The sequence below is a fragment of the Prionailurus bengalensis genome, chromosome B1 (assembly GCF_016509475.1).
Source record: "Prionailurus bengalensis isolate Pbe53 chromosome B1, Fcat_Pben_1.1_paternal_pri, whole genome shotgun sequence".
Lineage (NCBI taxonomy): Eukaryota > Metazoa > Chordata > Mammalia > Carnivora > Felidae > Prionailurus > Prionailurus bengalensis.
The window spans coordinates 71,052,495-71,340,852 of NC_057344.1; the positions used below are offsets into that span (position 1 = coordinate 71,052,495).

A 288,358-nucleotide genomic window follows, 5' to 3' on the forward strand; every position below is an offset into this window, starting at 1 on the left:
GTATTCACTCTGGCTCAAATATTTTACTTAGGCTGTTCTAGAAAGATAGCTGTCTAGTGTTACATTAGTGTTCTCAAACACATGGGAAAATTCATCTACAGATCCCATAGTACACCTCAAGTTAAACATAGGGGAAGACCGCCATTGTGGAGAACACCTAGAGGGGAAAGGTAAGACAGCTTCAATCAGAATGTTTTCGCCCCCAGTCCAGGGCCTAAGTGGGTGAAAAGCCCTGGAGTAGAAAGGGGAAGACCTGAATCAAATGGTGACTGTACCTGTCATTGATAGTGTCACCCTGGGAAAAGTCATCATCCTCAGAGCTTGAGTTTCTTTACAGTAAAATGGCAAAGCTGTGATCATCCTGGAAGGATTGGTGGGCAGATTGAATGAGAAAATGTATCTGAAGGTGTCAAACAGTTCCTGGGACATGATAGGTGCTTCAAAAAGTAAATTTGAATCTGAAGAATTCTTTCCTCATTTTTATTTTCTTGGTTGGCTTTTTTTGAACTATAAATCTTTTGAGCTGCCTGTGAGAGGGAAACCTGTTTTTTTTTTTTTTAATCCTCCATGGAGGACAGGTGAAAGAAGATTCAGACAAAGAGAAAGGAGACAAGGTGGTCCAGGAAGATGAGGAAAATGTCAAAGCAAAATGTGCTGATAAAACAAAATTTGGGAATATAAAATGATGCCTTAACATGTTGCAAGGTTTTAGGATATAAGAGGACAAGTATCTTTCTTACTGTAAAGATCACAAAGAGCAAATGGTAATACTGAGAAACGAGTAAGAATATCTTTTGAACCATCTTGAGCTTTAGAAGCAATGATATTTCTAAAATGTTCGTTAAGTAGTGCACTGAGACTATCCACCTCCTCTGTCAAGGCTGTTAGCCAAGGAAAGGTCTCTATGTGAAACAATGATCACAAAGTGAAAGGGTTCTTCTCCCATGACCTTTGAAATAAGAGGGTCGCTATCTGAGAAAGGAGGATCTGTAACTGGGCCATGACCTCTTTCCTATGATTTGTCACAATGCGGACAGCAGCCTTCATATCCTATACATGATTCCAGGGAGAGAAGAATGACATCTTATTGAGTGGAGGATATGACCAAACACAGTGTTAGGTTTGCTGCCCACATGTTTAGGGGATGCCCCTTGCTCTCAGGATTGTTTCACATTCTCACCGACTCTACAGAACAGTAGGAGATCGGCCATCTGTTCTTGGCGAATACCAATATTATTTCCTGATTATTTACAACTCACTCATGTGCTATCACTATTCTTCTTTACTTTGAAACCACACTCTGCCTCTTTTCATATTGTTATCATCATACCAAGCAAATATTAAAAATTGAAACGCGGATACCTATACATAATTTATTTAGGTTTCTTGAAATCAATAAAATTCCTGATACTCGCATTAGTCGTTGATTTCCAAACTCTTTTTTACTCCTTCTCTTTTTGTTTATCAGTAGAACCTGTCTTTCCAAACTCTACTCGTAACAGATGAAAGAGGTCTACCTTGATTGGCCAAGTTTAGGGAGAAGAACCCCTTTCATCATCTCTTGCCAGCCACCAAGACACCTTTGGAGTTGAGGCTAAGAAACCATTGTTTTAGCCATGTATTACCACAGAAGCACAATTAAGTTTAAAAAAAATAAGTTTTGCTATCATTATCTCTAATAGCTCTGAGAATCAGAGAATTCTAGAACAGTAAGAGGATTGAGACAGAATCTGGTGTAAATTTCTTATGTAAAGAAAAGGGAAAGAGAGGATTTCTAGATCGAGGTTGTACTGTCTGGTAGTGGTAAAGCCAGACTAAGTCCCTGGTGTCCCATCTCTCGGTAAAATGATCTTCTGTTGTGGTGGTTCAAAGGTCACCAGGCCTCTCCTTTCTTTGGGGCTGTTTCTGGCTACGTACTCCCTCTGAATTCTGTGTCAGACAAGCACTTCTGAGATTTTGAAAAATATCTTTGCGTACTCAACCATGATTTCAAAAAGGAAACTGCAGCTTTACTTCAATGGGAAAAGCCACAGAGGGTCACCCAAAGGCCAGTTCTTGTCACCCGTTTCCTTGGCCACATACTTCTAACTTCCTACCTCCCAACTCCCTTCCCCAGAAAAGTAAAAATCAAAAAGTGCAGGGCCTTAGCTCAACCCTCTACCATTTGCCACAGTGAGCAGGTCTTTCTCAGATTAACACTTGTTACACGGGCAGGTAAAGGGTGATTGATCTAAAAGTAAAATTTAATCAATAGTGTGTTTTACAATTTTTAGGTTAGAAAAACAGAGTATTAATATATCCTAGATATCTAGAGCAAAGTCATGCATTTCTCAAGATGGGGGTAGTTGGAGAAAATAGAGAAAAGGGTGACTCTAGGAGGGACTACTATATATTTTTTTCTAGAACACTCTTGGAGCACCTGGGTGGCTCAGGCAGTTGAGCGTCCAACTCTTGATTTTGGCTCAGATCATAATCCCAGGGTTATGGGATCAAGTGTTGCATCGGGCTTTGTGCTAAGCATAGAGCCTGCTTTTAAGATTCTCTCTCTCTCTCTCTCTCTGCCCCTTTCCCCTTCTGCTGCACTCTCTCTCTCTCTCTCTCTCAAAAAGGAAAAAAAAAACATCATATGACAATCTTTATTTCTGCTATGATCTATGGGCATTTACTTCCTTACTAATAATACCTCCAGCCCCAGGCCTCATTTAAATGCAGATGTAAGTGTTGCTTGTCATTCTGGAAACACAGTGGGCATTTAGGTAGATCAGAAATTTCCGAACTTCAGAAACTCACGCTCAACTATCTGCCACTAAAATGCTGAAAAGTTAGAGTTCTGGGAAAAATTGTAAAATAATTTTGTATATATACCTATGTGTGTGTATGTGTGTGTGTGTGTGTGTGTGTGTGTGTGTGTGTGTGTTTGGATCAAATCAGAAGAAGACAGAGCAAGAAAACCTGTAATATTTGATTTTCTGAGGCAAAAATATATCCCTATGGTTCTTGCCCTCCTGGGTGTCACATGACTAGCTACATGAGTAATTTGCTTTAGATCTTATTTCACTTAAAAAAAATTAATAGTGACACCCATTCTCCCTCCCCCAAATTACTATTGTTAATAACCAAGTACATTCTACCATGTTCTTCAATAGGAATTTGTAGGTAACAGTGTTCATGCATTCAGCCTGAATGGGCACTCCTTCCTAAGGTTTAAGAAAACATGAAAACCACAAAGAATGTTTGCAATTATTTTCTCTTGGTTGGCGGAACAGATGCCTTTCCTCAAGGAAAATGCCTTAGGCCAAAACAAAGCCATATTCATTCAAAATATATTGTTCAGTAATTGTGCAGACTCTGGATTACATAAAATTGACTTTCAATGCAAGGGCCCCACTTTTCTAGGAAAGGTTTATAAGCAAAATGGAGCAGGAAGACAGGCAGAGGATAAAGTGTTAAAAGAATCAACTATGCCAAGGGCAAGGGCAGTACAAGGAACAACAATGCAAGTACATTGAAAGGAAACCAGTTGATGTGAATGTGATTTTGTCTAGGGGTCATGCAGGAGCACCTGGCTGGCTTTATTTATAAGGTGATTGTCAAATCAATCTGTAGAATATGGATGAGGTGAAATGCAGAGGTAGAGTATTATTCTAGATCATCTGTAACTTTTCAAATACAACCTTCATGCTGAAATTCCAAGCAGAATGTAAGTGACTCCAATAAAGAAAACTGTCAGTCAGTCAAGAGTGTTTATTTATTATCCCCCTGAGCCAGGCACTGTTCTAGCCAATATGAAATGATACAAAATAAAGAGTAGTCATCACCCTTATAATCTCATGAGAGCAAGTGGATTAAATCTGCAGACACACACACACACACACACACACACACACACACACACTCTATGTGGGTGGTCAAGAAATGTCAACTATAGGGACATTTAACAGCCTCATTTAGAAAAATCCTGATTAGAAAATTAACTTACAAAGTTAGAAGGCTTAATTACAAATTAGTAATTAGTTTTATTACAAATAGATGAAAACACACTCATAAAGCATGTCTTTTATATAACAAGTCTCATTATGTTATTAAAATTGGGAACACCCCTCCCCCTCAAATCTACAAAGTAGTTTTGGAACATATTTATCATGCAAATATGGATTCACTGTCATGTTGGGGAGCTGCTGAAGTGCATAAAGTAACAAGCCTTGTGTCTGCTAACCTGTAAATTCTTTAAAGTCAGAGAATGGGCCTTGTATATTTGCCTTGATATCTTGTACTGTGAAGACAGAAGTGGTAAAGAAATAAGAATGAATGAATGAATGAATGAATGAATGAATGGGATAGGTGAGTAAAGAGGAATTGAGCTTATTTGAATTTTAAGAAGCAAAAAAAAAAAAAAAAAAAAAGTGGACCAGGATATTGCACAGAGGTCAAGTTGGTGGGTCTCAGTGGGTGTCCAAATACAGGGAGAGGGCTTGGCCTTTTCAGCATGACTGAGGAAGGTCAGCTCCTTGTTTGGTCCTATCCGTGAACGTGCCTTTCTCAAGCATCCCTGGATCTTTTTAAAGGGCAGCTCTCCTCCACCCTCAGTAGATGGCCTTGCAAGGCCAGAAAGGGTCTCCTGAAAAAGAGCCATTTGAGACTCCACGCATATTTCAGCATGTACCTTAAGGCTATATCCTTTCTTCCAGCCCCCCCCCGTGGAACACCATACCTGGCCAAATTGTTTGCATGGACTTAATTTAGCAAGAGGCAGGGTGCCATTTGTGATGATTTGCTTGCCACGGGACTCTCTTGATATTAATTTAATGAAGTTCAACTAGTATGCAAGCTTCCGGAGAACAGAAACTTTCTTGTGTTTTCACTACCGCCGCCCCAGCTCCTAGAACAGTGCCTGACACAGTAGGCGGTCAACAAATAACAGTGTTTGCGAAATGAATGAATGTTGCTGTTAATGTGCTGGCTGTTTGTCTTTACTTTTCTTCTCTCCATCTCGCTTCAGAGAGCTGGCAACTGAAGGGAAATCTTTGAAATCTAATTTCCCTTCTTCCTCCGGTCCAGAAACTCTGGCCAAGCCTTTGGTTACGGGGATCCCCTCGGAAATTAATGACGAGTCACGACCACGGGGGGCGGGGGACGAGGGAGAGTTGCAGGAAGTTCTTCTGCACTCAGTTTTGCGTCTGCAGTACCCTTCGCCACCCATCTTGCTCTTTATTTGGGGCTAGGGGTGTCCCGGGGGAAGGAAACCAGGGGCCGCTCCGGCTGCATTCCTCGCCTGGGCCGTTTAGGTCCTGTCTGCAGCGAGCCCCGCAGCACCCCCTGTCTGTGCCAGCACCTGTTGGACCGCCAGTTGGCGGCCCGAGTCGGCGCGAGCGGACGCGGCCCGGGGCTGCCCCTCCCGGAGGCGCCGACCCTCGCCCGCCCCTGCGGCCGCCCGCGGGAGAGCGGCTCAGCCTCCCCCGCTCGCCAGCCGCGCGCTCCGCCCGGGCTCTGCCCACGGCCCCCTCCTCCCGACTGCCGCCGGCTGGGGGAAGGTAGAGAAGGGGAGGGGACAAGCCGGAGCCTTGGGCCGCCGGCCTTCTCTCTCTCTCCCCGGTGCCGAGACGCCGCGCGGAGCCCCGAGGTTTGCGCGGAGCCCGAGGCGTGGGGGGAGGGGACCGGGTACGACTGGAGCCCCGCGGTGACCCCGAGCTGCCGAATTTCCCTTGGCTTCGAGGAGCGGGGGACGCACCCAAACAAGGTGAACTTTGGTCGCGGAAAACTCCAGCCAGGTGCCGGGATCCGTGCTGCTGCGGCGGTCGGGACCGGGCGCAGGCTGCGCGCCGGGCTGGGGAGCGGGAGCCCAGCGGCCTCCCTCCGCCGGCGCCCGGGGCGGCCTCGGCCCGGAGCCCCCCGGCCTCGCTCCGGCTCCGCGGCCCCGGGGACCCGCCGCGGCGCCCTAGCCTTGTTTCTTCCCCCTCCCCCTTCGGGGGTGGGGGTGGGGCGGGGGAGAGGGGCGCCCGGAGAGCGCATCTATTGGCAGCTTTGTTATTGATCAGAAACTGCTCGCCGCCGACTTGGCTTCGGGCTGGCTTCGCTCGACCCTTGAGTTTTCGCCTCTGTCCTGTCCCCCGAACTGACAGGTGCTCCCAGCAACTTGCTGGTGACTTCTCGCCGCTCCCCCGGCTCCCCCGCGTCCCCACCCCCTCTTTCCTCCCTCGCCTTCACCCCCACCCCCACCACTTCGGCACAGCTCAGGATTTGTTTAAACCTTGGGAAACTGGTTCAGGTCCAGGTTTTGCTTTGATCCTTTTCAAAAACTGGAGACACAGAAGAGGACTCTAGGAAAAAGTTTTGGATGGGATTATGTGGAAACTACCCTGCGATTCCTTGCTGCCAGAGCAGGCTCGGCGCTTCCACCCCAGTGCAGCCTTCCCCTGGCGGTGGTGAAAGAGACTCAGGAGTAGCTGCTTCCAAAGTGCCCGCCGTGAGTGAGTTCTCGCCCCAGTCAGCCAAATGCTCCTCTTCGGGCTTCTCCTGCTGACATCTGCCCTGGCCGGCCAGAGACACGGGACTCAGGCTGAGTCCAACCTGAGTAGTAAATTCCAGTACTCCAGCAACAAGGAACAGAACGGTGAGTCTTTCCCCCCCTTCTCCCCCTTCTTGTTTCTCGCTGTATGTGTTACGTTGGCATTGTGCGTTAGTGTGTGATGTACACCAGCCTGCGAGGGTATTATCGTCTCTCCATGCAAACACGCGCTGCGTTCATTGGCATGGGCTTGAGGAGGTTACGTGCAGTTTGCAGCTTCGGGAGCTGCCACAAAGCTGTAACAGGGCAACGTGAGTGCCACTGCTGGCTCAGTTAGAGAGGACATTCTGGGAGCGATTGTGAACGTCAGTTCAAACGCACATTGCAGAACCTTTCATTGCCAGAGTTATAAGTTCAAGAACTGCCTCTAAAAATGAGTCCAAAATGAATGGGTCTTGGCATGTTTGACTTTTCTCAGCTTTTCTTTTTCATGGGGAGGGGGATGTTTGAGGAAATCTATCAGCTGCATTAATTGAAGCACTCAAAGTGGAAAGACATCAGTTAATCAGTACGTAGATACGAAATACACAGGTCAAGAGGCCGTGTGGACGTTTTTGGGGAGAGTTAAATATGTATTTCTCTTGCGCTCTGTTTTTTTTTTTTTTTTTTAAATGTGCCTTTGTACTCTGAAGTCCTTACCTTTCTGGTGTGTGTTTTTATATGTGTCGGTGAATGACTGCTATTTTGTGTGTGCTGGAAACGACTTAATCCTGCATAGGAAATGAGAATTACTTTCAGCTTTCAAGTGTACCTGAAATGTTTAGAAAACTCTCAGATGCAAGTTCCCTTGGGCTGGGATTGCACAGAGCTGGAGAAAGGCTCCTTTCATAAAGCCAGGGCAGCGTCAGGGTGTGTAATTTGCTTAGCCTCTGAACCCCATATGATTTACATCATTCAATTTCTAAACTCTTTTTCTCTTGATCTACCATTATGAAGTCATTTTTGAGAATACTTTGTAAATAGAAATTTTATACTGCCCATGAAACCACAATGTTAATGTAGGCTGTCTAAAATTAGAATATTAAATACCCTGTTTACAAGTGGTGGCTCTTTACTTGAAAAGAAATGTGCATGTTTTTACTGCTTTGGATGCCATCTATTCAGAATGCAAGGATGCTGTCACTTTATTAACCAGGCGAAAAGAACACAAGCAGCGTACCTAGAAAATCAGAATGGTGTGTGCTCTGTTTTTAAGTCACAGCAACTTTTTCTTTATGTATTGGGGTGTTTTAAAACTTCAACTTTGCATTTAAACTCTCTGAAAGTGTTCATCTTTAAGAAAGCACAGAAAGTTTTAGAGTACAGAGATAGATTAAATAAGCATTCCTGGGATTTTTGTAGACATTGTTTGGTATTTGCTGTATGTGCAGTAAATATACATTATCACATTTATCAGTCACTATTAATGTAGTTGCTTCTTACAACTTGCTAATGTGATGGCTCATGGCACCTGCAGGCTGCTTGAGCTGCTGATCAAAGGGCAGCCTAGGGATCTATCTCTAATCACAGGAGCTGCAGAGGACTGGGGGAAAGTGATCAAAGGAGCCCCAGCACCAGCTGTACCCTGGCAGGAAACAGATCAGACCAACCTTTGTTCTTTTTCATGTAAAATAAATGTCCAATTCAAAATATTGTTTCTTACTAGACAAGCTTCTCTAAAATGACAGTGCACAATATTCCTGGCTTCTGTCTTCTATTTTTTTATTGTTCCTGTGCCATTATCATTTCTCCTTCTGCTTCCGTTTTTATCAAGCCTGGCATCTGTCATCTTCCTGATTCCCTTTGCTACTTGTGCCTCTGATTGTCATTCTTTCTTGTGATCCGCCTACCATCACCTCTTTGTAATGGGCCCTAGACCTCTCCTGTGGTCTTTGGCCACTTTACTGAGTAGGTTCACACTCTCAGGAGAGGTGAGTTCATTAAGCCAGGCAGGCCACACACATTCTGTTGCCATCAGAGGCTGGGCCATTTCCATTCCTAAGTTGCATGATGCTAAAAATAGCCTGGCTGTTTCCTAATCTGTGGGTAGAGGATTGGGCTATGTTTAGCTCCTGGGAGGGTTGGCAGCAGGAAGTAACTAGAGGTAAGGGAACTACTCACCTTGTAGTTTTCAGCCTGAGAAGTGGGACTATCCAGCACTAGGGGGCAATATAGAGCTATTTTCCTGCACATGCTCAGGTTGATTTTATGCTTCGAGGTTCCAAGATTTGAGGATGACAGGTTGGTGCCAAAGAAGCTCCACCTGGAATGTGAACACATTTGCTGGAACTTCTTCTTTCTTCTTCTTTCTTCTTCTTCTTCTTCTTCTTCTTCTTCTTCTTCTTCTTCTTCTTCCTTTTTTTTATGGGGGGGGGGGTGTTCCAATTTTCAATTCCCTTATGTGGGTATTTTTTGCCCTAATAGTGATTTATGATTGATTTTTGATTGCCTTCTTGCTATTCTCAATTTTGATGATTGCCCAGTTCTGGAAGTACAGACCCTTCTGGAGATGCCACATAGAAATGTCATTGGTCCATTGTGTGCATTGCATCATTTTGTGAAAGGTCTTCTAAGTGCCCAGTGTCCAAATCGAGCTATTTATTATGACTATAGTAACTCATTCTTGCTTTCAAAGACCTTTCCCCAATGATACTATCTTTTCTTCAGTATTCTGAAGTCTCAAATGTTGACACAATCAGATCCCCAGGACTGCGTCATTTCAGTATTGACTTAGTGTCCCAAGAGGTGTTGTAAATAAATGGAAATTGATTGCTGTAGCCAATGCTAGATATTTGGATTTAGAGTGAATCATATGCAGGTGCTTCAAAATTCGTTTTGAGGGATCGGTGTCATTTACCCTGTTATTATGACTTACCTGGCTTTTGACTTAACGCTATTTGCAATTCTTGCCACTTTGCTGTGAGAATAGTTTTATCCTCCAATATTATGAGTTACCTTTGTGTCCTTCATCTTGAACCTGACTTCTAACTGTGAAGTCTCACATATAAACCAAGGGTCTCCAGATATAACGTAAAGGACATAAAAGATAAGAACACTGACTTATATAGGGTTCCTGGCCTATACTTCTTGAATGACCACAGGAAAAATTACTAATATCTGTGTGCACTCACTTAGAAGAGAATACCTACTCTGAAATTGACAAGTTCTGGGCTGGTTCTCCTGAGTTGTAGCAGAAGGGATCATATACATCAAAAAACGAAAAGAACCAAAGCTTACTTTATCTATAGCATGTAGCCCAAATAGACGCCAATCACAAAGTTGTTGATGGAGTAAGGCCTCACCCACTTTGTGTCATTGGTAAGTGATTTTAATTCATCCATAGACCTGAAATGTGCTTATTGTTCTCATTTCCTTTAACCATTTTGAGTATAGATTTGGAATATGCCCCTATTAGGGTTATCCCTGTGAAAATCATTTATTGTATGTGCTCTTTTCCACAAGAACTTTTGTGGCCTGTCGGGCCATTTACTCTGCAGACAGGTGGTTATCTAGTGATGCCTATCTGAGTACATGTATCTTATGCTTGTGGCTTCTCTGTCTCTGTCTCTGTCTCTGTCTCTGTCTCTGTCTCTTTTTTAATGCCAACTTGCTCCTCCTCTTCCTGCCATGTGCCTGTGTCTAACAAAGTTGTGTCCATTCCCCCTACCCTTTTAAGGGTACCCTTCAAAGCTCAATTTTACTGAACATAGGTGATCACCATCCCTAGAATGGTGTCCAAGAGTAAATAGTGTCTGACTGAGTGCTAAAGGCACTTCCTGTGAGTTGGTCTATAAGTTGTAGTGCATGACCTTTGTGACATTTATTTTTGTTGTTTAGAGGCTTTTTTTTTTAAAAGAACTTCCTCCTTGTTCTCTGCTCTGTTTGAGATTGTTGAGGAAGTGGAAGAAGTAAAGTGTCATTATGTAATGATGAATATTGTTTTTCACAATAGATGACCAAAAAAGGCCCATTCTATTTTTTGGGTAACGTTTCCCTCCTACCAACTGTTATCTTTTACACTTAATGTGATATATTTTATATTTACCTCCAAAAGGTGACCAAGTCTGTAGTAGGCTTTACATAGTTGTGAATAGACACCAGGATCTGACCCTAAATATTCCCCAGTGGTGGCGTTTTAGAGAGCTCCATCTTGGACACCAAAATCTTAGCTTTGTCCATTTTTATTTCGTCCTTCCTGACACTTATTTTTTTACAGATCTTCTTTATATTCTTGCACATTTGTTGTAGAAATAGAATTCTAATCATAATGTGATGAGTGTTAAGTAAATAGTAATTGAATCAGTGCATTCATCATGTCCATACTCCCCCACCCCCATAAAAAAATGTTTCCAGAATTGCGAAAAGTTTCCTCATGGGTTTCTATTGGTGTTAGCTCAAGTGGTAGAAGTCATAAAAGTCCCTTTATTTACTAGGTCTAGTTTTGATGTTTCTGGGTTTTATTTGGAAGTACCACACGTAGCCAGAGTATCTCTATGCAATGCTGTATTATCTCTGTGTAACTCATATATGAAACAGTCTGTCTGTGATATTTTTCTCTACCACCTCTGCCAACTGTGTGTGTGTGTGTGTGTGTGTGTGTGTGTGTGTGTGTGTGTGTGAATCTCTCTTATTTCATTTCCTAAGGACACCTCTGGTGGTTGATTTTTATTTGGGATGCACCAGCACCACCCCACAGATTGTTAAAATCTTGAAATATTCCTAACGGGCTGGGATGGAGCCAGTGCTCCTCTTTTAGGACAAACTGACCATCTGTGAATCAGAAACGACAAGGTTAGTGTTTGATAGTTCAGGAATTCTAGGGTACTATTTCCACCCCGCTGGCCTCCTTCCTGATTGGTCGGTGTGCCTGCCCCGTTGATTATTATCCATTTTTACACTTTTAGCTACTCACAATTTCAGTCATATTGGAGTTCCAACACCTCTCTCTTCTGCTCTCTGCCTGGCAGCAGAGGCCAAGCTGAGGCGTGAAGGACCTTGAGTGAAGAAAGGAGATGGCCTTTTTAAAGCCTCTTTCTTGCAGCTTCTTTTGTTGTGCTGCCTCAAGGGTTGGGGGCTGGGAAGTGAGATGAGGCATAGGGTTGTGGCCTATGATGGCACGGGATTGTAGTCCTCAGTTGGTTGTACTTGTTTCTGTGGGCAGCACTGGTCAGGTGCATGTGCGTGGGTAGCCCCTTACTGGCATCTGAATTAAATGGATCACTTTCTCAGTGAGGTCTTTTCCTGTCCACCTTATCTGAATTAGCCAGCCCTCACAATCACATCAAGGCTAACTAACTGCATAGTGCTTATTGTCACGTTTGGATATTCTTCTTGTTATTAATGAGTTAAGTCATCGTCAGCGTACCCCGACCACCACCCCCAGAGTACACGAGTTCCTTGAGGGTATGGACCTTGTCTGACTTGCTCTCTTCAGGAGCTTGGAGCTTTAGCATCTGGAACAGGGGGTTGTATACAGTATGTGCTCAATAAATATTTGTTGCATGGTTCTGGATGTAGTGCCTTATTAGAGTAAGACTGTGGTGTTGGCTATAATATTAGGCCATCTTTGAAGATGTCTTTTTGGTCTTGGAACTTGTACTTTGTTTTAGATTTTTCGTAGGAAGCTAAACTTGTTTATTTATTGGTTGTGATGGGATATGCCAATCAGAGTACTACTTTATAATCTTGGTAAATATACCATGTTACCTGGTGAGCATGTACCAAGCAAGTGGGTAAGTTTCCTAGAACTGGTGCTAGTAACTTTCTTAAAAGTGCCATTGGTGTGCATACCTCTCTCTGTGTTTTCCAAAGATGGGGTGTTGTGTGATATGGACCAAGGATCTGAATAATGGTAAATTTTACATGGCTAGACGTGCCTCAAAAAAGCAGTGTGCTTTCCATCCTCTGCTTGTGGCTCAAAGATAACTTGTGCGGGATGGACGTCAGCAATAAATATGGCGTGTGGAATGTTAGGACTAGAAGGATCCTGAGAGGCTATCCTCACCTATGTGTAAAGCGAGACTTGGAGAGCTGAAATGACGTCATCAAGGTCACTGTTGAGTGCAACAGTATTAAACTGCTAATGTGGTGATATATTTTTGCTTATGTAAGAACCAACTAGGCAAATGGGATTCTCATTTTAACATTCTGATGCATTGTGTAAAAGCCATTCTTTATTACTTGAGGGGGTTGCATGCTTTGTGGGTTGTGAAGGAAGATGGGACACCCGTGGTCCTGCAACACAGCTTATAAGAACACTACGGAAAACAATGTGAAAGTAATCACATTGATTACATATGACAGATACTCTGGCTAATATCTATTACAGTATTTCTGTTGGGGTAGCAATCTGACAGTTTGGCAAATAACTTGAAATGCTATGTTTAGAATTGTTACTATTACATGTCGAGACTTTATTTTAAGCAGGTGTACCCGATCCATGGATGTTTATTTCAGTATTTTGGTTTATGAATTGATGATGAAGAGGATGGTTGACATTTGAATACTTGATTCCACAGGGAGGTTTTTTTTTAAAAACAATAAGTTTGAGCATTTCGTTTAGGAGGATGTCTCCCTGGTACAAGTTCCATGGGAATGACTAAATAAGCATGGCTTAGTGAGCTCTAGAAAGCACAACCTGTTATTCTTTCGAATGGATTTAATGAGTGGCCTTCATTTTTATTTACATTATAATATATAGGATATTCTATTCCAAGGTTCAAATTTCTCTTGAATGTCAACAACACCAGGAAATAAATTCATAGGTGCGGACTTGAATGGCCTGCCAAAAACAGGATTAAATGACCAAAATTCTGTTTGTAAATTTTCCAAATCTGAGAACAAAAGGAACTACAAATGGTAAAGAGGCGTCATACTAACGACATTTTTCGTTAAAGTCAAGTTACTCAGAGTGATTTTGGGAGTAGCATTAGCTCGGTTCGTCTTTGACTTCACCAGAATGCATTTTAAATCGAGCCGAGCCGATCCTGTTATCTGACTTCACATTAGGTTTCCTTTGCCATCTTCAAGAAGTTACTGCCCGTCCTCTGGTGACTGAACGGTTTCTTCCCTGGATATTTGACTTTTGTCTAAGCCAAACCATCTTTGCCAGGCCGGCTTCGCTAATTTTGCTTTCTTGGTGTTAGGCTTTATTATTCTTTTACTTTCAAACTATGATTTTTTTTGTACTGGGCTTTTACCCTATCGGATAGTAGTTGAGCCATTTTTCAATCAAATGAGGTGTGTATTAGGTTGTTGCAGGGAGTGGAGAATGGAGGGCCTCTTTTTTCTGAGGGAAACCAACATCCCCAAACAGCATGAGGCACATTGATGGTAAAGGCAAGGATATAGATTTGTACTATTACCGGTCACTGCGTCCTGGTAAGACTGCCGTGAGAGCTCTCAGGAGAGACACAGGGAGCACAGTATTTGGATGTGTTTTTTGTGGGTCGGTAGATGGGACTAAAGATCTCCCAGTGGGTCTCTGGTTTTGTAATGCTTAATAATGACACCCGAAGAGTGCCTGTTAGTTGCCACACTTGGGCTCAATGTCTGTAGACAGTAGACAGCTTATCTTTATAACCTCCCCGTGGGGTATGAATGGGAAAAACACCAAGGCTTCGCTAGCTAAGTAGCTTAGCCAAGGGCTCAGAGCTGGTAAATGTTTGGACCTAGGTCTGACTCCAAGCCAGGACGGAGTCACGTGCTTCTTCCTTCCTGAGTTAAATGGTCTAACGTTTTATTAGAACATTGTTTTTATTCAGCACGTATTCATAAGCATCTGCTCTTGGCGAAGCTCTGCACTAGGTGCTGGACACACAAAGAAGAAGATGCGGTTCTGCCCTTGAGGAGCTCTGTCCAAGAAGGATGACCGGTCCTTCCTTTGTCTCACGGTCTGGGGCGCTGTGCTCGACGTGCTATGGGAACACAGAGTGCTTTATTTCACTTCAAAAATCCTCCTTTGATGGATGAAGCGATTGATTGTGCCTGGAAGAGAAGTGCAGGGAGAGAAGTTCCCACAGGGGACGTGACATATTTTGAAGTGGGTTTGAGAGAGGAAAAGAGGAAAACGTTCTAGGTGGAGGGAATAGCGTCCGCGAAAGAATACAGACCTGAGAAGGCATATCATGTGTGGGAGGCAGGAAGAATCTAGTGTTGTAAATATGAGTAGAGGCAAGAAAAAAGTGGAAAGGTGTCCTGGATGGCTGCATTCAAAGGCCCTGAGGCTGTTTGCAGTGTGCTTCCCGCAGAGTTTGCACTGAACAAACCACGTAAAAGAAAAAGGTGGTCTCGCTGTTTCAGGGTTAGTTATTTTCTGTCACTTTCTGAGCAGACAGTGGAGTAGCAGCGTTCTACGTTGGCGTGCGTAGTTGACTGCTTCTTGGTGGAACTTTCTCCCAGTCATTAGACACGTTCGGATGTTCAGACTTGGATAGAAGGGCAGCCTGTATAGCCTCCGTTACACTCAAATAAAGTAAGCCTGTGCCCACACTACTCTCTATTGCCTTCCTTCTGTAAACAAAGAGCTATTTTCATACTCCATTCACAAAATGGATGGCATGCGGAATGAGGCTGGGTGAGGGATGAGGAGATTGTGGTAAAAGGTAGACAGCTTCCAGCCCACCGAATTAGTGTAATGAAGCTATTATGTTGCAGGAAGCAAAGAAAACAGCCTTAACGCTTTTCAGGGAAAGGCTCTCAAGTTTTGTGGAAAATTAATTCCCGTGAGTGTCCTCTACCTTGAGAAGCTGCAACATTTCTCTAGTGAGGTTCCTTCTGGTCTCTTGTGTATACATGGGTTCTAGAAATATTTTGTGGGACTTAAGGACTTGACGAGAATGAGTTTTCTTGATGGATGTGCTTTCTAGATGCCATGCCATTTTTTTGAAGCTATGCTATTTGCATTCTAGGAAAGCCTCATTTGTGAGTGGATACTATTTTGGGCTTTCCAGTGTTTGCAAGATGGAGATAGGCTTCTGCGCTTAAATATGCCCAGCTGGCCATTGCACCTGTCTTTTGAGTAACTACAGAGATCAGGAACCATTAACAACAGAAGTTGGACTTTCGTGGTACTTATCTCATGTTGTTTCTGGCAGTTATTTTTGCTGGGTATTTATAAGGACATCTGTCTTTTAAGGAGTCGTATTACTTATCCTTTTTTTCCACTAAGGAATAAATCACAGCTTGTTTCCCATACTGCCACTCTCATTCATAGTCTGAGGTGATTAGAAATGCAAATTGGGAGTCATTAAAACATTATAATTTCTTTTTCTATGGCATCAGGCGATATTTAAAATCAGTGTGCTAAGAAGGAACATGTGCTTAAAATGTGATTAAGATGTGAACAAATGAGTAGAATGAAATATTCACTTCCTTCCTGGAAATCTCTTACTGGGTCTGGAAATAAGGGGGACCTGTAGTGTTCATCATTTCTGATTTATCATACTTGAAGCCTGAGACGTAAGCCTGAGATGTGCACGTTGTTTAAGAACACGGGAAAACACAGTAGCTTCTAATGTTTTCAAATTGCTCTGTGGAAATATATACTAAAGACTCCTTCTTGCAAGAGTGTGATTTACAGTCGGATTACCCGCTCAAAGGACAGATCAGATTCAGCTGTATTTCTCGTAGTGACTCTTGGATATGTAAACACTATAAAAACAAGAAGGAAAAATGGGATAGTTTAAGTATGAAAAGTATTGATCTGTACATTCAGAGCCAGAGATGGGATGTGCTGGAGGCAGATTTCCTCCACTGGAAATGTGTTTATGTTGTAGGTGATAAAAAGTACTGGGGGATGCTTCCTATTCAGTAAGTAGCAGTGTCTCTGTAAGTATGCATTTTGTTCCTGACTTTAATTTATAAACAGAAGTACATTGTCTTTCTGGAGGTCTACATGAAAATGAATTGCCTTTACAAAACAAGGGACCAGACCTCCTAGTGTTTTTATAATTTCACATGCAGTTTTACGTATATTGGAGATGTATATGATGGGCTCGGCTCTGTCTTTACTTTGTGTTAGTCACTGCAGTCAAAACATTTTACTATTTCTAGAAAAATCAACAGTCTAAAAATAGCAGGTGTTTCCCAGGTCAAAACCTGTCTCAGATATTGAGAGATGTTGACAGTCTAGACACCTAAATGATGAATGCTAAACCCTGAAAAAGTCATTTTAATCTGTTTTCTTGTGAATATTAGCAGGCTTGAGGTTTATAAGCAAGAATAAGAATGTAAAATTAGGAATCAAATGATCTCTATGTTGAATTTTTTCAAAAAAGCATGCTATAAAATTTATCTTTAATCTGTGCTGATAACTTTTTTTTTTTAATTTTTTTAATTTTTTTTATTTTTTTTAAAATTTTTTTTTCAACGTTTATTTATTTTTGGGACAGAGAGAGACAGAGCATGAACGGGGGAGGGGCAGAGAGAGAGGGAGACACAGAATCGGAAACTGGCTCCAGGCTCCGAGCCATCAGCCCAGAGCCCGACGCGGGGCTCGAACTCCCGGACCGCGAGATCGTGACCTGGCTGAAGTCGGACGCTTAACCGACTGCGCCACCCAGGCGCCCCAGTGCTGATAACTTTTAATAGGCATCAGTTGGGTACCCCATTACACTAACTGCTTTAAAATGGTTTCCTTTTAGAACTCACATTTACATTCTAGGAAATCAATTAGAGTGTATGGATTTTACATTTCCCTTGCAATCTTCCTTTACAGTCATTTCTGAATGACCAGCCTACCAGAGCAAAACACTCAGAGGTGCAAATCTTCTGGAAGAAGTGCAAATGCCACACTTTTACTTGGAAAACTGAAAAAAAAAAATTGGACTTATTTAATATATCTGCCGAACATTTAAAACTGCGGAAAGCACGGGAAATACTTTTGGTGTATGGGAATGTGTGGTGTTTCCAAATTACAAACATTGTTTTGAAAATTTCCCCGGTAGTGGTGAATTATATGAGACCACGTCCATCCAAGAAGAGCTTGTTTAACTGGCTTGTGGTTCTGGGGCTCATTCAAACACTCTTAAACAAAATAAAGGGAATGGATGTAATAACCTCTTTATGGAAAGGCCGTAAAAAGGTACAGGGCCATGTAAACAAATTGGGTCATTTACTAGATGTTTTAAGTGATAGATTTGCAATCCAAATTCAGGGGGGTGTATTAGGTTTCATAGGATCGTGACCATGTTCTGTTCTGAAAATGAAGGTTCCGAGCTTATTTTTTGTTTGTTTGTTTGTTTTTCTTTAGTGCCTGGAATCCTATTTTACATATCCTGTAGTACATGCTGTTTTATACTGTAGTTTGAACTCGCACTCATGATCTTGAGCATTTTCACTTACAAGTTTGTTCAACTTTGGAAAATGGTTAGAAACCCACGTGTGAACAGTTGAATTGACCTGATTTTTTGGTAGCACTGGGTTCTGTTCAAGGAAAATAAGATGATTGAAATTGAAATTTTCCTCCTGGGCTCAGACATGTCTAAACTAATTGTAAAATAATTGTTCTGGCTTACAAGAGCAGACTCATAACTACGACTATGTAAAGTAGAAATCCAACAACAGTTATGATTTACAATTACTGTAACTCTGCCAATCTTGTAATAAAACCGCTATTATAACCCACCTACCGTGACATTCATTTGCCTTCCTTGAGACATAGGTTAAAAAAAAAAAGCCTCTCCCAAGTTGTCTCGCTTTAGAGAGCCATTCCATTCCATTAGGGTATTCATTTATCTTCTCTGAAGTGGGTACAAGGGTTGTGCCAGAGCAGCCCGACACGGGGAGGAGGGTGGGCGGGCATACAAGAATGTGTGGTGCTGTGCTCTGGTGGTGATGCCTAGTGGCAGTGGAAGCCAGAAATAAATTTGGAAGGTGAAGTGAGGAAAGGAAACGAAGTCATTTCTCTGTTGATACCATAACATTTATTCATTCCGCAGCTTCTCTCAATCAGGGTTGGCTCACTTGGCCTTAAAGGAAGTAGATTGTGTAAGAAACCTCAGTAAAAATCAATGAGCCTTTCTAAGTTTTAAACACTGATGGCATCATACCATACTGGCAACTTTTAAGTGTTGCTGCTGGAAGTTTGGCAGCGGAAATCACTGCTCCAGGTTCATAAGCCTTAAAAAACAAGGGACAATGGTGGATATTATCGTTTCTGTGTAATTTGTGACTTGCTATTTCCTTTCTTCTTTTCTTTCTTTCTTTCTTTCTTTTATTTCTTTTGTTCTTTCTTCCATTCTTTCTTTTCTTTCATTCTTTCTTTCTTTCATTCTTTTTGTTCTTTCTTTCTTTCATTCTTTCTTTTGTTCTTTCTTTCTTTCGTTCTTTCTTTTCTTTCATTCTTTCTTTTGTTCTTTTGTTCTTTCTTTTGTTCTTTTGTTCTTTCTTTTGTTCTTTTCTTTTGTTCTTTCTTTTGTTCTTTTCTTTCTTTCTTTTGTTCTTTTCTTTCATTTTCTTTCTTTCTTTCTTTCTTTCTTTCTTTCTTTCTTTCTTTCTTTCTTTCTTTTCTAACTTAGAACTAGATGGCCTTAAGTCTATGGAAAACCTAAGCTCTGTCTTTAAATTGGGTTCTGGGTAACCTTAAAAACAACAATTCACATCTTTTTGCCTTAGTTGTGCACTCACCTCTTTTATATAGCACGGAGTCGCGTGTGGTTGTGTACTACATAAATACGCATCAAACTGAGGTGAATACCACAAAGTGACACCACTACCTGCCTGGAACCGTGAGGCGTTGTGAGAGATGCGCTGCTGACTTCGACTTAATCACTGCCTTCAAGTGGTTTATTGTGCAATGGGGAGATAAGACATAGAGCCAGCTGTAATACAGAATAAAATGCAGCATTGGGGGTGGGGATTGAGGGAAAAGCAAACTTATTTACAGCAGAGCCATTAGAAACCACTTAGGAGAGTTGTCAGGGGAGACTTCTATTTTGAGCAAAGGTGCCTGGAAAGATGAGTGGCTGTGTGCATGCGGGATTGGAGGTACAGTGGAATGGATTTTAGGTGATGGGAGCCTACTGGAAATATGAAAAGGAAGGGAGTCCGGGAAATCCATTCAGCCAGTCCAGTGGGGTTTGTTCTGACTGAGACCTCAGAAATGGATTCAGCAGCCAAGTGACTAGAAGAAGCACTAGGGGCGCCCACGTGGCTCAGTCGCTTAAGCTCCCGACTTGGGCTCAGGTCAGGAAGGATCTCACGGTTCATGGGTTCGAGCCCTGCATTGGACTCTGTGCTGACAGCTCAGAGCCTGGACCTGCTTCGGATTCTGGAGAGAAAGAAAGAGGAAAGAAACAGGTTGATTTGACTTGTTTGATGGGTTTGAGAGTCCCCGGAGGAGACCCAAAAGTTTGTATGTGTAACGAGAGATAAGACTTCTGGGCTGGAAATTGCCTGTGCAGTTGCTGAAGGAACATGGGAGAAATGACCGCAGAGCACTGGGCAGCGTGTCAAATCATCGCAGAAAGAACTGAGCATACCTGGCAGAGAAGAAGGAACTAAATTTTGGAGGAAGCGAGCCTTGAGGCAAATTTTGACCAAGTGAGAAAGTGAGAGGAGATGCAGGAGAAATTGTAGTGAAGTTTCCCTGGAGGTGGTGTCAGAAAATTCCATCCCTATGGTGACGTTTTAGTCCTGCCTGGTGTGTAAAGTAGAAGCATCAATGATAGGAGGGACGAGATAACAAAAATGGATGTTTTGGCTTGGTCAGTCCACCTGGAGGATAACGGATTAGTTATCCACAAGTCTGGGGATACGGGGATGGAGGAAGGAGGGGGGGGCTGGTAGGCAGAGATGTATGATTGCAGTGGCCATAGTCAGCATCATATGTAGTAGAAAACGATAGTTACGGGGAAGGGCGTGACATGTGGAAGAACGTATGTTTAAAAGACCCATGCTAAACCAGGGTGAGTCAAGACTTCTAACCAGTTACAGAGCTGCCGAGATGTGAAAAACAATCATGGACATTCAAATCAAAAGGCCACTTTAATGCCCCTTACTTTTTCTTTCTGGTGCTGATGCCCTTAAAAGTGTGCGGTCAAAAATCATAAAAGGATGGGGGGAAGCCACTGCAGGCCTCTGGGATCTCTGCTGTGGAAGCTCTAGCATCTGTTGCAAGCACCACACAGGTTTTTTTTTTTTTTTTAACAGCTATTAAGACTGCAGAAAATTGTTGTTGGGGGTGGGTTCAAGGTACACCTATTGTTTGCTCAAGAGAAGAATATACCTCGGTGTGTGTATTCTGCACTCCCCAGAGAGGCTGTGTCCTGAGGATTGTGTGTGCTTTGATCATGGGGAATCTTTTATGTTCCTATAACCATTGGCAACGTGTACGTGGAACTGGTTTGTTGAATAACCATGACCATTGATTGAGTCTTGATCAAAAATGCAACTTTATTTTTGTTGTTCCTGAGTTTTATTGAACAGGGAAAATCTTCCCCTGTTCCAGTATGGATATTTCTACAAGACATGGTTTTTCATGGGCACCTGAGTGGCTCAGGAGGTTAGCATCCGACTTCGGCTCAGGTCATGATCCCGAGGTTCGTGAGTTCGAGCCCCGCATCAGGCTCTGTGCTGACAGCTTGGAGCCTGGAGCTTGCTTCAGATTCTGTGTCTCCCTCTCTCTCTCTCCACTCTTCCTCTCCTTGTTCTCTTTCTCTCTCTCTCAAAAATAAATAAACATTAAACAAATTAAAGAAAAAAAAAAGACATGGTTTTTCAACTCACCCTTAAGAGATGCTGAGTTTGAGAGTGGTTTCAAATGTAAACACCCTATGATTTAGAAATAAGATTGCCCAGGCCTTTGGCAGTTAAAACTCCAAATGTCTTCGCTACCTACCCAGGTCTGCTGCTGAGTGGATTCTGTCTGGCAAAGCAGCTGGCGGGGAGGAGGCAGGAGTTTTGATGTGTCTGAGGGATTCCACCTTCAGGGAGTAGCTCCTGGCCATTTCCCATGAACATCTTACTATCGCTATGGTGTAACTGTACCCATCCTGCTGGCCCCTCGGTGCCATCCATTCTAGAATTCAGGTACCCATATGTTCTGAGGACTCCCTTTGTCTGGGGCTTGCTTTCAGGATTCCAAATCTGAGAACGCCACTTCAAACAAAGTCTCTGTTCTGCTTAAAGAGGATTCCTTCACAAACATTTAAAATGTGGAATACGGTCCATTAAACACGCACAGACTTATCGTCAGGCTAATGAATGAAAACATTTCTATTTTGAGTAAAGTAATTATGTTGATATTTGTAATTGCTGCATTCTCCCTGTCATCACCCCTGGTCGGGTGCTGGTCACCTAAACTGTTGCATAAATGTCCTTATTCTTCCTTAAGAGGCTCTTTCCATCCCCCCTCCCCCCCGATGGATCATATAAAAGAGGCTGATACAGGATAATCATCCTGTAGTAGAGTTCTGGTTGTGTTTACTCAGTGCTTCTCAATCTTTTTTTTGTTTTTTTGGAAATTTTATTTTTTTTAAGTTTATTTATTTTGAGAGATAGAGGGAGAGACAGAATCCTAAGGAGGCTCTGTGCCATCAGCATAGAGCCTGATGTGGGATTCAAACTCATTTACATACTGTGAGATCATGACCTGAGCTGGAATCAAGAGTCAGACACTTAACTGACTGGGCCACCCAGATACCCTTGTGCTTCTCAAACTTCAACGTGTGTACACATGAGCTGGGGACCTTATTAAAATGCACATTCTGATTTTGTAGGTGGTTGGTGGGGCCAGAGAATTTGCATTGTAGCAAGCTTCCAGATGCTGCTGTTGCTGGGCCCAGGACCAAACGTTGAGTAATGAGGGCCTGCTTGGGTGTTCTCAAGGTCTGCTGTGATCTCACCTCAATCTTTCCAGTGAAAAGATTGCACAGAGCTGATCTCGGCTCACCGCAGAGATGACTCCATGCCTCTGCTCTTGGAACTCTTTTAACCCAGAAGTCAGTTCATTCCAACAAATATCACATGCCTTGTGTTCTAGTTACCATGGCACATCCTGAAAACAGATAACAAAACGCAGGTTTTTGAGTCCTGATGTTGACAACCAAATGTGGCTTTTCTTACACTAGAGACAGGGGATAGGCTTAGTATGCTGAAGGAGCCCAGAGATGTTCCGTATCCTGGTCGCGAACGGCTTCCGGTGGGGCCTTCTCTTAATTGGGTCTTGAAGGATGGTTCCCTAGAAAGTAAGGGGATTCGAAGCAAAAGTCATAGACTTGTAAGAAAGCATGAATGAAGTCTTTTGAAAAATCAGCTCTGTTTTTTGGAAAATAAGATTGAAGAAATTACTCATTGATTGTGAAGAACTCTGTGTGATATACTAAGGAGTGTGTTTAGACATCATGTTCGAGGTCCTAGGGAGAAGGCTGCATGCTTTCTGCACCAGCTTCTAGGGGTAGTGGCCTGTCTTTCCCCCCATTTTCGTATTCTTATATCTGTAACAGACCAGTAACTATTCACTGAATGATCTGATTTAGGTTTGGTTTTGGTTTGTTTTTGTTTTTTTGTTTTTTGTGTTTTTTTTTTGCTTCCACAAAAAGAAAAAATAAAGTATATCAGGATGATTGTAAACTACAGAGAAGTGAGGGACAAGGAGACCAGTTTAAAGGCATTGGCAATAGTCCAGATATCAAATAATGACTAATGGACCAGTTACTGCCCATAGGGAGATGGGAAGGGTGACCATCAGGTAACTATCATCCCTCTTTTACTCTGTATGTTCAAAGCCTACGTGTATTTAAGGTCCAGCCCGATTGCTGCTGCCTCTACAAAGCCTGTGTGTTTCACTAGTCTGACATGTGTGCCTGCCCTAAACTCCCAGGATATTGCAGAACTTACCACTTTCTACCTTAAATTCTAGTTCTGTATGCGCCTTTTCTTCCGTCATTTCCAAGTGTCAGAAAGTAAAATGTTAAATAATCTTTAGCTTAGTGTCTCCTTAGATGGTGGATCTTTTTAAGTGAAGTGAAAACAGCCCACTTGGACCCAACACAGCCGGTTCTGTCGTAGCGTTGACATCTGGTCTCCCAGGTCATCACTGATAGGCTCTAAAGAGGTCATATGCTTTATTTCACAACTGAGGGATGTAACTGATGTCTGGCTTCATTTTGAGGAACTAAAAGGGGACACACTGGAAGGACTCTTAATCTTTCTGCTTAGACTGAGTAAAATGAATGTACAAAGAACATTATTAGCAAAATTATAATGATGACTGTTTAGAATGTTATTTCCTCAACAAGAAGAAGAAATGTATCATTTCCAGGAAACTTATTTTTAAACAGGGAACTTTATGATAGCGTTTATTGCAATCAGTTTAAGAAAAGCATGACTATCAAAAGTCTGTTTTCAAAACTTTAGCTTATTTTTATTTTGAAGTATTTCCTCCTTCTGTTCTTTCTAGTGAATGTGAGATTTATCCTCATGTGCTTGCTTATTTTCAGTTTGCTTTTCCTTTTTTTTGTTTTCGGCTTTTGAGACTGACAACTGTGATTTATCCCCGGGAAAGCAAAAATCTTGCAAAAGTCATTATTTCAAAAAATCATTCAAAGGATGTATTTATTTTTTTCTTGGAAATAAAGTCGATTTTCTCAGCTCTGATCATATGAGATTATGGGCAAGTAGTCCTTAGTTCTGGCATGTGGACAAAACAGAAGCAGCCCCTGGAGAGAGAGAGTTCAAAATTCATGGCAGTAAGCACATGTTCAGTATGCCAATATTTATGGTGTCACAAGCAAATTAAAACCATACCCTCTGTGATTTACATAAGTACGGTACCCAGACTACACAGGGTTATGCCCAAGTTTCTCAGTAGATTTAAGGCAAGACGGTTGTTCAGGACTCTCGGAGACCAGTCTGTTTGTTTTTATATTCATTTTATTCATCTCTGTGAGGGAAAGTGAATTATCTTCACTTGTATTCGTTTCGCAGTCATCCCGAATTAGCAGGGGTGGCAGAAAGCAGGGCTGAAAACTGACTTTGTGCTTCCATATACAGTTTATTCAGGCAGTTGTATCCTAATATTCTCAGTTCCTGTGCTGGGGGAGTTAGATGTATTGGTTACGGAGAGTGAACACAGATAGATGGGTAATTCTCAATCTTTCATTTCTCGTGTCTTACTCATGCTATTAGAAAACCAAGGTTTCACCAATTTGGAAAAAAAAAAAACAACCAGAATACATACTTTTGGCAGGAGGGCATACTTTATGTCTTTTTATGGCAACTTTTAAAGTAATACCATCTGGTAAGATTTTTAAGAACAATAAAGTTTCAGAAGCCCTGTTGAGAATACATCTTATTTCTCTCCTTTGAGCAGACAAAGATATCTAGAAATGTATATTCTAACACATGATGCACTTGTACAGCAATGTAAGTGACAAAGATAATTCAAAAACTACAGTGGGGAGTAGGTTTGGTAGGAGCTAGTGAGTCACATTTGCTGGTGGATATGACATTAGGGTGTTAATGCTTTCTTAATGACCCTTTTGAAAGTCCCAGATTTTTTCCAGATTCCTCCTGATTCCACTGTAGCGGAGATTCTAATCTAGAAAACAGTCTGGACAAGAACCCAGTTCCCGGATGTTTTTAATAGATTGGCTCTTTAGGGTTTTGAGAGACGGTCATATAACCATCATGCTATCAAGCAGAAATTTTTCACAACTGATGACTGCAAGTGGCAATCTTTTGTGAAGGCAGGGAGGTCTTCTCATTTATAGGATGAAATCATTTTTTAAGAGTAAGTCTCATGTGAACAAATGAAGCTTGACTATGTAAATCTTTCTTTTACTATGGGATAGAATCCAAGGTATGTAAGAAGTTATTTTATTTTTTGAGTTCAGTAATTTAAACATTGTGCTTCGGCTCTTTTTTGGTACTCCAAACATTTATTATTAAGGTTTCCTTTGGTGTTTCCTTAAAAAGACAAAGTTCAGCATGTTTTCTTTGCAAACGATTGTCTTATACACAAAACAGAAAACAAACTTTCCTTTACTATTTTTTTCTCAGACCTAATTATTCAGTTGTTTTTATGCCTACAGATTTTTCAATGATCACAGATTTTTCACAGATCTTTTCATGTCTTATATTGGTGCTGGAAAAAAAAAAACCTGCTTGAATCCTGTGCAGATTAATAAGAAAATACCGAGGAAATTTCCTTGGTTGTGTACTAGAAAGTTGAGGAAGATCACTGACTTTTGCAGTTCGTTAGTGGATCAATTTATTGAATGTTTGGTGTTAGGTATCTCGTGTATCAGACGGGTCTTAAGCGCTGGAGAAACCTGGCCTATGCAGTTTCCATTCTCCTCTAGCTGCCAAAATTGATTTTTCCATTTTGTGTATGACTTAGGTCTTTGTACTGCAATAGATGCCAAGCTGAAGAATTGTTTTTGTCTTAAAACATGATTAGATTGAGTCAATGCTGTCAATAATTTTAGTGAATAACAGAAAATACACTTGCACTTAAATGTTCTTGAAGATTTCTATTTGATTTTCTACATAGTGATGAATAATTGCTATCTCCCTCAGTGATAACTGACAATAAATAAATATTACATTTCCTAAGACACTTGGTAGTGTCATCCTAGGTCTGTGTGTACTAACTAACCTATAATTTAGGCTAACTCCATCATTATATTGTGACTTGAGATTCTTTGTTTCTGACTGCTTCATGATTCCTCTTATATTTTATGGAAAATACCTTGTTTATTTAAGTGCAGAGAGGATGTTGGTGAAATGAGATATTTAGTAAATGCTCTAGGAAAAAAAGAAGTTTTGATTATTTGAAAACCCCGCATTTAAAAGCCAACAGATTCATGCTTTTGCCTAAATGTATAATGCCTCATGTTATAAACAGGACATTTTTTTGTTTTGTTTCAGTGGATGTATGAAAACAGGTTACACAGCAAGTCAGCTAATGTGACCAATCGTTGTCATTATACAATTTTTTTGGGGAAGGAAGTCTGAAGCAGAAGAATATTCCTGGGGGAAGGATTTCTTTTTTTTCTACCAATTTAGACCTTCACTGGCAGTCTCTTTCCCCTAAAATTTATGCTTGAAATGGCCCAGAGATTTTAAATGTGGGGCCTGTTAGGGGCCTTAAGTACGTTGGTGGATTTAGGAATGATTTGCTTTGAACCTTCTTGCAGTGAATCTTCAGTAGAAAGCAAGGATTTTAATCTTTCCAACCAGATGGAGTGTGGATCTCCAGGCTCAGATTTTGGCTAAATTGAGAAAGATCTTTCTCTGGCTAGGTTAGTATTACGAAACTAAGGCTGGCTCTGGTACCGGGGCAGGGATTTCCTTCTTTTCATTATTATTTACCATTTGAATTGTATTTGACAGGTTAATATCAAGACCCACAACAAGAAACCACTCAGGAGTCCTGGTTAACTTATGCCCACTTAATGACATATCAGTTGACATTTTTATTCTGAAATCTTGGCCAGTTTTTATCATTGACTGAATTTTGCATTCCATGAATTTGTAAAGCCATTTAGCAATTCAACAGTTCTAAATTTCGAAGATCTATGTATCTGTGAATGTAAGTAGAATGTTTCCAATTGCAGCACTGCTCTTCAAGTTTCCTAGTGAATTGTGGGGGCGGGGGAAAAAGGCAAAAAAAAATCCTTTTTTCTACCCTTTTAGGTTCTGTTGTATGTGAATTTAACTGACAGAAGACAAATTATCAGGAAAAAAAGGCATATAGATTTTGTTAACATTTTTAGTTTTCTGTGGACAAGGGCTTTACAGAAAGGAATGAAGAGCTCAAAGTAGCAGTTAGACTCAGAGGCTTATATACCATTTTAGCAAAGGGCTATAAACTGTGGGAGAATTATTGGCTCCAAAACACATGGGGAAGGGGCACCTGGCTGCCTCAGTTGGTGGAGCATGTGACTCTTGGTTATAAATTCGAGTCCCATGTTGAGCGTAGAGATTAGTTAAAAATAATTTATGCCACCTTCGCAAAGGGAAATTTATGCTCTGCTTTTAGGCAGATAAGGGGAAGACAGAGAACTTTTCCTGCATTTGTTGATTCTCACTCGCTGTAGGCTCAAAATAATCCTTCTGCCAAAGCTGCATATTTTGGGGTGGCATCCCTTCATAACCATCAGATATAACAGTTGGCTTTTTCTAATAACCTGTATGCTCTAGAAAAGGGGCATGGGGGTGCCGGTGGTGTGTGGGGATGGATGCTGGTTGCTGGTGCTTTTGTACCTCTGAGCAAAGCTATTTTTATTTTCTGGTCCACTCCTTCTTCTCCTGTAGGTACAGCTGACAGTTACAAATAATATGTCATCCGGTTTTTAATAGCTTCTGCCAGGACTGGATCTATACCATCTCAGATATTTCCTCAAACAGGGTAGAGAGGAGGGGCAGGGCGAAACAGTCTACATCCTCATTTGTGGCATTCTTGATTTCCGTAGAAAATCCGAGGTCATTCTAGTAATATCCAGTTAGGAAATGTGAAGTGTTATGACTCACTTTATTTTGGCTTTGCACAATATAGAAAATTTCTTGGCTAGGAAGGAATTCCTTTTCAAACTGCCAGTCCTCCCCAACAATTCTGAATAGGTAGTTCTCTCTCTGCACATTCTTTTGGGTTTAACTGCTGTGTAACCTCCTAACCCCTCATTAATAATTTCCTGAGGCTGGTTTGTTATAAAGAAACATCGCAGCACAGACTGTATGTGTGTGTGTGTGTGTGTGTGTGTGTGTGTGTGTGTGTGTGTGTAAGTATGTGAGTGTGTGTGTGTGTGTGTGTGTGTGTGTGTGTGTGTGTGATTACTCCTTAATGACCAACTCAAATGGTATTAATGCTCTGAAGGAAAAAAACAAGTGAACATTAGCTTCTTTCCCATTAGTGCGCATGTTAATCAAGGAGATCACACCCTTAGGCAGAAAGTAATGAATGCTTTTTAACTTCTCTTCATTATTCAAATTAAATGGCCCATTTTCTATATTGTACACACATTTCAATGGCTTGAGCATTTAAAGGAATAATCATGGATCTTTCAAAGCCTTCTTAATATCAGGATTCCAGAGAATAAATTTGTCTCTTTTTGGTTCTTAACAAGGACAAGAACTCGCCAAGGAACTGAACGTGTTTTGAGATGGGCATTTGGGCTTCCATTCTTCTATCCTGTAATCTCTTCTCACCTTTCTCATATTTCAGCTACACATGCCATCGGTGAATTTGACACTGGTCCCGTGTTGGTCAGTAGAGCAATAAACCTCCCACGAGAAATGCTGTGAATTATACACAGTTGTTGTTACTCATGGTTTTTAGGGTGGTGATCAAAATGTGGTGTCCTCTTGGGAAAACCCTCACACTATGCTAAGTGAAAAAGCAGGGTGACAGTAGCATTGTAAATATTTTTATGCGTGCCCACATACATCTTTCCACATAAGTAGAAAGACTAAAATGAAGTATAGTCAAATGTTATTAGAATTTTGTCTGGAGGGGCTGTAGGGGAGCAGTGGGGGTGTTGACTTTTTATTTCCTAAAATACATTTAGGATTTGCTAAATTTTCCATAATAATCTTATACTATTTCTGTCATAGAAACAAGGCTGTGCAGATTCTAAGCCTAATTTAAACAGTGAGGAAGGGGGGCAAATACAAACAATAGCCTTTTCTTCTATTCTAAAGGAAAGCACCTAAAATGCAAGACTTGTTTTTTAGAAGCTTAGGAGATGGCATTCTGAAAGGTGGCCCTTTGGGGTTAAGATTTAAAGTTGACTCTTAATTTTATCCCAGAGGCTAGATGTGGATAAGCAAAGCAGTAAGGCTGTTGCGGCAGCCGGTGAGGAGAGCCATCACAACAATTATCTGTGTTGTTTTTGGCACTTTGCAGGAAATGTTGTTTTCATAAGACCTAAGAGTTTTGTCTGGGAAGAAAGAAGATAGCTGCCAACATTTGGCACCATATGGGATTTTCTTCTTTTTTCTTTTGTTTCTTTCCTTTTTTTAAAAAAAAAAAAAAAGCTTAGCGTGTAGTCTGTACATCCTGCTCTTAAGCCTGAAAGATCAAGAAAATATTATGGGGTGTTTTTTTCCCCCGTACACTTGCTGGAAACATCTGGAACATGCCATTTGTTTGCACACCACAGGCTTTAAGAGTGTGATACAAACCATGATAAAAGCCCAAAATCAAACCCCTGCCTTCCTTTGCAGCTGCGTTCTATAGCGCACTGTGAGCCAGGGTCTGTATTGACCATACAGATGCTCGCCAATCACATTTATTGAGCCTGGTGGATTGAGAAACCGCACGTTACTTGCCTTTCTAAGTACGGTGTATCCTTCAGGCATACCAGCACCTGGTCCCTCATGGAAATCAGGCAGCTTCTGCCTGTACTGCATTAACCCTGGGGCTGCATGCTCACGCGCTTTGCAGCATGTAAGCTCATCTGTTCGGTGAGCCTTTTAGAAATTCAAGAGTAAAAATTATTTCAGACTCCAGGTGTAAAGCAGGTAGGAAATTCTCCTCTAAGGAATAATACTGTTTCGTTTTTGGAAGAAATACTATAGCTGCATTTATGACACTAAACTTTCAGTTAAGGGAAAGGAAAAAAAAAAAAAGACGAGTGGTGAAGACTTTGTTTTTTTATACTTGTGATTGAAATTATACCTCAACCGAGGCTCACATTTTGGGATTTCACCCATGATAGGTTCATCTAACACATAAGAAATGGAATAAGTAACATATAAAAAACCCAAATAAACAAAACCCACAAAGTAACGAAAAACTACATGTTTTGTTTCCTGCATCTCCTTTTTCTCATATTGCTCGTATCCTTCGTCGTCATGCCTTCATTTTGGTGTTTCATTATTATGGTTTCATGTCTCAGGTGAAAACTTCTGTCTGCAGAGTCCAGAACCCCTCAAAGTGCATTGACCTCTGAGACTAGGATCGTCTCAAGGGAGAACTCTACATTAAAAGGGAGTTTTGAGGAGGGAAGTAAATTTGGAGCTTTGAGTAGGGAAGGAAGTGCCAAAGCAACCCTGTGTGTAAACTGTGGAGGGTAGGGAACATCCACGGCAGAGGCCTGGGGGGCCACCGCTGTGTATATATACAGATCCATAATAGGAGATCACTAGTCAGGGCCTTGTGTGTGTTCCTCCTTTATTTCCCCGTTGGTCTTCTGCCCTGTTTACTTCCTGGTGTCAAGAATCCTAAGAGATCCAAGGGCGATTCCTTTTGTTTCATTCTGCTGCCCTCCTTTCCTTATGCAGTTTAAGATTCGTAATGGTGACTCATGACCACTGTGCTGTGAGAGAGTTGGAGCCGGGTGATGCACACGCACGTTCCTGCGTCCAGCCCTTCTCAGCTTTGAAACAGACATTACTCTGGCCCTCTACCCTCTTCACCAAAGTAATTGTAAACATTACTTCAAGCATTCTGAAATGACCCTGAAGATGTCTTTTTAATACTTTTGTTCTGGAAAGTTTCAGGGCTAGCAGAGTCTTTAAAAAAATTGCGAACGTGCCCCCGGGAGCGACTTAGGTATGGTCTCGTGGAGTCTTCCTTGCCTTGTTTTCCCAGAGGTGAAGTCATTTTCTTAGTCATGTAGATCTTGGAAGCAGGACCAGAAGACAAGTGTAGCCCTCGGTGCTGGGCTCTGTCGGGCTCGGCCCAACATGCTCCGTTCAGGTTGTCTTGTTGATAAATAGGTGAACTCTTGAGAGAAGGCAGGAGCTCTTCCCTCAGTGCTTTGGCAATTTTGAGCTCACATGTTGCTCAGAAAACGGATTTGTCCTTTAACAAATACCATGCTCACTAAACGAAGAAATAGTATCAAGGCCTTTTGTCAAAACAGGTAAAAACCTTGCTCTAGCTTACTCAGTTTATAATTTTCATTGTGAAGCAAATGAAATCATCTTCGGTGAAATATTGCATCGTATGCTTCCAAATGGGTTGGTCTCTTTTTCCGATTTATACATCTTGTATTTCCGGGTAGTTTGTTTACCTTATGCGGTGAAACCAGAGCTATTATTTTTGCCTCAACCGGAGAACATGTTCAGTGTTCTAGGTGGCAGATAAGGAGAGACTTCAGCCTTTCACTTCAGATTTCTTGAGTTTTAAAAATTATTTTCTCCATATCTTCTTTGTCAGAGGTGAATAATGTTAAGTAGTACTTTCTGCAGGACTCACTGTACTCCTATCTGCATATTCTGTAGGGTGTTTTTTTTTTAATTTTTTTAATGTTTATTTTCTTGAGACAGAGAGAGAGAGAGAGACAGAGCATGAACAGGGGAGGGTCAGAAAGACGGGGAGACACAGAATCTAAAACAGGCTCCAGGCTCTGAGCTGTCAGCACAGAGCCTGACGTGGGGCTCGAACTCATGGACCGCGAGATCATGACCTCAGCTGAAGTCAGACGCTTAACCGACTGAGCCACCCAGGCACCCCTCTGTAAGCTGTTTTAATAGGTGGGAGGACATAACCTACTTTGTCCAGTTTTTTTCATAAACAAAATGCATGCTCCACAGTTTACAAGAAGATTAAAGCATGATGTTGTTGGAATGATATTAGCAACCAAATATGAGAAGAAGACAGAATGTGAATTCTGATTTCTTAGTGTTCAGCAGTTCGTTTGGGTGAGACGTGGCTAGCTTGTGGCAGCAGAGGGCTGGAATCCTTCTGATAAGGGCCCAGGTGCTTCAAGAGTCATACTGAACTCATGAGCACCTCTGTTATGATAACAGAGGACAGTACTGGATAGTTTTCAGGTTAGAAGTGAAACTAAACTGTTAAGTCTGTGTGGTCATTAAAATTCCCGAGGTGCTTTTTGCAAGATTATGAGTGTTAGCCATCCTCCTGGCCAAATGAGTAATTGCTCTGTCAGTTGGCCCCTGCAATTTCATTCGTACAAGGTCATCACATCCACTCCCCGAGCTGGACTGTCACAGTAAGGGAGAATGGCCTCTTAAGGGAGATGGGACAATCTCTTTAATTAACAAACTCATACATTTATGAAGGTTTTTTTTTTTTGCCCCTGCTTTGAGAAAAGATAGCAATTGTTCAGCTTCTATAAATTGGAGTTTAGTTTTTTTTTTTTTCTTTTAAATCTTTGGTTTTTGATTTAGTTTTTTTTTTAGTAGGAGAAAGCATTTTGCTGTCTTAAGTTTTCCCTGTGGAAGCTATGTATGTGTGTCTTGAAATACTGGAAATGTCTAGACTATTTATTTGTCTAGGGGTGAATAGGATGCCCCCTGCTCGTTTGTTCTTTCAATGAGAACATTGAGCATTTATTACGTATGCAGCAGGATGCTTGACACGGGCGATACAGCTGTGGACAGAACGTACAAAACCTGTGACCTCATTGAGTTTACACTTGAGGGAGGAGAGGAAGATGACAAATAGCATACATAAGTGAACTGTCAGTAGAAGAGAATATGATCAGTGTTGTGTATTGGGAGACCAGGAGTGTGTCTGGTTAGAGAACATTGTGAGGTAATACAAGCAAAGAATATTCAAGTAAGCCCTGGGGGGGGGGGGCACACAGGTGACTTGTTTGAGGTGGTTGACGTCTTCGTTGCTTTGGAGGTGAGGGGCAGGTGCTCAGGAGCTCTTGGTGGGCGGGCCTGCTTCCTCTTCACCATTCCAGGCTGTGGCTGCCAGGGTGGCTCCAGCTCTGAGAATGGCAGCCGAGGGCAGACCTGGGCCCCACTGGTGCCTGATGCTGCTGGGGGTGGCCCCGGCATTCTTGCCCATGGTGGTCTGCACGTAGGAGGTGGCGGGTTTTCGCTGGCCGGATCTCTGCTCCATGACCACCACGGCTTTGTCTTCAGCCGGCCGGCGGCTCCACCCTCACGGGCTCGCGGGGAATCAGCCTGTCGTAGGGGAAGTTGAGAGGTTTCAGGTTATGGGGCTCGGTGCCGTGTGCCCGCTTGGTCCTCTTCATCGGGAAGCAGGAGCAGTTCCGCACCACCATCCGTTGCAGTGGGTGGATGTGGCGGCAGCTAGAATTCCTAGATATTTCCTAGTAGTCCTCTCACTGCTGCGCCTGGAAATGGAAAAAGCCCACGGAGGTGCCTTTCGACCTTGGAGTTGAGGAGATAGATGGGGGAGAAGGCCTTACCGGCAGGGCCCGTGGGGAGTGGCAGGACCCTAAGAGAAGAGTGTGGCTGGCAAGATGGGGCACAGCTGGGGAGCCGGAGTGAGCTGAGCAGACGAGTGATGCATTTTATAGGGATGATTATTTCTCCTGGCATGAGTGGGGGAAGGGAAGAAACGCCATCCTGGTGCCTTAGACCAGCATGAAGTAGCTAAGTGGTCAGGGAGATTTTGGATATATTTTGCAGTTGGAGCTGTTAGAATTGCAGGCGGACTGGAAATCAGGAGATGTGAATGGATTGTAAGGAGCAAGGCCAAAACTCTCACCTGTAGGTCTGGACACGCATCTTGGTCTTTGGCCTGTTGTTTATGTGTTAAAAGTCTTCAGGCTCCCGTTTGTTAACTGTTCTAACTAGGCACCAGTGGACACATGAATTGACTGTGGCAGGGAAAGGCTGTAAAAAATACAAGTAGGTGATGGATTTTATAGTTCACTTGTAATAATGATAAGCAATCAATGTATGTGAGGTTTAGATCAATGAACGAGAAGGAAGCAAATGTCGTATTGATTTGGAACACTATTACCAACTGCTTAGCTAAGTGGAAGGATTTTTTTTTTAATAGAGGCAGGTTATACTACAAGAAGAAACTCCATTGAATAATAAATATAGTTAACACTTATTAAGTGCTTACAGCACACCACACGTGCATTAGTATATGCTTTACATACATTAATTCCTTTAAACCTCACAAAAAAGCCTGTGAGGGCACAATTACTAGTATTATTCCACGTTTAAGGAGAATGTAAGCCATTTGGCCAAGGTCAAGTAGCTGAGCAAGGGTTCCAACGAAGACAGTCTGGTTCCAGGCTGTATGCCCTTAATCATGACATTATCAGCTTCCAAGAGCTGCTTTAATTTGTTAGAACTACAGCTCTAATTTGGTTAGATGCTGAGCAGACTTGCTCAGCTTATGGTCACTTCTTAAATGTAGGGAAGTCAATGAAGGCTCTAAATACCCTGGAGTTTTTGTCTTGCTAATGCCACATATTTATTTTCAGTAGAGGAAGCCTGGATATTTGGGATAAAAAGAATCCATAGAGGAAGAAAAGGCAGAGTGTGAAAATATGACTTACTGAAGTCTGGAACTGAGTTTAAATCCTGGCTTACCCACCTGTTAGTTACATGATCTCAACTTAGTCACTCAACCTTTCTGATCACCTAAGACTCCCAATTTGTAGAATTTTGAAACAGAGTTACCTCACAGAGGTAGAGTTAATGAAACTCCCAGCAAAATGTCCAGTCTACTTAATGAATTTTACTTTCTTCACCCATCTTTCCAGCCACATAGGCCGAAAATGCACATAGGGGTTTCTAAAAATAAATTGGATAGGATGAACAAAAGAAAAAGCTTGATGTAGGGAGGCTAGCAAAATAATCCAATGTGGCTCCACAAGAGAACATTAAAGAAATAATGGGTGTGCATGTACTTAGATCAGTGCTTGTCACACTCGAATGTTTATTTGAACCCTCTGGGATCTTGTTAAAACACAGATTCTGCTTCAGTAGGCTTGGGGTGGGGCCTGATAGTCTGCATTTCTAACATGCTCATGCGATGCTGATGTTGCTAGTCTGTGGATCACACCACGACCAGCCAGATTTATAAAAATAGATTTATGAAGTACGATGGGAAGTTAAAGTGGCTAACATTGAGGTTGACATCAGTGAGACAGTTTGCCCGAGCTTCTCAGAGATGAAGTGAGCTGTGTCACAGGTATATTTCATTCACTGCTGACCTGTACTATTGATACATCCAGTAATCCGGAGGCGGAGCTGGGCTTGCATTTTATCCTATCCACGGGGGCAAGTTAACCTTAACTAGAAGGTGGTAGAACATTTAAGCATTATTGGTTAGATGGGTTCCTGGGCGAAGGGACTGAGTCTCTCTGGACTGCGAGACCACGAAGCACAGATGTTTTAGGTGGAATTCACTCACCGAAGAGATAATCAAATTAGACGATAGCTAATGTTCACTTTGGCCTTGTAATGAGTTTTTATGTCAGACTCTATCTCAGTGTGATAATCTGAGATCTATATGGCGTGTGTCTAACCCATGTTACTAAGCAGAAATATCAGAATTTCCCAAGAGTTTTAAGAGGAAACCATTCACTGTATTCACAGTCATGTTCACTTGTTTGCTCTGTAATCATAATATTGTAATTATTCATACACACACACACACACACACACACACACACACACACACCACCTGCCAGGTATTGTGTACCTGCATTATGCTGTTCCTTTAATGTATTGTTACCAGTATTTTTGGGGACCTGAAACGGTCATGATCATTTGTTCACTTACTATTTCTCAGAAGGTTTCAAACTCTTGCCTTCTAAGTTACTGAGAAATGTCAAGAGATAGGGCATTGTTATTGACCACAAATACATTCTTCCTTATTCCTCAGCTTTCGCACAGCTGTAATGTTGCAAGAAAAAAGTGCCTATTTATGGAAATGTGTTTTCTGTCCTCCTGCTGAAACTTAAAGGCTTATTTTAAAGTATTTCTAGGGCTGCCACCTGTTAAATGATAGCAATCTTAGGCTTTGTAGATATTTTTATCATGAAAGAACATAAGCTAGAAAAATAAAGTACGTTCGATGTTGGAAAATGTCATAGACTTTTTGAATCCTGTTTGCGTCGAGCGTGTGGACCCTCCTCTTCTGGCCAGCCTTCAGGAGTGCCTGTGAGCACAAAGGAATGGCATGTATTTATACTTGTGTAAATAAGATCCTGTATACTTTCCACTGAGAACATGCAGGCAGCCCTTTTATGGTCAACAAGGGGTTTTCCCTCTGGCCTTTAGGCAGACCACAGGGCTAGGCGCCCAGGAGTGTATTTTTGATATCATACAGAATAGTTTCAAAGCTGGCTCCCTTTTATAAAATCTTAGAATGGTTTTGTTATGCTTGCCTTTACTCATTAATAAGTCATTCAGGAACTTATGAAGGGTTTTATATAAAAAAGTCCAAGTTGTATTATTTATTTATTTATTTTTAAATTTATTTATTTATTTATTTATTTATTAATTCAAGTTAGTTAATGTACAGAGTAGTATTGGTTTCAGGAGTGGAACCCAGTGATTCATCTCTTACATATGACCCCCAGTGCTCATCCCAACAAGTGTCCTCCTCAATGCCCATCACCTGTTTAGCACATCCCTCAACCAGTCTCCTGTCCAGCAATTCCCAGTCTGTTCTCTGTGTTTCAGAGTCTCTTGTGGTTTGCCTCCTTCTATGTTTTTATTTTATTTTTCCTTCCCTTCCCCTTTGTTCATCTGTTGTGTTTCTTAAATTCCACATATGAGTGAAATCGAATGTTACTTGTTTTTCTCTGCCTGCCTTATTCTGCTTAGCGTAGTAGCCTCTAGCTCCATCCACGCAGTTGCAAATGGCAAGATTTCATTCTTTTTGATTGCCGAGTAATATTCCATTGTACATATATACCACATCTTTATCCATTCATCAGTTGATGGACATTTGGGCCTTTTCCATAATTTGGCTATTGTTGATACCACTGCCAGAAACATTGGGGTGCATGTACCCCTTCGAATCAGCATTTTTGTATCCTTTGGATAAATGCCTAGTAGTGCAATTGCTTGTTGTAGGGTAGTTCTATTTTTTTTTTAAGTCACCTCTGTTTCTGTTCAATTTGTAGCTTTGTTACTAGGTTTTGCCTGCAAAATGGATAATACTTTATGTGTTTGATTATATCTTATGTTTAGAGTTGCTAGTGTCCCTTTAAGTGATATACAGCATCTTATTTTATCATTTAAGTAACTTCAAAATTTGTCTTTGATGAAGAGTCTTATGCATTCACATATCCAAAAAATTATTAAGCAATCTGAAAGTTGAAAGCAGGATAATGGGTAATTTTAGAAAACATAATTGAGCAAACATGTATTTCATATTTTGTTTTGATTTGACATTATTTTTTTTAATTTTTTTTTTAACGTTTATTTATTTTTGGGACAGAGAGAAACAGAGCATGAACGGGGGAGGGGCAGAGAGAGAGGAAGACACAGAATCGGAAGCAGGCTCCAGGCTCTGAGCCATCAGCCCAGAGCCTGATGTGGGGCTCGAACTCACGGACTGCGAGATCGTGACCTGAGCTGAAGTTGGACGCTTAACCGACTGAGCCACCCAGGCGCCCCGTGATTTGACATTATTTTTAACAGCAGTTAGTATTAATGTTGATTTTTTAAATATTTATTTATTTTTGAGAGAGAGAGAAACAAAGTGCAAGTGGTGGGGGCGGGGGAGAGAGAGGGAGACACAGAATCTGAAGGAGGATCCAGGCTCTGAGCTGTCAGCACAGAGCCTGATGTGGGACATGAGCTCAAAACTGCCAGATCATGACCTGAGCTGAAGTCAGATGCTTAACTGACTGAGCCACCCAGGTGCCCCTATTAATGTTGATCTTAATAACATTTTAAAACATATTAATTCTAGAAAATGACAGAGCTAATGATAAGCCAGTCTCTTTCCCTTGAAAGATGGTTGGATGTCCAGCTTTGAATCCAAGATTTTCTCTAGAACTGCAGAATAGTTTGTGGAGAGGCATTCATTTTTATGACTGGTAGCCCCCCATCTTGTCCATTTTCTCCTTTGTAAGAAAATAACTTCATTTTTAGTCATTTTCTATAAGTTATTCAACTACATGGAAAACGTTTTAAATAGCACTGTTTTTAAACTTAACCTTTCACTCATCTCAAAGACCTCTGTCCATCCCTTCAGATCTTGGCTTAGTAATCACTACATTAGTATAACCCTCCCTGTTAATTCACTAATCAGTACTCATTGACAACCAACTACGTGCTCGGCCATTTGTCCTCAGTCTTCTTGGTCTCAAGATCTTTTTATACTTGTGAAAACTGTTGAAGATGCCAAAGAGCTTTTGTTTGTGTGGATTATGTCTATTAATGATTATCATATTAGAAATTAAGATTGAAAAAGTATAAACATATCGATTTATTCATTTAGAAATAGCAAATTCACTTAAAAAGAGCAGTGATCAACGTATTAACGTTAACATAGCTTATGACGACAATAATTATGTTCTCCAGAATAAAAACACTAGGAAGAGTGGCATCCTTTCACATTTTTTGCAGATCTCTTTAGTGTGTGGCATGCTGGAAGACAGATACATTCTCATATCTGCCTCTGTGCTCACTCTACTGTGATATCACATATTAAGTGATCTCAGTAAAACTTGACTGCACACTTATGGGAAAATAGCTTTGATCTTATAGACCAACACAAGCGTCTTGTGGACAGACTCCCAGAGGTTCCTAGAACATACTTTGAGAACCTCTGGTGTAGGGTGTAGACCAGGGTACAAAGAGATGCCAGTCCTGGCCCTTGTGAACCTGAGGCTTATTCTCATAATACTGAGCAATTTTCCTTCTTAATTTGTACTTCTAACTCTTTTACTAAAGTGAAGTTTCCAAAATGGCAGAGATTCTTTGTTTTTGATTCTTACTCATTGGTCTGTTTTTCTGGTTTACATTATTAAACATTTATTGAGTGAATGGGTAACTCTTCATAATGTTGAGTATATGTTTTCTAATCCTATATTTAGGGTATTCACTTTATTAGCATAGACATGGTGTGATTCCAAAATCTTAAGGAAGACCGGCTTAAGTCTCCCCAGATTACGTGTGTACCTTTTACACTTTTTCAGGGTACCTAGGAATATATACTTAAGTACTTATTTAGGAAGGAATGGCTATCTTCAATGGGACGGTTTCCGTTACAGTTTAGTGACTACAAATCAATGATTTGACTCTTTAAATGTGTATTTTTTACTTTTTAATTATTTTTTAAAAAGTTTATTTATTTATTTTGAGACAAAGAGAGAGGCAGGGAGGGAGAGAAAGAATCCCAAGCATACTCCATGCTGTCAGTGCAGAGCTGGACGCAAGGCTCCATCTCACGAACCGTGATATCTTGACCTGAGCCGAAACCAGGAATGGGACGCGTAACCTACTGAGCCACCCACGTGCCCCTAAATGTGTATTTTAAGTTATTTACATTGTTCATCATTATAAAGGCCTTTCGTATATGAAGTAGCTATCTGAATTGTTGTTAATTATTTTAGACATAATGAGAAAATCCGATCTTTTTTTCCAGGCATGTGATTGTAAGTAAGGAACAGTGCTTCTAGAAAGCAGTATTGCAGACTATCTACAGTTGCTCACAAGTTTCCAGTGAGCCACTTTCTTTCCAGTAAGCCACTAACAGCTTTATATGTTGTAAACCCTAGTAGTGGTTCCATCTTTATTCTGTTTTCTGTCCACATGAAACTGGTATCAGTGTTAACAGTGTTATATCATATGGGTTGTATCTAAGAAGTAATGTTTGTAGAGGAAGGATCAGAGTTAGGAATCAAAATTATTACACAGTAAGTGCTTAGAATTAATATTTGTTAGAAGGATGTGTTAATTCCATTTCTTCTTGAAGATATGTTGATTTTATAACCTACTTTTGAAAGGTATTTTATTTTAAAAAGCCACAATTTAAATATACAGTGATAAAACATTTTTTTTCATATATTTCATTTGGCTCATAAGACAACTCTGAGGTGAATTTCTCATTGCCATTTAAATGAAAAGTATCTTTTCTTATATATGAGATTTGTATAGACTCATCCTCTCAAGCCCTCTTTTATGAGCTTAATTTTATTTTTTAGGTTTATGAGAGAAGATCCAGTAAGTGAGAATAAGACCTTGCTGATTATAGGATTTTCTTTCATGTAGGGTTGAACTTGCTTGTTATTTCTTGTTTCTTTGTATGACTCATTGAGTTATTTTTCTAGTGAATTCACATTGTTCATGATGTCATGATATTACAAGTTTATACACATGTTGTTGTATAATATAATTTAAGACAATATTTGGAACCAGAAAACAAATGTAACTTTAAAGGGGTGATGTAGTAACTACAGTAGAGGTTGGAGTAGCGTGTATGGCTTGGCATATCTTTGAGCCTAAATAACGATAGATGGATTAAATATCAAATGATCTTTAATTAATTATATAGGCCTGGATTTTATTTATCCGAAGGCTGAAACAGAAACCATTATATGGTTTGGATTAATTTGTGGGCAGTACTGAATCTCAAATCCCAGATCCTTAGGGGTTGTATCCTGTACTGGCTTTGACATTTATTTAATAGAAAATCTAATATTTGATAGTAATGCAATCATTACCTCAAATCAAATTTGATTACAAAAACTTCAAACTATTATACCTATTTTAGTATCTGGACTATTTTTCTAAGTAGCAAAATGTATCATCAAATAAACTATAGTTATGTTAATAGTTTACTTATATGAGAACGCATTAAATATACAGATGGTTTATAATTTCCAGATTTTTTCTTTTGATAAGAATGTCTAGAATCTACTTGCAGTAGCTCTTCTTAATACTTTGTTACATGGCTTTTATAACTTTTTATATGTGTGAATATTTATGCATTTCGAATTATCATTTACAAAAATGAGATCTCATAAAAATGTTATTTGCTGATTGAAGTATAGCTGATACACAATGTTACATTGCTTTCAGGTGTACAACATAGTGATTTGACAAGTTTATATGTCATGCTGTGCTCACTGCAAGTGTAGCCACCATCTGTCACTATACAACATGATTGCAATATCATTGACTATATTCCCTGTGCTTTACCTTTTATCCCTGTAACTTATTCATTCCATAAGTGGGAGCCTGTATCTCCCATTCCCCTTCACCTGTATAGCCCATCCCCCCCCCTACCCTCTGGCCATCATCAGTTTGGTCTCTATGTTTATGGGTCTGTTACTGCTTTTTGTTTGTTCACTCATTTTTTTCTTTTCGATTACACATGTAAGTGAAATCATATGGTATCTGTCCTTCTCTGTCTGACTTATTTCACTTGCCCTCTAGGTCCATCTACGTTGTCATAAATAGCAAGACTTCATCCTGAGTAATACTCCATTGTGTGTGTATTATATATCTCCCACATCTTTATTCATCTATTGATGGACACTTATGAGAAGGGGTTAATATCCAAAATATATAAAGAAGTTACATAACTTTACACACCAAAAATAAATATTGCAGTTAAAAAATGGGCAGAAGACCTGAATAGACACTTTTCCAAAGAAGACATCCAGATGGCAAACAGACACATGAAAAGATGCTCATTCTCACTAATCGTCAGAGAAATGCAAATTAAAACCACAATGAAGTATCATCTTACACCTGTCAGAATGGCTGCAATCAAAAAGACAAAAAGTTGGCAAAGACGTGGAGAAAAAGGAACCCCTCTGCACTGTTGGTAGGAATGTGCAGCCACTGTGGAAAACAGTATAGGGATTTCTCAAAAAAAATAAAAATAGAAATACCATATGATCCAGTAAGAATGGATGTTTACCCAAAGAAATAAAAACACCAATTTAAAAATATAATATATTGATTTAAATTCTAACACCCTTATATTTGTTTATTGCAGCATTATTTACAATAGGCAAGATATGGAAGCAACCCAAGTGTCCATCAATAGGTGAAAGGATATGTTATTTTTTAACCTGGTTTTTTCACTTGACAAAATACTGTCAGTGTCTTTCTGTATAAATAGTTGCTTGTAATGTCAGTGATCCTCAAAATCCTTTGTGTTATAACTCCTTTGATATTCTACATAAATCTGTGGAACATCTCTCTCCACCATAAGAATGTATATAGAAGAAAATATTGTATAATGTTGTAGGGGTCTCAGGGCCATGAATCTCTGAATGAGAAACATTGATCATATCATTCTTAATTGCTTCATAGGATTCCTACCAGTGGAATATAGTTTAAGTGGTAACACATGGTTGGGCTTTAAAATTATTTATTTTTTTTAATGTTTAATTGTTATTTATTTTGAGAGAGAGAGAGAGAGAGAGAGACAGAGGGAAAGAGAGAATCCCAAGCAGGCTTCATGCTTAGTGCAGAGCTGGATGCAAGGCTAAATCCCACTATGCTGAGGTCATGACCTGAGATGATATCAAGATTCCACTGCTTAACCCACTGAGCCACCCAGGCGTCCCCTAAGATTATTTTAAATTTGACTCATACCTGCTCTACAGTGAACATTTTGGTTATAAACATATTTTATACATGTATATATATATATATATATTCTATTTCATTATAATGACTTCCAGAAAGTTGAATTATTGGATCAAAATTTTGCTTTATTCAATATGTTTGATACATATTGCCCTATTGCTTTAAAAAAGTTATACTAATGCCTTTTCATAAGAACTATGTAAGAGTACCGTTTGAGTTTATTTGGTATAATGCCTTTAATATTTGTCAACCTGATATGCAAATGTATTATATTACTTTATAGTTAGTAAATGTAACATTAATATTAAGTGTGTTACTAAAATTCAGAAGAATTTTCAGGTCCTGGTTTTGTTAATCAGGTAATGGATTGTAAATCCCCTGGTCGTTGTCTTCTTGAAGGAAAGAATTCAGTTCAGTCCATAGACAGTTAAAGCAGCAAAGGTTTTATTTCTTAAAGCAAAGGTACACTGCAGAGAAGTAAAAGAGGCAGGCTGGCCCGAAGTAGGTAACCGCCCTGCTGAGTTCTGCATTGTGTTTTCTATGGGGGTCTGTTTTGCCTCCTCCTGCCCATCTTGTCATTATTATACCACCCTCTGGATCTGCCCTGGTTTCCTCCCCTCCAACTTTTTGCTTCATGTTAAGCGCCATCTTCCCAGGAGTGCCTAAGGGATACCCAAGGTGCGGGAGGGAGAGAGCAAAACTGCAAAGCAAATGATATCATAACAGCCTTGGAGTTACTAGAGGACAAAGTTTTTTCCTTAAGTGTGCATGCTCCAATGTTGAGAACGTCTCTGTGGCTTGTGTCTTTTGCTTATTGGGCTGTGCTAAACCGCAAAAGGGATTGGTCTAAAGGGGTCGGGTGGTCTCTGGGCAGAGACTGGGTGGTCCCTGGCAGTTTCCCGTCTACTGTCCTCCCCTCTCTCCTGCTCACGTGTACATAACTGCCTACTCCAGATAGATTACCCTGCTGGTGCCTTCATCCTGCACTTCACAGTCTCCAGAACAGTGAGAAATAAATGTTTGTGTAAGCCACCCAGTCTGTGGTACTTTTGTTATAGCAGCCCGAAGGGAGTAAGACATTATAAATTAAAACCCATGATGGATTCTTGTTCTCTAAGAACTTTGTCTTAGGTGACTTTTTTCCCCACCAGGAATAAAACTGCGACAGAAAGAAATTTTGCTTTCGATACATGTTAGAGATGTGGGGGTCATAGAACATTCAGAAACTTATTTAGAGATTTTAGAGACTTTAAAAAATATTTAGTCCACCATGTTCCAATAGATGATTATGTCTTTCTTATTTTAAACTAAGTGATTTTTTGGATTCTTCACTTTAGGTTTTATTGTGGCGATATGCAGAAGAAATCACTCAGATTGGGTTCATGACGGAAAGGCTGTAGCACTTCATCCGGCTCCACGTAGAATCTTAGGAACACTTGTTCTTGAGAAACAAGACTCAAAAGCTTTGAATGATGACGTTTCCAAGAATCCCATCTTAACCTTCTTACTATAGCCTTTTCTTGGGAGATTTCTTCCACGACTGTGGCTTCGATAACCATACATTTATTGATAATTTTCAGATGTGTATTTTTTGCACCTTGCTTTTGTCATTCAGCCCCAACGTATCCAAATGCCTGCTGGTCATAACTACGTGGATGTTCCCTTAATATCCCAATTTCAATATATTGAAAACTGCTGTTAACTCCCATGCTTAATTCTTCCCAAAGAATTCCATTGTAAAGGGATGTCTTAGCCCATTGGGCTGCTATCACAAAAGTAGTATGGACTGTGTGGCTTACACAAACATGTATTTCTCACAGTTCTGGAGGCTGTGAAATGCAAGATCAAAGCACCAGAGAGATTATGTCTCTGCTGAGCGCCTGCTTCCTTGTTCTTGGACAGCAGTCTCTTCACTGTAACTTCACATGGTAGAAGGGGCAAGGGAACTCTCTTAAGGCACTGGTACTATCCATAAGCGCTCCACTCTCATGCCTTAGGTCCCACCTCCTGATAAAATCACACTGGAGGTTAGTTTGCAATATGTGAATTTCGAGGGAAACAAACGTTCAGTCTGTAACAAAGGGGATAGTAACACTTTTCACCAAATTGTTTCAGTCGGAAATCTGAATTCCTCATTCCCATCTCTATCCTCACATTTAAATGTTTTCCAGGATCTATTGTTTCTACTTCCTAGCTCTGTCTTAAATATTCCTTTCCATCACCTCTGTTGCACCTTGAGTTTTAGGCAACATCATAGCCTCCTGGATTATGCAGTGGCTTCCAATTTGCCATTCCCCTGCCATTCGTGTAGCCCATTCCATATGTCTTCTACACTGCTGTCAGAAATATCAGTCTCTTAAAGTTCCTCTGTCGATGGAAGCCCCTTCCGTGCCTCTGTGCCTTACCTCTGTGCCAACCTTAGCTCTTGGGTTTGACCAAGAAACTCTCAAGTAAGTAAGAGTTTAATGGCAGTTAAAGGGAAAGTACACTTGTAAGATGGGAGAGCGCGCAGGCCCAGAGGTACCAAATGCCGTGGGGTTTAGGAGCGTCTTTTCTTTTTATGTTTGCAAAGGTTATGGGTCATAGCTAGGGCGGTCTCCTGCTGAGGTTGTCTCCACTCATTTAAGAGACTCCTCCAACCAGTGAGGAGGGGATGTTTTTGGCTGTGTATGGTGATTGCCAGAACTGTCCTGACAGTTATCGCTGTGTGTGTGTGTGTGTGTGTGTGTGTGTGTGTGTGTGTGTGTGTAATCAGCAATATAAATGTATTATGCTGTAGCTATAGGTTACTGTAGAGCAGCAGTCATAGGGAAAGGTACATGAATGCTCCCCGGGGCTTTTTCTAGCTGTTTGTCTTCCAGGGGTGGTTGGCGGTTTCTCGATTTCTGTCTTTTTAGTGGTCAGAAAGTGCCATTCCCTGCTTATATCTAACTAACTGCCTATTCTGTCACTTCTGACAACTCTCCTTTCCTTTTCAGATAAAATCTGGGTTTCTCAGCGTGGCGTTCAGTCTTTCAGTCTAGTTTTTCCTCTTCTACCCTCCACCCTTCATTTACCTCATGGTCGTAGCGCATGAAACAGAACTGCAGAATTGGAACCTCATGCCTTCTCATAGCTCTGCATATACCCTGCCGTCTTCCTGGTACACCCTTCCTCACCATGATGGCTTTAATTCTGGCCCTCAGTTCTGGGTTTCCTTGTCCACAAAGCCTTCCCTAAATCTTTGGTGCTGTGTTCTATGTTTCTCCTTCCTTTCATGGATCTTGGCCACATGCTTACTCAGGCTACATTTTGGTGTATAACCTCCCATCTTTTTTATTGTGGGTGTATACATTTCTGTCTTCACAAACATGGAATCATGGTGCATCCCCTTTATAATATGATGTTTTCAACAAATAATAAAACACAATGGGTATTAAACAATTTATCCAGAGCATTACTTTATTCACCGTATGCTGCTGTTCTTTTCAATTCATGTTCTGTAATTCCTTCAACCAGTTGTCTGTTGAACACTATGTAAATTTTGACTCAATTTTTTTTTTATGTTTCTTTAAGCAATGATATAATGATTATCCTTTTTACCTAAAACTTAAAGCACTTAAAAGCCATTTCTCATTTTGGTTAGCATGTTTTTAGTACTAGTAGAGGTACACATTTTTCTTTACCAATTTGTGGTCATTTGCTTCTCTCTTTTGGTGAGTTCCTCTTCTCACCCTTGATCTATTTTTCTGTTAGTCAACATCCCTACTGTGCCTGAAAGGGTCCTGGCAGGAAACAGATGGAAACTTAATAATGAAGAAACTTTAATAATATACTCATTATATGGTAACATAACTTTATAAAAATAATCCAGTTTTTCAAAGAAGAACTTTATTGATAATGATGGAATCGTTTTAAATTTTTGGAATTTTCTTAATGTCTGACATCATGGAAGGTAGGTAGATGTTCATTTCTGCTTCTGCATCCAGTCCATTGTGATGCCATGCCATGTTGGCATTGACAGACGTCACTGTACCCTCATGAAACAATGAGTATGCAAAAGGCAAAATGTATGTTAAGATTATCATGAAAATAATTTTGATATAGTGGACCTCTTGAAAGGGCCTTGGAAACACCGGGGGTCCCTGAATCATACTTTGAGAGTCATTAAGGACAGGGTTTTAGAGGAAGAGGTCACCTGACTTGAAAATAAATGCACTCCAGGACTTGAGTGAGACAGGATAGAGAAGTAGATAGCCCAGCCTTTCTTTCCTTTTGCCCTCTGTAGTTCTGCCAGTGCTTTGCTTTGACCAAATCCAGTCAGATGCTGGAGGGCAAGGGAGCCTGGCCTGGGACCGTGTCAAGGTCAGCTCCCTGAAGGCACAGAAGGAGGCAGAGCAGAGTGCAGAATGATGAGGGGATCAGCCAGCTCATTCTCTGCCTTTCTTTGCACTGGAGGACAAAATAAAGAACAAAAAGCTGAGTGCTGGCATGGGTAAGTCCAGGAGAAGGGGTAGAAGCTGTTGCTGTCGTTGTTGTTATTTCAGACACAGCAAGCACAGTAAGCCACTTGTTAGACCAGTTAGGAGTATGAGTTCCTAGGAGCACAGGGTGAATCAAGTAAAAACTCGAAAAAGGAGACAGTGGTAGTTCCTTCCCCCTCTCTTGAATAGGAGTGAGTTGGGGGTGTGTGAGGGAGATTGTGGGGAAGAAGAGGACCTGAAGTTTGGTGGAAATTGCCTTCCAAAGTTTCTCACCCCGCCACCCCCAACTTCTCACTCATTCTTGAGATGCAGTCAAGGCTTGAAGTTCAAATACTCAAGGGAAACAATTCATATCCTGGACAAGCTAAAGACAGATACTTTTGAAACTCAGCCTACAGAGATGATGGGCATGCACAGATTTAGCTAACAGATATATCAGACTGTGATAGGAAGTCATATAGCTAATAAATAAGACAGGCATTTTTGGCATTTACTGCAGCCAAAAAACAAGGAGGTAATTTATATTTTAATATTAATCTCCAATGACCTGACGTTTATGTTTTTCACACAATAGGAAAAGGAAACGTTCTGATTTGTAAATTACACCTTGCCGATCATATTTCCATTCTAGCAGCTGTGAGTTTGTATTCTAAAGTTTACAAAGTGAGTGGCTGACATTTTAATTTCTTTGTGAGTAAAGACCTACATTTTTAAATTGTGTATTACTGTTGTTTAACGTAAAATCCAGCATACACAGTCGGTTTTTGTAACTCATTGTAGTTATGTTCTATAAAGTCATTACAAACATGGAACTTGTGAATACTGAACCATTGCTCCTTGGGGACATATAGGAGGATCAAGTTTCTTTGAGCCCTTTGTCACATTGTCATCAACTGATAAATAGAAAAACTTGTGCTGTGTGTACTTCTGTTTAAAGACACCTTATGTTATATATATTGTTGAATCATTGACACTGAATTCATAGCCAACAGCGCAATAACTCGTGCCTGAATAAAGCTTACCTAGCACACCTGTTTTCTCCGTAAGGACTCAGTATATCCTTCCTGTGCCTAGGAACATTAGATAGCACTTCAGAGGTGTGCTTGGGGCCTTTTTAAACAGTGAAATCACCAACAGAAAGCAGAAAAATGCAAAAAACAGGGCACTACATGCACTGTGAAAGGGACACTTTGTTGTCAGTGAGAGAGCTGAAACCAGATGGCAGAGCATTACCTTGGTCCACATAGGCTGGGAATGTGCACCTTGGATGATTCCAAGTTTTTACAACTGCACATGCACTTGTCCACGAATGACCACAAAAGTGCTGCATGTGGATTTTGGGGTTGCAAGAGACTTTTAGCCAGTAGGCAAATTAGCAAATATGGACTCCATGAAAAATGGGAATCTACTATGGTAGGTTTTAATATTTTATTAAATACATGAACAGCATTCCATTTTATAGAAGGATATGGAGCTAATATCTAGTGCTCTCTACTGTGGACCAGCATTTTGTTAGCTTTCTTTCACTTAGGTCTGTAAGCGAACCCATGAATTAGCAAAGATGAGGCAGCTCAGACTCCAGAGAAGTTATGGAGCTTTCCCAGGGTCTTAACGGTGGGATACAAAGTGACAGACCTGTCTGACTCCACCAGGTGATGATTATGAACAAATATTAACTCATTCCTCACTTTTTTTTTCTTCACTCTTTGACTACAAATACAGTGTGCTGTTTCTGGGTTCACTTCCTTCAACTAGATAAAGTAAATATTATGCTTGCCCGGATATCTGAAAGCTAAACCTGAGTGCATTCATTTATATTTTTTTTCAGTGTTGCCCTTAGAAATGTAAATTGTATGAAATGTGAAGTTCAACTTAACACAGTCAGACTCCTGCTCAGAGCAGACTCTTTGGCATATTAAAAGCTCCTAATAATAGATTAAATTAGCATTACATTAGTAAGTAAATATACCCCTCTCACTTCTTTGACTTATACATTTTCTAAAACTTGGAGCTATTTTTAAACCAAATTATATACTTTAAGTGACATGACTAGGTATTGTAAGTGCTTTTTAAATGTTGCCGTAATATACTTTTTATGAAGAATGTAGGTACTGATTTTCAAGGGAGAGAAGGTTCTTAAAAAAATAATGAAGCACATGGTACCACCTGAGGGTTTTCTGTTCAACAGATATAGTTAAAAAAAACCTCCTATAAATGTAATGTTTAAAATGCATATGAAGATACGTTCCACTGTAAGCATAACCCCTCATTCTGAGTGAATATCTCCACTTTAGTTGAAGAGGATGGTTAGCAAAGTGAATGTCTGGGTGGTCCAAGATTTCATGGGAGCAGAGCAGTCCAGGGCATAAGGGCCAGGAACTTCATTTCTGATATTAACACCCTTACATTCGGCCACTGTCATGCCCTTAATTGTCCCAGCTCTAATAATCAGTTAAGGTGTAATGTGCTTCAAGATTATCCTGGGACACTTTTCCTCAATAGCCGTGGAAGAGAATCACCACTGACCCTCCTCCCCCACTGCCAGCCAACCCTGTGATTGTCAGGCTTTCTAAAGCACATGCACTAACCAAAGAGGTTAATGTGAACCTGGGCAACTTAAGCCTTCGTGGATCTCTGCCTATAGAGAGTGTTCTTCTCACTAGAAATGCAATACTGTTTGTCCTGTAGCTTAGAGGCCCCCTTAACAATCTTTTTATTGTCACTGTGCAGTTATCTTTTCAGAAGCTCTATGTTAACATCTTGGGAAGATAATCCCAAAATGTTTTAATAACAGGAAATATTTGCCATTGTACCCAGAATACAAAAGAGTTCATGTGTATTGGGGAGCTGAGTCATACATCTGGTTTCAAGTTCTAAAGGTCAAAATTCTGGGGCTGTCACATCCTTTGTTTTCACAATTCTTGTCAATTTTGTCTGTTCAGAACGACTTTGCTGCATTCCACACCTCGCCCCCGCCCCCTCCGTCCCACCCCCAATAGGTAGCAGGGAAAAAAAGTTAAAATACAGTTATGGGATTACTGGGCAGGAAAATTAGAACCAATAATAAAGGTGATAAGTAAAAAGAAGTGAGTGTTATGTACAATAAAAATATAAACCCAGATTCTTATTTGTGGTCTTTGTTACAAGGAGCCTGGGCTTTATAATGAGATTACGTTTTTGTTTACAATTATATGACTATTGTGGTAAGGTCTTATTTAAATGAAATTTCTTTTAAGGTAGTGTAAACATTTTACTCTGCACGTTGTGTTCCTCCCACACCCCCCAAATCTAATAGTAGGATTTCCTATTCTACGAATCCTTCATTGATCAAGCTCAAATGTCTTACGGCAACTTCATTCATCCTCTTTAGATACCTTGAGTTGAGCCCTTGAGAAATCTTTTCAGTTTTCCAAATTTGATGATGATTCCACAATTTTGTATATGCTCTTTCTTCCTGATGCCTGAAATTCTTTTTCCACTCGTCTGCCTGAAAAAAAGTCATACAGGAATAAGAGTAAACTATATATTTTTAGTTAAATCCGATGTTGAACAAGATTATTTTTTCGATGCTATTTTTTCTTAAAGTGCAATTTTGAGTAACATGTGCATCCAGTATATATAATAGATTACCCAGTATTCACACAAAGGCATATACTGGTGAGGTAAAAAGTAAACTGTGCTTTTGGGAGGTTGGAGATGTCAGTCTAATGACAGACAAATGAATTCAGTTAGCAAGCCAGTTCATTTAATTTAAATCCAAAATCCAATGACAACTTATTTGGTGTTCTAGCATCTGGTATATTACCATCTGTGAACCCAGATTTTTTTCAACATTTCTACTTGTGTGGGCCTTCTGAACACGGCTGTGCACTTCTCAGGACACTACAAGTTCTAGCCTGTCAACACAGTTATCTTGAAAGGGCCATTTGAAAGTAGGTAACTTGTTGTGAAATCAAGTATTTAAAAATATTATCAGCCATTCCTAATATCTAATAAGTCACTGAAGGATAAATAATCAGGAGATATTTTCTGTTCTACTTTACATTAAGGTTGAGCACTAGCTCCCTTTTTCTTTTCTTCTTTTTTTTTTTAAGTTGACCTGAGTTAACCTTTATTGAATGGTAAATCATTCACTGAAGGAGGAGGAGGGGGAAGAGGAAAGATTGTGTCTCTTTGGATAATTCGTTTGTATTTTTATGCTTTCCAGAAGGCTGGAGGAGTCAGAATTGTATGCGCGGGTGCCCTGGGGCAAAATCAGTTTTATTTTTTTAACTGGAAAGTAGTTTATATTTTATTGATCTTTTTTTTGCTATGAAAAATTGATTTTATGTACTGTAAAATTATTTTTATAAGATACTACTTACTTTTTCCCTTTTATTTCCTTTTTCTTCTCTTTCCTCCCTCGACTGATTATCAAGGTAGCTTAAGACATAGAATGTATAATATTTTCATAATTTCTAAGTTTTGAATAGACAATGATAAATTTTCTTTGGAAGTACATAGATATTTACATGTTGGATTGGGACATTAGTTACATAGTATTTTTACCTTTATTCAGTCATTTTCCAAAGGGTTGATTGACATACATGTTTTATCTTCTTGCTGGTTGGCATTTTGCATATTTACTTATGTATTTATATATGTACATATGTATGTATGTATGTATTTAGAGTGAGCAGGGGAGGGTCTTACAGGGAGAGAGAGAGAATCCCAAGCAGGCTCTGTACTGTCAGCACAGAGCCCGACATGGAGTTTGAACTCACAAGACCTGAGCTGATGTCAAGAGCCAGACGCTTAATTGACTGAGCTGCCCAGGCGGCTTTTTTTTAAACTAAGATTTTCCAAATTTTGAGGGTCTGTAATGTTGTCATGTTCAGTCTGTACAGCAGAGTCACTGCTTTCTTGTCTGTTGTTTCCAGTTGACATCCGTGAGTGTCCCCCTCATGGGCTGATTTATTTGAATTGTTTCTATTCGTTCTTTATTTTTGAAAGAGTTCCTGCACATTTTTGTGTTTAATGTTTCGTTGCCTTGTTGCGTTTTCTTCTTCTTTTGTTTGGCTCTCTTGTGCATGTCATCATATTGTTAGCATGGCGGTCCTCTTGAGAACCTCCATGGAGATAAACACTTGGTCCTTCACTAATGATAAACTTTATTCTTATGACGAGCAATATGAGAAAAAAAAAAGGATTGTCTTGTAAGCAGTGTTTTTCAGAAAGCTCTTTATGGCTAAATTGTGTTTTTTAGGGGCTGTGTATGAAAAAGTCTTTAAAGGCCACCATAAAAGGATGTTTCTCATAGTCTTTTAAAAAATGGCAGAAAGAAACTGAACTTATGGGTTTAAAATGAAGTCTGTCTAATGTGACTTTTGATCACGGGGTCGTGATTTTGAGCCCCACGTTGGGTGTAGATATTACTTAGAAAAATGAAAGCTATCTAAAGGAACGAGTTTAGAGCATGCAACTGGGTGAAATACCTCTTTACAGTCTGTGAATTTGCCCATCCCTTCTGTTGGCCATTTGTGCCTCCGTTGTTCTTCCCACCAGTGTGCCCCCTGGTGCTGTTTACTCCTCTGAGCCCGTGTTTTATCCCCTTACCCAGCCTACGTCTTTTTCTTTTCCTTTATACTGACTAGCTTATAATGCATGAGTTTCCAGCGTTTAAAGATAAAGTTGGATAGATGGAAAAGGTGCTATTAAATGATTAAATGAAGAAAAATATAACCAAAATGGACAGTAGATGTGAGAAGTGAATTTCTAAGTGCAGAATGATTGCTCATGGTACATTAGTACAGTGAATTAAAATGAAATGAACTTATGGCTTAAAATTTTTCCTTAAACCCAATCAAATTTATGTTTGACACCATGGAAAGTGAATTATTTCTTTACATGGAAAACGTTAGAGATGTATTTAATAAATGTGGTATCCTAGAAATGTTCACCATCTATCCCATTCATGTATTTTATCATCTAGCAAATTGAACTATTTAATGAGCTCTAGAATTATCCTCCCTCCAAAGTCTTCTCTCTGTGGTTTTGTTCTTTAAGTCTCTCACTCTTGAAATGCATCCACTTCCTAAGTGTTTAGAGGGCAAGTTTTACAAATTTGAAAGGGCTTTAAGCCCCAGCTTAAATGCTATTTTCCACTCAAAACCTTTTATGATTTTGCCAGGTGGAAATAATCTCTTTCTCCTAAGTTACCATGGTTCTTTCTCTGTATCTCTCTTAGAACAATTACCACAGCCAGTCTTTAATCTGTATGGGTTTAGACCCTGAGCCCTTAAAAATGAGGATTAATATATGATAGATTTTAAATTTCTTACAGTTCTCGGCATAATGCCCTGAGTCTATTTTAAACTCAATAAATGCTGAATGAATGAATGACAGAATGGGTTGGCCGTGACTACTGAGGTATATTTTACCGTGATACAATAAAATGTTATTGGCAGATGTGTTCTTATTATTTGCAGTGTAAAAGTCAGTCTTTGGAGCCCGTTTCTTCTTTATGTATAATACTACCCCTGATCTAATTTCTTGCCTTCCAATGCTATACACATGTAGATGCTACTTTTGTATCTGTCTCTGGTCCTGATGTTTCTCTGGTTCCAAACTTGTGTATTTAACCTTAACTAAAAGAAACTTCACTGTTTTTCACAAATCTACTTCTCACCTCGTCTTCTTCCTTCCTAGGAAAAGGGACCACTGGGCCTACCTTATATAGAGTTGCTAGTGAGGGATGTAGGAGGGATTCTTCACCCCGCCTGCCTCTCCCATACCCTTTATTGCATATCCAGCTCCCTGGCAGGTCTGCTTTCTTCATATCTCCTGCCACCACTGTAACTTCACTGTGGCAGTGTCCCCAATTTCTTGTTTTCACTCATGGTCCGACTATTCATTTGCACCAGAGCCCTCTTTTCTAAACGTAGGTGAGATCCTGCCAAGCCTGTACTTCCCACCTGTGTCTTCCCAGTTTGATTAGAATGAACTCCAGGCATTTTATTCTGGCTTCAGAGCCTTTTGTCATCTGGTCTGTACCTGCTTTTCCGACCTGATTTTCCCGGACTCCCTCTTTGCTCCATGCATTCTGTCCAGCTGACCTTTCATAAGTATACCGAGCTTGATCTTGTTCTGGCAGTTTCTTGTGACCGGAAATCTTGTATCCCAGATCCTCCTGTCCATTTAGATTCCAGCATATATGTATGTCGTCCTGCCATCAGGCTTCGTGCAGGCCCGCCCGTACACTCTGCTTTGCCTCCTTCACAGCACGACGGTGGCACCTGCCTTTGATTGTCCGCATGCTGTCTTTCCCCATGTGGGCCTCCTGTTACTGACCAGAAGGACACAGGCACTGGGGAAGTGGTTCTGTCTCCCCCATCAGCTCTCAACCAGGAACTGTTAGGGTTTGATATATAAATATCCCAGCCCCCCCGCCCCTCAGATGGAAAACTCTGAAGCATGCATATGTTCACTGGGTCCCAGAGTTGACCCATTGGGATTAAATGAAGTTGCTGGCAGTGTAGCTGTCCTGGTAAGGAACCCTGTAATGGCCACTTGGCCTCCTTGTCTTAGTTCCCGCCTTCCCACTGATGTTCCCTCCACCCCCCAACTAAACTTTTTGTCCCTAAATCCTTTCCCAAGGTCTACTTCTCCAGGAATCAAAACTCAGACACCTTCTGAGACCACCAGCAGACTCACCCCACATTTATTAAATACATCTCTAATTTTAATTCTCTGCATAGCACATACCACTATTTGATAGTATTTTTCCTTTTATTTTAGATAAAGTTTATTTAAAAATTGTTTTTCTTCCCGCTGGATTTTAAGAACTAGCAGCTTTTTTTTTTCCCCCATTAGCAACTGTGTGTATGGTTGGGGCAGTGGTCCCTTTTATTAAGAAGGAAAACCAGGGGAGAAGTGTATTTGTGGGAAAAAAAACAATGAAGAGTTTGTTTCATTATGTTAAAATTGAGGTACCTATCAGATGTCTACAGATAGATTAAGTATAAAAGTTTGGAATCAGAGAAACATCAGAACTAGGTATATATACCCACTTCATTATACCCGGCAACTAACGGGATGCCTTGTGTATCATAGGTCCTCAATAAATGATTGGTGAAGAACTGGGTACCGCTCTTACACAGAAAGAAAGAAAGGGCTCGATTTCAGGAATGCACATTGTAAGTTCAAAACTGTTCAGCTGTTCATGAATAGACACTTGACTGCACTCAATGAAGTTTTGAACTTTTACATGGACCAGCTTTGCATAGAGGGGAAAAAATGGCTATTCATTTCGCCAACATTTATTGAGTAGCTCTTCAGTGCATTTTAGGGTAGGCTGCTCGGCTAGGGTAGAATATTAAGCAGATCCTTTTAAGAGTAATATTTCAACTGCTGTAGCCATGGGGATTGCAACTTTTCTTTTTAGGAATAGGCGTCAGCATTTCCCCACAGCACATCTTTCTTTCATTTTCCCTGTCCCACGACCCATCTGTCCGTGTTCCCCATTGGTCTCTCCGCCCCCTCTCCCAACATCCATGTTCACTGCTTTTCTGTCCTGACTCTTTCTCTAGACCTTGAGGGGCAGAATTGCAAGAACTGATTTTTTTCTCAGCTCTTCGTGCTCTGTTTCTTGCATGAGTTAGTAAATGATGAGTAAATATTTGCTGACTGATTAGATGTTATGTCTGTTGGAGTGTGGGTTTATGTCACGTTGTCCTTTTTCCAAGAAACATGGAGGTTACTTTAAAAGAATTAGTGGCAATTGTTTGTCATTCTAATGACATTGAATGGAATTCAGAAAAAGAAGCTCTGCTTTTATGTTTCATTTAAAAAGATGTCTTGGAGAAAATGACTTTTGAATTTTCTTTAGAACTACTTCTTTGTTTACTTACGAATTAATGGCTTTTTGTAGCGTTTCCCTTTAGTGCTGGTAATTAAGAGTATTTAAAAATAATTAACAAGCACATCCAGTCCTGATTTTCAAAGTCTGTTCATTGGATAAAATTGAACAGTGTAGTTTTGTCTTTTTATTGTTTTTCAGCTAGTTTTCCTAGCTGTTTATTTATTTATTTATTTATTTTTGTTGTTATTTAAGGTTCACAGAGCATTGAGTTTGATTCATAGATTTAAAATAGTTCTCATTGAATTCTAGCTATTAACTAGTTCGAGATATTTTTTTTTTTTATTTAAAAAAATTTTTTTTCAACGTTTATTTATTTTTGGGACAGAGAGAGACAGAGCATGAACGGGCGAGGGGCAGAGAGAGAGGGAGACACAGAAACGGAAACAGGCTCCAGGCTCTGAGCCATCAGCCCAGAGCCTGACGCGGGGCTTGAACTCCCGGACCACGAGATCGTGACCTGGCTGAAGTCGGACGCTTAACCGACTACGCCACCCAGGCGCCCCGAGATATTTTTAATAGTGTACTATAATTGTGGGAGAACATGAGCTACAGATAGATATGATGAATCAATAATTATATCTGTTTTATGAGTATATGTTAATTTCCCCCATACTTAACACTTTTTATAAGGAAGAAATTAATTACCCTGTAACTCTTTTAGTCACATAACTTATTTCTAAAAAACAACAAAGTACACATATTTGAGGATATTTTATTTTTTAATTTTTTAACACTTTTGAGAGAGAGAGGGAGAGAGAGAGCGAGCAAGCGCACACTTGCACAAGCAGTGGAGTGGGACAGAGAGAGAGGGAGACAGAACAACAAGCAGTCTTCATGCTCAGCACAGATCTTGACGCAAGGCTCGGTCTCACGACTGCAAGATCACGACCTGAGCTGAAATCAAGAGTTGGTACTTAACCCACTGAGCCACCCAGGCACCCCTGGGACATTTTAAACAAAGATTTTACAAAGCCAAAACGGATAGCAATGGTCTCTGGAATTTCATGTCTAAAGTATAATATTACTACAATCTGTAAGCCACTCTTAGGGAGTTTTGTGTGTAAAAATGTAGGAAATTCAAAACTCTGTTTCACATTTATCATTAGCAAATGCTATTCTTTAGGACTGACTTTAACTTAAACCATTATTAAGAAAAAATAAAATGGGGGCCACTTGGGTGGCTCAGTCAGATGAGCATCCAACTCTTGATTTTGGCTCAGGCCATGATCTCATGGTTCATGAGTTTGAGTCCTGCATCAGGCTGTGTGCTGAGAACACAGAGCCTGCTTGGGGTTCTCTCTCTCCTCTCTCTGCTCCTCCCCTGCTTACTCTCTCTCTTTCTCTCTCTCTCAAACTAAAAAACATTAAAAAAAATAAAATGGGTAGGCCTTGCTATTGGAGACATTTCCAGTTATACTTCTTATATATTTATTGTGCACATTATTTGTTATTTTGTCAAACAGTATTGGCACGGGTTAATATGATTTTTGTGTACTTTTTCATTACGCATACGATCTGATTATAACTTAATACATAGCAATAAATATAACAAACTGATCGATGGTGTTATAATCATTTAGTATTACTCTAGTGAACATTTGTATTTCCTTGATTCTAAGACACTCGGTTTTTATAATTTTCCATTTGCTGAAGGAGTAATATGCCTTCTAGTTGGAATGCATACATAATTAATTAATTAATTTTTTTTTATTTAAAAAAAATTTTTTTTTTAGTTTTTTTTTTTCAACGTTTATTTATTTTTTGGGGGACAGAGAGAGACAGAGCATGAACGGGGGAGGGGCAGAGAGAGAGGGAGACACAGAATCGGAAACAGGCTCCAGGCTCTGAGCATCAGCCCAGAGCCCGACGCGGGGGTCGAACTCACGGACCGCGAGATCGTGACCTGGCTGAAGTCGGACGCTTAACCGACTGCGCCACCCAGGCGCCCCAAACTTTTAAGTTTGTATCTATTTATTTTGAGGGAGAGGGAGAGAGAGAGAGAGAATGAACAAAGGAGGGGCCGAGGGAGAGGGAGAGGGAGAGAAAGAATCCCAAGCAGGCTCCAAGCTCAGCATAGAGCCCAACACAGGGCTTGATCCCATGAACCATGAGATCACGACCTGAGCTGAAATCAAGATTTGGATGCTTAACCGACTGAGCCACCCAGGCGTCCCTGGAATACATTCAATGTCCTCTTGGTTTTTTCTTCAAAGCTGCGATGTGTCTTAAAGCAAGTGACATCTTAGGCATGTTAATTATATATAAACAGTATAACCCTTTTAAAGTGTGACATATGATGATTTAAATCATATGTATTTGAGATTGAAAAGATCTTAAGGTATCAAATGGTTCACTAGAGCACATTTATTTTACTGCTAAGGTAGCTGAGGTCCAGAAAAATTAAAAAGTATTGAAGGCCAGACAGCTAATACATTTATGAGTGGAGTAAGGGGACTTCAGTAATAATGTTTATTATCTGATCCTTTAGAAATGATATGTTATTTTAACTATCCTTCTAGGTTAGTGAGAAAGAAGGAGATCATATTATTTCTTTTATACCAGCTTCCATTAATGAGTGCTAAGACTAGATCTATGGCCTAATTATGTTATTCAAGACAATGGCCACCATGTACATGTGGTTATGTAAATTTAAATGAATTAAACTTAAATAAAATTTAAATTAATTTAAAACATTAATTTCCTCCATGGCTGTACTCACAAGTCTATAATCACAAATGGCTAGTGCCTACAGATATTTCTATATTCGAGAAATTTCTTTTGGATGGTGCTGGCTAACTGATGAGAAATCTACATTGGGGTGGTATCTTTGAAACTTAAAAGCCATCTAGGAGAAGTGAATTTTTATTAAGACTTAATGTGACTGGGAGTGCATGGCTCAGTTGGCAGAGTATGTGACTCTTGATTCCAGAGTCACAAGTTCGAGCCCCAAGTTGGGGATAGAGTTTGCTTAAAAAAAAATAAGGTGAATGAATCTCTATCTATATTCTGAGACATTTGTCTTTGTTTATTAACTTTAACCTTGGTAGCAAAATCTTTTTAACACCTAGAAGAGGTCATTAGAAAGCGTTCTTCATTTATGGGAGATTGTTTCTCTTATATTTTCACTGTCTTATATACTTAACTTCAGAATGCTATATTTACGTAGATGCATGGTTGGGGAGGCCTGTAAGTCTCTACTTGTCCTGAATCTCTTTTCCATGGGCTTGCTCTGTAATGCCTTTCCCTCTGGAAGGAGTACGATTCCCAACATTAAGACCCATCACTACATTAGAAATCAAAGGACACTGTTTCCAGAAGGCTGCTTGTAACATTTGTTCTGAGACTGGAAAGAGGAAGTAGCCTCTGTAGCCATTTCCTAGGAGAGTAAAGTATTAATATAGTATTAACCGTGTCTTCAAAGTTGTGCTTACAGTAGGTGTCCAATAAATGTTTGAAAATGAAAGGGGATTGGAAGAAAGAATGATTAGATGGCTTAGAAAGACTCCTTTAGTGTTGATGTTGTAGGATTCTATAGTTGAGCCACAACTCTTATCATAATGACCTGTTGGTTTGTTAGCCCATTTAATAGGAATTCATTGAACTTTTGTCATGTGCTGGGCACCCTTAGGCAGGAAGGATGTGTTCAGCTACTCAGTTGATGATTCATACATTGCTCAGGCTGATTTCACTGTCCTTGCTAGGAGTAGAGTGCTAGATTAGAGCTATGGCCTAATTATGTTGTTTAGTACACCACCCTAGTCTCAGTCTCTTGGGATGACAGTCTCTTCCTCATTTCTAGAGAGTATCAGTACTGTCCTTGCTTCCTCATGGGCTTTAATTTCGATCTGGGGCTTTAACTTTTTTTCCTCTTGCATTCTAATACTCCACTTGCCCTTTGAGCTTTCACTCCTGTGTTACCTCATGTTTATCTCATATCTCCTGTCATCTCATTGAGTATGTCACTGTTTCAGCAAACCTCTCTACCAGCCTTCCCATTTAGTTGTCCTCTTCTGGGCTTATCCCTTTCTTAGGTCCTCTCACTCATTCTTTAATATCTTTAATTCTTAAATATTATTTTGAGGGTCTACTACGTGCCAGGCATCGTTCTCAGCGCTGGGAATGGAAAGGTAAATGACAGAGGTCAAGTCCCTTCTAGAGTTTACATTGTAGTGCAGGAGAAACAATAAACAAGACACTTCACACCACACACACACACACACACACACACACACACGCACACACACACACACACACACGCACACACACACACGAAAGAAAAAAAAATGTCTTTAGATAGTAGTAGCTGCTTTGAGTAAAATGAAGCAAGACGAAGGGAACAGGGAGGATAGGAGTGCATGGGGGAAGGAGTGTGAGTGCGGGAGAATGGGGCTAGTCATGATGGACAGGAAAGGGCGCCACATCTGGCTGGAGACATGGATGATGAAAAGGAAGCAGCTATACCCAAACCAAAGGCAAGGGTTTCTAGGCAGAAAGAAGAGGAAGTATAGAGACCCTGAATAGGGACCAGCCTGGCCTGTTAAAGGAACAGCTTCCAGCTCTAATAGTTCCTGATCTTTGATCATAAAGATCAAGTTAATTTACATTGTCATTTTAAGTTTAAAAAGTCAGGCATTGCACTGGAAACATCCTTCTGTCCCTTGACTTGATCACCAAGGGGGGAGGGAAACGCTTCTATTTCAGTGGTTGTCTCTTTTTTTTTCTTTTCCTTTCTTCTTTCCTTCCTTCTTTCCTGCCTTCCTGCCTGCTTTCCTTTTTTCTTCTTCTCCTCCTTCTCCTCTTCCTTCTTCTTCCTCTCTCTGTCTCTGTCTCTCTCTCTCCTTCTTTCCTTCCTTCCCCTTTTCTTTTCTTGCTCTTTTTTTCTTTCTTTTTTCCTTCCTCCCCTTTTTCTTCCTTTATTTCCAGCTGCTTCTCCCTTTCCCCTCTTCTTTTTGAAAATTCACGCTTACCCACCAAATTCTCCGGACTTGTGTGATTATATTCCCTTAATACCCAAACACACCCCCATCCCATTTATTAGGGGAAGTTTAGCACTGTTCTTAGTGTTCTTGAGGCTGGGTTTGAGTACTTACTCTCTGAGTACCTGTTGTTCTGAATATATGGTTATAGCTTGGTTGCATTCTTTTTAACAGTGTATTATTTTCTATTTTATTTTTTTTAATTCATTTTTGAGAGACAGAGAGAGGCAGAGCATGAGCAGGAGAGGGGCAGAGAGAGAGCGAGACATAGAATCCGAAGCAGGCTCCAGGCTCCAAGCTGTCAGCACAGAGCCCGACACGGGGCTCAAACTCACAAACCGCGAGATCATAACCAGAGCCAAAGTCAGTCGTTTAACCAACTGAGCCACCCAGGCACCACAGCTTGATTTCATTCTTGATCACTACTCCTTCTGTCCTTGCTGTCATGCATTCTGTAGCTTTGCTGCACATATGGGACAGTTCCTCTCTTCTTTACTAGCACAAAGTTGTTATGTATTACAGACTTTAATTGAAGCCTTGGGGGTAAGCAAGGAAGGCAGACTCATCATGGTAAGAGAAGAAAACAGCCTGAAATTGCTTAGGAATTTTAAAATTTCTGTTCTTCACATGGCAATTATCTTATTGGTTGTCTTGTTCGATAGGCCCAGCTATGTTCTTAGTGTCTGAGGGGCCCTTTCTCTATTTTAACCCATGTTCCATCTCACTTCTGTCTCCCCAGGTTACGCATTTTTGTTATTTTGCTATGGAGAGAGAAATTTAACTTTCAGTCTCTAACCACTAGACTCCAACATACCTTGGCATATACAACTGTTCGTTACGTTTTCCCAAACAAAAGAACCATCTACCAGACCATACACTTTTAGAACCAGGAAAAAAAAAAGTAGGAAAAGGTTTGCAATTACAGTTTCATTTAAGTTGGGCCAGAGCAGATTCTTAGGCAGAACTGTTCCCTACTCACGGGACAAACTATAGTGGTTGTGTGTGTGTGTGTGTGTGTGTGCACGTTGTGTGTCTGTGTTTCCTTTCCTTTTAATCTTTTCGAAAGCAGAATTTATATACACTCAAAATACAACTACTTTCTCAGATCACTTGATTGTTCCTTTAAATGGGGAAGTCTGCTGATTTAAGCTAATTTAAAAATTATCTTGAAACTAAAGACATTTTCCTTGAGCTAGTACAGAAGTTTGAAGAGAGTGTAGAATTTGGAGCCAGACTCTTCTGTATTCAGACTCCCAATTAGCTTTTTTAGTTATTTGATCTATAACCTCAATGTATCCGTCTGTAGAAACTGTGATAGTACTCTCCACTTCACAAAATTGTTATGGGGACTAAATGGGACTAATGGGACCCAGGCCTACTTTCCTATGTAAGGAACGTATTGCTTGGATACATTAAAATTTTAAAACAGAGAAGTTGATCGTAGGTTTATATATGAATAAGAACAGTTATGCTTTTAAAGAGCCAAGATATTTTGAAATTCCAATGACGTTTCATACAGGTGACCGTGTCCAAATTAATGCTGCTGTCTCACTCTTCAAGTGGCTACAGGAAGTCGCGGCTGGACTGTAAAGGGTTTTTGACTTCTGATAATGCTGATAATGCTGACTTCTCTGCATTATCCTTTAAGGGGCTAATGACACATCCTGGGGAGCCTTCTGTCTGGTCCCCAGCTTCTCTCCTCATTATCTGTGCTTCCTCCTAAGGACAGAGCTTAGGCAGACAGCTCCTTGGGGGTGATTTACAGTCTGATAAGCAGGATCCCAGGGAAGTAGGAAATACAAAGAGGAACAGAATAGAATGCATGTGAGGAAATGGAACCAGACTATCACTTGAGTTGTTTCCTTTTTTGGAATTAATCTTCCTCTTCAGTTGGGGGTTTCAGAAAACTTCTACGTAAGCTCTTTGGATTGGTCCATTTTCCATACCAACAATTTCTCTACTCAGAGTAAAATTATGAAATTTGGGGATCGTTTAGGAAAGTTAGCAATTACCTCTGGGTAGAAAGAGGTATGTGTACTTTTCTCTATTGAATTGTTAGCTTTTCTTTTTTAATCTGTAAGGAGATAAGTGAGAAAATATGATTTGTAAAGCAGACCTGCTTTAAAAGATAATGCTTTGCTTTGCTTTTTTCAGATGTCCTGACATAAAAAATAAACTGTATACTTTACTCTTTTAAAAAACTTATATTGTTGGCGCACCTGGGTGGCTCAGTCGGTTGAACATCTGACTTCGGCTCAGGTCATGGTCTCACGGTTTGTGGGTTTAAGCCTCGCGTTGGGCTCTGTGCTGACAGCTCAGAGCCTGGAGCCTGCTTCAGATTCTGTGTCTCCCTCTTTCTCTACCCCTCCCCCAGTCATGCTCTGTCTCTGTCAAAAATAAGCATTAAAATTTTTTTAAAAACTTATATTGTCTATATTGGATTGTATGTATATTTGGAAACAAGTGAACATTTTTGTGGGTCTGAAAGAGGGCGCTTAATATCATTGGAAACATGTTCATACTTGTGAAGTCATTGAAAAATCACTTTACTTTTTGGCCGTACCTTTATTCCCATACAACTTAATTGGTACAGTACCAAAACACATTTTATAATGTTCATTGAAAGAAAATTCTTTTAGGGAATTTGGTAATGTCTGTTTTGATAACTTTATGAATTTTACTTTTCAAGGATCTTCACGATAACAAATGACTTGGGACATAATAACTATCTAAGGGGACATGATCTACAGATATCACTTTTTCAATTCCTGTTTTCTCCTTTATTTTTCCTAAATGGAGCTTATATCTCTTTAACTCCCTATTGAGTGCAGATCCTTAGTGTTAAAACAATTCTACTCTCCTAGAGTAAATTCCTCAAGACCACTTATTTCTGAGGAGAAGCATAACTTTAAGAGTAACCCAATTTTAAAATGCCCCTAGGACAAAAGATAATAAAATATATTAAAATATGATTTAAGGATGACGTAGCAGAAGTGTTTGATTTATTTAGCAATGTCAACTTTGTTAGGTATATCAGTATCAGAAAGTAAATGCCCTGAAGCAGGCATCTAAAATTTGAGAAGTTTTTTCCCCTAATTACTGGACTTTAATTAGATTTGAAACAAATTAAAACTCTTCCAAATGTTGGAACAGACAAGTGTTTTGAAGTTCGGGTCTATTTGAGAACCCAATGAAACAAAAAAAAGTATTATTTATAGTTCATGCAGAATTCTTTTAACATTCTGAAATTTTGAAAAACTAAAACCTCCATCTGCAAGCAAAATATTCTGTTGAGTGTAACTCATGTCAATTAAGTGAGTTAAAGATGGATTAACTTAATTTGGTAAAGATTTCGCAAAATAAACATTTTGAAGTATCGTAAAACCCTAACTTAGGAGATTTTTTATATCTAGTGTTTGTAATATGTAATGGAAAGATCAGACTCAAGGCTTAAAATAGAACCCTTTATGTTTAAGTTTTAGCGTTGCTGTTATACAAGTGTGACAGCATTAGAATGATTCAAAGGTGCTTTTCAAATTGTATTTACTGGAACTTTTTCTGCAGTGCTTATGTTTTACCCTAGGTATGGATGGAGAATTTGACAACTCTCATTTGTGTCTCTAATTGTTTTATTGTGTAAGAAGTGGGGGGGGGGCTTTCTGAGTGCCTGGGTGTTACAGTAGCACGGGGTAGAGGCTTGAGCGCAAGCCTCCTTGAACTTCTCCAGAATGCAGCCCACTGAGTCTCAACCTCCAGGAAGCTCAGATGTTCAAGTTAAATCTTAAAAAATTAGGAGAAAGTAGTTTTTGATATATATAGGCATTGGGTAACCTTTCTTGGAAAGAGCAGTTGAAGTTTATGAATATGATGATGCTCATATATCCAATAGTTTCTGAAATGATGATGAGAATAATTAGTAAATTAAAATGACGGCAACCCCATACTAATGCCGAGTTAGTTAGTTAACATTTATGAAGTTGTGAATATTCGAAAACCATTGAATTATACACTTCATGTGGGTGAATTATATGGTGGCAAATTATATCTTCATAAAACGGTTCCAAAAAAATAAATCATTGACTCACGAGCTCTAGATGGGCTGTGGCTTAGCTGAAGGATGGAAGTAGAAGCTGGAATTGGGAAATGTTTGCTATGTAAGTGCCAGTTGATGTCCAGGGTATCTGTGAAATTGTTCAGGATCTTGTTTACTCTTTGAACAAAAAAGGGTATGAAAGAGACTAGCTTTTAAGAGGCAGATTTTTAAAAACTCAACATTATCTTTGTTGTTGTTGTTGTTAGTGTTTCATGGGAGGCAACTTCTCAGCTGTAAGCCTGCATCTAAAATGTAAGCATGGATGTGGGTTGTGTCTCAAAAGACTATAATCATAAAAGTGAAGGGAAAATACCTCTTGGAGTTTTGTTTTTTTGTTTTTCTGTTTTTCTTCTACTCCTCCAGCTCTTTCAGCAGCATTCTTCTTATTTTAGTTCATAGTTAAAAAAAAAGTTATGTGTAGGCTATGTGGCATCCTACTGTGAAGGACACCCAAAATCTGAATACCTCCCATGTAGACACACATTTAAATATTCATGTAATATTGACAGTTATATACCTCTTGGGTTTGCCTCTTAAGATTATTATTGACTTTGATTAAAATTCCTTTTCCTGTGTAATCTCATTGGAGTAGACAAACGATACCGACTTAGTTCATGGTAGGTTGTTAGAGTGCTTGTGGTTCATTCTCAGAATTTAGGGATGCTTCTGTGGCTTTGCCCTAGACTTCTTAGGGTTCCATACAATTTCCTTACCTACCGGAAAGAAAGGAAGGAAGGAGGGAAGGAGGGAAGAAGAAGGAGGTACGGGACATTAAGGAGAGGCAGAGGGGCATTTTTAAAGGACATGTGCCTCCACTGCAGTAACCACTCCAAACAGTAAAATGCAAATATTAACAAACATTTGAACATTTGAGTGTCTACTATATATAAGGGACTGAGCTCTCAGTTGTAGCAGATTTAATGTTGAAAAACATAGGATGCCTGGCCTTGAAGGAGTTTACCAGTTTATTTCTCAGATGGCAAATGCAGCCAAATGGAATATATGGGTCCAGCTATTTTCAATTTTGATGATATCCTTAGGATTTCCCTTGTTCCATTTGATTTTCATCTAGCTTGCAAAAATTGGAAGCCCGGTTCTTATACTAGAATCCCTTTTTCCTGACTGCCAGGAAAAAAGTCAATTTCCTAGTTCAATACTAAATTCACTCTGTCTCCTTATGTATTTTTCTTGTCTAAATTCTTACAAAACTCTTCTACTCTCTCAAGTCCAGACTCTAATCCATTCTGCTTTTTTTATATTAAAAGTTTGATCCAAAATCATTTAATGTCTGCTGAAGAATACAGGTAATTGCTGCTTGACTGTAATTAGTTAATTCTCCCGTCATCATTCTATCATGTATAAATCATAAACATATCTCTGCATTGGAAATCTAACTTTTACCTACCAATCCATAGTCCATTAACTATGTGGATATATTTTCAAATATCCCATGTCTTACCACTTCACTATTTAGATGGCCATTTAGGATAATTACACCTGTATGATGCTCAAGGAACTAATTCTAGAGTCAGACAAAATTGGATTGATTTCTCATCTCTGTCACTCTGTAGCTGTTGTGGACCGAATGTTTGTGCCCCCCCGCCAAATTCATATGTTGAGGTCCTAACTCCCAATGTGAGGTACTAGGAAGTGTGGTAGTATAGGAGGAAGTGTCAAATGCTATAGCCACTCCGGGAAATAGTTGGGCAGTTTCTTATAAAACTAAACATGTACTTACCATATGACTCAGAAGTTGCACTCTTGGGCACTGATTCCAAGTAAACGAAAGCTATGTTCTCACACACACAAAAAATCTGTAGATGAATTTTCGTAGCAGCTTTATGGATAAGTTGGATGTCCTAAGGGCATCATGCCTAATGAAAAAGCCAGTTTTAAAAGGGTACATGATGTGTAATTTCATTTATATACTCTCCTCTAAATGACCAAACTATAGAGATAGCATCTGATTTGTGGTTGCCAAAGGACAGGCTGGAGGTGCAGGATCTGAAATAAACTCTTCCAATGAGGGAATTCCTTTGTGGCTCTGGAAAACCAGACTGCAGTGGTGGTTAGCAGAATCAGTACATGGGGTCAAGTTAAACAGATTTAACACACACACACACTGATACACACTCGCACACACACATGTGTACATAGATGAGTGCATGTGGAGAACTGATTGAAGGTTGTAGTCCAGTTAACAGTATTGCTCCCATGCAGTTACCTGGTTTTGGTATTTTGCTGTACTTGTATGAGATGTCCCCATTAAGGGCAGGGCAGCGAGTGATAGGTTGAAAGGACAGTAGTTTTACAACTTGATGAGTCTGTGATTCTTTCAAACTATTTAAAAGTCAAAAATTGGGGCGCCTGGGTGGCGCAGTCGGTTAAGCGTCCGACTTCAGCCAGGTCACGATCTCGCGATCCGTGAGTTCGAGCCCCGCGTCCGGCTCTGGGCTGATGGCTCGGAGCCTGTTTCTGATTCTGTGTCTCCCTCTCTCTCTGCCCCTCCCCCGTTCATGCTCTGTCTCTCTCTGTCCCAAAATAAATAAACGTTGAAAAAAAAATTTAAAAGTCAAAAATTACAGGGGTGCCTGGGTGGCTCAGTTGGTTAAGCATCCGACTTCGGCTCAGGTTATGATCTCATCATTTGGGAGTTTGAGTCCCTTGTGGTGATTGTTTGGTGTTGTCTTGTAGTTTCCTCACTCCAGTCTACCTTTGTCTTCAAAGGACTTTCCCCGGTGTCTCTACTCTTTTCTCTTGTGAGGACACCGATCATTGGATTTAGGGACCACCTGCAGGATGGTCTTATTCTGAGATTCATCATCAAAGAATCCATACAGATGTTATTTCCACATGAGATCAAATCTCTCTCTTTTCTCTTGTGAAGACACCAATCATTGGATTTAGGGACCATCTTAAATGCAGGATGGTCTTATCTTGATATTCATCTCCAAAGAATCCATAAAGATGTTATTTCCATATAAGGTCACTTTCATAGGTACATGGATTTAAGATTTAGTCCTAAAGTCCACTTCTATTTTTGTGGGAACACTTTTTAATCCACCACAATGAAGAGCAAGGAAAAGAAAATAACCCATAATTTCATTATCCAAAGATAACCACTGTTTTAATATTGGAATATATTTGTATATTGATAATGTCACGGCACTTGTCTGGTTGTTACCTAAGGCTATTGAAATTATAATTTCAAGCACAGATCCCTTTGAGAGATAACTGGCATGGATAGGGGACTTTAATATATGGTAGGTTCAGGTAGCCAGAAGTCCACACAAAGTTACTAGATGGGAAAGAGGTTGTTCAAAGGATTGGGGTTTGCCGAAACAGAAGTAGGATATCATCACAGTATTACTAAAATTTGTTATTTTGTTTAAGGTTCTTGTGCTGACAGTTTCTCAGTGCCTGGGTTTTATGCTTTTTATGACTTTTAAAATGAGAAAGAATGCCATACTTTTGTGCTTCTAATTAAAAGTGTTTCTGTGGTACCTGGGTGGCTCAGTCGGTTAAGTGTCTGACTCTTGACTTTGACTCAGGTCATGATCTCATGGTTGGTGAGATCAAGCACGAGTTGGGCTCTGCACTGACAGTACAGAGCCTGCTTGGGATTCTCTCTCTCCCTCTCTCTCTCACCCTTCCCCATTCGCTCTCTCTCTCTCTCTCTCTCAAAATAAATAAGTAAACATTAAAAAAACAGAGTATTTCTGTTGCATTGTTTAGCAGCTAGTAACATTCATATAAATATTTTAATTTGAAATTGGCATTTCTAGATTGAAATAAAATCATTATAGTTACATGAATGAAGAGAATTACGAAAGTTAAATTGTTTAGTAAATTGCCATTAATGAGATATTATATGTTTCATCCACTTTCCAGGTAATTAGAATACTATCTTGATGAAAACAGTGTAAATGTGTTATAAATATCAGTATTTTATTATTAATCTGTTAGTATTTTATTATTGCCTTAAAGCTAAGCTTTCTTTTTGTGAAATGAAATATAAGTGAATGAAGTATTCAGACGTTGAGATGAAGCAAAGCAAGAAGAAAACAAAGTTTTCATTTCATCCATTTTGGAGTACAAGATCTCTAAACTTTTATGTTCCGTTTCTCTGGGTATAGATACCTAAAGTAAGCTTTAGACATCCTTGGGTTTTCTTTTGTTTGCAATTTTGACTTGCGTTTAATATTATACAATTTCACTCATAAATAAGTAAATGTGTAGTTTAGAATTAAGGTGTTAGTTTAAGACAATTTGGTCAAAAAATCAAAATGCGTAAAAAGGTATAATGGTTTTATTTTTCACATATGAAAATAAAGACAAGAGCTACTTAAGAAATCATGCATCTTTTTAATCTCTTTAAAATCTCTTTAAAAACGTATTATTAATGTCTTTTTGGTCCATGTGTATTTAAGTCATTGCAGTAGTAAATACTCCTGGTGTAAGAGGGTGGGCTCCAAACGTGCACATGCTCTGAGCAACATAAATACAGCTAATAAACAATAGGATTTGTTTGTTTGTTTGTTTATCAGACGAAAGTACATTTTTTTTCCCTTCAGTACAGACTTAAGTTCTATTGTGACACGTGTTTGACTATATGCACATCAGGTTTTTGATGCATGGTGTCGTGAATGGGACAGAAGCAGTATCCCATCTGTCTTCATCTTCATGCCTTCACACAATCCCATCTTCCTGAGCTGCCATGATACAATACCATAGACTGGGTGGCTTAAACTCCAGGAATTTATTTCTCCCAGGTCTGGAGGCTGGGAATTCCAAGATCAAGGTTCCAAATCAAGTAGATTTGGTTCTCTGGTGAGAACTCTCCGGTTTGCAGACAGCTGCCTTCTCACTGTGTCCTCACATGGCCGAGTAAGAAGGAACTCTGATCTCTCTACCTCTTGTTAAGGGCTCCAATCCCCTCATTATAACAAATGTAGCATAGGAAGGTTAAGATGGTAAACATAGGGAAATAAGGTTTAGAGTTTCTGGGTACTCTGTGCTACCTTCACAGTTTTTCTAGAAATCTAAAGCTTGTCTAAAATAAAAGTTTATTTAAAAATTACATGTAGTTAGGGACAAAAATCCCAGTTGCCAAATTGAATTGATATGCAAGTACAGCTTACTATGTCTTCTCTTCCCTTAAGACTCCCTCAGAACAGTGCAAAGTATCATCAGAAACCCATGTCTGCAAAGAGGAAATTATAACAGCATTATGAATCACAAGTCTATTTCCACTCTAATTATATCCCTAAACTTCAAAGATAAACTTTTGTCCATGCTCAGAATTGTTTTAAAGTATGTCATAAATCTGTTTTAAACTGTCCCCCTAAGCTACCTTCCAAGAATTCATAATTAACAACACAGTGCAAAACCAGGAAGTCAGCTCTCATTATTCATCTGTCTACTCTTAAGATTATAGTTTTACATTCCATTGTATCACATATTCTACAAGTGATTGTAAAAAAATACAGTAAATCAAAGGGAGAAAGTGATTATTCCAACTTTACATTACATAGGAGTAGGCCAAACCACACTTCACCAGGAGCCATAATCATTGTAGAATTTTAAGCAAAGAAATAGAAATGGAATTTCAATCACCATCTTTAACAATAGGTAACAATTTTGATGAAAAGAAAGAGCAGAAAAAGCTTACATTTACCATTTTCAAATTTAGGACACTAAGAAATCTAAGCAGGCGATACGTATGTATATATATATTTTTTCAATGTTTATTTTTGAGAGACAGAGACAAAGCATGAGCAGGGGAGGGGCAGAAAGAGAGAGAGACACAGAATCTGAAGCAGGCTTCAGGCTCTGAGCTGTCAGCACTGCGAGATCATGACCTGAGCCAAAGTCGGACACTCAACCGACTGAGCCACCCAGACGCCCCAGCAAACGATATTTTTAAGTGAGACGCCCCAGCAAGCGATATTTTTAAGTGATTTCTATTATTTGCGTAAAATGAGCATGTGAAATATTCTGTTTGTTTTTAAGATTTCTGATCTTATAACTGCAGAAGTGCCAGTATGAAAAGTGTATTTTGCACATATATATATATTATATTTTATGTATTTAAATTATATTATTTATTTATATATCTATATATAAAATATATATATGAAAATGCATATATATGCATATAGACATGAACATATGCATATAGACGTGAACATAAATGCATACGTGTGGGTTATAAGTACATGTCTCTCTGTATACTTACACACACACACACACACACACACACACACACACACACACACAAGCAGACGAAGGAACAAGCATTTTTCTCCTCCTAATCCTGGCTTTCATGTGTTACCTTTGGTCCCTGACACGCCCGTATAGTGGACATGTAAGCAGAGCTAAGGTGTATGTTTGAGGTGTTGTGTCTGCAGTATGTTAAATGTGAGACAGTATCTGACAATTGTGTCTTTATTCCATCTCAGAGATAGAATATATAACTTGAATGCCCCTTGGGTAATATAGAAGCCTTTTCTAATGTAATTAAAATAAAGCTTAGATCTTTAAACTCTAAACTAAGTTACTTTGGTATCTGAGCAAATAGTATTTCTCTGGGAACGAATCAGAGATTGGATGCGACTCTTTCTAAATGGTTGATGAAGAGGGGGAGAGTTAGATATATTTTCTACTCTAAGTTGAATCACTTGATAGTTTAGAAGCTCTCCTTTATAAAAATTTGAAGTGGAAGTTTAATATTTTAGACAGATTAAGGAGCTTTGAAGATTAGGCTTGGGTATAAATCCTGGCTTTGGTACCTACGTGTCTGTGTTATTTGGGTAAAATTTACTAACCTCTTGAGTCACAGTCTCAGTTTACACATCTGTAAATTAGGGACAACTATCTTATATCTTTGAGAAACAAACATGCGATTAAGCGAAATACCTTAGCAAGGTGTGTTTTGCACAGGAGCAGAATTCAAAGATGATACTGAAGCCACTCAGGGTTTTAGTGAGGATTCAGTAATATAATAAATATAAAACATCTGAAGCAATGCCTGGCATAGAGTAGACACACAGAATAACGTCATCATTATTCAGCAGGTGCTCTCAGAATCATACTTTTATTCACTAAGAAATTATGATTAATTCATTCATTCAAATTTGAAGGTTACATTTGGAATTAGTGTTTATTTCTGGTTCTCAGCCTAGTCCAAGACTTTGCCTCTCCAGCACCTCTGTCCTGTCTATTTCACACATGTACAAAAGAGGCACCGAATCTCGTTCTGACAGCCCCATGGTTCCAAGATACTGTTGTTGCTAAGATACGGGAATCTAAGCAAGGATGATTTTCCACTTCCAGTGTTCCATTTGCTCTAAAGATAATTTTCTTTTTAAGAGATGCCTCTAGATAATTTTCTTCTTAAGTGATGCTTTTATTCAGCAACTACTTATTGGGCACCTGTTATGGCAGCAGTTTTGCAGTAGCCAACCCAGATGAAGCCTCTGCTCTCATGGAGCTTACATTCCAGTGGGGATAGGCAACTGACAGACACATGGTATATCAAGAGGTGAGGAGTGCTAGGAAGAAGAATAAAGCGAGAGCAACAGATTAGAGAGACAAATATACTGGTTGGCAGGTCCTGTTTTATGAGCCAGGGAGGACCTCATGGAGGAGGTACATTTGAGCATCAAGTTGGAGCAACTATAAAGCACATGAACACAGATGAAACTTTCTTAAAGCTTGTTCATATCCCTCAAACTTTATGCCACATAAAAATCTTAACAGATAATTAATTCTTTTTGGATCTTATAAATGGTGGGACTAGTGTTTTGAGAGATGTGTAAATAGTGGCCATTTTTACTAAGGAAAGGATAAGTGTTTAATATGCAAAGGAACTAATAAATACAGGACCCGTTCAGTGGGTTCTTTTATTTAATGTTCACGATGGTTTAAGAAGGTATAATTAGACCTGTTGTAGAGGTGATAGAAGCACAGTGAAATTAAGTGATTTGCCTAAAGTCACTATTAATGACTGATGGAAGAAGGATTTCTGGCATGATCTCTTGCCTTTACATGAACTTTCATCCATTATATCATGTGATCAATTAAGAGCACCTCAGGGATGAAAGTCTAAGTCAGTTGATAAGGAACTCGGTTCTTTGTTCAAATGAAGAGGATTGATTCTCTCCTAGGTCTCCACCATTCCATTTTCATCCCGATTTAATCCTTTTTTACCTGTAAATCATATATTGTCATTTCATTGCAACAGTATGACCAATAATGTTCACTTTCATTTACAAATTCAGTTATTACATTTTTTTTGCAGTTATTTTAGTATTTAGGTTACCTGGTTTTGGATTACTAGCAAGGCATGATTGAGTCAGGGTTCTCAAAGGCTGGTATTTATCACTTTGAACATTAGATCACCCTAGTGAGATTAAATTGGCTAAAAAAACTTGCATCATCTTGGCTTCTGGAGTCTTGCTTTCCTTCTTCTTCCTGCCAAACCTGTGTCATTACATATTTTCTCTACATGTACTTTGCTATAGTTTTAAGTTATTTTTGAAATCCTATCTAGAGACTATACTGAATTATTTGCACTACAAAGTGGATTGTCTAGTCTGTTTGCTGGTATTTGATGGAACACACTATTTGCACCCTTGGATTTATTTCTACTTCTATAACTTGAAGAGCATATTGCCTTGAATTACCATGTCTGTTGTTAGTTTTAGCAGTCAAAACCCATTCTTTTATTTTTGAGTCACTTTCATTCTTAATATCTGTTTCTGAACTTGCTATGTGTTATTTTTTTATGATATACTTATGTGTTGTTCATAGGTGAGAACTGTCATGTTAACTTGCTGGTGTGTATCATTTGTAATAAGTATAGATGTGGAAGAAGTACTTAATTTTGCTATGTTGGAATATAAATTCTTGTGAGAAGTTCTTCTATCAACTTAGTTTGGTGTGGTCTTCTATTTGTTTTCATTGATAATGCGTTCGACTATTAAGACTTAGATGTACACGGATACACATTTGATGTGGCTTATTGCGTCATTTTATTACAGAAAGTTGATGTCTAATTGGTTCCATAAATTACTTTATTTCATAATGATGTACTATACAGCAATTAAATAAACTAGAGCCCTTTTTACGTGGGTAAACCTCAAAAACGTAACATGAAACTGAGAAAAGTAAAGTGTAGGCGATCCTTATAGTTTGATAGAATTATGTGAAGTGTGGAAACATGCAAAGCTATACATATGTTTATGAATATACACATATTGGGGATAGTATAAAGCATTCAAGAAGTAATTGAAACCAAATCTATGATAGGGGCACCTGGATGGCTCAGTCAGTTAAGTATCCGACTTCAGCTCAGGTCATGATCTCACTGTTGTTGAGTTCGAGACCTCCGTTGGGCTCTGTGCTGACCGCTCAGAGCCTGGAGCCTGCTTCGGATTCTGTGTTTCCCTCTCTCTGCCCCTCCTACCCCCCCCAAAATAAATAAACATTACAAAATTAAAAGAAAAACAAATTTATGATGAAAGTTATCTCGAGGGAGGCAAGGGTCTTCAACTGTGTCTTCAAGAACCAATTTCTTTTAACAATTCTGAAGCAAATTTGGCGGAATATTAAGATTTGTTAAAGCTGGATAGAAGATACTAATTTTTCACTGCAGTAGTTTCTCAACTTTTCTTTTAGTTTGAGATATTTTATGTCAAAAATGACATATATTTTATGATAAGATATGGTAGTGGTTAAAAAACAAGAAGTTGAAGAAATAGGAGTTAGATTCTGAAGTGTCTTGTGTGGCATGCTGAATGTGTGTTCTTCCTATGTAAGCGTGTCTTTGTTACTCATCTTTTTGTTGATGACTCTGACGTCATTGAGCACAACCAAACCCAGCCTACTCCTGTGCAGATTTCTATATCCTACCGCCCTTGATCTGGTATCATGGGCATGTTCTGGTATCATGAATAGAGCATGTTCAAAACCAGACGTCTTTTACTTTATGCTAGATGCCTAGCTGTAATTCTTCTCTCTCTCTCACCACCAATATATTATTGCTCCCTTACTTCTACCTGTTTCTTCCTTCCATAGATGCAGAGTGTGTGATCTCTTTTCCACTTTGCCATCATTAACTCCGTCTGTGGTCCCTCAGTTCCTCTTTCCCTGCCTGCTGCAGTGTCTTTGTTGGCCTTTTCTGGGGCTTACTCTCTTAATATAAGTCCTTTCCGTAGTTTCTAGAGAGACCCACCAAGAGCAAGTCTGACCATTATGTGTCATTCTCTTGCTGAGAATACTTTTATGACTGCCTATTATCCTTAAGAACATTTTATATGATCCAAGCATCTCCCAATATGAAAGCCACGTGTGGTCCTTGTTAAAAATGCCATTTCCCTGGCATAGATTCTGAACCGATGAATCAGAATCTCTAAGGATGGGCCCAAGATATGTATTTATAAGAAACATCCTGGACGATTTATGTGCATAATACAATTTGAGAACATCAGTCTGTTAGATAAAATACAAGTTTTATTTTAATAAGGCACTCTCTTTTTTTTTTAAAGTTTACTTATTTATTTTGAGAGAGACAGAGACAGTGTAAGTGGGGAAGGGGCAGAGAGAGAGGGGAGAGAGAGAATCACAAGCAGGCTCCGCACTGTCAGCACAGAGCCCAATGTGGTGCTCAAAGTTGTGAGATCATGACCTGAGCTAAAAGAGTTGAACGCTTAACTGACTGAACCAACCAGGTGCCCCCTGAAATACATGCTTTTTTACTAGATATAGAAAGCCTATTTTTCACTCTTCAGTCTCCTCTGTTTTCATTCTCTGCCTTCTATAGTCCCTTCCCTGGTCTCTTCTTTAGTTAGTGCATTCTTGCTTATTTTTTTAAGAATAAATACAGTAGCGTCTCCTCTCAAAGTCTTAACCTGTTACTGTCCCCAACTCCTCATATTTATCTCTATCATTATACCTATCCTATTTTTTCAATTCCTCCCTTTCCTTAAATAATCTTGGTTGTGAGGCTAGGAGATTTTTTTTTTTACATGATCTATAACAAAGTCTTATCTTTGTTAAGATACCACTAGGCATACAGCGGGCTTTTTAAAAAGATTGTTAAATGAATGACATTGCTCTTTAGTTGACAGGGTGCCAACTACAAAATTTGAGCCCATATTTTAGGTAGGTTGCCCGAGAGCTGTATGAAGAAGAGACCAAAACTGGAGACAGTGGATTCTAGTTAGAATTTATAAAAGTAGATGCTTAGAAGATCAAGATTGAAGAAGAACATTAGATGAAAGTAGAGATGATTAATGGCTGAGACCAGTAGCCAAGGGGATGCAGAGGATGAGGGTGTAGTTTTACACATATTTGGTTCAAATGTTCTGTTTATTTCTTTAATAAAGATGACCAGTATTTATTTAGAGATATAAGGTCGTGGTCTTAAGTGTAGAAATGAACTATTTGGCAGATGGCAGCCAAGTTGGGGGTAGTTGAGGTGATGTGATTAGATTATCATTTAGAGTAAGGAATACAAAGCGTGTAAATTGTAGAGAATACCAATATTTAAATTTTTTTTTTCAACGTTTATTTATTTTTGGGACAGAGAGAGACAGAGCATGAACGGGGGAGGGTCAGAGAGAGAGGGAGACACAGAATCGGAAACAGGCTCCAGGCTCTGAGCCATCAGCCCAGAGCCCGACGCGGGGCTCGAACTCCCGGACCGCGAGATCGTGACCTGGCTGAAGTCGGACGCTTAACTGACTGCGCCACCCAGGCGCCCCAAGAATACCAATATTTAAAGAGACATTGAGAATCGGGACTGCAGGGGAGTATCCAGATAGTAAGAGCAGAAGAGCGGAGGTGTTATGGCACAAGGGAGTTGTCATCTGTGAAATGCTGCACTAAGGTCAAGTGAATTTAGGATTGAAAATTATCTTTTGGATTTTGCACTTAGGGTGTGAATAGACACCATAAGAAAAACAATTTGAATGGTGCTGTGGGAGTGGAAGCCACTGGGTTAGTAAGTGAATGGCTCATGAAGATACATCGACAATGAGAATCCCCTACCTGTTCAAGAAACTCTGAACTAGAGCCATAGGGCAGTAAGGCAAATACGGTAAATAATACTGTATTTTGCTGGTTTGTTTTGTTGGTTTTTAATTACGATAGGTGTCACCGGAGCAGTGTGAATGCCGAAGAGAGGGAATTCCTAGAAAAAGAAAAAATCCTTAAGAACTGGGAATTGATCTTACGATTGATACTAAGAGGAGTGGGGAGGTAGATTATCCCGAGCATAAGGAGCAGAACTTTAACTTGAGCAGGGGAGCAAATACCTCTTCCTCTGGAATGAAGAGGAAAGAGAAACAGAAACTGTAGTCGGAGTGAAGAACTAGAAATGAGACAGCAAGGAGTAGAATCTGGAGGGCTTGTCATACCAAACTCATTTATCTTATCCTCCTCGACTATAGGTTCTGATAACTTTCAGTGTGTATTTAACTTATTTGTTAAGATACCACTAGGCTTCATCTCCTCCATCTCAGGCAGAGAAACAGCCTTATGGTATGAAGCTTATGATTTTGAGAGACTTATTCATGAAGTGAGACTCACTTTATTTTTGAGTCAAATGCCTTTCTGTTTACCTCTATAGAACCTAAAAAAATTAATCTCACTGCCTCTAAATCTCCAAATAAGTTTCTCTCCTACTTCCTGTTCTGCATAGAGGTCTGCACATTGGAAGATTTTGTATTATTGCAGAGGGGTATTGACTAGCTTTCTTAATGTAGATATTAAATTATACTTCTCATAAAGTGAGTGAGACCATTCCTGCCAAAAATGATGCCATCATTTTAGCAGATGGTCGATAGGCACATTGTTAGTATCTTCTCGGCTCAGTTTCAAATCTTAATAGAATATCTGTCTTCCAATAAAAAAATCTATTTCCAGATATGGTGCTTGGTGGTACTTAAAGCTTACACAGTTTTCTCATGAAGTGTCTTTCAGTGGCTGCTCTTGTTTTCCTGAGCTTCATGTACCTGAATGGTTGAATAACTTTCTACTTTCTACCTGCTTTCGTTGCTATAGTAACTTGCTGTTCAGAGAGCACAGTGAAATCTGCATAGTTTCCTCTTTATTTTCACCTCTCAATGCACATTTGATGTGCTATATGTATGTATGACTTTTCTAACTATATAACTGAAATTTTTGATTTGTTCATGTTCAATGTTATATCAATCTGTTAATTATAATTTACCAGTTTAAAGTTGTGATAATAGTTTGTCGGGCTTTGTTATAAATAGTAGCTATGACAGAGGGCTGGAGGGAACCAGCCTGTTGCCTGTAAGAGAACAGTCCAGCCTATGGACCGCTGTGGCCAGGAGCACGTAAAACTCCTTGATCCTTGGGTTTCGCATCTGTAGAAGGAAGATATCACTTACCCCTCAGGGTTATTTGGGGGCAATGGGGACCTAAGTACTCTTAACGGTCATAGATTAGATACTCATAAATGTTGGTTGAAACTTATTGACCCTTGGGGCGCCTGGGTGGCTCAGTCGGTTGGACATCCGACTTTGGCTCAGGTCATGATCTCATGGCTCCTGGGTTCGAGACCTGCATCTGGCTCTGTGCTGACAGCTCGGAGCCTGGAACCTTCTTCGGATTCTTGTCTCCTTCTCTCTCCTCTCCTGCCCTGCTCACACTCTTGTGTGTGTGTGTGTGTGTGTGTGTGTGTGTGTGTTTCTCTCTCAAAAATAAACATTTAAAAAAGAAAAAAAAAGTTGTTGACCCCCAAAAACTTAAGACAATTATGATTTTTATGTCTAATCTGTAGACATTTATAGGGTTATTAAGTATTTTTTAATTATGCCAACAAAGATTAAAATATGCCCTATATATTTGATTAAAAGGTACATTATGTTTGATAAATTAATTGCTTTGATTAATATTTAATTAACCAGAATTTTTAAATCCTGCTATTGAATTTTCATCAATAGGCATTTTCTTTATAATCTGTAGTTGAAATGCCATAATCCTTTCTAATCGTATTTAATTTTGGGGAAGATTTGGCTGAGTTATCTTCTTTTGACCCTCTCCATGAGCGTGAATTAATTATTATAGCCACATTAATGTTTACTATATTAGTCTTGTTTTTTTTCCCTAGTAAATTAACATTTCCAGCTCTTCTGTTACTTTCCTAACTTCCGTTTCAATATTTTATTCTTCCTTGTTTACTTATTCTCTTGCTTTTCTGTGTGACTTGTTTTAGTCTCACCGTTTTGTTTAAAACCACGTAGATGCTTTACATATACAGCATATTGTACTATATATACACAGGCATGTAGACCTATAGATTTTAGATCTTGGAGGAAGACTGGTAGAACTTGTATGATAGCCTTGCTTTTTCCTGTTGATTGTTATCATAAATTAGATACAATAGCATTTAAATTTTTGTATATTTTATAGCACTTTTGTGTTAACATCTTTTTTAAGAAAAAGATTTTGGGAACTAAGGGGTCCTTACAAGCTTGTCTGGTCTTCTGTCTAAAATGAGTGAAGAATCTATCGCTTCGTTTTTGTTCATGTTCCTTGTAACTTTTCCGTTAACTTTCACGACCTCTGTCGTCTGGGTTATTAAGCAGAGGCCTCTTAGTTTCCTATTTGGTGGCATCCCAGTTAGTCAGCAACCTTATGCTGTCCATTTTATCTTCTGTTTAACGTGTTTCCTGCATACTACCTGCCTCTGCACTAGAGAATTCGTCCGTGTTGACTACAAGCTCTAGGAGGTGGAATTATCGCTAGACATTTGTCTTGATTAATTGATTAGTTGCTAGTTTTCTTAAATGTGTGTTGAAGCACCCATTGTGTACATTGCAGTAGTGATGGGTCCAGCCTTGCTGGAGCACAGGGTTAGTGATGGGCAGAACGCTAAGATACTGTTGGAATGTGGTCCATGACACGGCTATGCAGAGACTTCACTCCTAGGCCTCCGTGTGAATTTGGCGGAGAACTAGATACGTAAGCTGTCCATTTAGGAAGTGAGAGTGGCAGTCTCAGTTTTGAGATTTCATGTTGTATATTTAGACTATAATTAGGCTACTTCTTTCCCTAAAGATTTTAAAAACAGCCTCCAATTAAAAAGTCAAGATTATTCAAGTGAAATATAGTCAATCAAAATTGTACACTGAGGGAGTTAATACACCAAAATCATTGCCAATATGTTTATAGTGATAAAGTAATAAATTTGGGCATGATGTCCTTTTAGGTGTGGAACAATGGAATTGAATAAATGATTAGTTAGTTCACCAGTTATGTTTTGAGCCCGTGCTATATATATCAGGCACCTTAGGAGATGTTAGGAATAAAAAATGAATGATACAAAGGTGTGAACTTCAGGGAATGCACAATTTAAGGGGGTTTTTCAAAGTCTAGTTTTATGAGAGAAAAAAATTACTAAAGAGAAAGAAGTCATGTAACCGTTGGTATGCTTTATATGGATGACTTTAAAACATAGTATTTATATATATTTTTATTTTCTACCTAAGATGTCAAAACACTTTGAGTTTCTAAATTATATTTGTTTTGCTTGCACTTTGATTTTCTTAGTGTACCTCACTGCTGTTTAACCAAGTGTAGAAATCAACAGACCATTGAGAGCAGTAATTGTCCCACTATTGCTTCATCAAGAATATTTTTTTAAATGGTGATGAATGATTTCATAAATATATCCAGTAAAGCTCCTTGTATTCATTGTATTCACAGGGGCCTTCTCACCATTAAATCACAGGACTAAAGTTTAAAACATTTACCGTTACTGCTATAGGTAATGAACAGAATAGCTCTGTTCACGTTAAAAGAACTAGACTCTCATCTTAACCTTTTTTGTTTTTACTGAAATTCTTTTGTAGACTTGCAAAATATGTTATTTAATTTTTTTCTACATGTTTATTCTTGACAGAGAGAGAGAGAAAGAGCATGAGTGGGGAAGGGGCAGAGAGAGAGAGGGAGACCCAGAATCTGAAGCAGGCTCCAGGCTCTGAGCTGTCAGCACAGAGCCCCTCCCGGGGCTCGAACTCACAGATCACGAGATCATGAGCTGATCCGAAGTCGGAAGCTCAACCAACTGAGCCACCCAGGTGCCCCTGACTTGCAAAATAATTTAAAAGAACTATGACAGAGACTGTTATTCTATTTTCAAATGGACAATATTGAAATGCGAACTACTGAGAAAGGATGTTACAAGGTCCTTTTAAGAATTGTGTGTTGTTAACCTAAGAACCTGTGTCGAGAGGGTAGTGAGGGTAGTGAGGACTTGATCAGGCATGTGCCAGGCATCTGTACAGTTTCACTCCAAGGCACTCAGTGGGAAGGGCAAGTCCTCTGAACACACCTGCAAGCACATAGCTGTGAGAGCCCCGAGCCCTGCACTGGAGGTCTGACACCGTAAGATCATAGCTCGAGTGACAATACTGTGGTCTCCCATGCATGTGCAGTTCAATTTATGTCATCTGTGTCATCATCTGTCAAGAAATGATAAATTCAGATGAAGTCCTTTGGCTGAAAAGTTCATTTATGGAATTCATTTATAGTTAGTTTTTGTCTAACTTTCCCCTCCCCCATAATAGTCCCCTGCGATTTTTTTTTTTTTCCTGGACTTCACGTTTACCATTCATCAAGGATTAGGACAGTATTCTGTTATGATTTATGTTTCATTTTTGCTTGAGAGTCGTGGTAAGAGAAATGATAGTGCCATCAAAGAAAATTTAAAAATAATAAAAAAAAACCCCACAACAACAAAAATTAAAAATAAACAGTCTAAGAACTGTTTGTGGGGAGACCATTAATTCTGCATTGCATGTGTTGTGTTTTGGTTTCGCAGGACTTCAGGGCTGAGTTGGGAAGCATGTCACTTTTGTGAATTGTGACTCAACTAGAGTATAACCTACTTAAAGAGAGTGACTGTCATTTTTGTTGTAATTTCTGCCACTGTTGATGTGTCAGTGGTCTTGACATTTACTGGTGCTTTATATATGTTTTTGCATTTGTCTTGTGACGCTGTATTATTTTCCCCCTTTTTTATAGATAAGTAACTCCAAGAGTAGGAAATTTAATTAATTGTTTTAGGCTATCTGGTTGTAGAGCCAGCGTTTGAGTCTAGCCTTGACTGGGTTGAGAGCTTGTGGAAGACTTACTTTTCAGTCCACACAATGAAGCTAAGTAAATGCCGGTTTAATAGACAACCAGCAAGTACTGCATGTCTAGGTAAAATAGAACATTCTATTCATCATGAGAGTGGCGTTTAGGGTAAGAGTACTAGTTTGTGTTCAAATTTTTCAATTATAAAAATCTTTAACATACATTGATGCTGATGGAACATTTATTTTTAATGGGAAATGATCACACTATTAATCAAAGTGTTCTTTTTTGTATAAATGAATGGTGAATTATTCAACCACAAAGCTAGCTACCTTTAGTCACCACCGAGTCTTAGGACACATGCTAAAGAGGAGCAAAAGGTTTATATTGTTAGCCTTTATCTGCACTTAACTTATTTAACTGAACACTATAAAAGTTTGCTAAAAGGTTAATCCGAGGTCATTTCAATTTGTCTTTGCTTACTGGCCAGGTGGAAATCACTGTTCCTAAAGGAATAGTGACTGAGGGTTAATGTCATAAGACTCTGAGGGTAACGTTTGCAGCCTTGCCAATCCTCAGTGAGAATGTAATGTGTGTGTATATATACATACATATATATATGTATGTATATATACACATATATATATGTATACAACAAAATAAATATGGGGATACAGAAAAATTTAAACATTGAAATAATGTATTTAGGTAATAGTAGGTTTATAAAAGGTATTTGTATTATATTTATATCTGCCATTGAGTTTACATTTATATTTGCTAATGGGTTGCTTTATCAATGTTTACATGCAGCCTTGTTTAATTTATTAAGTTTTTTTGTTTGTTTGTTTTTTGTTTTGTTGTTGTTTTTACATTAGCCTTTTGGCCAACACATGTATTGAGCATCTATTGACTCCTGCGTCACATGGGCTGGGCGATCTCGCTCCTGTTTCAAAGAGATCTCAGTTTAGTGACAAAGACAGGGAAATAAACCAACAAAAGTGGATTCACGGGCTTTGGTAGGATGAGAAGGAACGAGCCTTAACCCTCAGTTGAGTTGAGAATATATGCAGTGGTGGGGGCAAGGGGACTGCTTGGGGAAGACTTTTCAGAAAAGCTGAGACTTTCCCCAGCCCTGGAAGGTCAAGAGGAATGAGGTAGGTGGCAGAGGGCATTCCAAACAGAGGCAGCAGCACGTGCCAAATGCTGAAGCGGTGCTGCCTGAGATTGGGACGTACATGGTAATTTGGCTCAATTGGAGTGATGGGTGCAGGGGGTGAGTCGTCACTTTCAGACCAGCAGAACCTCAGGCCTCTGGGAAGAACACACCGTTCTTTGCACCGTTCAAACCCTCTGCCGTCCTGGCCTTTCCACTCTCTGGGTGAGCACACAGGCTCCTCCTCTTTCTTTGTAATTAGGTTCCCGGCAGCTTGTGTTTGTGCTACTCCCTGGGTCACTACTTGTAATGGACCCCCCCCCCCCCCCCCCCCCCCCGCTTCCTGTATGCTTCAGTCACCTCACGTGACACGTGTAGCTTTCAGACCAGTGCTCAGGGCCATCCTTGTAATCCCGGGAACTCACAAAACAGAGAACACTCAGCATGTATTAACTCAGACATCCTGCTTGGGTAAAAATAAGTAAATAAATAAAAATAATAGTCAGTGAATCCATCAAATAGCTAGAAAACCTACCCACCTACTCCCATGCACCATATATGTTTTCACCTGATACACTAATACGTGGATAATTCAACATTTTAAAAATAGCAACACAGCTTTATTAGACCTTTATAATGAAGCCTGCAAGGCTACTGTTTGGATATACATATAAGCTAAATTATATGCAGAGAAAGCCAGTTGGCTGTTGTTGAAAGTTGGGCATACTCCAAGAGTAAAGAAAAACAATATCTCTGAGGTTCAGATCTCCTTTAAGTTATGAAGTTCACCATATTCAGCTGGTCCACTTATGTTCTGTGGAGTTGTGTGGCCTGGATCTATGTTGGCTTCAGTTTATGCCGATGAATTAAAGGTTCAGGTTTTTACATGTGAACTCCAACGTACAACATTGGCATACTAGTCTCCTGGACAGTGATGATGAACGTTATGGACAGGATGGGCATTAAGAAGAGCATTGACTTTGAAAATTATATACGTTAGCCTCCCAGTTTTAACACCTGAGTAGGTTACTTAACTCTTCTAAGCCTAAGTATTCTTGAATATTCAGTGGCGATAATACCTGTTCTTTCTCGATAACCCTGGGACACTATGAGCATGAGATGATATATACCTATGTGTGTCTTGGAAAGTATAAAATGCAGTATAGATTAGATTGGATGTGAAGGTCTGATGCTTAGGGAAAGTACAGATCTGTATTTGATATTCTGTAGTCACGACTGGGTATTTGAGTAGATGAAAAGATGAGGACAAAATAATTAGCATGAACACAGCTAAGAAATCATGGCTGATGGGAGGGGAGCCCTCTGTCTGGGCAAGCAAACTAGATTTTTGAAGATAATAGCTTTGAATGAAAAATGAGAGGTTTGCTATCATCCACAATAACAAGTGTCTGAATTGTTCATCACACAGTAGTAGACACACAATGTGTTTGTTCTTCCAGAGTTCTGAGGGCAGCTCACAAAGGAATCATTACACACCATGTAGTTCAACATTGGACAACCCCCAAAAGAGTGAATACCTCAAAGCATTTAACAGACTGACTTTGAAGAAACTTGTTTATTTTTTCAAGCATGTAGTTCTTGGATGAACAGTTCTCCTCTCTAATTATCTGAGTTGTATGTACCCCCTTTCTCCCAACTTATTGTGAATACTTCATGTAGGTAGCCACTGAAGGCTTGCACATAAATTGGAAAAAAGATGCATAATTGTCCAGTAATAAATATATGGCGTTGTGGGGGGGATGACACTGGAGGAAAATGAATGAAATACTAGGAAAGACTGATGTGGCATGCAAACAAAACAAAAGAAAAAAAGATGAAACAAGATTGAGGTTTTTAAGAGGAAACTGAAGGAACAGGTAAAGGAAATCAACAAGAAAGTTAGGTGGAATCAACAGGAAAGGGACTTCTGAGGAAAGATTTCTGGGTGTAAGACCAAGAAGCAAAAGCATCATGTAATGGGGGATACTCTTTAGGGAGTATTTTTATTTCAAACCTAATTTTATATCCTAACTTATAATCAGAAAAGATCTTCTTTCCTTAAGGGCTCTCTTGAACTAAATTAGAGTATAAATAGTTAGATGGTATAAACATGTACACAAAGCTGAGTTCTGTTTGCTTGTTTATATATTTATTTATTTAAGAAAAAAATTAAGTGGACTACATGCCCAACGTGGGGCTTGAACTCATGACCCCAAAATCAAGAGTTGCATGCTCTATGAAATGAGCCGACCAGGTGTCCCTAAGATTTGAATTCTGAAACGGTATTCGTGTAGTGGCCAATTGGCTAATCGCAAGCTTAAATGACCTACCACAATATTGTTTTTTTGTGTTGTTTGTTCGTTCGTTTGTTTGTCTGTTTTTATTCTCTAAACATCAGAATGAAGACTAAGTTTCTGTTAAAGTTGTAATGAAGGAGGTAATAAATATGCAAGTCGGGGTGGGGGTACAGCAGGGCTGTATGTTCATTATGTACCTCTCCAGTGGTGAAAACAAGTAGTGCTTTTGGCCAAACTGGGGGCCTCTCTATGGTCCCTCCATGGTTCGACATTCATTCATTCATTTATTTATTTATTTATTTATTTATTTATTTATTTTTTATTTTTGGGACAGAGAGAGACAGAGCATGAATGGGGGAGGGGCAGAGAGAGAGGGAGACACAGAATCGGAAACAGGCTCCAGGCTCCGAGCCATCCGCCCAGAGCCCGACGCGGGGCTCGAACTTACGGACCGCGAGATCGTGACCTGGCTGAAGTCGGACGCTCAACCGACTGAGCCACCCAGGCGCCCCTCGATATGCATTTAAACTATTGTAACCTCTTAAGGCTGATTAATCTGTAATACACGTATACATTATAACCATGTTTGAATTTCCTGTTGATATTTACCAAAAAGAGATTTAAGAGGGAGTATTATTTAGAAGAGAGATTCCTGTTGGAAAGCTTATTGAGCTATTACAGGCGTGGGTTGTCAGGTTTCTGCTTTTCCTCTGCTAGTTTAATCTTGAACGCTCATTTGTCTCTTCTCCCGCTGTTATCACCATGGACTCTTAAAGTTTCTTTAACAATTGATTTATTCTTTTTTGTCTTTTGAAGAACGGCATTACTTCTGTGACATTGTCAGTTAACCCATTACTAAGAAAGAGTTAAAATAAAATATGTGACTTCAGACAGAGTATTAATGCTCACGTTTATGGATGACGTACATCACCTGTTGGGAAAAAGAAATAAGAAGCTCACAAATGGAGAATGGCCCAGTACTATTGAAATGAATAGCTCAGTATGTTCTCTGTGTTACTTGTTATTAAAAGCAGAGCTAGAGGAAGTCTTCCTGTCAAGGTAACAGACTTTTAAGTAAACAATTGGCACATAGGCATGCCTAAATCAGATTTTCACACCTACACTAAATAAACTATGATGCTGCTAAATGTTTATGGTGGTCCTCTTCCTCACATTTTATGAATATATGATCTAATGGATGTTTGGATAGAGAAATAAGTTTTTTAAGAGTAGGTCTTATGGCTTTGTATTAGGATGAATATTATGTGTATATACCTACAAGAATTCTTACGGAGCATCATCACCTAGGATACTTCTAGCTGCCAATGCTAGGAGACTCAATTGATGGCTTAATTATCAAATTTACTGTCTCATGTAAAGAGCAGTCTAGAGTTAGGGTATTTTCAGGCTTACTTGATTCAAGGGCTCAGTGACATCATCACCAGGGTTTTAAAATCTTTTTTGCCTATCATCCTTAGCCTGTAGACTTTAGTTAGACCTTAGGCTTGTCCCAGCATCACCTCCCCACATAGCCGGGTGCAGACACAGAAAAGGGAAGCTTCTCCACGACTGTGTCTAATTGCAGTTTCCACTTCATTGGCCAGAATTGGGTCTCATTACTCTGCCTAGAGAAGTGGCTAGCCACCTAGCAATGAGACCACCATTCATTGTATTAGTTCATTTGTGATTTCACTGCTGGGCTGGGGAAGTGTTCAGCCTCTGCTGAAGGACCTGGTCACTTTGGGGAGGAAGAATAAAATAAAGATTCTGTTAACAGAGTATAGTGAGTGTAGGACGGCAGTTGGGTTATTAACAGAGTTGTATCTGCCAAATATCAATTCACAAGATTTTATAACATTGCTAAATAAGAAAAACTACCTTATTTTTTAACACAGAATGTAAAAAAAAAAAAAAAGGATCTGAATAAAACCGGAAGTCTTGTAAGAACAGTCATTAAGGATGAATGAAGTAGCAGTTAAGCTTTTGGTCTCCTAAGAATACTCATTGCAAGATAGTTTGACATTTTAGGACAGACGAGTGAAGTGTCTAAAAAAACCGTACCCCCCCAAATATTCTCACATCTATCGTTATGATGTAGATGTTTTATCTTATCGATAGTTTTGTCAATAGTTTTATGTAGGAGACTTTGCTATAAGTTACTCTTGATTGATTGATCTTATGTAACCTCCTCCTGCTCCTTATCCCCATCGAAGTGTCTCTTTCCTCTCCACCCGCCACCTCCAAGTCTCATTTGCTGCCAAACCTGCCATAGCTTGGCTTTTGCAGTACAAAATTTTAAGAATTTAACAAGCATTCTAGGTGATAATTATCAACCCAGGAGTTGTGAACTGTAACGTAAGATTAAATCTGTTAGTTCAAGTGTACTAGGTTACCTAAGAGGAATTTCCAAAATTAGTTTGTTATGTGGGAAGTTGAACATAAGAAATATAGAGGTCTAAATCTTATTACACAAAATGAAGTGGCAGCAATTTGACACTAGAGGATGATGTTTGTATTTTTATATGCTATCCGTATTTCAATTGTTAGAGTTAAATTTTTTTTAATGTTTATATATTTGGGGGAGACAGAGAGACAGCATGTGTCGGGGAGGGGCAGAGAGAGAGAAAGACAGAATGTGAAGCAGGCTCCAGGCTCCTAACTGTCAGCACAGAGCCCGACGACGCAGGGCTCGAACCCACAAAGCGCGGGATAGTGACCTGGGCCTAAGTTGCATGCTCAACCAGCTGAGCCACCCAGGCGCCCCTGGAAAGCTTCTTTGCTGAGAGGTTTGCCTTAGCCAATCCTGAACTCCCAGCAAGTTGAGGCCTACAGGTCCCATCATTCTTGTCTAAGAAATCATTGATAAGATTCTACATTTGTAGAATCCGTTAGGTGATTTAGTGTGTTTTATGACACCAAGGTAATAATTTTGTGCAAGTACATATGTAAAATCACTTTCACATAAAGTATTTGCTGCAGAGAATTTAGGTTCCCTCTTTGCTAAGCCTTGGCATGCCTGCATTTGAGGTTTGGATCAGATAAGCATCTCTTTAGCCTCTAACATGAAAGTGCTTGTCAAACTCTGCACAGGTTTTCAGAGTTAAATCTGTGGGTTCTTTTTCATCTTTTGAGAGCATTGGAACTTTTAAAGTAATCTAAAGCAGACATTATGTTGCTTAGACAGAAGAAAACCATCTGTCATAGTTGTTTTCTAAATACAAACACAAACTTACACTCCGTAGATGACAGACGTCTGGTATGAAAAATTATATCCATAAAAATATATGTATATATTTAAATCAGCTGCAGAAACAAATATTTAGGCCCAATAAAAATAATAGCATAGTGCATTTATATATTCCTAACTACATATGAACTTCAAATAATTTTTACGGTCTTTGATTTCATGACCTATTCTTATTACATGGAAAAGGGGAAAAAATAAGTATGAAATTTTCAAACTTCACAAATGTTAAAGACACATTATTTAGCTGATTTTATCTAATTAATATGAAGCGAGTAAATGTGACATTGTCATGGAATCTATATTGGAATGTAAAAAAACCCAACATGAGAACTAGGGATTATTCACTAAACTCTGAGACTAATTCATTTGTGGTTGTTTATAGAGATAAAAGTTTTGATCTGTATTTCTTTATGGATGCCAAGACTGAATTTTGACTAGAGCCAAGAACTTAAAACTTGCAAGAATGGGTGACTCAGTCGGTTGAGTGTCCAACTTTCGGCTCGGGTCATGATCTCATGGTTCGTGGGTTCAAGCCCCACGTCGGGGTCTGTGCTGACAGCTCAGAGCCTGGAGCCTGCTTCAGATTCTGTGTCTCTCCCTCTCTCCACCCCTCCCACTCATGCTGTCTCTCTCTCTCTCTCACTCTCTCTCTCAAATGTAACATTAAAAAAAAATTTAAGTTGAAAGAATGGGACTAAAAATGAAAACAAACCACAACAATTAAACAACTACCTATGCAAGTAATAACTATAAGTTATTGTATAAAATAAAAATAAGAAAAAGAAATTAAAGGGCAAAAGTGAGGAATTTACCAGCATAATGATTGACTGTATCAGTTACTTTATTTTATGGAAATAAAAATTAAGTCTGAAATAGACTGGATGCCATGTTACAATATGTTTATCGTTGTTGAAAAAGAGGATTGAAACTTGATCCATTGTGGAATAGACTCAAATATTCATTAATCTGTTTATTTCATAAAATGCTTTCCACCTAACTAGTTTCCTAATGTGTATGTGGTATGGGTGTACTTGGATATTAACAAATTGGATTTCATGTGTTTTTAATTAAATGTTAAAATTTCTTTTTTCATGGTTGTAAATAACTACCACGTCAGTGAACAGATATTTAAATTGAAACATTGAGGAGATATTTATGTGGACAAATAAAAAGAGAAGCCAATTGGAATTTCTGATTACTTTTATTTCTGTAATCTTTTATGTAGAAAGTATTGAAGAGGCAATATATCTGGTGGTTATTTTACTTTTTTTAATACAGACACTCCTTTCACTGGTTATAGTTAGTTTTGTTATTGACTATTTAAAGTATTACATGTTAGAAAGAGAAATGGCCGGAAACTCTTCTCTGTGTCAGATTTACCTCTAGTGTGGTGAAATCTAACTGCCTCCCAGGCTAGGTTCTGTGTGATCTGTTAGCAGCAGGATACTTCAGGAAAAAGGCACATTCTTCATTACCAGTCCACGGAGTTTCTGCATGAGGACTTAGAAACCAGAGCAGGTCTTTCCCACAAACCTAGACTAGTGCCTAGATATGGGGTCTGTTTCTTGTCTCTTTTACCTTGGGGTCAGCCATGAACTCCGCCTTACGGATTATCATTATAGCTGAGCAAGAAGGAAGTCCGATGAGAAGATAGGAAGTGCCTTTCACAGATGAAAGCTACCCTTGCAGTGTTTGCCTTCTCACAGGTTTCCTCTTGATCTTGTTTAGTTTTCCTTCTCAGAAGCAATCTCCAGGTAGGATATGACCTTAAAGAAGGGAAGGGATCTTTAGGGACTCACAGAAGAATACATGCCTTTAATCTTCGGCTGAAAATCAGGGTGGATTAATTCTAAATGGCCTGTGGAGATGGAGATCCTTCACTTCCCCTCAAGATTAGAGTGGGTACTATTTGCCAAAGGTGACCTTTACCTTGTGAGTGTGCTAGGACTCAGGTCCGATGCAAATAGCAAGGGGTGAAGGCCAGTTAACAAGTGGCACAGAATTTTTACTTTGCACATTACTGGAGGCTTTGAAGGAACTAAATTTATTTCAGGAAAGGAAAAATAATGTGTTATTATTGAAAATCAAAACAGTGAAAATCTGCATGTTCTATCTAGTAGCTAGAGAATGTTCATAAGTCATGTTTTAGAATATTGGGATTTCTGGTAAAATACCCCATTGTTTGTATAAAGCTTAAACAGAGATCTGATAAGCAGCTGTGTTCTTTTTTATTAATGTACTGTATTTGCTAGTGACACCCTATTGTTTTATTTTTCGTGCTTTTGAAGTATTCATTTTTGTTACCTTTGTCACTGTTAGGGAGATTCAAGAAAGTAAGCAACTTAACAGAGGCAACAAGGAATTGGACTCTAAAACACTTTGCTTTTCCCAACCTGGTTTTGCTAGAAAGAATTGGGGGATTGATTTCGTGTCTTGGTAGATCATTTGTTGATTTATAGATGTAAAAGTAAGTTTTTCAAAATGCCTTGTGGAGATAACAAAAATTATTAGTTACTCTCATCAACCAGCAAGGACAAACCTTTCCTTATTGTGATATCCAAAGAGAGAATGATTTAAGGATTTAATTTTGTTGCAGTTTTCAAAGTAAAACTTTCAGGGCTCGTCAAGACTTTTTGGTGTAGAGCAGTAAGGAAGCCTCCAAAAGGAAGAAGAATGGGAAATTAGGGAACTAGTTTTTAAGCAGATACTGTACATAGGTCACCCTATAAGGAAGCTGATATTATCCACATTTACGGATGAATTATCTGGGGCACAGGAATGTAAATTAGTCATGATCACATAACTAGCACATGGTTGGGAAGGTTAAAAATCAGACATATTTCAATCATTTAGGACCTATAAGGTGTCAAGTTCTTTGTTAATCGTTGGAAATGCAAAGATTAATTAGACATAGGAATGCTTGAATAGGAATCCCTTCGAGTGGTAAAGTGAAGTGTTCTCTTATTCTAAAGTTGTAGCTCTGTTTGTTTACTAGAGAATAGTGCTGCAGATGGCAAGTGCAGACTGTATAAAGACTGTTTCAGCGGGAGTGGGAGCAAGAAAACCTTTGAATACTAGACCAGTGATTTTGTGTTCCTTCGTTCTGCACTGGGAAGCCATAAATGTTTTTGAGCAAAGGAATTACATAATCCCAACCAATTTTGTCAATTACAATATTTAAAATCATTCTCGTGTTGAATTTTATTGGCAATAAAATTTAGTTTGCCATATTCCAGTTGTATCTTACTTTTTCTCAATCATGTCATGACCCCCAGGCACAAAATGATTGGATTAGGCTGGACTTGACAACCGCTTGCTCATATCCCCCCTCAGTGAATCTCGATTTTGCCTCGTCTCCTTTCACAGATAGCCATTTATCTATCCTACCCATCCATCCACTTACTAACTTCACAAATACTTATTAAGTGATTTCCACATGCAAGGTCCTGTGGTAAGCCCTGGGGTATGATGGTGAATAAGGTAAACTTAGTCCTGTCCCTGGGGAATTTACCTTCTAATTGGGTAGGCAAAAAGCAGACAATGAATTAGTTTAATTGCGTTTATTATATGTGCTGTGGAAGACATGTACAGGATGTTGGGAGAATATATTACAGGGGATCCGATCCTAACATGGTAAGTGAGAGAAAGACATCATGAGCAAATGACATTTGTACTGAGATATAAAGGGTGAACAGAATTAGGCCAAAAAAAAAAAAAAAAAGGATATAGATTATGGTATTGGGATTGGTTGGAGATACCAAAAAGGATGATCTTAGAAGAGAAAGCCCATATTCCGTTTTATTCCACTTTTACCTCTTCTGAATTTTTTAGCACTTTAGTGTTTGTACCAGACATTTGGATTTTATTGAATAAAAATATAGTGTATTGTGCTTTGCCTTATTATTTCATGAGTGTACATTCCTAGAATATTGGAATTTGTCTTTTAACAACCACAGTGCCTTGAATAGTGCTTTACATATATTATTTGTTCAACTGATAACCTGATATAAGAATAGTGTTTGGAAATTTGTGGGACAGAATTAAGAAGGAAGACAAATTTTTATAAAAATAACCTGTACAGGGGCGCCTGGGTGGCGCAGTCAGTTAAGCGTCTGACTTCAGCTCAGGTCACAATCTCGCGGTCCGTGAGTTCGAGCCCCGCGTCAGGCTCTGGGCTGATGGCTCAGAGCCTGGAGCCTGTTTCCGATTCTGTGTCTCCCTCTCTCTCTGCCCCTCCCCCAGTTCATGCTCTGTCTCTCTCTGTCCCAAAAATAAATAAACGTTAAAAAAAATAAAAATAACCTGTACATGCATCACTTATCCCATTATAAAATCTACCCAGAATATTTAGTTCCGGTCATTTGAAGGTGCCCCTTCAAATCGTCATCAGTAATTTTTAGATTAAAAGAGAACAGCGTTGAAAATGAAATTATGTCTTGCTTACCTAGAAAGCTATATCATTATTAGGTGATACTGAAGTTATTAATTTGAGATGTTTAGATAAATGGACTACGCTGTTTTAGACTACATATTGTTTTTGATCGTTGAAAAGCAGAGTATAGATATATTGATTTTTGTTAATTGAACATCTGTTTCTTAGCTTCTATCTTATGAGAGGGAAGGGTTGTGCTTAGGAACTATGCTGCCATTTTTTGTTTTGAGGGTATTTTCGTAAATGAAAAGAAAGTATTAACAATGAGAAAAACTCCAAAGTTTCACAGTTTTAGTAAAGATGCTTTTAGCATAATATGAAAAATAACTTATATTTTGAAGCATTCACTGCTATAAAATTCTTGCCAGAAATCCTATATTATGAAGAAGGGACTGATGTTATAATTTCATATTTAAAAAAGAATTAAGCAGAGGAATAAGAAACCCTGGTAACCAAGATTCTTTGCAATATGCACAGTAACTAAAGTTTTTATAGACCTCCTCAATCTTTTCCCTCTTACTATGGTATGTAAATCGTGCCTCGTCAGAGTCTTGTGTACTTTTCTGTGATTCAGTTTTCTCATCTATCAGGTGGGGGATTAAATGGTCCCAGTTCAAAGCTGTGTTGAGAAGAGTAGGAAGAATAAGTTATCTGACATTTACTTTGGGATTTCCCCCCCCCCCCTCATATTTTTATGATTTAAAGTCATTTGTGATTTTAAATGATTAGGAATAGAGTTTCTTTTATTAAGTGCAATGGACACAGGGAAACTTCATCTACTTATTCAGGTCATTGCTTTGTTTGTGTTTTTCTTCTAGCACAACGAAATATTTGTGTTTGATTCTGTTTCTGTTCCAACTTTTGTATTTTCTTCCTCTGGAGCATCTGTCATTCTTAGGTTGAATCTCCATTCTTTGTGTTCTCTGTTAACTTTTCCCACATCTCAGGGTTAATGGACCCTCGGCATTTCATTTGTAATATTAAACAGTTTTCAAATTCTTTCTTAAAGTTTTCTGTGCTAAGTCACTTTTGAGATACATTTTCTCTTCTGATTTGTCAGGATATTACCTTTGGCTTGTGTATATATATATATATATATATATATATATATATATATATATGTATGTGTGTGTGTGTGTGTGTGTGTATTTTTTAAGTCTCCATTTACCTTGTTTGAATGAAGAGACATCTGGTGAGTCCTGGGGTCACTAACAGATAGAATGTGTGGACTTCCTTTTAATGGCTCATCATCCACTCGAATGATGGTCATATTCTCTCATCGGTTCTCAAACGAGAGGGAAGGTTGATATGCTTAGACCCAGAACTTTCCAGCGAGGTGAGGGATCTTCATTGCTCACATTCTGTTTTTCTGATGAAAAGGAGGACATTATGAATGTCTATAAATCCCGTTATGTGCAGGTAACGGGGGTATTCTTGAAGGTACCCTGACCTTAACAGTCACCTCCACTGCATTTTGAATACCTGCCATCTCTCCTTTCTACTCGCACTCATCCATTGTTTTCGTTTTGCTTTCTAATCATTGCACTATCTGAATGGTCATACATATTAAAAGGCTATGTATACACATAAAATGTTTCTGGGCATTTCAAAAATAAGTTATAAAATAGAGGAATGTTTATTTAGTCTGCCATAAATTCAGTGTTTTTGGCTAAGAGACAGGTGAAGGGGAAGAGGCAGGATCTTTCTTCCCCCCCTTTTTTTATTCCAGATGGATTGCCCTTTTTTGTTTCTTAAGCTAAATCGTAGCTAAGCTGCTGATTTACTTTTCATTTCACCTGCTTTGACCTTATCATTTTGTGGAAATTCTCCCCAGATTGTGTAAGATCTGTTTTGTTAGGCATAGTTTTCAGTTGTATTTCAGTTTTTTCGTTTTCCAGGATTCATCTCAGAAACCACTTTAAGGTCATTCTTATGTTTGAGTTTTCAAAGCTGTATATTTAATACATATTTTAAATATTCAAATAAATATTGATACACAGCCTATGGTTCTATAATATTTTACTTAAAATTTTTTAATGTTTATTTTTGAGGGAGAGAGGAAGGGAGAGAGAGAGAGAGAAAAAGAGAGAGAGAGAGAGAGAGAGAGAGAGAGAGAGAGAGAGAACTTGCGGGGGAGGGGCAGAGAGAGAGGGAGATGCAGAATCTGAAGCAGGCTTCAGGCTCTGAGCTGTCAGCACAGAGCTCGACGCAGGACTTGAACTTGAACTCACGAACCACGAGATCATGACCTGAGCTGAAGTCGGATGCTTAACCAACTGAGGCACCCAAGCTCCCTTATAATATTTTACTTTTTAAATTATTTGAAGATGACAGTCTTTATGGTATATATTAATATTTCTTTACTTGTTAATTATAGTTAAGACGGTTTATTAACCATATAATACATGGTGTACTTTGTTGTCACATTTTGTGAACATCTTATAGTCTTTTTTGTTTTATTTATTTTTGAGAAGTGGAGAGAGAGAGAGTGTGCACATGCACACGGGGGAGCAGCAGAGAGAGAGGGAGAGAGAGAATCTCAAGTAGGCTTTGTACTGTCAGTACAGAGCCCACCGCAGGGCTCAAACTCATGAACTGTGAGATCATGACCTCAGCTGAAGTCAAGAGTCAAGACGCTCAACTGACTGAGCCACCCAGGAGCTGCAACATCTCAGAATCCAATGCCCCATGTCAAAGCTCATGCCCAAAAGGCTGTTAGGCTAGATATTTTAACATGGAAGGTACTTTATGTCTGGTATTAGGCCATGCCATGTTCTGGTCAGTCCTATAAATCTCCTGAGAACTATTGCTGCAAATGATGATATATGCATATGTAACAATAAACACCAAATTTTCTTATAGTTGTAATTCATGGGTGAGTCTGGGCCTCCAGTATGTTAATTAGGAATGAGCTGTTGCAGACAATTTAGTAAATAACAAAAAGTCTTTGGATCACAGGGACTTGAGAATCTTGTAATTGCTCCTTTACATAGAAGACTATCTTTTGCTCAAAGAAGATGTGTTTCATTTTTTTTTAATGAGGTGACAAGAGCTATCCATTTTATGCTTTCCGCAAATGTATATTAAGAGCATAGTAAGTCCAAAGAATGTTTGAAGCCTTTGATATAAAATAGTGAACAAATCAGCCACTGTTCCCTCTTCATGACCCTATAGCCTTTATCTCAAACTTGGCCACACTTTCACAATTTTTACAAAATCATATTTGCCTGTGGCACGATTCACTAAGTATTTTTTCTTCCATTGAGAAAGTTTTTTTTTCTTAAATAAAGTTTTAAGAGAAGCTGTAGGAAATGCCCATGGAAGCAAAATATAATTTTTATATATGCGATATCTCTTGAAGTGAATTATCCACTATTAAGATAAAGAAAGACCATGCCCTTTTTATGTACTAGCCAAAATTATATTAAGGACCACTAGTTACCACACTTTCAGAAACAGTGACCAGAGCAAGGATTCTGAACTGAGCAGTCTGGAGGGGCTAGCTGTCCTCATCACTTTGGGGGTGGGAGGTCAGGAGATGAGTGCAATGGACGAACTGCTTGTCCTCAACCTGTTCCCAGGGAGCTACTAATATTGATGAGTAAAAAGTCATTGGACAAAACTAGCTTTGGAAAGGGAGCATTCACAATAAATAGTCAATGCTTTGTGAATTTTGTAAATCTTGTTGTGCATTTTGCATTGTATATGTGCTTTCAGTGTAAGAGTTTTTTAAAAAGACTAACAGTACAAATGACTTTTGTAATTCATAGCAATCCTGAAATGCATGTGTACTTAAATTCTTATTGTGTGCAGAAGTATTTTCTTATCAAAGATCAAGTCATTTGAAATTTTATATTCAGTGGCATTAATGTGGAATGTTGAAAGGAAAACATAGTAAGATATATTTTGTGGCTTTAACTGATTTTCAGTCTAGTTAAGGGATAAAACCTAAACATATCCTGCAAGCCTTTAAGCTTAAACTGCAAAATGTGTGAGTCTGACAGATGTGCCTCAGGAGTTCAGATGGGATGAGATCATTGTGTGCTATATAGGTCCAGGGGCTTTGTGCAAGAAGTCAGACTCTGGCCAGCCCTTTGAAGCTTTGAGTCAACAGGGTATTCCAATTGAAGTGCATCAAAGCGATACCACCAATAATGTTTAGTAATGTATGTGCTAGAAAAAACAAATCCTTCATCAGTTTTTTTGGATTTGAAGATCTAGTCTTGTTTGAATTTCTTCTAAGCCATAGACGCATGCTCTGGTTACCCAGAAATTCACACCTGTGGCATATTGTTTTGCATATGGGTTTACTGATGTGTGTGTGTGTGTGTGTGTGTGTGTGTGTGTGTACAAATAAATTTCACTATATTATCATATATGATACAAGCACAGTAGATGCAACTCTTGCATTAAAGTGGTCCAGTTAGAACCAGAGTGGGCAAAACTATTACTTTTAATCAACAGTGGTAAATTAAAGAGTTTTAGTGATGGTATATTATATGTGGTTTTTCTTAAGTGGTTTATTTTTGTAACCTTAGGTTACATTTTTTTGTTATTTATACTTTAGTTTATTACATATTTTTAAAGTGCCATTGAATTACTGAGGACCAAAAGAGTGTAGACCTATTAGAAAAACTGAGAAATAGCCTTCAGACTTACATAATAGACGGTAGTACAAATTTTAGGTGTGAAATCAGTGTATCCTTGGATGTCACCTGTATCTTTCTGTATACAACACATGATCAGTATTTCAGTGTTTATTTATTTATTTATTTATTTATTTATTTATTTATTTATTTTATTTTTGGGACAGAGAGAGACAGAGCATGAACGGGGAGGGGCAGAGAGAGAGGGAGACACAGAATCGGAAACAGGCTCCAGGCTCTGAGCCATCAGCCCAGAGCCTGACGCGGGGCTCGAACCCACGGACCGCGAGATCGTGACCTGGCTGAAGTCGGACGCTTAACCGACTGCGCCACCCAGGTGCCCCTTCAGTGTTTATTTAAAATAATACTTAAGTGTTACAGGCTAGTCTATAAGTTTCATAAATCATCCATAGAATCCACTTAATTTGAAATAATATTTAAAATAGTTCTTATTTAAGCTTGGGTCTAAAGTACTTAGGCAGTATATTCTAAGCAGCATAATAAATGATTGTCCTGGATTCTGTCTTTAACTCATTTTCATTTGAATTTAGTGTTGTGAACATAGTTTACATTAATCCATATGCAAAAACATTAGGATGTCCATACTGAGCAAAGACGATTGAAAGCTTTAAAATAGTTGAAGGTGGTTACAGGTGAGATCTCTTATCCATGGTCCATTAAAAACGTAAATATCTTCATTCATTTTTATTGTATTTTTTTATTATACCTGCATCATCCCTTATCTTCAGTCAAATTTCTAAGTCAGAAACTTGGAATGACACATTAAAGTTTTGGTTATACTCACTGGATCCTTGTGATTGCTTGTTTTGTTGATTTCCAGTCTTTGCCTGAAAAATAGGAAAAATAGTTTTAAATCTAATCCTTTTTAGACATGTTCATCTATATATTGACTGGATTTTTTTCAGTTTCTTCCATTTGTCTCTGTTTTTTAGTGCTAATATTTGCAAGGCATTTCTTATACCACTTTCCATCATATGCTGATTAAAACCCTACGTTGGTATCTGTGTAAGAGATGCCTACAAGGTAAACAGTTAATAGTAAAGGATAGTGGCCTTTTTCTTCCCACTGTGGTGTTCTTTGCACCATAAATTATACACAAAACAGCTCTTGCTTGCGAGCATCCATTTTGTTTATCTATGGGATTTTCCCTCCACAAATTTACTTTTAGTGTTTTGAATCATTCAGCATTCAGTGTTTTCTATTATCTTTTCACCACTAGTTTTTCCTTTGTACAGTTTCTTTAATAAATTTTCCAACAGTTTTACAAAGCATATTTTTTTTGGTCATATAATGATAGCAAGGTATAACATACAAGTAAATGGCAATATAATTGGGTTAAACTTTGGAATACTGTGTGAACATGTACTGGTGAGAAAACGTACTTACTTAGCTTTAGGAAATGGCTCTGTATTAAAAGGATTTCTTAATCTGCGTGGTGTTTATGTATCAACTTCATAAGGATTGAGCATTCTTTTGAAGCATTCATTCCGTATCTCATTAAAAAACTAAATCTTGGATTAATAAACCTCGTGGAAACAACTTTGCAATATCAATGTATTTATAGATGACGAGGATGAAAGCCATTTAAATGCAGCAAAGATAACACCTTCTTCAAGAAGATTATGGAGAAGAGTTAATTTCACAGGAACCACATACTCAAAAGGAAACTTTCTTAGACGTAGAAGACAATAATATGTCATGTGCTCATCTTTTCATTCAAGATTTAAGACAGAAACTTTTTTTTTAAGTTCACTTCAGCCTTGCGGTATAAGATATATAGTATATATGTGTTATATATATATATATATATATATATATATTATATATAGTATAACACTATGACATATTGTCTGTCTTGAAATGCTTGAAACTTTAAAGTTCTAATGAGATTCCCTTGGGTAAGATAAATGGATAGGAGGGTGGAGAAAAAAAGAAAATTCTATTATGGTAAAAGAAGAGGAAAAAAAAAGACTTGTTAATGTGTGATAAATGTGTAGAAAGAAGTGAAGAGAAGAATAGGTAGAGGCATGAAATGGGGAAGTAAGTCCAATTTTGTTTAGTAGACTCAATTTATTACTGGCTGCTGGCTATGATTTCAGCCCTTTTGGTGTCCTCATAATGTATGACAGGATTACAGAATCAAAAAACAGTTAAGACAAACGGTCCATTATATAGTGACAGTTAAGGCATAGCATTAAATAGATAGGAATATATTAATTCAACAAATATACATTGTGTACCTCCTTTTGGCGATGTACTGTTCTAGTTATTGGGAATGCAACAAAATACATGCAAGATCCCTGTTTTCAAGGAACTTATCTTCTGGAAGGGAGAGAAGGGCAATAAAGCAAACATATGTTAGGTAAGATGATTTCAGAGAGTTTTAAGTACTAAGGGAAAACATAAAGTGGTGTGATGAAGAGTGGGTGATAAATATAATGAAAAAACTATCCTGTTCACAACAACTACAAAATCGCTACATTTTAATTCATCTTAAAAGATGTGGAAGATGTTTGTGAGGTTAATTAAAACTCAGGGTGCCTGGGTAGCTCAGTGGTTTAGTGTCTAATTCTTGAATTTGGCTCAGTTCATAATCTCAGAGTTCCTAAAATGTGGCCCCAGGCTGCTGAAGGCAGGGAGCCTGTTTGGGACTCCCTCCCTGTCTCTCTTTCTCTCTGTCTCTTTCTCTCTGCCCCTCCCATGTGGATTGAGTGTGCATGGTCTGTCTCCCTCTCTCAAAATAAGTAAATATATTTTTTTTAAAGATAAAACTCTACTGAAATTGAAGCTGGAGAATTGCTTAAAGGCTGTGAATGTGACATAAAGTAGGGTGGTGTCTCTTTTGGTGATAGGTAAGAGAACCACAATTTAGAACATTTTAACATCTGATGGTTTTGAGGAATATGGCATAGATTACTTTTTCCGCTGTGCATTTGTTACCTTTCGTTTTGGCTTTGGGATGTTGTCACAAAATGGCAGAGGAATACCATGCTTACTGGTGGGGAAGGTAAGATTATAGTTTTGTAAAATATCCCCCAAATAATTTCATAAATTAAACATAATTTCAATGAAATTCTGTAAGAATTTCATGGACTTTGATCTGCTCATCTGAAAACTGATGTAGAAAAGCAAAGGCCATAAGTAGTCAAGGTGTTAAAGCTTATTATAAAGACATAGTAATTAAATGGTGTTTTTGTACAAGAATAGGTAAATAATACAGTGAAAAAGAATAAAAAGATCAGAAATTGATTCACATATGGATAGCATTTTAATATATTAGACAAAGGATGGGGAAAGTCCGAACTGTATAAAATGTGATGTTTAGATTGGCCCGTCCAAATGTGAAAATATAAAAAATTAAATAGGACTCACATCATAAATATTTTTTTAAATATTCCAGGTGACATATAAAAGAATCACTTTTTGACATTTTAAGTTCTAGTTTCTTAAATAAGACACAAACGACTCACAATTTGGATATTAAAATTAAACTTTTACGTGTATGTGCATGACAAAAACGATACTACAGTTAAAAAAAAAAGAAGCAGCCTTCCTTTCATTTTGTTCACTTGAAAATTTAGTCCAGGGGCGCCTGGGTGGCGCAGTCGGTTGAGCGTCCGACTTCAGCCAGGTCACGATCTCGCGGTCCGGGAGTTCGAGCCCCGCGTCAGGCTCTGGGCTGATGGCTCGGAGCCTGGAGCCTGTTTCCGATTCTGTGTCTCCCTCTCTCTCTGCCCCTCCCCCGTTCATGCTCTGTCTCTCTCTGTCCCAAAAATAAATAAACGTTGGAAAAAAAAAATTAAAAAAAAAAAAAAAGAAAATTTAGTCCAATAAAATCAGGCATGGATAAACATATTTAGTGATATATGTTTACTTCCTATGTTTATTCCTTAAGGAAGTATGAGATTTTCAGCATTCATTTTAATACAGAATATCTGTTTCACTTCAGGATAGGTCTGAGTAGTACACAAACACTGTTGCTTGAAGATGACAGAACTCAAAAGGCTAGAAAACTGAGTATTAAAGGGGAAGATTGCAATTTGAGCAGACTGAATAGTCTGTATGGAAGATTGTTGCAAGAATGGCATTAAGTAATATGTACTGGGCATTGGCCATGTGCCAGACCATGTTTTATTTAAAATTCCTCTCAGTCATATCAAGTTGACCACATAAAATGTCATAAACAAAAGTTAAAGTGAAAATGATGATATTTTGAGGCTAACTGGCTAGTGAAATGATAATTCCATTAGTAGAAATGCAAAAATAAAGCAGAAGAGAATGAGCCCTCATAAATGATCCTGAGTTTGGAGTAGGATATATTGATGTAAAGGGCCAGTGAGACATTTGGGAATGTGCTTTTGTGACTTAGGAGATAATTCTGATCTATTGCTACAGATTTAAAGGGCATAGGCTTATGAATGGTATATATTTAAATTCAGGAAGTATTTTAGGTCACCAAAAATTTGAGAGTATACAAAGAAGACTGAGGATAAAATCTTGGATAAGAACCAACTCCAAGCATAAAAGGATCCAGTGCTGTAGAAGCTAAGATATGTAAGGTAGGAAAGGAACTAGAAAGTAGTGCCAGATAGTGTAATAAAAATGAAGCAGTCAAAAGATTAATCAGTAGCTGTCATGTCTTACCATTGGTAATTGGTGGCTCGCTGATAGAAAACAATTTTAAAATCAGCCTCGAAAACGTATGTACTGATTATCTGTGTATTGAAAACATAGTTTGCTTCTAATTTTGTGAGAATTATTTTACATTTTTTATTTCCCCTTGGGTGTTTTTGGTCATTGTAAAGCATTGTTAGTTTGAGCCTCTATCAGATGCACTGACCTGCCCTTTGCGTTTTCAATGCCGGTGACAGATAATTCTCAAATAGCAATGTTTGCACACAGGAATCATTTTCAGAACAATTTATTTTTGCAGGGCTGAAATTTTATTCGACTTTATTTTTTTTTAACATTTATTTATTTTTGAGACAGAGAGAGACAGAGCATGAACAGGGGAGGGTCAGAGAGAGAGGGAGACACAGAATCCGAAACAGGGTCCAGGCTCTGAGCTGTCAGCACAGAGCCTGGCGCGGGGCTCGAACCCACGGACAGTGAGATCGTGACCTGAGCCGAAGTCAGACGCTTAACCGACTGAGCCACCCAGACGCCCCTTTATTTGACTTTAAAGTGATAACATGATGGATTAATTTCCAGCTGAACAATTAGTTTTACTTTAGATTAAAAAAAATACTTCATTTGAAGTTTCAAAATGCTTTCCTTTCTTTTTAGTGACAGCTATAAGTGTCACTAAAACTCGCAGATGTATGCCATTCATAATATTTAATATACTGCCTTTTTTGTCACAAAACATTTGATCTTCTCACATGACGTTACCTTTATCAGTGAATCAGATGACGTGATCTTTTTTGCTTGAATTCTAACGTTCACATTTTTTTTTACACTTGCATAGATTCTTAGCACTTTCACTGATTCCTTTGGCTTTATGGTTTCAATTTTAGGAACTCTGTCTAATATAGGGAAAGCATTAAAAGTAGCTATAATCACATGCTTATAAACAGCAAGAGAGACAAGTCACTTCAAATATGAACCTCATGAGGTTATGGTGAATGTTTTTCAGGTCTCTAAACCTCCTCTAGATTGACTTGCTGCTTGTGACAGCAGGGTGTGGGAGATTGGATAGGTAACTTCACTTGAATGAAGTACACTTGACCTTGGCCATGATGTTAACATACTAGCTTTCTACCACCTGCATCATCACCAACCACCACCATCTCCTGAAGCAAAAAGAAATCTTAAAGACTGTGAATATGGAGACTCACCATATGCTTTTAAAAGTCACTTAGTTCAAGAAGTAGAAGGGCCACCTAGCAATATTGCTGAGAGCTTTGTAGTTCAAGTAAGTAACACTTGAGTCTGTGACTATGAGCCAGGACTCCACTGCAGCAGGCTGGCTCCATGCCTTATGCCCTTAATTGAGTATACAGTCAGTGAATACTTACTCACCTTGTTATTTAGGCATCGTTCTGAAATCTAATTCTACTTAGAATGTGTTCTGTACACGGGGTCCCTGGGTGGCCCAGTCGGTTGAGTGTCCGACCCTTGATTTCATCTCAGGGTATGATCCCATGATCAAGCCCCACATTGGGCTCCATGCTGAATGTGCAGCCTGCTTGAGATTCTCTCTGCCCCTCTGCCCCTCCCCTGAATGTGTGCACATGCCTTCTTTCTCTAAAATAATAAAAAAAGTATGTGCCCTGTATGTGATTTACTAAATATTTCAGCTTAATACACATGCTCAAATATTTTGCTTTTCACTAAAAGATAAACTTTGTAAGTAATCAAATTTTTTAAATAAAAATTTCACCCCTCTTTAGGACTTTTTTTTTATATTGGACCTTTTATACTGTACTGTTATATTACACTTTTTTATGGGGAGAGGGTACATGAAAAAATAGGAAGGAGATCACAGTTAATGAGTGTCTTTTTCATCCCTCTTACATTCTTCAATAACAGTAGAGAAGTAATGATGATCCCTACATTACATGATCCTGAACCCAATGATGATTTATAATGTGTCCACTGTATCCATTTTACCATGAATTCCTTGTACTATACTCAGAATTCCTTATACAATTCCTTGTACTATACTCATACTATAACAGAAAACACTGTTTCAGTTTATAGTGTTGAGTGTAAATGTTATTTACAAATGTGGAACTTAAATGTGTGTGTGTGTGTGTGTGCATGAACACACACACACATCAATTTTTTTTAAACTTTCTTTCCTCTTCTTTATGAAATAGAAAATATGGTGAAAGATTTCAATTATATTGTTATATATTTTTTTAATTTTTTTTTCAACGTTTATTTATTTTTGGGAGAGAGAGAGACAGAGCATGAATGGGGGAGGGGCAGAGAGAGAGGGAGACACAGAATCGGAAACAGGCTCCAGGCTCTGAGCCATCAGCCCAGAGCCTGACGCGGGGCTCGAACTCCCGGACCGCGAGATCGTGACCTGGCTGAGGTCGGACGCTTAACCGACTACGCCACCCAGGCGCCCCTATATTGTTATAACAGTTCTTTAAGATCCAGACATAACAACATATGCAATTCTTATGTTACTGCTTTTCGACCTGACTGAACAGGCTTTTCTGCTGTTTAAAAAAAAAATTGAGGGAAATTTCTAATATTGTCTTAAGTATCTTCTGAAAACGAATCACTATTAATTCAGTCACAAAAGAAGTAGGATCAACTGAGATAGGTGTTGTGCTGTCTGACCCACCTACGTGGATCAGGACAACCACCACCTTTTTTAAAGGCCATGAGCTCCTCCTCCTACTCATCCTAGGGGTAGTATTGATGAGAGTGTTGAAAGAAAACAGCTTTGTCATCAATCCATTCCTGCAGCTCAGAGCATCTCCCCTGGTGGGACCCACATCTGTTATTTTGTTGTTGTTTTTACTTGGTTCATGATGTCTTGGTCCGGTTAGAAGTTTTCTCCTTGGTAGAGTAGTGGTGATAAAGTGTGTCTCACAGCATTGCTGTGAGATAGTTCACGTGAGCGCCTACCAGTTTCTAATCCACTATTAGTGCTCCGAAATTGGCACCTGCTCTTGTCCTTCGCACTTAAAAAGTATGATAGTAAATAAATTCTTGTAAATGTAAGAGTGTAATGAAATCATCTGCTATATTCTTTTATGTATACATTTCTCTTTTTTAAAGTTTATTCATTTATTTTGAGAGAGAGAGAGAGAGAGAGAGAGAGAGAACTCACGTGTGTGCATGCAGGGGAAGGGCAGAGAGAAAGAGAGAGAAAGAATTCTAAACAGGCTCTGTGATGACAGCATAGAGCCCTTAGGTGGGACTTGATCTTACAAACCAGTGAGATCATGACCTGAGCTGAAATTGAGAGTTGGACACTTAACCTACTGAGCCACCCAGATGCCCCTGTAAATTTCTTGATAACAAATGTTTAAAATTTCCTTAGATCAGATAATACATTTTTTAGTATGTCAAGAATTCTGCTGTTGTTTTAAATTCCATATTTTAGGTACATTTTTCTAGAAAATATTTTAAATACTTTTATACAGTTGCATTGGAAGTTTGTGAAATATTGTCATTATTTTTATGTAAAAAAAACACAATACCTACCCATATATGCATGTGTCTAAATTTTTTTCCAGCTCATTCCAAAACTCAAGTTAGTCCTTTAGAATGCATTTCTTTTTTAATGCCTGATTACTAAATCTGTTACTGTTCTGCACTGATTTTACCGAAGTGGCACTGTTAGCCCACCTGATTCTGGAATAAGAACTCATTGTTTTGCTTTTATAATGGACAAGTTATTTTTGGAGACAGTGTTCTTAACCTTGATGTCATAGATAAAAGGGTTCCTACGTAGTTTTTAGGGGCTGGATGAAATCTATGAAATTGTACGCCATCGTGTGAAAAGTACAATAGCTTGTCTTTAGATATATAATTTTCTGGTTTCAGCACCCATATCTTTCATCAGATGCTCAAAACTTTCTCAACCCATTGGTTTAAAAGGATCAAAACAAAACAAAACAAAACAACCTAGTTCTTGTTTTTAAATACTTGGTTCAGAAGTTTAACATACTTGAGGAATTCTGAAGCCTAGTTTTATAATTGGAGCAATTATAAAAGAACAGAGGATTATAGACATTATTTAGCAAATCATGTCAAGGTTTGTTTTTGTCTCGGAAACTTCCTACATTATTATATTCTTCTGTCCAGATCATCCTGCTGGCATGCCCTTTACCATAATGGTGCTACTGTATTACTCTACCATACCGTTACCTTTTATACCTGTCATCTGGCACAGAAAATTTAAAGCATAAGGCTAACTAAAATTTTGATCCTGTATTGTGGTAAGAAAGGGAATTGTGAAGAGAAAAATCTCAGATTTTGTGTTGCCTAGTAGATATGTGTGTTTCCAAAGTCTAGCCAAGAGACTGGGGATCTTATTTTTCAAAACAGATACTTAACTTTTGATTTCAGAAAAGAATAACAATTTTTTTTCTTGAATATTATGCTCTTTATCTGAAGTCTTGCAGTTGCTGGAAGTTTCATTTTAGAAATCGTGGCAAAGCAATTCCAAATATGAATTTAACATAACTTTATTCCATAGAAACCTATCTGATGGCATGCAATGGGCTGCTGGTTTCTCTCCATATAATGTGAGGGATTTTAGTCAATTCTTCCCAAACCAGCGATCTTTGGAAAATAATGACAGGCCAGTAATAAAGCCATATTTCATCCTTCTCAGGTACAAAATTTTGTTCTAAATAGACTTGCAGGTGCAACATGGGCTTTATTCCTAGGCAGTTCAGCCAGTCAACAAAAAATTATTATTTATTATGTGTGAGTCACTGTGTGTACTTTCAGGGATTCAATACCAGTAAAAACAAACAAAAATGAAAACCGAACAAACCAAAATATAGGCAAAAATCCACAATCTTTTAGAGTTTAATTGAATGACATACAGATACTTAAAAACTAAATAATCAAGTAAGTAAATGAATAGACAGGCGAGACTTGCATTCATTGTGAAGGATAAGCAGTTTTTTATGTTTTAATACAGTTTCATTTTCATAATTTCTTTTAATTTTTTTTGATGTTTATTATTTATTTTGAGAGAGAGAGTGCATGCACAAGTGGGGGAGGGGGAGAGAGAATCCCAAGCCAACTCCTTGCTGTCTTTGCAATGCCAAAGGCGGGGCTCTAACCCAGGAAACCATGAGATCATGATCTGAGCCAGGATCAAGAGTCAGATCCTTAACTGACTGAGCCACTCAGGTGTCCCCATTTTCCATAATTTTTAATCCTAATCCTTAAACATGTTTTAAATGATCTCTAAGTTAATGTAGAATTTAAGGAGTACCAAATTCTGGAAGAATGTTTACAGTAGAAAAAGCTCTCAGTGGGCTATGTTGAACAAGGATACTAATAGGCAAACATATGCTTAAGAATTAATCACATAGATGTTGAAAGATTTCCTGGCAGAGTTAAAAGAATATAGGATTTAGACTCAAAAGCTCTGGATTGAAGCTTAATGTTGTCATTTTTCATTAGGGTAGTCATATGTCCGTATTTTCTAGGGACCATTAATTGGGGACACAATTAAGAATACCATCCTTCTTTATTCTTAAAAATGTATTAGTGTGGACAAGAAATTATATGATCAACTTACTGTGCCAACCAACACTATTCTCACAATAATAAAGCTTGCATAGTGCATTTGGTTTTTAAGGTTGTGGGATAGAAAAAAAGTATAAGAAAGTGTTCTATAATCTGAAAATCATTGTAAGAACTGTACAGAGATATATCATTGCCTTATTCATTTGGGCAGAGTGATTAAGGCAACTGTGTAAAAGTGAATGGTTTTATTTTAATCAGCCATTCTTGATCAAACTTGGTATTTCTGTTCGAGTGGCTGTGTACTACCTGATCTGCCCAAGGTGTATTATGTTGGAATCACCTTGCAGACCACGACTACCAGGAATAGTGAAACCCAGGCTTTATTTGTGATAAGGATAAGGGACATATTCTATTTAATTAACAAATAGACTTGTTTCTGAAACTGAGTAAGGAAAATAGAACCACTTATTTTATGATGTCATCAGTATTCAAATCAGTTTTGAATATTCTTCTAGACTGCTCCTTTATTGTCCTCAGGAGGTACCAGTACCCTCTACTAGCTTTGGAAAATGTTACTAATTTTATTATTTTTATAAGTGATTATTGGTAATCACAAATTTTAATGTTTATCCCAGTGAATTTGATCTTAAATGCACAATTTCTCAAAGAAAAACTATTTCATCCAGCGCTACTCCTGTGAACCCCATTACGTTTCAGATGATCAGTTTAACCTCTGTAAAATGGCTATAACTTATCCTTTGAATTTCTTCCTGGAAGCTTTTAGAGGACATGTATTAATTTGAAACAAAATAAATCATAAACAGTTTTTATCAATGGCAAGTGAGTTTTCAACAACTTCAAGGTCTCCTTTATCAGTAGGAGGAAGAAACTCATTCTCCCTAAATCTGTGAAGCCGTTAACTGAACATCAGGAAGACTACAGAAACTTGGCAAGCAAGAGTCAGCTCACCATGTGGAACTAAAAAAGATACAGTTTCTGGGACAAGATTGTTGGGGATAATAATTACTTCACAGGGTTGTTAAAAACATTAAATAAATAATGTATGTGAAAGCATCTGGCTAGTAACTTGCAGCCTACTAATGAGTGACATTCAGTTGATATTTGTTAAGTAAATGAGCAAACTCTGGGAAGAATGAAGAGTCAAGGGAATATATCCTACAAAATAATGCTCTTTCTTTTATTTTTTTCTATGCCAGCCAAGACCCTCTCCCTTAAAGATTGGTACGAATGACCATGAATAAAAGTTCATTTAACTGACTCACATAATAATTTTTACAAGCTTTATGTGTCTTTTCAATCATTCAAATTTTTTTACTTCCAAAATCTGAAACTGAAGATTCTGAACCACCTAGATTAGGATGCGAGGTCACCAAAAGACTCAATTTTACTATCTCCATCTACTGGCAGGGAGGAACTATACCCAAGCATCTGGACTGGCATAGAAAAGAGGAGAAAGAACATTTAAAAGGTAAGCAAAACATATATTTTTATTTACTCTGAATTTTGAAACTTTTCTTATCATGCACTCTAACGTATTCTCACATAATTAAGGTTGATATGCTGAACCATACATATTAAAGAAGAGGATTTGTTTAGGTGGTATACTGCTCTTATCTGCTTTTTTCAACACAGATTGTATAGATTTGAATGTCTTTCTTTCATAATGGGAGACTTTTCTATCCCTGTATTTGTACATTTTTTATCCGGTCATTCCAGTGCCCGAGTGTTGTTTTCATATTCCTAATGATCTTCAAACTGTAGTGGGCTCACTGAAATGTCTCTATTCTCCTTTCTCTGTTCCCTGATATGTTAAAGGATAGTTTCCCCTGGCATTTTAGTTTGACTCTTGTGGTGTAGAGAGAGTAGAATTGTGTTTCTCCACGTGTAAGGGATGATGCTGGTGTTTCTTAGACTTGTTTTGTATGTTGTTTTTCATCCTTCATATATAAGTATTTTCTTTTGGCAGAAAGTACTGAATGAAAAGTGTCTTGTTAATGACTGCAAGTTTTAATACACAACTTGTATCGGGTTTTGTTTTTGTTTTATTGGTATATCGCCTCATCAGAATTTTTTTGCTTGTTTCGGTTGACTTGTGTTGTTTTATTCTGGTTGACTTAATGAGAATACAATATTGTAGTCAAATTGTGAAGTATGAGAACTGCTATAAAATAGTTGACGGTTTGTGGAGATGTACAGAAATAGATCTGTGTAAATTTAAATCATGCAGTTTGGTTTTTCTTAAGGCTTATGTAGTGCCTATCTTTCTTAAAGAGCCCTACCTCAACGTGAGAATAAAAGTAATAGCCATTTGTCAAGGTAATTAATACTGTTAAACTTGCTGCAGTTAATTTAAGTATAAGTTTTCTTTTTTCCTCTTAGTTTTCTCCTGCTCTCCTTGACCTCCCAGGCATTTGTTTCTGTATCGTTTTTTTTTTTTTTCCATTTGGGGGGGACAGTGTTCCATTTCTCTTGGAAGAGGAATGGATGGACTTAGAGGAAACATAGGTAGAGAATTTTCAACATCAAAACTGGGTTTCACGGACAAGAATTTTCAAGGAAATGCTATGTTCAAACAGGTCTGTTTACTGGCTGGGAGGTCATGAATGCAGCTGGTCCCATTTGCTGGCTGGGGGATTACACTCTTATAAACAGTGCGAATACCATAAAGAAGGACTCTCAAATCTTCTTGTGGCCTCTGACAATGTCCAACCTGACAGTTATATCCTCAAAGTCTTCTCTGAGATCAGATGGTAGGGAAGTAGGTATTTTTCAATACGGTTGAAAAAACGAATGATAACGAGGTGTTGAAGAAGAATCTTCTCTCCTCACGAATGAAACTTCTGCTAGAGCCCTTAGAGTCCAGTTCAGTCCCTGTTTTGAATAAAAGTGTGTGTCTCGAATCTGTTCTAATGTAGGTTCAGCTTCTCTTTTTAGACATTTTGCCTCAGGATCTTCGGTTTAATTTTGACACTGTTGCTAGAAAGCTAGCTATTGCTAAAGAATGCTGTTAATGGATATATTCAAGCCAATTAAAAATATCATTGCTTTGGGGCGCCTGGGTGGCTCAGTTGGTTAAGCGTCCGACTTCAGCTCAGGTCACGATCTCGCGGTCCGTGAGTTCGAGCCCTGCGTCGGGCTCTGGGCTGATGGCTCAGAGCCTGGAGCCTGCTTCTGATTCTGTGTCTCCCTCTCTCTCTGCCCCTCCCCCATTCATGCTCTGTCTCTCTCTGTCCCAAAAACAAATAAACGTTAAAAAAAATTTAAAAAAATATCATTGCTTTGAGAAGTAATTCAGGCAACCAATTTTCCTACCGTTAACTTAAAACTTTCATTTCTTTAAAGAGCCTTAACGTTTATATTTTATTTATATCTTAACATTACTTGAAGATTGACAAGACTTGTTGAGGGTGGTGTGGGGTGGGGAAATGATGTTTTCCAGCAGGGCAGAAAGATTAGAACGTTTATGATCGTAGTTTGTTTAAACTTATTAGCTAGCCTTTGAGGGGCAATCATGTCCCAGTATAATTGCTCTCCATTTATTCTTGATGCCGCTGTGTGGAATTAACTGCTGAAACCCAAGATCTTGCTCCCCATATGATGTATAAATCTCAGATGTTGTATATGGAAATGAAAACGCTTTATCACTTATCAACAACATTTAGTAGCATTTGAAACATAAGGGAGGAGGACATGTTTTGTAAAGAAGTGATTGGATTTATTATTTTTACTGCCTTTCATATTATGCATAAGAGAATCGTAGGCTTATTACTTACACGTTATATGCATTCACCTGTGAACAGGAAACACTAAACATAAGTGGGAAGCAGTAAAGTCTTATTTTTCAGCAATTGTAAAGACTGAAATAAATATAGTCCAATTTTGTTGTTTCTTAGGAATCATTTATTGTGCCTAATTGAAAGCTTAGCCTAAAAAAGAATTTAAAGAAATTTTTTTAATGTTTATTTATTCTTGACAAAGAGAGGGAGAGAGAACGAATGAGTGGGGGAGGGGCAGAGAGAGAGGGAGACCCAGAATTCGAAGCAGGCCCCAGGCTGTGAGCTGTCAGCACAGAGCCCCACACGGGGCCGAACCCACGGACTGCGACATCATGACCTGAGCTGAAGTCGGACGCTCAACCGACTGAGCCACTCAGGCCCCCCTAAAAAATTTTAAACATATTTTAAACAGTCACTAAAGGCATAAACTAATGGCCTTACTTGCATTTTTTTTCTGTGAGAGAGTTAAGTTTGTAAAGATTACCTTTTCATTAGTATTTTCATGGATGAATTTTAAACATCTTCCCATCAGAATGTCTGTACTGTATATAACCATTGTATGTTCACAAAGAAATAGGTAGCTACTTCCATATTTGAAATTGCTTGTAAACTCCAATCCGAATGTCGTAAATTATATGTCCAGCGTAGATAGAAAATGGACAGATGTTGAGTCTTCAAAACAGATGAGGTTCTTTAGTGATCATATTTTCTCTTAAGTTAGTTTGTTTGTTTGTCTGTCTATGTATTATGAATTTGTGCTTAGTGACATCGGCAGGTTTTTGTCATAATTATATTATTTCACATAAATGTATCCTGCTTAAAATATTTCAGAGCTTCTGATATTTTGTGTAAACTTTCTACATGGAATAATAGTTTTAATTCAACAGGAGAGTTGATTAACTATTGAAAAATGAAATCAATAGTGAATCTTTAAAGGGAATGTTTCTTTTGTAATGTGAATTACTCCTAATTTAGTTCTATTCTACTTTGACCTCTTTGGGGTGGCTAAAATAATGCACAGCTTAACACAGGATAGAAAATAATACTATTGCCTAAACATGGTTCACTATAATGGTGTGGGTATACAATTGTATTCATTATTAATTGGTGTGTAAAAGGCTTCACAGGATTCTGTGCTTATATACTTGGCTATTTATCCTGTGGCATAATAGCTAACGTCATTGCCCATTTATCTTTCATAATTGAGCCTTCATTTGAAAATGTAGTATCCCATTGTATAAAATCAAATTAGATTATTTTTACCATTACCTTAAGGCTAAAATACCATACTGTCAAATCTTTACCATTCAGTATCTGATGCCTCAGTACCAGAAAAATTTTATACATATTACTTGCTGTTCTTTATGATGTTAATTCAGATATTTTAGAGTGTGAAAAGGGAACACTAATAATAATCACACCAGGACAAGAGGCCTAAAGGAAGGCCACCCCAGGCAAACCCAAACATGTTCGCTATATGATGATTTTGGTTGCAAGTGTAAAAAATTCTAACTGGCTTAAGTAATAAAAGTGATTTATCTAGACATGTACCTGAGAAGCCAAGAGATGGCATGAACTCGCTGTGTGGTTTGAGCTGGGGCTAGCACCATCTTTCTGTGCTGCCATTTATCTGCCTAATTCTCTGCATTAACTTTTTGTTCACATTGGATTCTGTTACAAGCTTAATGGCTACACAAGTCTGGATCTCACTTCTTCTGCCCCAAATGATCTCAACCCCAACTGTTGAAAAAAAGCCATTGGATTCACTCTGATTGACCCATCAAAATGATCCATGCAGTGAGGGAAATGGGCTTACGTTGGTTTTCCAGGCACAATTCTGGGGAGGGTCAATCCCAGCCTTTCTTTTCCAGTAGCTGCTTCACAGTAGTGATGGGATGTTGAGGATATGTTCACCATATTAACTTTTTTCTTATTGCATATGGAGGATTTGCTGTGAACTTCCTGAACAAAGACCCCCCCCCCTTTCTTATCATTGATTCTAGTTAGATAGGTAGCTAATGGGTGAATTCTTGTATGTCTCTAAATGCAAAATAATTTAAATGTTTTATTGAAGATAGTTTCAGGTCAAGGAAATGGCAAAATTTCTATAAACCTTTTTTCCCCCTCCTAATCAACCTGTAGAAGGAAATCAGAAATTTGAAATCACTGCCTAAACATCACTGATTCTTGCTTAATTAACTTGATCTTTGCAAAATTAGAATCCTTGTACATATGACCGATGTTGCATTATCTTACATAGCAATCTATTCACTGGCATCACAAACCTTTGATACCTGATAGTGAATCTTCTCTCATTGTATTTTAATTAGACAGAATATGATAGACAAGGTTTCTCCTTTACATCCATACTGATTTACAATTATCAAGGTGATGAATTTATACAGTTATCATTTCATTTAAACTTTAAAACAGTTTATGATTATCTTTAGTTTAAAAAAGAAAACTCTGATATTAAATGTCTTGCCTAAAATAACAGATTTTATCATCAGTTTATTCATATTTCAGAGTTAAGTTAATGATTATAATTATGGAAATCTCAGAGTGTGGTAAAATTATAGAACATGTTCTATTTTCTTAAAATAAGCATGTTAAGAAAATGGCAAATCTCTGTGACCTATCACCTTCAGCTGAAATACGTATGTAGCTATAATAGATGAACTTTGAGTAAGATATCAAATATGAATTAAAGGACCTTAATTAGAGGGAGTTTCAATTGTAAAATTTTCTTATCCTTATCATGTGCAGTCATTGTGATCTTAAGAATGAAGAATGGAATGTTGAATAATAGGGAAATTTGTTTTCTGCTGTGTTCTGGGATATCATTTTTTTATACTATCAGTATGTATTAGGTAGTGCCATGGGCAAGGCACAGAGCTAGACAGTGGTTAGCTTTTGGATTCAGTAACATGCTTTTTATCTTTTAGGAATGAATAGTGTGGTGGGAGGTACGAAAGGTAAACCCATACATTTCGATTAAAATAGGCAGTCCTAAAGGAATGTATAGTGGAAGTCAACGATGGAATCCTGAAAGACGTAACATCTGAATGTTTTGGTAGCTGAATGTTAGTTCACTACTATACCCAGCTTAGGAATAGCATTAATGTATAGTCCTAAAAGTTGTCACATTAAGAGGACAAGGCTTTGTTTCGTTTGTGATATCCCAGTCACCTGGAACAGAGCATGAAACATAAGAGGTTTCTAATATGTAAGTTTTTCGACTGTTCATTCCCTTGGGGAATAAAATGATAATCTTCTGGGATAAATTCAAGAATCTCAATGGAGCATATCTTAAATAATTATATTTGTTTTATGGTTTACTTAAAACCATTATTTTCTTTTTCCTTAGTGCAAATGTATTATAATCTGTAAACAGTCGAGGGAGGCAGCGCTGTTGATTACCTTTGTTTTATTTTGCTGTTGTTTTTAAGTTATGGGAAACAGTAGATTGAGCCTATGTAGTATATCATTGTACTTTCGTATGAATAGTCAGAATTTTAAATATTAAACGTAAAAATAGGGTACTTCTATGTATGTTGGAACTTATGGAAAGAGATTTGTTTGCATTATGGTGCTCAAGCCTGTCTTCTCTATACAGAATCAGGTAAGATTAGGACGGGATTATTCTGGGTTTTCTAGGCAAAAAGGCACCAGCTAAGGGAGTCAGTAAAACTGTGCACATGTGTATGTGTATCAGATGAGTTTGACTATTGTTAAAATTGAAGTTTGTTAATTGAGAGTTAATGAGAGCAAAAGCAGAGATATCTATATAAACAAATTAACAAGAATAGGATAAAGAAGGATTATTATAGACAAAAAGAAAAAGAAAAAAGAAAGAAAAGAAACTGAACAGAGCAAAGCACAAATAAGACCAATAAATATGTGTATTTATCAAGTAAGGATTTGGAAAGAGACGCAACTATTAGAGAAACATTTTTGTAAAAAAAAAACGTAATTTCAGAATAACGTACATTTGGAAGTAAACACATCAGAAATTTCGCAGGATGTCTGGGAAGTCTACCAGTTTTCAGGTGACCTGTCTCTACAGTTGCCTATATGAAACAGGAACAGATTTCTTCAGAACTCCAAAACTAACCAAGATTGGAGACATTTGTTGTTTACATTAGGTAAAATGTTACCCATTATGAGTTTCACATTATTTAGATATTACCTAGAAACCTCTTTTCTTCAGTTCTTTTTAAAACATTTTTAAGTATTATGATTTTTATTGCTTGTTACGTTTTTCTTATTCTTACCCTCTTTCTGTCATTGTAAACATGTCTTTAAGGGGACTAATACTATGAAATGCATGGCAAATATTATGAAATTGCTTTGACTTAATGCTAAAATAATTGAATAATATAGATATATGATTATATATCATTGAAATATATGTACATATGTAGTCAACAATTTTACAGTATTTACATTATTATTTTTATTGAGGTATAATTGATATATAACATTATATTAGTTCCAGGTGCACAGTATAATGATATGATACCTGTATACATTGCAAAATGATAGCCACAATAAGTCTAGGTAACATCCATTATCATACATAGTTAAAATTTGTGTGTGTGCACGCGTGTGTGTGTGTGTGTGTGATAAGAACTTACTAGATTTACACTCTTAGCAAATTATAAATATACAGCATAGTATTATTACCTGTAGTCACCATGTTGTATATTACATTACATCCCATGATTTATTTTGTAACTGGACGTTTGTGCCTTTTGACCTCACCCCTCCTTCACCCATTTCACCCACTCTCCACTCTACCTCTGGTGATCACCAATCTGTTCTCTGTATCTACGAGATCCTTTTTTGTTTTGTTTTTTTTCTAACATTCCACATGTGAGATCATAAAGTATCTTTCTCTGTCTGACTTATTTTATTATAATGCCCTCAAGGTCCATCCATGTTGTTGCAAATTGCAGTTTCTTTTCCTTTTTTATGGCTAATATTCTATTGTGTATATAAAGCACATTTCCTTTGTCCATTCACCCATCAGGGGACTCTTAAGTTGTTTCCATGTCTTGGCTATTGTAAACAATGCTGCAGTGAACATGAGGAGAAGCAGATATCTTTTCCAATTAGTGTTTTATTAGTATTTACGCTATTATCTCCTTCCTTTTTTTTCTATTTTTGATTCGCTTTGGCTTTCAATAATTTTTCCTTAAGAGGGGCTGGGCAAGATAATGTGAAAGGGTATATAATTATAAATTTTTAAATTTAGTGTTCATATATATTTTCATTTTTCATGCTAAATTCACTATCTAAGATGAACCAAGATTGATTCCTCTTTAGAATACATTGCCAGGAGTGTGTTGTAAATACTTTAGAGATTTGACTAAAACATTGACTAAAAACATTGGTTTTATTTCTTTGCTACTTTTCTTTGAGTATACTGTCCAGTGGATCATACATGTTCAATAAAATAGTCATAGAATATATACTTGTCTTTTCCTTAAAATACTAGTAAAGTTATATGTTTAGAAAGATTATTTTTTTTTTTATTAAAACATTTTTTTCAACGTTTTTATTTATTTTGGGGACAGAGAGAGACAGAGCATGAACGGGGGAGGGGCAGAGAGAGAGGGAGACATAGAATCGGAAACAGGCTCCAGGCTCTGAGCCATCAGCCCAGAGCCTGACATGGGGCTCGAACTCACGGACCGCGAGATCGTGACCTGGCTGAAGTCGGACGCTTAACCGACTGCGCCACCCAGGCGCCCCGAAAGATTATTTTTTAAACAATGAAACTACAGATGTAGACTCCTAATTTAGTAGAACTTAATGTGTGTTGCTTTTTTTTTTTTTTTCTGATTATAGCCCTGGTTGTTTGAGATTCACATGAAAGTTTGACAATCCGGGGTAAATCCTATGTGTTTGGTGGCAAACCTCACTGCATTTAGAGATGAGTTTTCGGGAGCAGTAACTTACAAGGAAGTTTACTATTCTTTGACCACAGAGGAGACCTAGATGTTTGGTCTTTAAATTATGTTTAATTAGAGTGTCGTGGAAATGTGAATTATAAAGAAAAAAAAGATGTAAACACCATTTAAGTGTATACATTTTGGCAATGATCTTTTGTGACTGAGATTATCAAAATAGAATTCAGATCTTTTCATAGCTATTCAGTTTTCTAGATTGTATATGAAAAATCATACACTGCTATATTTGTAATGAGTGCCTTGGTTTATATCAGGCATTTTTTTAGACAAAATGGGGCAAAAAATAAATCGTAGCCAATCTAAGTGAAGCCATTCACTTCTTGAGAGACAGAAACAGAGCATGAGCAGGGGCGGGGCAGAGAGAGAGAGACACACAGAATCTGAAGCAGGCTCCAGGCTCTGAGCTGTCAGCACAGAGCCGGATGCGGGGCTTAAACTCACGAACCATGAGATCATGACCTGAGCCAAAGTCTGACGCTCAACCGACTGAGCCACCCAGGCGCCCCTAAATTTTCATGATTTTTATTTATTTAAGAAAATTTTTTTAATATTTATTTATTTTTGACTAGAGAGAGAGAGACAGAGCATGAGTGGGGGAGGGGAGAGAGAGAGGGAGACACAGAATCTGAAACAGGCTCTGGGCTCTGAGCCGTCAGCACAGAGCCCGATGCGGGGTTTGAACTCACAGACCGCGAGATCATGACCTGAGCTGAAGTCGGATGCTCAACCGACTGAGCCTTCCAGGCACCCCTGTTTTCATCATTTTTAAAAGAAAATTTGTCAGAATAGAAAAGAATTCATCTAACTTGATAGATCCATCTATGTTCTCAGGAGATAGATTGGTGCTAAATTATGTGCATAAAAGAAGTATTGATTATTTCATACAAGTTAATATAGCCAATAGCAGTATTAAATATTAGCATCCAATAAGAGGGAACATGCTTCTGAATAGGAAGAATGGTGACATTAAATGATTTAATTTAAAAATTCTGTGGCAACTAACACATATTTACTAATATGATGATTTTTCTTCCTAATGCACACTGGTATATATTCAAAGAACTTATATTGGTCTTAAACCTGTCTTCCAACCCTGACCATATAAAATAATACTTACCAGACTGATTGTTGAAATAGCCAAGTTTAAGAGAATGAAAAAGCTGCTTGAAGAATCATAACTTCAACTTACTAAAGTTATTTTTTTTTTTTAGCAATAAGACAGGTTATTCTTTAACCTCAAAATCTTCCAGCTAATACATGACCCTTGATATTCAGTCTTTTAAATTCAAGAAATTTCTTTTTTTTTTTTTATTTTTTTTTTCAACGTTTATTTATTTTTGGGACAGAGAGAGACAGAGCATGAACGGGGGAGGGGCAGAGAGAGAGGGAGACACAGAATCGGAAACAGGCTCCAGGCTCTGAGCCATCAGCCCAGAGCCCGACGCGGGGCTCGAACTCCCGGACCGCGAGATCGTGACCTGGCTGAAGTCGGACGCTTAACCGACTGCGCCACCCAGGCGCCCCAAAATTCAAGAAATTTCTAAGGAAAGTATTCTAAAATTGCATTTTATCAATGTGAAATAATGTAATTTGAGTAACATAAATACTCAATGAACAGTTGCTACAATCACTGTTGAAGAATGGGGGCAAATTCACTATTTGTATTTAAAAACATTTTTTTTAATTTTATTTTTGAGACAGAGAGAGATGGAGCATGAGTGGGGGAGGGGCAGAGAGAGAGGGAGACACAGAATCCAAAGCAGGATCCAGGTTCTGAGCTGTCAGCACAGAGTCTGAAGCGGGGCTCGAATCCACGAGCTGTGAGATCATGACCCGAGCCGAAGTCGGACACTCAACCCACTGAGCCACCCACGTGCCCCACTGTTTGTATATTTAAACATAGAATTATATGCAAGTTTCTTTTTAATATGACTCATATCTGATAAGTTCTTAGAGGATGAGGGTCTTAAGTCGGCTTTGTTATGATTTCAGGAATCCATGAGTTGGTAGTTTGACATTTCAGTAATTAAGACTAATGTGTTATGTTCTTTCAAGTATAAAAGTACTGAGGTTTTTATTCAATATTGTTAAAATAGTTCCTTCTTGGGGTGCCTGGGTGGCTCAGTCGGTTAAGTGTCCGATCTTGGCTCAGGTCATGATCTCGCAGTTTGTGAGTTTGAGCCCCACGTCAGGCTCCATGCTGATGGCTCAGGCCCTGGAGCCTGCTTCGGATTCTGTGTCCGCCTCTCTCTCTGCTCCTGCCCTCCTTGCACTCTGTCTCTCTCTGTCTCAAAAATGAATATTAGAAAAATAAAAAATAATAATAATTCTTTTTTTTTTTCTGGGTGAGTTCTGAAAAGAGTGATACTTGGTTTCTGTTGTGTGAGACATACCCAACACATGTTTGGGTTAAAATGTGGATGATAGAGCAAACATTTATTTTGAAACCTGCAGTTTTCGAGATGTCTGTTCTAAATGTGTGTCTGTGCCTCTATTTTTGCTTTAGGAGTGCAAGATCCCCAGCATGAGAGAATTATTGCTGTGTCTACTAATGGAAGTATTCACAGCCCGAGGTTTCCTCATACTTATCCAAGAAATATGGTCTTGGTATGGAGATTAGTAGCAGTAGAAGAAAATGTTTGGATACAGCTTACATTTGATGAGAGATTTGGGCTTGAAGACCCAGAAGATGACATATGCAAGTAAGTTACCATATTCTTGAAATTCAAACAGGGTGTAACGACTGTTATAGTTTTTCAAGTTGCTTCATTTTAATGATGTGATTTTATTTTATTTTATTTTTTCAATATGTGAAATTTACTGTCAAATTGGTTTCCATACAACACCAAGTGCTCATCTCAAAAGATGCCCTCTTCAATACCCATCACCCACTCTCCCCTCCCTCCCACCCCCCATCAACCCTCAGTTTGTTCTCAGTTTTTAAGAGTCTCTTATGCTTTGGCTCTCTCCCACTCTAACCTCTTTTTTTTCCTTCCCCTCCCCCATGGGTTTCTGTTAAGTTTCTCAGGATCCACATAAGAGTGAAAACATATGGTATCTGTCTTTCTCTGTATGACTTATTTCACTTAGCATAATACTATCCAGTTCTATCCACATTGCTACAAAAGGCCAGATTTCATTCTTTCTCATTGCCATGTAGTATTCCATTGTGTATATAAACCACAATTTATTTATCCATTTATCAGTTGATGGACATTTAGGCTCTTTCCATCATTTGGCTATTGTTGAGAGTGCTGCTATAAACATTGGGCTACAAGTGCCCCTATGCATTAGTACTCCTGTATCCCTTGGGTAAATTCCTAGCAGTGCTACTGCTGGGTCATAGGGTAGGTCTATTTTTAATTTTTTGAGGAACCTCCACACTGTTTTCCAGAGCGGCTGCACCAGTTTGCATTCCCACCAACAGTGTAAGAGGGTTCCCGTTTCTCCACATCCTCTCCAGCGTAATGATGTGATTTCAAATGGCATCTTTTGTTCTGTTTTTCTCATGTTTTTCTGATGATCCAAGAAATTTACCTTATTTAAGCTATGTTTCATTTAAAATCAGGAGACACATACTGTACATATGCATTCATTGGTTCATATACTGAAAATGGTTTGAAGTAACTTATGGCACAAAGTACATATAGAATGAAACAATTTGACATGACGCGTAGAGAAAGAAAAGCCAAATAAAGGAATGTAGTTGTGCCAGAAAACCTAAGTTATGATTAGTGCTGAAAATTTTACATTTTCTCTTCCCGATAGCCAAGTCAATAAAATAAACAATAAGTATTTAAAAGAAAAAGCAGTGCCCATGGGTGCATGCTACCTAAATACACATATGGATGCTTACACGCACACACAGGATTAAAGAAATTTGGATATTTCGTCACAAAGAAGAAATGCAATTCTGAAAGCAGAATTAGAAGTTTAGACTAACATTATGGTCTGCCAGGTAGAAATTCATCATAATTCTCCTAGAGGCATTCATGAACCAAAGTCAGCTGGAGTCTTTCACCCACGCAAAAGACCACCTACTGTATGTCATACAAATATTACTCTTTAAATCCTATGTGAATACACTTGTCAAGGTTGGGTGGTCTTATGAAGACTTTTCACTTCAATGGCATTTGTATATCATGAAAATATTTTACTTGAGCTTCTTTGTGGGGTTGTTTTCTCTTTGATATACAAGTTAAAAGAGAATTTTCACTTTATGGTATATTACAGATAAATATTTCAATGAAGATGAAATAAACTTTGTACTTGCTGTCATCACAGTTTGTATCTTTAACATTTGTGTAATGACTTTTTTTCACATTTCTTCTGTGACTATGCATTTCATGTTATTTTTTTTTTTTCCTCTTACATCTGTAATCTTTGACTTTGAGAACTGGAAGCTATTCTAGCTGCCTTTAGAGACTGTTATTCAACCCTTCATTTTATGGATAAGGAAACAGACCAGAGAAGGAAAGTAGCAGCCCTAGATACCATTCATATTTTATGCCTAAACAAATGCTAAGATCCATTTTTCCTAACACACATGTAGATAGTTTTTCACCATGCTAGACTGCGCCTCCTGGCTTCTTTTCATATGCTGGATTCCATAGCCTTGTTAAAAATTATGATGGCTTTAAGATTTTGCTCTCCTTGAAAAATCTTAGCACGTTAATCTACAAGTTTCGTGCATGCTGACCAAAGACAGGAGTCTTCTGGGTCAGAGACATCAACAGCAGTAGCCAGAATGTTAGCCCTTCTTGTGCCATGTTCCCTAGTTCCTGTTCCTACAGGTCAACGCCAAACGGGTCACTTAACACCTGCACGTCTGGGAGGTTGTGTTACAGGAGAGGCATTATATGCATGTGTGTGTGATGTATATTAGTAGTTAAGTAACAAAAATTAAACCATCATCCAGCATGCCTCGCCTAACTTGTGACTGAGCTTTACTCATTATTAGGCTCAACTTAAGAAAAGTGACACTTTCAATAATTCTGAACCTCCTTTCCCTTGTTCCTTCCTAATTACACCTTCTTCTTGTCCCTGCGAATATAATCATTGTTCTAAGCGGTTTTTTCCCCGTCTACTGATTTTCTCTATAATTTTACGATTGTCCATTTCTCTATGCACTTTCCTATAAAGAGTAAGTTGGTTATTTTTTTTGCCAGTGTTTGAAATATAGATCAATGGGATAATACTGTATTTAAACAGAAAAATGTGATATTTTAACGTCAGTTCATGTTGACGCAGATAGCTTAGATCATTTGTTTTCCTTGATGCATAGTATTCTGGTGTATGGTGAACGTTTTTGGTCTTTTCCACTTGATGAATGTTTGGCTTGTTCTCCTTGTCTGAAAGTGCAAGAAAAAAAATTCTGAGTCTATATCTAAGAACCACATTGCTGTCTTAATGCATTTACATTTTCAATGTTAGTAGGTAGAGTTAAGTTGATTTTTAAAATGACCAATTTATATTTCTACCAACAATATGCAAATATTTCTGTTACAATGGATTCTCAACAACCTTTTGGTTGTCATTCTTTTCATTTTTGGTAGTATGGAAAGTATAACATTGTACCTCAATATTAATTTTTATTTTTGTTTCCTGATTACTAATGAGGTTGATAAATTTTTATATTATTATTGCCCACTAATATTTACTTTTCTGTGAAATGTCTGTTCATATCTTTTATACTGTTCTTAGTAGACTGCTTGGCTATTTAAATTTTGCTTTTCTTTTTTAAAAAAATTATGATTATTTTATTTTTGAGAGAGAGAGAGAGTGAGCGGGGGAGGGAAAGAGAGAGAGGGAGACACAGAATCTGAAGCAGGCTCCAGGCTCTGAGCTGTCAGTACAGAGCCCGACATGGGGCTCGAACCCATGAACTGTGAGATCGTGACCTGAGCCAAAGTCAGATGCTCAACCGACTGAGGCACCCAGGCACCCCTAAATTTTGCTTTTGTTATTTAAGTCTTTGATTCATCTGTAATTATTTTTGTCTCTGGTGTGAGGTTTTTCATTAGGGTATCCAGTAGTGTCCCCGAATCACGTACTAAATAATCATTCTTTCCCACAGGGATACGCAGAGCCAGTAGATTTGTAATCAGATTTCTGCATATGATTTGTTCTGGTACCTGGGGCTCTGTTCCTTTGCTCAGTTGTGTCTTAATGATGCTGTCTTAATTATGTAGCATGTAGAAGCTCTGTGATAGGGAAGTCTCACCTCTTGTTTCTTCTCTTTTGGAACATCCGTGCTATTTTTCATTAATATATTTTTAGAAATAAGTTGCCAAGTTCCTTGAAAACTCCTGTTGTGATTTTTATTGTGATAGCATTGGATATATAAATCATTTTGATGAGAGTTGACATCTTTATAGAAATAACTTTCTATCTAGGAGAACTTTTGTTTCTCCACTTATTGGAATCTTCTTTATCATCTATACATTTTTCAAATGTTCCTTTTAGAGATGTTATGCATAATTATTTAGATTTATTTCTATATTCTTTATAGACTTGCTAAAATCCCCTTCCTGAAAAATATATTCTATTTGTATATTGCTGGTAGTTAGAAATGCAGTTGATTTTTTTTTGTATTGATCTTATATCTTGCACACTTGCTATAAGCTCTTTTATTTATTTCGTAATTATTCTGGGAACTGTTTTGGATTTAAGCAAAAAAAAAAAATCACATGATTTGTGAAAAAAAGATTCCTTTCTCCCTTTCAGTTTCTCTACTCTTTCTTTTCCATCTCTCATTAAGCTGTAGATTGTCTTAGCAGGTATCCCTGTCATCTTTCTGATTTTAGAGTTTCTTTAAAAAAAAAAACTTTAGGGGCGCCTGGGTGGCGCAGTCGGTTAAGCGTCCGACTTCAGCCAGGTCACGATCTCGCGGTCCGGGAGTTCGAGCCCCGCGTCAGGCTCTGGGCTGATGGCTCAGAGCCTGGAGCTTGTTTCCGATTCTGTGTCTCCCTCTCTCTCTGCCCCTCCCCCGTTCATGCTCTGTCTCTCTCTGTCCCAAAAATAAATAAATGTTGAAAAAAAAAAAAACTTTAAAATTTGGAATAACTTTAGATTTGTGGAATGCTGCAAATATAGTGCAGAGAACTTCCATATATTCTTAACCTAGGTTCCTCCAATGTTAATATCTTACGTAACCATGTTATATTTGCATCATTGAAAACCTGACATTCTTGCAATACTCTTAATTGCAGACTTTATTCAGATGTCAGTGGTTTTCCCTCTTTATGTCCTTTTCCTGTTTTCGGAGTCTTTCTAGGATACGCATATTGCATTTGGTCCTCATTCTCATCCAATCTGTGACAGTCCATCTCTTTCATTTTATTCCTCGACCTTGACAGTTTTGAAGAGTATTGATCAGGTATTTTGTAGAATGTCCCTCAGTTTAGGTTTTTCAGCTCTTTTCTCATGATTGCACTGAGGTTATGGATTTGGGGGAAGAATTCCAAATAGATGATATCCCCTTCTCCTCATATCATATCAGAAGGTACATACTGTCTCCCTTACTTATCACTGATGATGTTAATCTTGATCACTGAGGGTGGGTTGCTTCTCTGGTAAGGAAGTATGTTTCCCCTTCATTAGCTGTTAACTGGAGGCATGTAACTAAGTTCAGTACATATTCAAGGAGGAGTGATTAAGTTCTGTCTCCTGGAAGGGGGTTATTTGGAATTTTTCAGAACAGAAAATTTGTGTTTTTTCCTTCTTCCCTCCTTCCTAACTCCCTCCCTCCCTCCCTTCCTCCCTCCTTTCCCTCCTCCCTCCCTTCCTTCTTTCCTTCCTTCCTTCCTTCCTTCCTTCCTTCCTTCCTTCCTTCCTCCATCATTTATATCAGTATAGACTCATGGATATTTATTTTATTACTTGTGTTATAATCCAGTGGTATCATTATTTACTTTACAACTTAAATTGTTCCATCTTTGGCCAGCGGGAGTAAAAATTGTGCTGTTAATATACCAATGTTGATTATGAAGATTTTTTAAAATTTTATTTAAACCCAAGTCAGTTAACATATCAGGTAATAATGGTTTCAGGAATAGAATTTAGTGATTCATCACTTCTGTAGGGTATGATGATTAATGAAGATTCTTTTTTTTTTTTCTTTATTATGTCAAGTACTTCCTTAGTTTGTTAAGAGACACTTTTCCCATTTGGGAAATTTTTTTTATTTTTTTAATTTCTGCATTTAAATTTTTTTTTTCAACGTTTATTTATTTTTGGGACAGAGAGAGACAGAGCATGAACGGGGGAGGGGCAGAGAGAGAGGAAGACACAGAATCGGAAACAGGCTCCAGGCTCCGAGCCATCAGTCCAGAGCCCGACGCGGGGCTCGAACTCACGGACCGCGAGATCGTGACCTGAGCTGAAGTCGGACGCTTAACCGACTGAGCCACCCAGGCGCCTCAATTTCTGCATTTAAAAAGAAGTTACAGACATAATGACACTTTATACTTCACCATAAATCGCCTAAAACCAAGGATATTTCCTATGTCATTTCAATACCGTTTTCACATGCAAGAAATTTAATACTAATATGAAATTATTACCTAATACATAGTTGATTTTCCAATCTCCTGATCCCAAAATGTTAACACTTTTTTATTTTCTTTTTTGTTATTATGTTTTGATTTTGAACAAATCATTGACTATATATTGCATTTGGTTATTATAACTCTTTTCTTGCCTTTTCTTGGCTGTTATGACATTGGTTTTTTTTAAACAGTCCAGGACATTTGTTCTGCAGAATCTCTTAGTGTCAATTTCTTTGAATATGTCTTCATAGTTAGGTCCTGCTTAAATATTTTGGCCAGAATGTTCTCTAGGTGATGGGCACTTCTGATTGCTCTTAATTCCAGTTTATTGTATTATCAGTGATGTGAGTTTGATTTCTCAATCCTGTTTTAGTTGTATCCTACCAATTTTGATAATGTGGCATTTTAATTTTTGTCCATTTGAAGATATTTAAAATGTCCATTTTTTGCTTCTTTTAAGCCATTATTATATAGAAGCATATTGTTCACATTTTATGGAAAACTATGAGGTTTTTAAGTGCAGATTTGAGGCTTTTAAATGAGAGATTTCTAAATTCACTTAATTTGGAGTAAAAAATATGGCTTGTTTGTCTATGACTGTTTAAAATGTAAGACTTGGCGGGGCGCCTGGGTGGCGCAGTCGGTTAAGCGTCCGACTTCAGCCAGGTCACGATCTCGCGGTCCGTGAGTTCGAGCCCCGTGTCGGGCTCTGGCTGATGGCTCAGAGCCTGGAGCCTGTTTCCGATTCTGTGTCTCCCTCTCTCTCTGCCCCTCCCCTGTTCATGCTCTGTCTCTCTCTGTCCCAAAAATAAATAAACGTTGAAAAAAAAAAAAAAGTAAAATGTAAGACTTGGCTTTATTTGCTTCAGATTTTTAAGTTTTCCAAATGTACTTAAAAAAGAGAGTATATTCTTCAGTTGTGTGGTGCAAGTCTGTATATGTCCATTATATTAATTTGTACAGTTGATCTGATCACAGCATCAGTATCTTTCCTGAATTTTTTTTTTGATGTATCAATTACTAAGAGATGTATTAAATTCTCCTAACCGAGGATAAATACACTTGTTAGTTTCACCATGTAGGCCTACCTTTTTGCTTTATGTGTTTTTTGCTTTATATGTTTAATTTTTTTTTGCTTTATATGTTTTTATCATCATATTATTATATATTATTAATATTATATTATTTTTTGCTTTATAGATTTTTAAATTATGTTAGTTGGTGCACAGAAGTTCAGAGATCTGACCTTGTTTAGTCTTCATTGATGTTTTGGTTTGGCTTTAAAGTATATTATGCCTATCATATTAACAAACTACCTCAGGTAACTGCGATCATTATTTGCCTGACATTCTTTCCATTCGTTTACTTTCACCTTTCCTGTGTCTTTCTTTGTGCATGTGTGTGTGCATGTTAGTATGTACATCTGTGTGTGTTTTTGTTTTCTCTTATGAAAGGAATGTGAGTAGCAATAAAATAAAATTCAGTAAAAAAATCTTTATATTTAACTTAGGAATTTCATATAGTGCATTGTTTCTCATTATGTATATAACTTTGGGTTTGTACTTCATTTTTCTGTTTCTTCAGTTTCCTTCCTTGCATTTATTAATCTTCTTCCATTTTTCTTTTCTGTGAATTTAGAAAGTATACATCCATTGTCACTTTTAAGTGGCTACCTTAGAAATGCCTATTTAACTTAATATCTAAAGTTAATCCATGTTTAGATCCCCATCCTCAAAATATAAAATTACCTGAGAACATGTTAACTGCTGTGGAATGCTCACTCCCCAAATACCACCACACCTGGTTGATAAGACAGAGCTGTGTTTATGGCTTCCCATGATGACAGAGAACACCGCCTCCACGGTTTTAGTCGTGTCTGGGGAGGAAAAGCAAAACCAGATCTTGTTGAGAATTTGAAGTTTGGTTTAAAATGGATCCTTCAGTGTGGAAATTTGATTAGAATTGAGAAAGGCTCATGATATAATAGCTTGGAATCTATTGAAACAAGGCAAGGACTTTCGGGGTGAGGGGTTCAGCAGTGCTGGATTGTGAACTGTTACTGCTTTTAGTTGAAGGAGTTAATGGCTCTTTAGGGAAGTTCCATATAGCCTGGGCAATAATGAAGACACTAAAATAGTAATGTCTTGTTACTGTAAACTGTTAGCGGGGGGCGGTAGGTGATTTCATTCTTATTGTCCATGCTGGTTTGGTTCTCATTGCATTTGACCCCACTCCTGATGGTATGTGTCACAGAGACTGAGGATTTCAGTTTTGTATTTTTTAACTTTGTATGTAAGACATTTTATTATTTTCTCTTTTTTTTAAGTTTATTTACTTATTTTGAGAAAAAGAGAGAGCATGTGTGCGCAAGTGGGGACAGGGCAGAGAGAGAGGGAGAGAGAATCTCATAAGCTGTTAGATCCCGACCTGAGCTGAAATTAAGTCAGATGCTTAGCCAGCTGAGCCACCCAGGTGCCCCATATTTTCTGCGAACAATATTTCTTTAGCTATACCCATGTGTCTACTTTTGGTGCCCCGAATATGTCTTCATAGTTAGGTCCTGCTTGCCTTTCAGGATTTTTCTGCGTTTTTCTTGCATTTCACAGTTTGTTTTGTAGAATTATTTTACTTCCTCCTTAAGTAGAGTGTTTAAAAGTCTCTTAAGTGAAAGCCTGTTGGCAATAAGTGCTCAGCTCTTCTGTATTTAAAAATGTCTTTATTTTACTTTCATTCTCAGAAGTTAGAATGGATATAGGATTTGAAGTTGTGTGTTTATTATTTTCTCAGTAGCTTAAAGATACCATTCAACTGTCTTACGGCTGCTGAGAAGACAGTCATCAGATTGTGGACATAGCCTTATAGTCTGCCACTGAGCGGTCCATTTTACAGAGAGAGACATGTGCATAGCAGGGGTGTGAGGGAAGGGATGGGGTTAGGGTCCGGCTCGGGGCTTCTTCTCTTGTACCACTTGTGGCTCATTACACCCTCAACTCCTGCTTTTGTGCCCCAGGACCCAGCAGATACTGACAGGATTACAGGGCATATTTTACCTCACTGAAATCTTCACTTCTTATGCTTATTTGTCTTCCAAAGAATTCTCTTATTTTCCTGATGTCTCACTATTACCTTAAAACCACATCTTTTCTTTCAGTCATTTATTCAGCAATTTTGTTTTTAATGTGCCCAGAGGAGTTTCTCTGCCTAATTTTGTCGACCATGTGGCTGGAATGTAGACTGTCGTCGAGCAGAATAAACGTTTTCCTTAACACGGCTTGATACTCTCAAGCTCAAGTTTAAAATTGTTTTTTTGTTTATTATTTTTTTTTAGAGAGAGAGAGCACGAGTTAGCGAGCGTGGCAGAGGGAGAGAGAGAGAAAGAATCTTAAGTGGGTTCCATGCTGAAGCAGGGCTAGATCCCAGGACCGTGACCCTGTGTTTTAATGGCAACATTAACTTCTCTCCATTATAATGCCGTAGAACAAAAATACGTATGTTGGCCGCATCCAAGTGCATTTTAAGAATTTAAACTGCCCCATTTTAAATATTTTCTCAAGTCTGAAACATAGAAGAGTCTAGAAAACCTGAATCACTATGTTAACTGTATCTTTAGAAGAGGACAGACTCAGGTGAAATGTTTGACTCTTTCCCCATAGCCCTACCGGCTGCTCACATCTTGTGTTATAACGAGAAACACAGAGTGAGCTGTGTCTTTATGCTCTTTAAGACTGGTACTGGGGCGCCTGGGTGGCGCAGTCGGTTAGGCGTCCGACTTCAGCCGGGTCACGATCTCGCGGTCCGTGAGTTCCAGCCCCGCGTCAGGCTCTGGGCTGATGGCTCAGAGCCTGGAGCCTGGTTCCGATTCTGTGTCTCTCTCTCTCTCTGCCCCTCCCCCGTTCATGCTCTGTCTCTCTCTGTCCCAAAAATAAATAAACGTTGAAAAAAAAATTAAAAAAAAAAGACTGGTACTATTACAAGGAGCAAAACAAGTCAGAGGCAAATTAGACTTTATTGCTTTAACAAGCAGACAGGATATCCAGACGGTATGGTGGAGGGACTGGCTGGAATATGGAAGGGGCAGACGAAGAGAGAGAGGGAGTGGGTGTAGTTTGCTGTAAAAGATGCTTGAATATGTCAGTGTTGTGTGTATGTGGCTATTATGTTAATGACATATGGCGTACCTAGGAGGACTCATTTCTACTGGAAAACATCTTTCTTTTAATTCTTTCTGCTTGCTTTTCTAAGACAAATAATCTGCTTATTACATATAATATTTAACAGAGAGACGGACCATAATGGATAGCATTTGAAAAAAGATAGTCAGTCTGCCCAATTTAAAATATTACCTCGTCTTCACCAAAATGACGGAGTTTCTTTTGGAGGAAATATTATGCCCCGTCACATTAGAAATATTTTAACAATAGAAATGCTAAATATGCTAAATGAAATAAACAGCTTCTTTTGTTAATATTTCGAATTTCAGATGAACGAAACTGTTTTTGTGGTTTTGTTTTGAGAGAGAGAGAGAGAGGGAGGGAGGGAGGGAAGGAGGGAGGGAGACATGCACTGGGGAGGGGCAGAGGGAGGGAGAAAGAGAATCCCAGTCAGGCTCCATGTGCAACGTGGAGCCCGATGCAGGGCTGACCTGAGCCGAAATCGAGAGTCGGACACTTAACCAACTGAGCTCCCTGGGCGCCCCTAGTTTGTTTGTTTTTTTTAATTAAAAAATAATCTTTTGGATATTTTCCTCTCTTCCCGGCATTTATAGTAGGACTACTGTGGCATCATTATTTGCTCATTTATGTACTCTCACGTTCAACAAGCACTTCTTGAGCACTGTGGGAGGAGATGGCCCATGCCCCTAAGGAGCTCACAGTCCGGGGAAAGAGGCAGACAAGTAAATAGGCAATTGTAATAAAACGCCACCAGTTCCAGAATGGTAAACAGAGAGTCTAGTCATGACTGTAACTGGTTATGTTTAGATCACTGTGTTGACCATTTTCTAGCGCATACCCCTACTGTGTATTTTACTAGCAACAGTCTGTAAATAAATATTATTAATTTATCACGGAGAAATCGGGATGCAGGAGTTAACCCTGCCATGCAGCCCTCGAAAACTCGGATACTCATTTTTTTGTGTTTCACTCTAGTAGATAGAACTTTCAAGGACAGTATGGATTCCTAATACCAATTTTACAAGAACAGTGCAAGCTGTGAGTGATAAAATTTTCAGGCAACAACTGTTTTATGAAAAATATGTAAAAATATTCCTTAGTTTCATGACCATATAGATGAGATGAAAGGAAGGCAGTATTATTTATTTAACTAATAATGACTTTAGAGACCCATAAGTGTGTCATAAGAATCTTTTTGCCAAGCCAAATGTTTTCATGAATTCCTTAAGAGGATCGAGAAAAGAAAAAGTCACCACTTTTACTATTTTACTAACCACCACTAGCTACTACTGCCATAAGCGACCTTAGGTTTTAGCACCGGATTCCAACGTGTCACATGAAGCTCCGGACCTACATAATCCCCAGCCTGAGTCTGCAAAACTGGGCCCGATGACGAGTAGCTGGGTGTTGAACTATAACTCAGAGCTTCAGTCCTGTTCATGATGGCAAGAAAAAGAGCCAAAAATCACAGAGGAAGTCAGGTACACCTTGGGAACCTTTCCGTAAGAGCAGATAAGGTTTGCCTGGTCAGATGATGGTTTGACCACTTTCTGTGACATGCCTGCTTCACCCATTGGCCAAGGGGAAGGGGAACCAGATTGACTTAGAGCATCCATTGTTCATCCCCACGACTTACTTTAGGGGCCCATCTATGCTGAAGCATATGCAGGTTGGTTAGCTAAGTAAATCACTTACCTTTTTTTTAAAATTTTTTTTTAAATGTTTATTTTTGAGACAGAGAGAGACAGAGCATGAACGGGGGAGGGGCAGAGAGAGAGAGGGAGACACAGAATCTGAAACATCTGAGCCATCAGCACAGAGCCCGACGTGGGGCTCAAACTCACGAACGGTGAGATCATGACCTGAGCCGAAGTCAGACGCTTAACCTACTGAGCCACCCAGGCGCCCCAATCACTTACCTTTTAAGGAGCAAGGGGAGGGTGCACGGAAGTGAGCTGTGTAAGCAGACAGTAGTGTCCTGCTATTGTCGTAACTAAAAAGTGATGTAAACATGAAAGCATAGCAAGGTTACTTATCATCCAGAGAGGTATGGAAATACAGGGTGAATTAGAGCCTGGGAGCATAGATACGACCTCAGTGGGCTGACAAACACTGAAAAGTACTCAGTAAAAGTCAGTTCGAATGAAATAATAGGCAGATTAAAGAAGAATGAGCACTCCATGTAAAGGAAGCCTGCAGGTGGCAAACGCCTCGAATAATTGGCTGGCAGTGAGTTTCTCTGGAGCTTGAGAGATGGTGGAGGTGTGACAAAGGGGAGGCTGTACTGTGGGTAGGGTCGAACTGGGAGGGATGTTTGGTAGGAAGCTGATAGATTTGGACTTCCTTTCTCCCTTCCTTATGCTGTCAGAAGCCAAGGGTTTTGTTGCAGAACCAGGTAGGGTACTGGTCTGTATTTTCGAAAGAGAGCACTGACAGAAGCATGCAAAACAGATTGGAGAATTTGAAGGAAGTTCTACCTAACACCTGGAGTCGTCAGGAGGAATTTTGTTATTGCTCAAACAACACGTTACAGGTACACATTCTCTCGGACCTCCATTTTGCCTGATTATTTTCTCATTGATCCAGTCGTAGAAAGCATATATATTCCTCTCTTACCATTCCTCTTCCTGCCTTCACCGTTAAAGCTCTGTGTGGGTGGGTGGATGCCCACGCATGTATGTGCAAAGAAAAGCTATGGAGATAGCCCAATGCCTTTTATTTCAAAGATACATTCTTTTCTGCTCCAGGGCACAAGTTTTTGGAAGAACAAAACGACCAATGTCAACGTTGCTGACATTGGAAATACTCATATAAAATGACTTAGAATGTTAAATGATCATTTTATTATGGAGAAGAGATAAATGTCTTTCCTCTTTTCTCCAAGGGTCAGGCCAAGTTTACCTGGGCTCTGAGAAGAACAGATGATACAGGCCAATATCGCATAGTGTCTAAGAATAGTAACACTAGTTCAGCGACAGATGCACCATAAAAATTTAAGTTTTCCTGGTAGGTAGTAGTATAAGTCAACTATATACGTCGGAGTCATACATGGAAATATAACTTGAAGACTCTTTTAGTTTCAAGCAACCACAAATAAGTAACCAGCTTAGAAAGGAAATGTTTGGATCACGTTTGTGAACATTTCAGGGATAGGCCTTATCCAGGTTCCGAATGATGCCATCAACTTTCTGTCTCTTTTTCTCTGCCTCTAAAGACTTGGTCCCTGTGGTTGACTTCTTTGTCAATCTGTCTGTCTTCATAAAATGCAGAGAAGTGCCAAGATTTTAGCACTTGCAGTCTCTACAGGCTGCAAGAACTTTTCCTATACAAGCTCTCAGAAGAGTTTTGATTGGCCTGGTTTAAACCAAGTATCTATCCCTGGACCAATTAATATAGAGGGATCTAGGTGCATGTGTTACTGTTCTTGGCAAGACTTGGATTACATGCCCATCCCAGGGCCAAGTGATGGACTGTGATTGGTGGAGAAATGGTCCCTGAAAACAAAATGGTTTATTTTTTTCCACCGGAAAGACGAAGAGGAGCTGGTGGTACAAAAATAACAATCTCCATTATCAGTGTGAAAAGCCACAAAGAGTTGAAGTGCAGCTTTCAATCTTCCACTTAACTGTTTTTCCTACCTGCATCTCTGGCCCCAGAGTAAAATTGTCTTTAGAGTGAAGGTTTGCCAGTGCCCTTTCCAGCAACTCTTTTGAGTGTAGTTAGTTCGATGCCATAATTTATAGTTTGGTTATCCTTTGACCTCTGTAGCAATTACTTTTGTAACTTAAAAAAAAAAAAATCATTCCCAAGAGGGCTTAAAATGAAGGGTGGGGATGTGACCAAGTCTGAGATCAAGGGACTCTGCCCTTGGCTAATGAGATGTTTTGGTTTTATGTTTTGAAATGTTCAAAATCAACATTTCAAGTAGAGAAAGAATGTATCCTGCAACTCCCAAACTCGTGTCTGGCTCACCCAGGGTCTGTCTCTCACTGGCCCTTTACCTTTTTTCCCTCGGCATCTTACCCTCTCCTCTTCCACTCCCCAAAACCTCCCTCTGTTCTTTACCCTCCTTTTCCACCTTCTCTGCTGGATCATTGCCCAGATGCTGCTTTCTGGCATTGATTTAGAATGAGTCTTACAGTTTCACACTCTGAAGATTTGGGAAGATTGAAATGCCATTCTTTGTGTCATGTCTTTGCTTTCAGTTGCAATCTTGCTGCCACTGGGATAATGATGAGACCTCTTGTTGGAGTTATCCATCTGGTACAGGGACATCCATATGGACAACTTCTGGGACCAATGGAATACCCATACTCCTAGCCAGCTAGCCAGTCACCTATGTATGCAATTTTACCCAAGAGAAAAACTAAGCAAGAACCATAGAGCACCAGTCATGAATAAAGGACCTCTAGATGTGCAGATCTTCAATATACTGTTGTAATTCTGCACTGGCCTTTCTTTTCTCAGCACTTCCATGTTTTATGCAGTTGTTTCTCCAGTATTAAGTTATTAACATTATTTTGCTGAATGAACTTTCGAGTCACACGCTTTCTCCTATTCATCTGGCCCTGACTCTTGGAGAACTAGAATGTGTTCAGATCTCAGCTTTCTTTGTGGAACAACCTACCTTCTGAAGAAGCCAATCTTTAAATAGGCTGTCTGCTCTGGATTTTATAATAACAGGCAGGTACTGATTTGAGATTTATTTTTAATTATTTGATGAAATTGTTTGTAATTATTATTTGATTTCCCTCTGAAGTTTTGTTTTTTTTTTCCCCAGAGTGACTCCAAAACATCTAAATTTTACAAAAAGATTATTGTTTTGCTATGGAATTAACAAAAGTGAGATTAACATAGTTAACAAAACTTGTCCAAGTTAAGCTTAAAAGATTTTGTTGTATCTGATTCACACGTGAAGGTACAGAATAAAAGTTAAAGAACACCTCCCCAGCTTCCTTGGCAATGTTGGTCATACTTGTATCTCTGTTTTCAGTAGAAGGAATGGTACAAATATAACATCATATTCTGTGTTTGCTGCAGATGAGGTAGCATAATCATGAGTCTTAGTAGAATGATGTAGTATTGGTCATAACAGATGCTTGGCTCCCGGCTTAAGAACAAATGGCAAGACCTCTGTTGTAGTCACAGACATTCACTCAAAGGTGAGAAAGGAGGAGACCGAGGTTCCTGCCCCTGTGGAGTTAACTTTGCCTTTGTGACCACGCATTCAGAGGACTAGGATAGCAGGTGATCTGGTGAGATGTAGGTACGCGAATATGCTCTTGCCCAGAGTAAGGTATACCTTCTTTAATTTCTGTCAATAGATATGTTCAGGTTACTGGTACATGTAGAGGTGTATGTTTCTATTCCATTATTAATATCCTAGAGGAGACCACAGGAAAGGAAATTTGTCTTCATTCCATCAAAGTGATATCCTGAATGCATTTTTCAGTACATACAGTGGTAGGACTACCAGTTTGGGAAATGAGGAATTCCAATTGTGCTTTGCTCCATGTAGTATACTGATCACTTACTTCTATCGGTAGGATGAATTGGCAACTTATTTATGTGAGAGATTTTAATCTACTAGGAAGAACACTAGCTTGGCATGCCTACATGTTTCAGATTCAGCTCTGACGTTGGCCACTGGCTATTAGCCTTGGTTAACTTATTTATTAGCCTGCTTAATAATTATATTATTAAATTATAACCAAAATGAGAGATTGGGTTCCAGATGAAGGTTGAAGTCACTTACAACACCGAAAGATTTGTCTCCCTAGAATATTCACAAATATACAGGGGCACTAACATTTATTTTGCCTTGATCCCAACAAGAATAGTTCTAAAAAAGTTCTTTTGAAAATATTCACTTAGGATAATATTATAACTTTTCTGTTTTTCAATGGAAAAGAATCACTTCAGAGTTTTCAGACTGTTCATTTATACATGATCCTTTGAATTAAAATTCTTTTTTAATTTGACATTGGTTTTATGGTAAATTCTTAAAGTTCTGATAAAGTCCATATTGTAATCACTTTACAAAAAACAATTTTCAGGGTGCCTGGGTGGCTCAGTTGGTTGAGTGTCCAATTCTTGATTTTGGCCCATGTCATGTTCCCAGGGTCAAGGGAATGAGGCCCATGTCGGGGGTGGATCCTGCTTGAGATTCTCTCCCTTTCCCCCTCCCCGACTCTACAAAAAGAAAGAAAAAGAAGAAAAAACAATCTTCTGGAAATGCCACTGTTTCACATTAGTCCCCTCCATTCTCTTGTCATCCCACCCTCTTCTGAATAATGTCAACAGATTACCTGTGTGTTACCCAGCTCCATTCCTTCCCATTTTTGAGCTTTAAGAATCTTCTTCCTCTAGGGGAGCCTGGGTGGCTCAGTAGGTTGGGCTTCCGACTTCAGCTCAGGTCATGATCTCGCTGTCCCTGAGTTTGAGCCCCGCACCGGGCTCTATGCTGACAGCGCAGAGCCTGGAGCCTGCTTCAGATTCTGTGTCTCCCTCTCTCTCTGCCCCTCCCCCACGCATGCTGTCTCTCTCTCTCTCTCTCTCTCTCTCTCTCTCTCTCTCTCAAAAATAAATAAACATTAAAAGAAAAAAATCTTTTTTCTCTAAACTAAATTTAATATGAAAAAAAGAAAAAAAGTTCACTGCTTAGACGTCTATTAAGTGCTCGGTTGTTTCTTTTATCATTTTTAACTTTTAGCTGGATAACTCAAGATCGCAAAGAATTCCTAATAAAAGGGAACCAAGAAATTTTTGATTCACTATGCTACTAATAGTTATATAGTAATGGACTTACCCATTATACACAATACTTCTAAAACTTCATTGCCCAAAGATTTTTCTTCCCCCCAAAAATTATTCCCCACAGCTGTTTGAAGCACTTGAAAAATGTTTGAATAAATTGTCAAATCCCAAGTACACTTTGCTCCCTGTCTACTGAGACACACAGATGGTTTCCCCATATGGCAGCTGATTTAACCCCCCTACCCCTTTCTCACCAGAAACCCCACACACTAACTTCAAAAACATCATCTACTTCTTGACCTTTCTATCTGTAGCTCTCCATCTCAGTCTGTCAGTTTGAATAAGCAAGCTAGTTCATGATATCAAAATATTTGTGTAAATGGAACCGGTCATAATTTATTGCTTCTAAAATTATTTCATGGGATTGTGGTAGGCACTGTTTTTGCTGAGGCATTGAGGTTAATCTCCGTGGAAATGAGGCCTGCACTGTATGTTATCCTAGGGTATTTTGAGGGGGAAAAAAATCTCTCTAATCACAGTTTACTTACTATTTGTCTAGATTAGGAACTTCCAAATAAGTGGTTATAATAGTTGGACATCATTCTGCAAATGATGACACTCCTCTACTGAGCTTACCAAAATTCAGATACTTGTTTATACGTCTGAAGAACTAAAGAACTTTAAAGAAGAGAAAAGGGAAGGTTCAAAGATCTATTCGAGGTTTCCCGTGTAGTGAGCAAAGAAAGGCAAGAAAACAATGAGGGAAAAAGAAAGAAGAGAGGAAGGGAGGAAGGAAGGAAGAGAGAAAAGAAGGGAAGGAAGAAGATGACCAGAAGGTTGTCTGCAGACCGCGGTCCTTTCCTTATGCGTTCATTTACTGAGCCAGCTAGAGAAGCCAAGCAGATAGGTGCCATGGAAAAAAATGCTACTGTTTATTGAGCACCTACTGTTTGCCAAGCCCTGAACTAAATTAGTTGTCCATGTGACCTCTAATCTTTCTTCACTCCTGTTTACGGTACGTGCAATCCCTGTTTTGCGAAGGAGGGTGTGGGCTGAGAGAAGATATAAAAATTGTCCAAATACGCAGAGCTAGCAAATAGTAGAGGTAGTAGTCATGCCTTTGATCCAAGGTACACTATTATATGAGAAGAGAATTATCACTGTCTCTGTTAGCTGTTGTATTATTTACTAGACAAGAAAAACATCATTATCTGCCTTACCTGTTCATCAAAAAACTAAATAAAAATCACACCTTGTAGAAGAATGCAAACTGGTAAGTAATGCAGTCATGATCACACGGACAGTTTATTTCCTATTTGATGATTTGGATAATAAAGTAGTTACTGGTTTACAACACATAATTCCACCCCAGAACTGTTTGCTAATAACAGGGATTTATGGTCATCAGTCTTTTACAATTGGTGCAAAGTTCAAGTTTAATTATGCTCTGGTTTACTGTGCTGCGGTGAGGTGATGTGAGTTTACTGTCCTATAGCCAGAGATTTAAGACATACTTATTGGATTCCCACCAAGAATAAGGAGGCCTGAGTGACAGAGCGGGAGCGATAACATAATCCTTGCCTTCAGGGAACATCTAAACTAGCCAGAGACACCTATGCTTGAAAGACACAAGGTAGCATGAGATTAAATGTTAAATTGCGAAGAATAGAATGTATGTGCTAAGTGTAGAAGCCTGAACAGAAATGAACAGCTTAGTAGAGGTCAGCAGGGTAACTGACAAGAGCCACCAAAAGTTGCTCTTTACCTTCCTGAACTCACCACTAGAAAGTAGCCTGTTGCTGAAATGACAAAATCTGATCTGAACATTGATCACGTTGAACAAAGATCCGTTTCTCAATGACAGTCTCAAAGGAGCCAGCCACACTCTCAAAATGCCAGCCTATAATCCAGGACTAAACGTGTTGCTTTTAAATGAAAAATATAATGTTCAGGATTCTAGTTTGACAGAGGAGAAAACAGATAGCCATTGGTGGTGGTTTATGTGGTATATGCAGCTTGTGTGCCAGTGTATGTTTTATGAAAGTGGACTGACAAAATAAGGCCTGCTTTTAAGGTAGATAAGCCTCACCCTGGGTGGGTAAATGGTATGGGGAAGGAGGAGGAAGAGTATGGGTCAGAGAGGCTTTAGGGAACGCTATTGGAATAATCAGGATTTGCTAATGGGGGTCTGAAATAATGAGATTTCAGTGGGAAGAGAGGAAATAGACAAAAATATTTTGAAATAGACAAAAATATTCCAGCCAACAATTTACGGGACGGGCTGTGTGTGAGAAAAGAGATGGGTTATAGACCCCTTCATAATTTCATTCATCTCCTCTTCAAGAAGGCAGGTGGGGAGTTAGAGGGAAAAACTCCTCTTCGGTCATGCTTGTTACTTCCTTGAAAATGGTATACTCTTAAGTCAAAGATACTACTTGATGATAAAAATAAGGTTTGAGTTTACTTGAGAATATGTAATTCGTACTACTTTCCCAGTCCTGTATTTAGTACAGTAACGACTAGTGAGGATGAGGTGTATGTATCCTCAATTAGCTGACCTCCCTGTGAGCTCTGAAAATGACCCTTGTTGGAGATGTATTTGAAAAAGGAACAGTAAGATACTTAAACCATAGAGTTAAAACACAGCAAGTTGCATAACCACTATCATGCTAGAGTGCCAGGGGTATACAGCACATCAAAATGTTCCCCATGTAATGGCTAGCATGTGAGATAATGAAGGATGATTAACAGTGTAATGAATTTCATAAACATAGTGTCTAATTTCTGCCCCGGATAAACTCTAGTATCCTGGTTTTTTAAAAGCCACTTAAAATTATTTTTGAGAAAACTAGTCATTCTTATTTGTGAATAGCCAGAATTAGAGAAATAAGGAAAAAAAAATATGCAAGAGTGTAAGTATGAGTTATATAGGAATATTTCAGCATCACATGTGTAATTGTGACTATTTGGTAGCCTAGTGTGTCTGAATATATTTGTATATAAATATGTATGTTAGTATATTATGTATCTGCAAACTCCATCCATCCATCCATCCATCCATCCATCCATCCATCCCTCACTAGCCATTTAGTCTCTCCTATGTATGGACCAAATACTGTGCTAAATATTTGGAATAGAGAGATTGTTAGATGGGCCCTGGCTTTCAGAAAGCATTGACAAGGGGGCAAGCATGCAAGAAATATAATTCAAAGTGGTAATGGGTGTGGTGGTATGGACCACGCTGTGAAAATATTGTAGGCTTCCCAGAAAGCTTCTCTGAAGAGGTCATACTTAACTGAGGTCTGAAGGATTAGTGAAAATGTGCCAGCGGAGTGATGGAGGCAATACTGTTGGTAGTAAGAGATGTAATCAATCAGCTTTTGGAATATTGAGCCGTTTCAAGCAAAGGGATCCCATGCTCAATATTTTAAAAGTTGCCATTAGGCAATTTCTAAGTATATCCAATGAAATGTCCTGCCGTATGTGCTTGGAACCCATTAGTCATAACTTGGTGATATAAAGTACGTTCTTGACCTATGACAGGAATATTATTGCTGGAGTTGCTGTACTGAAAACTGTGATCACATTTGCCATCTGGTGAAATAGCTGTCTCGCCCAGGTTGAGGTTCACAAATGACTAAAGCCCTAAGTAGCCCACAATTACTCAGTTGCCCAAAGGTCTGCAAGTCAAATGGAAAGTTGTCTGTGTTTCCCTGGAGTGTGGTGTGGGGGCAGGGAGAAGAGGCACATTGCTTTCTCTTTTATTTTCTCTTATAGTTTGAGGTACTTGCGTTCTCATATCAATTACATGGAAAGGGACAGTGTCCATTCACAGTGTCATGGAGTAGAGTCTGGGGACACAATGACTTAAAAAAAAATACGCACTGCCTTCAAAGTGCTTATAGTCTAAGTTTATTTTTAGAATTGTCCTACGTTGTACAATATTTTAAAGACACGTAAATGTGTATTTTCACTTTTTAAACTCGTTTAAATGAAAATACAAGCACTTTGTAATGTGAAGCCAGAATACATGCATTGCTATACGTACACAAATTGGGACCTCAAATTTGCCCATATGTGTGATCATGAACACAGCTTCTCTGAGAAATTTCTGAACTAATAAGGTTTAATTTCGATCTGAGTCTATTAAAGTACTGAAATGATATTAAATGGGAGACTTCTCACTCTGCCAAATGATTTGGCACTTGTACTTTGTTGTTACTATTTTTTGTTTGTCCATAAAATTAATAAAATTAAGAATTGAAATGTATGATTGACTCCTGGCATTTTCAGGGAGGGAAATTTAAGCTCAGTGAAATAAATAGGTAGATAAAAATATCTGAATATATGGATAGAAGTGATGAGCTAATTCTAAAAGAGAGAGAGAGAGAGAGAGAGAGAGAGAGAGAGAGAGAGAAAAGCTGTCCTACCTCTTCTGTCAACGAATGAGAACTCTAAGAGAAAACATCTGGAGCAAAAGAGGAAATGAAGTGAGTGATACATTTGAAACTGTTAAAAACTGCTGAATTTTCTGGTAGCAACGGAACCTATTAAAAGCTATGGTAGGAATCCTGGATATTAAAGCACCTTGAAGGAGTAATTTTAACAGGATAAGGGTAGAAATAAATTCAGAGCACAAGGAAAAATGTTAAAAGTGAGAAGAGGAAAATAAAACAAACCTAAATCCAAAAAAACCGTGCCTAGGGATATTGCCCAGGAAGGTGGATTTAGCCAAGTGGGCACTAAGCCTAGTATTTCTTATTTCTCTTTTCATGCCTCAAAATATGAAGTAATCGCCTTAGCAGGACTTATTACAGTGATCAAATCACCTAACAATCTGAAATGTTTCCTTTCATATGAAGATCTTGTTTTGTTTTGTTTCTGGAGAAAGGACTGTCTTTTTTTCTTCTTCTTCTTTTGAGGTTTTTTTTTTTTCTTTTTTTTACCTCAGTCTATAGTCAGGTTCAGTGGAAAACAGAATTCTATATACCACATAAATCCTTCGTCACTGCAAGTGAAAGTGATGATCCTAGAAAAACACAAAAGTCAAACGTTTTCATATTTTTAATGTGTAGCATGAATAGAATGACTTGTTTCTCTGATTTCTGAAATCCTAAATTTCCCATAAAAGAGGTTAAATTATTTTTCTTTTGTCAAGATTTGAAGTCTCAGAAAATGTAATTAATGTCTGTCACTAATTTTTTTATTAAATAGTTTATTTTAGGCTCCACAGAATCTTGTTTCTCTAGTGAAGATAGATTGCTTCAAAATTGCTAAGTGAATTTTCTACAAAACATGTTTATACCAGCTTTACCTAATCCTGTCTCTGGAGTCTACATATATTTTTATGTTTTTAAAGTATTCTAAGAGATGAATTGCAGGTATTGATAATGAACATCCTTAAAGTAAATACATACTTGCTTGGGGATAATATAAAAATGAAAGTGATATAAATAGAATTTTACCTTTTCTAACTTTACTGTAAATATCTATACCCTAGACACATACACATGTATGTGTATATATATGTGTGTGTGTGTGTGTGTGTGTGTGTACATAACCCCATATATATAAATATATATATACACACACATACATACATATAGTGTATATAGTGATCACTGAAGAACAGGTTTAAAAAAGCAAACAAAACAGCAGTATAGTTGTTTGGAACATTGTTGTCACTTAGCACAGGTGAATGGAAACACTAGAAAGTCGAGAAATCTAATAGAAATTACATTAGATAATAAAAATATATTCCATTTATTAAGCATCCTCTTTATGCCAGGTTCCATTCTATTACTACTTCTTGGCACCACTCTGATTGCTATTATAGCTGATAAGGGATAGGGATATATTTTTTTATCAGAAGAGTCAGATGGAGCCTGTGTCCAATGAATTCTGAAATGTGCTTTCATGTTCTAAAGGCTGACCTTTTAAGGTGTGATTTGTGGTGCACAGTAAACAAACAAACAAAAAAAGGATTCGCCCTGTGGGGCAGCAATTCTAGTCTATGATAACTGTAGGCCCTCCTCGTTTGCCAGTTGGCACTTTGAAAGAGTTTTGTAAAAGCGACATATTAGGAAAAGGTATTATAACATTTCTATTGGAAGCAGTCACTTTCCTTGATGGGATTAAAGCTTCCCATGGTCAGAGGGTAGACCTTTCACAATACAGGACTCGGTGCATTTGTTGGCCTTTCAACACTCCTATTAGTAAGTGGGTTTTTTTTTTCCCCCTCATTTCATAATACACTGGTATTTAGAAGCTGGTTTCCATGGATATTGCCTGTAGACAGTTACGATATTTGGTGATAATAGTTCTGTATAGACTTCAGAAAAAATAAAATTTTCTAGAAACTGTTGTAGTGGATAATGTTCTCATAATATGTTGTATGTATTAATTGCATATTTTTTGACATACTACACATACAAAAGGAAATGTGATTGGTTTCTTAAGCGGTGGGGGGGGGGGAAGCTATGAGTTTTTTGAAATGACCTTTTTTACTAACTGGTTCATTCCTTTACTTTGCCAAAGAGGAACCTGAAGGCTAGAACCATTTTATTTGAACACCTATTTCCTAAAATAATCAGTCCATCAATCAGGATTGAAATGTTCTGCTCTTCTGTTTGTGTTTATTAAAGTACAAGTCTATGGATCTGTTCTTAGATGTCAAATGTTGAATAATGAATTTTGCTGGAATGCCTAAAATTTCTTTTAAACTCTGAGAATATTTTTTTCAGATGCATTGACTATAAATCATCTCATCATAAATATTCAAATATATATTCAAGTATCAATGTTCAAAGTAAATATTTAGAAGTTTTTTTAACACTGCTATTCAAGAACTGTACCTGAAATTCTCTAGTACCCTAAAAGGACAGATATTTTCATTTCCCTTTAGTATATTCTAAAACAAACTCATTTTATCGTTTTCAGAGACATCATCACCAAAAAGTAAATTTATATATCTAAACATATGAGCCTAAATGCCTTATGCTGCTGATCAGCCATTTAAGTATTTTCTTTTAAAACCAGGCCTGAAGTCATGATAATGCTTTGACAAGCATTACATGAATCCTGTCCAGATTTTATTATCACACTCCTTAAATATTTCTCTTAGGCTTAGATCAATCCGTATCTAGAGTACCTTGGTATTTGCAAGCATAGCGATGATTCGGCACAGATAAAAACTGAAAGAATCAATCCTATAGCAAAATCCTTTAAAGATGTCTTGATTAATGGTGAAATGGCCTTTTATAAATACGTTGAAGCAAAGAAATTGTAAGAGGAGGCAGCTGTAGGGTGCCTTTTGGTGGTGGTTCCTTGTGGAAATGATGCTTGAAAGTGTCTAGGTGTTAGGTAGATGAGAAAGTATATTCTTAGCCCTTCCTTCTTATCTTAAAGTTTGATACCCCTTAAGTAACTCTTTATATGTGCATTCCCATTTCTTTTTTTTTTTTAATTTTTTTTTAACGTTTTATTTTTGAGACAGAGAGAGACAGAGCCTGAACGGGGAGGAGCAGAGAGAGAGGGAGACACAGAATCGGAAGCAGGCTCCAGGCTCGAGGCGGGGCTCGAACTCACGGAGCGTGAGATCATGACCTGAGCTGAAGTCGGACGCTTAACCGACTGAGCCACCCAGGCACCCCTGTGCATTCCCATTTCAATATTCCAAGATATACTAAGCTCAGTAGTTGGGATGTTTTCAAGAAGTCCTCCTTTTTTTTTTTCCTATTCCTACCTACCTCTACTGGTACTCTCTCCCTTTACTCTCACCCTATTCATTGAAAGTAGAAGGGGAAATGACAAGATGATAATCCATCAGAGAAAATGTTTGCTTTAGTCTAAATAGAATGAATATTAACTCCATTTCATAATTTAGTTTCTCTAAAACCTTTCAGTACTACAGTGGTTCAGTTGTTGACACATAATAAAGGTAAATTGTTGATCATTCATAAGAACTGTTATTGAATTATTAATAATTTAATAGTGAATCACTCAGTATGTGTGTAATAAACAGCCACACACCACAGAGCATCACAGTAGGCAGGCCTAAATGTTAATGAGATCTTTTTCGGTAAAATTTATCACAAGATAGTAATAAAGAGTAGAGAAGTGTTCTTTAGAGACGAACATGAATCTTACTTGGGCAGCAGCCTCTGAATTGACATCGATTTAGCCACCTAAATCTCTGCATTATTTCAGTAATAGTACTATGATATGAGGTGATGTTCCTGTAAAAAATGCATAGGTACATGCAGGTAATAATTGAGAATAAGTAATCACATATTTCAATGGCTAATCAGTCTTCAAAAAAAAATTCTGAGCAAACAGGTGAGTGCTTGCAACATATTAAGTCATTTAATGCCCACCACAGTTGTAACATTGATACATTATTGCTATTGTACTCATTTTATAAGAGTAGAGAATACTGGCACAGAAATTAAGTGTTGATATCTTCACAATCTATTGATGAATCTGTCTTCTACTACAATGTAAAGAGCAACTGTTAATAATAGTAGCAACCATATGTGCTTATATTGTTTTGTCAGGTTAGAGTCTGGACAGTTATTTCCACATGGAAGAATGGCCAAGGGAGCTGGTTCTGGGGACTGCTATGAGCCAAAGTAGGGATCCATGCCACTTAGCAGTGTATCAGGAGCTCTGGGGTCTGTTCTTCCACGGGGTAGACTCTTCCATGATTTGCATATATATGGCTGCAGTGATGGCAGTTATTTAACACACACCACACACACACACACACACACACACACACACACACACACAAAGTGGCCACTTTTTGAGCATCGTATTTGTTAGGCACTATCATAAAGATTTTATATGCATTCCCTCATTTGATCCTCACAACAATCTTAATAGTTAATGAATAGTTTCCACATTTTTAAGGAAGAGGATCTGGAGAGTTTAAGTCAGAGTTCTCAATAGTGGATTATGAATACTGACATTTAGCTGGATGGTAAGTCTCTGTCGTGTTGTTTAACTAGGGGCAGTATGGTCTAATGGTTAAGAATACAGACTCTGAAGTCTGGAGCAAGATTCCTCTTGTAATTCCATTACTCTTAGCTGCAATGACTTTGCCTTGTTGCATGACTTCTTTGTACCTCAGTTTCCCCATTTATAATATGGTTATAATAATTATAGCTATAGATAGTGCTATGTTGGAAGATTGAATGAGTTGATAAAGTGCCTGGTACAGAGCATGTACTACAAAATGTTTGCTTTATTGTGGTGATTTTGTTTTATACAAATAATACTGAAGTCTTGTTTCTTAAAAATAATAGTGAAGTCATGGTTTTTTTTTCGGTCATTTAGTAATATTATGTGAATTTACTCATGCAGTGTTTATAATTTATTATTAAACTGATTATTATGCACTTTTATAGTTCTACCGTGAAAGACATTTCCCCTATGCAGTTTCTGGCATTTGTTGTTAAAAAAAAAAAAAAGACTACTGATATTTGCATATTGATCCTATATTTAGTCACTTTACTAAATTCTCCTCTAGTCCTGAATGGTTTTTAAAAGCCAAAAGCTTTGGAATGATCTTGGACACCTGTTTTTCTCATATCCTACACCAACTAATATGAAATGTACCTTAAATACAGCACTGGGGCATTGGGTGGCTCAGTCAGTTGGGCAGCTGACTTTGGCTCAGGTCATGACTTCGTGGTTCATGGGTCCAAGCTCTGAGTCGGGCTCTGTGCTGACAGCTCAGACCCTGGAACCTGCGATTCTGTGTCTCCCTTTCTCTCTGCCCCTCCCCCACTTGCGTTCTGTCTCTGTCTCTGTCTCTCTCTCTCAAAAATAAACATTTAAAAAAGTTTAAATATATACAACATGTAACCATTCTTAACCTCTACCTCCCCTACCATGCTGTAAACCACCCTATCCCATACCTACTTATTTCCAACTTCTTCCAGTATCAGTGCCGACCCTATTGTAGTCTATTCTCAAGGGAATCTATTATCAGTTAAGGATAGTTTTTCTCTTCGCTTTTTATTACAACATATATTTTATTTTCTCTAAAATAGCTAGAGCTCCCCCTCCTCCCCCCCAAAAATTGTAGTGGTAAGAATGGCTAACCCTGTCGTGATTATAACTTTAATGAGAACGGTTTTAATTTTATTTGATGTAAAACTTGCAGTTAGTTTCCGTTAAATAACTTTTTACCATGATTTGAAAGTGTAGTGCTAGTCACATTTTACTCATTTTTTATCTGCAGTTGATTTTATCATGTTGTTTCAGTATTTACTAATATGATCCTATAGTTTTTCTCCTGTTAATAATACTAAAACTTCATTTTTACCTTTGCCTTTATGTTCATAAACTACACCCATATTCTCTCATGAATTACTTTATCTTTTAATCCACTGGTGGGTGATATTTGATGAAATTTTATTTGGTATTTTTGCATTTCCCTCTTTATAAGTAAAATTGATCCTGATTTTAACTGATTTGCCATTTGTAAGGACTTTGATAGAAGGTTCTTTTTCCCCATTTATTGGAGATTTTAATTTTTATTTACTTTTTCCAACCTTATTGAGATATAATTGGCATATAACATTGTGTAAGTTTAAGGTGTGCAATGGGTTGGTTTGATACCCTTCTATATCTCAGTGTGCTTACCACCAGAGAGTTAGCTAACATCTTCATCAAGACACATAATTCCATTTCTTTTGTGTGATAAGAACATTTAAGATCTAATCTCAGAGCACCTGGGCAGCTCAGTTAAGCATCTGACTCTTGATTTCATGTCAGATCATGATTGCAGGGTCGTGAGATCAAGTCCCTCATCAGGCTCTGCACTGAGCATGGGGACTGCTGAAGATTCCCACTTGCTCTCTCTTTCTATGCCTCTCTCTAAAAAAAAAATCTAATCTCTTAGCAATTGTAATATATATAATATTATAAACTATATCCACAAAATTTAGGCTAGTTTATTTTATTATTAATGTAGGTAGATATTGTCAAATACTTGATATGGATTTTCAGTTTCTTCTAGAGATATTAGTTTACTTTTTCAGTCAACTTTGATAATTTACATTTTCCTGGGAAGTCATCAATTTCATTCAGCTTTTCAGATTTCATTGGCATAAAGTTATACAAAACATACTTACAAACTTTAAATACTTTTTTTTTTAAGTTTATTTATTTTGAGAGAGAGAGAAAGAGAGAGAGAGAGAGCATGTGAGTGTAAGAGGGGCAGAGAGAGGGGGGGGGAGAAACAGAACCCCAAGCAGGCTCAGTGCTATCAGTATGGAGCTTGATGTAGGGCTCGAACTCACGAACTGTGAGATCATGACCTGAGCTGAAATCAAGAGTCGGACACTCAACTGACTGAGCCACCCAGTCCCCTTAAATACATTTTTCTCTGTGATTGTTACTATCTTCCTCACTCCTAATTATGTAAATTCTTGGTCATACTCTCTATTTCCTTCTCTCCTCCCTTGTCCTCTCCCCCTTTCCCTCCTTCATTCCCTGTATCTGTCTATCTCTCCTTTCTGAGAACCAGCTTTTGGTTTTAATTATAAATTCTAATTTTGGCTTCAAATACATCTCTTATACTTTCCATTTCCATTAGTTTTCACCTTATACTTTGATTCGCTTAATTTTTCTACCTTTATAGGTTGAATTCATGAGTTCCAGATTTGCAGTGTTTTTATTTAGTAAGAAGATAAATTGAATCTATTAATTGCCTTCCATAAACTAGCCCACCATGTACAACATAACCATTTCTCACAGGTAGAACTATCATATTTTACTGAAAATTACTTCATCATGTGTTCTCAGCCCTCTGAAGCATGCTCGGTGGTCTGACTTACACATTTTCTAGGTAGGTTTAAAACTATCCATACAGAGGGGCGCCTGGGTGGCTTAGTCGGTTAAGCGTCTGACTTCAGCTCAGCTCACGATCTCGTGGTCCGTGAGTTCGAGCCCCGCGTCGGGCTCTGGGCTGATGGCTCGGAGCCTGGAGCCTGCTTCCGATTCTGTGTCTCCCTCTTTCTCTGCCCCTCCCCCGTTCATGCTCTGTCTCTCTCTGTCTCAAAAATAAATAAAACGTTAAAAAAATTAAAAAAAAACTATCCATAGAGAATTTAGAGTAGCTAAAAATAAATACACTAGTACCTTCCTCATCCACTGTTTCAGTTACTTGTGGTCATTTGGGGTCTGGTCGCAGATGATCCTCTTTGTGCTATATCATCAGAAGGTCAATAGTACTTAACACAGCTTCATAGTGTCTATGTCGTTTGCCTTACTTCGGCTCGTCACGTACGCATTTTATCATCTCACATCATCACGAGAGGAAAACAGGTGAGTACCGTGCAATAAGATATTTTGAGAGACAGAGAGATAGATAGATAGAGAGAGAGAGAGAGAGAGGGACCACATTCACATAACTTTTATTATGATATATTGATATAATTATTCTATTTTACTATTAGCTGTGGTTTTAAATCTCTTACCATGCCTAAGTTATAAATTAAGCTTTGTCATTGGTGGTATGTATGTGTAGGAATAAACAGTAAATATGGAGTTTGATACCGTTTGAGGTTTCAGGCACCCACTGATGATCTTGGAACATATCCCCTGCAGATGAGGGGGACTGTTGTATTACCAAATTGATTCAAACAAGTACTTGGAAAATGTATGTGCCCACATGAACAAGTTAACTCATCAGTTTTATTTGAATGGCCCTGAATGTTTCTCTAGCCATTGAATAACACCATTTAGCCAATTTGAACAAAGACACAAATTCTCTTCAGCGAGGCCTCAAAATAAAGCAAATATAATTATGGATGCATATTTCAAATACAGTACATAGAGTGGCTTAGAACTTAAGGGTTCTGGAGTTAGCCGTGGGTTCTAGAGTTCTACTGCCAAAGTGGAAGGAAGCCTTGCCTCTGCATTTAGTCTATGTGACCTTGACTAGGAGCTTAGGTGCCCTGTATTTTATAATCTAGGAAATGGACACAGTAGCAGTATCAGCTTTTTGTGATTTTTTTTTTTTTTTGTGAGGGTCAAATGAGTTTGTGAATAAAAAGCAATTGATAAAATTTAATTATTATTTTAAAATTCTTTTCAGTATGTTAAAGTGGATGTAGACATTTTGGTGTCCGAGCAGGGATCTGAAACTTGTGCGAATGAATAGTATTCTGCTAAGCTGACGTAGAATCCAGTAAGCACTGTGGAATAATTGGCATCTTACTGATTTTATTACCTTTGCCAACAAACTTGGGCTCCAGGTGACACTTGCAGAGCTGGGTCTTTTAAGGTCCGCGTGTATTTGTTGGCAGGGTCTCGTACTACTGTCGGATTCGGTAATTCATGAGGTAGGTTTAATTGATGGGGTTTTAGTGAGTTTGAATGAGAAGCAGCCTATTTTGCAGGGTTGGTTTATGTTTGTTGAAGGAAGCAGGGTGTCTGACAATTCTGTTTACCAGGGAATTTATTTCTTCGGTTTGCTCCTCACAATTCTTGCGAGTTGGAAAGCAGTCCTCATGCCCTCACAGTTTTTGAATTCCCACATGAGAACGAAAATTTTGTCTACAATACCAGACTTGTTTGTTAAACATAAAAGGACATAAATCCTCCATGGGTCCCCAGGGGTATGTTAGAGAAAGGGAGTGATCATTATAAACCACTTAGCGCTGTGTGCTCTGTATCATGTTGCCGTGAGAAAGTGATGTTTGATTGGCTCATAAAATAGGTTTAGTAAATCCTTTAAATACTGATGTGAGCAGTTGTGCATGTTGGAAATTAATACCTGAGAGTGTATTATAAGGATTACCGTGTCTCCAGAACAGTCACCTGGGCATGTGTAGATTTCGGCGTTTAAGGAAGATTACGTTTTGTAATTTCACTTTCATGTGTCAAATGTTGCTTGGTTTTTTCATTCCCCTTTCATTTGGCTGCGGCCTAGAAACATCTTTTGTCATTGTTTTCTCTCTAACTTGATGTTTTGAGCGATGCTATAGTATATAAACCAATGGACTTCCGCAATTAACTCCGTCTGCAGATATCGTTTGATCAGAAAAAAGAAAAACTTCAACTTATTAGGGAAGACAACTGGATTTAATGCATTAGTCTTTTTCCAATCGTGCTCCATATTCTCAAACATTTAAAGGAAATGTAGAATCAAGCGGCAGTGATTTTTGCTTTCATTTTTTCTGTTTTGAAGATTACACACAGTAATGAGGCATGGGAATACTTTACAGGTGGATCTTCACTTGGTCTATTTTACCTGATCTTGAATATGACTTAAGCTTTAAAAAAAAATGCTATTTTTGTAACCATATCCTTTAGCAAGGGGATTTACGGTTTCAAGAGAGAAAACTAAGCCTTGGTAAATAATGATGGTATTGGTATTTTTCAGCTCCATACACAGCTAAACAGCTGTCGAGTATGACCATAAAAATTGATGGTGGAATAATTGGGTGGAATATTGGGTGAACAATAGAATTATATTGTCATAGGACACCACTTGTGAAAAAAAAATCTTAAAAGTTTACTGTGAAACAATTCTGCTGTTTTATACACACACACACACACACACACACACACACACACACACAAAACAGTACTTTTTTAGATGTCCATTTCATTTAACCATCATGGAATGCAAAACCATGTAGATTTTTAAAGCACTGTGGTAAATGTGTGCACCACATTTACGTGGTGAGCATGTATGAGCATGTAAGAATTAATTGCCAGCTGTCTAACTGCAAATCCAGAAATTGTTATAAAGATTATAAAGATTGATTTTTTTTTAATGGCATCAAATTCAGTAGAAAATCTTCATGAAGAAAGTCATGATGTACTTCTCTTATTTGCAGGACAGTGATTTTTGTTTCAGGATCTAAGATAAAGCCAAGTTTAATTTTAATCGTTCCTTAATAAGTTCTTAACATGTATAATCCAGGTCTTCACATGTATAATCCAGGTATTTCTGTGTGGTTAAAAACTCCTTTTAAATACTTCTACAGAACTTACAAATCACATCAATACGTACTAGTGTTTATTTTCGAACAATAAGAAGAAAAATGTGTAATAGTAAAATAGTTAACGTGAATTGTTTCAGTTTTCTTGCATATGATCTTTTCTCATACAATGCTTCTATTAGATAATTTTGAAAATGGACTGAAGTACATTTTTGACAGTTTCTGTTCTGCCCAACCAGTTTATTGAAATGACTTCGTAATTGCCAAACCCAAGGGATACTTTTTGGTTTTTAGCGTCTTTGACCTTTCTTTGGCATTGGTACCGTCAGCACTGTGGATCTCTTCTGTTTCCGGTGGATATTTCTCTTCCCTCTTTGCTCAGTTCTGTGGCATCCCTCATAGTGGCTTTCCCCAAGTTCCCCTGACTCTTCCTTTTCAGGATGTGTTTGTTACAGGATCTCTTCTTTCTACCCGCACTTGTAATGTTATCATTTCCTGGCATTCCTCAGAGAAGTGGTGATTCTATTCCCTGCCAGTGTTACTCCCTCACTGAAACCTCCATGGCTGTGCCTCTTAGGCCCACATGGGCAAATAATGTGAACGAATGACGATCTGGGCATTTAAACAACAACAACAACAACAACAACAACAACAACAACAACAACAAAGAAAGTAGATGGGGATCTTTTTTTTTTTTTAATGTTTATTTAATTTTGAGAGAGACAGAGACAGAATGTGAGTGGGTTAGGGGCAGAGAGAGAGGGAGACACAGAATCCGAAGCAGGCTCCAGGCTCTGAGCTGTCAGCACAGAGCCTGATGAGGGGCTTGAACTCAAGAACCATGAGATCATGACCTGAGCCAAAGTCAGACGTTCAACCCACTGAGCCATCCAGGCGCCCCTGAAAGTACATGGGGATCTTTAAAGACAGAAAGAACATGTCTTTCCACTTGGTCCCAGTCTCAGTTGCAGTGAACGCATGAAGGCCTGGTGTTCATTCCTTCATCCGCCAAATACTGATACAGTATGTACTATGTTCCTGACACACAGGCGTTAGGGATAAGGCAGGAAATTAAAGACACCTCCTCTTCTGGAGCCGACACCAATTCCAGAGATCTGAACTTCATGGACTCATCCTAGGGCTAATGATACTTAGTATTACCAGATCTTCAAATTTAATATGTAAAAAAAAAAGCCAGAAATCCAGATATTCTGTGCCATTCCACTCTTTAGAATCTTGACTTAAATTTGTAAAAAGAAACAGAGCCTACTAAAACCGCACTTCCCTGTTTGCTACATTATGCCTACAAAATATTCTACCCAAAGGCCTTCCCACCTACGCCTGTTCTTCCAGCTTGATCTTCATCTGCTTCTTTGTTCCCCACCTTCTATTCCCAGCCCACCATGCTGGGCCCCTTCTTTCTTCTCTTGCATCTTACACATTGTCCTTCTCGCTACAATGCTTTTCCATTTCCCCTCCTTTCACCCCCGCTCAGTCAGTACTCATTGACAGCCCAAATGTTCCTTTGCAAACTAACCCTAATCTCACTGTATAGAATTACTCCTACTCTGCCAGTCTTCCACAGTATTTCCTACGTACTCTCATTAGAGCACTTACCAAAGTGTTTTATGGGCCCTGAGCCCAAGGAAGCTATAGTTTCATCTTTGAATCCTAAGAATCTAGCAGAACACTTTGCACCAAGTGAGCACTTCATAAATGCTTACAGAATGATCGACCAGGTCCCAAATCTGGCTCTCTTCAAACTAGCAACGGTGGTAACCTACATTAGATAGGTTTAGGGGAAAACCTCCCAAGCAGAGAACAAACAGATACAAAAAAAGCTTTGTTTCACATGTAAACTATCTTGATATGAAAATTATCTTTTCATATAAAATGGTAGTTATCAACTTTTATACCAAGGAAATCTGAAATAACTACGTAGGTCTGTTCTTTTCTAATTTTTTTTAATGTTTATTTATTTTTGAGAGAGAGAGAGAGCATGTGAGAGAGCAGGGGAGGTTCAGAGAGAGGGAGACACAGAATCCAAAGCAGGTTCCAGGCTCTGAGCTGTCAGCACAATGCCCCCGACGTGGTCCTTGAGCTCCCAACGGCGAGATCATGACCTGAGCTGAAGTCAGACATTTAACCAACTGAGCCACCCAGGCGCCCCTACTTAGGTCTGTTTTGTCCAAGTCCTCTAACCCCTAACCCCACCACTTTTCAGTCCCACCACACACATATATACCAAACTCCTAGAATAGTTCCACCGGTCGATTTACACGTTTGTCATTGATGACCGAGGCCTGTCATGTGATGTAGCAGGTGTTCTCCCCTTTGTATTTGAGTTTTCTTATTTATTGCTTTCAGACTCCCACGGTTATATTAAAAGTTCATGTGGAGGAGGGGGTACGGGATGCAGGATGGAGATTTATTGAATGGCACCTGTGAGCCAACGGTGTTTTAGGTACACACACGTCTCCTGTCCCAAAGTATCCCTGAGAGCTAAGTAGCATCATCCTCAATTTAAGACCAAGCAAAATGAGGCTGAAACAAGTTAAGTTACATGTCATAAGCAAGTTCTGGATACTTCTTCAGGATGAAGATTTATAAATAGAATTGGCCCGTTACATACTCTGTATATAATTTTCAATAATTTTTTTCTTCTGTAAATTCAGTACTGCACAAAACATATTATTTTTGTTGTCTAGTATCTACTGAATTTATATTTTTGAAAACGCCTACCCGTGATTCTCAACCGTGTCAGACCTACATTTTAAGAAATTTTTTGCAGTGTCCTCTTTAGTATTCTCGAAGGAAGTTCATAGAAGTGATCATCTATTTATATACACAATTGTTTGAAATATAAATATAATGGCATGTGTGCTATATAAAGCTAAAATAACAAAGTAAGTTTTATGAAAATAATGGATTTAAAATCATAAATACATATGCACAAGTATGCGAGGAAAATGCAAGGAAGTAGATATTTGCATCTTTTAAGTAGATTCATTGTGAATATGACAGTTCTAGATATAGACGAATATGTATATGTTTAATTGGTTTAATTGGAATACAGATTGTATAAGCAGTGTTTCTGTTCATGATATGTTTTTTTCCAACATAGTAATTCTTGCTAAGTTCCAAAACATAGAAACTTTCTTCAACTTATTTGATGGTTAAATTTCTGGAAAATTTGGTTTTACCTAAAACTGCAGAACATATTTGTGCTTACATGTGAAACAGCATTAGTTTCCAGACTCAGAGGAACTACATCAAAAATTTCACCTACATAAACGTCCGGTGAACTGTTTGAAAGGCATGGAGAACACGGGGCCAATACTCACTTCTGGGACTTTCCATTATTGAACATTGTTGGACTGTGCCTGCCACGTGTCATGGTGCTATCCCCACCCCTGGTCTCAGTATAAGCCAAAATGCCTCTGAAGATTTCTGGAATGTTTCTTAAGAGGCAACACTGCTCCGGATGAGTACCACTGATCTAAACCTTTCAAACCAAAATTAACATTTGTTGGAAAAATATTACGTATTCCTTATGTTTAGGATACTGTGTGCATTGCAGTGCAAATTAGAAGTATATAAAAACTGATTCCTTTCTTCAGGGATTTAACAGACTATGAAAATGGATCACTTGCATACATATAATGAATATTGAACATATGTGTTTATCAAAAAGAGAAAGAGGACGGTGAGCTGAGAACACCCAGAAAGGTCTCACAGAGGCAGACTGGTACAAAGTGAGATTTGAAGGGTGTGTATATAATGATGCGGCTGTAGAGAAGCTTGCCTCAGAGATGAGGAAAGGGAGCCAAGGAGTCTGACTAGGGTGAAAGCGTTACTGTCGGAAAGTAATGGGCGATGAGAATAGCATTTAAAATTGGAGTAAAACTATCATGTCCAAATGGAAATTACATTGAATAATTCATAAGTTGAATGTCAGATACGGTTGCTCCCTACAAAATATTTAAGCCTTGAGATGGCTATTTTTAGTGAATTTGGAGTTCATCACCAGCGGCACTAGAGGGCTTGGAATAGAAGAGTCATTTTGCCCACGTTGAGAAAGCATTTTCGATTGTGCCTCTTCTTCGGAGTATTTGATTATATTGACCCAGTTAAATTTGGAATGGACTCCTGGCTCTGGTCCATAGATAGCTGCCTTGTATCCATGAACATGGAATTTGAATTGCTAAAGTAACAAATGATGCTATGATCATGTGATGTTATGTCTCTTTTGCCTTTGTCTCTTGCAGGTATGATTTTGTAGAGGTTGAAGAACCCAGTGATGGAACTATTTTAGGACGCTGGTGTGGTTCTGGTACAGTGCCAGGAAAACAGATTTCTAAAGGAAATCAAATCAGGATAAGATTTGTATCTGATGAATATTTTCCTTCTGAACCGGGGTTCTGCATCCACTACAACATTGTCATGCCAGTAAGTACCACTTACAGATCCCCTGATTTAATTGGGTCAGTTATTTGCTTACCTTAAAAAAAGAAAAAAAAAAGGTGGGGGGCGGGGAGAATCAGGAAAAACAAAAAAACAAAACCTTTTCCCTACCTTGATTTTTTAATCCATAAACGTCACTGTAGTTATCACAAATAACTTAAATTCCATCACTACAGATCGTTAATCATTGGCCATGTTAAATACCTTTTCAGAGTAATGAAATAAAACATGTTTTTTTACAACTTTGAGGAGAAACCCCCTACCCAACTCCCCTGCAACTCACTATTCATTGTTTGTGGGAAGTTGCATAAGTACATAGTATTTTCTCTTGGAAAAAAAAATAGGAAAATCTGTATATTTATTGCTCTTCCCATTTAGATAATCATCAAAATTTGGACCATATAAAGTCTTCCTGAATTTCAAGTTTGAGTCATATTAAGTAATAAAATACAATTTTATTTTCTAGCATTTTTGTAGAACTTTCTTATGTGATACTCTTTTGCGTTTTGCTAAATGCTACTCTTACTTTAAAAAGATAAATTTTGAAGCTTACACGGGATTCTAACAGTTCGAATTTTCAAATTCATTTATATATTTGTTATGAATACATTGCAGACCTAGAAAGCCAGCACTGTTTGATATCAATACCATTTTAGCTAAATTCATGTCTGTAACTGCCCTAAAATTCCATATCCTTCAGTGATGTTTTACTTTTTCTCCCCCATTAAGGTGGCATCTTTCCTTTTCTGGACCTGCCAAAAATTTATTTTTTATGTGTGTGGTTTAGGAACATGTACACAACATTTTGTACATCATATTTTTCTTTTTATCGGGAGAAGTAAACTTACTAGCTCTTTCTAAAATCAGTGTTTTAGTAAAATGTACTTTAAAAAGTAGTCATCTCTGTCATCCTACTTATGCTAATATTTATCCTGCTTAAATAATACTTGTGGCTGTTCATGTTTGAAAAAAGAAGTTCTGAAGTTTTCACTGGACCTTAAGACACCTATTTGGTCTTTGTTACTATAGTTTTAGTTATATCCTGGCGATTTGTATCCTTTACATATTATTTCAAACATTCATATCTATTTGTTGCACAACAGAAATATTAAACATGCTTTTACTATTTTTATCACATTACTTATAGTAATTCTGAAGTACTCTTACAAATATGCTGATGTCACCTAGTATACGTTTTAACTATAATCAATAATATCACCACTTAAAATAACATAAAAATTGATATCTTCAGTACTTTTGACGGGAGATTTAACAAATCAGCAGGCACTCTGGGAACATAACATAATGTGGGTTACATGCATTAACATCTGTGTTCTTACTGGATATAAGAGCAATGCTCATGGCAGGCTAACAGTTCATGAAGCCAATTAGAAAATATGGAATCAATATTAAACTTTATATGTTATATTCTTATTGTAATGTTAAGTAGAACTTTCTTTTTTTGGTTGCCCAAATTCAAGTCTGTGGAACATGAAGGATTTGATTAGATTAATAAATTTAAATATTATTGTAGATATAGGTAAAAGAAACCATAAATTCAAACTGAAGTTTGAAAAGGATCTTTTATTCATTTAGTAACAGTAGAATAATTTATTGTGTAAAATCAACATTAAGGGAGATAGCTCTAAACTATATGTCATAAATAAATTGTGAATCTTGATCAGTTACCTTATATAGATTATTTAAGATATCCACACCTCTGTTCCATGATGAAATACTTTTTGCCAGTATAGGGTCTCTTCCAAAACGTCTCTTACTTTAATAATTTAGTATTCTTCTTTAAATTTATTAAAATTTAAGACTTTTATCTAGGAATGAGGAATGTTAATAGTAGACAAGAATGAGCATTTTCAAAAACCACTCTTGGTATCTATCGATACTGTTTTCAACAACCACTATTGATATTGTGATGATTTGTTTGAATAAAGCCACTAAGAATCTGTTTAACACACTTTCACAGTGTCTTACTTTAGAGAATTTATGAAGTTAAAATTTTTTAAGTCTGAGATGGCAGAGGGAGATAGGACTATACTTTCACCAAGTTGTACAGTCCACATCTTCAGTGTGTGTAGGTAGCATACGTAGTGTTCTTAAATATATAAAGATGAAACAATTAAGTTTCACTCAAAAACGTAATGATGGGTGTTATAACACAGCAAAGGTTTTATTTATCCCTAATCTGTGACAAAATAAAACTTGAAACTGGTGCGCCTGGGTGGCTCAGTCGGTTAAGCATCTGACTTCGGCCCAGGTCATGATCTTGCAGCTCGTGAGTTCGAGCCCCGCGTCAGGCTGTGTGCTGACAGCTTGGAGCCTGGAGCCTGCTTCAGATTCTGTGTCTCCCTCTCTTTCTCTCTGCCTCTCCCCAGCTCATGTTCACACTCTGTTTCTGTCAAAAATAAATAAACTTTAAAAAAATTAAAAAAAAAAAAACTTGAAACTGAGAAGATACTTATATTTTAAATAAATTCTCTTCTTCCCATTATATTACTTTAAATATGTATAACTAACAATCATCCTGCTACAGAATAAGACATGAAAGCTAAAATATATATATGCCAACATCAAGGGTTGTATTTTTCTAATTTTATGACTGCATGGGTTAGCTAGTTGTATAACTCACAGAGTTGTGTGGATTAAATAAAATACGTAAAGATAAAAACACAGGAAATTTATAGTGTTGTGCTCAGTTCTGGGGCACATTAGAGGTTCTTAATAAATACTTGAATGCTGAGTTGATGATACCATTCACTCACTCCAGCTTAACAGAAGATTCACTGACAGCTGTATTTTTATCTGTGAGAGTATATCCTGTTCATGAGCCTTGAAATGAGATAAAGCATCATAGGGTCTGTAGTAATTATCATCCATCCTCTTGACTCAGAAGGGCCCCGCCACCTGAATTTGACCTGCTATTGGAGATTTACTGTGATTAAGATCTGAGAGACTTTAGATGAAAGGTGTATCACCGGGTGCATCATTGAAATTAAATTCAGTGCATTTTTAAATAGTTATTGAAGTTCTTTGATAAGCTGTAAATATGGGAATTGACATTCTCCTGACATCCTTTGAGCCATGTTTTGCATGGCACCGAAGTTGACCTGTGCTGGCCTGCAGAACATGGAAATATGTAGAAATATACATAGGACATCTTCTATTAATTTGTCTTATGCTCAGGAAACCAGCAGCCATTGGGTTGCAAGAAACAAGAGAATTTGATGTCATGGTCCTTGTTGCCCAATAAATATGACTTGGTGATTTTGATTTTGCCAGATTGTTCAGTTCTGTTGGGTTTAAATCTATTTTGGCTATTTATCTACCATTTCGTAGAATCCTTTCTCTTGGTTCCTTGTATGCCTCTTCCCCAACACAGCCACACTCCTGTTCTCAATAACTGCCTGCAGAAGGGTGAGATTTGGTTAGTGAAAAGTTGACAAGCGATTTTGCTGTTAAGCCTTCCAGAATGTTTTGAATTATCATTGTGTGTTGCTAAATGACATCCTTCCCTCCATGGCCCTCCTCCCCACAATATTATTACTAGCCTGGAAAGATCCATCAATCTTATCTGTGTATCAATGAATGAAAGCCTAAGGGAAGAAAGTTTACCTTTTCAAGAACAGACTTAAAAGTTCTTGTGGCATTTGCTCAAGGGCACATGCCCCTCCAACCCCTGGATCATCTCTAATACTTTTTTTTTCTTTTTTGTCAAGGATGTACTTCATAATTAGCACACCCAGCTCCTCAAAGGCATTGGTCTCATTGACTGCAAACCCACCCTTGCAAAATAGGACCTTGGGGACCACTGGCCCCAATGGTCTCCTTTAATTTTCTAATGATAAAAATGATAGGAACCATAGGTCCTTAGTGGACTATTAGATTCCCGAACTGAGGTTTGCTACTGAGTGCCTAGCACACCCTGAAGCACCTGCTCACTAGTATCTCATGGTAGTTCAGCCAGTTTCCCTGGGAGTTGTCTAAACCCCCCTGGAGCTGTACTGACTTCTCATATAGTATGTGTTACCTCTGTTAATGTTGTATAATAGTGCTGTTTTGTCAGCTAGAGCACTGAAGAATCACACTAATGACACCAGGTATTCTCCTGGTCCTGATATATTAGAACTAGTTTCTCTCTCTCTCTCTCTCTCTCTCTCTCTCTCTCTCTCTCTCTCTCTCCCTCCCTCTCTCTCTCTCTTTCTGGTGGGAGTGGAACATCCCAAGTAGTTCAAGAAATTGGTGCCTACTTATGACACTATAACCATTAATGTGTATAATCATACTCATCAGCTCTTTTATAATTAGCTTAATATTTTGCATCTGTTCACACACGAACAAAAACTTCGAGTTTAATCGGTTCTTTTTTTTTTCTGGGACAATTATGGAGAAAGTGTATTTTAATATTCTTTATAGTCTACAAGTAAGGGAGACCATTCTGCAGCCTTCTTTTGGAGCACGAAATGGATATGTTTGATTCTAACTAACCTTTAAGTCTGGTTGATTCTATACCAACTTTAGATAGTATGTAGCTCAGCAGTAGAATTCTAATACATTAGTTAAAATTTTCAGAAACAGTGTTGCCATACATGTTGCCATTAAAAACTATGTTCATAACCACATAAATTTACTACATAAATTTAAAATGTTAGCATTTCAGTGTTATTTTCGAGAATTATTTATGGAAATATATACCCCCTTATGCCCCATTAATAAGTAATGAAAAATAAATTCATGCATATTGATGCCAAACAATATACATTCAGCTTTTATGATTGTGCATAAGGAGTTAATAATGTCTTTGATTTTTTTTTTCCCCTTCATGCTAAAAAAAAAAAAAAAGGCCTGGTAGATTAGCAGTGAGAGATTGTTTGGGAAGAAATGAAGCAAAACTGAAATAAAACAGTGCAAGCTTGTTTCTGTTTGGAGGCCACACACATTGAGAGCCCAGCGCACATTTCGGATCTCTTACAAAGAAAAGAAAATTTCTTGTTTAATTTTGGAGTAATTTATAATAGATTATGTATGTTTTACTCTGTGTACTGTAGCATAAGCACCATTATTTAAAACTGTTAGCAAACCTACAAAGGCTGAAAAATAGCATCTTTTCTTCTAGCATCAAAAGATCTTATCAAAAGTTTATTTGTAAGAAAATAAGCCTTAATATAAAAATATTGCATATTTTTATCAGTTACTTCAAAAACCCATACCTATTTTGAAGTAAAATATACAAACCCAAATATGAATATTTTTAGTGGTTTCATTCTTTACATATAAAACTATTCCTTTTGAGTATAATGTTGTTTGTTATATTTATATATCTGTTTTAAAACAGTTGTGAGATTTGAGGATTTTTTTTCTCTCTTTCCAAACCTGGTGAACACTTTGAAGGATGATTAAAATACTATTTATTGATTTCTTTTAAAACGGTGTTTTTGAATATTGTATTTTCCAGAATTTTTTAAAGCTTCCTGATCAGAAGTAATAACATAATATTTTCAACAATTCGTCTGCTCTCATTTTTTAATGTAATAAATGGGTCAGTTTAGATTAAGAGAAATAGATGTTATAGCTACCGGGCTAATGACTCCATATATTTTTATCTTCTTTCCTTTATTGCCTGAAAAGAGGAGTGTGGGGTGATGAATGAAGTGAAGACTCCTTTAACTCACAACAGTCTGTGAAACTCATCTTTTAAGTTGCTTCTAAAGTTTTTCTATTATTTATTTTCTGTTTTCTTTTTCCACTGATAAGTGACAGTTGTTTGGGTATCACGTATTTTTTATTCTTTTTAGTAAAGTTATACCCAGAGATGAAATAATACTAGAGAGTGGCACGCAAGTAATGTAGCTACTTTATAACCCCAACTATGGGTTTTCCTTAACAGTGATTTTTTAAATGACTTGTCCAGAGTTAAGTCAGTGCCTGGCCAGTGTGCACTATAGAAGGGTGTATGGTTTCTGTGGGGAAGGCTTAGAAGGACACTTGATGCCTGAGGTGCCATTAAGGAATGCATGACTGATTGCCAAAGTAGTTATTAATTATGCGGGATACGGAGAACAAAGCCGCTCAGTGAATATTGAAGTTGGAGGGAGAAGGGAGGAGGGGGATATTTTTTCCGTCCTTTCTGGCATGTGCCAGTAGGTTATTTCACTCTTAATATCATGTAAAGGAAAGTCTTAACTGAAGGCCAAATTTGCTTTTATGTTCAGGTTAAGAAAAATTCCAAGTAATTCTCAAACAAGGTATCAAGTTCATTTTCTTAGGTGGGGGTGGGGGGTGGGAGGAGGGGTAGGGGGGTGGGGGAACAGCATACCTGGAATAAAAAATACATACAGCAATATCGTAACCCTAATCCCATAGGAAACAAATTCAGTATTAAAATGTCAAGATTTTAAAAAATCGTGAATTTTCATAGCAAGTTGCACTGCATGCCTATATTACTATATTAAGCTTATTTTGATGAGTGAAAAATTCAGGTTTTAAACCTTTAAAATAAGTTTTTATTAACCTTAAGAGAGAATTAAGAGAAAATAATTGTTAGAATTTTTTTGTAGTATTTACAGAATAAAAGAAGTTATTTCAAATACTGTATCTCTATAGTATATAGTCTGAAACACTTTTTGAATGATTAGGTTTTTATTAAAATATACAGTGTAATTGTATATTTATGGAGGGAGTCTAGAGATGACAGTATTTTATTACATCAAAGAAATTATACAATTGCCACAAAGACTAAGCTTTTACTTGGCTAAGAGCTGTTTAATGTATTTTTCTACCAACTCCTACCCCATGGGCACAGTGCTCTCTTTCATGTGAAGATCATGGTCTCTTCCATTTCTACTGATTCTTTTTGTTCCAGTTAATTCCTAGCTATCTAAAAAAGAACTTCACAGATGGCACGATTTGTAGTTAGAAAGGAAAAGTCAGTTGGTGCTGCTGCAGGGATGGTAAGAGGCAGAAAAACCACTTTAAGTTGATGCACAAGGGGTTATAAATATGAATTTAGGAAAGCTTGAAGTTTGATTGATTCATATTTTATATCTCAAGCCACAAATATTTAAAAGCTTAGACTTCATATGACCCTAAACCCGATGGAATGATTCTCTAGAAGTTGGTTGCAATTTAAAATGACAACATAAATACTTTTGTCTTCAATACCCCATCCATTCTCCTGTTACGTCTTCTGGCATGTATTGAAGAATATTTGACGAAATATTTCATTGTGAGAAATTTTTAAAATTTATGGCATTGCCCTGGGTCTCTGAGAACTCACTTTGCTTTGAGGGAAAAGAAATGTATACACACAACACACATGCATACACACACACACACACACACACACACACACACACAAATATACTACATGAATAAGTATAATAGAAATGGTTTGGAAAGATTTGGAGAAGAGAGACAATTGTTCAGAACAGACAGATATTATGACTCTTTAAGGAAAAAAAACAAACAAGCAATCAAACAGAAACCCTGGAAATTGCTTAGTATAGACTTGATGTCAAATATATTATTAAAAATTTCTAAGGGCGCCTGGGTGGCTTAGTCGGTTGAGCGTCCGACTTCAGCTCAGGTCATGATCTCACAGTTCGTGAGTTCGAGCCCCACGTTGGTCTCTGTGCTGACAGCTCAGAGCCTGGAGCCTGCTTCGGATTCTGTGTCTCCCTCTCTCTACCCCTCCCCTGCTCATGCTGTCTCTATCTCTCTCTGTCTCTCTGTCTCTCTCTCTGTCAAAAATAAACATTAAAAAAAATTAAAATGTCTAAAGAATTTATTAAAAATCATATTACCAAATATCAAAGATGGTGACCCTCTTTATCTGGAGTGGTGCTCAATTATCTGCATCTTCAAACATGCTTGGGGACTCTGATACAAGATGTTCTCACACTGAGCTTGTGGGTGAGAAACCTCTCTCCACTATAACTGAGCAGATGCAGAGAGTTTTGCTACAAGATGTTGGGGAAATACTTTTCATATTCAAGCAAACATGAATATTTTTTGGAACAGCTGAGAAATTCTGCATGAATATTTTATTGCTAACATACTCCTGTGTTCTCTATATTTCAAGATTACAAAAAAGTGGAACTTTCTCATAGAATTAGAAATGGATAGATTTCAATTTAAAATTTTTTTTTATGTTTATTTATTTTTGAGATCGAGAGAAACAGAGCACAAGTGGAGGAGGGGCAGAGAGAGAGAGTGAGGGAGACACAGAATCCAAGGCAGGCTCCAGACTCTGAGCTGTCAGCACAGAGTCCGGTGCGGGGCTCGAACTCACAGACCGTGAGATCATGACCTGAGCCGAAGTTGGACGCTTAACTGACTGAGCCACCCAGGTGCCCCAGGTTTCAATTTTTAATGCTTGCATTTGTTGTACTGACTTTTCTAAGCTATGTAGTGAGGCTTATCAGCTTTGTCAACTGTCAGTATCTCTTACCCATGTAACTAGAATCAATGACAATCTGCCTTCTTCTCTAGTTCAGCACTAAGCTTGGCTGATAATTCACATATGGCATAGATCCAGCACTGAGGCGTGGTTCTAGACTAGATAGTCATGTATCCTGGGGTATAAAGCACTATTCTTAGTAAAATAAGGCAGTCCCAACCACGAAGAAATATTCTTTCAATCTCCTCAGACATTTTTTCACATGTAATTCCAATTTTTGTCTGAATTACACTTGCAATTTTTTAAAAGGCAAATATTTCTCTTAGACTTGTTACAAAAAAGCAGGTGTCCCCAATTTCCTCTGTCCATACTACTTTCCTGTACTTTGGAGGCAAGTACTTCCACTTCGTTTAACTGATTCTTTTAGGATTGACCTCTATACCTTCATGTAACATGCTTCTGTTGCTACTTCTTGCTTCTTTGGTTTTAAAGAACTATCGATGATCTTCACTGACTTCCCTCTCTGGAGTACGAGGCTTTCTTTCTTTCACCCTCCTGCATTTACCACACATGCAGAAGCATCCCGTCATTGGCTTCTCTATTATATCCTGATTATATCAAGATCCAAATCCATTGTGTACATTATGGTGGCCATGTAATCATTTTTCACCGCTGAGCCATAAAGTATACTGTGACTGCATTTCCTTTCCTGCCTTGTTTTATTTTGTTTTCCTTAGAGTTGTGTTAGTTTTTGGTTTGCTGCTTAGCTTTCTACGTACGTATCAGCTATTCATCCCCAAACTGTTCCTCAAATTGTGTGAATCTCCTCTCAAATTCATGTTCTCTAATAATTTCACTGACCAGAAGAAATCTCTGCTGAAACAATCCAGTCTACTTCAATTTAGATTGATTTCCCTCTAGACCTGCCACACAGCTGTCATCCTTGGGGTGCCACCCACCTCCACTCCCCCCATCATTATCTTGAGTATTTCCTTTGTCATTTTCTTGCTTTAGATCTCTTGTTTGCAGGATCTTTTGTCTTCTTCTCTCCTTTGCTTCCTGTTTGGGAAGAGAGTAAATGAATTTACTGTGAAAAAGGAGCATCAGAGATACAATTTTGTGGGCTTGAATAACTGAAAATTCCTTCACTTAACCGTCAACCCTAAATGAATACTTGGCTAAGTCTAGAATTTGAGTTGGCCACTTAAAAACTGACTGGACATTCTGTGTGTGTGTGGATAGGCTTGCTGACTGCAGTCTTCTCTGTATTGTGAGTTGGCCAGGTCAATTCCTTGAAAGCCCCCTGATTCCCCTAATCTCTTTTCTAAGGGTTATAATCCTGGCTGCCAGTTCTCTGAAATGAGAGCAGAGTGGATTAAGACTGAGAGCCTCGGCATTAAGTGTAAACACATTTACTCAACCTCCGCCATAACCCTATATTCAGAATATCACTGCTCCCACTCTGCTTGGGTTCCCCAGTCCATCAATCCTCAGTGTTATTCTGTTCAGGGAAAAAAATTTGAATGAGTCAGTCTCCTGCCACAGTGGGAAGATAGATTTGGAGTGCCTGACAGCTTCATGAGTTTCAACCAGTCTTCCTGTTTTTAGCTCCCCTGTCCTTCCCACTTCTATCAGTACTGATGTCAGTACATCCCAGAGCTTTTTGGTTGCTCTTTCGTGTAAGCCAGGTTGCTTCTTGATTGTCTCCCTGCGCAATTTTGGTCCACCAATCGAATGTTTGCACACCTACCTGCTTTTCAGTTTCCCAAATTTTACCACCGTTGGCTCCTTTCTTTGGCCTTGAAGAATTATGCATTTAAAAATTATCTTCAGAATCAATCATTTTAGGAGAGAACAGAGTTCAAGTCATCATATTTGTCTTTATTCATATAGTGATGTCCTTATCAAACACTAAGTTTGCATTTGATCAACAAGATACTCAAATTCCGTTCAGTATTTTGAGGGCATGGTATGTGCCAGGTGCCACGCTCTGTAATTGACCTTGAGGGACAACTCCATTATTTTTCCATGCCAGATGAAACATCCCTTATAGCAGTTGCTTTGCATCATGGTGCTAATATTACATTTCCTTTTTTAATGCTGGGGAGTCATAGGTAGGACTTGACGTTGATTAGCCACTTAGCGTATCCTGAACTGTGTTGTAATATTAGTACTATGTCCAGTAGTATCCAATAGCATAACAATCATGGTTCATTAATTTTATGGGTTAGTTGTTACCAATTCACCATATGATCCATACCTTTTAGAAAATGCTATCCTCATAGTTTTCAAATATTTCTCCATTTGAGTAATGCTGTTGATGTATTTGAATGCCTTGAATGTTACAACTAGAGCTTTAAAAATTTTACTTCTCTTTAAGATGACATAATGGCTATTTAATGTTATTTTGAAATCACATGAATCTTAGTTTATATACAATATAAGCATCAATTCTTACTTCCTCTTAGAACAAAAGTCAAAGTTAAGTGCAATTAATGTTATATACTTTTGAAGAGGTTAATTTTTGAAAGTCAAGTATATTGTAAGCATATATCTTTTTTGACGTTTATTTATTTTTGAGACAGAGAGAGACAGAGCATGAACGGGGGAGGGGCAGAGAGAGAGGGAGACACAGAATCGGAAGCAGGCTCCAGGCTCTGAGCCGTCAGCCCAGAACCTGACGTGGGGCTCAAACTCACAGACCGCGAGATCGTGACCTGAGCTGAAGTTGGATGCTTAACCGACTGAGCCACCCAGGCACCCCTATTGTAGACATATTTTGGAAAGGAAGTGCTTAATGATATCAACTTGGAAATAGTTGAATTAGGCAGAAGAGAATGATGAATATATATTGAAAGAAGTACTGGGCGGGGTGCCTGGGTGGCTCAGTCAGTTGAGCATCTGACTTCGGCTCAGGTCATGATCTCACGGTGAATGGGTTCAAGCCCCGGATGGGGCTCTGGGATGCTGACAGCTTAGAGCCTGGAGCCTACTTTGGATCCTGTGTCTCCCTCTCTCTCTGCCCGTAACCCACTTGCATTCTATCTCTGTCTCTCTCAAAAAATAAAATAAAATAAAATAAAATAAAATAAAATAAAATAAAATAAAATAAAATAAAATAAAAAACAACATTAAAAAAAATGAGATAGAAGTACTGGGCTTGATGGGTGCTTTTATATCATCTGATGCCCATAATGCAGTATTATCACCGTTTGATAGATTAAAACTCAGAGAAGGTCACATACTTAGAAGTGAGGATATTAAATAGGGCTTTCCTAATTCTGGGTAAAGCCAGGCTGCATCTGGACTACTTTGGGAAGATCACTGATGAAGGGAAAACAAATGTAAGATTTTCTCTCACCACCTTTGCTTTCTTATCTACTTCTTATTCTTCTATCCCATTTCTATTTTCATCTTTCCTTATTATAACACTTAAGTATTAAGAAATAATACAATAGAAAATTGATTATGATGTCATGGATACTTTAGAAACTTTGAGAAGTTGGTGAACTGAGTGAGAATTTACCTGCTTTTTTTTATATATATAAATGAGAGTCGCGATGAATATTGAGGATTCAATTTTGCTTTCTCCACACAGTTACCTTTAAAATGCAAACAAGGGGCACCTGGGTGGCTCAGTCGGTTGAGTGCCGACTTCAGCTCAGGTCACGATCTTGGGGTCCCTGAGTTCGAGCCCCGCATCGGCCTCTGTGCTGACAGCTCAGAGCCCGGAGCCTGTTTCAGATTCTGTGTCTCCCTCTCTCTGACCCTCCCCCGTTCATGCTCTGTCTCTCTCTGTCTCAAAAATAAATAAATGTTAAAAAAAAATTAAAAAAAATTAAAAAATAATGCAAACAAGACTTATAGCTCCTTTAAAAGTTACTTTTGAAGTAGGAGCACCTGGGTGACTCCGTTGGGTAAGCCTCCTACTCAGGGCAAGATCTCACAGCTCATGAATTCGAGCCCCAGGTCGGGCTCTGTGCTGACAGCTCAGAGCCTGGAGCCTGCTTCGGATTCTGTGTCTCCCTCTCTCTCTGCCCCTCCCCTGCTCGTGCCCTGTTTCCCTCTCTCAAAAATAAATAAACGTTAAAAAAATTTTAAGTTATTTCTGAAGTAAAGACAGTTTCTTTTAAAGAAGGTAAAAATGCACATGGAGTCAATATTTCACTGATTATATTTCACTGATCGGTCAAATTTCATCACTATTGAAAGTTACCATAGTTACTTGCGAGTGCATTAGCAGTCTTTTCAGCTCCAAAGAATTTTTCAGAATTGTGTCATTAAGGAGACTTTCAAGGCTAAAATGTATACAAAATAAATAAATAAATAAATAAGCTAAAACTGAGAAGCATGGCATGGAAAAGGAGATTTAATTGGAAGACTTCTATCAAGCACATCCTAAATGTAGCACTGTGGAGTACAAAAGACCCCTGGCATTTTTAGTCTTAAATGAGGCAGTCTGTGCACAGTCTGAAATATAATAGGCTTTTGATAATCTTTAAAATGAACGGAAAAGGAAACACAAATCTTAAGGACTGATATACAAGGGAATGACCTGTCACAGCTATTTTCAGGGCGACGCCTCTGGGCGAAGGCCCCACTGAACTAAGGGAGGAAATTCCGGAACCAGGATGTCTCTGTGTCAGTGCCCCCGGGCAAAGGTCTTGTATCTGCCTAGGTGTTTCCACTCTAGTTACGTCAAGTCCTCTTTTGTTTAAGCGTGAATAAAAGCTGGTATGAAAATACCTGCCTGGTACCTTTCCTGTGTTTCTCCACTGCAAGTAGTTATTCAGAAGACGGATTAAGGCTGTCATCTGTTGCCTTAAAGGACTATATGAATTATCTTAAGTACTTCCAAAGCAGGTTTGCTAAAGAAAGCCAAGGTTTATGTTAGAAACTACCCCCCACCCCGCACCACCATTGCATGGATAATAGGAAAGGCATTGAAGTGGCAATTATCTAAGACTCTAAAATAAAATCTGAAGATAGGAGTTGGAAGTAGGTGCGGAGAGGTCCCAGTCAGCTCAGGTCGTGTCCACTCTGTCCTCTGAGATTGTGCCCTTAAATTTTATAGCACTGCTATAAAAAGGAAATGCCTTTTTCCAGTGGAATAACATTCTGATAGGGTGAAAAAAGAGAGAGAGAAAAAAAAAAAAAAAAAGCAAAACACTTTCCTGCCGGGTGTAAGTTAATGAAATAGCATTAAGTGTAATTAGTTGTTTTAGGAAAAGACATGTGAAAGACAGTGAATTGTTAGAGAGACAGAGAAACACTGCATGCCAAAACTTGACTCCCAATACCTGGGAGAGGCAGTATTAAAATACATGACACATCCTTTGGATCAGATTCTTTAGAAGTCATCTCAAACATTCTGACACAAATATTCACCCCCCCCTTCTTTTTTTTTTTTTTTTTTTGGAATATGATGAATGATGCTTTGTGGCAGTCTAGTCCCATTACTGATAAAAACGATAAAAAGAACTTCCAGATCTACCCAGGCATACAGAGTTTTGTTTTAAAGACAGGGATCCCTTTCAGACTGGGTCTTCTGCAGGATCCTGCATTCTCTCTGAATTCATTGCTCACTGCTATTTAGTCATCTTTTGGAACTCAGAAAAGGCTTAATATTTGATGCCTAAATGTCAAGAGGGGTACGTTTGACTACGTTTGTAAATGTAACAATGCCGAATGGGAAGGTGTTCATTGCTACTGCATATTTCAGGGGCTTTCCCAAATGCTGGGATCCTACTTTTCATTTATCTGCAGTTTATGTTTTCTCTTCCAGTAGGATTTCTAATTACATAAAAGGGCTTCACTGTTTCCTGTGGCTTGCCACAGTCTTTATTTGGCATAAACGGCAGGGGATAATTCCATGTCACTGAGCAATTTTAGGATCTTAACTCTTTAAAAGGACGTATAGGCTTTCAGCAAGATACTGGACTTTCCGCTGTGGTGCCTTTGCATTTGGTTTTTACTCCTTTATGTTGCAAGGCTGTGGCAGGATGCAATTTAGCGTAAGTAAGGATTCAGTCATTTGACTTGGCAATACAGGTCATTTTGTATTTTAACTATAAGTTTGTATTAAGCCGGGGGAAAAAAAACTACCTAAATAAATAGTAGGACACATCATTTCTTGAACATCTGCTACTGTATCGAGTTCCTGATGTATATCATTTCATTTATTCAGTATAATAACTCTGAGAAATGATTCCTCTTACCAAGAGGTATGTTCAGAGAAAGAATGCAATTTGCTTAAGGTCCAGAACAAATCAATAGGAAAAATTGTAGTCTAATCACGAATTTCAAGTATAGCGTATGATATCTCTTAATCAACTTTTGTTCAATAAGAACTTTTTTAACCTTTTACTTTGAGATAATTATAAGTTGGTATTCATTTGTAAGAAAGATCATGTATATACCCTGCACCTCATTGTCCTCAATGGTAATAACAACTTGTAGTTGCATAACAAGATGTAGTACAATATCACTACCTAGAAAATGACCTACAATCCACAAAGTTCAAAATTAAATTTTTGAATAAATAAAAATATGTAACACCATAGGAGGTGTTCCATGAAAGTCTTTATGAAGACTTCCATAAATAAAAATTAGAAGAATATTTGGTGAGTACATATTTTTTTTTAATGGCTTAATCAAAAATAATGAGAGAGAACACATTTTTGCATCACAAAATGCCTTCAGTGTGCCAATTTAGGTCAGGAGAGAAATTTTTATTTTAAACTAGGTAATCTCATAATCTTCATCTAAAATTCTGTGTGGTGCAGAACCATTTTCGCAGCTTAGAATAGAACATCTATCACAGATTAAAGATTACAAAATCAAAAATAATACCACAAATCACTCTTCTTGATGTGGGATTCAAAGTAAATGTGTGAAACATAAATAGTCACTATAAATAAATCCATGAATAAGGCTTTGCTGCCTCTGAGACAGAGATTAATGAAGTTTTAGGATGCTAAGAGCTCAAGATATAATCTATAGCTTTAAACTGATGTCAAGATTGAGAATTGATTGCTTAAAAAGCCCTTCATTTCTCCAGGTTAGATTGATGATTTTAGTGCTACTAAATCTCCTCTCATGCAAAATTTATATAATTTGGCTTCAACAGGTATGGTATGTGTGCGTGTTGGGGGAGGATTTACATAATTGCATAATATGTAAAAGTTAAGCTAGTTCAAAAGCGAAAGATAGTGATGTGTGTGATATTCTCAAGATATTTTTAAATTTTGGAATTCAATAAGAGCCAGCTCATGTACCCATGGAGGCTGATAACTGGCATATTGGCTGACTGGAATAGTTCAGATGGAGAATCATAAAAATAATACACATATTTTGTGAGCATTTAATTTTAATTCCCTTACTCTTCATTTAGGGCCAAGCCCTTTGTTTTAAGTAGGAATGTGCTGATTGGAGTCCTGTTGTATTTCTTCCACAAATCTTAGCCATAATGTATTAATCATGACTTTCAGTTTGGGTTTCTTTAAGTGAAAACCAGAGCTTGAAGATAACCATTTAAAGCAATCTAAGTGCAGAATTCCTTTAGGATTTTATGAGGTTCCGCCTCCTACATTTTACATTGATCTCTCTCATACCTACTTGAACAGCAGTTGTTTTAATAGTAACTCATTTTTGTCCTTCCAAAGCATTCATTCATCATGAAGCAGCAACTCATATTTGATTAGGTTACATAGTATTTAAATAGGGATATTTACAAAGCAAGTACTACTGATACAAAGGGCTTGGAGAACAAATACAACTGTCTCCTTGTAAGTGTAAAATTCAACTGGGGGAAGCAGAAAGGATGCTGGCGGTAATCAGTGAGCTATGGGCGTCACCTATCAGCACGCTTGCCTGCATAGGAACCTTAGGGAAACCGGAGCAGTTAAGTAGCACTTGGTTGAAGTGACGACCATTCTCCTTTGTTCAGTTTCAGTATTGATACAGCCTGATAGTGTATCATTGTAAAATTGTAAATAAACAAATACTGCATAAATATACAAATAATAAATATATATAAATATGTAATAAATTTTAAAATATGTGTGGCCATATTTGGTAATGGGTCATCGTGCCTTGTTATGTATATCAGAATGCCTGATAACATGCCATTGTACGGTGTAGACATTGAATGCATTTTTATCCACTTCTGTAATTCTTCCTGAGGAGATTTAGCTTCATTATTTTTCAAGCTGTAGGGAATAGCATGGCTACCTGGAAGTCACTTAAAGTTCGAAGGAGTGTTTTCAAGTAGTGAGATATTCTTTATATAGAACTTCAGATGAAGATGTATGGAGAAACATTTTTATCTTATTGAAAAAAAGCAACATGGCTTGCAGAAAGTATTAACCAAAGTAATGGAGGAGTAGGGTTCTCTTTTCTTCTTTCTCTTCCTCCTTCTTTCCTCCCTTCCTTCCTCCATGCCTAATTTCCTCCCTTCCTCCTTCCTTCCTTCCTTCCTTCCTTCCTTCCTTCCTTCCCATTCTCTCCTCCCTCTGACTCCCTCTTTTCTTCTTTCTCTTCCCCCTTCGTTCCTCCCTTCCTTCCTCCCTGCCTTCTTTCCTCCCTTCCTTCCTCCCTGCCTAATTTCCTCCCTCCCTCCCTCCTTCCTTCCTTCCTTCCTTCCTTCCTTCCTTCCTTCCTTCCTTCCCTCTCTCTCCTCTCTCTGAGTCCCTCTTTTCTTCTTTCCCAAGGACTCCCCTATCCTCAACTACCTCGTGACTTATGTTGTTTTCAAAGTTAATGTTGCAGAGTTTTGTCTATACTTTACCACCCTGTGCTTACATAGCAAAATACCATGCTTCTTTGTTTTTTTTTTTTAATTTTTAAGTTGAATTGACTTCTCAGTTCAGATCAGGTATTCTACTTTGTAATCTATGGCATGTGCCTCTAATGTAGGGTATGCTCTGATTTGACCGTCCCCTTACAGAAAGGACAAGAGGTGGTTGAATCCGAGCTATTCGGCTATGCTGCTAGTTTCCACAGCGTATGAGCCTCCCCGTGACTGTCAACAGATCAAGCTGAATGAATACTGTTTAAAGTGAGCGCTGGTTTATTTTCCTTACAAGCTACCGTGGTCCACATAAACACATAGTTAGGAATGCTTGGATATACAGTATTTTGTGATACGAATGATATCATCTATGCTAGCAATAGTGTTTACTCCTCTAAGTTCTTGGGCATTACTGAAGCATCCTTAGCACCTTGGACTGACCTTGACCAAGATTCTTAACGGAGGCCTCACTGCAAAGGAGTTGTGTTATTGGGACCTTGAGTGCCACAGATCTGGCTTGAACTCTTACTCCTCCACTAATCTACTTGTATAACGTTGGGAAAGTTTTCCTACCCACAGAATGTGAGTGACGGAAGTTTCTGCCTTATAGCATTGCTGTGAGGATTATTAGCTCAGTGTTTGGCACACCATCAACAAGTATGTGTTACCTTTATTTGAAAGGTCAGATTTTCTGATTGTAAGCCACTGTCACCCTAAGTGGGTATTCTTTAAACTTTTAGGCCAAGACTCCACCATAAGAAAACATTTTAAAGTGTAATCATGCATGCATATGTGCAGACACACACATTTTAAAATAGGATATGCAGGGATACGTATGTATTGTGAAATAATAGTTAACCTTAATATATGAAATCAGTGTGATGTTTTCTGTTTCTTTTTTTTAAGAATCCTTGTTACGATGTACTCAATTGATTTCACAACCCACTAAATGTGTTACAGCTTGAATTTGAAAAATCCGATCTAGATTGTAAAAGATGTATCATTTATAAATGAAAGAATATACTGGTCTTCCATTAATGTTGACCTATTCAAAACTTACTCCTTTTTAGTAACTTGTCCCCGATGATCGCTTTTCAGAATGTTCCTCCTACTTTAGTGATGCTAAGAACTATTTATTGAATGCCTACTTAACACTCTTTGAAACCAAATGGATAACGTGATTGCAGTCATACCCTGTTGGTTTAATTTGCTCTCACACTTACTTTTGAAAAACTCATGGGTCTTTTAGTGGGGGGATCCACTAATGGTTTTTGAACCAACAGTCCACCCGGCCCAGTAACTGTTTGCCAGTGGCCATGAGCACAGGTGAAAGAGATTGCTTGCTTCCTGCCCTCTGGCTATCTTTATGTTTGCAGTGAAACCAGGAAAGAAGCTAGAGCTACTGTGTATGGATAACTGTCCCGTGGTAGTACTTATAAAATGTGGGAGTGTGAACTTTGTTCTCTGTGCCCTGCATGGTATAATTGGAAACACAGATTAAAGGTTTTGGAAAGCCCATTTTTTTTTAAATGAAATTTATTGACAAATTGGTTTCCATACAACACCCAGTGCTCATCCCAAAAGGTGCCCTCCTCAATACCCATCACCCACCCTCTCCTCCCTCCCACCCCCCATCAACCCTCAGTTTGTTCTCAGTTTTAACAGTCTCTTATGCTTTGGCTCTCTCCCACTCTAACCTCTTTTTTTTTTTCCTTCCCCTCCCCCATGGGTTCCTGTTAAGTTTCTCAGGATCCACATAAGAGTGAAACCATATGGTATCTGTCTTTCTCTGTATGGCTTATTTCACTTAGCATCACACTCTCCAGTTCCATCCACGTTGCTACAAAAGGCCATATTTCATTTTTTCTCATTGCCACGTAATATTCCATTGTGTATATAAACCACAATTTCTTTATCCATTCATCAGTTGATGGACATTTAGGCTCTTTCCCCATTTTTAATGTTTAGACAGGTCTCTAGGCTTCCTGAACTAGGCATACTACATGAAATGAGGCCTTTAGTGGTATTTACTCTTTGTGTATTAATGGCATTTCTGCCTGAAGATAGAGCATTTTTGGTAAAAATAACTTGTCACTCAATTGAGATGTTTTGCTTGGGAGATACTGTAGTTTCAAAACCTTTGTCTGCTCATGCATGCTCCCTTGTTTCCCTGCTCTTCTTAAACTTTCTGAGCTTGACATGTTTGCTTTTGTTTTTCAAAATCGGCTGTGTGATTTTTACCTGTGCATTGCATCTGTGTAAAGTTATCACTACTAACATGTTTTCATTACTTTTAGAACAATCTTAGGGATATTTGTAATGCTTAATGATTGATGCAAAATGTTTTTCATGGAGTGTGACTTTTAGGTTTAAATTCAGTTCCTAATTGGTTCAAGCATTCCACAAATACACTGACATTTGATTCGTATGAAGAAGCGTTATTAATACAATTGTATTTTCCTTCATATATTCGGATTGTGGCTGCAATGAAATCTGTACTTTTAAAACTTCTTACCCATTTGTGAATCATACAGATATTAGTACCTAATTAATCATTTTCCTACTCACCCCCACCCATGTCCCCAGTGCTGTACTTTTGAGGGCATAAAGAATTTCGGTCTGTTGTTACATTTGTTTTAAGCATAGACAAAGACGCTAGACTTTTTTCTTGACCCTTGGGATTGAGAGAAAATATTTACAGATGTTAACCACGGTGAAACTACTTTTCATATATCCCTTTTGATCTCTATGAATAATAAACGGGAGGGTTTCATTAGGCATATCAAAGTTTCCAGGCCTTCCTAGAATAGATTTGAAAGTTGATGGCCAAATGGAGATTAGGTTTTTAAGCCACTTTAGACAGGGTGTTACATTGTTGCCACCATACCTATACATATTAGGCAGCGAGTACATGTTTTTAATTTATTTTGAGACTTGCCTTTGTATTGCATCTTTGGAAGGAAGGTTACTGCTACTAACATATTTTATTGCTTTTAGAACAATTTTGTTGGGGTATGCATAATGGGAAGTAAAGCTAAGTAATTAATATGTAGCACTTGATATTTTAAAACTTATTTAACTGTTGTAAAATCTTCACACGACTTCATGTTTAACAGATTTTTCTTCGGTTGACGTGTGGATCAATTCTTTAGAATTCAAGCCTTATTTTAAATAACTCCCTTTTATTAGTTCATTTTGGTACACTTTTCACGTTTTCTGTGTTTTGCTTTTTGATTTCATAAAGCTGTTTTTAATATATTCTTGATAAAAAAAGAAAATCCTCGTTAATCTCAGCACCTGGCTGGCTCAGTCAGCAAAATGTGTGACTCTTGATATTGGGGTCTTGAGTTCGAGCCCCATGTTGGGGGTAGAGATTACTTGAAAAAGAAAATTCATGTTTGAGTCCTCTTAGCTCGCATGTATTAAAGACAGATCCTTTTTAAAATTTTAAGTTCCCAATAAATGTATCATAAGTGGAATATCATAAACATTAATAAATATACTTTTTGCAGTTGCTCTAAGCATAGAGCTTAGATGCTCTATGCTTAAATGCCTTGCCATGCAAAACTGTTTTATTGACTATCGTATTCTCAGTTCTTAGCAGAGCACCTGGCACATAGTAAGCACTCCAGAATTCTAATGAGCTTGAAGTGAATGAATGAATGAATGAATGATAAATAGTATCTTTCATGGGTGCCAAGGTGGCAGATGTCTCTGTGATAGCCAATAGCACAGTCATAAATAGCACTGTCTGGAAAACTGCCTGCCCCTGGACTCTTTTGTGGTAAACCAAAGTCCTAGAGCCCAAAGCTGGGGAGCAGCAGTCCTGTGCTTAATATGGATGTTAATCCTGGGAAAACCCTTAGTGGTTTGCCTGAGAAATCACTGCCACCATCCAGATGTGAAACTGATGCTTACGTAGGAACTAAAATTTAAAAGTGATACAGGGGGGTGCCGGGGACACGAGGCTGGCTCAGTTGGAAGAGCATAAGACTCTTTTTCCTCGGGGTCATGAGTTCGAGCCCCATGTTGGATGTAGAGATTACTTAAATGAGTGAAACTTTAAAAAAAAAAAACCTAAATAAAAAGGAGGCAGGAAAAGAGATTCAGCTCATATAAAGTAATAAAAAATGTCCAAGTTCCCACCCTTAACCTTGTTAATTGAATTACCCATTTCTCAGTGTAGCATCATAGTATCTATACATAAGCTTCTGTTTTGCCTTTCAAATTGCACAATACTTTCACATACATTAACATGTTCACTTTATTAGGTAACATTGATTTTTTAAAAATCTGAATAAACAATTGATGCAAACTCCTGTGTTTACTTCTTGAAGCTCATATTTTTATTTAGAAAATTTGGGGTGGGGAGGATTTGCAAAAGACAAAGCAGTGGATGCTGGTGGCCAATTTAGGCTGAAGGTTTTTTTCATCTTACTTTAACTCTATCCAAACAAGTTCATAGAGTTTCAAGACTGGAAGAAACCTTTAAATTAGTTTTGCATATCTTCCATCTGATTCACAATCCTTTTGCTCCCCAAACAAAAATAACTTTGGCATAAAACTCATGAATTCATTATCTCTTAGTTGTTGAGGCCACTCCATTTTTAACCAATACTGTTTTTAGAAATTTCTGTCTTGTATTTAGCAAAAACCTTTCTTCTCTTAACTCCTCTTACTGGTCCTAATCTTCCCTTTGAAACTGCATGCAGTGATTTTAATGACCTTTTTCCATTACTGCTAATGCATAACCACTTGGTACCTTATAAAATATATTTATGCACACCCTCTTATTAGAGCTTCAAAACAACCCGGTAAATTAGGTAGCTTATTCATTATTATTATGTCTTACAAATACTCTAAAACATAGAGAAAATAAGTGATCTTCCGTGATCATGCCCACAAATAATAAATGGTGGATCCGGGTCCATGCCCAGATTTTTCTCATTCAAAATTCCATGTTTTTTTTTTTTTTCCCATGGTACAGCATTGTCTCAAAATATCCCTTCCAGTTTGAAGCGATGCCCCATCACTTTTTACTACCTCAGACTATACTCCTCAGTTTCTTCAGTTTTTCAGTTTTGTCAGCCATGCCTCAAGTGGCCCAATTTTCAGTAAGAACATCTTTAGCGGTTCTGGATGGGGCGTGTGCATGTATGCATGTACATATATGCCCATGCAGAGCTTGGATGACATTCATAGCCTCCTGCTGATGACATACATAAAGTATTTTGTAACAATAGCCAGTCATTGTACCCCCATTCCACATGGATGCTTTTGGCTTATCTGAGTCCCTTGCCTTAGGTTAAATTTTATATACATATTTTCAAAAAACAAATGCGTACGTTATTTAGCATTTCAGAGTGCATAGTTTTCAAGTGAAGAATTAGGGGCCTCACCCTCATTTTGTGCATTACTGTTTAGTGAAATCAGAACAATAATTTTCTGGGCAGCTGCTGAAGATTCATAAGTTTTTCTGTCTGCCCTCCGTGTTTGGTTCAAGGGAAAACCTCACATCTTACCAGCTTTAGTCACTTGGGCTAGGACAGGAAATAAATGCTTTCAGGCTGGAGCAGTGGAGTCAGTAAAACACAAGAATTTCCAAAGTTCACGAAGAAGCTGCTTTACACAGTTGATACAGGATTACACCATGCTCCGAATATCAGAAAGAGGTTAGCTCAGTGTCAACAATTATATAACGCCATGCTTTAAACCCCAGAACAAAACTAACCACTTCCTAGATTGTGAGCAACAGTAGCAGAAGCTGAAACCGCAGTTGATCAGTACATCAAAAAACCACAGTCTCGCTGGTACTCGGCTGTAATTATTTCCATATATTCTGCATAAAATCATCAGAAGCCAGAAACTATTTCCACATCAGTAAAATAGGAAAGACATTTAGAAAGATACGTTATTTTAAAGTAACCATTTGTGAAAAACAGGAAAGAGAAGTGGCATCACATCCATTGCATGAATATTCATATTATCAGACTTAAAACAGTGTCTTTAAAGCTGATTTGTCTGCAGCTACACTGCTTATGCAGCACGTTGCAAGTTCCTCCTGAAGTTAATACTTTTCACCAAATACTCTTCTTTTGGTCTAATCAGGAAAAAATGATTAACATTAGATTTTTAACTTGACCATTTTTTTCCACACTGAACAAGAAGTAACATTGAATTCATTGTGATGACAGAATTAGCCAAATGCTTGATTCAAATAGGGAGTTGGGGCCTGGCTGCGTTTCTGATATCTAAATTTAACCCTTCTTAGAACAACCTTTTTGTACCGGTTTGTCTTTAAAAGTGTCTGAAAAATAGATTGGTATAGACTCTTGTTAAGTCTCTCATAGCTTCTTACAGGGCCCCAGCAACAACATTCTGGAAGTCCTCATTAATCTCAGAACACACTGGAGGTTCTAGTGATGCTCTGTGACATTCTGCCCTGAGCTCGCCGTTTCTTTGTCTTCCTTCGTGCTCAGTGTTTGCCCTGGGCTTTTCTGTGCCCCCATCACCGCAGCATTTGCCTGTGTGACCCCTTGTCCGTGGGTCTCCTCGCCTGAGATTTTTGGCAAGTGCACCCGATTTAAGAAGCTTCTGGAAATACCCAGCCACAAAGTTACGTCCCAACACCATGGATGGCGTCCGCAAATGAACTCCTGTTGTCATTCTAACTGAAACTACCTCTGTTTTAGATTCAAATGTTCTGTGGTGATGCTGGACAATCATCCTACCGTTTCTCTGCCCATCCTCTCTCCCAGAGTCCACAACTGCCATTTTACCTTTATTCTCCCTTCAAACCTCCAGCATCATCTCTCCCATCCTCGCTCTCAGAGAATTTTGCTTCCTGTTTCATAAGAATACAGGCACTCAGAAGAGGACTTCCACAAGCTCTCCCCATCCCCTTTCCCCATCTCTCATCTGTATCTCAACACCTGGCCCCCCTATGACCTTGGGTCAACCTTGGAGAACTGGGCTGTCTGCCTAATTCCATCTCTTCCATATCTTGTCTAATCTTCAAGGGTGGGCCTGCATGCTTCTCTCCCCCACCACACACACATGCACACACACGCACCAGCCATCTTATTTTTTTACTCTACTGGTTCATTCCTTTCAGCATACAAACATGCTACTCTTTCCCTCATCTTATAAAAAAAAATATGTCATTCTCTTGATCCCGTATCCCCACCCAGCTACCAGAGCTGTTGTTTGCTCCCCTCGTCAGCAACTCCTCAGAATAGTTCTTTACGTTTGCTGTCTCTGCTCTCCTTTTATTCTTTCCTAATTTCTACTCAGCAAGTTTCCACCCCTACCGTTCTACCAGAGTTGCACCTGGTAAGGTCTCCTATGAATGTATATTGCCAAATCCAGTGGGAAGTTCTCCGTCTCCCTCTTCTTAGACCTGTCATCGGTGTTTGACACAGCTGAGCCTCATTACCTTCCCCTGAACGCTTTTTCACCTTGGTCTTAGATCATCACACTCTCCATTTTTCTCCTGCCTCACTGACTACTCCTTTTCAGTTCCCTTTACTGATTCCAACTCCTCTCTCTGACCTGACTTTATGAGAACATCCCTAGGGTCATTCCCTTTTGAATCAAGACCACTTCATCCAGACTGGGAGACCACGGTACTCACCTCTTCCTCATCAACACCCACTCATTTGGCAATCTCATCCCATCTCGTGGCTTGGGTGCTATCCGTAAGCCATTGGCTTCCAAGTTTACATAGCCAGCCCCTACGTCTAACCTGAAATCTTCTCTTGGACGTCCAGCCACCTCCTCAGCCTTCCCATTTGGATTATTGGAACTACCTATTAAGTGCCTTCCTATTTCCATCTTTGCCTTCCTACAGTATCTTTTCAGCACAGCAGTATGATCCTCTATAAACATTAGTCACGTAATGTCATTCCTTTGCTTGAAACTCTCCAATGACGCCTTTCTAGGGTTACCAGAATTAGCGAATAAAAACGTAGGATGCCCAGTTACATTTTAACTTCAGCTAAACGATGAATGACTACATAACTTGTGGGTCATACTTACATTAAAAAGTTATTTGTTGGTTATCTGAAATTTAAATGTAACTGGGCATCCTGTGTTTTATCTGGCAACTCTACTTCCAGATCACCCAGAGAAAACTCTTAATCCTTACAGAGACCTACAATATCCCATATTATCTGGCCCTCTACTATCTCTGATCTAGTTACAGGGCCCCATGCTTGCTATTCCTCAAATAAACCAGACATACTTCCTACCTCGGATTATTTGCCCTCCCACTCTGTATACCTAGAATTATCTTCCTCAGGGAGCCACATGACTTATACTCTCTCCTCCTTCAACTTTTGCTTGAATGTTACCTTCTCACGGAGACCATCTCTGCCTGTCTTATCCCTTCCCCACTTTTCTCCTATAGTACATCTCACCATCCAATGATCCCTTTGTTTCATTTATTGCATTTATGGTCTGTTTCTCTCCAGTAGGATATATACTTCATTTAATTTGTTCATTGATATATCCTCAACATCTAGCATAGTGTCTAACCCATATTAGGTGCTCAGTATATTGAATCATTGAATGAATTTATATATCACGTGAATGACCTTTGGATAATTAAGAGCCTATTAGTTATGGATGTACCTATTTGTCTATTGAGTAGCAGTTACTCGTATCACGTGTTTAACCCCCTTAGTGTCTTATCTAAATCAGCTGAAGCAAAGAGGATTTTTATAAAGCAAGATGGTGTGAGGAGAGTAAAGATGGCTCCAGAGCATCAGACATTTGGGGCAAAGGTGACAGAGTAGAGAAGCCAGGTAAAAAACAAGACAAAGAAAAATAATATGGGAAGACAGCCATAAATTGACCTTGAACTTTATTAAACTTCGCCATGACTTTGCATCTCCCACGCATTGCAGCTCTCCCCAATCCATGCATTAGATTCTACATACAGAAATTGGTTGTTATTTTAATAATCCATTTAGTTGATTCTGACTGATAGAATTTTACCTTCTTTAAATATGTGAATGTTACACTTTTTAGAATCACAGCCCAGTCTCAGTTGTACTGACAAATGCCGGCTGCTCCATTTCAAGACTTAGGTAGCCAGTAGGAGCCCTGCATATGAGAGTGACATCTGAGGAGTCTATTTTTAGATGTTTATTAACCTTAAACTAGGGAACAATGAATGAGATGTTAAGCTGGTTCTTCTTCAGTCTCTTTGCACAATGCAAATGCAAGAACGTAAATCCTCTTGTTTGCTTTATAGTTTAGCTTGGACGTAGTTATATCACTGAGCTGTCAGGGCTCATTTCTCCCTTGTTCCAATATACACTAAAATCATCGGCAACATAATGGCCATGCTCTATACATACATATGTTATAATCGCTTACTTAACAATCTTCCTTTTATGAACACTTAGGTTTTTATTTAATTTTACTCTCCATGCTACAATGAATATCCTTAGATACTAGCTCTGATTATTTTCTTAGGGTAAAATTCTAAATAAGAAATTGTAACATCTTAAAAAATGAGCACTTTTAAGGCTTGTGGAAAATATTGTCCCTCGGAAACACTGTGACATCTTAATCTTCCACACAGTTTATGAGGCAGGTGTTCTTGCCCTGTCTTTACCTGCCGTGGACCTAACTCTCCCCAGACTTCAAACTCCTTTTGTTTTCTTCATTAGGCCTCTTCTTTACTGATTGCAGATATACAGAGATTCCTCCCCCTATTATGTATAGTAAGGCTTTTTGTAATCATCCTTCCCATAAACCCATTAACCTGTCTGCTTTTTTTCTCACTGTCAAGCTTAATGAAGTAACTTCTACTCACTGTCTCCATTTATGCTCCTTTTTCTTGAAAAAAATTTGATGTTTATTTATTTTTGAGAAAGAGCCAGAGACAGAGAGACAGAGAGGCAGAGTGTGAGTAGGCAAGCGGTAGAGAGAGAGGGAGATGCAGAGTCTGAAGCAGGCCCCAGGCTCTGAGCCATCAGCACAGAGCCAGACGTGGGGCTCAAACTCAGGCACCGTGAGATCATGACCTGAGCCGAAGTTGTCCGCTCAACTGACAGAGCCACCCAGGTGCCCCTGCTCCTTTTTCTTAATGGCTCTTTTTCTTCTCTACCCACTTCGCTGAAACTTCTAAGGGTATAGACCACCTGTTTAAGAACTACAGTGGCTTATTTGTATCCCTCTTCCTTCTTGATCTTTCCATCACTCTGATGTTGCCGTCCATCTCCCCCTGTCAGAATTCTCCTCTCCTTTGGCTACAGAATTGCTAATGCATCCAGGGCACCCCAGCTCTCTTCTCGCCCTTTTGGCTGATCTATTTCAGGCACCTGTGCTGGCTCCTGTGCCTTAGCCTAGCATCTGAATATTGGAAATCCCAATTTCCTCTCTTTGATTATTATCTTCTCGACTCATTACATTTGTTCTGGTTTTCTGTGGCTCGAACTAACCTTATATATGGTAATGATTGTTACTCTCTATCCCCATCCAGCCTTCGCTCTTTAATGCCATGGAAATGTTTGCAGTTGTCCATTGGACATTTCCATGCCAATACTCCGTAACTCCTCTGCTTAAAATGACCCAACCTGAGCCCTTTCCTTCTTTCATCCTTACCTATTTTGTCACTCAGCTCATTGTCTCTAGAAATATTTAATATCTCGCTGGGCTCTTCTTTTCTTTATTCCCTGTTCCATCAGCTGCCAATTCCTGTTGATTCTACCATGGTGACAGACTTTGACACCCTTCCCTTCATTTCTTTTCCTCAACGGTGGTCATCAGATTATAAAGCATACGTTAAAAAAAAAAATACTTCATTCCTATTTTGTCTGTCAGATTTTGAAGGCTCCTAGGGATCAAAGTTATCTGAGGGACATAAGACTTCACCTCTGCTCTGAAATACTTTATGGGCAAGTGGGGGAGAGAGGTACAATAATTTCATTTCGGTGTACTGGTAGAGATGTTGGAGAGTATAAGTAAAGGGCAACCAGCCTGGCGGTAGTGATCTGGAGATGGAAAAGCATGGTTAGTGAAACCCTCCTGGAGGAGTTGACTCTTTACTGATCAGTCACCTTTAGCCAAACGAAGAAGGGAGAAAGGTAATTCTTGACAAAGGGAAACAGCACATGCAAAGGTTCAAAGCCTTCTTTATGACTGCTACCAGAGTCCTCCCACCTCTTTCCTCAGCTCCTCACACAGAAGAGAAGTAGAGCTTGATTATATCCCACCTCTCTCAGTCTCTTTGGATTCTCCTGCCCCATGCGGATTAGATGCAAATTCCATAGCTTGGCGCACACACAGGCTTCCTAATCAGTCAAACCCTGCTCTCCACCGCCGGCATCCTCCCCTACCAGCACCTGCCCTCCTGCTCCCCTACCCCCTGCCCACCCCACTGTGGCCGTGCTTCAGCCACACTCTTTCTCTGCCTTTGACCCCAGCGCTGTCCTTTCCCCCAGCTCTGGTTCTTTGTAAATATCAGAAGTGCTGCCTTCTAATCTGTGTGAGCGCTTTCTTCTTCTCTGATCCCAACATGAATTTTAACCTCTTCTTGTAGCCTCCCCTTAATTCTTCCAGGTGGAATTAAGTGCTCTCACAGCACTTAGTTTTTAACCCCTGTTGTAGTCCTTACCCAGGGGATACCTGTGTATCCACCTGAAGATGAGAACAGCACAATGGCGATTTGTCTTCATCATCTCAGTACCAGCACATAATAGTCATATCACACTTTGTGAGATGACTTCACTTTCATCTGCCCCCAATTTCAAAATCATACCTTGCTTCTAGCAACAGGAGGAAAAGACTTCTCAGGTGTGTTTGGGGCTAAAGGCGGCAGTAACTTTTCACAAGAATATTCTACACTCTCTTTGGCCGTGAGTGATTTCTCTTGACCTGCCCAGAATTCTGACCATGTGACACAGCTTCATTTTAGTGTAGTGACCAGTGTGAAAGGACATAAGGAAAGAACATAAAATAAGCGTATACTTTTCTTTTCGGAAGTGTTCGGATTTGGAGATGAGCATTGAAGACTTTATGGCAAAATAGAAATATCACAGAGTGATTTAAAATGTAAAAGGAAGTGACCTAGCACTTGATAACATAGTTGTCATCCATATTTTCCTCCATCATTGAAATGAAATTCACTTCTTGCTGAATAGTTACTTTAAAGGAGTTTGTTTCAGTACAATCCCACACACTGTAGTTAAGATAACAGTTACACAGGGGGTCTGACTAGTGAAATCCTACATTTTTGCTGGGATTTTATTTGTTTAATTTCATAGAAAGACTTTATAGACAAGAAATAAAGATTCCAGAAACTGAAATTAGAGATGTGAGCTAAGGACATTATTATATATATATTTTAAAGTTCCTCAGCATAGAGTTGTTCATGGCCATAAACAGACCTAGACATGCATTCACTTACCTTGCTGTTGTGAAATTCCTGTTTGTCCCCTGAGAAGAACTACTGAATATAAATCTGCTTTAACAGAGAAAGGAGTTGGAACAAAGATTTCCCCTCTGGGGCAGAACAAGTTCTGATTTGCCGTGTCAGTGTTATAAGAATGTTGGGTGGGGATATCAGTGAACATTGACTAAATAGGTAATGTCACTCCGTACGGCACAAACCAACATAAATCATGAACTAAATTTCTTAAAATATTTTTTTTATCTTGACTAAAGTTGATATAATATGATTAATGCACTGCACGATAAAAACTGCATGATAATGCCGAATACATATAAGGCTCAATTTTCATTAAAATTTTAAATGATACTATTTTACTTAATCTTTAAAACAGTTTTCTAAGGGAAGTGATACTTTTCTGTGCTTCGAACAGTTATCGCTACAGACACACACATAACTAAGATGTTCACCATGTAATTTACAGAAACACCCAGTTTTCTTGGCTGGTGGGCATGGCTGTCCTACTCTGAAAAGAACATAATTTATATCATCTGCAGGCTGTGGAACAATTACTGAGTGCCTTCTGAGCAGATAGAATGTATCCCAGGGCAGGAAGAACAGCCACTTTCAGAAGGCATAATGGGTGAAAAGACGTGTGTAAAATCTGTACCAACTTCTTCCATCAGGTTTTACTGTGAGTAATCAATAGAATGTTTAAAATAAAAGCCACGATTTTAAAAACACGATGTTTCAAAACAGTCACATATTTCTAGAAAAATTAAAACAATAAAAATATGTCCACCATTTGTGGCTGAAAGTGTAAAGCTCTGTTATTTCATTCATTCGACAAAGACAAAGGCAAAAACAGGGAGGCCAGTCAGATTATTGCATGTGGTAGCCTGGATTATAAAATGGTAGCCGTGGAGGTGATGACAAGTGGTCAGATTCTACACATAATCTGAAGATAGAAGCAAGATAATTTGATGTGGGATGTGGAATGTAAGCAAAGGAGAGGGGCAGAGGATGAGTCCAGATGATGGAGTTGCCATTGCTGTGATAGCAAAAAGGTGCAGGTTAGACATAGGGATTTGATGCTGGTCAGCATGTTAATCACATGCAATGCTTTGAAACTGTGTGAGATCACCAGAGGAAAGAATGTAGACAGAAAATAGAAGAGGTCCAAGCAATAAACCTTGGAACACTCCAGCACACAAAGGCAAAGTGATCAAGAGGAACCAGTAGACAGAGCTAAGGAGAAGATCTCTTGGGATAGGAAGAAAACTTAGAAAGCTGCTTGTAAGTTAGGACAAAGACTGAGAAAATGGACCATTGGATTCAAGCTGGTGTGGGGGCAGGAGGAAGTCATTGCTGGTGACCTTTCTACTTCATATACATGTGAACTACTTCCATTAGACAGTCTCATTTTGCTCCTCACAACCATGTCCTGAGGGGTTTTTTGGTCACTGTCTCCAGTTTCAGCTACGTGCTCCCACTCTTACACTGTCAATTTAAAAATACATAACTGTACCATTGTTTCTTACCCAAGGAAGGTCTTCCTCCCATACAGAACTCAAATGAGGTTGAGGGTCTTGTCTAACTATTAAATGTATTGAACATATAGTCGAAAATATCTACCAATATAAGGCATCATTTCTCAGCTAGATCTTTACAAAGCATTCCCAAAATTTCCCTTACTGGCTGTTGAATAGATTGAATTAGAATAGATGTTGAACTAGAAGAGACATTTCTATAAGAGAGTCTTAGGGATTTTGGTTCAAGGTGAACAGTATTGCAAGTGTTTCAGTGAGGATGTGTTTTTCTTCTAACAGTTCTTAGTTTACATTCTCTTTCAGTTGAAGTTTCTTACTATCGATCATTTCTCGAGTACTGTAACAAAGCAAATTTACAAACACTGAGTATAATAAGATTAGGAAAAAAAAAGTCCTGTGATGTTTTGTTGTTAAACACTTGCAGCTGCTACATGTTGTTTCAGCTTTTTATGGCCTGTCACATTTTTCGATTCAGGGGAATAATTTTTAAACTCTTAGTAGAAAAAAAAAAAACACCCTTAATTTTGGCTTCCCACAGATGCCATTGTGGAAAATGTGCTTGGGAGTATGTTATTTAGTTGTCTCATGGGATTCTAGTTTTCAGTATAGATTATTACTTCTAATCCACAGTTTCACCTAGGAAGTGAAAAACTGTGTGTTAATGCTGATTCCCCAGCCCGCAGTCAGCCTGCTCCCTGGCAGAGGGTTGGCTTCTGTGAGACCTTCCAACCTAAGGCAGTAGCATCAGGGTGAAATTATTTAATTGAGGTGCCTGCAGACCGCAAACACTTTAGGTGAGGAGGATTTGAGGATAACCATGCCGGAATTTGTCAATGTAGTCAGATTGTGGTCATTCTCCAGTTTCATGCTGATAGGAAAACGGAGCCGGTAGCAATTATTTCATCCACTGATTGAGTAAGAAGCTGTGCTTATGAACATCAACATTACTTTTTTAAAGACAACATTTTCAGCACCGCTAGTCATCTCTTTTTCCATATTTGGGCCCAGGCAGAGTCCTGCTGCTGCTCAGGGTTTGCCCGAAACCACAAAGCTCTCGGCGTTTAAAGGTCAGGGTCAGGTTTGAGCCTTGAAATCACTGCTTTTAAAAAAGTTCTGGGTGATAAACATTTCTCGCTTTTCATACTGGCCTGTCACTACGATTGGTTGCATAGATATGTCAAATTTTACTCAACCACCGTGCTCTTTCAGTCAGAACTTCTCATATTAAGACTTGACGTGAATACAACCGGCCACCTTCCCTAGGATTTCTCACTTAAATCTATAATCTGCATTACCCACACAGTATTAAAACATCTGTTCTTGAGTAGGAATGCAAGCATTTGCTTTTCTGTGCTGGCTTAAGAATAACTTAAAAACACAACCAAGATAACTTTTTGGATGAATGCAGATAAGAACAAGGGGCAGGACAAAGAAGCGTGTTTAAATGAATTGTTCCAGGGCATTCTTGTGTCTTTACAGAACCTCCCGTCAGTTGTTCCTGGCAGGCATTTTTGTCTGTGTGCCCTGTCTGCTTCCTAAGCTCTCGAAAAGTCAGACCTATATACATTATACCAGCTTGACATTCTATAAATGATATTGACGTCACCTTTACGAAGGGATGTAACAAGACTGAACTTTTTTTTTTCCTTCTTTTAGAACACCTGGATTTTTATTTTGCTATTCGTATTTAATGAGTACAACAAGAATAAAACCTAATCGGCTTTCCTAACCCTTCTGTTAGGTATGAATGAAGTGAAAGGCTCCTTATCAGTTTGAAAGGTACTGAATGCAGAGGGCTAAGAAAGCTGCAACATAAATCTTGGTAGGCACCAAAAGTTTTGTGGTAGTTGCTATGCTACTCAGAGTAAACATTTGTATGTGTGTGTTTGTCCAGGGAAGATTTGTTGTAAATGTTATATTTTTAAAATTGCACTCGCCACAAAAATCCTAATAAAAAGACAAGCTATGGGTTTTTTAGAGATACGTAACTATTTATTGTGAAATTACAAGCAATTCAGATAGTACTGTTCCAAACAGAAAGTCAGCTTTTCTTTTGCTAAAAAAGGAAAAGATGATAATAAATGCATAAAATATTTAAAGTAGCTGTAGTAAAATACAAAAACACTAAAAATGTTGATTTCTCCAAAGTTAACAATGGAGAAGTCGATCAGAGGACTCATTCTTTTTCTTTTTTTTTTAATATATGAAATTTATTGTCAAATTGGCTTCCATATAACCCCCAGTGCTCATCCCAAAAGGTGCCCTCCTCAATACCCATCACCCACCCTCCCCTCCCTCCCACCCCCATCAACCCTCAGTTTGTTCTCAGTTTTTAACAGCAGAGGACTCATTCTTGTAGCCAAACTTTCTGTGTTGAGCTCGTAACACTGATTCTCAGATGGCCATAACTGGATGTGAACCCGGGGCTGCCTGTTATTTTTCAATAATAAAAGTAAAAATATATCCATTTTCAGTTATTTTTTTCATGTTAAGTTCACTTTAAACATTTTTTTAATGTTTATTTATTTTTGAGAGACAGAGACAGAATATGAGTGGGGGAGGGGCAGAGAGAGAGGGACACAGAATCCAAAGCAGGCTCCAGGCTCTGAGCAGTCAGCACAGAGCCCGACGTGGGGCTCAAACTCACGAACTGTGAGATCATGACCTGAGCCAAAGTCGTGAGGCTTAACCAGCGGAACCACCCAGGCGCCCCATTAGTTCACTTTTTATGTTCCACGCCACCAGGATTTGTTTGATGTGAGTTGGGTTATTTATGTGATTCACAATAGCAGATTCTCAGTTTGGCTTTGTTTTGGCAAGAAAAAATTACACTTATAATAGGAAAGGGAAAATCTTTCCTATAATAGGGAATACTCAGCTTATAAAAGTTAAACTTCACCAGGGCAAGTATTTTGGTTTGTTTTGTTTACAGCGCCCACCTCATGAGCTTTTGAACAAATGTTAAATGATTTAATGGGTATAGTATAAAATTAACCTTTGTTTGCTGCTGTGATGTATACTAAGAAGTCGATGACACCATGCTTTAGCTCACGAGAACTGCTCTTACATAGTACCACAGATTGGGTGGTTCAAACAACAGAAGTTTATATTCTCACCATTCTGGAGGCTAGAAGTTCCAGATCAAGGTATCAACAGGATTAGTTTCTTCTGAGGCCTTTCTCTTTGACTTGTAGATGGCCATTTTCTCCCTGTGTCTTTTGTGCATGTCTATAAGCACATTTCCTCTTCTTAGAAGGACCAGTCATATTGGATTAGGGCCCTCCCAAATGACCTCATTTTAACCGAATTACCTCTTTAGAGGCCATGTCTCTGAATACAGTCTCATTCTGAGGTACTGAAGAGGACAACTTTAACATGGGTCTTTTGGGGGGACACAATTCATCTCATAACCCAACATGTATCTATATGTATTTGAAAACATACTGATATCAATTCTCAGAACATGAATCTGTTTCCTTCTGATTCTGAGAGCTTGATATGTTTGCCTTTCCATTCATAAGCTAGATATGTTTGCCTTTCAAGGGACATTTGCCTTAAAAGGCAAGGTAAACTTGTGTGCACTCTCAGGATAGTAAAAACAAACAAACAAACAAAAAACAATGTAAAATTATGTTAGTTGTAGCAGTGATAGGGCAGTGTCTCCCAAAATTCACTGATCATCTAAAGCAACAGGAAGATTTTAAAGAAAAAAAAAAAAATAGAGTTCTGCCCCATCACAGACTTACTAAAGAATATGTTTTGTTCTGAAGCTTTCCAAAATTTTCCTGAAGCTTTATTGAACTCTTTTTTTTCTTTTTTCCTCTTCTGCTTTTACAGTGAGATGTAATTGACATGTTACATAGTGTAAATTTAAGTTGCACAGTATGTAACTTTGATACATTTCTATACTGCAGTAAGATTATGGCCATAGTCATATCACATAATGACTTCTTTTTTGTGGTGAGAATATTTAAGATCTCTTACCATATATTACAATACTGTTAACTATCATCATAATGCTGTGTATTAGATCTCTAGTATTTATTAATTAAAAAAAAATTTTTAACATTTATTTATTTTTGGGACAGAGAGAGACAGAGCATGAACGGGGGAGGGACAGAGAGAGAGTGAGACACAGAATCGGAAGCAGGCTCCAGGCTCCAAGCCATCAGCCCAGAGCCTGACGTGGGCCTCGAACTCACGGACCGTGAGATCGTGACCTGAGCTGAAGTCGGATGCTTAACCGACTGAGCCACCCAGGCGCCCCTAGTATTTATTAATTTTTAACTGCTAGTTTGTATCAACATCTCCCCACCTCACCCACCCCAAGCTCCTGGTAACCACCATTATATTCTCTGTTTCTGCAAGTTCAGCTTTTTTAGATTCTACGTATAAGTGAAATCATACAGTATTTGTCTCTCTCTGTCTGACTTATGTCACATAGTATAATGCCCTCAGGCTCCATCCATGTTGTCACAAATGTCATGATTTTCTTCTTTCTCGTGGCTGAATAATATTCCATTGTCGATATACATCATACTTTCTTTATCCGCTCATCCCTTGATGGATACTTAGGTTGTTTCCATATGTTGGCTATTGTGAATAATGCTACAGTAAACATAGGGTAAACATCTTTTCAATATCCTGTTTTCCTGTCTTTGGATATATATCCACAAATGGGATTGCTACATGGTATGATAGTTCTCTTTTTAGTTTTGTACAGAACCACCATATTGTTTTTCATAGTGTCTAAACAAATTTACATCCCCACCAACACTGCCCAAGAACTTTTTGGTAATAATACCAAAAGCACAAGTAACAAGAGCAAAAATCAATAAGTAGGACTATATCAAACTGGAAGCTTCTGCACATCAAAGAAACAGTCAACCAAATAAAAAGGCAACCTGTGGAATGGGACAGAAAATTTGCAAACCATGTATCAGATAAGGGGCTAATATCCAAAATATATCAGCAACTCATACAACTCAATAACCAAAACAAAACCTGATTTAAAAAGTGGGCAGAGAATCTGAATAGACATGTTTTGTTATGTTTTGTTTGTTTTGTTTTGTTTTGTTTTGTTTTGTTTTCCAAAGCAGACATCCAAATGGCTAACAGTACGTGAAAAGATGCTTAACATCACTAACATCAGAGAAATGCAAATCAAAGCCACAGTGAAATGCCACCTCACACTGTCAGAACGGCTATCATCAGGGACACAAGAGATCAGGGGATTGGCGAGGATGTGAAGAAAATGAGCCCTCTTGTACCTGATAATTACATAAAATTCTTAAATTTAAAACCCGGAAAGAAACTTAGAGGTGACTGAGTTTAGTAGCTAGCACTTCACAGAGGAAGAAACTGAGGCTCAGAAGGGTTATAGTATTTGCCCAAACTCTCTTCCCTAAATGGGAGTAGCTTCAGGATTAGAGCCTAGACTCACTGACTCTTGATCAGGGCTCTTCTCTCATATCATGCTGTCATTCAGAGTAACTTTCACCAAGAAATCTAAAAGACCTCATTTTGTTTAGGGTCCTTCTTACTTCTTAGTACATGGCACTGACATTTTAGAAACGCACTGTTCAACAGGACACTTCACTGCATAGAGATTTCAGATCTCTTTCTACTCTTTCACCTTCTATCCCTCCAAGTAATTTACCTGAACATCTAGGCTGGGACTAGAGAGTCACCTGGTTGTCACTGCTACCTTGCACGGAGTGGCAGAAACTACCCCCCCCTTTTTTTTTTTTCTGGCTTACTAAAGGAAGGGTATGGATTTAGCTAACATTATAGCACACCAAGAAACTGTGCTTTCCATTACTGACCATTATCATCCACTAAATATTCTTAGGATGACCCATAACTTAGTAGTAAGTATGTATTTTCATGGTGAACAGAAGAGAGTGAATGGAGGATGTGCAAATCCAATTCAATCTAAGGCACTTAGCCCAACATTAGTATTTAAAAAAAATTTTTTTTCAACGTTTATTTATTTTTGGGACAGAGAGGGACGGAGCATGAACGGGGGAGGGGCAGAGAGAAAGGGTGACACAGAATCGGAAACAGGCTCCAGGCTCTGAGCCATCAGCCCAGAGCCTGACGCGGGGCTCGAACTCACGGACCGCGAGATCGTGACCTGGCTGAAGTCGGGCGCTTAACCGACTGCGCCACCCCGGCGCCCCGAGTATTTTTAAATAGAAGATATTGTTAGAATTCTTTAGACACTAAATGTTGGAGGAAAGGCGATGGCTTAGACTGAAAAGCATAGTTTTTAATTAGAGGAAAAATTAAAATGTAAAGGATCAGGGGGCATTTTTTTCCCCTCTAACTTCTGTTTTCCATTGCTCTCCCTTTTCTCTGAGAATCCCTTTAGACCACTTAGAAAAGCAGAACTATAGAAGTGAACGACTGGGCTGTTCTGGAACCAGTGGGTGTGGTTAAGAGTCATGAGAAAGCCCTTAAATAAAAGCAGTGCTTCCTCTGTTCTGTCCAAAGACTGATTCTTTGAACCCAGGGGAAGCAAGTTGATTATTCCCTCCTGTGTTGGGGTGGAAACTGCTATGTGTGTATCCTTATCTTTTTTAAAAATTTATCTTAGGGGCACCTAGGTGGCTCAGTCGGATGAGCATCCGACTTCAGCTCAGGTCATGATATCACAGCTCGTGGGTTTGAGCCCCGCGTCGGGCTCTGTGCTGACAGCTCAGAGCCTGGAGTCTGCTTCCGATTCTGTATCTCCCTCTCTCTCTGCCCCTTCCCCACTCACTCCGTCTCTCTCTCAAAAAATTAAATAAATAAATAAATAAATAAATAAATAAATAAATAAATAATAAATATTTCTCTTATTTTAATTTAAATATTTAGAAACTTGGAGGTTTATAACACCATCCGATATATGCATGCAGTAATGTATGCCAACTTGTTTTCTTCCAGCTTTTGTCATTTCAGGAGATTTGATATGCTGATATTTCATGGAACCCAAGGTGTGCACATTTTGTTTGTCCAATAGTACAGGTTTCTTTTGTTTTGCTTTCTTTTATATAAATACTTTGCACTTTTTTCAGCAGGATTGATTTCAGTTGGAACTTTTCGTTGCTTCAAAAGGAATGTTCTATGCAGAGATCCTCAAACACGGAAGCAAAATAAGCCATTCTTGGATTATGATCTAATTGAAAATGGCTTAAATAACAATTTTATATCATACCTAAAATATACATCTGCACTCTGACATCTTATTGAGTAATATATTGTTGTATTAGCTTTCTACATTTACTCTCTGTGTGCAGATCATGACATATTTGATTTGTTTCATATCGTCATAATCATGAGTAATAACTCAGTTATTCTTTGAGTATTACTGGCCCTTAATTTCACTTTATATAAACATACATTTGGCTTATATTTTAAAAATTTGCAAAACATTTGCATTAACCTTTTCACATTGCAAACTTAATCAATATTAACCAAATTGGTTATATCAACAATGAAAGCTTTTATCATACAATTGTTTATTTATATCCATAATATAGTTATCAATTATAATATTCTCTATCAGAGCAGTTTTGCACTTCTTGGACAACTAAAAAATACTAGAGGTAAACAGAAATGTATTACATTTGGTTTCTACTCTCAAAAGTTGGATTGAATAATTGAAAACATCTTCGTGCTAATACTTTAGCCAGACTCTTGACATTATTGAAATTAGATCTTTAAAATAAGAATGAAATCAGTGTTGACCCAAGACTGCCACATTCATTTCTGATGATTATGCTCTATAAAAATGCCTCTCTTCCTGTGGGCAGAGAAGGATCTGCACCCATGAAGCTTATGAGCCTCATCAGGGGATATGCCTGCCGCAGAGAACAGTGGTCCTTTTCTCTTTTCTTTTCTTTTCTTTTCTTTTCTTTTCTTTTCTTTTCTTTTCTTTTCTCTTCTCCCCTCCCCTCCCCTTCCTCTTTCTTTCTCTTTCTTTCTTTCTTTCTTTCTTTCTTTCTTTCTTTCTTTCTCTCTTCTTTTCTCTTCTTTTGTCCTTTTTCTAATTTATAAAACAGCTTTTGCTTTTCAAGCCGTGTGCCCACAGAATAGCGCAGAGAGAGGATCTTTTTCAAATTGACACAATTGAGATATATGGCCAACAATAGCCCTGTTATTAAGGAAGTTTTCATGGGTGAATCATGTTTCAAGAAAGGCCATTATAAATGGTAAAGATTTATTATGCGGATCACAGGAGAGAGCTTTGCATATGGGGGACGGAGAGCAGTATTTAGCATGGATGGAGGTACAAGGTCTGCGATGAATATGACATGTGCAGTAGTTAGTGAAGAGACTGGATTGATTGGAACAAAATGTGCATGTCTTTGATGAGTAGAGGATTAAATGGGAAAGGTGAGCCAAGGTCAGATTGTGAGGATCCTGAATGCAGGGTGAGGAATTTGGATTTTATCCTCCAGATGAGAAATCACTCTAGGCATTTGTCCAGACTCATCACATGATCAGTGATAACTTATTTTAGGTAGATTAACCCGAGGTTATGCAGCACAGAATAAAGGGAATAAAGAAAGACTGAAGGCAAGGAGACAACATTAGAGTCTGCTGAATAGAATAGATTGTTTCCAGTATCTAGCCCAGGATCCAAGTAATAAAGATGAAAAGGAAGAACTTACATGATAGTTTTTTTTTTAATTATTACAACAAATGTTATTTTTACTGGATCTCTAAAAGGAATCCATATTTATTATAAAAACATTAAAAATATAGACATGTATATTATATACAGTAATGTATATTAAATCAAGGTATATTTATATAGGCTGGGTTTTTTTTTTTGTCATTTACTACATACTAGGCATTTCTTTTGTGAATAAAAATGCTTAGAGGACTTAATGTTTAATGAAGGTACACTATTTCAGTTTGAGTACAGTGCAATTAACATTTCCAATACTATAAATTTAGATTTATTATCAATTTTCTGTTATTGTAAATACTACTGTAATGAACAGCAACCCACACAAATGTTTTCTTCCATACTCTTCATCTCTCCTCCTCTGAAAAAAAAATAATAATAAATAAAAACAAGGGTGCCTGGCTGGATCAGTTGGAAGAACATGCAACTCTTGATCTTGGGATTGTGAGTTCGAGTCCTATGTTGGGTTTAGAGATTACTTAAATAAATAAAACTTTAAAAAATTATAATAAATAAATAAGTAAATAAGTAAGTAAAAATAATTGGGGCTCCTGGGTGGCTCAGTTGGTTAGACGTCCAACTCTTGGTTTCGGCTCCAGTCATGATCTCGCGATTGATGAGTTCGAGCACCCCACGTCGAGCTCTGTGCTGACAGTGCAGAGCCTACTTGGGATTCTCTCTCTGTCTCTCTCTCTCTGCCCTTCACCCCACTCTCTCTTTCTGTCTCTCTCGAAATAAACTTAAAAATAAGAATAACAATTAAGTTAAGCATTTGTTCATGTATTTATTTTGCCTGGTTCGATTTCAGTTCTCATCTACCACTGCCTAACTTTAGTCCACTCTAAAAATTTGTGGTTGGAGGGGCAAGTTTGTTATTGAACGTTTATTGAAATCGTGGCCTCATTTTTGTTTACCATTAAAAATGATGCATTTTAATCCATTGCTCTATCCATGGCCATTCAGATTACTTTGAAGTTTTCTCTATTTCAAACAGCACTGTGATGGATTTTTTTGCATATATTTCCATGTGCACAAATAAGAGGACATAAACCCTTTTTTTTAATACAAAAGTGAATTACAGGGACATACATCATATAAATCTTAACTCTAATATCCTGTGTACATCCATTAAATCAGCGGAAGTGGATGTACTAATTTACATTCACTTCTGCAAGCGGAACAGAGAAATTCCAATTTACCCACATCCTTGGCCATCCTTTCTTTTCAATCCCTGCATCTCCTTTTTTTGTATGTGAAATAATACCTCATGTTGTTTTGCACTTCTCTGATAACTAATGGATTTTAGCATGTTTTTATATATCTATTGGCCATTCAGACTTCTTGTCTGGAATTTACCCATTCTCTATCAAGTTGTTGGAGTTTTTTTATATATTCTGGACACTAATCCTGTTACAGGTCATTTATCAGGGTGTTCTCCCAGTGTCTGTCTTTTAATCCTGTTTATTTAAAAAAAAAAAAAAGTATGGGCAAATTTATCAAAGTTCTTTTTTTATGGCTTGTTTGTGGGCTACTTTGGCTAACAAGTCCTTCTCCAGTGTGAAAGGCTTTTCGCCTGTGTTTGTTCTAATTCTTCATGGCTTAATTATTTTATATTATGTTTATAATTGATCTGACACTCATTTGCATAACTCCCTGGTGATTTTTCCAGATTGAGGAAAATGAAAAGTGAAAAGCAAAAGAAAAATCTGGTAAACTGTATTATAGTTTCTATTTTAAGCCCCTAATTGAACCATGAAGACATTTTCTTCGTATTTAAGCAACAGATATCCACATCCGCCATGGTTTGTGATGATGAAAGTTAATGTCCTTCTCATTGACTGCACAGAAAATTTATTGGAATTCATCTACACGAAGTCTTTGCAGAGCAGTTCTCGTCTATGTTGAATATAGTTTCCTTTCCCTTGCATTTTCAGCCTTAGTTTGCCTAACCTCGTGCATGAGTCCAGAAGAAATACATCGTCATTTTTAAAACAGTTAACGTAAGATTCATTTTGCTTTCAGCAATTCACAGAGGCCGTGAGCCCTTCAGTGTTACCCCCTTCAGCTTTGCCTCTGGATCTGCTTAATAACGCTGTCACCGCCTTTAGTACCTTGGAAGATCTTATTCGGTATCTTGAACCAGATAGATGGCAATTGGACTTGGAAGATCTGTACAGGCCAACTTGGCAACTTCTTGGCAAAGCTTTTGTTTTTGGAAGAAAATCCAGAGGTAAGTTCTGTCTTCAGATTCGAACCTCATTTGATTTTCTCAACAGCTAATGTTTCAGATTCTTCTACCATAGCTTCCAATGAGTAGAGTTTAAAATTCTTCAGTGATATATTTAACCCATTTTTGTAACATTTGAGCATATTTACATAGTAAATGAGAGTGCATACAAAGAGAAGTAATTGTAATTCAGTGGGTTTGAAAATTAAAAAGGACAGTTTTGCTGAATAATTGTGTCATTTCTTTAATTCAAAAATATCATTTTGATGAAGTCCTCTTTTATATTTCATGAGAATTTTTGCTTATTCAAATCTAATTTGGAGGGTATATTGATTTAGAGACTCAAGAAAGGCTACCTTAGCTGCTAAACCAGGTTTGGGCCTAGAAAAGGGAGAAAAACCAAAATCGTTATCTACCATCTCCTCATGGGTCAGGATTATATTAATTTCCATCTCCTAAGCCTGCAAACTTCTATAAATAATACAGAAAATAACAGTGGCTCACCATAAAATGGGACTAGTAGTTTCCAAGATAGAATTCAGAGCAAGAAAAGAATGACCTAAAGAAATTCCCACCATGATAATTTTTCTCTCTGAAAGTCTGCCTCTGAAATGATCACTTGACCGTATGAGCCTATCTCCCTTCAAGAGTGAAAGTGTTGATGATTAAACTTAATTCCACATGGTCAAGAAATTGGGAATAATGTTAATTGAGTCTTCTCTAAGGTTAGTTCATTTTCCTAGTGACGTCAGGATTGGAAAGTATCCATATCAGACACAAATGAACACACAACAGAAATAACTGGTGAATTATAATGCACTCCAAAAAAAAAATCTCTTTCAGGTTCTCAGAAAGAAACATTGAAATCTATCCAGGATCACTCTAGAGAATGGAATGACAGTTTGGAGAATTTATATAGAAGGAACAAGGTTTAGTTGGTTTGAGCAATTCACAAGGGCAGATTGCACCAGACTTGTTCTTCTAAATCTTGTCAGAAAGAAACCCGATTCCTGCCCTTTCCTGCTAAGAGTTGCAGCCCTTCTGGATCAAGAGCTTTAATCTCAGCAGGTCATGTTCAGACTTGCCCAACCATGATATTTTGCTATGCCAACAGACGTGGTTTCCTTTCAGCAATATTTGAAATTGGTGTTAAAGTACATGGGCAGCGGAATCCTGTCCAGATGCTGAAAGCTGTTGCATATTTATAAGATTGGATCTTGATGAATAACTTGATGAATAACTTACGAACACTTCCCTTCCCTCCCACTTAGGAACAGGAAAATGAAGATCTGCAAGGCTGGCTGAAACACTTGTGAATAGAGCCTTTGTTAAATTTGAAGTAGATTATCATGTTGATCTGGAAGAAGCAAAGGGAGTAAACCAGGTTCTAAGCTCAGATCTTGTTTTTGACAGCTGATCTCAGGATTCCAGCCTAAAAATCTCCCCTCTAGCCATGCCTTTAAGCCTGCACCTCTCCACCTGGTGCTTCAGTGAAGATTTGGCCAGAGGCTAGCATGTATTTAAAAGCATCCAGCACTGAACCAGCTCTTTCAAATATTCATTTAGCACTTTCCAAATTGATGTCCTTTGCAGTTTGCCAAAACTATTAACTTTTTAAGCATACAGTAAGTGTGAGAAAAGCAGTGTATATTTTTGGAACTCTACGTAAACTAAAATGCAGGTGTGGGATAACATCTATATAGACAAAACCAACTCCCCTCCCAAGGGTCTTTCTACAAAGGAACAAGGAGTAAAATGTTTAAAAGCTTCTAATTAGACATCAAAATTGATTTTCCACAGAATAAACATATCACAGTATTACCACATTCATCTTAGAAAGACCACCCTCAGATTGCATTGCAGTAATAGAATATCCTTGGGCTGAATATCTTAAAAGAATGAACAAGGAACAAAGTGAAGTGTAACCATGATTTGTTTTCCGGGGGTATTACCTTTTTAGTAAAACTTGCAGTATGGGTGAATCTGAACAAGAAAATGTGCATTAGGAAAAACAACTTTAATTGGCGCTACGCTCAAAATCTTCATTCTTTAGAAAGACAAACTAATGCATGTATTTATTGTCTCAGGGAGTAGTTATGAAAAGGATGTAAAGAACCCGAACACCGATTTTGATTTTTCAAATATTTTGCAGAGGGAAACTTCCATAATATTATAGCTAAGTTATTTAAAAAAAAAAAGGGTATGTGTTGGACATGATCTTTCTCTTTTTTGTTCTTTTTTTTTTTTTTTTTTTTTTTTGGCATAGAAGTTCTTCACAATGTTTGGAGAATTTATGGAGAATTCATGACATTAAATTATAGTCACATGACTTATTTTAATGAAGCTTAGATGAGCTTGAAGCCTTACAAGTGGGAAGCTTAAATTTCAAATAAGATATGCCACATTGAAAATCCTTAATTGTATTTTTTAGCCCGGTGTGGACTGCGTTCATGTTTTTCGTTTTTTTCCCCTTTTCTTCCTCTGGCTTAAGGTTTTCATTCATACATTGCTACTGCGGAAAAAGAAAATACCTTATTTTCTAAGTCAGGCTTACTTAAAAAAGGCTTTGACTTTTGTGTCAAACATGATAAATGAGTGGAAGCCAAGTTGCAAGGGTGTTTAAATTTTCACATTGCAGCAGGTATCATAACTCAGTTCACTTGGGAAATCTATCTAACCTTTTATTGTGGTTAAGTAAACATTTTAAAGTGAACATATACAGTCTCATTTTCTAGTTGCATGAAATAGTGTGTTTAACACTGAGGTAGATGAATAGCCTTTGAAGGCTAAGAGCTTCATTCACATTCTAAAGAGGTATAAATCTTAAATCAGCGTTCAAAGTGTTGGCAACCGGCTTTTGTATGTTTGTGCATGTTTTAGACTTTCTAAACCCTTCTTGCCCAGATACTAACTTCTAGAGAAAAGATGCAGATAAACTCATATACAGCTTTCACAATGAAAGAGTAGTATGTACAAATAACTGTTAGTTCAGTGAAATGAAATCGGGTGAAATGTGTGACATGATTTAACTCAATTATCTCATTACTTTTATTAGAGATAAGTTGGTCTTTTATGATACTCAAAAGAATGAACTCATTTCCTCTTAAATATTTAAAAGCTTTCCTTCACATGATCAATTTTCAGTTGAAAGGGAAATCTTTAAATACTCAAAACAACGGTTTTCTATTGAGTTGGAAAAAATAATTGTTTAGCTAAATAGGATATTGAAATGAACCTTTTGAATTGGCATTTCCTTGACGTTTCCTTATACTTGACCAAGGTTTTAATCAACCATATAGTTTACATGTGCTTATAATTTACAATTGCATATGCATGATTTACAATCTGTTTATTGAAAATACTTCCATTGGCTTCCTTTGACATTTTAGGAAAATTTTATCATGTGTACAAGTAAATACAGAATTGTAAAACAGGCAACAAGAAAACAAGCACTTGATTCTTAATCACCTTGTCATTTGAAAATTATTTTAAAATACTGGCACTTAATTTTTTTTTTTTTTTTTACATTTATTCGTTTTTGAAAGACAATGTGAGACAGAGTGCAAGCAGGGGAGGGGCAGAGAGCAAAGGAGACAGAATCTGCAGCAGGCTCTCCGCTCTGAGCAAGTGTTTAGCACAGAGCCTGATGCAAGGCTTGAACCCATGAACCATGAGATCATGACCTGAGCTGAAGTCGGACACTTAACCAACTGAGCCACCCAGGCACCCCCAATATTTTTTTTCAATTTTTTTTTTGGCACTTAATTCTTTAAAACTGGAGTACATAGTGATTATTATTGCTTGAAGCCATCTTTAACCAGAAAATGTATTTCTTTTTTTTTCAATTCTTCTTTATAATGTTAGTAAAGGTATTTAACTAGATTTATTATATTTAGGTAATATTCCAAATTTTAATAAAATCTTTATTTTTGAAGAAAAATTTCTGATGAATTGTGTGTTATCCAAAACTCTTCAATTTTATTGGAACTGCTATTATTTGACTGTTTCTAGGGAGGGAAAAAGGCAAAGTCATAAGGCAGACATTAAAATTATAAAGTTGCTTATGCTAACGGTTAAGTACTATTCATGTTATATATAAATTCATATTAAGTATGACATGCTATTTTGCTATCATTTAACTGAGGCAAGTATCATTTTCTAGTTAAAAACAATGATGCTTTCAGAATTTACTCCAACAATCTGATGAAAGAATATTTTGTTTGGTCTTCACAAGTAGGTATTCTTTTGAAGGATAAAACACTATATAGTTAACCAACTTACCAAAAGAATAGAGACAATTGTTACAAATTCGACACTTCTTCCCTCCTTTAGAAGGAGAAGAATAGAATTCTGAAGGAGTCTCCTTAAGCTGAATTTCAGACTTTATGAATTACTCCATGCATCGGAAGCAGAGGTTTTCAGCAACCTCAGCCCTTTTAAAATGTATCTTTTTTTTTTTTTTTTTTCACTCACGGCCTACTCCGTTGTCCTCAAAACTTCATTCTCTTCATGCCTTTTGTACATTTTCTGGGTCTTATTGCCAAAAAAAGTTATGTAAAGTTCTGTCTGCAAGTTTCTGTAAGTTGTTCTTCATTAATTGCATGAGCTTCTAATCCTTTTAAAAATTCCATTTGTTTTTTAATCAAAGCATTCATCATTTTACATTCTATTATTTCCTCCAGTGCTCTCCTTGTTTACTGTTTTACGAGGGTTAAAAGGTGTAGCCCTCTTTTTCTCTATAAAGTTTCCTATTTATAGCTCTCGACTGTTTTGTTGGCTCTGGTCTTAATATTGCACAATGGTATCTCTTTATTGGTCAGTCAGTCATAATGAAGCTTTGTTTACTATAAAATGAAAGTCCCACTGGCGAGCTGCAATAGCCCTAAAACCTAGTTAAAATAAGAAGGGATATCGTTGGCCGTATTGTTTGTGAAACAAGATCGGTTCCTCTGTGAAAAGAGTCTGATGAGATAGATGAATTCAGGCTCAAGGCATGAACATGTATTTTTCTTTGCTTCCTTTTATGCCATGTAGTGGTGGATCTGAACCTTCTAAAAGAGGAGGTAAGACTATACAGCTGCACACCTCGTAACTTCTCGGTGTCCATAAGGGAAGAACTAAAGAGAACCGATACCATTTTCTGGCCAGGTTGTCTCCTGGTTAAACGCTGTGGTGGAAACTGTGCCTGCTGTCTCCACAACTGCAATGAGTGTCAGTGCGTCCCGAGTAAAGTCACTAAAAAATACCATGAGGTAGGTGTGTCATTTTCTTTTCGGGTTCCTCCACATCTCAGAAGATAACAAAACTGTGTATCTGCAATGGATTGTTATTCGGAAAGGAGACACAGCATCCGTGAGGGGAGGGAAAGAAATAAGGCTTACAAACTAGTTCATGTTTTCATTTTTTAAAATTAGGACCTTTAACTCAAATGTCCAGGCGTTAAAGCTGTAGAAAGTTTGTCCTCTGACAATACAACATGGGCGGTCAGTGAGGGTTTCATCTGTCCTACAAAAACGAAAATGTGTTCTGCAGAGGAGAAAATGGGTGAAACTTTTCAACTTTAAACTTTTCCAAATGCAAAGGGAAAATATTTTAATATATTTTTTTTTGTTTTTTAATGTTCATTTGTTTTTGAGAGACAGTGGGAGCCAGGGAGTGGGAGAGAATCGGAAACAGGCTCCAGGCTCTGAGCTGTCAGCACAGAGCCCGATGCGGGGCTGGAACTCACGAACCGCGAGATCATGACCTGAGCTGAAGTCGGACCCTTAACTGACTGAGCCCCCAGGCATCCCTAAGGGAAAATATTTTAAAGACAGACTTAAAGAAATGATTGTCTATGTTGGAGAAAGGAGATCTTTGATATTTCTTTTTCCATTTGAGGCAACATGGGCACATAAATCCCAAGTAGATACATTCGTAATTTTACCAATCTTCCTATTATTCATGTTGCCCCGAAAAGCATGTTAAACCCTTTATGGATTCCTTTCATCTTTTTATTCTGTGGAATTAAGGAAAATATAAATATTAAATGTTAGTAATGATTGTTTTTCAGACCTTGGGAACCTTAGAACTTACACACTCCAAATTGTTGTTTTTGCTAGAATATCCCCAGTTATACCCAGCCTTTCTCCAGGAGCCTTGTGTAGCATTCCTATACCAGGAAGCAAAACACTCTTGATGAGTCAGCTTTAATCTTATAAAACGTTTAAATTATATCAAGTCAAAATCTGCCCTTCTGACTTCATTTCTGTATCATTGCATCTCATTACTTTTCATTTTTTACACTAAATAAAAGAACAACACAAAATAAATACCTACTAACCAAATGAAATAATTTTTCATGTGCATAAGGACATTAATAAAATTCTTTATCTGTTAGTCATCTAAATATACCCAGCGTCATAAACTGCACTTTATATGACATGGCTGTCCTACCCTTCAGCAGTATTGTGTTGGCAGCTGATAAAGTGGGACAAAAGCATTGGATTCCAATAGATAAGGAACACTGTTTTCATCCTAGATCTACGGTTAACTTGTGACCATCAGCAGGGCACTTACCCCTGTAAAATAAATGTAAAATAGAATAACCTGCCAGGTTTTTCCCAGCTGTGTTATTCCATGACAATTACTAGATTGCAGTCTGTGGAAAGTAATGTCCCAAACTGGCAGTCTGTGATAAAAATGGACTCTTTACCACCATCAGTCATGTGCTACTTTCGTTTCTACATCCCATGCTTCTCAAGATTCTTGTGCTGGGAATCGTCTCCACTCTAGTTTCAGAAGGAGCTAATCATGAGCTTGGTGGCTCAGAGAGCTCCAGCCAGGCTGTGCCCAGAGGTCGGTCTTATTGCTCCTCTGTGAACTGGGAATCTGGGAGTCCAGAAAAAAAAAAAAACCCTTAATACAGTCGTTCTAAACAGATTAAATAAACCGCCTTACAAGCAAGGCAGGCATCAGAATTGATCGGTGACCATGAAAGGATGTGATGAGAATAGGAATTAAACCAGAGTGATCTTTTCTCACCTAAAATCATTCAGTTTGGGGCTTTCTAAAGCCAGTCCTTATTAAATACGATATATTTGCAGAACCTGATTTAGCCAACAACTTTTGGGTTTATAGCCACCATTCTAAGAGCTATACAACCCTGAGCAGTCGTATTAGCCTTTTTAAAACAAGTTTATCGGATGCTGAGTCCACATCATGCTTTCTTTCGTTAAATCAGTCCTTGGGTCAAGCATATCCTCCTCCATCCTATACTTATAAATTTCTTTTCAAATCACATCGGTTTTAGGGTTATTAAGATAAGTTGCCCCAGGGGTCACCTGGGTGGCTCAGTTGGTTAAGCTTCTGACTTCAGCTCAGGTCTTGGTCTCAAGTTTGTGAGTTCAGTCCCCACACTGGGCTCTCTGCTTACAGCACAGAGCCCGCTTCAGATCCCCTGCCCCCCTCTCTCTTTGCCCCTCCCCCACCCACGCTCTCTCTCTTTCTCTCAAAGATAAATAAACATTGAAAAAAATTTTGTCACAGAGTATGAGGTATCTATTTTATAATCTCAGATAAAACTCTTGTGTGAGAAGGGACTATGGGAAGTACTTGTAAACTTACTGGCCTTCCAGAATGACATCACTCCATTATTCTTTAGTCTTTGGGTGGGGTGGTTATATGTGCATTATCTGTGTGTACACATATACAGCTATGGATGTTTATCTAATTCCATGATTACCTCTTACAAGCTTCCCACAAAGCATCTCTAACGCACGCGTAGATATATATAACTGTATTGTTGCCTACTTCACATTTCTCACAAGTATCTCCAGTAACCATCATGTCTTAATTTTTTATAATGCTTTGCGGGGATCGTTGATTTTTTTCTGTGATAGTGTTTTTGTTAACAAAACACCTTATTAAAAGAAAAGGGGGGCGTTATTTGTTTGGTGTAATTGATCATTTCTGAGACCTAAATTTTTCTCAGTCGTATATTTTGGAAGTAAGTTCTGAGCTTAGTACTACTCCTAGAGAAGTGAAATTATTTTTGAACAGAATTTCAAATAGTGCTAAAAATCATTAAATCATTGAATACCATGAATCTGGACCCAAAGATTTAATTCATTTGCAGTGAAGCCCATCTTGGGCCTTAATTCCTTTTGATGATTCCTTTCTTATTCGTATTGTTCCAGTTTTCAGTTTGAAGACTATTCCACCTCATGGAGAAGACAGAAGCAAAGACAGAGCTTAGATACCCTAATTCTTCTCTCTTTCACCTCTGTTATACCAGTTTCCTTAACTAATAAGCTGAATTATGTTCCTTGTGTTACTACAAATATAACAATTATTCCCCATTTGGGTTCCTTTACCACTTTCGGTGGTTTTTGTTCAACCATTGTTTCAAAAATAAGTTTAGAAAATTAAAAGGCTTGTAATACATAAGACGATAGTATTGTTACATAGCATAATTTTTAATTGTTTTAATGTTTATTTATTTTTGAGAGAGAGAAAGAGGCAGAGTGCAAGCAGGGGAGAGGCAGAGAGAGGGATACACAGAATCTGAAGCAGGCTCCAGGCTCCGAGCTGTCAGCACAGAGCCCCACGCGGGGCTCGAACTCGTGAACCATGAGATCGTGACCTGAGCCAAAGTCTGACACCCGATGGACTGAGCCACCCAGGCGCCCCAATATTACAGCATAATCTTCTTATTAAAAAGATTCTTACTACTTTTTACATCAAGTACCAGATACTATTTATTGGAAGCCAGTTTTGCCGCCCTCAAAGTTCCCTTAAAGATTTTTCTATCTCACAAAAGGATTTTTCAGAAAGCACGACAGGAACTTTACATATATATGAGCTCAGATGTTACGTCCTCCTCAAAATACATCCTAGTTTCCTGCCGGTCCTAGCGTAACTAGCCCATCTTCTGTGCATATGTAGAACTTCAAAGACATGTTTATTAGAGATTTTTTTTTGCTATGTCATTCAGAATTATTGTTTATTTTTATTTGTTTTTACCGAATTGAGAACCAAAAAGAACAAAGATAACATTACATTGCAGTACTGAAGAAAACCATCTGTGAAGCCAAGGCTTGAAGCTGACATTTGTTAGCTGTGTGACTTGGGGCAAATTGCTTCTACTCTCTTGCACCTCAGGTTCCTCATGTGTGAAGTGAATATCTAATGCTCATACCTTACTGTGAGGGTTAAAGGAGCTGACACAACACTTAGAACCGGGTCTGGCATATTTCAAGCCCTGAATATATATTAGCTATACTCCCACTCATCTTTATTCCCCACCCTCTCTGCTTCACCTTATTCTTTGCTTATGGCAAATGATCAATAAAAATTTAATGAATTTTGCCCCAAGATAGGTAGAGTATTCTTTTCCAGGCAAAAAGATCTATGGGATATTTATTTATTTATTTATTTATTTATTTGGTATGGTCTTGCTTTTCTTGCATAGATCTGTTCTGGATAAAAAGTATATAATTCAACTGCCTTTTTTTTTTTTGTAGTGAATACCACCCCCCATTGTTCCATGGCACCCAAAATTTAACGGCACTTTGTTTGCACAGTGTGGGCAGTGGTACATGATCATCTACTTCCTGATGGTTCTTTTTGTACCTGATCTAATCTCTTCCACATTCTCTGATTTTAGTTTTTCCCTGGATATTTTTTTTCCATTGGTTTGTAATTTTAGTTTGAACCTCTCTCTCAAAATTGTTTGAGACATGCTTCTGTCTTGCTGTCTTCTTTAATATGATCTGGGACCTGTTGGTCATTTTCCAACCTATCGTTCTCCTCCAAAGTCAAAACTTGATAAAGAAATGAAGGAGAGCACTAATTAAGTCCCCTCCCATGTATTTTTAATTTCTTATCTAAGACTTTGCATCACTACCACATTATAAGATTCTTCTGCTATTTGTAAATCTCCACAAATATCAGTAAATGAAGACGGGGGTGGGGAGGTGCTATTATTCGGTGACTGCACGTCGTCGACATAAGCACTCCTGGAGGAAAGAACGATTGTAAGATTGTAGCCTGGCATGGCTGCCTGTTACGGCTGTATATGGTAGCTTCTCTAACTCTTACCTTTTATAGTAATTTTTCCCCCTGCTAACTGGGAAAATGTATACAAGTGGAGTTAGGAATTAAAGACATTGGCTATGCCAATATTGCAGTTTATCTACCCACTCAACCTCATTCCAGAAGGAATTTTTAACAAAAGTTGGGTAAGTTACAGCACCAGTGTCTTAACAGTTTTGATGCCACTTTAAGTTCAAAAACAGTAACTCAGTATTGACACGTATAATATTTGACAGTCATTGGGTTAAGCTTCATGTTAAAATCATATAGTCTTGGGAATTTTTATTTTGGAATTGTGAATTCAATAGAAAAGTCTGCTTTAAAAGTTCCCTATTTCTCATAGTTATTACAAGACTTTGCTGTTTAGCTCTCTAGGAAGAACGTTACTAAATCAGCAGAATGTATGACTAACAATATATTCTAAGTCTTTATAAAATTATTATCTATCAGCCTGACTTTAATAATTCATCTTTGGCCAAAGTACAAATACTGGCTATGTCCCTGTTCTCTCTAACGCTTCTGGTCACTCATGTGTAAAATAAGGGTAGTAATTGTAAATTACTTCATAGAATTCTTGTGAGTTAAAGTATGTAAAAACATTATTACAGTGCCTGGCACCCAGTAAGCATTCAAAAAATGTTAGCTGATTAACCTTTGATATGACCGCATACTCCAAATGAGGTATACATTCTCTACTTTTCTCTTTTAAATCTTCAAATAAAACGGTCATGAGACTCGACTTGTGCCTCTTTGGATTAACGTACATTTCCCGGAAGAGTATCTGTTAGAAGTTGCTCTATGAAGTTATCGCTGTCCTACCCAGAGAACAGAGAAACTAGACAACTTCGTATTATTATGTCCTCTGGTCTTTGTTCATAATCCAAACAAACACAATTCCTTGAAACTTTATTGTTTCTATTATAAGAAATGAAAATACACACCGAGTAGGTAGTTCTTATCAAATACTTCAGATAATCTTTTACAGAACACATAGCTGTGCCTTCCTGTCGCAGTGTTGAAAGGAAATATCTTGAGTATCAGTGTCTGTTTTGCTATATTTTTTTATTAAAAGGCCAAACTGCACATTAAGTTCATTTAATAGAGGCATCATTGTTATTATCGCCAAGCCTCCGTTTACTGCACAGTGGGTCCAGCTGCGGAAAGTTAGCTGTGACGGAGGCTGATGTCTATGAAGTACATCTAATCCATCTCATCAAGTTTATAGAGGACTTGAAGCGAAGCCAAGAAAATTAATGAGTGGCATAATTGAGCAGACTCAGCTGTAGAGTGATCGTGTTTCCTTTCACAGGATCGCAGTACTTGTATTGCTTCAAGTATAAATTTTTGTTAAATGTGTGAAAAAAATGAATGAGTGAAAGAAACCAACAAACAGAAAGACGGCTGGGCAGTAGTGGTTTCAAACTACTTAATCAAGGCGAAATTCTCTGTAATATTGTCAGAGGAGTGAAACGGAGTGCACAGTAGGTCTTTCGATGTCAGGACCGTTCCGTATTCAGAGGCGGCATCCTTCCAAGTGGCTGCTATTAAAACATCCTTTCTTTCGCGAAAAGATGATGATCGTTTGTGATTTCTTTGAAGGGTGGGGGTAGGTGTTCACGATGCCTTCGTCAGAAAAAAAATAAAAATGTGTAAGTCTTTGTTGGGCCCCGAGATTCTTTTCTGAAATTTTACTTGTCCATGAAATCAAACGTTACAGACATTGGTTGATTTTAAAGATGGCTTACATTGTTCCCTTTCAGGTCCTTCAGTTGAGACCAAAGAGTGGTGTCAGGGGATTGCATAAATCTCTCACGGACGTGGCCCTGGAGCACCACGAGGAGTGTGACTGTGTGTGCAGAGGGCACACAGGAGGATAACCGCATCAGCACGCACAGCCTCTCCCAGAGCAGTACAGCTCAGTGGCTGATCTGTTAGAGAACTTACGCATTATCTCCATCCGTAATCTCAGTTGTTTGCTTCAGGGACCTTTCATCTTCAGGATTTACAGTCTATTCTAAAAGAGGAGACACCACACGGAATTAGAAGTTGTGCAACGGCTCTTTTGAGAGGAGAGGCCCGAATAACAGGAGAAAAGGTCTTTGGTCCTGGAAAAAAAATGAATGTTGTGCATCACTAGCTAGTGACAGAGTTGCCTTGTGCTTACTCAGCTAGCTGTGTTCCGTATTTCAGCTGTCTCCATGCGGCTTAGGCTAATGTCAGTACGGGGAAAAAACTGTGCGATGAGCACCTGATTCTGTTGCCTTGCTTAACTCTAAAGCTCCATGTTCTGGGCCTAAAATCACAGAAATCTGGAATTGTTTCCTTACATTCACATATGTAAACCAGAGTGTTCTATGTCCTACAACCTTGGTTTTTAAAAAGGAAGGGTGTTACGATAAATCAAACTTGTGTCATGCTGACAGGAAAGACTGGATTTTCCATATTTCTTACTAAAAATTCCACCATTTAGAAGAAGAGAACTCTGGAAGAGACAAACCTGAAGAGTGGCCTTATCTTCACTTTATCTACAAGTCGGTTTATTTGTTTTATCGTGTACATTTTTATATTCTCCTTTTGACACTATAACTGTTTGCTTTTCTAATCTTGTTAAATATATCTATTTTTACCAAAGGTATTTAATATTCTTTTTTATGACAACCTAGATCAATTATTTTTTAGCTTGGTAAAATTTTTCTAAACAGAATTGTTATAGCCAGAGGAACAAAGATGATATAAAATATTGTTGCTCTGACAGAAATACATGTATCTCATGGTCATACGGTGCTAGAGCTTAGATTGATCTGCGTTTTAAAATATTGAAGTGAGAAATCAATAGGATTTGATAAGTTGCAAAGACTTTTGGAAAATAAATTATCATACCTTCTACCCCTATTATTGGAAATGCAAATAAAAAGCAACCTATGAAAGTCAGGCATTCAGATTCAGAATCAACTACTAACCCCTAACCCTTCTTTTGGTTAATGTGAGCCTAGCTCAGAAGAATATAAAGCACCTTGAAGAAAGACTGGACAGCTTACTGACAAAGCGCACTCTGCTATCCTGTAGGAACACATCCTATTTATTGTGATGTTCTGGTTTTATTATCTTTAAACTCTGTTCCATACCCTTGTATAAATACATGGATATTTTTATGTACAGAAGTATATCCCGTAACCGATTCACTTATTGTACTCTTTGGCAATTGAAATGAAAATCAGTAAATTACTTTGCTTGTACAATGCTTAATATTGTGCCTAGGTTATGTGGTGATTATTTGAATTAAAAACGTATTGGATCACCAAATTAAAAAAAATGTGGCTATTTTGGAGATAAACGGTGTGTGTGTGTGTGTGTGTGTGTGCGCGCGCGCGCGCACGCAAGATTTGTCTCGAGGCCAGGAGAGTGAAGATCAAGTTTTGTGTTACCGTGGTTTCCGTTATGCAAAAGCCTGTGTCAATTCAAAAAAGACAGGTAGAAAAGTGTTGAGGATTCCCTGTCTCTTGTCGCCAATATTTTGGAGCTCATTTCTTTTTCTCCCTGGTCTTGATACTGATTTCTGGTATATTAAATTGCACCTGACTTGAAAGTTGTATGTGATTTGTGAAATGGTTAGTGATCCATCATATGGCAGTGTGAAACTGAAAAAGAAAAAAATCTTGTAACTTTCCATTGTCTTCATTTTCAATGGCAGCTATTAAGTTGGCCGGCAGGGTGGGCGGGGGGTGGGGGGGAGCATAAATTGATTTGGCATACAGACTAAACATACCTTGTATAGCACACTTCCAGGTGTGAGTCCTCACCTTCAGATGCAGATTTCTATTCAGGGCTTGTGTCTTATCTCTGCCTTTCCACCCGCCCCAGAAGGCTAGGTAGGGCCCAGGGCCATGCTGTCTTCAGACTGCTCCCGTAGGCCTGGGCGGTACCCTTTCTTGGTACTTTTCCATCCAGCAGTCCTACCCAGCGCCCGACCACTTGGAGAACAAATAGAGTACCATACAAATGCTGCCTTATTGACTTACCTCCTCGTGGTTTGGTCCCAGCCCTGTGGAGGCCTGCTAGACATAGTTCACTGTGCTTCACGGAAAATGCAGTGCCCTGTGTCTCCCTCTTGGTAATTTGCAAACCGGCATTAGCATAGCAGAGACTCAACTAAATCTGACAGTAAATGACCTGTGTAACTGTCTGTGATCCAGCGCTTCCCACCATTGAATGGAGCACCTTCTTTCCCTCTTATTTTTGAATGTTTCTTTTTTGTTTACTTACAAAATGGTGAAAGCCAGAAGAAATTACTCTATGAAGGTAGTCCCACATGCTGTCGCCAGTGAGTGGGAAAAGCCAACTGCTTTATGCTTACTCACTCATAGACCTTTTTGTGCATTGGACCAAAAACAAGCAAACAAACAAAAATAACCCATCAATGGCACCGGTGACCATAATTTTTCGGATTTCCAGAAGAATCTTGTCTGTATTGACCACAAGTGTTTTACACGTGATATATTGGATTAGTGCTTTGCCCCTTGAGAGGAACTGTTTTGCTACCTTGTGACTGTATTAAAATAAACGAGCAATCCCTAATTGGCACAAGGCGGGCTTTCATGTCTACATTTTTAATTTCTGTATTTCATTCCCTTTCCTATCTAGCAATGAGTGTATGCACTGTGGGAAGGAACAAATGAGAAAGTAATGAGAATTTACACTGTGAAAACACCCTGGCTTCATTTCGTTATTCTCAGCGCATCCCTCTCTCGAGGTGCATTTACTTAAGCTTGTGACTGGACTCAAGGAAAGGCAGAAAATACAAGTCTCCCTCAACATCATATATTTAATATAATGCAAAGCGCTTACCTCCAAAAAAAGATGCTGAGTTTTTAATGTATTTTAACTATATATTATAAATACATTTATTTTTTTTTAAACATTTTTTTTCAACGTTTATTTATTTTTGGGACAGAGAGAGACAGAGCATGAACGGGGGAGGGGCAGAGAGAGAGGGAGACACAGAATCGGAAACAGGCTCCAGGCTCTGAGCCATCAGCCCAGAGCCTGACGCGGGGCTCGAATTCACGGACCGTGAGATCGTGACCTGGCTGAAGTCGGACGCTTAACCGACTGCGCCACCCAGGCGCCCTTATTATAAATACATTTAAAAGTTATAAATAATCACAATCCTTTACATGCATAAGAAGGAGTAGAAAATTGAAAATATAATCGACCACTTGCCTGACATCTTGTTTTTCCTTCATGCTTCATAGGTAGTCAGTCAACAAATCCCGTTGGCTTTTTACCTTTTCAAAAGTCTCTCTTGTGTTGGTGTCTACCTTTCCGTGTCTGCAGCTGCAGCTTTGACTTAGAGCCACATGGCTCGCCCTCATTATGCTGCCCACTCTCCTTTCCCCACTTTTCTGGTCCCTGGTCTCACTCCCCTCTGATCCACCCTTCGCACGACTAACGGGGGGAGTCCTTCCAACAAATCTGATTATGTCCCTGGGGTGGAAAATTTACAATTGAACTCCGAAGGATTAAATTGTAATTCTTTGCATGACACTCAGAATTTATTATTGTCTCATTGTTCATTTTTCACCATCAAGCCTAACGTACAGCTCTCGTCAACGGATACCTAACAGTTTCATGAGAATAGCGATACTTGTGCACATCCCTGTGCTGGCACACGCTGTTCTTGGAAGCATTGTTCCTTTGCTTACTTACCTCAGTGGCTTCCTCCCAAGTCTCAGCTCGAATGCCACTCTTCTTCCTTAACTCCCACTTGAATTAAGCCATTTCTCCCATGCTCCCCGGAATATTGCAGTTACAGATATTGTCAATTTATAATTACTTGCCCTCGTTTCGATGTCTCAGACTACTAGTCTAACAAACAAATGAATAAATGATTTTTTTTAATGTGGCAATGACTGACCTCAGGCCCCCTGGAGACCCTAAATATCTCTGAACGTCAGCACCTTAATCTGTAAAGTGAAAGAGTTAATAGATGGGTGCTGGGTATTTTTTAGTTGTAAGCAATCCAGTCTACTGGTTATATTGGGGCACCTGCCACCACGATTACAGCTTGCAGATGAAAGTGTTCCTTGTTAGTTTAAGTGATGTAATGATTTTCTTCTTTAGCAGTGCTTTGAAACTACATGTTTGGTTTTCCAGTTAATGGTTTTTCTACTAACCGTATTTCAGATATCACCTCTATTCAACTTAGGGGCATTTAATAATTCATTTATGTATTCATGTTTTGGAGACATTCTATAGTATGATTAACTTTTGTGAGTCAGAATTTAAAAGTCTTTAGATGTGAAACATGGACATCAGCAATTGATGCTTCATAATCTTTACATCATTTACCTCTTTTGACTCATTTTGCATCGTCAATCCCAAGGTATAATTGTAGAGAATACTCAGTTCCCGTAAGCACCAATATTCCTACATATGCTCGCACATGCTGGGTTCTCTTTTTAAAGCACCGTTCCTACACTAACCTATTTTAATAACTTCCTCTTTTGTCTGTCAAAATGTTAATTGCATACTTTAGTACTCTACCTCAGAAAGCATTTGCCCAGCCACCTACACCAAATCCAATTTCTTTCGTAACTGCCAAGCCATTCTTACTCAGTATAAATCTATGTAAAGTTTAAGGAAGAGATTTAGTATTCTGGTGGAAGTTTATTTTAAGATTAATAACTATCACTTTTTAATTACATATGGGATCCCAACCAGGTTTTTTTTTTTTTTTACAGAAATTGGAAATCTGATCCTAAAATGCACTTAGAAATGCAAGGCACCCAAAATAGTGAACAAATCTTGAAAAATAGCCACATAGTTGGAGGACCCATACTTCCTGATTTCAAAATTTACTGCAAAGCCATCACAATACTGTGGTAAATTTAATAAGTTTAGACCTACAGAACAATGGAATGGAATTGAGAGTCCAGAAATAGACCTTCACATTTATGGCCAATTGATTTTGACAAGGATGTCAAGATAATTCGATGGTGAGTGAGTATCCTTTTCAACATATGTGCTAGGACAACTGGATATCCACATGCAAAATAATGAATTTGGACCTTTACCTCACACCGTACACAAAAAGTTAACTCAAAATGAATCAAAGGTCTAAATGTAAGAGACATAACTATGGAACTTAGATTCTGCAGGAAAAAACTTTGCGGACCTTAAATTAAGCAGTCGTTTCTCAGAGATGACACTAAAAGCACAAGCAACAAAAGAAAAAGTGAACATCATCAAAATTAAAACTTTTGCACCTCAAAAGACACAATAAAAATAAAAGGTAACTTACATAATGAGAGAATATTTGCAATTCATATATCTGCCTGATTAGAGTCTTATATCTAGAATGTGTAAAGAAATCTTAAAGCTCAACAATAAAAAGATACCTAACTCTTGAAAAAATGAGCAAAGGATAGGGGCGCCTGGGTGACTCAGTCAGTTAAGCATCTGACTTTGGCTGAGGTCATGATCTCATGGTTTGTGAGTTTGAGTCCTGTGTCGGGCTCTGGGCTGACAGCTCTGAGCCTGGAGTCTGCTTCAGATTCTGCCTCCCTCTGCCCCTCCCCTGCTCGCTCGCTCTCTCTCTCTCTCTCTCTCAACAATAAATAAACATTAAACAAAATTTAAAAAAAAGAAAAATGACCAAAGGACTTGAATACACATTTCTAAAAAAAAAAACAAAAAAAGCATACAAACGGCCAATATGGACACAAAAACATGACCAACATCATTAGTCATTAGAGAAATGCAAATCAAAACCACAATGAGAAACCACTTTACAGCTACCAGGATGGCTTAGAATAAAAAACATGGACAATAATTAGTGTTGATGAGGATGTGCAGAAATGGACACCTTTATAAATTCTTACGGCGGGAATGGGGGGGGGGGGTGCCTGGGTGGCTCAGTCGATTAAGCATCGGACTCTGGCTCCGGTCATGATCTCATGGTTTGTGGGTTCGAGGCCCCTGTTGATCTCTGTGCTCACAGCTCAGAGCCTGGACCCTGCTTCAGATTCTGTATCTCTTCTCTCTCTGCCCCTCCCCCACCTGCACTCTGTCTCTCTCTCAAAAATAAATAAACATTAAAAAAATTAAAAATAAAATAAAATAAAATATTGCGGGGGGGGGGGGGGGGGAGACAGCAAAATGTGGCCATGCAAGAAAACACTTATGCAGTTCTTTAAAGGGTTAAACATAGGATTAACGTATGAATCAGTAATTCTACCCGTAGGCATATACTCAAAAGAATTGAAAATCCTATACACAAAATACATAACAATATTTTTCATAATAGTCAAAACATAGAAACCACCAACGAATAAATGGACAAACGTGGTATATGCATACAATTGAATATTATTATTAGGCAATAGAAGGGAATGAAGTGCTGATAACTGTGGAACATGGATGAACCCTGATAACATTATGTTAAGTAAAAGAAGCCATTCACAAAAGGCCACATAATTTACAATTCCATTTACATGAAATGTTCAGGATAGATAGTCCTTAGAGAAGGATAGTATATGCATATTTGTCAGGGGCTGGAGGAAAAGGAAAAATGGGCAGTGACTGCAAATGAGCACAGGATTTCTATTTGTAGTGACAAAAATATTCTGAAATTAGATAGTGGTGATAGTTGTGTGAATGTTTGAAAACCATTGAATTACACGCTTCAAACGGTGGACATTTTGGCATTGGAATTACATATAATAAAGCTGTTTTTTTAAAAAAATCATGGATAAATGTATGCACTGCAATACTTAAGACATACCCACCCCCAGGAAAAAGAACGAACAAGGAATAAGTAAAAAAGCAAAGCAAAACAAAACAAAAAACAGGTCATCTACACTTCTATCACCCTTCTGCAAATCATTTCTATCTGCTCTCTGTATGCATATAGGTATGTAGATAAATGAATAGGTGGTGTAATACATGGAATTATTGGTCTCAATTCCATCTCTTATAGTATTCAACATTTATGCCTTTGCCTTGGCTTAACGGTGGTTGGAGTATCCTTTCCCATTTGAATTTAGTCTTCGCCATATGTCTTGCTCTAAGCCATAGAATAAAAGTGCCTGTGACACAAGCCGAGGCTTCATACATTCTTGCACGTCTGGGTTTGCTCTCTTTGACTCCTGCCATCCTCAGGAAGAATATGCTCCAGAGAGCTCACTAGTCCAAAAAGACACCTGGTGCAGACTTAAACCCAGTCAGTGCCATGGAGTCAAGTCCCGCTGAGTCCATGTGTCAGTCCAGGCACAAGTGCCTGGGTGACTCACAAACGATTCTTGTTGTAAGCCAGTGATTTTGTGGGTGTTTGGCATGCAACATTATGTGACAACGGTTGACTAATAGATACATATTATTTCATTTAAATGAGGTCGTATAGTACAACCTATGTTTTAGTAAAACGATTATGTATACCTTCATTTGAAACTAAGGACCAAAGACCTTGAAATGGAACAACAACAACAAAAATACACTTTGGAAAATGTGCCATCGACACAAAATGTTTCCGTACAGTCCCACTAAAGTTGTGAAAAAAAAAATGTTACTGAAAACACTAAAAGCACGGGAATACTTGCTAAGCACCTGCTTTTCTTTCAATCATTACCTGCTAATATACTGTTAAAAAAACAAGAAGAAATAAACTGACAATTTATCCCACCTCTTCATGCTCATTTTTTAAATTATATTATTTACTTTATGTTTTTTAATAAATATTTACTTAATATAGAAGCATTAAAAGCATTTCATAATAATGTTTTATATTTATATTTTAATAAACTCCTTTATGTCATGAAGAACTTCGGGGAATTTTCATATGTTTTTTAGTTTATTGGTCTTTCCAAACTTTGCTCTCTCTCTCTCTCTCTCTCTCTCTCTCTTTTTCCCCTCTTTCCCTCCCTCCCTCTTTCATCTCCTTCCTCCCTCATCTTCTCTCCTCCTCTCCTTCCTTCCCTCTTCCCTCTGTTTTTTAAACATAAGATTATTTGCATCATTTCCGTGTCTTTACGTTGTTTTCTGATCATTTACGTAAGGCATAGTTTGTGTCCAGACTACTGTTTACTCTGATGTGGGAAGAGTGATTTCTTGATTCCATTTTTACTTTTCTAACCCTTGTTTGCCAGTGGGATGACAGTTTGCAGATGAACTATTATATTCTATTTAGTTTTGTGTCTTTTGGAGGAAGGAGGTTGAGAGCACTTGGAATGTGCAAGCTTTGATGAAAGAATTCTGCTCAGCTCGCTCTCAAAGTGTCATTTGCTGAGATGCACTGTGGCAGAGGCATGCATCCATTCTTCTTGGAGTGAGAAAAGGGGCCAGATCAAATAGGTTTCAGATCTTACTCATAACTCAGTGTGAAGACCTTCAGGCTATCCTTTCATCTGAGGGCATCAGTCTCTACTTTTCAATTTCCATGTTTCGTACGAAGCTCCTCAGAAACGACTTTCCCTTGCCCTTCTACTCACAGCGGAGAAAAGATAACACTACCTCTTCTGACTGCTTCTCTTCAAAGTTAGCTGGATTCCTGAGGATGCTTGGATCCGTAGTTCAGAAAGAGACGTTGGAATGGAAATTAGCCTAAGCCTCATCATAAAGCTACCCTTTTGTTCTTAAACTATCCTCCTCTGAAGTTTATAGCAGGAAGCACGTCTCTCGCTGGATGCTGTTAGCAAATGAATTCTTTGTTGGACTTGTGTTTCCGCAATCCAACTCTCCTTCACTGGTACTGTCCCGATGTTACGTAATATTTCTGTGTGGCAAATCGTTATGATTTTAGCAATAATTTAATTTTTGCTTAAACTTTTGTTCTTTGCTACTGAAATAGGCTATTTCCAGTTTTTTGACTTGTAAACTTAAAATTATATGGCCCATAAAAGCTTTTGTATTTGTATTTAAATCTTGTTACAGATTTCATTTAACAGGTTATTAACACTGCTCAGTACTAGGTGGGCTGCTGATACTCTCCCCGTTTGTAGAGAAAACAGAGATTTCACCGTATTCTCTTTTGCTGTGAGATAAGGTCCTCCACAAAATTCAAGGGGGGAAGTAAAATAATTCTCTAAGCTGACTTTAAAACAATTTTGTACAAGTACTTTTTAACCTCCTGCTTAGAAAAACACATCAAGTTTTTCTAAGTTTTACAGTGGCCTTAACTCCATCTAGTAAGCAAATAGTTTACTAAGAAGTACAGAATTCAAGTTATTTTAAAAGGGTTTAGGATTAAGGCCTTAATTGACAACCTCTGATGTAAATCAAATATGTGACAGCTCACTAAACACTATTTGAGGTTTCTGTTTAATCAAAGGAGAGCTTACAAAAAAAAACATTTTATCATTTTTAATACAGCTCTTTGAGTAACTTTCCGCTGGACATATTGATAGACAACCAGCTCCAATGATATACCCAGATAGAAAAATATATATATAAAATATCTTTTGTACAAAATAACTTAGCTTCTGACAGAGCTAAAATGTCTATGTATTGAGTAATAATAAGCAATAGACAAATGTCGAGAAGCAATCCTTTCAAAATCTGGAAAATAAGATGCATTCCTATTGTTCCATATTTAACGTGCACAGGGAGTAAAATTAATATCTCTTCATCCATCGATGCTAATTTTTTTAAAGATAGTACCTACGGTAGCGATTGTCTTCCAAATTTCCAGACATGTTAATTTCAAATAAGTATTCATAGACCAGCAGCTACGGGTCGTATCTATCAGGAAAGAAATCTGTGACAAGAAGAGTAGGGATTACATGAATAATTCATTGGCTAGAGGTTGATTTGCTTTGTTTTCAGTCTGAAAGCTGTGATCCGAAAACTGGATTTGCCAGCATTTGGACAGAAGTATCAGGAAGGAAGCTGAGTGTGCTCCCTCCAGCTTAGTTTATCAATGTGCTCGTGTCTGAGGGGCTGCTGTGCTTTTCCAACGTGAGAAGAACCTGACCTTAAGGCAAAAAAAAAAAAAAAAGCATAAAATGAAAAGGCTTCAAATGACCAATTCTATGTGTAATATCTTTAGAGGTTTTCCGGAAAACGTAATAATTTAATAGAGGAATTTTGATCACCGTCATACATTTTAGTAGCATAGTGTGAATGATGTGCTCAAAATCTTACTGTATTTCATAGGGTTTATCTGTTTTGACAATACATCGTATCTTTGTTGTTGAAATAAAGGCATACAAAGTGTTAACAAGACCTAAGTCTTATTGCAGTCTTCACTGGCTTGGTAATAAATCATAGTGATTTGTTTTTAAACTTTTTAAAAAAAATTTTTAATCTTTATTCATTTTTGAGAAAGAGAGAGACAGAGCAAGTGGGGGAGAAAGAGAGAGAGGGAGACACAGAATCTGAGGCAAGCCTCAGGCTTTGAGCTGTCAGCACAAAGCTTGATGCGGGGCTTGAACTCATGAACTGTGAGATCATGACCTGAGCCGAAGTCAGATGCTTAACCAACTGAGCCATCCAGGGGCCCCTGGTTTTAAACTATTTTTTATCCAAAGATACTTACATACTTTGCAATGATTATTTTCGTGGAAAGTGTGTGTGTGTGTGTGTGTGTGTGTGTTTACAGTTTTTCATCTTAATTTTTGCAGCTGGAGATGGAGTCAGGAAGTGAGAATGTGACATGACTGAATAATCTACATCACACAGAGGCATGTAAAAACATTTGAAGAAAATCATGAGGTTCGTGTTTGGTTTCCATTCATGGAAAAGGCAAACTATTTGGCATGCATACGAATCTGCTTTTAAAATTAACCTATGAACAAATAAAGCCTATGTTCTTTCTTAAAAGCAAACTTCATTTCGACTATATCAAAGGTGTTTCCCAATATCTATTCAAAAAACCTAAACCATAAGTTCCCAGCAAAATCCTGGAATCAAAGCAGGTCATGAAACCCTCTACCTTCCATCCCCAGATTATTGCTGCTTCCAACAAGTATGATAATGGATGCATAAAGTCGCTAATATGCCAACTCATCACCCCTGCAGTGATAGCTTATCAACTTCTGGTCCAGAGATACTTAAATACTTTAACAAGGAATGGCTTGAACCTTTCAGCCCAGACCATCTGCCCCTCAAGCTTCATAGGCAAGCAACCATCAGTCCCACACTCATCCCATGGAAATAAATTCATCAATGGCCCCAATAACCAGCCTACCACCTCATATCTAATAATTTGTCAGTGAAGTTTAAATAAAGAAATGCAGAAGTCAATATCCAAATTACTCTTCTAAGATCTCTCAAGTTTCCATTTGGCCAATGAGATGATTTGCGGCTTTTTAACCTCATGTAACCCATGGTTAGGTACCTGGATAGTGTCCTGATGTTATAGATGCAAATTCCTGGTATGTCTCAGAAACACCCACCAAAAAGAATAAAAATCCACTAAATTTCCTTTTTGGTTGCTTAACCAACTGACTATAAAATTGGCTTCTAGAATTAACATTTGTATGTAGTTGATCCAGTTTTGAGTGTAAAAGATAATTAGAATTAAAACAACGGACTTTGAGGCTGTCAAGTCTTCAAGGCAATAACTGGCTTTACAGCCTAACCTGTGTCTTAATAGAAACCTCAACCTCTTTTCTTCATCCGTTAAATCAGTGAGTAGTTTAAACTAGATGATCTTTGAGATTTTTTCCAGCATGTCCATTTAAAACTTTGCATGAACACATTCACAGAGAGGGAAGACACTACCCATTGGGTGAGGATTCTGATGACCAGTTCAAACAAAAAATCCGCCTTCCTATAACTTCCATTCATCAGTCCAGGTTCTGATCTGTGAAACGATTAAAATGATCTCCTTCAAATATTGGAAAACAACCCACAGATTTCCCCTACGTGTTACCTTCTGCAGGTAAAACTTACCAGCCCGTTGACTAAACTTCGTACGTCATGGTGTGATCATTGTGTTCAACTGCTTGTCCTGAAACTGCATTACATATCGCAGACTGATCTGGATGTGGTGCTCTTGTCAAAGCAGCCTGTGTTTGCATTAGCTGGTCTAGCACCTTGCAAGAAAAGTGCAGTTCCTGTACTTCTAGGATCAGCATCGCCTGGAACTTGTTAGATATGCAGAAATCGGAGCCCTACAACAGACCTACTGACTTAGAATTTGTATGCTAACAAGCCTCATAATGATTTATGTCCGCATTAAATTTTGGGAAGCACTGACACGGTAGAATCATCTAAGTACTGGTGTACACCGAGCTCATTGTCAACTGCAAACCACAAGCAAGTCAGAACTCTGAAACCCCGAGCTGATGCAACTGACTTCTGAAAAAGGAATGTATGTTACACTGATGGTTGCCAGTAAATATATGCGATGCCCCTAGCCACCCTCTCTCTTGAAACTCTTCCTTTTCTTGTTTCCCAGGACACCTGCATGCTGACCCATGATCTGAGCATTGCATTTCAGTATCTCTTGTGCCGATTTCTGTCTACTCACTCTTGATTCTATATATGCTTTTTCCACACTCACCCCCTGCCCTTTCATGATTTAAAAAAAAATTTTTTTTCAACGTTTATTTATTTTTGGGACAGAGAGAGACAGAGCATGAACGGGGGAGGGGCAGAGAGAGAGGGAGACACAGAATCGGAAACAGGCTCCAGGCTCCGAGCCATCAGCCCAGAGCCCGACGCGGGGCTCGAACTCACGGACCGCGAGATCGTGACCTGGCTGAAGTCGGACGCTTAACCGACTGCGCCACCCAGGCGCCCCAATGTGTATTTATTTTGAGAAAGAGTATGCACATGCATGCTTTTGGGAGAGACAGAAAGAAAGGGAAATAGAGAATCTTAAGCAGACTCCACCCTCAGCACAGAGCCCAATACGGGGGCTCGAACTCACGATGGGAAGATCATGACTGAGCTGAAATCAAGAGTCAGACACTTAACCAACTCAGCCACCCACCCAGGCTCCCCTAACTTTTTCTGTAATGATGCATCTAACACAGATTCCTTCTCCCTCAAAAATCTCCTATGTCGCATTAATATGACAATAAAGTTAATACAACTTTACAATGATTCCAGTCCTGACCTCTACTAAAACTATTCTATCAGCTGTTTCTTCCACCATGCATTGCCTCAGCTTAGTACCTTCATAAAGGTCATTTATTCTGACTTAAATGCCTTTCTCATTTTCTTTTATTGCAAAAACCTATTCGTCCTTCTAGACCTTGTTCAAATGTCACTTCCCCTGAAATGCCTTCACAGATTTGTGATGTTTCTATTCAGTGTTTGCTTTGTAGATTATACAAACGGAACACAACAGTTCCCTTGTGTCGTTCTGCAAGGGCTTTAAAGTCAAGTCGGTTCTGGTACTAACTACATGATCTTTGGCCATTTATTAATCATCTTGATTTCCCACTTTGCTCAAATGTAATTCAGAGATCAGAGTACCACTACTAAAACTCAGATTATGTCAGTAAAGTATTAATCAAGGTGGCTGGTACACTGTAGGTGTTAAGTAATCACGTGTGCCTTAGAAACACAATCATTTAGATTTGACTTAGTCTCCCCTTAACAGATCGTGGACAACTGTCAGGAGGCCCTGGTCTAACCTGATGTCTAACGTTTGCAGCTAGTTCTGAGCCTACCATAGAATAGACGGTATGTTTGTTAAATTGAGATCCTGCTGAAATACTACATTTCACCTCAGTACTGATTTCATAATCCACATAAGGAAAAAAAATGCCCAAACCCCTTGGATGACACAGCCATCTATATGCATCATCCATCAACATTTTAAAATCTTCCTTTCTTTACCCAAATATTCCCTCCCCCTCCTTTTTTTTTCTTCTTTAAATGGAACATATCCTGCAATCTCTGTGATCACCTTATCCGTGTCATTGTACTCATATTTGGCATAGTCATAAAATTGTGTTTTTCAACCTATTACTGTTTCAATCTTCATTTTGTTTATTGACCATACTCTGTATTTATGTGCAGATATTTCAGTCAGAAAGATTACTCTTACGTATGTCCTCGGGCATTTGCTCCTCCGAGGTTCTTCCTAAGGAATACTTACACTTTTCAAAGTAGTCTGTTAATTTTCTGTTGTTTCAAGTTGCAAGCTATTCAATAGTGTGGCCAAATCACCTACCAGAAACCCCTTCCTGTACCTGTAAAAGGTAAATATCTACGAGTATTTTGAGATAGATTTCCTTGGAACTATCATAATGAAGATAAACAAACTCAATTTTGGTTAAACTCATGCAGAGAGGTTCCTGTGTGGCTCAGTCAGTTGGGCATCCAACCCTTTCTTGTTTTGGCTCATGTCATGATCCCAAGGTTGTGGGGTCAAGCCCTATGGCAGGCTCTATGTTGAGCGTGCAGTCTGCTTAAGATTCTTTCTCTCTCTCTCTCTCTCTCTGTGTCCCTTTCCCCCTGTTCTCTCTCTCTCTCTTTCTCTTAAAAATAAATTAAAATCCATGGGGAATTTTTCCATTAAGATAAATTTCCCCATCTTATATCTCAGCAAGCTTTTAAAGTTCAGAATTTATTGTGTATTGATAATGTGGAATCAAAAAGTAACTGTCAGGGATCCTTGTGCGTAGGGATCACTCTGTTGTATCTTTCCATAAAAATAAGTTACTTAGATATGCAACTCTGCAATTGCTATGTAAATTAATGGGAAACAGGACTCAGTTATGGAATTTTCACAGAAAATCAGTATAGCTCTCAATGTAAATGTGACCCTCCTCTAAAATTCTACCACTGAAATCTGCTTTCATATTTTAGCACTTGGAGCAAGAGCTCTTACACTGAGGTCCGTGGACACACTTGGAATTACCTATGAACTTCATGATTTGTATGTGGACATTTTGTAAACACACGTATTGTCATTTTTCTAACTCTGTCGAAGGACTTGATGCAAAAAGTTTATGAGCCACTGACATCACAGACAGAGCTAGAAGACAAACAAGGTAGTAATGATTCTCTACTCTCTACATTTCTGGAGAGTAGAGATAGGAATAAGCCTGAATCTGGTGCTAAAGTATGTAGAGACCTATCTGTGACAAAAGGCCACAGAGTGGGATGGGATGATTTACTTAGAGATCATCTCTTTTACCAACACTGTAGTTGTTAACTTGTATTTTAGTTCCAATGAAAACAGTCCCTACAAATCAAAGCCCTTGGGAATCAGGGTAGTAGCCTCACCACATGTAAAATGTAAAGTTCAAGGGATGCTTCAGTGCAAGGTGAATTTGATTTACAGAACCACAGGAAGAGTCTCCTGGATTAAGTTGCCAGATATATGTCAGTGATAATTACTAAGAAAGGAAACAGAACCCTCTTTGGTGATATTATGGGAGAGATGACAGACAGTGCAACAAAAGCTTAAGCACATTAGCCTCTGGTCAATTTTGGACTCACCTCCAACATTGCGAACTCCTAATTTTCATGTATTCAGAGGTAGAGGCTCTCTCCTCCCTAGGAAAGTAAATCTCACCATGCGCTTCACAAAAAACCATGTGGCTCCGACCACATAGTCCAGGTTTAGAATAGGATCAGATAGGAAACGCATAATTGGTTGGAACATGACCTAATAGGTTTCTAAACCATGTTTAGTAAACCATGTCCCTGATGTGATGTCTTCCACTTGGAATTTGGTTTCATATTTGTTTCAAAAAGTGCACACACATTCTTCAGGCCATTCAAACACAAAATGTGTGTGCAATATATTCAGTTTTTAACATATGAAGCATATGTGACAGCAGCGAGAATAAGCTTTTAATAAAGCCTACTACTGAAGTTTCGGAAGAGTGTTGACTAGATTTCTATTAATAAAATATTTTCCCTAATGTTAACTTTGGGCTTAATTGTTTGCCATTATCTCTTATAAATTTGGTTTCGTAATGTCAATCCTTTCCCCCAGCTTTTTGCTATTAATATTGTATAATGGACGCTTACCCCATGGCATAAAGTTTTATAATTTAATTGAATGATTTTGTAATATTATGGTGTGTGGATATACCATTATTTACTTGTATCTTCTCCTTCTATAAAAAATTTGTTTCTTTTTGTTATTAAGTACACATCTTGGATATCCAGATAAATCGATCCCTATGATAAATATGATGGTGGTTGGCTATTGTTCTAAATCCATTATGAATAAATTACAATGAAACATATGTGTGTTATTTATTAGTAATAATGATACAAAAAATGCATGTTGTTTTTGAAAAAAAAATTTTTTCAACGTTTTTTATTTATTTTTGGGACAGAGAGAGACAGAGCATGAACGGGGGAGGGGCAGGGAGAGAGGGAGACACAGAATCGGAAACAGGCTCCAGGCTCCGAGCCGTCAGCCCAGAGCCGTCAGCCCAGAGCCCGACGCGGGGCTCGAACTCACGGACCGCGAGATTGTGACCTGGCTGAAGTCGGACGCTTAACCGACTGCGCCACCCAGGCGCCCCATGCATGTTGTTTTTGTAGGGGAAGGGGTCTTTTGTTTTACTGAGTCATTCCATAGCCCCTGCTATATTCCTAGCAGGCAGAAACCTTCTTTCTACAGCTTGAATCATGCATAGTATCAGGACGTAATAAAATACTTTGATCTCTTTTGAGAATCTTTATTGTTCAAATATTCCATTAACATTGGAACTTAATTTTTTAAATATATTTTTAATTAAGTGGATAATCCACATGTTTCTTGTATGCAGATTGCTACTTCAGTTGTATGATTTTCTCTTTTTTGTCTCTTAGAAATTACTTCAGTTTAAGTATAGAGACCATTAAACTACAGGGCTTTTGTTTTGGTTTTGGTTTTTGGTTTTTTGTCTGTTTAGCTTGATAATTTTCATTATAATTTTAATAATTAAATTAATTAAAGTATCTGACAATATGGATCACCTTTGTTGTGTAGTTTTAGTTACATGCTTGTCATTAATACAGGAGCAAAACTACGTGAATTTTCCCTAAAGCTTATTGAAGATTTTTTCTCCTTATATGTCAAGTAGGGAATTGATTGTGTATTTGCAGCGTTTGTAGCAATGGGTAGACCTAATCTAGGCAGTAATACTAAAAACCCACAATGTAAACTTAAAAGGGCTATCACAGCTTAACAGAGAACTGTAAAACCTCAAAGGGAATGAGAAAAATGATTGTTTAAACCACAATGAGAAACAGGTGCCGGCTGTGAAAACTTCCCTTAAAAAATCTTGGCGATTTTGTATTCAGGTATTTGTTTCCTTAATGCCGAGATAATCTCAGCATTTTGTACAAGCAGCAGTGAGGAATAAAATCTGCTTTATGACCTTGTGGATTTGCTAACATTCCATTCATAGAATCTGAGCCCATGTGCCTGCACACACACATACACACACACACAAGTGCACACATGTCCACATACACACACGGTGTCACGCATACACACAGCATGCACATGCACCACATCAAAACGGGCATAATGTGAAGTTTAGAAAGAAAAGGATTCCATATAGATTATTATTTTTGAAAGTGCTGAATAAATTTTGGAGCTATGTCTGACACTTAATGGGTACTCGGTATTTGTTGTCGGCTCGTTGAATAAATAATTGAGTTAATAAATGAAAATACTAACATGAAACAAGAATATTATGAGAGTTTAGGGGTGCCTGGGTGGCTCAGTGGTTTGAGCGTCCGACTTCGGCTCAGGTCATGATCTCACGGTTCGTGGGTTCGAGCCCCACGTCAGGCTCTGTGCTGACAGCTCAGAGCCTGGAGCCTGCTTCGAATTCTGTGTCTACCTCTCTCTCTGCCCCTCCCCTGCTCATGCTGTCTCTCTCTGTCTCTCAAAAATAAATAAATGTAAAAACAATTCTTTTAATTGTATATGCCCAAAGTAAATAAATTCAATGCTCTAAAATACTCACTTTTTTTTTTTTTAAAGGAGGTAGGCAGGAGGAAACTTCTGGAGATGATGGATATGTTTATTACTTTAATTGTGGTGATTATTTCACAGGGTGTATGCATATAGTCAAACCCATCAAATTGCTGTAGACATTAAATATGTGCAGTTTTTGGTGTATCAATTATATTTCAAAAATGCTGTTAACAGGATAAAATTTTAGATACTCAAAGTAAGTAAATTAATGCTCTAAAACATTCATGTTTAATGTTTCCTTGACAAACCCTGTAGAATCTGTGTTTTATTTCAAGTAACTCAATGTTGCCTTGTATCAAACATACGGATTAAATTCAGTGTTTAAGATATGCTTTGCATACTGGCACCTGGGTGGCTCAGTGAGTTAAGCCACCGACTTCAGCTCAGGTCATGATCTCACGGTTCACGAGTTCGAGCCCCACGTCAGGCTCTGTGCTGACAGCTCAGAGCCTGGAGCCTGCTTCGGATTCTGTGTCTCCCTCTCTCTCTCTGCCCCTCCCTAACTCGCACTCTGTCTCTCTGTCTCTCTCTCTCTCAAACAATGAATTAACATTTAAAAAAAAACAAGAACAGTTTGGGGTGCCTGGGTGGCTCAGTCAGTTAAGTGTCCGACTTCGGCTCAGGTCATGATCTCACAGTTCACGAGTTCGAGCCCCACGTCAGGCTCTGTGCTGACAGCTCAGAGCCTGGAACCTGCTTCGGATGCTGTGTTTCCCTGTCCCTCTGCCCCTCCTCCACTCATGCTCTGTCTCTCTCTGTCAAGAATAAATAAACATTAAAAAAATTTTAAAGAAATATATGCTTTGCATGTAAGATTTACCTATCTGCCATTTTTTCATGTTGTGTCCCCACTTTAATAACTTTCTTTCTGTAATATGTCTACATCCTGGCTTAAATAAAACCTGCAAGCACATTGTGATTCTCAAACCTAAAAAAGTGATTTTTAAAAGTTTTGGGCCCATTAGCTTCTTTTATTACTCTTTCTCAGTGCTATAGTATAAGGAGGGACACTTTCTAATTAGGAAAAAATTGATGTTTCTTTTTTTTTCCATTTTAGTAGTTCAATATTGTACATTACCATAGGGAGTTAAATTAGTAATATTGTATTTCTAAGAGAATTTCCTTTACTCCTTTGTACCTAAATGAGAAGTAGGATTGCTTCATTTCCCTTGACAAAAGTTTGGAAGCCAGAAAGAGCCTCTGTTAAATAGTTTTCAACTCTGAAATCTGCATTTCATATATTAAGCTACCTCCTTAATGCACTTTTATGAATGAATTGAGTTCCCTACCTCACTTCTTTCTGATGGCTAATGATTTCCATAAAACTGATTTCTAGCATCTGCCTATATTTTACGACTATTTCATTGCCGTATTTCGGAGAATATGTTTCTCTTGGTAATTTCTGCACCCCTAGAAGATATTTCTGGTAACAGTAGTTAGAGCCATTGTGAAAGGCAATAAAGTATATGATGGTTTAGAAGTAGGGCTCTAAGGTCAAAGAGAACACGGTTCAAATCCCAGCCATACCAGTTATCAGTCATGTTACCTTGGAGAAGGCAATTAACCTCTGGAAGTCTGGGAGTCCTCAACTCATAAAAGGAAAGGGATAGAAACAATACTACCTTTTCAATGATTAAAAAAAACATTTTTAATGTTTATTTATTTTTGAGAGAGAGAGAGACACAGAGCATTAGCTGAGGAGGGGCAGAGAGAGGAGGGGAGACACGAAATCTGAAGCAGGCTCCAGGCTCTGAGCTGTCAGCACAGAGCCCCATATGGGGCTCGAACTCACAAAAACCATGAGATCATGACCTTGGCCAAAGTTATATGCCCAACCTATTGAGCCGCTCCCCTTTTCAAGTATTTTAAGAGTTAAATGAGGGGTGCCTGGGCGGCTCAGTCGGTTGAGCATCCGACTCCTCATTTTGGCTCAGGTCATGATCCCAGGGTCACGGGATCAAGTCCCATGTCAGGCTCTTCACTGAGTGTGGAGTCTGCTTGAGATTCTCTCTCTCTCTCTCTCTCTCTCTCTCTCTCTCTCTCCTCCTCTCCCTCTCTAACAAACAATTAAAAAAAAAAAGAAATGAGAAAATCCACAGAAGCTACTTGGTCTAGTGCCTAGAATAATGTATGCACACAGTAGACATGAGCTATTTGTATTTTTATTATTAGTTGTATTCAAATTTCTATATTTGTTTTGCTACCTGGCTTTGTAATTATCCTTAAAATTGTAGTTTCTCGTGGCTGTTCACTTGACCGCTTGCTCTCCTCCCTGTGAAGTGCAAGCTTCATGGAGCTCTTGGGTCCTGATATAAATAATGCTGACGCCTTTTCTCTTCACATTCTTGGAAGCGATTTCTTCTGATCACAAGTGATGAGCTATCTGCCTCTCTCTGCAGCTCTCCGTGGTTGATAGGGTGGTGGGAGCTTGACATAACTGAGCCATCGCTTCAGGATTTTTTTAGAGGATTGTATCCAATCTTGGGGTACCATCATGTTCCAAGTAGCCATGGAGCCCTGTGGTCATATCAGAGAGAAAGCCAAGGGGATGCTTTGAAGGGAGACATGAGGCCCGATGGCTTATGAGATATAGGTGTGAGCGTATTTGTTGAGAGAGAAGACTGTACAGGGAGGTGAGCCTTCTAGAGATGTGGAGAATAGTTTTAAGACTACTGAGTGAGTAGAGGAGGTCTGCCTGTGGGCTCACAGAGGGCAAGAGAGAAATGTGAGGGGCTACAAAACACAGAGACTAGTAATATTACTAGGTACACAATGCTTGGCTTCCTGTGAGACTCCTTATATTCTCAGAACCCATGTGAAAAACCACTGCTTTTAACATTATATGTTACTACTTTTCTGATACTGAAATATCGATGTCTCCCAGAACAGAGAATTTCTTTAACTAGCATACATAAAATAGAAGGTCACAAAGGCTTATTTCCAAAAATAAGAAGGATTCAAACAGAAAAAAAGCAGTTGAAATATTTCTAGATGAAATTATGTGTTTTAACTTACCTGACTTCTATGATGCAACAGTACATGATTTAAATGACCCCATTTTCCCTTTAGCGCATTTCATGGCAATCAATTGTTTTCATGATGTGTCCCCTATTAAATGAAAAGTTTCTTAAAAAGAATTTACTAGGTCTTATTCCCCTAGTGTGATCCCCAGGGCCTGAAACAACAGTTGGTAAATATTGAAACAAAACAAAAAACCCTGAAATCATACTTGGAGGTTTAGGTGTTTTGTTTGGTTTTGTTTTTGTTTTTTTTTTTTCTTTTTCTTTTTCCTCCCAACAATTCTATGCATTTCTCAGCGCTTGTCAGCATAAGTCTACTCTTAATCCCTTTTATCTATTTCATTCATCCCCCCACCCACCTATCCTCTGGCAACCACCAGTTTGTTCTCTGTATTCAAGAGTCTGGGTTTTTTGGTTGTTTGTTTGTTTGTCTCTTTTTTCCTTTTTTTCCCCCTCTTTGCTTTATTTCTTAAATTCCACAAATGAGTGGAATCATTTGGTATTTGTCTGTCTCTGAGTGATTCATTTCACTTAGCATTATACCCTCAAGATTCATCCATGTTGTTGCAAATGGCAAGATTTCATTCTTTTTTTGGATGAGTAATACACACACTCACACACACACATACACCACATCTTCTTTATCCATTCATCTGTCAATAGACATATGTTGGCTACTGTAAATAATATTGCGATAAACGTAGGGATACGTATATCTTTTCAAATTAGTGTTTTCATTTTCTTTGAATAAATATCCAGTAGTAGAATTACTGGATTACATGGTATTTCTATTTTTAATTTTTTTAAGGAATCTCCATACTGTTTTTTTTTACAATATTTGCAGGGTTTTTTTTTTTTGTTTTTTTTGTTTTTTTGTTTTTTACCAATTTTCATTCCTTCCAACAGAGTACAAGATTTCCTTTGTCTCCACATCCTTGCCAATGCTTATTGTGTTTTTTTTCTTTTAGCCATTTGAAGGTATCAGGTGATATCTCATTGTGGTTTTGATTTGCATTTCCCCAATGACAGGTGATGTTGGGCATCTTTTCATGTGTCTGTGGGGCATCTGAATATCTTCCTTGTAAAAATGTCATCTGCCAATTTTTAATTGGATTATTGGGGTTTTTGGTGTTGAGCTGTGTAAGTTCTTCACATATTTTGGATACTAACCCTTTATTGGATATGCCATTTGCAAATATTGTTTCCCATTCAGTAGGTTACCTTTTTGATTTATTGATAGTTTATTTTGCTGTGCAAAAGGTTTTTATTTTGATGTATTCCCAAAAGTTTAATTTTGCTTTTCTTTACCTTGCTAAAGAAGACACATCTAGAAAAATGTTTCTAGAGAAATTACTACTTATGCTTCCATCTAGGAATTTTATGGACTTAGGTCTTACATTTAGGACTTTAATCAATTTTGAGTTAATTTTTGTGTATGGTATGGACTTTAATCAATTTTGAGTTAATTTTTGTGTATGGTATAAGAAAGTGGCCCAGTTTTATTTTTTTTTACATGTAGCTGTCCAGTTTTCCCAACACTATTTATTGAAGAGACTGTCCTTTCCTCATTGTATATTCTTGCCTCCTTTGCCAAAGATTAATTGGCCATAAACCACATGGGTTTATTTCTGGACTGTATTCTGTTCTACTGATCTATGTGTCTGTTTTTGTGCCGGCACCATACTGTTTTGATCACTACAGCTTTGTAATATAACCTGAAATCTGGGATTGTGATGCCTCCCATTTTGTTCTTCTCTCTCAAGTCTAGGGCTCCACTGGCAGAAGCTTAGCAGCCCATAGTAGTGCAAGTCTGCAATCTCTTTTTGGAAATACTATGAGCCAAGTATGTTTTGAATTCAGAATATTTTAGATTTTAGGAAGGCAAAATGGTGGGACATATTCTGGATATTGCATACTAACCCCATTAGCATCTCGGGAAGCCCTCCAGAAAAAAAGCACATTAAGAGCTCAGTAGCAAAAGGTATAAGTAAATAAATGAATACATAAATAAATGAATAAATACGATAAATGATATGTGAGTTCAGGTTATGTGTTTCTACCCATGAAGCTAAGTTCAAGTCAGGTTTTACAGTCAAATGAATTTAAAAATTCTTCTGGGTTTCAGATATTTTTGGATTTAGGAGCTGAAGATAAGGGTTTATAGGCTTAGAATAGCTTCTTTGCATAGCTCTTTCTTGTTTTTCAAATCCTTTTTCCACAATTACTGTGTCTCAATTAGAGCAGATCCAGTGTTTCTCTTTGAATATAAATAACTTATAACATTCTCTTTACACTCCTGAAATAAAGCACAGAGATAATACAATGTGTCTAAAGGAATAGGTTTTAGAAAAATTGGTATGAAGTCCTAATGTGCAAAATAGAAATAAGAGAAATGGATAATAAAAAAATGCAATGTAACAACATGTAAGTGTTTAAAATCTGAACCACTAAAAAATATAACAAAGCATTCCAGTATCTGTACCTGTGGTTGGAATCATTATGATTGTGCCAGCTGCAAATGTAGAGAAGGTGGTTTATCGGCCACATCTGGAGCAGTGTTCCCAAGGGAACGACTTACCAAATACTAAACAACCCTTGGAAGATTATAGTATATGTGTATACCACACACACATACACACATACATACATACTACGTATCATTATATGTATAACCTACAAAATTTTGTTGGCAGCTATCTTCCTACAAAAATTGCTGTTTCTCAAATCACTTAAAAATAACTTTGCAATTGTACATAAAATGCTCAAGGCCAGATAATTCCAAGCTGCCTTTCCTTCTAAAATGAGTGGCAGGCTTATTGGAAATGGTGTGGAATTTGAGCAGTTGGGCACGCCCCGGGACTGCGCTGTCCTTCACACCACGAGACAACTCTCACCCCTGGCTCTTCCCACTAAATGTCAGCAGCGCTCTACTCATCATGTTGACAACAAAAGCTGCCCCCACACATTTGCCAAATGCCCTCTGCCTCCCATGAGAACCACTGGCCCGTCTCATCCTGACGACCACCCAGTCAACGTATCTTTTCTCACGTGGTACATGAGGCCACCGAGGAACAGAGAAACTTATCAGGCTGTTATTCCTGACTTTCAAAGCACGACTCTACCTGACAGACGTTCTCACTTCTTGTTCAGCTGTCTCCTCCCTGTACAGGCCAATACTTCGGAGTCTTTAATCTGACTTGTTCCTTCTCATTTTCACATGCTTGTGAGATAAATCTGTTGCTTTGTGCTTTTTCATTTTGTTATTATTATTTTCTTTGAGACAGAGAGAGAGAGAGGACACAAGCAGAGCAAGGGCCGAGAGAGAGGAAGACACAGAATCTGAAACAGGCTCCAGGCTCTGAGCTGTCAGCACAGAGTCTGACACGGGGCTCGAACCAATGAACGGTGAGATCGTGACCTGAGCCGAAGTCAGACGCTTAACCAACATAGCCACCCAGGTGTTCCTGCCTTGTGCTTTTTCTATCCTCTTCCAGAAAGTATTTAAGTTCTAATGTTACCTGTTCTAGGTTTTTTAGGCAGAGGAAGAGTTGTTTCCTAACTGTTAGTTACAAAGAAAATGAGAATTATTTGCATTTTTGAGGTGACATCCTATTCTTGCAGTTCTGCTGTGTTCGGTTTGAAAATAAATGACCTAGCAATTGCCTTGCCACCAAAACAAACAAACAAACAAAAACCCCAAAAAACAAAAACAAAAACAAACAAAAACAAACAAAAAACAGGTCTACCAACAGGAGACTGAGTGGTTCTATTCATTATTTATTCCGGAATGGCAAATTATCTCTAACACTTGGCATCTTAAAACAATGGATATTTGTTATTTCAATAAGTTTCTGGGGTCAGGCATCCAGGAGGAGCTCAGCTGGGTAGTCTGGCTTAGGCTCTCCTCACAAGATTTCAGTCAGGATATAGGCTAGGACTGCATCATCTGAAATAAGTGGGTCTGGAGGATTCATTTCCAAGCTCATTCCCATGGTTGTTGGCAGAAGCCCTCAGTTCCTCACCACGTGGGCCTCTCTTGATCATGGCATGACAGCTGGCTTCCTCAGCAGAACAAATAATCTGAGAGAGAGAGAGAGAGAGAGAGAGAGAGAAATATGCAGGAAGTCATTCTTGCCTTTCATGACCTAGTCTCCCAGTCACAAACCATCACTTCTGCCTTACTGTGCTTGTCCAAACAGAGTCACCAATTCTAGCGCATACTCAGTTGAGAGGAATTAAGCTGTGTTTCTTGAAAGAAGGAATAGCAAGAATTGTGGACACATATATATATATTTTTAAACCAACAGTGGTTATTCCAGTTTTGAGAATCTTATATGGTATTTTGTTTCAATAATTCCACTCTTGATGTCCCACCCAGAATGCCTCAAGTCCCTTTTCCCAGTTTTGTGCACCCATTCTCCAGTCTCCATTTCACTGCTGAAGGCTAGCACTTGCCATATTTAGAGGTTTGCTCTTGGCCACTGAAATGCCTCACACATATGGAAAACCAGAAACCACATGAAGTCTTTCCATACCTGAGCTGACTGGGATAAAGGTCACAAAGCCCAGCCACTCCACTCTGAGGCAGAATAGCCTCTAAGGTGTCATTCCCTTTCCACCACTCCCTCTGAGATCAGGCTAAATCTGGGACTTCATCTAAATTGCACTTGGCTTGGCTTTTTCCTCTTCCCCATTCTGCTTCCCTCTATTCTAGACTGCTTTCTCCTGAGAGATTGTCCTTCATAAATTACTTGCAAGGATACGGGGTTTACTTCTGATTCACAAAGAACATGTAATATTTTCTTTGCCTAGAGCTTTATAAAAATTTTAAACTCTATATATTTATATTATGGAAGGCATTTTATTCAGAGCTATATTGTTTGCAAAAAAAAAACAGATTCAAGCTAGCTCAAGTGAAAAGTTGTCTAGTTATATAATTTCATAAATATTTGTTGGAAAGATATTTAATATCAGCCTGGAATCACAAGGACTTAATGTGGAAAAGAGATTTTCCATCTCTCAGGGGATATATGACCTCTCCCATCACTGCCTTTCTTGGTGGATCTACTCCATTATTCGATTTTCTCAAATGACTTCTTCAGATTATTTTTCTCAAACACAGTTCGACGCAGCTGTTACCATGCCTCTCTCTATTTCATGAACTCTGTTCCATCACCCATCATCAGTTCCTATTTCTTGCTTTGTTTCATGTTTCAAATTAAGCAAAATTCAAAAAATTCAAACAAAAATCCTGATTGAGGTTAGACTCTATGTAAAAGCCAGTCCCATCTAAGGATTCATTAGATGCTGCGGATCAGATTCCCAGGAAGCAAACTCTGAGACAGAGATTTATACAAAGATGGCCTATTGACATGTATTCTCAGGATCAACGCTCTGAGGGACAGATAGAAGCAGAACAGGACAGAGGGACAAGCAAGGCTGTGGTGCAGTCACAATAAAAGCCTCAGCCATACCCTCCAGGAGCTCTGAAGTTGGGATGCCCTTCCCTGCTGTCCTGAGCTGGAACCAGGGTCCTGAGTCTTTACTGCCCCATATTACACAGTCAGTGCATACGGAGAGGGGCTGTACTCTTGGAAAGAGTCTCTCCCTTCAGGTAATGACAATTGCCAGGAGACACTGTGTGCAAATAGCCAGTCAGCAATAACCCCAGCATCCTCAGTCCTCGGGGGGTGCATCTGGGTGCTACACTAAAGCGTCCACCAACACAGATTCAGATCAGATACCCCTCCCGTAGCTCAACCTGAGCGTGCTGGAGCCATGGCCCGCTACACATTCAGCACTCAATTGCTTGTGTGTTGCAAGGTCTGCGGACGAGATGTGAACAGGACTGATCTCTTAGAAGGTCAGTTTAAATGAGATCTCTTGGAGTGGGGAAAGAACGAAACTGTGGACAATAATGTTAGTGATAGGTCTGATGGAAACTGAGAAAATCGTTTATGAATTACAAGTTATTTGTATATTCTATTTTAGAAGTCATTACATGTATACAACAGTTAGCCTTAAAGCGGAGATCCATAAATTTAGGAGATGGAAGTAGGAGTCATGCAAGATGCACAAAGTCAGCTTATACCCTCATCATACTATAAGAACACACTTGAGTTAAACCCCTGTAAGTCAAAGTATATTGTACTGACCCAAAATGAAAAGGATCTCTAATGTAAAATAGTGTCTTTGGTGCTTACTCCTTCAAAACATACTAACACATATATTTACCTCTGTGAAAATGTAAAGCAAAGTGTTTGTGGAAACTATTTTATAATTCCCTTTACCACCATTTTAAGGTGGCACTTAAAGAAGTGAGGGCAGCATGAACGAGACTCACTGTATAAATATTTTGTTCTATGGCACCAGCGTTAACATATCACGGCTACAAAAACAATACTCAGTCATAGTGCCTGAGTTTGGGTGCTGTCTCAAATGTGGTTGCTGAGGTTTAAATGATTATAAACACAGGCGATTCCCTTACACGATGTCTGGAAAGTAGTTTCAATGCGCCTGCCTTCTTGATTCACCTTCCTGGGGAGAAGGAAAAAAAGAGAGAAGCAAACATATGAAACACTTCCATGTGCATGGCCAACGTTCTCCACATCCACTTGGCCGGGCCTCCTTGTATTCTGAGAGCTCAACAGAGCCTGCGTGTCAGTTGAGGTTCTTACTTGCAAACCACAGAACCCTTTCTGACTAGTGTTAAAAAAAAAAAAAAAAAGAAAAGAAAAAGAAAGAATGGAAGGAAAGGGTATCAGGTTGGTCACTAATGCCCTGCAAGGGCCAGAGATTCATGTTCTATGATCTCTTTGTTCTCCTTGACACCTTTTCTCTCTGCAGCTAGTCTGTAGTAGGTGTTACCAATGAACAACAGCAGCAACAACAAAACTGTATTTGAGTTATTACCTATGATACTTATTTTATTTTATTTTATTTTATTTTATTTTTTTTTTTAATTTTTTTTTCAACGTTTATTTATTTTTGGGACAGAGAGAGACAGAGCATGAACGGGGGAGGGGCAGAGAGAGAGGGAGACACAGAATCGGAAACAGGCTCCAGGCTCTGAGCCATCAGCCCAGAGCCCGACGGGGGGCTCGAACTCACGGACGGCGAGATCGTGACCTGGCTGAAGTCGGATGCTTAACCGACTGCGCCACCCAGGCGCCCCGCCTATGATACTTATTTTAATTTAATTGAATTTGTGATATTAGAGAAAGTGTTGTATGCAAAATCCAAGGGGAAGCTATTTGAAGGATCCCCTCTGTCAGCATGATGCCTTAGTTTACTTATTTATTTTTGCCACATGTTTTTCAGATGAATGGTATCCAGATAAACAGCTGTCTTAAATATATTATGTAACTTCCAAATTGTTAGATGTCTTACTGGATTAATTTTAAATGAATATTTTCAACAGAATGTATTTCTTGTTACATTTTCTGTTTTCTATGAATATTTTAATGTTTCTTTTGTCATAAAATGAAACAGAAAAATGAAAAAGACGGAAAAGTAAAAATAAAATGTTATGTATTTCAATCATGAATCACTGTTAATCTCTCCCTTTCTTTAATCCTTCTTTTTCCCCTCCCTTCCTTCCTTCCTTCCTTCCTTCCTTCCTTCCCTCTCTCCTTCCTTCTTTCCTTCCTTCCTTCCTCCTTCTTTCTTTTCTTCCTTCCTCCCTTCCTTCCCTCTCCTCTTCCTTCTTCCTTCCTTCCTTCGTTCCTTCCTTCGTTCGTTCCTTCCTTCCTTCCTTTCCTCCCTTCTTCCTTCCTTAAGTCAGTCAGCCCTTCCATAAAGACTTATTGGTCACCTACTATATACCGGACTGCATGGTCTGTGCCAGGAATCGCATAAACAAATAACTTATTTCCCAGGATATAAAAGGCCTCATAGTCTACTGAAAGAAATGTATATATAATGTGGTATTTCACCAGAGATTTTGTTGTAGAGGAAATCTGTTATTTACTCTCCAGAACCAATCCTCCCTTCTTTATGGTAAGAGTAACTTGAACTTATTTTCAGGAACAGTCCTTTTCCTGCCTAAGTTTTCAGGTTTGGTTGGGAGTGATATCAATCACAGATCCAAAAACGGACCCTGCTGATTCTATTTCTCTGGCAACAGCAATTGGCATAGAGCCAAATGGAGGATGAGGGCAACACAGGGAGGAAATGAAGCTTAGTGATGGACGTTGGCGGTATCGCTTACAAACTGAATTAAGACAAAGCTGTGCCTGGAGCCAGAACTATCTTGAGACTTTTTTCCTGTCTTTCCATCGGTCACAATGACAGGTATCAGTAAAGATTATTGCTTCTCCATCAGCATATTTCATCAGCAAGATGCATCAGAGGGATGATGTAAAAGAGTTCCCGGCCAACCCATGGTATACTGCAACACAAATGAAAAAGAAGTATTTGTCCCTTTGAGCCGGTGAGATTTTGGAATTGCTTATTAAAGCCACATAACCCGGCCAATCCTGACCAATACAAGGTACACAGAGATTGATGATATTACTGAGGAACAGGGATCAAAAAGCTATTTGCAAGGGGCACCTGGGTGGCTCAGTCGGTTGTCTGACTCTTGATTTCGGCTCAGGTCAGCATCTCACTGTTCATGAGTTCAGGCCGAGTGTCGGGCTCCACGCTGACAGGGCGGGGCCTGCTTGGGATTCTCTCTCTCTCTCTCTCTCTGTCCTTCCCTGGCGCTCTTGTTCTCTCACTCTCTCAAAAATAAATAAATAAATAAATAAATAAACATTCAAGAAAGCTTTTAACCCGGGAAGAGTCTAATGAAGTTCTTATAGAATGCAAAATTACTGCTTTGTAGTACATTTGCCAGTGTTATTAACATGCAAACTGTGTTTATGAAATTTGACATGTATATGTCGCCTCGAGGCCTAGACATTTGCCACAAATTTTTGTTCCTTTTTTTCTCTGGCCTTGACAGCTTGCTGTATTTATTTATTTATTTATTTATTTATGTATTTATGTATTTAGTTATTTATTTCCATGACCATGACCTCAAGATCGTCCTTGTGCTACCCGTTTACGGTAATGCTAGCATCCCTTCTCCGTCACCTCTCTAACCATTGGCAACAGCATTCTGTTCTCCATCTCTATAATTTTGACATTTGGAGATTTATAGTGATGTTTTCAACGTTTATTTATGTCTATTTCTTTTTGAGAAAGAGAGAGACAGAGTGCGAGGAGGGGAAGGGCAGAGAGAGGGGGAGACACAGAATCGGAAGCAGGCTCCAGGCTCCGAGCTGTCAGCCCAGAGCCCGACGCGGGGCTTGAACTCATGAACTGCGAGATCACGACTGGAGCAGAAGTTGGACGCTTAAGCAACTGAGCCACCCAGGCGGCCTGGATTCTTCATAGTGTGTGGGAGTACATTTCTTTGTATAGCTTTTTCAGTGGTTGCTGTAGGGTTTTTTCCTTCAACTTATCAGTGTCTATTCATACCAAGATTTTACCAGTGCAGGTGAAGTGTAGAAACTTACCTGTCTTTATATCCCTTTACTACTCCTTATAATAAATTGTCTTAAGTATTCTTTCTATGTGCATTGAGAACCACTCTAGATAGTGTTATAATTTTTGTTTCAGCCATCAAATATAACTTAGAAAACTCAAAAGAAGGACAACTTATGGTAGTTACTCATATTTTCACTTTTTCTATTGTTCTTTCTTCCCTGCTGTTCCCAGAATCCTTCTTTTTTGAACATTTTGTTTTCAGGTTATTTATTTGTTCTGAGAGAGAGAAAGAAAGAGAGAGAGTGGGGGAGGGGCAGAGAGAGAGAGGGAAAGAAAGAATCCCAAGCAGGCTCTATGCTGTCAGTAGGGAGCTTGACACAGGGCCTCATCTCCCAAACATGCAATCATGACCTGAGCCAAAATCAGGAGTCAGACCTTAACCTAACTGACCAAGACACTCAGGTGCCTCCAAGGTTCCTTCTCTCATTTTATTTCTGGTTAAAGAATTTTCTCTAGGCATTATTTTTGGGTAGGTGTGTTAGGAATGGTTTTAGTCTTCAGTTTTCCTTAATCTGAGGAAGGAGACTTCCTTCATTTCTGAAGGATATTTTTGCTGAATATAGAATCATGCATGAAGCTCTTTTCTTTCAGCTCTTGAAAAATACTGGGCCACTTTTTTTCTGGTTTCCATGCACTCACATTAGAAATCTGCTATCACTCAGTTGTTTTTGCCTTGTATATAATGTATCATTTCCGACTACCTTTAAGACCTCTGTCTTTGTTTTTAACTTTTCAGAAGCTTGACTATGATGTGTCTTGGTATGGATTTCTTTGAATTTATTTGTTTAGCCTTTGCTCAGTTTCTTGAATCTATGGGCTTCTGTCTTTTGCCAAATTGGAAATTTTTCAGCCATTTTGTATTCGAGTAACATTTAGCTCCATGCTCTTTCTCCTCTGCTTCTGGGACTCAGATGATATAAAAGTTAAACTTTGTTTGATTGCTTGTTTTGGGAGAGAGAGAGAGAGAGAGAAAGGCAGAGGGAGAGGGAGAGAGTCCCCATCAGGTTCCAGGCTGTCAGTGCAGAACTTGAATGAGGGGTTCCATCTCACCAATCATGAGATCATGACCTGAGTTGAAATCAAGAGTTGGACGCTTAACTGACTGAGCCACCCAGGAGCCCCTAAAAATTAAACTTTTTATTATATAATCCTATGTCCCTGTTTGTTTGTTTGTTTGTTTTCAATTGACTTGATCTCTTGCTCAGATTGGGTAATTTCTAATCTTCTAGTGAGGGTTTTATTTCAGGTTTTGCATTTTTAATTCTAAAATTTCAATTTGGTTCTTCCTTATGCCTTCTATTTCTTTGTTCAAATACACTATTTTTACAATTCATTTTAAGCATGTTCATAATTGCTTGGGGAAGTGTTTTTTATGATGGCTTCTAGAAATCCTTGTCTGATAACTCCAACATCTGTTCTGTCTGGGTGTTAGTGTCTGCTGATCGTCTTTTCTCATTCAGTTGAGATCTTCCTTGGTAAGAGGAATTTTTTTTTTTACTTAAATATGGACAGTTTTGGTATAATGGTATGAAAGTCTGGATCTTATCTAAATCATGTATTTTGGCAGACCTCTCTTGTTACCTCTTCGTCAAAGGAAGTCAAGCACTGACTGCTTCATTACTGTCAGATGAGAGTGGGAGTCTAGCTTCTCCACCTGGCCTCCATTGACAAAGGAAGCAAGGGCTTCTTCCTACTGCCTGGTGCAGGTGGAGTTCAGGCTTCCTAGTAGGCTTCCATTTATAACACTCTGGCTAGGAGGGAGAGAGTGCCTCATTATTGCTCTTTACATGGTCTCTCCTAACAATGTGGGGGGTGGTTCTATTACTGCTGAGTTGTGCTGTAAGGCCTGACTTTCCACTAGGCCTCCTGTATACTACCCTAGCGAGGATGGAGAAGTATGTGCTTTATTACTACTGGGTGGGGTGGAAATCCAGGCTTCCTACTTACCTTTCTCTTACATCACGCAAGGGGAAGGTTGTCTTGTTATAGTGTGGTGAGGTGGAAATCTAAGACTTCACTCAGGCTTTGTTGAGAGGAGTGGGGGACCACAATTTCTTCTGTGGTGTTTGTTTGGAGCAGAGTGGCTATGTTCTGAAAGTTCTCTGTCTTTCTAGGATGCCCCGTTCCTATTCCTTTGGTGGGAGAGCAGGCTTTTCTTGGACCTTCTGTGAGCTTTCTTTGTCTGACCCTATTGGCATTTCCATGTTGTCTGTTTCTCCAGTATCTCATCTACCCAGTGGTATACTAGACACAAAGAAAACCCAGGGCATGCACCACTGTGTCATTTTTCAGATCCTGAGGTCTCTATCTATTCTGCCTTCTTCTTTCCGCCTTTCAGAGCATTCTTATGCTTGTTTTATAAACAATACCAAGTGTTATTACCTGTACTTACTGAGAAGAATAGAGAAATACCTGTACTCCATCTTTCCAGAAGCAGAAGGCCAGAAAAAAATTTTAATAACACTGGTAACATCTTAATTTAATTACGATTACTATTTCTTCTTTAAAATTCTTTTAATGTTTATTTATTTTTGAAGGAAAGAGATACAGAGTGTGAGCAGAGGAGAAACAGAGAGAGAAGGAGACACAGAATCGGAAGCAGGCTCCAGTCTCTGAGCTGTCAACACAGAGACCCACTCCAGGCTCAAACCCACAAACCGTGAGATCATGACCTGAGCCAAAGTTGGACGCTTAACTGACTGAGCCACCCAGATGGCCCATGATTAATATTTCTTCTTATTTTATGCCAATTACTATTTGAGTTTGAATAATTATCTAATATATTTCTTATAATTTGGAGAATCAACTTAGATCATTCAGTCAAAGAATCAAGGGTCTTACTGCCCTGTGATACTTAATTTTAATGCATTTCACTGAAAAAGAAAATTGTGATCTCACTCAACGCATTTTATTTGAGGCAGTGTTTGACTATTTTAAGTTCTCTAACACTCTCCTAAGAGTGATTTACAAAGAGTCTAGCTTCATTCCAGCTAACCATGAGATGATGATCTAGAAAATAATTCCTAATTTTTGATATGGGGCTACTTTCAGAATTCTACCCGTTGGTCAGTTTAATTCAATTTGAGAATGAATCCAGCTCACAGGTCTATTGCAAGTCTTTGAGTGCATAGACTTCTTCTTAATTTCCTTTGGTTATAATCAGTTGTGCTTACTACCCTAATTCCATCTAAATTAGCCTTACAAATGGAGAGTGCAAGATGTAGTCTTACAATAACTAAGCCAAAAGTAAGTTGGCGCTGATATAATGAGCGTGATGTTAGCACTTGGACAACGAGGGTCATGAGAATTATAGAAGAAACAAATGGAACGACTTGTAATAGTATTAACTTGTCTTGGGAGAAACTGACTTCATGATTCATTTTCAGAACCTTGTTTCTAACATTCATGTAAGCTTTTATGAAAGAAACTTATACATTTGCACTTTATTTTTACTACCAGAGTAGAGTCATCTTCGAGGTAAGTTAGATTTTTAATTTTCTAGCAAACTGAATCTGTTTCCTTTTATTAATGTTACAGTAAACTGTTTACCAGAGACTAAGCTCCCAGAAGATCTCCTGATAAAATGCACATGGAAAAAGAAAGAAATACACCATATTTGGTTGGGGTAATAAAAGTGGGAGAAAATCCAATAACTTGTTTTCAAAAAGCATTTTAATAAGAAATGTATTTTACTTGTTACAGGATTCCATTAAAATATGGTTGCCAATTCTTTAGTGAATTAGTATTAAGTCCTAACTAAATATTACCTACCACTTATTCAACAAATGCACAGCAATGTCCTATAACAGGCAAAGCATTGTGTTATTATGTACAATGTGGGGTAGGGACACAGACGTACAGAAAATGACCCACACTGCCTTGAAAGAAAATGCTGAGTCTGGTTCAAGAGGCAAAATATACACTCTTGAAAATGATGATAAATGAAAAAAATTGTAATGTCAAATGATTGTAATAGCCAAATGCTGGAACACCTGTTGGATGAAATAGAAAATTCAGAGGAAACTGAATTGATTGGGAGGTTAGAGTGGCAGCATAAATGGAAAGCAACAGAAGCAGTGCAAGCAACACTGAAGAAGTGATAAAACATAAAGCACTATAGGTCCCAGCACTGGGCCATGAAGAGTGAAAGGTGCTATGGAATGGATAATGGAAAACCAGAAGGAATGAACACTTTAAGAGGAGATGTTCTATAGAGGGGTGGAAGGAAGGGAAAAGTGACTTGGAGTCAGATTTCATACTTTGAAAACTTTGGAAATTTGGTGGAGGAGTTTCTACATTATTTTTGAGATCAGAAGAAAGCTTAACAAACTCTGATGAAAAGCATATATGTGATCCAAGTGTTATTTTAGGAGGTTACATTCTGCAAAAGTTATTCTATGTATGGGGAAAGTGGAAGATGCACCATTTAAAGATTAAGATGGCAAAATAAGTTTTGAACTCATCAAGCCTATATATCACATTAGAAATAAAATGGAACTGTAATTATGAAAGAAAGCAAAGATCTGGGTTCTCAATTGTATGCAGGCAGGAAAGATGGAATGAATAGAGGGATGGAAGGGCCAGGGATCAGGAAGAGTCAACAAGTACTCTAAGCATCATTTGTTGTTATTGTTGGAAACCGACTTATACGTTGTTTAAAATGTTTGATGAAAAAAAATGGAGGTTGCCTTTTTATAATACTTATTCAAGATATTGTCAAAGGAAAGAAGTAGAAAAAGAAGATGATTGTTAAGAGACAGTGAAGGTCAGTAAATGTGTTGGTCAAGTGAAGGGGGGGCAGATAAAGCAGAGAAAAGGGAGTTGTTTAATGGGAATAATTGAATGAAGGGTTAGACGCTAATGAGAGAGGAGAAAACCGAGAGATGTAGGATCAACATCCTGGGGTAGGTAAATGGATAGGATTGGGAGCAGAGACGGCCATTGGAAAAGACACATATAAACTTGTCCTCCGACATAGGAGAGAATGAAGAGAAGATGGGTGTGAAGACATCTTGAGAAGCAGTTTGTGTAATGGCCAACTGTCACAGATTTGGGACTTGAGTTCACTTTCTTTCCAGTTCTGCAACTTTAGGAAAAGACCTCTCTTTCTAAATTTCAGAGCTTCCGAAAGCTGGAGATACTAGTAATACCTATCTGGTTGGGTTCTGTAAGGAATAAGTAAGATAAGTTATATAAAACATTAGCATAGGGGCATATGGGTGGCTCAGTTGGTTGAGCATATGACTTTGGCTCAGGTCATGATCTCCCAGTCTGTGAGTTTGAGCCCCGCATTGTGCTCTGTGCTGACAGCTCCGAGCCTGGAGCCTGCTTCAGATTCTGTGTCTCCCTCTCTCTCTGCCCCTCCCCCGCTCTTGCTCTGTCTCTCTTTCTCTGTCAAAAATAAATAAACATTAAAAAAAATTTTTAAATAAAAAAATAAAATAATTAGCATAATATCTGGCACATTGCAATCTACTAAATGATAATATTGTTATTTCAGATGTTCATTTTGAGGTGGAGATGGGCTCATGAAACTTTTTGCTTGAAATAGTAGACAGATAATTTAGCTATTTCAGCTAACTTGTTTTCTTTTGCCCTCAGGGCTCTACTCAGAAAGTTGATCCACCCAGAGAACATTTGCATTCTAATAAAGGCCTTCAAGCCCTGGAGGAGAAGATGGAAGAGAAAAGGAGCTTTTCTGCTCCTCAAGTAACATCCTATAAATGAACATTTTTATGCCTGTGTTTGTATAAACTGGTCCTGCTCTGTACCACATTTGTAATAGGATTTTTGAAAAATATTCTAGTTAGTTTCACCTAAAGACATATTTAATAATATGTTTAGCTTTAAATCATTTATAAATTCCCTTAAAGTCACAGAGCACTTGTCGGGTTGGATTTCATTACAACATAGGATTAAACTCCCGGAATACTGGGCCATTGAACAGAGCACCGGTCACTTCTTTTCTCAGTTTGCGTTTCCGGATGAGCGTGTTCTCAAACCCTGCCTTGTGAATGCACCTATGTTGTGGTGATAGAATTCTCCAGAAGGTTACATTTTTTAAAAAAGTAAGATAAATCAGAGAATGATTTATACATTTGATTGGTGCTCTTATGGTTTTGAATTAGTAAAAATCAACACCAAAGATTATTTGTGAGAAAGAAATATTGGCCAAATTGGTATATATGTCAGGAGCTTAAGCTCTTTACATTTTAAATATTTTTATTTATTGGGACACCTGGGTGGCTCGGTCAGTTAAGTGTCCGACTGGCTCAGGTACTGATCTCCCCGTTCTCGACTTGGAGCCCTGCGTCAGGCTCTGTGCTGACAGCTCAGACCCTGGAGCCTGCTTTGGATTCTGTGTCTTCCTCTCTCTCTGCCCCTCCATCACTCATGCTCTGTCTCCCTCTGTCTCTGTTTCTCTCTCTCAAAAATAAATAAACATAAAAAAATTATAAATATCTTATTTATTTATTTATTTATTTATTTATTTATAGCACGAGAACTGGGGAACAGCAGAGAGAGATAATCCCAAGCAGGTTTTGTGCTGTCCGCACAGAGACTGATGAGGGGCTCAATCTCGATCCCGTGAACCATGAGATCATGACCTGAGTCAAAATTAAGAGTTGGACACTTAACCAAATGAGTCACCCAGGTGCTCCTAAGCTCTTTTTATAGTATTCATTCATTAGTATACGCATATATATTATTTTATAACCATGTACCTATTTGTGGTAAGATGGGAAATACTGGAGAACATTCATGTTATACTTTGTGAGTTCAAAAAGTTTTTTTGATATGTAAAATAAAGGTTTTGGATTGGGTTTGGAACTTAAGTGCAAGTGGTGCTCTCCTTGGACCCAAATAACTTAAAGTTTATTTTTGGCCCTACTTACAGCATGGGAATTGAAGCCTATTATTCAGAAATCTCAATGAAAACAATAAATATTCGGCTGAATATTCAATCAGAATTTAAAAACTAAATTGCATATATATGCATTCTTCCATGGGAGTTCAACTTAGAAAATGGAAAATTCTGTGAATTATTATATCGTATAAAAACAAATTCATTTACTTCTCTGCATCTTAGGGCAGAGTTTTGCAATTAAGACAAGTGAAAACACAGAGAATTTGGCACAGTCACTACCAAGAACCAGGTAATGATGGTGTACTTGATGAATGAGCTCACACCTGGTTCATATCCATAGCTAGACTCACCAGTCATGACTGCTTCTGTGATCCTGCAAATGCAACAGGTTTAAACTGAAACATGGAGCACATCTTATTCCTCAGTGATAACAGATCAATTACCATCAAAGGCAAGACTGGCATTTTGATGGCAATATTTCATATGCTGCTTCTCCCTGAAGCACAGAAATCCAAGTGTAGATTATAAAAAACAAAAACAAAAAAAAAACCACCTCATATGGCATCTTCCTCTTTCTTTTGCAATCTGGTTTTTAAAGAATTTGTTAATATGAAGGTTTTGTTTCCAAAAATAAAAAAAAAATCAACCTAGTTTATTCTTTTCTGAAAGAAATGTTAGCTATAATAATTAAGATATTTCTGTGTTCATTTTTCATTTTGGCTCTTATAAACTATCTCTCTGATCAGCAGTTTCTTAAGCTTGCCAAATATATGGCTCTCTATTGATTACATAATTTAAAATAAATCAGCCTGATTTTCTCATTAAACTACTTCCTTTTTTTTTTTTTTTGTGAATGTTTTTGAAAATGACACTAAATTTTCCAGCCAGGAAAATATTATCCACAAATTTCTCCATTTACTAGATATTTGGGGACTGGAACAATATTGCAGGTCTGGTTCCCTGAAGTGCAAATTAGGAGATGGAGATTAGTGGGCAGTTTATTAGGGAGTGTTTTCAGGTTCAACACCTATGTGGGAAGGAAAGGAAGCATGGCCTGCCCAAGGGAGAAGATGGGCTGTAAGACAGTATTAAGGAATGGGTCGTCCTACTCTGTGAGAAGCTCTGCAGCTGGCATGGCCCCTCAGAGTGATAGACTAGGCAGTTAGCTAGATGTAAGATAGAACAAGTGCTTTCCAATTGGTAAAAGGGCAGAGGCCAGGTTCCCAACAGCTGGGACAGAATCCAGGGGATGCACAGGTCTTCTTCCTTATAGACCATTGCCCTACAGTAACCTGTAGCTTCATTATAATACATTTACACTGTGGTCCCTCCCCTCTAACAGAGAAAGGCTGCCATGACAGTTCTGACCATATAGACCATATAGAACCAACCTCCCTCCCCCATACTGTAGAAGGACTCTTCAGATGATTGGCTGCAACCTTAGTGAGAAACTGCCCTAACCAAGACCCATAACCTATTCAAACATAAAAAGAAAAGACAACCTTGACCTCTGGTGCAGCTGCCACCACTGGACCTGCTTGCTCTTCCATCTGGAGGGTGTATTTTGCTTAAACTTCTATTAAACCCTTGCTTGCTTAACAGGTTGTCTTTGAAGTCTTTCCTGGCCAACTCAAGAACTGCGATCAGGGAACAGGACATGACATTGACAGGAGTAGTCCTAAATTGGGACACTGTAGGTGCCAGGCTGATATTATCCTGCACTGAACAGTCATTGGATGTAGGCTGCCCCCAGAAAGTAGGCATAGCCTCCCTCATCATGAGGCAATTTCTGGAGAGAGCCGATAGCTATGGACCGGAAACTGGCTTTACTCCCAGAAATGGAGGAATGGTCCTTCACACTTGGGGGAGAGGGGCTGCCTAGAGTGTCCTGGTATCCACAATAAAGAATTAGTGCCATTAAAAAATGTGTACCCTCAAGGATTCCAAGCTCTGTCATCATCTTAGAAAAATGAATGTAGTAAAGTTTGTGTTAAAAAAGTATCAATGGTTAAAAAAGTGAAAATTGCTTAAATTATAATAATTATTGAGATTATCATAAATTCTCCCTCTCAGACAGATTTATTGTATTAGTTGTATTCTCAACCCACCTTCCTCTAGCCTTCTTTTTTCAAAACAGTTTCTGGAAGCAAAGTTATATAGAAAAGCAACATGGACTTCAGACTTAGATTTGACAGTGTCCACACTTAGATTTTACCACTCACTAGGTGTTCAGTCTTGGACAATAACATCCTGGAACCTCTGTTTCCTCATTTTTACAAATGAGTCCAATCGTGGGAGGAAAATTAAGTGAGATCGCGTTTTTATTGGAGTCCACCTTAATGCTTTTGATTTTGACGCAGCTAAGAGTTTGTTTGTTTATTTTTCCTGACTATTACAAAAGTAAACCCACTGCATTAACAATTAATATAAATATTAGGAATTTTGTATTCTGTTGTTAACTTAGAGATTATTCTTCTGTTTCTGGTAATAGCATTCTTCTCCTTCGGTGAAGTTAGCATATCCAAAAAGAAATTGTAGTTCACAGGTAGAGAGTTTAATTAATGGTGCCAAATGTACTGGTGACTTTCACCACACTGAAAAATTAACTTTCAAAATAGTTGGTTAGAAAACAACATTTGCAGAAAAATATATATACATATATAATATATAAAAATGTGTGTATATATATATACATACATATATACACACACATATATACATATATACATATATATACATATATACATACATATATACATACATATATATACATATACATACATATATACATACATATATATACATACATATATATGTATATATATACATTCATATATATATGTATATATATACTGTATATACACACACACACACACATATATATATATGTGTGTATATATATATACAGCTGACTATTTTATCAATCTTTTTTATGGTCACTAACTTTTTTACCTCTGCCAATTAATATGTAAATTCTCAAAACCTTCACAAAAATAAAGTGAATTTATTTCAAAATTATTTACCAAACTAAAAGTTCTCTCGGAAGAAGAACTGTTAATGTTCTATTTTTAAATACTCACACTGTCCACAAGAAGGGGTGAGATAGCTAGAAATAAAATGTCATTCTCAAGGGAGAATGACAGCAGTGGTGGCTTGTCTTTAGTTGTTAGAACGCCATATTTTCTTTTCCCTTTTTAAGTTCTGATACTTAATTCCCTCTTGCTGTTTTATGGCTTGGCAATATGATCTGTCTTTCTTTTCCTCATTTACTAAGAGGCACCTTTCTTCTCTCCCTCAGTCTTTCAATTTCTTTTTCACCCAATATGTCCTATATCTGAATCTAACAAAACCATTCAGTTGGACAGTGAGGAACCTATACCCGACTTAATGGGCTAATCCTGTGTAGAGAGGATGTGTACATGTTAACTCAGCATCCCTTAATGGGAATTTGTGGGAAAAGAAATCAGGTGGGAGATGGAAGCTGGATTGTGAAAGGTCTTGTATCAAGTGCTGAAGAGTTTTAGACTTTTATTCTATGTGTGATGGAGCCAGTTAAAATTTTTTTGAGCCAGGAAATAGAATGATTAAATTAAGGATAATTAAAGATATAATCATAGTAAGCTAGTTTTGTTCAAGGTTCTGATACCTAAAAATTAATGACATCCAAAAAAGTCTGATCCTAAATATTGTTAGTAGACTCCCTATTCTATAAATGGCCCTGATATGATCAGATTAATTTCTTCTCAATATTAGATTACACCTTTGGAAACTAAAAGTGTTTCACTTAGTTCACTACATATTTTATTTTAGGTTTACTGATATATTTATTTTTTAATTTACATCCAAGTTAGTTAGCATCTAGTGCTACAATGATTTCAGGAGCAGATTCCTTAACACCCCTTACCCATTTGGCCCATCACCCTCATACAACCCCTCCAGCAACCCTCTGTTTGTTCTTTATATCCAAGAGTCTCTTATATTTTGTCCCCCTCCTTGTTTTTATATTATTTTTGCTTCCCTTCCCTTATGTTCACCTGTACAATATATATTGAAGATGGACTAGTCTTATGTAAACACCAACAATTTACTCTCAACTGAAGAAGGCTATGCTACGGTGCTGAAGAAAAAATTCAATTTCTTCCCATGCATTTCAATTTCTCTCTGTTTTTAACTAGACCCACATTTTCAATATATTGCTAACCATTTCTGTATACGTGTACCGCTCACCCTCCTCTCTCAATAAGATGCATGCCAGCTCATTTCCCTGACCCTCCCTTTCCCACTCACGAACTTCTGCTCTGCATTTCACTTCCAATCAATCACAGAGCCCTTGATTGTCTACTTCAAAATGAACCTGAAATATTTGCCTGTTCCTACCCCCCATATTCATTGTTATTCTATTTGTTCAGACCCTTATCATTTTAATTCTGAACTGTTGAAATAGCCCCCTGACCCTGCCTCTGTCTCTAATTTCTTATCTCTCCGATGCTCTCAGAATGTTGCTATCATAATTATCTCTCTAAAATACAGCTTTGGTAATGTCACTTCCCTGGAGGGACTTCTGTGGTCTCACTGGATCAAGTCTAAACTCTTTAGTGTTCCAAGTCAGTCACAATCTACCCACATTCTTCAGCCAGGTCTGCAAAAAGGAACTCTGATTCATTTAAGAATAAATTTGCTGATGAAAGTTAAAATTAAAAAAAAAAATCTGAATGAAGGATGAAAGGTTTAAACTGCCCTGTGGTAACATGTTTTTTGACCCTTGGGTCTAGTGCTGGACAAAGGGATCCGTTAAGATACACCACGTTTAAGGTTTAGGGAGCAGTCCCTCTGACATCTAAAAAATTCAGTGGGACAGACAGAAAAGCAGCTGCTTGAAATGGTTGAAGGCAGAGCTCTGACAGGGACACCCTTTGGGAAGTAACTGTGACAGTCAAGTGAATTAGAATTGAATTCCTATGAATTCCCCATCCACCAAAAAAGGGAGTGAATACTTTTTTTACAAACTGAAAATAAATGAATTAACTGCAAGTCAGGATTTCCAGTTGGCATGGCCTGAGAGGAATAGCCTTTAACATTTTGCTGGTCTCATCTCTCATCACCTGCTCTTCTCTCCCGTTGACTGTATAGCCTCTCCTGAGTCATGCCAGCTTGTTCATTGTTCACTTCACGTACCTCTGGACTCTTGCATGATTGACTTCCTCACTGAGAAATTTCCATTCTTTCCCTGCTGATCAAAATTCCAAAGATCTGTGTTGAGAACCAGTTTAAATCACTTCCTGTGTTCTTTTTGGTAGACGCAGTAGCCTGGGGAAACTTTGCAGCGAGAGAGGGTCTAATACTCCCCCCACCTCCCACATCCAGACTTCAACGAATGCAAATCTCAGACCACGTGCTGTCACCCACACCCACCCCCTCCCCCACACACGGTCGACAAACACTTATAAAACAGTGTGCATATCCTTTTTTTCTCCCCCAGTTCAGTGCTCCATGAATCCCTAGACCTCAGAAATCCTTGGAAATTATATTGCTCTGGGTTAAACCTTAGCTCCACCACGTAGTTCTTGAGTGACCTCAGACAAGTTACTTAACTTTTCTGATCTTCCCTTTCCTCATCTATAAATTAGGGTAATGATCCAGGCATGTAGATATGCTATAAGCAAAATATCCACAAGGGAGCTGGAGTTGTCATGGAATTGGAGGGGTGTGGTGAATCGAGTGATACATTTTCAGGAGTTTTATGAGACAGCTGCTACCACAGCTATCTAAAAAAAAATCAAATTGTGTAAACTTGCAAGGAAAGAACTTGTATAAGAAACAAAGGCAAGCAACCCTAAAAAATTTTAAGTTCCTATTTATGCTACTACATTTTCCTATTTTTCTATGCACATATGCTACTCGTGTATACAGGATAATGTGCCACTGCAAATTTCTTCCCAAATTTGTTTTCACACACATGGTGTAGCTCGGGAGCTGAAATTCAGACATGGTGAGAATGTTCTACCATGGAAATCAGCAGGCACTAAAAATCAGGATTCGATTTATCGTTTTGTTGATTGTCTTTAAAGTTAAAAAATCATGAGGAAAGTGCCAATCATGTGATTAAACTCGAAGGTGTATGGTTTTTACATAATGGATAGCACAAAAATTGAAGAAATATATTTTTGGTATTCAAAAACTATTATCAATTCTGCCAAGTTGTTCACATCATTGACAAACTATTGAAGTTCTAGCATAGGACATTTGCAATTATATTCATTTATTAATTGCAAACGTAAATTACTTATAGACTTAAGAATTTAGAAAAAAATCAATGAATGAATTCTGTGAGGCTCTATCCACATGGAAATTACAATAAAGAGTGTAGTATATTTTATTATTTGTCAATTGTGTACTATATATGTTTATATCATTAATTTTTATAATAAAATTATTCATATGTATCTATATATACATATATATTTTTTCAGATAGCTAGTTGTTAAAAAAAATTACCAGCATTCTTTTGCATATATCCTTCTCTTGACTTTCTGCTCAAATGTCACATTCTCCATGAATTTTTTTTTTTTTGAGGGGGGTGGATTTTGCCCATATCAATATTAAATGCACCTTCTGCCCTCCATAACAACTTGGGACCTAATTAAAATGCTTTTTATCCTAAAGAATAATTAGTATGCATATCTGTCCACCTCACTATGTTGTTATCTCTTAGAAAATAAGAGAAAAAGTGTTCTATATCTCAATCTTGGTATGCAGCATAGCATCTCTCTATGTAGTAAGACTCTCGGGAAATATTTGTCAAAAAATTAAATATTTTACTAGGTTTAATTAATTAATTTTTAAAATTTTTTTTAACGTTTTTATTTATTTTTGAGACAGAGAGAGACAGAGGATGAACGGGGGAGGGGCAGAGAGAGACGGAGACACAGAATCTGGAACAGGCTCCAGGCTCTGAACAGTCAGCACAGAGCCCGACGCAGGGCTCGAACTCACGGACCGCGAGATCGTGACCTGAGCTGAAGCCGGACGCTCAACCGACTGAGCCACCCAGGCGCCCCACCAGGTTTAATTTAGATAGCATTACAAAATATAGGTTCTGTTTTCCCATGGATTCTAGAATATCTTCTCATAACCAGGTAGGAGATTAGCTGACAATGGAATGGCTTTAAGATGAAAGAAATTGAATTAATATTTCTCTTTCACCAAATTAGTGACATACATCACATCAGTAAATCTTGTAAAATTAACTGATTAATTATTTTTAAGAAAAACCAAACTTTCTTCTTCATGAAATATTCTTACTAAACCAACAAACAACAACAAAAAAATGGGCCAGGATGAAACTACTAGGTACTGAGCCAGCTTTTACTTTCCTACAATTTTCTCAGTCTAATAATATTTAACCAACTTTTGCCTAATAATAACATTGATAATTATAATAGCTAATGCTTTTATGTACCTACTGGGCTTCAAGTGTTTTACTTTATCTAATCCTCATCACATTTCTATAAATTAAGTGGTATATATATTACTCGATATATGTATATATTATATACTACATATGTGTATGTATATTACACACACACACACACCTACACATATGAAGAAACTGAGTACCAGAGTATTTAAATAACTGTAAACTAGTGAGTAACAGAGCTGGAATTTGATGTCTGGCAGTCTAGCCTCAGAATTAAATTTACCAAAGCAGTTTTTGATATCCTAGAAAGAGAATGTCTTTTGAGAAAATAACATTTTTGCGTGTGTGTTCTAAAAAATTAAAAGCCTGAAAGAATCAGGGCATATAGTTTACCAATAAGCCACAATTTGGGGAAGAATTCATGATTCTATAAAATGTAGATTTCCTCCCAAAAGGAGATAGCATTTCACCATCTGAGAGAGGAAAGGAAAAAAGAGGAAACTAATCACTGCAGGGTTAGATATTGGTGCGGTCTCAGAAAAAATGAAGCTATACTGGTCAGCTCTGCCAGGTTGGTAGGGGAAAGGAGCAATATCCTCCAGATAGATTTTGGGGGATCCAAGAACAGAGAGGATCCAGGTCTCAGTCCTAGCCTACAGCTTGGGGATTCACAAGCCTCCCAAGGAAGCCCCTACCAGAGCTGTCCCCAGCTGGTTGGAGAAATGGCAGCCGGGATGGTCTAAGGCAGAGGAGACCCAGGAGAGCTCTGTGAGACTCTGGGGTCCTTGGGATGATGGAAGACTAATTCAGCAGTTTCCCATAACTAGACGGGCATGAGAGGATCAGGAGGGTTCTACAAGCTGTGAGAAAGCCATGCTATAGGCAGACCTCCCTCAGGGAAGGTACAGGAACTGATGTTCAAAGACCAGACAGAAGGAATGATAGTCCACAGACGCAATTTGATATGGAACACTCTCCAGATTTAAATTCAGAGTTAACTGACTTTTAACCTGGAGTTAGGGGGCAATTTCTAGTTTCACTGAGTTCACCTGAAGGATGATTAAATGAGGTTTTGTGCATTAGAGAGAATAGGGATTTAGACAGGTATTAAATTGAATTACAGAAATTAAATTTAAAATTCTTGTAAACTAGAGTTACAAACAATGAAATTCAAACTGGTTGTATACTTTCCTCAAAAAGTGTATATGTCCATTTAGGAGATAATAACTGAAATATAATAGAGAATTAATGTCTTAGTGGACATGTGTTCATTTAATATACATATTTGTATATATGTGTGTGTGTGTATAACAAACATATACACACACACACACCCTTTCATTGACTGTGATTGATTTATAGATTACTTATGTATGTGTTTATTTATAGAACAACACAGTAGTTTTATTTCTCATCCTTAGATTCTGTAGTTACTGAGTTCTCAAAATAATACTGATCAAAATTTGAATCTAAATTGAGGTCAAACTATGTAATAAAAAAAATCAATATGATTTAAGACCCTTGGAGATGATAAATGGAGGTTTATTTTCTGTTCTTTCATTTGATAGAGGTTCAGAATAGTTTTGAAAGTATTTTTGTGAATTTTTGTCATGTAAGTTACAGAATGATTCCAAATCTAAAGCGGAGAGTGCACGAAATTAGTTTAGCAGTTTTTTATACTCTTGAGAAACTTTAAAAGCCAAATCAAGGATTATACATTCAGAAATAATCCAGAGAAGTAAATTTGAGGTAAATTGACATGAAGTATGTTTTAAAAGAAAATTTTGGAACATAGACTAATATTACACATTACTTTTTCTAAAACCACAATAATTGTTTTGCTTTTTTTTTCTTTGCAAGTTTAAAGTTATTCACAGTTATTAGGAAATAGAAGACTTAAATGTAATTGAAGTTGTATATTTAGTGGCATAGACTGTAATATTTTCTCCTTTAACATTTGATTTTATGTTTTTGTCAGTGAACTATTAGGTAAAAAATAATAATGATAATAATATCCAGGAAATAAGGCACCATTTCCTAACTCTGTACTTAAGAGTAAATCCTCCTTAAGCTGAAATTGAATGAAATTCTGAAAATTTAAGATAATGTGACATAGTTCCTTGGCAAGTCTGACAAATTGAAAACATGATATAGTATAATCAAGTCATTTGCTTTCTTACTAGTCAAAATGTCAATTCTACATCTTTTCAAGAGAGAAAACTTGAATTATGAACCGTTTGCAGGAGACTCAATATGATTTAAGACAGACCTTCAGGCCCCAGTTTTTTCATGTGTAAGTTGAAGTTTATTAGATTATCCACCTAGTCTAATATTTTTAATATTCTTAAAACCCTGAGTGAAAAATAAGCAAACATGCTTCTAAAAGAAAATATCAAAGATGCTTCTAATGACTTTTCTACTGTACTTCTACCCAAGTAATTGTAGAATTAACATCAAGAAAGTCTGTAATGGCAGCTACGTAGCTTGTTGCTACCTGATTAATTTCAGGCCACTGCATTCCATGATGAAACTTCAGAGTTCTGTGGCCTTTATCATACAATCCACTAAAGTGCTGATGGTGTGTACTTGAAATTTGGGAAAACACTAGGGATTAAAGCCCACCTGGAATAATCTGGTAGTTTCCATGGTAAAAAACAAAACAAAACAAAACAAAACTAAATGACTTCATCAGTTTCTAATTTCCATGATGCCCTAATTGCCGTGCCCAAGAAAAATGCCACATTTTATTTCACAATCTATGGTACTTGATATAATTATTGGTCTTTGCATATGTGTATTCATTTCAGGAATACCTCAGCTCTGGACATAAAATCTCATTTCTTTCTTAATGAAGATTCTGTCAGATTTTACTAACTCTCCAGTGCATCTGCAAACTTAAAAAAAGTTCAGTGGAAGGAGATCATTCTCCATAAAATTCGATACTGTTGCAGCAATGAAAAACATACATGAATTTCAAATAATTAAAGTTGGAAGACAATGTGGTTGTGTATTCTCAATTGCTCAGCCTCTTAGTTCCCACAATTATACACACACACACACACACACACACACACACATATATATATACACAAGTCTTCCACAGAATGACATCAGCATCATTGAGAAGTTCAGTAACGTCTGTCCTTATCTAGACCTGGGCTGATAGTATGATGTGCTGTCACAGAGCTGGGCTTCTTTCCAGCAGTGCTGATAATAGGATTCCAAACTAATAAAGTCCAGGTGGTAGTGCAAGGTGTGCACAATTATCACAATCAGTGGCAAGTTTAGAGTGGTGGCCAAGAAAGCTCAGCTTTCAGAGAGGTATAGAGAAGGTATTCCTAGAGGCAAGAGTTGAAGAGCAGACAATAAAGGTACTATTTAATTTATACAACCAGGAAAATTAAAGATGGATAAGCAGGAGACTGAAGGTGGCGACTCTAATAAAAAGTCATGATTCCTTACTCCAATTCTGTGCTAAGCCAGTTCTCAGAGTTGGAACCTATTAACTGAAGGAGGAGCCACCTTCCTATGAGGAAGGATGCTGCAACAATGCAGCAAGTGTATTCAGCGGCAATTCCCCAGTTTTTTTTCCTAAAGTGAATTATAAACATTAACTCTTGTAAGTGTGCATGAGGGAGAGGAAATTATCCATATTTTTAGAAGATTATTGGACAAAGTCTAAATTAATGTTGTTGTCCAGGAACCCAAAGTGCCCTGTTAGCATGGGGAGATGTGATGGCCAGGGAATAAGTGGAATCCTGCTCTGGGTCCTGCTTATAGTGGGACCCTGGTGCCCACAAACCTACCCTGTAGTCATTTCTCCAATGTGTGATTGGAATGCACATACTTGATAGATGACAGAACCCTTAAATGGTTCTTGATCTTTGGGGTATCAGCTATTGTACTGGGGAAGGCCACCTAGAAGTCTGTGAAACTGTCTCTTTCTTTTCAAGAGAGTAAATCAATACTGCATCTTGGGAATGAATGGCAGAGATTAGTGCCACACTCAGGGAACACAGGGTGGTCTCTATTATATTCCCATTAAATGAACCAAGTTGGTCTTTACAGAAATATGATGGATCATGATGGATGACAGTGAAATTCCATAAAGTTAATCAATTAGTAGCCTTAATTGCAGCTGTTATGCTGGATGTGGTATTTTTGCTAGTACAGATTAACAAAAATTCTGATAATACGATACGTTGTCATTGAGCTGACGAATACCTTCCTTCGAATCCATATCGGAAGAGAGGATCAGAAGTTGTTTTCATTGACTTGGAACAGATAATATTATACATTTACTGTGTTGCACCAGGTCCGCATTAAAATCTTCTACTGTGTGCCATAATATAGTCGAAAAGAGCCTGAACATCACGTTAAAAGGACCAGATGAGCACAAAGAATGTGTGTTGTGTTAAGGCACACATATTCCTAGGGAAGGAGGCAAACTCTGTGAAGATTCAGGGACCTACCAGGTCAATGAAGTGTTTAGGGGGGTTAATGGCCTGGAGAATTCTAGGACATCCCTTCTAAAGTCAAGGGCAAATCCTAGCATATCTCACCTCCCACGCTAAGAAAGAAATGCAATTCTTGGTCGAATATTTTTCCCAAGATCTGGAGACAGCATATTGTACGTTGGAAATGTTCTTCTAACTCATATACTGGTTCTGTAAAAGGCTGCCAGCTTTGAGTGGGGCCCTAAGCAGGAAAGAGGTCTGCAGCATATCCAGGCAGCAGCAGCAAACTATATAACATTCAGAAAGTAGCAACTGGAATGTCAGAGACCTGACCATGGAACATCAAGTGACTGGTAGAATGCGGTCAGAGATGTCTTTCTTGAGTAAGATTCTGCTGACCCACCAAGTCATATGATTAGGCAAGCAGAGCAGTAATCCTGTATAATGGAAGGATTCCACAAGTTCCAGGCACAAATAGGACCGGATGGCACAAGTAAGCTATACAAGCAAGTGGTGCAAGCCTTCTTACCTTTTAGAATCTACCGCTTACCCCTGGCTTCATGTGGGTGTTGAGGTCCCTTATGACCATCTGATAGAGAAGGAAAAGGCTAGCTTGGTTCATTAATGAGTTTGCCTAGTATATTAGTGAACAGCTGAAGATGAACTGCTGCTCTTTTCAGGACGGTCCTGAAAAAAAGTGGCGAAGGGAAATCCCACAGAGCAGAGTTCTGGGTGGTGCACTCACTCATCTAGTTTGTGTGAATAGAAAAATGAAACAAAGTAAGATTATACAGGGGCTCCTGGGTATTGGTGCTGATTGAGCAGGCACCCAAAAAGAGAAAGATTGGAAGTTCTGCCTGAAGGGATCTTGGGAAAAGTCATGGGAAAGGATCTACAGACACTGCTGGGCAGTAAGATGTTCTTGTCCTGGTGCTTGTGCTGGTGTCAGATGTAAACACCCACTGGAAAACATCCATCACTGAAAAGACATTAAACAAACAAGGAGACAGAATGACTTGGCCAGTAGATCTCAGTTAGGCTGTGTCACTAAGTACCCAAGGGCTGGCATCATGATTGACTGTATGGAGAGCAGTCATGGAGGTGCAAGATGGAGCCTGTAAATGGGCCTGATAGCATGGACTCCAATTCACCAAGTCTGATCTAACTATTGCCACTGCTGCGTGTTTAACTTGCCACCAACAGAGACTGATACTGCGTCCCTATCTACTGTCGAAGACCAACCAACCACTTGGAGAAAAACGACTGTATTGGATGCTTTCACCTTGAGAGGACAATAATTACAATCTTGATTGGAACTGGCACTGGTTCTGGGTATAATTTGCCTCTTTTGCACACAGAGCCAAGGCCATTATTAGAGAGCTTGTGAATTCTTTGATCCATAAATACAAGATCCCAAACAGCACTGTGTTATACTAAGGAACCTAGTTTGGAGCAAGAGAAGCACAGCAGTGGGCATATGAACTTATCACATACTCCACCACCTATAAACTACTGGCCTGAAAGAGAAATAGAATGGTCTGTTAAAAATGCACCTGTTCACCAGGTCTGAGATAACACCTTGAGAGGATGGACATTTATATGATGCTGAGCCCCCAGAACTAGAACATATGGACCCAAGAAACAAAAGTGGAAACATGCATGATAGCGTTACTTTAGTGACCCATTTTATACTTCCCATATTCCTGAGACCCTGTGGGTCTAGGGGTCCTAGTTCTCAAAAGGAGAACACTTTTACCAGGGGACACAGTAAGATTCTCATTGACCTTTAAGCAAAATATGTCACCTGATCAATTTAGGCTTTTCATACTAAGAGACCAGCAGGCAAAGAAATGGATTATTTTATTGGCATTGGTAATTGAACTTGATTATCAGGGGAAAATAGGGCCATTGTAATACAATGGGGCACAGGAGATTGTTTGGCGTCAGGCAATCCATTGGGGCATCTTTTGTTGTTTCGTGTTCACTTTGATGGTAAATGGATGATAGAATAACCATGGCCTAAGTAGGGGCTAAGATTCACTGGGAATGAGGATCTGAGTCACCCCTCCAGGCAAAACAACCTGAAATGTCAGCCCAGCAATGTGGGAAATTCAGAATGTGTGCTGGAATAGAGGGCTGATGAGTAACAGTCATGACCTTGAAATCAACTGCAGCATCAGGGCTATACTTTGTTTTACTGACCTTTTCTTCTACGGGGCTCAGGAAGCTCTTCCCTAGTGGAACAAACTTACTCTAAGAAACAATTAGGTTTGAGTAGTACAAGATTGATTGTAGGGAATACAGTAGTGCTCTACTCAGACCCATTATTATTATTATTATTACTAATTATTATTATTTTCAGCTTTATTGAAGTATAAATTCAGACTCATTATTAGGGCTAATGTACTTACAGGTATCAGAAGCTGGTTTCTCACAACTGAGTCTCTCCCTATGAACTTCCCTAGCTCCAAAGAACTGCCTCATTTCTGGTCACATTTCCTTCAGGGGAAGGAGGGGGGGCACACTACCAATGACTTGCTGACTGGCTGATGTGCACCTACAAAGCCTGACCCTCTTTCTTGTATTTGGGACAATTCAGAAGGACCATTACAGCTCCACAGCTCCTAGTAGAATTGTCAGAGGTCTCATTTAAAACTGCTGTGTACTCAGCTTTCCCCTCTCTTAATCCTGCCTTCCTCACTTTTTTTTGAGAGGTATTTCTCAGAGCTTTCTCTAGTAAAATTTCTGCATGCCACCCGCCTTCTCACAGTCTGTTTCCACGGCACCCAATCTAAGACAGATGGAGAGAACATTCAGGTCATTTATAAACCCAAGTAACTTCAGGAATGTGTTCAGCATTAAATTAAGAGCCACATATTTTGAATAGTGGAAAGAGAATACTCCCCGATCTATTCTTTAACAAGTTTCTGGATAATTTGAATAAGGTATATCTGTGTACCATGCTAACGTGAATTATTGTGACTTAAAAAAAAACTGATGCTGTATTGGCAATTTCAAAGATTATTTTCTCTACTTTCTAAATTTCTTCTGCTCTTAGAGGTTGGCATATACATTATTTAGCATTAAAATCATGTTCTGTTATCAGCTTACTTTATATAAAACTAAATCTTGAATTTTCTGGTTTTTAGATATATTTTCTCTTATTTCACCCACATATTAAAAATTTTTCACACAGATTCATGTAAATTCAACTTCTCTAAAATGCATAGCATAACCCATATATTCTTTTAACAGCCCCACACACAAAAAGAAAATATTATTATCAAGTGCCTATCCATGATTTAATTTCTGATGCAGAATTTTAGTAAATTCTTTCTGGTAATACCATATATGTCACAAAGTAATACCATGCTGCAATGATAATTATGTGCTATAAACGTGCTTTTGCATGGGGATCTTGAACGAGTGTGTGAGGCCATATCCTCTGTGCTACTCACATAACATTGATAGTTCCTGTTTTGTCTGACTAAATCGACTTAATGTCTTACTGTTCTTTTTTTTTTTTAATTTAACGGTGAAAAGGAAGTCTTAAATTCTGAGTATGCCTGACTCAAATTGAAATAAAAGGTATTCTTTTACATTGACCAACATTTTCTATGTCCTAAAACACCAAGATGTTTGACATTCAATTTTCAAGATACTATATATCAGTGTTACTAAACAAAATGAAGAGAAACTTTATTTTCTAAAAAAAGCACAATTAAAACTAAAACAAATTAAGATTAAAGCATACATTTGTTGCCCATATCTTCTACACACACACACACACACACACACACCTCTACATGGTACAGCATCTTAGTCAACAGCACAATTGCTGTGGTTCCCAAACATTAGATAGTTTCAGAATATCTTAGAGAGCTTGGAGAATTACTTATATTCTGGAGATTCTGATTCAGTAGGGTGACATAAGTTTTCGGCATATGAATTTTCCTCCAAAACTCTGGGTGATTCTAAGTTACACCAAGTTTGGACCCAATTGAAATAAAAAGAAAGGTAAATGACACAAATTAGCTGTTAATAGTTTATACACAAATTGTATATGGAGGAATCTAATGTCCATTTTTGGTAATGCCAATACTGTAATCTATTATTTATCTATTATCTATCTATCTATCTATCTATCTATCTACTTGTTTAAAAACATTTATTTTGGTGATGAAGCTAAGGTTCTGAGATTACCTATATGATAATATTGTTCACTTTGGTCAGAATGAAATGTCCTTATGAATAATTTAGTATAATATTTGGGTTTTCCCAAATATGTCTGTGTAAGAGATTTTTGCAATAGCAAAAATTCCGGTAACAGCTAATTTTGTGACTCAGCACATTCATAGATGGTTGTCTCTTATTATGTAGGTCATCTTTGAATCAGGTAATCAAGAAATACATCCTGCTATTCATACTGGCATTCTGACTTCAAGAATTTCTTCCTTCCGGGGAATTTTTAGAATAAATTTAAACATTTAGTTCCCATTCTTTACTGTTGAGGTGAGTAATCTAAACAAAATCACTCCACATCCTTATTTCAAAATTTCCTCATTTGGAGAATAAAGGGTGATCCTGAGGAAGTCTTACTAAACTTCATATCTAAGTTATATAGTTTTGAAAAGACAAAGGACATACCTTTCCCGGCAGCAACAAAAAGAAAAATCAAGAGCGAGGTTTGCTGGGGGAATGGGGGTTGAGGAGGTGGAAATCAATTATGGTTTACTTCTGGAGGCTTAACTTTTCAGGTTATTTATTTCTGCATTTCTCATATCTGAAACTCATCACCTTCCCGGAACGGAGAAAATTGAGATATATTTTGCTTCCTGTTCTTTAAATTTCATATAATGGATTGTTTGGAAAAAAATTAAAGACTGAGGTTTATACAAAAATGAACATTTAAATTTGTCATTTTTTCTTCATTTGTCGCAAGAGTGGAGGCCATTCTTTGAGCTAAAAGTTGATTTCTACCTTTGCCTGGGTGTTCTTCTCTTAGTATGCAGGAATAGAGCATCTTACCTAAGAAGAGTATGACCTGAAAATAAAGTTTAGCTTCAGTTTTACTCCCACAAAAATCTGACATCTGTAATGAAATCCTATTCAGAATGTCTCTAATTTGATAATAGATGAGAATACCTGGTATATTCCACTTTGGTTTTCAGTACAGGATTTAAGCACTACTTTTAGGATATTTTCTGTAGGTTGTCTATAATGGGATTCCCATTTTTCCTTGGAAGATGAGCAGTCATTTTTACTAGCCTGGTGGCAAGTTAAAAATTGATAATTTGAAGAAGTTAATAAGGACAACATTTCCTTTCTCGATGTAGTATCATTCAGAAAATTTAGTAGGTAAAAATTTTTGAAATATAAAAAATCAATTTAATATTGTTAAATACATAGTCACATCAGTGGAAGTGTAAACATTAAACAGATTTAGGTTTGAGTGAGAGAATAGAAGACAGTCATTTTCCCTTTCTTTGTGGTTCAACATTAATTATCTATAGCCAGAGAAATGAAGGAATATAATTGTCTTACAATTCATTTTGCGTTTTCTACTCTATATAAGTCTTCTAATGAGTGTATATCTATCTTGATTTCATTTGCTTTCTCTCATAATAGGACCTGAGGTCTTTCTTTTTTTTTTTAAATTTTTAAACAATGTTTATTTATTTTTGAGACAGAGAGAGACAGAGCATGAGCAGGGGAGGGGCAGAGAGAGAGGGAGACACAGAATCTGAAACAGCCTGAGGTCTTTCTATATGCCTTGACATATATGGTTTTTAAATACGTGTGCATAATTTTCATGGTACTTGTAGAAACAATACACTGAATGCCCCTTTTAGAGATTTTATTGATGTGGTTGCTTTCTGCTTTTTTTGAAAGATCTTTTTTAATAGGAAACTTAAGAAAAGTCTATAAAGACTATTAATATAATTTGTACCACAAAGGACACCTGACAAATTACAATGTCTAAAACTGTCTGAAAATCAGCTCTGGAACCACAATGAGATACCACTTCACACCAGTCAGAATGACTAAAATTAACAACTCAGCCAACGCCAGATATTGGCAAGGATGTGGAGAAAGAGGAACCCTTTTGCACTGCTGGTGGGAATGCAAACTGGTGCAGCTACTCTGGAAAACAGTGTGGAGGTTCCTCAAAAAATTAAAAAGAGAACTACCCTATGACCCAGCAATTGCACTCCTAGGTATTTATCCAAAAGATACAAGTGTGCTGTTTCGAAGGGGCACATGCACCCCAATGTTTACAGCAGCACTATCGACAACAGCCAAAGTATGGAAAGAGCCCAATGTCCATCAACAGATGAATGGATAAAGAAGATGTGGTATTTAGGTATAATGGACTATCACTTGGCAATCAAAAATAATGAAATCTTGCCATTTGCAATAACGTGGATGGAACTAGAGTGTATTATAAGCTAAGTGAAATTAGTCAGAGAAAGACAAATATCATATGATTTTACTCATATGTGGGATTTAATATACAAAACAGTTGAACGTAAGGGAAGGGAAGCAAAAACAATATAAAAAGAGGGAGGGGAACAAAACGTAGGAGATTCTTTTTTTAACGTTTATTTATTTTTGAGAGACAGAGAGAGACAGAGCATGAGTGGGGAAGGGGCAGAGAGAGAGAGAGAGAGAGAGAGGGAGACAGGCTCCAGGCTCTGAGCTGTCAGCACAATGCCTGATGCAGGGCTTGAACACATAAACTGCGACATCATGACCTGAGCTGAAGTTGAACACTTAACTGACTGAGCCACCCGGGTGCCCAACAATGGGAAGGATTTAAATTCAAATTCAGAAAGGGAATTTCAGTCAGAACGGGAGGGATGTGGAATTGGAAAACCAATGGTGTTTGTGTCAGGGAATAGAGGGTATGGGGTGTGATGTTAGTTTCATTGCTATTCACAAGCAGGCTGACCTATATCAATTCTAGGAAATATGGGATGCTCTGTATTGGCTTGTCACTTTAGGAAAGCCTCAGAACACGGATAAAGAAAATATGAAATGAGCCCCTTCCTCAAGGCACTTTTGTCAAGGAAAAAAGGTAAAAGCTGAAATAATGGTAATAGAGTCACATGGAAGACAGGGCAAAAGGTTGCCTTGGAAGATTTATAATACTAGTTGACAATGACCCACTTGACCTTTTCTCTGTTCCAGTGAGGACCATTTGTTTGCTCAAACACTATTTAGTCACAGTAGTCTTCTCATATTTTCTCTCTGTCTAAAATAGGTTTCATTTACTTTTGTTGAAAAAACCCTAATATTCTCATGAAGTGCCTCATATATATACTTTTCACTCTTACCTATTGTATGCAAGATGACAAATTGGTGATTTCTGGCCAGGAATACAGACAAAAACTGAATTTGGTGAGACTCACTATGTGGATAATCAGTCCTTCAAGTAAGAGGACTGACTTACGGAGTGCAGACATTGAGGCCAAGTGCCTGCAAAGTGGTCAAGAAGCCAGCAGAGCCATGGTCCAATATTAGTGAGAGAATTAGAGATCTTTTTCCTAATACAATCTTTCCCCTAAAGTTTGTTTCTCAAGCTGTCCGGTGCATAGATGGATCTTGTTAAAAATGGAGGTCCTGATTCAGCTGTCTAGGGCAGGGCCCAAGATTCTTCTTGTCTAAGAAGCTCTCAGGTGATGCCGTTGCTACTGGTTCATGAGCCACACTTTGTGGAACAAGACTAGATGGAAGAGGGAAAGAGGTATAGTCTCCTTAAGGGATTATTGGACATAAATCAAATCAGGGCTTCAAAAAATATTTCCTTCCTTTCCCACAGGATGTTCATGAACTCAGTTTAAAGATGTTTGATCTGTGGTTGAGGGCAATGGTACCATTAAATGAAAATATTTGAACAGTGGAATGGCACAAGAATCCTTCTTTAGAACATGGCATGTGGACTGGAGGAAGGAAAGAATGAAGGCAAGCTGTCTGGTTAGATGCCACTCTAGTTTTGAGGCCCTGAGAGTCTGAACAGAAGGGGTAGCAGCAGAAAGGTAAAAGATAAAATTGATCTAGTTTGACTTTGAAGATGGAAGACCATGAAGGAGGGATAGCATGCAGAGTGCAAAAAGGAATTGACTAGAAAGTATACTACCAAACTAGAAGACACGAGTCTCACGGAGTATCTCCTTACTCTAGTCCATGGATACACTCATTCACTCTGTCTTTTATTGTCCTGTCTTTTTACCTCTGTTTTGTCAAGTGGGGATGGACATAGAGTGCTTGGGGCAGAGTTCACCTTTTCTTCCACTTCATGCATCATTAATTGTGAACAGTAAACAACTATGAACTACAGCTACTGGGGCAAAGACAAAAAGTCCAAAAATATGAAGGGTGAGACTTACTAGCAACAGTCAATTCTCTCTACCAGGGAGAAACAAGGAAACTGTTTTTATTGTTGTTCTACTGGAGCCTGATGCTCACATTTGTTTTAAGCAACTACCTTTGGTAGATTACCTTGAAACTTAAGAAATTTAGAAGTATGATAGATGGGAAATGTAGCACAGATAAACCCTGATTTCAGCTGCAAAATAAAGGGAAATCCAATACCCTGATAGTATTAGCATTGTATTTACAGCTGTCGCTGCTGCCCACATGAATAAATGCTCCCCATGGACCCAGATCAAAGGTAGTCACGGTGTGAGAGAGCATGAGACCATACTATAATAATTTTACAGATTTAGCAGAATGTTTCAAATGAAAGTGCATATGATATAAGTTGCAGGTGTTCATAAACATGATGCAGGGTTCAAGCTGCTGTTGGCTTGGAGCTGTGCTGCTCTACTTACCACTTTCTCCTGAAATTATGCCTGAGTAGATCAAACACAACCGTGGTGACTCCCTTTTGGGAGAGATACTTCATCTCTGTGTACGTGCATGTCTATGTGTATATGTGTCTGTATGTGTATGTGTATGCTTGGCGCATTTAATCTACTGTATCCATTCTTGTATTAATGCTCCATATCTAGTGGAAATTTTATCTATGTAGACTTTCAAATCTCAAATTGTATATTTTCTTGTCTTTGTATTTACATTTGATTTACTCGTATAATGAGCATGTAATGAATATGTGCGTGTGTGTGTGTGTGCGTGTGAGTGTGTGTGCATGTGTGTATGTATCTCAAAAACTGCTGTCTGAAAAGCTAGAGGGGCACATTTCTGAAGTTTTGCACGCTCCCGGGCCTTTTAGGCTGACGTTTTGATGGGAGTTAAGACATTAGTGCTCCCCATACCGGGATAAACCCATTTATATTGTACTTTCCTACTCTGCAAACACTTAGCCCCTCTATTAATTCTTAGTCTCCTTTAATATTGGACGGCTCTGTTATTTTCAATGAGATAAATAATAATTAAACTCTAACAAATAACTCTGGCCACTTAACTTCTGGCTCCATCTCAATTTTAAAACTGTGAACCCAGAAAATAATCAGCAGCCTATAACACAATTTGCTTCCTATTGCCTGGTTCCAAGACAGTCCCGTTAGGGCAGGTGTACAGCATTTATACTGCAACGGAGTTTAGAATTTTCTCTGAAAACAATGGGCAAATTTGACCATGACTGATTTAAAGTTTGACAGTGTAGGTTAATTTCATTTTTTAACAATGTTATAAACATCTGTAAATAATATACAAGAAGTTTGAAGTGGCATATAAATATAACTATGTGACTATTATAATTAGTATTTGAAGAACTGCCATAGTCAAATGTCATTGAATTTGAATGTATATGCCTATTTTAGAACAAACTGTGTACTACAGTCATGTTTGATATGTTTCTTTGACTATACATTTTTTCTGAAGTTAGAAACAGCTAGCAGTGGGCGTTTTTATTCCTATGGGTATTACTAATACAATTCTTACCATTCTTATTTAAAAAAAAAGATTTAGAAGGAAATTACTTTTTTTTGAAATTTATTTAGAAAGAGAGAGAGGGTGTTTTCATGAGCAGGGGAGGGGCGGAGAGAGAGGGAGAGAGAGAATCCCAAGTAGGATCCTCGCGGACAAGGTGGAACGTGTCATGGGGCTCAGCCCCACAAACCCTGAGATCATGACCTGAGCCTCAATCCAGAGTCCGCTGACTCGCTGACTGAGCTAGTAAAATGAATGTGTTATGTGCTTTACTGGGAAATTTATCTCTGACAGACTCAGCAGAGATTTTTTTTTTTTTAATAAAATAATGAAAGGACATGCTAACTGGGGCATTTCCTCAGCTCCAGCTAGCAATGTGCACCCACGGGATTATGTGTGATCCTACCCAGGGAAGTGATGTTTGTCTTGTTTTAGTTGCTTCACTTTTGTCTGGGTCTTGAACCATGCAGTGCTCTCAGGTGTGAGATTGTCCCTGGACTATTATGTGATGCTTTTTACCTTGTATAGGATGATGTCCAGTTTTTAATATTGTAAATCTGTAGACCTTTTTTGCTTATTTTTTCCCAGGTGAGAAATTCTTTTTGGTTCTAAAAGTCCTCTTTCTTTTGGTGTGAATTGTCCCAAAGTCATCTCAAGAGGACGTTTTTCTGTTAGTGTTTTGAAAATCTCTATGAAACATCAGTAGTTTCTTTTAAGCAAAATTCACTTTTTTTTTATAACTTGATGAGGGGCTGCAAGTATATGTTTCCTGAGAGAGGCTAAAAAGATTTAAAATTGTATAAATTAGTTAAATATAATAAAATCTGACATGTTATCTTGTGATTGAAGAATTCTGATATGCTTAAATGGCAAAAGAAGCAATAATTATATCTACCTGCTTCTACAACAAATCATTGCACAGGTGACTGCATTTATCTACTGTGATAAAGTCAAAACCATTCTCTCATTCCAGAGCTACAGAGTATATGTTTTCTTTTTTTTTTGAATCTGGCCCAGCAAATCATTACTATCCTGTATTTTCCACTGCATTATTAAGTTAGCTTCAAAAGACCCAAAATGTGGGTTTTCTTTTTTTTTTTTTTTGATTTTTTAAAGTTTATTTATTTATTTATTTAGAGGGAAAGAGAGAGAGAGAGAGAGAGAGAGAGAACACAAGTGGGGAAGGGGCAGAAAGAGAAGGAGAGAGAGAGAGAGAGAGAGAGAATCGTCAGCAGGCTCCACACGGTCAGCATGGAGCCCCGAGTGGGGCTGGAACTCACAAACCATGAGATCATGATCTGAGCTGAAACCAAGAGTCAGATACTTAGCTGACTGAGACACCCAGGTGCCCCAAATACGGGGTTTTCATTGATTCTTGGAGCAAACATTTCAAAACCTCTGAGAATTAAAAGGATGGTATGTTTATTTTTCCCTAATTATATCTTTTTTTTTGAGAAAAATACCTACTTAATACAAATTTAAAAGTAATTTGCATCTGTCAACTATCATTATTGTTTGTAGCCTTTTTTAAGTTGAAAATATGGTAAACATAGTATCTCTATAAATTATGAAGTTATCTTAAAAAACAAAAACAAAAAGTCTGAGGCTGCATAAAACCTTAGTCTAGCCACTCACAATTTCTTTGAAATCACCAATGTTTTTGAATATATTTTTACTATTTTATATACTCTCAAAGCAAACTTAGGCTCTTTTATACAACTCGACAGATACTTAGCATTTGTACTCTCTGTGTTCAAACAGAGTTTTACACAAATGGGATTGTGAAGAAATGGCATTTTAACCTTTGCTTTCTGACATAAATGTGTCTCAGGACTTTAAAACTGTTAATTGAAGAAACTACAATACTTTCCCATACATATTGGCCTGGATGCACTTTTAACAAACGCGGGGAAAATAACAGTTCTCTTTTACATATATTTTACCTTTAGTATTTCCTTAGGGCCCACTGACTAGATGTGAGCTTTTTCTTGGGATGTGGAGAGTCATTCTTACACACACACACACACACACACACACACACACACCTGGCCTGTTTCCACCTCTCTTCTGGGGGCCACAGCCAGGTGAGCCACTTCTGTACTTGAAACCCTTCAAAGCCTTCCAAATCTCTGAAGAAAAACAATTCCTTATTTCTGTTATGCCCAGAATTCGTGATCCCCAAAGACCACTAGGGAGCCGAGTCTGATGCAAAAGCAAAGACCCTTTATTCGAGCTAGCTCGAGCTCAATCCCCTACCTGCACCCACGCAGCGGTGAGATACCAGGGAAAGAGAGCGAGTTTCAAAAGGACAAAGGTTTTATTGGGGTCTGGGGGCAGTTGGTGAGGTAATGGCTATGGCCTCAGCCGATTGGCTGGGGAGGGGTCCTGGGGAAGGGTCCGGCAGGTGAGGGAGGGTTTACTCAAGGGGAGGAGGTGTGGTCAAGGTGAAGGACACAGAACAAGATGGAGTCGGCTGGCGTAGGCCCGCCCTTTCATTCCCCACTTGTCATGTAGCTTACGGACCCAATCATGGGACTGGCTGCATTTATGGTGACAAGGAGAACAGAGTCTGGAGGTTTACGCAAAGTTCTGGGAACCAAGTGTCCCTGGGGTGGCTCTGGGAGGTCTGATTAAGTATTGTCCCGGAGCTGGTGTCTATGATCTGCCAGGTGATGTTTTGGGGGGCGTGGGGACTCCCGACAGCATGAGCAATGACAAGCAGAGTTAACAGAGTTACCAATATTAGGTAGGTCGAATGCGCTGTAGCTTGAGCTTGAGCGGGTTGTGTTGGTCCCGACTGATGGCCCATCGCGTGACGAAGTCCTTCCGGATCGAGGAGGGGTCCGCTGGCTGAGCGTGGGTGTGATGGACCCAGGTTGCGATGCCGTCTACCTTGAGAGCGGTGGGGGTTGTCAACACCACGATGTAGGGTCCCTTCCAGCGCGGCTCGAGAGTCTCTCGGTGGTGCCTCTTGACGTAGACCCAGTCTCCCGGCCTGTACTGATGAGGTGTCGGGATCGGGCCAGCCTCGTAGATGGCACGGAGGTGCGGCCAAATGTCCTCGTGCGCCCTCTGGAGCCCGCTCAAGGAAAGAAAAAGTTCTTGATCTTTAAACTCAGCAATAAGTTCAGCTCGAAGGCTGGGAATAACAGGGGGTGGCCTGCCAAACATGATCTCGTAGGGAGTAAAACCCAGAGTGTAAGGACTGTTTCTAACCCGGTAAAGGGTGTACGGTAGGAGAGTCACCCAGTCCCCGCCAGTCTCCATGGTCAATTTGGTAAGGGTCTCTTTTAGGGTTCTATTCATTCTTTCTACCTGTCCTGAGCTCTGGGGCCTATAAGCACAATGTAATTTCCAGTTTGCCCCCACCGCCTTGGCTACTGCCTGTGTTACCTGTGAGATAAAAGCTGGTCCATTGTCTGATCCTACCAGGGCAGGAAAACCATACCTGGGTAAGATGTCTTCTAGTAGCTTCTTAGCCACCGTCTGAGCCGTTTCATGCTTGGTTGGGTATGCCTCCACCCAGCCAGAGAAGGTGTCTGTAAATACCAGGTCCTCGTGTAGTGCCTCGTCGAAGACGGTGGGTGAATTTTTGAATCCCTGAGGTAGCCGTGTCCAGGTGAGTTGCCCACTGTAGCCCTCCTCCGGATCATGCCACTCAAAGGCGAACAAGGGTTGGCTCTGGGGTGCCAACGGCAGACTGAAGAAGGCGTCCTTTAAATCTAGTACAGTATACCAGACCCTGGAGGGCGCTAAGGAGCTCAAGAGAGTATATGGGTTGGGAACAGTTGGGTGTATGTCCACGACCCTCTTATTTACTTCCCAGAGGTCTTGTACCGGTCAGTAGTCATTTGTGTGAGGCTTTTGACCGGCAGTAGGGGGGTGTTCCAGGCAGACTGGCAAGGAACTAGTACCCCTAGGCTTCGTAGTCTCCGGATGTGTGGCTGGATCCCCTTCCAGGCCTCCTGAGACATGGGGTATTGTTTGATCCTTACCGGACTCTCTCCTGGCTTGAGCTCTACCAGGACTGGGGTCCTATGAGCGGCTAGTCCCATCCCCCCTGTCTCTGCCCAAACCGAGGGGAATTCTTGTAGCCATCTGTCTATATTATCCTCTCTCGGGAGCGCCTCCTGGTGGAGGAGGTATTCATCCTCCAGTTTCATGGTCAGGACCTGGATGGGGTGGCCCTTGCCATCGGTGACCTGAGGCCCCCCTTGTCTGAAAGTTATCTGAGCTCCAATCTTGGTCAGTAAGTCCCATCCTAACAACGGGTATGGGCATTCTGGTATTACCATAAAGGAGTGGGATACCCGGCCCGTTCCCAAATCTACTGTTCTTCAAGTAGTCCATGAATACTGGCTCATACCAGTTGTCCCGTATACCCAGGACTTCTTGTTGGCTAGTTTTCCTTGTGGGGTGCGGAGGACCGAATGTTGTGCTCCGGTGTCGACAAGGAAGTCAATAGGGGTCCCCCCCACTTTAAGAGTTACCCTGGGTTCGGGGAGAGGGTCCAAACCCCGACTCCCCTAATCCCTTAGTTCATCTAGCTCTAGGACTTTTACTCGATCAGTCTTGCTTCCCTTCCCGCTGGCCCTTTTCGGACAATCTCGGGCCCAATGCCCTATCTCCTTGCAGTATGCGCACTGATCCTTCTGCAGCCTCTGCTTCCCCCCTTGGTGGTTCCTTTACCTTTTCTTGCGTCGTCTGCCAGCTGCCGGAGACGGCGGTCTCGTTCCTCGGGGAAGTCAGCAGTGGTAGCTAGCAGTATTCTGGCCAGGTCTCGAGTCTGCTTACTGCTGGCAGCCTCCATGGCGCGAGCCTGCTTGTCCTCAGGAGGCTCCCGGTTATTATATACCTTTTCGGCTACCACCAGTAAGTCCTGCAGACTTTTTTCTCCTAGTCTATCTATTTTCTGTAATTTTCCCCTAATGTCTACGGCCGATTGGTTTACAAAGGCCATGATAACAGCTGCCTTGCTTTCCGGAGCCTCTGGATCCATGGGGGTATAGGTACGGAATGCCTCCATGATCCGTTCTAAAAAGGCAGCCGGAGATTCATCTTTTCCCTGTTGTACATTTCCTACCTTGGCCAAATTGGTTGGCTTTCTAGCAGCCATTCGGAGACCCTCCATTAGAGTCTGGCGGTAGACCCGGAGCCTCTCCTTACCTTCTGCCGTGTTGAAATCCCACTGGGGCCGAGTTAAGGGGAAAGAGGCATCTATCTGAGCCTGGTTGGTGGTGGGATTCCCATCTGTGCCCGGAACTAGTTTTCGGGCCCCATTGAGGATTCTTTCTCTTTCTTCAGTCGTGAACAGGACCAGCAAAAGCTGCTGGCAATCATCCCACGTGGGCTGATGGGTAAAAAGAACAGAGTCTAATAAATCAATAAGCCCTGCTGGTTTCTCGGAAAACTTTGGATTCTGAGCTTTCCAATTGTAGAGGTCACTAGTGGCGAAAGGCCAATAGTGATGGGGCTGATTCCCCTCCGCGTCTGGGGGTCCGGTGGCTCGCAGGGGCAGAATAGTAGAGTCAGCGGTGGAGGCGGATTGCTCCCTCTGAGCCCTTTGTCTGGTAAAGGGCAGGCTTCCCCCTGGAGCGTTTCCGCCTCCCGCTCTCGGAACAGCGTCTGCCTCCCCTGGAGGGGGAGGATGGTGTTCTTCCGGCATCCTAGAGGGGTTATACGGGGGAGGAAAAATTAATTCTTCTTCAGTACCCCCCTGTAGGACAGGGTAGAGGGGTGCTGAAGCCTGGGTAAGACATTTCCTCTTCTCTGTCTCCTGCAAAGCAAGAATGGGTTTTGGCTCCAGAGGGATCAGGGTTAGGAAGGGCTTAAGCCAAGAGGGTGGGTCTTCTATGAGGTCCTGCCAAGTGATAATGTAAGGGAGCTGATCAAGATGGCCCGTCTTAGGCTGAGAGATGATACTCCTGACTCGGTGGATGGTAGGGAGGTCGAAGGTCCCCTCTGGTGGCCATACGACATTGAAAGTTGGCCACTCGCTAGAACAAAAAAACTGCAACCGACCCTTTTGGACTTCCACACTGAGGTTGTTAGCTCTTCCCCTCACATCCTTAAAGTGATCAATCATAATACTTAGAGGAGTAGTCTGAGTCTGTCCCATAACGTCCGTCCAGTAAGTCCACAGAGCAAAACAGAGAAACACAAAAACAGACAGAGGGCCCCTAGAAAGTCTTCCAACTCCATGGAAGCAAAACTGCAAGCTAGCTTAGACCTTTGAGGGGATTCCATGTCCCTCCAAAACCGATGAGGGGATTCCACGTCCCTCCAAAGACGACGGCCTCACGCCGACCAGCGGGAGTGACCCGCTTCGTCTCAGACCTTTGAGGGGATTCCATGTCCCTCCGAAACAGATGAGGGGATTCCACGTCCCTCCAGAAGGGAGAATCGGAACGTCTTCTGAAACTCCTGGCCCGTGGTCCTCCAGTGCGTCCACTTAGACCGCGTCGGGCACTACCAGAATTCCAGAAATGAGCTCACACAGAAAAGACAGAACAAACAGACACTAACCGTGGCCAGTCAGGCTCTCCGGGTCGGGGGTCCCTTGGGGGTCTTGGGGATCCCGGACGAGCCCCCAAATGTTATGCCCAGAATTCGTGATCCCCAAAGACCACTAGGGAGCCGAGTCTGATGCAAAAGCACAGAGCCGTTATTCGAGCTAGCTCGAGCTCAATCCCTTACCTGCACCGACGCAGCGGTGAGATACCAGGGAAAGAGAGCGAGTTTCAAAAGGACAAAGGTTTTATTGGGGTCTGGGGGCAGTTGGTGAGGTAATGGCTATGGCCTCAGCCGATTGGCTGGGGAGGGGTCCTGGGGAAGGGTCCGGCAGGTGAGGGAGGGTTTACTCAAGGGGAGGAGGTGTGGTCAAGGTGAAGGACACAGAACAAGATGGAGTCGAGGGGAGGAGGTGTGGTCAAGGTGAAGGACACAGAACAAGATGGAGTCGGCTGGCGTAGGCCCGCCCTTTCAATTTCCAATATAATTTTTGACCAAATCAGCCATTAGAAAATAATGAAATGTTTTTCTTCTGTATCAGGAAAAAAAAAAAGCTACAAGAAGAGCTAACGAGTTAGTTTTGCAAACAGCATGGGTCTGCTGTAGGGATGGAATATCTTTGGTGTCTTTCACGCTGCTACAATTTCTGAACGATGAACAGGTTACCGCCGTGCCACTGGGGGAGGCAACCTCAATGTACAAAGATACTTTTTTTTTTCCTTAATAGTCGACCCAGGAGAGATTTGGAATTAAGTATAGGGACATAACAAAGCTGCATTCAAATTTATCTCAATGTTGTTTAGCAAAAATCTGCATATTTTGAATATTATAAGTACCAAAATACTTAGGTATCTTATAACCAGTTTTTTCTCAATGTTTATCTATTTCTTTTCAGAGAGAGAGAAAGAGAGAGATGGTGCATGGGAGCAGGGCAGGGGCAGAGAGGGAGGGAGAGAGAAACCCAAGCATGCTCCAGCTGAGAGACCCCTAAGCCTGACGCGGGGCTCGATCCTACGCACAGTGAGGTCATGACCTGAGCCAAAATCAAGTCTGATGGTACTGACCGAGCCATCAGTCTCCCCTCTTATAACCAGTTTTAAAATATGTACTTGAAAAACAAATTTGTATTTGTGATTTCAAGTTAGAAGTTTACAACTAATAGAAGCATTTAAAAGAGCTTAAGAATTGTCTCATTTATAAATGCATTTATTAGATTTACAAGACATTTCAAGTGTGTGGAAAGATTTTATTTATTATGACAGACAACTGAAGTATTTGTAAGGAAATGGAATATGTTAACTTCGTATACAAATACTGAAACAACTTAGAGCACCTAATTGTTTAATGGTTAAAAATCCTTACAAAATGTAATAATATCTACAAGCAGAATTTAAAATTTCCAGGGGAACTTCACTCTTGACTTTGTGATTTTTGTTACATTAAATAAATATTAATAATATTAATTAAAATTAAAAATCATTTTATAATCATACATTATATATGTATTATAATCATAAATTAAAATCATTTCTTCATATCATTTCTATCTAAAAAAGCTACCTCAGGACCACCCAAATGCTCACATTGACAGCTTAAAAGGTACTGTAAGTATTTCAACTCAGGACAAATGACAATGTGATGCTGCCAGGGACGGGGAAATGGTATAGACCATTAAAGGGAGAATTGTCAGTGCTCTGAAATGTGAACGGTTTGGTTCCTATTCAAACAATAGTCTCTGAGTACTTACTCAATAGTTAGTGGGATCGGGAAGAAGCCAATTTTCCATTCAAAGACAGTGCATGCACGAAGAGATCCACATAGCAGCCCATTTCTGCTGGAGAAGGCAAAATCAATGTTAGGATTTTTTTTTTCGAAGCATTTTCCATGTCTCTATGAACGAGCATCAGTTTTGTTTATTAGTTCATCGGTATTTTTGTGCAAGTGTGTGCTATTTAGCGGGGCTGACTTCTCTGGAAATATTAAAGAGTTTAAAGTTTAGATTAAACACTTAAATCACCAGTTTCGTGTACATTACAGAACACGTTATGGGCTTCCAGAATTTCACCGGATTGCCCACTGCAATTGCGTGTGCACACTGCAGAAACACTCAGTGAAGATTGGTTGGCCTTTTAATTTTCTCTCTAGGTTGCTAGCTGCTCTAGAGGGTAAGATGAATTTACATTCACAGTCACAGGAAGGATTGTCCGAGGGAGCATTATTTCCCTTCCCAACCCTTGATAAGGGCTCTGGAACAATTCTATCAATTGTTAGACACAGAAGTTACAAGACGTAAGTCAAAGAGTTCCCATAGTTTTCCATGGTGTGGAAAGTGATGTGGGGAGTGATGGTGCCCTTACTGGACATCAGGAGTACTGAGGGGGTGGAAGATAATTCGTTCGTTCGGGGTTTGAAATTCCAACTGGCTGGTGGTTGGAAATGTAGGACTGAAACACAGGCCGGAAGCCAGAGTGAAGGAGGAAGATTTAAAAGTTAAGTTTTCAGGAGGTGCCTGGGTGGCTCAGTTGGTTGAGCATCCAACTTTGGCTCAGGTCATGATCTCACGGTTCATGAGTTTGAGCCCCCATCGGGCTCACTGCTGTCAGTGAGTGTCAGTGAGTGCAGAGCCTGCTTGGGATCCTCCGTCTCCTTCTTCCTCTGCCCCTCCCCTGCTAATGCACTCTCTCTCAAAAATGAACAAACATTTAAAAAAAATAATTTTTTAGAACCGATATAGAAGCCTAAGATTGCCCAGAAAGAATGTGCGGAGAGAAGGGATCCCAGAAACATCTCCATACAGCGGACGGCAGCCTGAGGGGAAGCTTGAGACAGAAATGTGCACGTGGGACCTGGAATTGAACCATGAACTAGAATCTGCCAAGGTGTATGTGGCTCACGCAGTGTGGGCCGCGCACACGTGTGTATATGTGTGTGCAGTAGGTGTTTAGCATGAACCTACGTTTAATGTGGGCGATTACACATGCAAATATAAATTCTCAAAAAGTCTCCAAGAATTCTCTTTAGGGCACCAGTTCGTGAGCGCTGGGAAGCAGCTCCCTGTGGGGGCGGGGCATGCATTTTCGGGCTTCACTGCAGTCCACGCAACTCACACAATCCGCGTCTATTCACTTGCAGGCCCACAGCTCCCTGCCTGTAGTTATCCGCCTGTGTGTTTTTGAGTTCGTGATCCATGGTTTGCGGGATTTAAACAGAAGGAAGTTTCGTCGTGGGTAGTGGGCAGTGTGGTGTGACATTTTGGGCTGAACTGTTTCCATTAGCTTTCCTTTTTGTGAACACCTACTTCACTTTGGATAGTGTTATGCGTTGAACTGCATCCTCTCCAAATTCACATGTTGAAGGACCAACCCCTGGTACCTCGGGATAGGACGACATTTGGAAATGGAGTCATTACGATGTATTTAGTGAAGATGAGGTCACGTTGGAGTACGATGGGCCCCCCAATCAAATATGACCGTGTCCTTATAAAAGAGGAAATTGGGACACAGACACGTATACAGAGAGAATGCTTTGTGGAGATGAAGGCAGAGATCTACAAGTTAAGGAACATCCTAAAATTGCCAGAGAAGCACCAGAAGCTCTAGAAAAGGCACAGACCAGATTTTCCCTTACCTCCCCTCTCCCCTAGGAGGAACCCCCCACCCCTTCCAACACTCCAGTCTGGGACTTCTGGCTCCCAGAATAGTGAGACAATGAGTTTCTGTTATTTAAACCACTGAGTCTGTGGTACTTTGTTAAGGTATCCCTAGCAAACTAATGCAGAGGGAAAGAATATTCTCACTGAAGACAACTTTTTGCCACTATTTAAGATCACAGGAAAACATCTTTTTTTCTAGAGACTATGAATTATAAAATTTGATAAAGAAAGCATGCATAAGAATAACATTTGGCACATTTAGACAAAGATACCCATTTAGTTAACTGTGTGAACAAATCTCACAGCTAAGAGACAAGCAAGCCTAGGTTTGAATCCTGCTGCCCCCAGGACTGATGTGGCTTTGCGGGATTTGCCTAATGTCTTTTTAGCCTAGGTATTATTTATAAATATGAATCTCAAGAGTCTTGTCATATAGCAGTGTTTTAAGGCATAAATGAAGAGAAAACAATAAAAAGGCTGGCGCAGTCCCCACACAGGATAAACATTGAACAAACTGTAGCTTATATTATAAGCACTTATCATTCTTACTATTTCATTTTAAGAATCACACATCAAAGCATCAAAGTGGTGCCCAAACTCTTGGGACTTTAAGCAACTTGACTTTTTTTTTTTTTTGGAGTCATGTTGAGTTATGATATGCTTCTAAAAAAAGCTGAGACTTCTTGGTACGCAAGTGTGGAGTTTAAGGAAAAATGTAGACTACCCCAATTTAATTGGAGTGGAATACTCTGACCCTGTGAGTGTGTCATCCAAAGGTGCTTGCTTTAGAACTGGTGTAGAGTTCAAATCCTCAGAGCCCTTTGCTCATAGTGGTTGCCAAGTGCACTTTACAGGCATCTTACCCCATTCGATGTCATGACCGGTGTATGAGTTCATTTCCGCACCACAATGGGAACTCCTGCAAAGTAGAGACCTAACTTCAGTCTCTTCTTCTTTATCTAGACTGAAGACACAGATTCATGCTTGCTGGATACGTAGACAGTAATTCTCAGTAAGCAAAATAAAAGAAACAGCAATACTACTTAAAAGATGGTGTTACTGCTGCGGTTTCTTGGTCTAATGAAATTAGAATGATACTGCATGAAGTGTTGGTTAGGGTAAAGTTATGGATAATAGTATCTTTTACCCTGATTTCGTTTCTCCCTTTAATGAAACTATTCCCTCTTAAGATTAGAAGAACACTTTTGGATGATTTATGTTAAAGGGGTACCTTTGTCTGGGCTCTTTTCCAGACCTTTTCTACAATTATTACAGTTAAAACTTCTGGAAATGCTTGGCTACAGTTATGCCTGGTTAAATATATTATCCAGTCTCTAAAACCTAGAGTAGACATTTATGCGTGTATTAAAGTAAAAAAATTAACCACTTTACATATAATTTTATTATTTCTGATCCACTTTATAAATCCCATCTTTCTAATTCACTTAAAAAACAAGCTGTCCTGCAAAGAGATATTTGTAAAACAAAACAAAAAAAAAATGGGTGAAGAGACTGAACATAAGACCTCTTTTGAAACAGAATGTTGTTTCTTGCTTCGGTGTTATTCCACTAGCTGCCATTCTCTTTTCTTTGTTACTCTTTAAAGTACAAACCAAGGGGCGCCTGGGTGGCTCAGTTGGTTAAGCGTCTGACTTCGGCCCAGGTCACAATCTCATGGTTCATGAGCTCAAGCCCTGCATCAGGCTCTATGCTGACAGCTCAGAGCCTGGAGCCTGCTTCGGATTCTGGATCTCCCTCTCTCTCTGCCCCTCCCCCGCTCACGCTCTGTCTCTCTTTCTTTCAAAAATAAATAAGCATTAAAAACAAATTTTTAAGTACAACCCAGGAATTAGACAGCCCCAGCTGAAATATAGGGTCAAGAGCTAAACAATATTTCAGCCCACATTTTACGGAAAAATACGTGCATTTGATAATCTGATAAGTGTGAAAACTTTTACCTGAGGTAAAGTATTACAGGACTTTATTTTTTAATTTGCAAAGGCATTTCCAGAATAGTAGAAAGAGAATAAGCAGTATTTTGTTTCAGCTTTTAGCAGCTTTCGGCATTTTAAATATGGTTTATATTCATAATGATGGAAATTTGTAGCTGTTTGTAGTTTGGTATCCTGTGGAAAATGAGGGGACCTCAGTTCAGTCCTAAAGGACAGCATTGCAGAAATACTTATTCCTTGCAACATTTTGTTTATAAGCAAAGAACTGAACAAGCCCAAAGAGTCACCTTTACTTTTAGCTGACTTGGGAATAGGCAGTGTATGTGGGTTATTATTCAAGATTTTGGTTTCAGTTGACTTGAAGTCAGTGTAAGAGGTCTGTGTGTGTGAGCAGGAGACAGAAAGAATATCAGTAGATCTTCTTGAGATGAATAGAAATCGATCTCAATCAGGATTTTTGTTTTGGTTTGGTTTTAAGTTCATTTATTTAGAGAGAGCACGAGTGGGGGTGGGTGGGACAGAAAGAGAGGAAGAGAGAATCTCAGATTCTGTGTTGTCAGCACAGAACCTGATGAGGGGCTCGAACTCACGAACCTTGAGAAATAACCTGGGCCGAAATCAGGAGTCTGATGCTTAACCGACTGAGCCCCGGCTGGGCGCCCCTCGATCAGGATTTTTTGAATCAAACTTCACTCAAATATCACCTGCTAGAGTCAATCCTTCATGCGAATGGAGCGTCCTTGTGCACACTACCTGCTTGAGTTTGCCAAGAGTGCAAGGCCCTGACCACTCTTTCCCTGGGCCATTTCTTAGGGTGGTATGTTTATCCTTTAAAGACAGAGAGCAGACTTACTTCGTGCTTGGATTTCCCACGCTGTGTTTATCAGCTGTGATGCAAACCCACCAAGCGTAAGACTGGCCCTCTGCGTCCCACCCGGGGGCAGGAGGAATCAATGCAAACTTGATGCTCATGCTACCTGCTCTGCTGTTTCCTTGCCTCTGACCCGGGAGATCTGTGTCTTCTGCCAGAGTCCATGAAACACGGATAGACTGATGGACTAGCTTACAAGAAGGGCCAAATCCCAGACCCAAACAGTAACTCAGAACTTAGATTGGAAATCATATGCAGTAAAAGAGAGCACTGATGAGAAGGGCATAGATGATTTTGGACGAAGAATATCATTCAGGCCATCCAAAATACAGTCAAAATAGAGCCAATTTTCTTTCAATTTACCATTTTTTTGGTATACAAATCTCCAAAGGAACCAAAATTAGTTATAAACCACATTCAACATAATAACAAAACAATTTTTTTTTTTTTTGCACTGAGGTAAATCCTTAAATGCTAGTCTCAGCTCAGAGGAAGTATTTCAGCACCACTTAAAAAGTAGTTTAGAAAAATAATACACTTGGAAAGTTTTAAAAAGAATTCAATATTAGCATATTTGAGTTACCTAACAGCAAAATAATGAAAATGTGTTTATGATTTGGTTGCTCAGAGCAGCATTTATTTGAAGTTTGGACAGTCTCCTTATTGGATATGGTGTGGAATAATGAAACACTGTAATGTAATTTTAACAATCCAGATTTTCTTTCATGAAAAATTGTGGAAATTGCAAGCTTGAGTTGAAAGCATTGGGTTGCAGGTACCCAGCATGGATCCTGAAGTATCTCTAAGAACTGCAATTAAAAGGTGTTTATATTTGGAGACAGGAGATTCTGATTCCTTAGGGCCCTGTTAAATTAGGTGCAAAATGATACGTTCATAGCTGAATTAAAAAAAAAATGTTGTCAGAGCTGCTTAACATCTGGCAAAATAATCTTGGTTTAGAACAGAGATTCCTATACATTGATGGCTTCCCCAAAAGTAAGCCACCACAAATACATGCTACTCATCAAAAGGGAAAGAAAATAAGCTTTATAAAAAAGGGAAGGTATAGACCCTATATGTGTAAATGAGATTTCAATAAAAATTGGAAGACTCTTTTGATACCATAATTTTACACTTTGCAACACTTACTGTTTGTGAGTTTTTATGGCTCAGAACTCTGAATTCATCATGAAAAAGTGTCTAGTTGGGATCATTTCACCCATAATAATGAGCTAGCTTCTCTTTCCATATGCATTTTATGCTTATTTCTGTCTCCTTTTACCATGTGGTTTAATGCTTATTGCTTATTGTTAAATTTGCTTATTTTCTGTTATTTGTGTGGCACCTGGGTATTGCTCTTTGAGAAAAGAAAATAACCCATGTATTTATAAGGAATACATTTAGGGACTGGGCTGTTCTTTACAGGTTGGGAAGGATGGAGGAGTGAGGAAAAGAAGAAAATGTTTCTTTGTTACAATATACTGATGGCCAACATCCTGGGGATGGAACAGCTTGTGCATTTATGAAGAAGGGATCTTTGGATTGTATTCTTTACTGTGAAAAGTTTCTCGACATTCTGCTCATTAAATGAGTTCAAACTGCCAAGACTGGGCTGCAGCACATTTATTCCTAGCAATAAGAGTCAAATCTATCGCCATATTTACAGATTGAATCAATTGAATACACACACACGTGTATATTTTTTACATTGGCTTTTGCAGTTTCTTAAAATAAAGCAAAAATCGCTCTAAGTATTGACATGTACCAATTTCCTTTCTGTTCTTCTGAGAAAACTATTGAGGTGTTAGGAGAGAACAATATGTGAGATAACAGCTACCTGTGTTCCAGTTTTCCAGATGAAAGGGTTGTTTTCAGAGGCATATTATTTCCTACCATAAAAATGTTGCCACCTCATCAGCAATTGCATAAAAATAAAATTTAGTTTCCTCTACTCTTTAAATAAATTTTAATGTCTCTAAAAAGTAAAAGAATATGAATCTTTCTATCACCACTGACTTCTACCTTGGCCTCCATGATGGTCTTGGAATAAGCCAGCAGGTTGTCACCTTATTCCACAGCTGCCTTCTCAGGGGCACCTTCCTCGATGACCCCCCCCCCCCCGCCCCAAGGAAAATTGCAACCTTCACATAACCCCAATTCCTCTCATCTGCCTTTCCTACTTTATCCTTTCTGTTGGCACTCATCATAATCGAGCATAATGTGTATTATACCTACCTGTTTATTGTTGATCTCATTCCTAGACCATAAGCTCCACGAGGAGAGTTTGTTTGGCCCCATGCTATTTTCCAAATGCCCTCAGTGGTGCCTGGCACACTGCAAGGAAGTGCTCAAAAAATATTGTTGGAATGAATGATTCCATGTCTGCAGTTCTGTCAATCATCTGAGGCAAAATGGTACCTGCACTTTTTCAAAAAGTAGAAATTCTGATTTAAAAAACAATGATGAAGGTTTTTGTTGTTTTGCTATGTGTTTTGTGTTAAGCTTAAAGGTGTAGTATTGCTTGCTAGATTTTCCTTTTTTATTTTGGTGTCAGGGAATCTCGAGTGCCCTCGTTTCCTTTAAAGGATTGTGTTGTTGAAACCATTACTACGCAGCTGTGGTGGCTTCCAGGAGTCAGAGAAAGATATAAATGGGAAGGTCTTTCAGAGACACTACCTGTACCCTTGAATCCTGCTATAGAGGCTTTACGTCTAAAAGGGCTTCGTTCGTAGAATCAATCATCCCTCCAGAAAAATCAATGGACCTGCTGTTACATCTGCTTAAAATGTATGTTTCTTTGCACATGGAGACTGTTTTTTTTTTAATAAAGTAACTGACTTCTGTCTTTTCTCTCCAAGTATTGCTAAAAATAAACACATATTTCTTATCTTCCATTACATAATTCTTCCCTTGCAAGAATTCCATTAACTTAAAAACAGATAGTGATCTTTTTCTTGCTAACTTAAGGAAAAAAATTATACAAAGGCAAGGCGGTGAACCAATAATATAATTTACACCATAAAGTGACATAAAGATTTATCATTTGGAATCCATATGAGGATAACTCTTTCACCAGGTCTCTGTTCAGCCATGTCTACAAAGGGTAATCGGATCACCTCTATCCATCAAGAGCTCCCCTGGGGTTGGTGAAGAAGCACTCTAGTAGGATATGGGATGATCTTTCTAATTGTTTCTTTACAAATATGTAAACCTGAAAATGCACACACTAACGCTTATCACTTCAGACAGTTTTATGGATAAGATTTATTAGATTAGATCTATGACCAGAGATTCTACCGTTAATAGTATCTTCTTTGATGAACAAACAGAAAGAAGACAAACCAAAAAAAACAGACTCTTAACTCTAGAGAACTGGTGGTTACCCGAGAGGAATTGAGGGTGTGTGTGTGTGTGTGTGTGTGTGTAAGTAAAACAGGGGATGGGGATTAAGAGCACACTTACTGTAGTGGTGTCTGAGTGGCTCAGTCATTTGAGTGTCTGACTCTTGATTTTGACTCAGGTCATGATTCCAGGGTCATGAGATTGAGCCTTGCATGGGGCTCCATGCTGAGTGGAGCCTGCTTAAGATTCTCTCTCTTCCTCTGCCCCTCTCCCCTACTCATGCACTCTCTCTCTAAAACAAAAAATAATAATAATAATAATAATTGAAAAACTTAAAAAAAGGAGTAGAACTTATTGGTACACCCGAAACCAATATCACATTGTATGTTAATTGCAATGGAATTAAAAAACAAATACATTTTTTCAAAATCTGACATGGCAGCTTTCCTCCTATTTGTGGAATGATCTTAAGAAGAAACACTAAAATTAAAACACGCTTGCCAAAGTTTCCCAGATAATTTTATTTTATTTTTTAAAATTTTCTTTTGATGTTTATTTATGTTTGAGAAGGGGGGGTGGGGCAGAAAGCAAAGGAGACACAGAATCTGAAGCAGGCTCCAGGCTCCGAGCTGTCAACACAGAGCCCGACGCGGGGCTCGAACTCACGGACCTGAGAGGAAGTCAGTAGCTCAACAGACTGAGCCCCTCAGGCGCCCCTCCAAGATAATTTTAGAAAAGCGAGCCACTTCTTCCCTACCCACTTTCTACTAAATTCAGCAGCATGAGAATTTCTTTTAAAAAATGAAGCGAGTTCTTTGTTCTACGTAATGTTATGTTGTGCTGACCGTTGTTGTAAGCATTAATACACAGTTTCCCAATGAATGGCACTGCAGTATTGTCCATTCCGTATTGTGTAGAATTTGTTGCTCTTGACATCTATCACCATGTTCACACTTACTACACATATCTACACGTACACAGCATCTACCTGGCTGGCTACAATATATACACACAATTGTCATTCTAGTGGAAATAGTGACATTAGATGAATTTGTATACTTTCTAATGGTAAAACGTGAAAACAATGCAACCCAATGTGGTTCCCATCCTTTGGTTTGCAGTTGAAAGTCTTACAGCCAAATTTATTGCCTCAGTATGGTAATCTACTCGACTCAGTTGTCTTAGAGCGGTTATTCTAACTTCTTCAAGAACCTTTGTGATCTTTCTCCTTAAGTGATTTATCTCATACGGTGCTTTAGTTTGTAATCTGCTTCACATTCTTTCAGAATGTCGCATAATCAAATGCCAAAAATGAGAGTATGTTTTCTGTTGTGAATAAACATGCATCTACCTTTAATTCCAACGGTGAACAAAACTTGAATTTCATTGGTTAGAACAGTCGACAGAACATCCTGAATGCTTTCTTCATAGGAATATAGTCCCATTAAATTTGCTTCTTTTGGTGGGCAAATATTCAGAATGTCTTTTACCTGTGAATTCTTCATCAGAGAGTTATTGACCTTAAAGGCCAGTCCTAATGTTTTAGAACATGTGGATGATTTCCTGTGTTTTTACTAGGCCCCTACTTTTTTTGTAAATTTGCTTATTTAAAAAAATAACAATGACTTCTATGTAGTATAATCCACTCAGCAACACATCAACATAAACCCGCATCGTTCACGAATTTAATAATCTTTTGCCACATCAACCTCTAGCTCTGGTTCAACACATTAAGAAATCATCCATACGGGGCTTTTATTTTTCTTCCCAGCCAAAATGAATTTCTTTGTAAACTCCACGATTTCCCATGAATCCATGAATTTGAAACTACTGAGCACCATAAGCAGTGCCCTACTCTAAGGATTAATGGGAAAATATT

General features: G+C 38.5%; 1 protein-coding gene and 1 pseudogene across 2 annotated transcripts; one reads left to right on the forward strand and one right to left on the reverse strand.

Moving 5' to 3' along the window:
* Window positions 1-5,984: 5,984 nt before the first annotated feature.
* PDGFC (platelet derived growth factor C) lies at window positions 5,985-212,660 on the forward strand. Of its 2 annotated transcripts, XM_043566784.1 has the most exons (7): window positions 5,985-6,610; window positions 120,545-120,740; window positions 156,747-156,927; window positions 198,796-199,003; window positions 204,035-204,063; window positions 204,149-204,252; window positions 210,835-212,660. In XM_043566784.1, exons 1-7 carry the CDS (start codon window positions 6,493-6,495, stop codon window positions 210,845-210,847), a joined length of 849 nt encoding a protein of 282 aa, XP_043422719.1. In that variant the 5' UTR covers window positions 5,985-6,492; the 3' UTR covers window positions 210,848-212,660. The 2 variants fall into 2 exon arrangements, with proteins under 2 accessions (XP_043422719.1, XP_043422717.1); XM_043566782.1 differs by having other exon boundaries at window positions 5,991-6,610; window positions 204,035-204,252.
* LOC122467325 lies at window positions 32,113-36,027 on the reverse strand (annotated as a pseudogene).
* Window positions 212,661-288,358: the final 75,698 nt, after the last annotated feature.

Bases quoted from the DNA above. Each gene is read 5' to 3' on its own strand.
- PDGFC (XM_043566782.1), top strand. From the start codon at position 6,493: ATGCTCCTCTTCGGGCTTCTCCTGCTGACATCTGCCCTGGCCGGCCAG. The intron at 6,611-120,544 runs GTGAGTCTTTCC...TTTTTGCTTTAG, and splicing joins CAGCAACAAGGAACAGAACG to GAGTGCAAGATCCCCAGCAT. The intron at 204,253-210,834 runs GTAGGTGTGTCA...GTTCCCTTTCAG, and splicing joins TCACTAAAAAATACCATGAG to GTCCTTCAGTTGAGACCAAA.